Source organism: Gymnoscopelus microlampas (genome assembly GCF_963454915.1).
Source record: "Gymnoscopelus microlampas genome assembly, chromosome: 2".
NCBI classification, from domain to species: domain Eukaryota; kingdom Metazoa; phylum Chordata; class Actinopteri; order Myctophiformes; family Myctophidae; genus Gymnoscopelus; species Gymnoscopelus microlampas.
Window position 1 is genome coordinate 8,237,498 of NC_139939.1, and position 259,320 is coordinate 8,496,817.

General features: G+C 41.4%; 12 protein-coding genes, 1 long non-coding RNA gene and 2 pseudogenes across 20 annotated transcripts in view; 1 reads left to right on the plus strand and 14 right to left on the minus strand.

The window, feature by feature from the left end:
* LOC311065073 overlaps positions 1–369 on the plus strand; it is a 4,813-nt gene extending 4,444 nt beyond the window's left edge. The window contains exon 6 of the long non-coding RNA XR_014602793.1: positions 1–369. This exon is cut by the window's left edge and continues 703 nt beyond it. This is a non-coding gene — a long non-coding RNA (uncharacterized lncRNA).
* Positions 370–39,296: 38,927 nt separating this feature from the next.
* On the minus strand, positions 39,297–68,505 carry LOC311053740 (FH2 domain-containing protein 1-like; the record flags this gene model as incomplete). The annotated part of the gene is given in 13 exon segments (XM_084069421.1): positions 39,297–42,176; positions 42,621–42,785; positions 43,139–43,256; positions 45,847–45,917; positions 48,147–48,254; positions 50,263–50,333; positions 54,011–54,111; positions 56,672–56,757; positions 57,269–57,371; positions 62,196–62,257; positions 66,855–67,067; positions 68,342–68,475; positions 68,478–68,505. Coding segments are annotated over 13 exon segments (3,483 nt in total). The 3' UTR covers positions 39,297–39,953.
* A 42,322-nt stretch (positions 68,506–110,827) lies between these two features.
* Positions 110,828–140,082, minus strand: arfip1 (ADP-ribosylation factor interacting protein 1 (arfaptin 1)). 3 transcript variants are annotated; one of them, XM_084045295.1, is made up of 10 exons: positions 139,889–140,082; positions 137,434–137,886; positions 125,551–125,652; positions 124,929–125,043; positions 122,578–122,679; positions 119,743–119,855; positions 118,381–118,602; positions 117,541–117,698; positions 116,075–116,249; positions 110,828–115,058 (listed from the first exon to the last, which is right to left on the minus strand). In XM_084045295.1, the coding sequence occupies exons 2-10, from the start codon at positions 137,881–137,883 to the stop codon at positions 114,903–114,905; spliced, it is 1,593 nt and encodes a 530-aa protein (XP_083901421.1). In that variant the 5' UTR covers positions 137,884–137,886; positions 139,889–140,082; the 3' UTR covers positions 110,828–114,902. The 3 variants fall into 3 exon arrangements, with proteins under 3 accessions (XP_083901421.1, XP_083901423.1, XP_083901422.1); XM_084045297.1 differs by lacking the exon at positions 137,434–137,886; XM_084045296.1 differs by lacking the exon at positions 122,578–122,679.
* Positions 140,083–141,128: 1,046 nt separating this feature from the next.
* LOC311037602 (E3 ubiquitin-protein ligase TRIM21-like) lies at positions 141,129–144,461 on the minus strand (annotated as a pseudogene). The gene is made up of 2 exons (XR_014602938.1): positions 144,375–144,461; positions 141,129–143,689 (listed from the first exon to the last, which is right to left on the minus strand). The product of XR_014602938.1 is annotated as an E3 ubiquitin-protein ligase TRIM21-like (transcript).
* Positions 144,462–147,745: 3,284 nt separating this feature from the next.
* On the minus strand, positions 147,746–150,340 carry LOC311037593 (E3 ubiquitin-protein ligase TRIM39-like). The gene is made up of 3 exons (XM_084046820.1): positions 150,215–150,340; positions 149,898–149,975; positions 147,746–149,461 (listed from the first exon to the last, which is right to left on the minus strand). The coding sequence occupies exon 3, from the start codon at positions 149,457–149,459 to the stop codon at positions 147,816–147,818; it is 1,644 nt and encodes a 547-aa protein (XP_083902946.1). The 5' UTR covers positions 149,460–149,461; positions 149,898–149,975; positions 150,215–150,340; the 3' UTR covers positions 147,746–147,815.
* Positions 150,341–152,934: 2,594 nt separating this feature from the next.
* LOC311037610 (E3 ubiquitin-protein ligase TRIM39-like) lies at positions 152,935–156,060 on the minus strand. 2 transcript variants are annotated; one of them, XM_084046842.1, is made up of 3 exons: positions 155,933–156,060; positions 155,292–155,374; positions 152,935–154,646 (listed from the first exon to the last, which is right to left on the minus strand). In XM_084046842.1, the coding sequence occupies exon 3, from the start codon at positions 154,635–154,637 to the stop codon at positions 152,997–152,999; it is 1,641 nt and encodes a 546-aa protein (XP_083902968.1). In that variant the 5' UTR covers positions 154,638–154,646; positions 155,292–155,374; positions 155,933–156,060; the 3' UTR covers positions 152,935–152,996. The 2 variants fall into 2 exon arrangements, with proteins under 2 accessions (XP_083902968.1, XP_083902969.1); XM_084046843.1 differs by lacking the exon at positions 155,292–155,374 and having other exon boundaries at positions 155,933–155,968.
* A 3,001-nt stretch (positions 156,061–159,061) lies between these two features.
* LOC311053749 (zinc finger protein RFP-like) lies at positions 159,062–161,497 on the minus strand (the record flags this gene model as incomplete). Its single annotated transcript, XM_084069434.1, has 2 exons — positions 161,433–161,497; positions 159,062–160,718 (listed from the first exon to the last, which is right to left on the minus strand). The coding sequence occupies exon 2, from the start codon at positions 160,712–160,714 to the stop codon at positions 159,062–159,064; it is 1,653 nt and encodes a 550-aa protein (XP_083925560.1). The 5' UTR covers positions 160,715–160,718; positions 161,433–161,497.
* Positions 161,498–167,214: 5,717 nt separating this feature from the next.
* Positions 167,215–168,352, minus strand: LOC311053758 (zinc finger protein RFP-like; the record flags this gene model as incomplete). The annotated part of the gene is made up of 1 exon (XM_084069445.1): positions 167,215–168,352. One exon carries the CDS (start codon positions 168,350–168,352, stop codon positions 167,414–167,416), a length of 939 nt encoding a protein of 312 aa, XP_083925571.1. The 3' UTR covers positions 167,215–167,413.
* A 2,210-nt stretch (positions 168,353–170,562) lies between these two features.
* Positions 170,563–188,690, minus strand: LOC311053768 (uncharacterized protein). The gene is made up of 7 exons (XM_084069455.1): positions 188,609–188,690; positions 188,290–188,367; positions 186,177–187,817; positions 183,487–183,542; positions 182,755–182,823; positions 176,164–176,250; positions 170,563–172,408 (listed from the first exon to the last, which is right to left on the minus strand). The coding sequence occupies exons 3-7, from the start codon at positions 187,813–187,815 to the stop codon at positions 170,762–170,764; spliced, it is 3,498 nt and encodes a 1,165-aa protein (XP_083925581.1). The 5' UTR covers positions 187,816–187,817; positions 188,290–188,367; positions 188,609–188,690; the 3' UTR covers positions 170,563–170,761.
* Positions 180,376–182,045, minus strand: LOC311037624 (E3 ubiquitin-protein ligase TRIM21-like; the record flags this gene model as incomplete). The annotated part of the gene is made up of 1 exon (XM_084046860.1): positions 180,376–182,045. The coding sequence occupies one exon, from the start codon at positions 182,043–182,045 to the stop codon at positions 180,408–180,410; it is 1,638 nt and encodes a 545-aa protein (XP_083902986.1). The 3' UTR covers positions 180,376–180,407.
* Positions 188,691–191,339: 2,649 nt separating the features above from the next.
* On the minus strand, positions 191,340–212,384 carry LOC311053778 (annotated as a pseudogene). The gene is made up of 6 exons: positions 212,335–212,384; positions 204,240–205,858; positions 199,447–200,874; positions 197,488–198,122; positions 194,338–194,415; positions 191,340–193,051 (listed from the first exon to the last, which is right to left on the minus strand). The product of its transcript is annotated as an uncharacterized misc_RNA (transcript).
* A 5,363-nt stretch (positions 212,385–217,747) lies between these two features.
* Positions 217,748–221,914, minus strand: LOC311061496 (uncharacterized protein). Of its 2 annotated transcripts, none has more exons than XM_084080152.1 (4): positions 221,226–221,914; positions 220,148–220,353; positions 219,826–219,943; positions 217,748–219,364 (listed from the first exon to the last, which is right to left on the minus strand). In XM_084080152.1, exons 1-4 carry the CDS (start codon positions 221,754–221,756, stop codon positions 219,197–219,199), a joined length of 1,023 nt encoding a protein of 340 aa, XP_083936278.1. In that variant the 5' UTR covers positions 221,757–221,914; the 3' UTR covers positions 217,748–219,196. The 2 variants fall into 2 exon arrangements, with proteins under 2 accessions (XP_083936278.1, XP_083936279.1); XM_084080153.1 differs by having other exon boundaries at positions 219,826–219,927; positions 220,135–220,353.
* A 4,284-nt stretch (positions 221,915–226,198) lies between these two features.
* LOC311053790 (GTPase IMAP family member 9-like) lies at positions 226,199–227,451 on the minus strand (the record flags this gene model as incomplete). Its single annotated transcript, XM_084069475.1, has 2 exons — positions 227,394–227,451; positions 226,199–227,229 (listed from the first exon to the last, which is right to left on the minus strand). Exons 1-2 carry the CDS (start codon positions 227,431–227,433, stop codon positions 226,199–226,201), a joined length of 1,071 nt encoding a protein of 356 aa, XP_083925601.1. The 5' UTR covers positions 227,434–227,451.
* Positions 227,452–234,664: 7,213 nt separating this feature from the next.
* LOC311037643 (DELTA-actitoxin-Aas1a-like) lies at positions 234,665–243,544 on the minus strand. Its single transcript, XM_084046882.1, has 4 exons — positions 243,483–243,544; positions 241,633–241,686; positions 236,353–236,482; positions 234,665–235,967 (listed from the first exon to the last, which is right to left on the minus strand). Exons 3-4 carry the CDS (start codon positions 236,475–236,477, stop codon positions 235,556–235,558), a joined length of 537 nt encoding a protein of 178 aa, XP_083903008.1. The 5' UTR covers positions 236,478–236,482; positions 241,633–241,686; positions 243,483–243,544; the 3' UTR covers positions 234,665–235,555.
* Positions 243,545–258,501: 14,957 nt separating this feature from the next.
* The window catches only part of LOC311062703 (ladderlectin-like), a 3,587-nt gene continuing 2,768 nt past the window's right edge, over positions 258,502–259,320 (minus strand). For both annotated transcript variants that reach the window (XM_084081909.1, XM_084081910.1), the window contains exon 5: positions 258,502–259,320. This exon is cut by the window's right edge and continues 222 nt beyond it. The gene's annotated coding sequence lies outside the window, so the exon portion shown is untranslated.

Genomic DNA, 259,320 nt, shown 5'->3' on the forward strand with positions numbered 1-259,320 from the left:
AGTTGAGTGTCCAGACTTGAGTGTCTGCTGTGTAAAGTGTGAAGTCCTCCCCCTGCCCAACTTTGCAGTGGTTCTCAAACTTATTCCAGTCCAGGATCCCCAAATTAATATTTGGCTTTGGACCCCCCTCTGAAAATAATCTGTGCCGCTGGGCCTCCCCATACACAATTTGGGTTGTTAAAATTATATCATGGGTTAAAGTAGTAAAACTGACATTGAGGCTATGTCAACAAATGTTCAGCAGGACCTCCTCAAATCCTTTCATGGACTCCTGGGGGTCCCTGCGTGGACCCCACTTTGAGAACCACTATTTTATAGCATGTGGGCCTGAGCTGCTTTATAAAAGAAAATAAATGCTGAAAATAAGAATGCTTCTGGTGTCTTAATTTAAGACTTTTCATTCTATTATTTTGAAGGAATTGCTTCTTATTGTAAGAGTTTTGGGGCTTATTATTATTCTCAGATTTAAGGAAAAAATCCTCAGAATCGGCTTAATAAAGAGAACAAAAATACCACATTTAAGCATATCTTTCTTAAATAACAAAGTATTCATTGCTTGTATTAAGCAGAACTTGCTTTAGATGTAGGCATTTTTGTCTAGTTTTAAGCACCAGTATGCTCTTTCAGTGGCTAGACTTTGTTTCTAGTTTTAAGAATTCTAGTATAGAAAAAAATGCTTACCCCATTGGCAGTTTTTTTTGCTTGATATAAAGAAATATGTCTCAATTTAAAAATATTTTGCTTGTTTTAATTTGGCCATTTTTTGCAGTGCACATTTGGTGTCAGTAGAGGTTCGGGCTGCTATGCAGCCCTCAGATCTAGAGTTTGGGCCCTCACACCTACGTCACTCCGCCGATCCGACCGGTATGTCTGAGTCGGTGGCCGTTTCCTCAATACCCGAACTTGGGAAGCACGGACTTGCGTCCTTGGAAGTTCAGACTTGCAAGTTCGCCTCGGTAGTATAAACTTGCAAGGACGCGAGGACGGGAGTACGGGAGTACGGTAGTTGGAACGCACCGTTCTCGGTGACGTCATCATCTCAGCTCGTCCACAGTGTGGATATGCTCAGAGCAGATCTACAAGCTAACAACGCATTGCTGAGTGACACGGTGTTAGCTTGTAGATCTGTTTTTTTGTACAACACAGCATACATTTTACAATATAATGATATTATATAAATATAAGATATAAACGTATATCTAGGTATATCAATGTTAAAACATCGTTTTTGTTAATGTATTTAGCCTACTCTTATAGACTTATCAGAAAAAAACGTATAGAAATATTCCATTTGGTATTTATTTATTATGATACTGACCGATTGTGTAACAAATAAATGACTTACAGACCCACCAGGGTATAACAGGATAGGTGGGCACAAGGGACATATGGGCACCTCGATGTAAAATTGGCTATTTTGTCCAAAACGTTAAAAAATTAAATATTTGAAAAATGTTCTATGGTAAAGTAGCCTATATATGATTATAACATGCTTAAAAATTCGACAATCAAGGTCTAATATTTCTACAATTGCTACAAAACCTGTATATCCAGTCATTTGGGAGCATAAACGAGAAGTTGAAGGATAACGTCTGATAGTTTAGCTCCAATCGGAATATTAAGTTATTATACTACCACCTTTTACTATTGTTTTATTACTAGCTCCATTTGGAACCTCTCCCTCTGCTGTAGGCTATAGCTCCTATGAGGCTCCACAGCCACTTTCGTAAGGTGAATTCTAACGTTGACCGGGCCAGAATCTTAACCCCACGGGGGTTAAGCGGCGGGGGGTCGCGCAACAACGGGTGATAAGTCTATTGAGAATTACCGAGCCATTCCAGGTGGAAAACGGAACGCTCGTCCCAAAACACACTGCCCCGTTTTTTTCGCGGACCGAGGCCGCCGAGTTAGACCCGCGGGGCAGGGTGTTTTAGGACGACGGTTCTTCTATTACATTTCTGAATGGAGAGAGGTGCCCGTCTCTTTTTTGCTTGATATTGTTTGATGGCGAACAATCATGATCTGATACACATGAAAGAAGAGTAGACCCTTCACAACTAATAGAGAATTTTTAATTTTAAGAATCGGTTCAGAATTGAATGAGTATGGCTATAGTTAAATGTGAAGCTCTTTCTGCTATAAATATGCATCCATGCGTTCTGGGCGCCTGTCGGTGGCCAAACCGGTTTTCAAATGGTCCTCATTTACAATTCGGCCGATTAGCAAATGAGGCTCATTTGAAAACATAGGCAACAGAAGAGGGTGAGGGGCTGCTAATCTTATGTAGATTTTTTTAGTTTTTTTCCCCTGGCGGATCTTGCCCCTGCACTTTGAGCAGACAGAGCAGTGTTGTGTGCAGGCAGGTGACGACACCGGCGAATTGGCCACTACTATTTGCCCCGTTGAAAATGCATTGGGCGCTTAAAGTTAAATATTTAAAAAACTACAAATCATTTCAAAGTAAAACATCTCAAGGATGCATGTAAAACTATGCAACATTTCCTTTTCAGAAAAACATGTCCACAGTAACATGAACATTTTAAAGTATGAATGTTACTAGGCGTAAGTATGTAGTTGTAAGCCTGCCTTTAAATATCCATTGCCGCATCGACAATGCATGGGGCGCTTAAAGTTAAATATTTCAAAAACTACAAATCGTTTCAAAGTAAAACATCTCAAGGATGCATGTCCACAGTAAGGGGGATTTTTTGAACTGTGAATGGAGTTTCTAGGTGAAAGTGTTTTTTTGAGGTCCCAAAACCTTCCATCCGCCTCCATTACAAATCTCTGAACTTTTAAAGGAGTACAATTCTAAAACTATGCAACATTTCAAAGATTCCTTTTCAGGCAAACATGTCCACAGCAAGATGAACATTTTAAAGTATGAATGAGGTTACTAGGCGTAAGTATGTAGTTGTAAGCCTGCCTTTAAATATCCATTGCCGCATCGACAATGCATGGGGCGCTTAAAGTTAAATACCTCCAAAACTACAAATGATTTAAAAAAAAAAGAAATCTCAAGCATGCATGTCCACAGTAAGGGGGATTTTTTGAACTGTGAATGGAGTTTCTAGGTGAAAGTGTTTTTTTGAGGTCCCAAAACCTTCCATCCGCCTCCATTATAAATCTCTGAACTTTTAAAGGAGTACAATTCTAAAACCATGCAACATTTCAAAGATTCCTTTTCAGGCAAACATGTCCACAGCAAGATGAACATTTTAAAGTATGAATGAGGTTACTAGGCGTAAGTATGTAGTTGTAAGCCTGCCTTTAAATATCCATTGCCGCATCGACAATGCATGGGGCGCTTAAAGTTAAATATCTCCAAAACTACAAATGATTTAAAAAAAGAAAAGAAATCTCAAGCATGCATGTCCACAGTAAGGGGGATTTTTTGAACTGTGAATGGAGTTTCTAGGTGAAAGTGTTTTTTTGAGGTCCCAAAACCTTCCATCCGCCTCCATTATAAATCTCTGAACTTTTAAAGGAGTACAATTCTAAAACTATGCAACATTTCAAAGATTCCTTTTCAGGCAAACATGTCCACAGTAAGATGAACATTTTAAAGTATGAATGAGGTTACTAGGCGTAAGTATATAGTTGTAAGCCTGCCTTTAAATATCCATTGCCGCATCGACAATGCATGGGGCGCTTAAAGTTAAATATCTCCAAAACTACAAATGATTTAAGATAAAAAAAATCTCAAGCATGTATGTCCACAGTAAGGTGGAATTTCTGAACTGTGAATGGAGTTTCTAGGTTAAAGTGTTTTTTTGAGGTCCCAAAACCTTCCATCCGCCTCCATTACAAATCTCTGAACTTTTAAAGGAGTACAATTCTAAAACTATGCAACATTTCAAAGATTCCTTTTCAGGCAAACATGTCCACAGTAAGATGAACATTTTAAAGTATGAATGAGGTTACTAGGCGTAAGTATATAGTTGTAAGCCTGCCTTTAAATATCCATTGCCGCATCGACAATGCATGGGGCGCTTAAAGTTAAATATCTCCAAAACTAAAAATGATTTTTTTTAAAAATCTCAAGCATGCATGTCCACAGTAAGGTGGAATTTTTGAACTGTGAATGGAGTTTCTACTGTAGTAAATTTTCTTTTTACCGAAACGATTTTCTTTTTACCGAAACAAAGGTTCGGTAAATTGTCCCCCCAAAAGCCTGTTAGGAGTACGTTTCAGGCAATTTAGAGTTGAATGGTAGTACTTTGTAGTGACTTTTTTTTCCGTCCCTAACATTCATCGAGCTCTGGACTTAGTACATTTTCTTTTTACCGAAACGATTTTCTTTTTACCGAAACGATTTTCTTTTTACCGAAACGATTTTCTTTTTACTCCCAAATTGTCCCCCCAAAAACCTGTTAGGAGTACGTTTCAGGCAATTTAGAGTTTAGAGAATTTAGAGAGAATGGAAGTACTTTGTAGTGACTTTTTTTTTCACCATTGTGTCACTACCGAAACGAAAGTTTGTCTACCGAAACGAAAGTTAAATCCGAAAAAATGACTAAGTGTAGAGGCCAAAATCGTCCCCCCAAAAACCTGTTAGGAGTACGTTTCAGGCAATTTAGAGTTGAATGGTAGTACTTTGTAGTGACTCTTTTTTTTCGTCCCTAACATTCATCGAGCTCTGGACTTAGTAAATTTTCTTTTTACCGAAACGATTTTCTTTTTACCGAAACGAAGGTTTCGGTATATTGTCCCCCCAAAAACCTGTTAGGAGTACGTTTCAGGCAATTTAGAGTTGAATGGTAGTACTTTGAAGTGACTTTTTTTTCCGTCCCTAACATTCATCGAGCTCTGGACTTAGTAAATTTTCTTTTTACCGAAACGATTTTCTTTTTACCGAAACGAAGATTTCGGTATATTGTCCCCCCAAAAACCTGTTAGGAGTACGTTTCAGGCAATTTAGAGTTGAATGGTAGTACTTTGAAGTGACTTTTTTTTCCGTCCCTAACATTCATCGAGCTCTGGACTTAGTAAATTTTCTTTTTACCGAAACGATTTTCTTTTTACCGAAACGAAAGTTTCGGTAAATTGTCCCCCCAAAAACCTGTTAGGAGTACGTTTCAGGCAATTTAGAGTTGAATGGTAGTACTTTGTAGTGACTTTTTTTTTTTCACCATTGTGTCACTACCGAAACGAAAGTTTGTTTACCGAAACGAAAGTTAAATCCGAAAAAATGACTAAGTGTAGAGGCCAAAATCGTCCCCCCAAAAACCTGTTAGGAGTACGTTTCAGGCAATTTAGAGTTGAATGGTAGTACTTTGTAGTGACTTTTTTTTTCGTCCCTAACATTCATCGAGCTCTGGACTTACAGTAGGTGAAAGTGTTTTTTTTAGGTCCCAAAACCTTCCATCCGCCTCCATTATAAATCTCTGAACTTTTAAAGGAGTACAATTCTAAAGCTATGCAACATTTCAAAGATTCCTTTTCAGGCAAACATGTCCATATTAGGATGAACATTTTAAAGTTTGAATGGGGTTTCTATTCTATATATGACATTTTGAATCTTTACAGTCAGTTCACCTTCTTTTGGGTCTTGAGTCAAACCAATTACTCCCGCGGAGACATCAAATTTCTCTTTTGGGCCTTGAGTCTTGGGACTCAAGGCCCAAAAGAGAAATTTGATGTCTCCGCGGGAGTAATTGGTTCGACTCAAGACTCTTTTGGGTCTTGAGTCTTGGGAAAGAAAAAAAAAGGTGTGCCAGTTGGATTTGAACCAGGAACCTTCTGGTTACAAGTCCTGTATCTAAACCACTGCACCACAGAGGTCCTTATCTGTTTTGATGACTTGCGTGGAATTTTCTGAAAGATTATATAAAGGTAAAAGCCCCAGGTAAAAGTTAGAAAGATGTCCTTGCGGGATTTGAACTCAGGACCTTCAGTATGCAAGGCCTGAATCTTAACCACTGCTCCACCATGGTACATACTTTCTATGGTCTCTTACACGCTCTTCAGTGAAAGATCAGATAAAGGTGCAAGAGTCGGGTATTGGTTAGAAACCTGTCCTGGTTGGATTTGAACCGGTAATCTTCTGTTTGCAAGTCCTGTATCTAAACCACTGCACCACAGAGGTTCTGACTTGTTCTGTTAACTTAGCCTGGCATAGTTGGTTCCCTTTTCCCTTTAAATATCCATTGCCATTGACAATACATTGGGCGCTTAAAGTTAAATATTTCAAAAACTACAAATCATTTCAAAGTAAAACATCTCAAGGATGCATGTCCACAGTAAGGGGGATTTTTCGAACTGTGAATGGAGTTTCTAGGGGATTCTAGGGGATTTTTTGAACTGTGAATGGAGTTTCTAGGTGAAAGTGTTTTTTTGAGGTCCCAAAACCTTCCATCCGCCTCCATTATAAATCTCTGAACTTTTAAAGGAGTACAATTCTAAAACTATGCAACATTTCAAAGATTCCTTTTCAGGCAAACATGTCCACAGTAAGATGAACATTTTAAAGTATGAATGAGGTTACTAGGCGTAAGTATATAGTTGTAAGCCTGCCTTTAAATATCCATTGCCGCATCGACAATGCATGGGGCGCTTAAAGTTAAATATCTCCAAAACTACAAATGATTTACGAAACGATTTTCTTTTTACCGAAACGAAAGTTTCGGTAAATTGTCCCCCCAAAAACCTGTTAGGAGTACGTTTCAGGCAATTTAGAGTTGAATGGTAGTACTTTGTAGTGACTTTTTTTTTTCACCATTGTGTCACTACCGAAACGAAAGTTTGTCTACCGAAACGAAAGTTAAATCCGAAAAAATGACTAAGTGTAGAGGCCAAAATCGTCCCCCCAAAAACCTGTTAGGAGTACGTTTCAGGCTATTTAGAGTTGAATGGTAGTACTCTGTAGTGACTTTTTTTTTCCGTCCCTAACATTCATCGAGCTCTGGACTTACAGTAGGTGAAAGTGTTTTTTTGAGGTCCCAAAACCTTCCATCCGCCTCCATTATAAATCTCTGAACTTTCTTAGGGGGCGGCAGTGGCTCAGGGGTAGAGTGGCCGGGTAGAGTGAACTGGAAAACCGCAAGGTTCCCAGTTCGATCCCGGGCTGGGGCGCTCCCCTAGAGTTAGTGTCGAAGTGTCCTTGAGCAAGACGCTGAACCCCTAATTGCTCCCGATGAGCAGGTTGGTGCCTTGCATGGTTTCCTCCGCCATCGGTGTATGAATGTGTGTGTGAATGGGTTAATGGCACAATCAATGTAAAGCGCTTCGGATAGAAGCGCTATATAAATGCACCATTTACCATTTACCATTTAGGTGAAAGTGTTTTTTTGAGGTCCCAAAACCTTCCATCCGCCTCCATTATAAATCTCTGAACTTTTAAAGGAGTACAATTCTAAAACTATGCAACATTTCAAAGATTCCTTTTCAGGCAAACATGTCCACAGTAAGATGAACATTTTAAAGTATGAATGAGGTTACTAGGCGTAAGTATGTAGTTGTAAGCCTGCCTTTAAATATCCATTGCCGCATCGACAATGCATGGGGCGCTTAAAGTTAAATATCTCCAAAACTACAAATGATTTAAAAAAAGAAAAGAAATCTCAAGCATGCATGTCCACAGTAAGGGGGATTTTTTGAACTGTGAATGGAGTTTCTAGGTGAAAGTGTTTTTTTGAGGTCCCAAAACCTTCCATCCGCCTCCATTATAAATCTCTGAACTTTTAAAGGAGTACAATTCTAAAACTATGCAACATTTCAAAGATTCCTTTTCAGGCAAACATGTCCACAGTAAGATGAACATTTTAAAGTATGAATGAGGTTACTAGGCGTAAGTATATAGTTGTAAGCCTGCCTTTAAATATCCATTGCCGCATCGACAATGCATGGGGCGCTTAAAGTTAAATATCTCCAAAACTACAAATGATTTACGAAACGATTTTCTTTTTACCGAAACGAAAGTTTCGGTAAATTGTCCCCCCAAAAACCTGTTAGGAGTACGTTTCAGGCAATTTAGAGTTGAATGGTAGTACTTTGTAGTGACTTTTTTTTTTCACCATTGTGTCACTACCGAAACGAAAGTTTGTCTACCGAAACGAAAGTTAAATCCGAAAAAATGACTAAGTGTAGAGGCCAAAATCGTCCCCCCAAAAACCTGTTAGGAGTACGTTTCAGGCTATTTAGAGTTGAATGGTAGTACTCTGTAGTGACTTTTTTTTTCCGTCCCTAACATTCATCGAGCTCTGGACTTACAGTAGGTGAAAGTGTTTTTTTGAGGTCCCAAAACCTTCCATCCGCCTCCATTATAAATCTCTGAACTTTTAAAGGAGTACAATTCTAAAGCTATGCAACATTTCAAAGATTCCTTTTCAGGCAAACATGTCCATATTAGGATGAACATTTTAAAGTTTGAATGGGGTTTCTATTCTATATATGACATTTTGAATCTTTACAGTCAGTTCACCTTTTTTTGGGTCTTGAGTCGAACCAATTACTCCCACGGAGACATCAAATTTCTCTTTTGGGCCTCGAGTCTTGGGACTCGAGGCCCAAAAGAGAAATTTGATGTCTCCGCGGGAGTAATTGGTTCGACTCAAGACTCTTTTGGGTCTTGAGTCTTGGGAAAGAAAAAAAAGGTGTGCCAGTTGGATTTGAACCAGGAACCTTCTGGCTACAAGTCCTGTATCTAAACCACTGCACCACAGAGGTCCTTACCTGTGCTGAAGACTTGCGTGGAATTTTCTGAAAGATTATATAAAGGTAAAAGCCCCATGTAAAAGTTAGATGTCCTTGCGGGATTTGAACTCAGGACCTTCAGTATGCAAGGCCTGAATCTTAACCACTGCTCCACCATGGTACATACTTTCTATGGTCTCTTACACGCTCTTCACTGAAAGATCAGATAAAGGTGCAAGAGTCAGGTATTGGTTAGAATCCTGTCCTGGTTGGATTTGAACCGGTAATCTTCTGGTTGCAAGTCCTGTATCTAAACCACTACACCACAGAGGTTCTGACTTGTTCTGTTAACTTAGCCTGGCAAAGTTTGTTCCCTTTTCCCTTTAAATATCCATTGCCATTGACAATACATTGGGCGCTTAAAGTTAAATATTTCAAAAACTACAAATCATTTCAAAGTAAAACATCTCAAGGATGCATGTCCACAGTAAGGGGGATTTTTTGAACTGTGAATGGAGTTTCTAGGTGAAAGTGTTTTTTTGAGGTCCCAAAACCTTCCATCCGCCTCCATTATAAATCTCTGAACTTTTAAAGGAGTACAATTCTAAAACCATGCAACATTTCAAAGATTCCTTTTCAGGCAAACATGTCCACAGCAAGATGAACATTTTAAAGTATGAATGAGGTTACTAGGCGTAAGTATGTAGTTGTAAGCCTGCCTTTAAATATCCATTGCCGCATCGACAATGCATGGGGCGCTTAAAGTTAAATATCTCCAAAACTACAAATGATTTAAAAAAAGAAAAGAAATCTCAAGCATGCATGTCCACAGTAAGGGGGATTTTTTGAACTGTGAATGGAGTTTCTAGGTGAAAGTGTTTTTTTGAGGTCCCAAAACCTTCCATCCGCCTCCATTATAAATCTCTGAACTTTTAAAGGAGTACAATTCTAAAACTATGCAACATTTCAAAGATTCCTTTTCAGGCAAACATGTCCACAGTAAGATGAACATTTTAAAGTATGAATGAGGCTACTAGGCGTAAGTATGTAGTTGTAAGCCTGCCTTTAAATATCCATTGCCGCATCGACAATTCATGGGGCGCTTAAAGTTAAATATCTCCAAAACTACAAATGATTTAAAAAAAAAATCTCAAGCATGCATGTCCACAGTAAGGTGGAATTTTTGAACTGTGAATGGAGTTTCTAGGTGAAAGTGTTTTTTTGAGGTCCCAAAACCTTCCATCCGCCTCCATTATAAATCTCTGAACTTTTAAAGGACGCAGAGCCGCAGGAAGGGTGGTGCGAACGGTGCGGTCGCACCGGGCCCCGCGCTGGGGGGGGCCTCGCAAAAAAACGGGATTTTTTTTTTTTAACATGACACCCAACATGACACCCAACTTAATGTTTTGAGGGCAAAAATAACCGCAAATAACCACCCAAAACTCGGATATATCCGACAGAAACCGCAAAAAAGAGGTGCTCACCAACTCCGCACCGGGCCCCGCATTTCTCCCAGACGGCTCTGCACGCACGTGTGATGCCCACTAAAGTGTGATCACATTAGTGTGATTGTTTTATGTGTCACAGTGTTTTGAGAAGTGTTTGTATTGTATTTTCCTTTTAAACCCAGGTTGTGTCTTTGTGTAATGTTTTCACCAAAACAACAATAACTTTGGTCAATAGGTGGCAGTGTAACACCTTGGTTTCAACCTGTTTTGCCTTCTGAGCTTGTCGTCCACTGAGGTAGTCTAGTGCGCATGCGCCACTGGTTCTTCTCATAACTGAGAGGAGACTCGGTGGAAACAAGAGCATGTTCCTCTGTCTCTATTTCTTCTAAACCATTTCAACCTGTTTTCCAGGTGGGTTATACTTCACAAAGCACACAGAAATGATTGTTGTTGTTTATGTAATGTCTGGAGTTTATTGTGTTTACTTTTTGGTTCGAATGTAAGTGTAAAACGAGTGATTGGAAAGTGTCTCATTGTTTGTAATGTTTGTAATGGCGTCCGCCACGTTGCTCCGTCGTGTGTCACGTTGATTGTGTGTGTGTCTGGGTATCACATCTCCGTTCTTTGTGTTAGATTTGTGTTTTGATAATGGCTGGCTCCACTTATTATTTAATATGTGTATTGAACAAGTATTTTGTGAACAAGTGTTCCCGTTTTTGAGGGAAATGGTTTCAAACCAGATAACTGCAAACCATGCAGCTGTAAATAGTATGTTCATTAAGTGTTACTGTTACTGATCTGATTATGCAAGTCCTAAATGGTGCTCAGAGCATCAGTATGTATGAAAAATGCACTGTAGATGCAGGTGAATTAATGACCAAACACATTTGGGTGTTAATGCAGAAAAGAGACACAAGATGTTAAAAGGTGTTTCTTTTGAATGTATATTGCATTGAATTGAATGGACAGAGGATGTTTATTGTATTTTGGTTGGTTTTGATGTAATTGTGAAGTACTATGGACAAGTGAATGTTATGTCTACATAGACAGTAAAAGTGCAGTATTGTTTTATGCTGAGTAAAAGGGGCAGTATTAAATACTGGATAAATAAAGTAAAAGGACAATGCAAAACAGTACAGTTAGGGTTTATTGTGATATGTGTTAAATGATGTGTTGAATAAATCATAACTGAGAGGAGACTCGGTGGAAACAAGAGCATGTTCCTCTGTCTCTATTTCTTCTAAACCATTTCAACCTGTTTTCCAGGTACATATATATCTGTGAATAGGTGCCAGATCCTGGTACCTGTAACAGTTTATTGGGGGCTCGTCCGGGATCAGCGCCACCTGCTGGCTGGAAGCTGATCCAGAGATACTGATCTAGGACCAAAAGTGACCTGATGAACCAGGGAGCAACACCCGGTGTAAAGGTCCACTGATGTAAGAGCATTCTTCAGCCACACCAACTGAAGCAAGGTGTCTCATCTGATGAAGAGTAAACACAGAGCTGTGTCAACTACTACTTCTAATGAAGAGTGAGAAAGACAGTGCTGTGTCAACTACTACATACATCTGATGAGGAGAAAGCCCAGTGCTGCGTCAATCACTGGTGAAGATTACAGACTGTGCTTTGCCAGTTGCTACGTCTGATGAAGATAACAAACTTTGTTATGCCAACCACTACATCTGATGAAGACTAAAGTTTTGCCAATTGCTACGTCTGATGAAGAGTAAGGACTGCTGTGTAGAAAGAACCACCCATCACGGCTAGAGACTGCAAAGTGATCCTGGACTGTGAACCAAGTGCAAGGAAGGAATCGGGAAGCAGCCATGGCAGACAGTGAGAGGAAAAGTTTGGTGTGGGCCATCAAAAAGAGCCTGCTCACTCTACCTGCCAATGACCTGTTTCAGATTGCAAATGCTTTGGTTCAAGTGCCAGGGATGGACCAGTCTCTTCTGTCTCATCTCACCGCCGAGGATGAAGAGGGTTGTTTCAACTACATCAACGACTATGTGTACAGTAAGGCCTTACTAGATTTAGAGGATAAAGGATTAGCACATTTACTAGACATGAAAGATGTGATTAATAGAATCATACAGGTTCAAGGTTCGGGTGTAAAAGAGGGTACAGCACATGGTTCATTTTCTAACAGTCAAGTTGATGGTGTCAATGTTGAAGTGAATAAGGATGTCATTGTTGTTAGTGAGGCTGCTGAAAATGTGACCACTCATGATGCAAATCTGCAGCAGATGCTTACTAGTTATGAGGAGCTGAGTAAACAAATTTTGCAGTACATGCCCACACACACCCCACCAAATGTTCCTCAGCCACAGTCAAAAGTTCAGTCCATGTCACTAGGTAGGAATGCACCAGACACCAATGGTAAAAGTGAACACCCTACATCTCTGTCACAAGACAAACTGGTCTCTCTACGAGAGCTTTCTTACCTCCATCGCAGGGAGTTTAAGCTCCAGGGAGGTCAGATTGGAGATCAGGGGTCAGACATTAGTTATAGCAGTGTCTGCAGGCAAATTGAAGAAGGTTTGAAGGAACAGTTCAGCGATGCAGAGGTTGTGAGAGCAGTCTTGAGAGTTATCAAACCTGGCAACTTTAAAGACATGTTAATGGTTAAGGATGATTTAACTGTTGATGAGCTGAAGGGTTTTCTTCATTCCCACCTTGGTGAACAAAGTAACACAGAGCTGTTTCAAGAACTTATGTGCACTAAACAAAAAGATAGTGAAACACCACAGCAGTTCTTATACAGAGTCATAGGACTTAAACAAAAGATTTTGCTTGCCTCAAAACATGCTGATACTGATGTTAAATACAATGCAAGTACAGTTCAGGATGTTTTTCTCCACACTGTGTATCAAGGTCTAGGCCACAAGCATGATGACATTCGTAGAGAGCTCAAACCATTACTTGTAGACCCCAGTGTCCCTGATGAGGTCATCCTCAAACAGATGAAGAAAGTGATGAGTGATGAGAGTGAAAGACAGCGACGTTTAGGCCCAGCCAACCGTCAGAGACCCACAAATGTACACAGCGCAGAGGTTGAGGTTAATGCAGCTCAGGCTCCCCCTAGCGTCAGAGAGGAGAGCTCAGGAAAGAAACCTAAGCCAGACATGATCCAACAGTTGGCAGAAAAGGTTGAAAAGCTGACTAATCTTGTTGAGCTCATGCAACAGTCTATCCATCCCCAAAAGTCAGAACAGCAGGCACAGGTCAGAACAGGCAAGACAGACAGGCAGAGAGAGAGACCATTTGGCTGTGTTAAATGTGTTGAACAGAAATTGCCTAACTGCCCTCACTGTTTCCACTGTGGTGAGGAAGGCCACAGAGCTGTGGGCTGCCTGAAGAGACCTCCACGACAGGGAAACTGGAGCCGGTCCCTGCAGGGGGACAACCATTGACCGGTTCCAAATTACTGTCCCAAACCGACACCTGTCATAAGTCTGACCCTGAAACGAAAGACAAAGGTATAAACGAGATACAGAAGCAACCAGATACCCCTGTCCCCACCCCTGACTTACCTTACAGCAAAAGTGAATGCCTCGCCAAGCTCGTGGGGAGAAGGGCTCTCACCCATTGTAACCTAAACGGTTTAGCAGTCAGTGCTCTGCTTGACACGGGGGCCCAAGTAAGCATGATTGATAGAGTTTGGAAAAACAGATACTTACCTGACATGCCTGTTAGACCCCTTAATGAAATCATGGGTGATGGAGAGGAGTTAGAAGTCTATGCAGTAAATGGTGAGATCCTTCCATTTGATGGCTGGGTGGCCCTTACAGTTAATTTGAAGGGGAATGAAAATCCTAACCTGTCAATCACTGTGCCTTTCCTTGTAAGCAGTCTTGCTCTGGACACACCCCTGCTGGGCTTTAATGTGCTGGAGGTGATGATACAGGAACAACCGGGAAGCCTGATTCCAACCCTCACTAGCCTGCTCTGTAACGCCATGGTGATACCAGCAGAGAAAGCAGAGCTCCTGGTGAACTTCATTCAGACTGACAAACTCCCTGTGCAACTTGGCCGCCTACGAACAGGTAGACAAGACACTGTCATTCTAGCAGGTCAGGTGGCCTGGGTCAAATGCCAAGTCCCGCCCCACATGGAACTGTCTGACCCAATCTTCCTGTTTGAGCCTGATGACAACAGCATACCACTGGCGGAGCTGGATGTTGGAGAAGGCCTGCTGAAGGTGCAAAACCCCAGAAAGCCCTATATAACAGTGCCTGTGGGGAACAACACAAAACATGCAGTCACTCTCCCAAGAAAGACAGCCCTTGGCAGTATTCACTGTGTTGAGAAAGTCATCACAACAGACTCACCTGAAACCCCCCAGCCCCCAGTGACCGTCAGCAGTGCCGCCATAACCCCCACTGTCACCAGCCCATCCCCATTTCAACCCCCCATCCCACCTGAAACCCCCAAGCCCACAGTGCCCCTCAACAGTGCTGCTTCGACGTCAGCTGTCCCCAGTCCCACTCCATTCCAACCCCCTGTCGACCTCAGTCACCTTGATGATCAACAGCAGGAAATAGTGAACAAGATGCTCTGTGAAGAGGCTGGAGCTTTTGCACAGGACAGTAATGATATTGGATGCATACCGAGCCTGCAGATGACAATCACCCTCCATGACACAGTCCCTGTCCAGAAAACGTACTCATCAGTCCCAAAGCCACTGTTTAAGGAGGTAAAGGAGTACATACAGGAACTGTTAATGAAAGGCTGGATAGTTAAGTCCAAGTCCCCGTATTCTGCCCCAGTTGTCTGTGTCAGGAAGAAGGACGGCAGCCTGCGTCTGTGCATAGACTACCGCCTCCTGAATAAAAAGACTGTCCCTGATCGCCACCCGTTGCCTAGAATACAAGATCTGACTGACACCCTTGGGGGCTATACCTGGTTTAGTATTTTAGATCAAGGGAAAGCCTACCACCAGGGCTTCGTTGCAGAGGGTTCGCGCCCTTTCACCGCCTTCATTACTCCGTGGGGTCTCTACGAGTGGGTCCGTATCCCATTTGGACTCTCAAATGCCCCTGCAACATTCCAGCGGAGCATGGAGGAGATGCTAGGCCCCCTCAGGGACGAATGCTGCATTCCGTATCTTGACGACGTACTCTGTTATGCAAAAACATTTGAAGAACATGTCGAGACCATCCGTAAAGTTCTCCAGGCCCTTCAACGTCACGGAGTGAAATTGAGACCTGAGAAATGTGATCTCTTCAAACATGATGTTCGGTACGTGGGTCGCCTTGTGTCAGCAGAAGGAGTCAAAGTAGACCCACGAGATCTTGAAGCTGTGAAAGCCCTGTCAAGTAAGACGCCAAGAACTGTTGGTGAGGTGAGGAAAGTAACAGGATTTTTGGGGTATTTCCGTTCCTACATCCAGGATTTTTCCCGGATTGCCAGACCCATTTATGAGCTGCTCCAAACTAAACCAGGGCAGGCCCCAATCCCAACCCGTAGTAAAAACCCCAAACGCCCCCAGTTGCCCTCCAGAGAGCCCATAGAATGGACCACTGAACAGCAGAGAGCCCTTGAACAACTGATCGACCTCCTCACAAACCCCCCTGTCTTGGCGTATCCTGATTTTAACCATCCCTTTAGACTGCATACTGATGCCTCAGACCAAGGCTTAGGAGCTGTTCTTTATCAGCATCAAAACGGAAAATTGAGAGTCATTGGATATGGATCAAGGACATTGTCACCAGCCGAACGCAATTACCATATGCATAGTGGAAAACTGGAGTTCCTCGCATTAAAATGGGCTGTGTGTGAAAAGTTCCGCGATTACCTGTACTATGAGCCACACTTCACTATCTACACCGACAACAACCCGTTGACCTATGTCATGAGTACAGCCAAGCTCAATGCGGTCGGTCATCGGTGGGTTGGGGAACTCGCAGATTTCAGGTTTGATGTCAAATACAGGCCTGGAAAGTCCAATATAGACGCAGACACCCTATCTCGCCTCCCACTGGATATGGAGAGGTATGAGAGGACCTGTACAGAGGAGCTCTCCAATGAAGCAGTGCGTGCGACATGGGATGGAAGTCAGGCAGCAGAAAGGAAAGACGTGGCATGGGTAGCAGCGCTTAACATCTCTTCCCCAGACTCTAACCAGCAGTCTCATCCTAACCTGCAAACCATCAGTCACGATGAGCTAGTAAAGGCCCAAAGAGAGGATCAAGCCATAAATACGATTATGGAGTTGAAAGAGTCAAACACAAAGTTGACAGATGAAGTGCGCAAAACTGTAAGTGGAGCGACCAGAAAGCTTCTTCATGAATGGAGCAGATTATACATTGACAATGACCTCCTTTACAGAAAGACCAATCAGCACAAGCAGTTAGTCCTCCCTGTAAAATACAGAACACTCGCTCTGAAACATCTACATAATGAGATGGGCCATGTTGGGACGGAAAGAGTGCTCCACCTCGCACGGGAGAGATTCTACTGGCCCTTTATGTCCAAAGAGATTGAGGAGTATGTGACACGGAAATGTCCATGCATCAAGTCTAAAAAGCCTGTCACACACATTCGAGCTCCCATGGGCAGCATCACCTCCAACTTCCCTTTAGAGCTCGTGTGTATTGATTACCTACATCTGGAAACCAGCGTTGGAGGGTATGAATACATTCTAGTGGTGATCGATCATTTCACTAGATTTGCCCAGGCATACCCCACAAAGAACAAAAGTGGAAAAACAGCTGCAGAGCGTATCTTTAATGACTACATACCCAAATTCGGTTATATGTCTAAATTACACCATGATCAAGGCCGTGAATTTGAGAACAAACTGTTCCAAACACTGCAACAGCTGTCTGGAGTTGGCCACTCTAGAACATCACCCTACCATCCACAGAGCAACCCGGCTGAGAGGCTCAATAGAACCATACTCCAGATGTTGAGGACGTTGACTGAAAGTGAGAAACTGCGGTGGAAGGATCACCTCCCGCAGGTATTACACGCTTATAACTGTACCAAACATGAATCCACTGGTTACTCACCCTTTTTCCTCCTCTACGGCCGTCATCCACATCTCCCAGTTGACTTGCTGTTTGGGTTAACTGAGGAAAAGGAATCATACTCACCTAGAGGATATGCAGAGAAATGGGCTGAGAAAATGTCAGAAGCCTACCGTATTGCTTGTGACAATAGTAAGAAATCCAGTGCAAGGGGAAAAGTATCTTATGACAAGAAAGCAAAAGGAATCGTACTACAGGCAGGAGACAGAGTTCTGGTAAGAAACCTCAGTCAGCGTGGAGGACCAGGCAAGTTGAGGTCTTACTGGGAGAAGGCTATCTATGTGGTCAAAAGCCAGCTTGCTGAGAGTCCAGTGTATATTGTCTGCCCTGAGCACGGAGACCAGAAGAAAACCAGAACATTACATCGCAATCTCCTGTTACTGGTGAATGACTTACCTGTGGAAATGACTCCACCCCAAACCAGAACTGTCCCTGAAAAGAAAAGAAAAGACAGACAGAAACAAAGAAGAGTGTCAGACACACAAAGACAAGCAGACATGAGTGACAGCACTGACAGTGATTCAGATGATGATAGTAACGGTGGATACTGGCTAAGGATACCTGCTGAGAGAACAGAGGAAAGAGCTCTTGTACACCGTGAGCAACTACCTGAATACATACCTGTCATGTCACCTGAAGAGAGTGAAGACGAAGAGAGAGAAAACACAGATGGAAACTTACCTGTCTTGGCCAGACCTGATGTCACAGAACCTGAGAGAGAAGAGGAAAATGAGTACCCATATCCTAACCCAGCCCAATCCCCAATACCCCAGTCCAGTCCCCAAGCCCAATCTCCAATCCCCCGGCCCAGTCCCAGAGCCCAATCCCCAGCCTCACCTGTAGAACAGGTTCAGTCAGAGGTCAGGAGGTCTGCCCGTGACAGAAAGCCCAGACAGTGTCTCAGGTACGATTTGCTAGGTGAACCGTCTGTGCAGGATCAGGTTACCGTTAACTCAGTGTTAGGACACACAGTACAATACTCACCTGTTGTACATACGCCTCACCACACTCCACCACCACACACACTGATGCAATACCTCCCACCCTTTGGTATGCCATACTCACATCCCATCTTCTACACCCACACACCATACACCCCGTATACTTACCATACACCCAACACACACATTCCACCCACAATGATTACCTGTTAGAGGTCCAAGAGAAAGACTAAAGGTTTAAGAGTTGAATTGAAGTGTTTTTGGAAATGTCAGGAGCCATTTTTATTTGTCAGGGAGTGTGTGATGCCCACTAAAGTGTGATCACATTAGTGTGATTGTTTTATGTGTCACAGTGTTTTGAGAAGTGTTTGTATTGTATTTTCCTTTTAAACCCAGGTTGTGTCTTTGTGTAATGTTTTCACCAAAACAACAATAACTTTGGTCAATAGGTGGCAGTGTAACACCTTGGTTTCAACCTGTTTTGCCTTCTGAGCTTGTCGTCCACTGAGGTAGTCTAGTGCGCATGCGCCACTGGTTCTTCTCATAACTGAGAGGAGACTCGGTGGAAACAAGAGCATGTTCCTCTGTCTCTATTTCTTCTAAACCATTTCAACCTGTTTTCCAGGTGGGTTATACTTCACAAAGCACACAGAAATGATTGTTGTTGTTTATGTAATGTCTGGAGTTTATTGTGTTTACTTTTTGGTTCGAATGTAAGTGTAAAACGAGTGATTGGAAAGTGTCTCATTGTTTGTAATGTTTGTAATGGCGTCCGCCACGTTGCTCCGTCGTGTGTCACGTTGATTGTGTGTGTGTCTGGGTATCACATCTCCGTTCTTTGTGTTAGATTTGTGTTTTGATAATGGCTGGCTCCACTTATTATTTAATATGTGTATTGAACAAGTATTTTGTGAACAAGTGTTCCCGTTTTTGAGGGAAATGGTTTCAAACCAGATAACTGCAAACCATGCAGCTGTAAATAGTATGTTCATTAAGTGTTACTGTTACTGATCTGATTATGCAAGTCCTAAATGGTGCTCAGAGCATCAGTATGTATGAAAAATGCACTGTAGATGCAGGTGAATTAATGACCAAACACATTTGGGTGTTAATGCAGAAAAGAGACACAAGATGTTAAAAGGTGTTTCTTTTGAATGTATATTGCATTGAATTGAATGGACAGAGGATGTTTATTGTATTTTGGTTGGTTTTGATGTAATTGTGAAGTACTATGGACAAGTGAATGTTATGTCTACATAGACAGTAAAAGTGCAGTATTGTTTTATGCTGAGTAAAAGGGGCAGTATTAAATACTGGATAAATAAAGTAAAAGGACAATGCAAAACAGTACAGTTAGGGTTTATTGTGATATGTGTTAAATGATGTGTTGAATAAATCATAACTGAGAGGAGACTCGGTGGAAACAAGAGCATGTTCCTCTGTCTCTATTTCTTCTAAACCATTTCAACCTGTTTTCCAGGTACATATATATCTGTGAATAGGTGCCAGATCCTGGTACCTGTAACACACGCACGCACACACGCACGCACACACACACACACACACACACCAAGATGACAATGTCGGTAGACTAGATTTACATTTATAACGGGTACATAGGATTTATTTGACAAAATGCAGGCTTGAACAGAGCAGAATGACAAACATAATGTAGGATAAAGGACTTTTAAAATTGATTGATTGAATATTTTATTAGGCAAAAAAATGTAAAACAACACATTTACATTTAAAATACTTTGTCTAACAGGTCCGTTCATAAAAGTCCTTGCGGACTTGTTTCCAATGAGGGCCTTGGTATTCAATTCATAGACATATATAGTGGCATCACAGTTCGAATATCATTACACAAAGAAAATAAAAAAAAACAGTAAGAATATATATATATCTATATATCTATATATATATCTATACACATATATATATATATATATATATATACCTACATATATACCTACATATAATACTATGTACAACAAAAGAAATAAAAAAAAAAGGGGGGGGGGGAGATATGTACAAGAACAGGGGGGGGGGGGGGGTCGGCTATCTAATGGGAAAATGGTACTACCTCCTCTTTTGGCCTCCTGAAAGGTGATTTTTTAAGGCTCTTTTAAATGAGCCCAGCGAACTGCATTTTTTGAGGGATGGGGTTAGCCCATTCCAATCCTGGGTGGCAGTGCTGTAGAAGGAGAATTTGCCCATGTTTGTTTTATGGGTGGGTGGTACCAAATTGTTGTTAACGCTCCCTCTGGTATTGTGACTGTGGGTGTCACTAACCTTTTGGAGGTATTTACTCAGATATGCGGGAATAGGGGGCATATCGGGCAAATTTTCGTTTACAATTTTGAAGGCCAGTCCCATTTTTAGTTGTTTAACCCTGTCTTCCACCCTGAGCCAGCCTAGGCTGGCAAAATGGGTGGGAGAAAGGTGGGTCATGGGCCCCAATCCGAGGAGTAGCCGAATCAGTTTGTTTTGGGAGGTTTGAAGCTTAGTCTTCAGTGACACTGAGGTGTTGGAGTACCAGGAGGTGCTAGCATAGTCAAAATGTGGTTGAATCAGGGCCCCTGAGAGGGTCCTGAGGGCCTGTGGGTTGACAAAAGAGGAAACTCTGCCCATAAATTTGGTTCTCTGGTTTACTATTTTGACCAGCTTTGTCCCCATGCTTTCACCCGACAGGTATTTGTCGAGAATACAACCCAAATAGGTAATCTCTTCTTTGCTAGCGATAATTGTGTCATCGACTTGAAATCATTTACCTCCATCTGTCTGAGGGAATGTTTGGTCCCAAAGAGAATGGATTCAGTTTTCCCAAGGTGTAGTGACAGTTTGTTATCGGTAAGCCAAGTACGGATTTTTGAGAGTTCAGAGCTGAGCGCCTCCTCAACTTGCAACTTGTCCTCTCCCGAGATCAGGAGTGCCGAGTCATCAGCGAACAGGAACAATTTGCAGTTACAGGCAGCATTCATGTCGTTAATGTATAAAAGGAACAGTAACGGCCCAAGAATGCTGCCCTGAGGAACCCCACAGCTCACCGGGAGGGAAGAGGACATGGTTCCGTTGATGTCAACCACTTGCTCTCTACCCTCCAAGTAGGATCTCATCCAGTTTAATGATGTGCAGTCAAAACCAATCGCCCTCAGCTTATCAAGTAAAATTGAATGGTTTACAGTGTCGAACGCTTTTTGGAGGTCCAACATGACCATGCCGCAGTATTTGCCCGCGTCTACCTCACGTTTGATGTAGTCGGTCAAATACATCAGGCATGTGTCAGTGGAGTGGGAGGTTCTGAAGCCCGATTGGAATTCAAACAACAGTTTATGCTCGCTGAGGTAGCTGTTGATTTGTTCTTGAATTAATCGCTCTACAACCTTTGAGATGGAACAAAGGATGGAAACAGGCCTATAGTTGCCAGGTTCTAATTTGCTTCCTTTTTTATGTAGAGGGATTACTCTTGCCAATTTGAAATCCTGTGGGACGTGACACTGGCTGATGGATAGGTTTGTGATTTGGGCTACTATGGGGGCAATAGCAGTAGCTGCGTCTCTGAGGAATCTGGTGGGGATATTGTCAAGGCCGGTGGCCTTGTTCGGCTGGAGGGCTAAAAGTTTTCTCTGCACATCATCAGCATTTACTGGTTTGAATGAGAAGGAGTCTTTTTTAGCCTCTAGTTTGTCATAGTAAGCATGGATGTGGTCAGAGCCATACAAACCTGAATGCTGAGGAAGTTTGCTTACCAACTGGGTTGCAATGGTGGTAAAAAAAAGCTGTTAAAACAGTTCGCAACCGCTTGCTTGTCGGTAATGAGCACGCCACTTGAAATAATGCAGATGTTTGTAGTTTTGGTTTGAATTTTGTTGTTGCAGCCCAATTTCTGTAGCGCTTCTCACAGCTTTTGTGGGTGGCTTTTGTTTGCCTCAATGCTTTCATTTAAGAAATTCTTTTTGGCAGTTTTGACCAATTTGTTTACTACATTTCGTTGATTTCTGCATCTTTCAAGTAGTTGCAAATTTTTGCATTTCCTAAACTCAGAGTACAATTTGTTTCTGAGTTTGATGGTATTTAGGATGTCTTCCTTCATCCAGGGTTGTGTACGGGCTCTGACTCTCACCACCTTCTTGGGCGCTAGGCTATCAATAACAGACACAAAGGCAGTTTTGAAACCAGACCAAGACTCCTCAGCCGAGGAGCCATTGAGTACATTTGACCAATCCATTTTCTCAAGAGCTGTTGTGAGAGCTTCTGATGAGTAAGTTTTCACAGCCCTGCAGCTGACCGTGCTATGACTGTCAACTACAGATCTGTGAATCTTACGCGTGCAGAAAATGATGTTATGGTCGCTTAGACTGCACTCGATGACCCCACTTAAAGGAATCCTCGACTGGTCTGATGTCAAAATGAGGTCAATGATGGTCTGAGAAGTGGGGCCTACCCTCGTGATATTTTTTATCATTTGGGTGAGGCTATGCATGTCACAGAATTTTCTGAAAGATTTAAATATGGCGGCGTCTTTCCTGAGAACATCAGTATTGTAGTCGCCAATTAGAATCAATTCCGAATTTCCAGTGATTGCCATGTGCTCCTCTATTAAATCATAAAACTCAAGATAAGGTTTTAAACTCTTCAGGGGAGAGAAGGACATACTCTACAAGTCCTGGTCCAGATCATATTGGTGGTTGACTTCTTAAAGGAGTAGTTTACACAAATAATTACTTATTTCCTATAGTCGGGGGCCCCGGGGATAAAAAAGGACCGTTTGGTTCAGATTCTCGCAAATTCGCCAAATTTGGCACAGATGTTGTCCATACCATACTTAATAATTTTAAGATGGGTGCCAAGATTGGCGCCCCATGGTACTGCCATATTGCGCAATCCAATATGGCTGCCACCCGAAAAAAACGGAAAGGCCTAGAATCATAAATGATACCACTTTTTAGGGGTTTACTGGGTTGTATAATCTGATTCTGGTGTTATTTCAATGATTTGAGGTCAAGATTACCCCTCAAGGTCAAGTTTACTCATCAAAGTTAGTATATAAAGGCAATATCGGGGTAAAATCCAGTATTTCTGGTGCGCCATGCCAGTTTCTACCCCCAAAAAGTTTATTCTCATTATAAGCTATACTTGTATAATATGTATCAATGTTTCACAATTCAAAACAATCAGATTCTGGTTTCATCTCAATGATATGAGGTCAAGTTTACCCCTCTAAGTAAACATAAAGGTCATTTTGGGGTCATTAAAAACAAATCTTATCATTATTTATCGGAAATAATGTTTTGCCATTTAACCTATTTTCAAACTTGTCTGTCAGAGACAAGGCAGGAGTCAAACAGTAACAACATGTGATGTGTTTGCTGAATCAGCCTGCCAGTTAAACAAGGTGAAGGTAGCCTAATGAGGCTGTACTGGTGATTCATGGTGCACATACAAAAGACAGGTGAAGTAAAGTTTCGCAAGGATGTACTCTCGTTCATCGATGTGGTACAGCAGCTAGGCAACCCCTTCCTTGCTACAAGCCAGGAGCTTATTGCACTCGATACACAGAATGTCATGGAGCCGGCAGTTGTTGCTTCTTTATCTCAAATCCATGAAGCCGGCCAGACCCTTCACGCAGCATATGTCAAGGAAAGATTGGAAATGGCTTCAGTACCAGTATCTGCTACCGTCAAGCGGAAAAACATGCTAACATTCGCCAACCGAACTGGCCCCAAGAAAAAAGGTACAAAGGACAGTGGCATACAGAAGCAGAACATGGTTTTAATCACACAACTGTTCCTTTCACTCCAGTCACGTCCCAATGCTGACATGACAGACTTCTTTCAGTTCGAAAATCAGAGAGAGCCACCGAGCCTGGCGGACAGAGGGTCTCTGCGATCTGGGACAAAGTCTGACATTCTTCAATGCCTCAATGCTAGCACAGGTCGTGCAGCTTCTGCCAAACAAGCTACCGTTGTGGTGTTGGATATGGCAGCAGTCATCCACATAGTGCGCCCCACAACAGCAAAGACATTCAGCGAGTATGTCTTGCTCAACATTACACCATTTCTGGAGGCCCAAATGACAACTAGTACCCAACGCATTGATGCTGTATGGGACAACTACCCAGAGGAAAATAACCTAAAATATCTTACACAGAAACGGCGTGGGAATGGTTCACGGACAAAAGTCGGTGATGGTAGCACTCCAATCCCTAAGCATGAATGGAACAGTGGCTTCCTAAAAAACGAGGACAACAAAAAGGAGCTCTTCTCATTCATCAGCACACAGATCTCAAAGAATGACATGCGTGGAAAGCTCCTTCTGACTACCCACTTTGAGACTGTGCTCTCCAACATGCCTTGTGATGTCACAAAACTTCAGAAGTGCAACCATTCTGAGGCAGACACCAGGATCCTCCTGCATCTGGCACATGCAGCAGAGCAGGGTCATACAACAGCCTATGTTCGCACCGTAGACAGCGATGTTGTCATTTTGGCAATCCGTTTTTTCGAGACCCTTGGCCTAACGGAGCTCTGGGTGGGTTTCGGTACTGGTCGAAAATATCGTGACATACCAGTCCATACCATCTACTCTGATCTCGGTCCATCAAAGTCCTTGGCACTACCCCTCTTCCACAGCTTAACAGGGTGTGACACAACTTCCCAGTTTCTCGGATGTGGCAAGAAGACAGCTTGGGCAGCCTGGAGAAGCATACCAGACCTCACCAACACACTAGTTGCTCTCACACACACCCCTGACCTCTTCAGTCTTGAGTCTGTGCATATGCAGAACATTGAACGTTTAGTCGTGCTCATGTACAGCAAGGGGTGTGGTGCAGCTGGTGTCAATGACGCCAGACATCGCCTCTTCACCACTGGAAGTAGATCACTGGAAAACCTCCCACCTACCCAAGCTGCACTGTTCCAACATGTCAAGCGAGCGCTACTGCAGGCAAGTTTCTACTGGAATCAGGCAACCTCGGTCCAGCAGGAAATTCCTGACTTCAGTGAGTGGGGCTGGCACAAAGATGGCACTGGCACATGGCAACCACTGTGGACCACTCTTAGTGATGCATCAGCAGCATGTGACCTTCTTGTTCGCTGTGGCTGCCTCAAGGTATGGGGAGGAATGCGATAATCCGACAGACCTTTTCTCCGACTATGTGGCATCCGCGTGCGGTTAGGGTTAGGGTGCGGGTTTGGTTCGGGTTTAGTATTGAAACGTCGGAGCGCTGCGCTGTCGGAGGAATGCGCTGTCGGACTAACGTACTGCACCCCAAGGGATGCATGGGAAGGTGCAAATGCAACCATATCGGTGTCCGATGCACAATTCTCTGCAAATGCGGAGGTGGGTGCCTTAATAACGAAGATGACAGCCAGTAACTCCACACCTTGCAAGGGATGGAGACACAATAAAGAATGTGAATGACATTGTGATCTAACTTTTTGATTTTATCAAGTTTTACGGAATAACTATTTTGATTACATTGTCCCCTACTGTCAGTTGTTTACTTAAAGTTGAAGTTGGACTTGTGGACTCAGGTGGAGCCTGAGCATTGGATCAAAAAAACATTTTTTGCTGTGTCCCTAGACACATTTTGTTTGTCTTTTTCTTTTAGGATTTTGTTGGCACATATCAATTTTAATTGAAAATTGTTTGTATTAGTTTATTGTTAATAAACAATCTACTGTTTTGAGTTGTGAAACATTGATACATATTATACAAGTATAGCTTATAATGAAAAAAAATACTTTTTGGGGGTAGCATCTGGCATGGCGCACCAGAAATACTGGATTTTACCCCAATATTACCTTTATATACTAACTTTGATGAGTAAAATTGACCTTGAGGGGTAATCTTGACCTCAAATCATTGAAATAACACCAGAATCAGATTATACAACCCAGTAAACCCCTAAAAAGTGGTATCATTTATGATTCTAGGCCTTTCCGTTTTTTTCGGGTGGCAGCCATATTGGATTGCGCAATATGGCAGTACCATGGGGCGCCAATCTTGGCACCCATCTTAAAATGATTAAGTATGGTATGGACAACATCTGTGCCAAATTTGGCGAATTTGCGAGAATCTGAACCAAAATATCCCCGGGGCCCCCGACTACTATCAATTACACACCCCATGAAGCATTGAATTCATAATAATAATAAAGACCCTTATGTATCTGGTAGGAGACACAAAAAGTCTTTGTGTCACCTACCGGATACAGGGTCTTTATTATCCTCATCAAATTATTGGCTTAGGAATGCGGCAAAAACAAAAAAAAATCCATGAACTCAATGCTTCATGGGGGGTGTGTAATTGATAGGAAATAAGTAATTGTTTTGGGTGAACTGCTCCTTTAAAGCAGAGGAGAGAAAGGACACTTGCTGACAAAAGTCTGGTAAATAAAGACTAAATGCATTTCTAGTTTTAACAAACACTGTTTAGTTGACAACACTTCAAGATTTTGTATGAAAAATACAGTGGTGGAGATCACCGTATTTGGTTGTCTATGACTGCCCTCTGCTGGTGTGAAACTGACATCACATTTGGTCAAACTAAAACAAGAACTCTTTCTGGAATGATAGTCACTTACTAACTCTTTATTTCCTTTCATATACTGTACTTGAAGCAAGAGTTGGAGAGGTTGGAGGAGCTGCAGACTAAGAAAATGCAGCTGCACCAGAGAGAGAAGAAACTCATGGAGACAAACAAAGTGTTTAGTTCTAAAGTGAACACCCATAGCCTCTCTGGTGACATATGGCTATGGGTTGTAGCTGTAAATGTGCAGCTTTACCAGTAGGTTTGTAACATAGGAGGAAGCTCACACAGACATTACAATAATTGCATTTACACAAAGGTGAAACGAGAGACCAATGTTATTGAAGAGATAGTTGTACAGTTCTACATGCAATATTAGAAATACTGGGACTTAAGAGGAAGAGTGAGGTGGTCGCAGCTGAGTCTAGCTTGTATGAATATAGCCCTTCAAAATGAGACATGGGAGGAGATTGAATCCCCAGAGTAAAAAAAACACATTCAGGATTTACAGGTAGAGTAAGTGCACAAGTTAAAAACACACCAACTGTAGGACACAAAAGCCAAAAGCTTGTTTCCATTAAATATTCAACACTCAAACTGGACAAAGACAGTGGAAAATATAACACTTCTAGTGTGGCCCTCGTGGTTCAATAGCTAACTATTCTACCATTGGATCAATCCTGCCGAACTACTAGGCCAGAAATGTGGCTCCAACTCTTTTGATTGACTGATCATGAAATAAAATCGATATGTCAGACACATTCACAATATAGAAAACCAAAATACATAATATCTACAAAAAAATACTTTATTTTCACACAAAAAATGTATCACATCTCAGGCACCACAACTTAGTTCCCCATTTTCCCCATTTAGAACCAGCTCTTTGAGGCCTTAAGGGACATGAGCCAATGGACTGTCCAGAGAAAATATCAGATCACTCCAACTTCTGATTTGCCACTTTGCAAACCAACACCCCACAGGATGTGGAAGCCGTTTGGCGGGGATGAGAGAGCGTCTCAACAGTGCCACAGTGAGATCGTGCCTCTCATCCTCTGCAAATAAGCTGTGAAGAAGAAAAAAAAAAACTTTGTTACTTGCATAGAAACCCTTGAACATACTAATGTAGCACAATAAATCTTGGCTTTACTTGCCTTGCTGAATTTCGACATGTTCCACCTGCTTTGGTGAAGCTTGAGTGGGTCCACAAACACAGCGGCATACATTACCTTTAGCAGAAAGGATACTTTAATACTTCACAAGCCTAGCTGTAAATATAGTTGCATAATTTGCATCGATTAAAGTTCACTTACAACTACTAGTGCATAATGTCCTTGCATGCAGACTGCACCCATTATGACGTCCCAGTCCAGGACATCAATCTGCAAGTGATCATTTAATTTGTTAACATGGTGTGACCGTAACTAGGGTTGTCCGATATTGGCTTTTTTACCGATAACCGATATACCGATATTGTCCAACTCTTAATTACCGATACCGATATCAACCGATACCGATATATGCGGGGATTATTGTGATTAGGGTAAGCTCAAATTTCATATCACACACACCATATACAGTAAGAACTCCTGTAACTTATTTATAAAGCAAAAAAAAAAAAAAAAAAAAAAAAAAAAAAAAATTTTTCAAAAACCGATACCGATATTTTCCCGATATCAATTTTTATGCTAATATCGGCCGATAATATCGGGAGGCCGATAAAATCGGACATCCCTAACCGTAACCAACACTTTTAAAAGCAGCCATTATACTGTACCTTTTTCACCCCCCCTGCATGAAGCGTCCCATACTCGGCTCATCTCCTCCACTCCTAGAAGTGCTCTTGTAGGCCTAAAAATCACTTTAATATCAATGAGAACACTTGCTCACAAAAGACTTAGGCCTACTTCTCTCCAATTTCTGTCCCGGTGCCAGGCTCTGCAGATCCAGAGTTGACACTTTGAATGGTAGTAGTGGTGGACAGGAGGAGGTGATGTGTGGAGGGGCTGGATGATTGTAGTGCAAAGTGAAGGCCAAGACGAGGGCTGGAGGTGCTGGGTGACAGTTTGGGAGGGCGGAGAGCAGGAGGATGACATAAAGGGGAAAGTGGTGACCCTTTGGCAAGCCAAAGGAGAGGTTCCAGCTGGCTTTAGAAGCCCCGCTGGAATCTCAGATCTCAGTTTCAGCTGGTCCAAATTTGCAATTTAAAAAAAAAGGCAGGGTAAGTGATTTATATGGTGGTTAAGATAGCTGTATATTCTGATGGTACTCATTGCTATAGAGTGTTCATTAAAAGGAGTCTCCCATGTCTCTCCAGCTCTTTAGTAAACAGAAAGTGCATTTTCAGTACCCTCTCCTGATTGGATTAAAATGGGTCACCTACCTGAAAGTGTACTTATATTCCATTTACTAAAGAGCTGGAGAGACCCCTGTGACCAGACAAACGCTTCTGTAGCAATGATGACTATCAGACTATAGTACTATAACCTTAACAAACAAAATAGAATTACCAAAAAATATCACTTACCCTACCTTTAATTTGTTGCAGTTTTTTCCACCACCATTACACCACTTTCCCCTTTATGTCAGTTATGTTGTATGGGCCCAGCATTTTCTGGTGTCATCCCATCCCTGCTCCAGCTTCCTCTTCCTGACCTTGTCCTGTTGTTTTAGGACATTGTCCTGCACCTGGCCTCATAGACCACTGGCTGCTTGCCACATGCAACTCTTCCCACATGCATCACGAGGCCCTCCACTTCTTCTGTTGTCACCTTAAGTACAAAAACGGTAGGTGGGGTTATTGACAGTAGTGGTTCTCATGTCAAGGACACAAATCGATATGCTTGTGACAGCACCCTCCCCCCCCCCCCCATCAGAAAATATGTTGTCCGGATTTTTTGGAAAATAGCAATGTCGCAATGCGTTGAGAGCCTGTAGATCAGCTAAAATAGCCAATGCATAGGGGGTTAAACTCAATTTGAATGCTATGCTACCATCTTACCCACAACCCCATGACTCCAAACAAATGGAGCTACGTACGTCATAGTCCACAAGGACATCTGAGGGATAACTTGCCTTTGATTGAAATTTATATTAGGTAAAAGAATGTAAATCAACAGTTACATTTATAATGCTTTTGTCTAAAAGGTCCGGCCAAAAAAGTCCTTGCGGACTTGTTTCCGTTGGGGTCCTTGAATTAATTTCATAGACATATATAGTAGCAACCAAACGGTTGAAAAAACATAAAAGTACAGAGGACATTTTTTTTTGAGGGATGGGGTTAGACTATTCCATACCTTGGTGGCTGTGCTGTAGAAAGAGAATTTGCCCATGTTTGTTTTATGGGTGGGTACGTGGTACCAGATTGTTGTTTGCCTCCCTACCAAACACAAGTATACACACACGTATACTATACTGCATGGTCAAAAGTTGTCCTCAACACATTTTGCATTAAACAAACAACTCTTCATTTACAGTATGGTTTACCATGAAATCTGTATGAGTGTTGTGCCTGATTCCTGAATTCAATGCCATGATCTCTGTACGCAGTCTCTGTGGTAATAAAGACTGGCCCTGTACTGTAGCCTGTTATATAGAGGGAACCACAGGTGTGCCAGATCTCCTCTAATGAAACACTCTGCCTCCTATCACTCTGGAACACAAGACACCTGGTTAGTTAGTACAAATTATACAACAGGTAGTTCCGACCAAGCAATCTGATTGGTTGAAATAGCTTTCTAGCCGTGCTTCAAACCAGCATCATAGCACGGGCCTAATCACATTAATAAATCACTCCGCAGTGCAGTCCAGTCCGCACCTGATTAGACCATTATATGGCACAGCTGTGCTGTGAAGTCACTCTGTCCCACGGTAGGAAAACAAACAGACAGTAGCCTGACCCACCGCCGCCACCGGAGAACAAACAGCTATGCAAAATGGACTATGTTGTTAATTTGGTGGATTTACGGTTGATCAATGGTTATAAGGTTATTATAAATATCCTCCTGTGTAAAGTAAAATGACTCCCATTTCGTTAACAGTCCAGTAGGCTATATGCTCCGTCGTACGACCGTGTCACGCGGCCAAAATAGCCGATCTACAAATTCACAACGCGTCGCCATCGCAACGCGTTGTCAGCTTGTAGATCAGTTATTTTGGCCGCGTGACACGGTCGTACGACGGAGCATATAGCCTACTGGAATTCATTCCACTGCGCAAGCATTGATAGCTCAGCTGTGTTGATGAGACGGTGCCTCAAACTCAAAGCACTGCTACAGGGACTATTTAATGTCTCTCAGTCAAAAACTCTTCTCTTTACAGGGAAACGGACAATAGCGAAACATTTTTATTATTAATTGCCCCACAATATGAATACATTTGGATGTGTTTTGTTGGTAACTGTTGTATAATCGCAATATTACACTCGAGGGTGTGCTTTACCTTACATTATTGGCACTTCAGTGATGCTGGCGGAACTCGGCTTCGCCTCGTTCCTGACCGCATCACTGGCGTGCCAATAATGACGGTAAAGCACACCCTCTCGTGTAATATTGCTTAAAAAGACAACCTCAGAGTTGTCACACATACACACACACACGCACACACACACACACACACACACACACACACACACACACACACACACACACACACACACACACACACACACACACACACACACAGGTACATTGTTAACAAAATCCGTCTCTTCATTCTGCTGAGAGTTAACATGAAGTTTTCTCATAGCCAACAGCTGGCATTCATTGAAGTGGAGCTTAAAACCTATATTTTGTTTCATTGCAACTAGAAAGATCTACTTCTACTACTACGTTCACACACTCCTTACAATGTGATCATTTTGGATCTCAAACGTTCACAAAACAGAGAAAAGCTTTCATTTGATTGTGTCAAGACTAGAGACATTATATTACCAGACATGAGTCAGTGAGTGGAGTCACTAAGCCAGTAGAAGGCGCCAGAGGACAATAGACCAAGGATGCATGATGCTCTAACTGTTTTGTGTGTGTGTGTGTGTGTGTGTGTGTGTGTGTGTGTGTGTGTGTGTGTGTGTGTGTGTGTGTGGTGTGTGGTGTGTGTGTGTGTGTGTGTGTGTGTGTGTGTGTGTGTGTGTGTGTGTGTGTGTGTGTGTGTGTGTGTGTGTGTGTGTGCGTGCGTGCTTGCGTGCGTGCGTGCGTGCACGCTCGTGTGTGTGCACATGGACACACCCACAGTACATTTCCACAGACATGGTAAAGTAAAGGTGGACATCACTGCTGCTACAGTATCTAGTATAGGAGCGGTATTCTGTATGAAAACTATACAACATTAGAATTTAGGCATTTAGCAGACATTACCAGAGCGATTTACAGTATACTGTTAGCCTAATGGATGTTTATCTCTCTGTTTCACTGTGGACTAGTTGAACTTCTAGATAGACAGACAGACAGACAGACAGACAGACAGACAGACAGACAGACAGACTACAATTAGGCATTTAGCAGGCGCTCTTATCCTGAGTGACTTACAAGGTCAATAGTCACATAAATAAGAGTGCAGAGAGAAAAACCAACAACGTAGTGCCTCCAAGCTATTTTCAAATGCCCAAAATGGGCTGAAGTGGGTAATGTGTGTCTTGTAATAATAATTTATATCTACAAAGTAACTAATAACTAAAGTTTTCAAATAATTGTTGTGGAGTAAAAGTACAATATTTGCCTCTGAGACGTAGTGGAGTAGAAGTAAAAGTACAGAAAATTGGAAATACTCCAGTAAAGTAAAAAATACCTGAAAATGTACTTAAGTACAGTACTTGAGTAAATGTACTTAGTTACTTTACACCACTGACAATGAACCTGGCACCTCGCATAATAATGATAATCCAGCCAGTGCTTGTAGGTGACACAGCAACATGTGATTTTATTGATTTCTTATTTTATATCATCATCATCATCATCATCAGAAATACATCAACTGCAGTAGAGTACAGTAACAATACATAGCCCTGTGGTATGACATCATATTAAGATGATGATGATACTCTGTCTCCATCGAAACCAAACATCATCATCATCATCATCACCACACACATCACGTTGTAAAGCTTCATTTATACCAGTGCTTTTCAAACTGAGGTCCGACGTGGACCAACAGGTGGTCCTTGGGTGGGTTGTGGAGGGTGGTCCCCAGCAGAAAGAGGTGAAAAAGAATATTTTAACTTTTCATTTTTTTCAGAAAGTCCGAAAAACGAGTAAAGAAATAGGTTGGCCATTTAGATTGATTGTAATTTATAATCTTTCTAGTTTAGTCATTGACTAATGAAGACTTTTTAATGGTCTATGCCAGTGTTTCTCAAATGGGGGCACTTGTGCCCCTAGGGGTACTCGGAGGTACTATAGGGGTACGTGAAAGAAAGTGGAAAATGAAAGAGAAAAAAAAAAGGATTATGTTTAACTATGAAACATTAAGACACTTTGTGTGAACCTAATGATCTGTAAAGTTTTAAACAAAATGAAATCTAAAACTTTATAGCACAACTGTTACTGAGTAGAAAGTAATATTTATTTGCACCACATATTGACATACATTTTTGATTTTTGATGTCAATATGTTCTATGTATGCAGTAGTCTTATAAATGGGGTACCTGGATTCAGAAAGCAGGGAAAGGGGGTACAGTCAAAAAAGTTTGAGAAACACTGGTCTATCCCAATGGTTCTCAAAGTTTTAAATGTCAAGGTCTTCTTAACTCTGACAGTATACACATGGAACCAGACAATTTAGAGCCCCCCTAAAGGAACCCTGAGTCCCTGGAATCCACTTTAGAGAACCGCTGGTCTATCCGAACAATAAAAAGGGGGTGTCTGTGGTCTGATGTGCATCTGGGAGTCATTGACATGAAAAAGTATGGAAACAACTGATTTATATACTTGCCAACAAGCACCTAAAAACAAGTCTGTATTGGTTCTCGGTTCTTGTGGACAAAGCGACACCGTCACACACTAAAGGACGGAGTATAAAAGTAAGCTTTACAGGGCTCAAGCAGTACCAGAGGAGCAGAGCATCTACAGTGTTTAGCCTCCTCAGAAGGTGTGAGATCTACAGCAGAAACATGCTCAGAAACATCTTCATCACAAAGAAACACATTTTAGAACAAGCAGAGAAACACCATGGACTTTTCCCTCTCTGTGGGTGCAAAAAAAAGACAGCTCTCAACCTCTTAAAGCCTGACGCTTCCTCGTACGAAAAAATAGCCTATCTACAATGCGACACATTGTGAGCTTGTAGATCTGCTATAAATAAAGGTAAATACAAAAAAAAAAAAATAGTGTGCCCAAAATAGGGCCGTCAGGTTGAAAGTGAGTAAGAAACCCATGCTGATGTGTGAGATAACATGTAGCTCGTGTGGTGGACGGTGATACAGATAAAACGTTTCACATCCTTAAACATCAAAGTCACAGTTGTTATCATTGTGCAGGTGACCGTTAGACAGAGTGTGGGCCAAAAGAAGCTGATGACATTCAGGGTCAATGACGTCACGTCAGCCCCTATAGTGTGTGGTTGAGTTGGGGCGCCAGGGGTCGTAACTCTGACATGATTTGGAGGAGGCCTGCATTGACTGCAGCTTTAGAGGGCCATTAGTTTAGACTTTTAGTGTTTCTTTCTTTTTCTTTCTGTTTTTTTTTTTTTTGTCTCCCGTCCATCAGTCTCCTCTATGGACTGTGTGTTGCGGTCTCCCCCGCTTGGCCCGGGTTACTGTGGCAACCAGCCCATAACTAGGAAAACGGGCATGGTAGGAAGGGTGGACTGCATAGGGTACTTTTCGGCTGCGACTTGTAAGGCTTCCTTCCATGAAGTGTACATGATATCTTATTCTTTTGTTCAATGAAAATGTTAAATTAATTTATTATAGCTTTAACCCAATTTAAAGCTAATCATAGATTTGGCATGAGTTCTACCAAATATCAACCATTATTATAATCATCATTAGTATTAGTTTAAACCCAGAGTAAAAAAAAAAAAAGTAAACATACAGTACTATGCCGTACTATGTTACTGTTTTATTATTCAAACTCGTTTCACTGTGAATCATTATTTGTATGAATAAAAACAACATTTTGGTCCAGCGTAATCAAGAATTGTGGGGATGAACATGATCCTACTTCTTTTCGTCTACAAAGGCACAAAAAAAAGTACCCTATGCTGGTCAAGTAGGTATTCAAATTCCACAGAGCCTAATGGCCTCAGCCACCCCCCCAACCCTCCCACTGTCGTTGGTCGGCAACATTTAATGTAAAGGCCACCTATTGTAGCAGTCCTGGGCTCCTAGAAAGGACCCACAGCAGGGGGCATTGTGAGATAGTCTTGGGAGGTCTTCTCTTGAGAGGGAAGCCTGAATAGAAAGCAGAGGATTGGGGGGATTATAAATTGTGTGTGAGTCTGAGGGGGGAGTATAGCCTGTACAGCCCAGCTGTGAGATGGACTGTATAGTAAGGCTACAGTGTTACAAACCCTATAACGTCATGTCTGGGCCGGACTTGGACAACAACACACAGTATTACAGGCGGCAGTGGCTCAGGAGGTAGAGAACGGCCCTCTGGGAGTTGGTTAAGTGTCCATGAGCGATAAGGAGGCACGGTTAATCATTCATCATATCGGCTGATATTTACTAAAACATTTAAAATTGTCATTTAAATCCCAATAGCTCATGCCAATATCATTTTTTTTGTATGTGAAGCTGAACAAAGCCTTTTGTTTGTGATGATTGAAGGTAGCAAGATTCAATCAGTGTTTTCTGGGGGAGCTTGTTTCAAAAGGGTTCTGTAGAACAAATAAAAGTCAAACAACTTGAAAAAATGTTAAGTAAAAATAAATGTTACATCTTCAATACATTTAAGTTATACTATGTGTATCAGAAGGCCTAATAAATCTGGTCACAAGAATGTACCGTTTCTTTAGAAGTCTGTACATCTGTACCTAGAATCACAGTTACTGTACAACAGGTCAACCCTACTGGAAACTTGTATTGCGATATTAGGTATCAATCAATAGGCTCTACTCTATGCACAGCAGCCATATTGGAAATAAATTGGGCCTCTTCTTACTTCCTTCACAGGTGTTACCAATGATACTAATGAAGGCTCTGTTCCATTCTGGTCAGGGTGCTGATATTGTGCATGTTGGCTCTCTAGAAACACTCCATTTTGGTTCCCAAATGGCCCCTTATGGTGGGTGTGTAACTCTGAGAGTGTACAAATGGAACCAAATGGACCTGTAAGGGTCCTTTTGGTTCCATTTGTACACTCTCAGAGTTATGGGGGTCCTTGAAAATAAGACAACCACTATGCCACACTAAATGCAACAGAGCCTTAATTAGTATCATTGGTAACACCTGTGAAGGAAGTAAGGAAGGGGCCCAATTCATTCCCAATATGGCTGCTGTGCATAGAGCCTATTTGACCGTGCAACTAACCGGTTGTCAGATATCGGCCAAAATGCCAATAGCGTGCATCCTTACAGAGCAGGACACTTAACCCCCACCTGCGCCACTCGCTCTGAGCAAACCTCCACTGGTTCAACGCAGAGATGGCATGTTCATAATGTTGTAATCACCACACCGAGTGAGGTTGTGATAGAAATATAAACATTATGTATGCTGAATATCGTCACGGTCGGACAGAAACCTCTTATCTCCATATTTTAACTTCTTATGTTTTTTTTTTTCTTCTCATAAATTGATGCCCTACTTGATCATACTACAGTGGCACTCAAAAGTATCAACAAGTGCACTGCAATGCGTTTTGATCTTGTAGATCTGCTATGTGTTGCCATTTCTTTGTAACAGTTTTGGACATAATATGAGGTATCCACCCAACAGCGATGATATGTTAAGACAAAAGACACATGGTCATTTATTGCACTAATGTATGTGAAGGTACGTGTGAAGTCACCCCCCCCCATACTGTATATAGTGTTTGTAAAAAAAATAAAGGAAGAAAAAAGAGTTGCCTGCATTTTGAATTTATGAAACATAATTTGACTTTACACAAACTCTTTACAGTGGGCAATAATATGTTGGACAACAACGCTGTCAACAACTATTATCTGCATGCTGTTCACAAATAGTGACATACATACAACACGACTATTGATCATTAGTGTACGGAACTGTATAGTCTGGCTGCCAAAGTCTCGCGAAGCCAGACAACTATTCCACAATCTCCGAATGCTACATTGTCTGGAACTACAGTACACATCCCGAAAGCCGAGAAAGGAAGCCGTCATCTGTTCGTCACTTCCGTTCATATTTGAAAATATCTTTAAAATATATATTTTTTTCAGCAGCAACCTTTATATCTCTGCTGTCCGGCAGCAACCAGCTAACTCCAAAATGTTAATTTTTCAGGAAATGAAAAAAATGAGTTTTTGTTCATCATTGATAAGAACAGCTGAATGGACCTCCAAGCCCACAATGAGGTTGAAGGTCAAAAGGGGGTGGAGCCTGGAGTCAGCCAGGTTTAGCAGAAAGTTTGAGGATCCAATGGAGCTAGCAGGGTTTTGTCAGAAGTGCTTTTTAATGCTTTTCATTGGTTCAATGTTTTTTTTTACCAACACACAGACGTAAAGGGTGTTCAATGGCCCTGATTTATGGGAAAAAAAATCCAAAAGCGTCAAAATGGAGTTAGCTGGTTTCTGCCAGACAGCTTCGACTAATTCGATTTACAGTAGGACACATTTACGCGACTGCAAAGACGAAACGGAAGTGGGGAGGAAGGCGGGATATATCCACTTTACTCCCCGGGTCGTTTTCGGGGCTTCCTTTGCACAGAAGCATTTGGAAAAATTGTGAGTCAACAGTCTGGCTCGAGAGACTAAAGTCTGCCATAGATGGCATCTTACACTGTAAAATCCAGAGCGTTCGTTTAACTCTGAGCGTGTACAAATGTAACCGATTGGACCCCATCATTTGTGCACTCTCAGAGTTGCAAGTGGATCAATTAAACACTGAGGATATTGGTGTCCACCATGATGCTGTTTTTTTTATTTTATAAATGTGATTTATGAATAAACATTGACAATCTGTGATGAAAAGATGTGCAGTGCCTTCTTTCCAACTGCAGAGCTGGAGCAGTGATAAAGATATGTTATATATATTTATATATTGTATGACTCCTGATCACTGTGTTTTTTCACCCTTCATGTATTGTATGCTATGTAAACATATTGATCTAGCTCTAGATATATAGTCCAAAAATACTATGTCTTTACATTATTTACAACGTGACTTACTAAGCAGGGTGGATCACAACATCCACTTGTGTTTTAGGCGTGATGGAATGTAAAGGGTCGAGTTCTACTAACTCTTATTTACAATCAAGTGTCTGTCTACTGGTGATGTGTTTTTTTTTTTGTTGTTGTTGTTTTTCTTCTGCTGGAGCGGCTACATTAAGCTTTATGGTAATGCCCCGTTGTTTTGTTGTTGCGGTTGTCGAGGCAACGGCGCTGTGTGAGGAAGGCAAGCGTGTGAGGTGCAAAAACAGGGCTGGAGTATTCTATACCGAAAATAAATGTGATGTCGTGGGGGTTTCAAAATGTATATATATATATATATATATTCTTGGCCAGTGTTTGTGTATTTGTAATACTATATACACAGTACACTATATTGTTTTGGTATGGGATGAGCAGCTGTGTTGATCATTTTCTATTCTTGAGAGGCCAGGGTGAGCTTGCACAAAACAAGAGAACATATTATATAAAAATACATTCACCATAGGAAAAAAAGAAATCAAACACAAGAATACAGCATCCAAAATAATTACATTGAGAATATCATGTTTGTCAATAATCACCTCTGGGGTTAATTCAATTCAAAGAGCTACGCACAGTATGTGTTCAATGCTTTTGTTTCATAGCATTAGCGTTGATCTACAGGATTAGCCTATAATACAGGAAAAAATATTGATTTTTTTTCCTACGTGCATGTCTACTCCATATCCAATGGAGGGGTTCTAAAACATCTACACATTCTGACCACTGATATACATACATACATACATACATACATACATACATACTGTACATACATACGTACTGTACATACATACATACATACATACATACAATTAGTGGAAGATGCCCCACAGCTGGTTTGCACTGGTATAGTCCCAGTAACCCCACGTAATGCAACAACACAACGTTGCACTGCAGATGAAATCGCATTGTCGACTTGAACAAGAACCAATTCTAGGCTCTGTTAGGGTCCCGATCAGACAGGACGCATTTTAGCAGCTTGGGGTGTTTTTCGTTTTTTTTCTTTTGCGTTGCAGGGCACCTTGTGTTTGGAAGAGTGCCCTGGACACAGCAAGGTGAAAAAAATTGCAACTCAAAGCAGTAAAACGCCCTACGTCTCACACTGTCCAATGAGATGTCTGTGGTAAGGACAAGAAAGTATGCTGTAGTTCCACAACCTTTAAACTAGCCGTTGTACATGTGAAATGAATCAACACTGAGCAACTGCATGGCTTATTTGACGCCTTCGACGTTATCAGAAACAGATGTTGTTGGACGGAGTAAAATTGAGATCGTTTGTAGACATGCCGCCATTGTTCTTTTAGCACAGTGACCAGGCGACAGCTATAGCGACAAAAGAGAGTAACAGGTGATAATCTGGTTGCCTCTCAACGTCAAGAGAAAAAAAGCAACCGCAAGCTGCTCTGCTTTGTAGACTAGACTGCACAAAAAGGCAGTGCAGCCCACTCTATGTTTTACGGGCCGCAAAACACGTCCTGTCTGATCGGGGCCTTAGTCGTTCTGGTACAAGGCCACTGCAGTCTAACTGAGGTATGAAGCAGGGAGATACGTAGAAAAACAGAACAGCATTCAGGACAAACGAAAAAGGCAAAGAAAGACAGCAGCCAGGTAAAGTGTCACAACCCTGAAATGAAAGACAATGAAACTCAAGTCTCAAATTGTCAAAGCTAATTACAGTAGCAGCATTATATTTTCAGTAGTGTTTAGCTACTTGGACCATCATATTACAGCAGACCGCTAAGCAGGCCAAGAACGCTCCTTTGTCGAATGTGGGATTTGCCTTTCATCAGTTTAGTTCATCGTCTAGCATCTTGCTCTTTCGCAAATTCATAAAACAAACAATGAAAGCAGCCAAAGTGGAGTATCCTCACACAGATGAGGTGAGGTCACTTACATTGACCCGCAATAAGATCCCTACCTTTTTGCATCAAATATTCGGCTCACAAGTTCAACGTTCAACGTGTGTTAAGTCAGGAAGGAAACTAAAACGTTGACGTACGTCTTTTGGAGGGATTCAGTCCCCCCTCCATTCAAGTTCCAGCCGGGTCTAGTTCTATTTCCAGCTTGGTTTGGGCGATTTGCTGGATGGTACCGAGTCTTTGGTCTGGACAGACTTCTCAGTAAAGCTATTACTCTTGCGAATGTCTTCTCGCGTCGAAGGTAGTGGTGGTGGTGGTGGTGGGGTGTCGCTACAGCAGGAACTCTGTCTGGGGGACTTTGTGCTCTGCACCTTACGCAGACTGCCCCCGTGGGGCCTGTCCTCACTGTGTGGAGCAGTAGCGTGGGTTGTAGGCGATAGTTTGTTCTGTTTGGCCGAGGCTGTCCGAGCCAGGAGCGAGGGGCTCCTGGAAGGAGTGGAGGGTACAGACGGGGTGCCAAGCTCCTTCTTGGTCCTGGAAGAGGAGGCTACGGTATTCCGGGCAAAGCTGGGCACCTCCGAGGTGATCTTGGGGACAAGTGTCTGTGAGCCGCTGACCTCAGAGGAGGCCCCGGTCAGGTTCAGGTTCTGGTTCAGGTTCTGGGCCTGAGCCTGAGCCAGGGCCCTCATGGTGGAGCGGCACATCTTCTCCTCTGGCGCCAGCTTGGGGATGTTCCTCAGAGGCTTGGCGCTGGGCTTGCGGAAGGAGGACTTTTTCGGCGTGGAGTCACGCGCCCATCTGGAGATGCTGCTCGTGAGGCTTACTGACCTGATTTTGGAATCGTCGGGGGGCAGGCTGGAGTGTCGGGGGGTCCGGCAGGTCTTCTCAGTTCTTCCTCTGGCCGGGGTGCTCTGGTCACGAAGGGGGCGATGCGGCTCGTTGCCGTCCTGGCACGCACCTCGCTCTGTCCGTTTCACGTGGCTGCCGACTCTGGTGGTTCTGGTTATAGGCACGACCTTACGCATGCCCTGGTTCTCACTGGTGGTCAACATTCTGATGCCGTGAGTTCCACTGGCCTTGGATGCTTTGGAAACCAACTTGCTCTTGAAGTTGGTCTGGACGGCTTTCTCCCCCACCTGTCTGCCTTCGGCAGTGTCACAGCTGTCGGTGTCCCACTCTTCAGCTGCAGCACACGGGGTGATGTACGCCACGTCTGGAGATCGTGCCGCAGAGAGCTCATTGGTTGAAGTGGAGATGGTCTGGTCGTTGGTAGACATGGACTCCAGGTTGGAGGACAGGGAACTGGGATCCTGCTGGTTCTGCTGGCTGTCCTGGTTAAAGTCTAAGGTTCTCAAGTCGGACGTCAATCCTTCCCTCGTCAGCGGTGAGCTGTCGATGTCGGAGCAGTCGAAGGCAACGGAGCAGTCCGTCTCTGTGCAGTCTAGGATGTAAAGCGCTGGCTTCTTATTGGATACCAAGGGATCCAGAGGGAGGGTCGTATCGCAGGTCGTGGATGAAACCGTGCTGTTGTTGTCTTCATCTTCTTCTTTCCATTCTTTCCCTTTCTGGGCAGGAGGAACCATGTTTCCAGCTCTTCCTGAGGTCTTATGACATGGAAGGTTGTCCAGAACAGGTGACGGTGGAGGGGTGTCCATCTCCAAATCAGTCAGAACTACGTCCCCTTGGTGGACAAAGTGCGTGTGGCGATTGTTATTGTTCGGACTACACAGGTCAAAAGCTTGCGGAACGCGGACCAGCAAGTGCTTCTCGACGCTGACGCTCATATGCCCCACGATCGCCAGGTTGTGCGCTTGAGTTGTCTTCTGAAAGACATAAGAGTTGCGAGGCAGGACGCTGCCCTCGGACACGGACGAGTAGCTTATCGTGTTGTTGTTGTCGTTGAGCGGGTCTTCGTTGGCGCTGAACCCCGAGGTGGAATACCTGACCAGCGGGCTGATGGGCTCCGTCTCGGCTCGCGGGGACGTCGCCGCGAGCGGCCTGTCCCGGCCCGTCAGCTCGCGGTTGTCGTCCTGGGACAAGAGCCAAGGGGTGGTCCTCCGCTGAGCGGCTCGCCCGGAGCGAGGCAGGCTGTTGAACTTGGAGTAGTCGGAGCCGCCGCCGCCGCCGCCCAACAGCTCCAGGTAATCTTGGAGCTCGCGTTCGGCGGCCGCGGCGGAGACGGTGTGGCGGTGGCGGCGCGCGCTGGCGGAGCGTCCCAGAGGGCTGTGGGGGCTGTGGGACCTCTGCTGGAAGAAGTCCAGGAGGCCCTCCTTGGTGAGCTGCTCCATGTCGCTCTCGCTGCTGCTCCGGCCGAAGCCGCCGCTCTGGTCGGCGGCGGACCAGGCGAAGCGCTTCTCCTCTAGCTCTCGGAGACGACGCTGCCTGGCCACCTCCTTCAGCTCCCGGTCCAGGTTGTCCTGACAGAGGAAAGGACAAGAGGTCAAAGTTCAAGACTTTGTGGGTGTTCTATAACTAACATGATAAAGGAGTAGTCCATCCAAAAAAAATCTTATTTTCGATCAAATTACACACCCCATGAAGCCTTTCTTTTTTTTGTTCTTGTTGCATTCCTGAGCCAAAGATTTGATGACCGGCCGCGTCTCAAAGAGTCGACTACTGAGTCTCCTACTGACTGATGACCCGGTCATCAAATTATTGACTGCGACAGAAACTAAAAAATCTCCACAAATTCAAGGCTTCATGGGGTGTGTAATAGATAGAAAATAAGTCATTTTTTGGGTGAACTACTCCTTTAAGAGAATCTTTGCCCCAAAGGGAAGATCAATATCATATAAACTAGGAACTATTTCAGGAGATTGCTAACCACCTTAAGTAAGAAAGTGCGTTAATGAGAAGCTCACCTTCACAGCCTTCTTGAACTTGAGACAGAAGTCCTGAAAGATGCGAAAGCCCTCGTCCAGTTTGAAGGTGTCCTTGTCTTCACAGAAGAAATCAATAAGAGCGTTGCCTTCTTTGCGAAGGTCCAACCTGCGCCGCTGCAGGTCCTGCAGGGTCCGAACCGAACTCTGACACACACACACACACACGCACACACACACACACACACACACACACACACACACACACACACACACACACACACACACACACACACAAGAACACCATGTCTGTTAGATGACTGGAATTGATACAGTACGATTACATAAGATAACATAAATTAAGATCAGATGAGAGTACACAAGCAGTCTAGTTACACAGGTGTCTGTGTGTGTGTGTGTGTGTGTGTGTGTGTGTGTGTGTGTGTGTGTGTGTGTGTGTGTGGGTGTGTGGGTGTGTGTGTGTGTGTGTGTGTGTGTGTGTGTGTGTGTGTGTGTGTGTGTGTGTGTGTGTGTGTGTGTGTGTGTGTGTGTGTTTTCACCTGCAGAAAGGGTTCCAGCTGTAGCAGGAGGTCCTGGTCTCCTTGGACCTTCTCCTCCAGGGACCTGGTCCTCACATAGAGGGATGAGAACTCCATCTCAATGTTCTCCACTGAGATCCTGCAGGAGAGCATAGACATACAGTGGATACATAACTAATACTGATCATAATGAGATCTTATAAGAGAACATACAGTAGACACATACTGTAGCTAACACTCACTGAATGTGTATTTTTATAAATCTACCACATAAATTAACCAACTAATGGCATATTTTTGGGTTCAATGTCGAACCCGATTTTAGAGAGCCCTAGACCACCAATTACTGACCAATATTTTCTTTTCAAATAAACATAGAAAACCTTTTTATTTAATCACTTAAGCCCCATTTAAAAGGATTCAAAAACAACAGAGATTGTATATCTGCAATTTTGTTTGCCTGTAATGACATGCCCAAAAATAGCAACGCCTGGTTGAAAGTGGTAAAACATCAGGGCACATTGGCCGCATAATTGATGATACCAATGATGTCATCCAATAAGTCAAATAATGGCTGATATATCAGCCAGACCCATATATTAAATGGGTCTGGCTCTAGAGAACAGCAAATAAACCCCTGCTGCTACTGTGTGTGTGTGCGTGCGTGTGTGTGCGTGCGTTGAAGCTCTCATTATTATCATAATGTTGAGCACTGTGCTGCTGTGTCATTATATTCTGCAGCTTTGTAGACTGCAGTCTAACAGCCTGCGGAGGCTGGGAGACACTTAACAAGGAATCCACAATACAGTCAGTACAGTGTGCTGCATGAACACTGGAACAGCCCCACACACAAACACAAACACATCCTAAATATATCATATGCTGTTTCAAAACATACAGCAGTCGAAAACATATTATTTTTTATTTTACCCACGGGTATACTGTATTGTACTGTTTTATGGTTGCTGTCAGGCAGAAACCTTTTATCTCCATATTCTAACTTTTTGTGCCTTTTTTTCACCCTACTGTACATCAGGGGTCTTCAACAGGGGGTCCGGGACCTCTAGGGGGTCCTCAGGTTAACTACAGGGGGGGCAGCCAAATCTTTGTGTGATAGGGACTTTTTTTTTTACACTAACCACTTGAACCTATCCCTGCTCTGAGGGGAACATTAGCTGAAAATAGCCGATCTACAAGCACACAACGCCTCGCGCTGCGAGGCGTTGTGAGCTTGTAGATCGGCTATTTTTGGTGTAGAGGGAAAAAAAGAGCAGACCAAGTACAGAGCCAATGGTCAAGTTTACAACGTATTGAAGGTTTAAGTGGTTAAATGTCTGAAAACGCACATTTAACATGAATACAAATGTAGTGGGGGTCCCTGCTTCACCCCCACCCTCAGCTAGGGGGTCCTCGGCCTGAAAAACGTTGAAGACCCCGGCCCTACGTTATCATACTACAGCGTCACACAAAGGCATCAAAAGTAGCAGATCCACAAAATGATCCAAAATGCGGCGCAAAACGCCACAGTTTTGCACATATGAGGTTTCCACCTGACAGAGACAATATATTACTATAAAAGTAGAATTATTTCCTCCGGTATATATTGTCTAAAATCTATATTCGTGTTGACTAATCCTCGTCTCTCAGATGTCCATCCATATGGCATGTGATTAGTCATGTACAGGATGCTGCCATGCAGCGATGACCTTGACCAACTCACAGAGAGCTGCCGGAGGGAATAGACAGAGTACAAACAGTACAGTCTCTCACTCTAAGTACTGTACTCTACTGTACCTGGCTTGCATAATAATGTGTCTGCAGCATACGCCGAAAGCATGGCTTCGGTCCAACAATGAAATACAAGGAGTTCTATCTTTAGCACAGTCTAATTCGCACCGTCTACCATTCAGACAAACATGCACAGACACTAGGTATGTAAAAAGGTAGACATTCATAGAGGTAAATTCAGTTTCAGCTTCACCCAGCTGATGGCTGCTCGGATGGTCAGGATGAGCGCTCAGGTGGGGAGCTGTTAGAGGGTTAAGTGTCTTGTGACACTTTAAAAGTGACCTCCTGATTACCATACTGCCTCCCTACCCACGAAGCTACGGCGGCCGCTTGTAGACACCGTGCAAGCGTGTGCATGCAGTACATGTCACATTCTGAGTTTCTGAGAATGTGGGGTCGTGTTGGATCCTGTATGCCGCATGTGTCAATAGGTAATTACTAGGGGTGTGCACTAATTTCACGACACGATACACGATATTGGGCTCACGATATCGATACGATGCGATATATGGCACTTTTTTATTATGAAAATATATTGGGGGGAAAACAAGCTTATGAAAACATATGGGGGGGGGGGGGGACTAATGCAAACAAATACTTCTGTTTTTGCATTACTATTATTGCAAAAAAATAAAAGTAAAATAAATAAATAATAATAAATATTTTTTATTTTTTCAAAAACGCCAAAACGATACATATCGTCACGAAAACGTATCACGATATATCGCGGGACGATATATTGGCACACCCCTAGTAATTACAATGTTATTATAACATGATCATTATGATAATCAATATGTCCCAAGTCTTAGAACTGTAATTTGACATTGCATGTTGGCTAGTCAGTGATCGCATGTGTTCTCGGCTTCCTATAAAGAAAAGCAATGGAACTGATAAAGAGTTTTGTTGTTCATCTCCAGCAGAACTTTGTTTCGTCTTACCTTGCGGCACTCTGAACATGTTGAAGCTTCTCGGGAAACTTCAGTAGCTTCTCATCTTTCTTCTTTCCCTCCTACATTATGGAGAGAGAGAGAGAGAGAGAGAGAGAGAGAGAGAGAGAGAGAGAGAGAGCGTATATAGTTTACGTCTTCATCATAATGTTGTTACGTTTATTTTTACTGCGAAAGTGACTGCTGTCTGTATACTGTAGTTATGTAAGTGTTTGCTGCCATCTGCTACCTCTCCGGCCCTCCTGCAATATTAATCCACGTCTCACGCAGTTTACCCATCATCACCCCCTGCTGTGAACGACACACAACCGTTTCACCTTCCCAGCCTCTCTTCTCACATTGTTATTATTATTTATTTAAAAAACGATTAAATATAGACTCATCCCAGCCAAGAAGTAATCGATCCATTTAAACGTTCAAATCAGAGCGATTGCTTTTACAATATGAAAAATTAATGTAGAAATACAGAGAGGGGAGGAAGATGAGTCAAATCCAACACGGTGCTCTTTTGTACAGGGGTGATAAAGTTGATTCAAGATGTTTCATGTATCGTATTGTATATTGTGTTTATATGTGGGTTTCCACCCCCATTTCTAGTCACCTTTTGTTATCCATGCTACTGTATGTATTATGCCAGCACAGTGGGCTCAGTGTCCACCCAGAGATGGGAGGTCGGGGTTCAATTCCCCGGCCGGGTCATAGAGCACTGATGTCTGACGTAATTTAGGGATCCTATCTGGGTCGCGTTTTTTTCCCCCTTTCTGAATTCTTTAACTCATTGAGTGCCCAAATTATTAATATCTATTTCTGGCCATTACGATTTTTTATTTTTTCAAAGTAAAAAAAAAGTGCTTAGGAAGTGAGGTACAGCCTTTTTCAGTTATAAGTTAAACAAGGAGTGGATGGAGCTGCAAATCTTCAGATAATGATATCTTGGGTTCAGATTTTTTTTGTTTTTTTTTTGTTTTTTGAGTTTTTTTCTTTTTTTTTCAAAAACACGTGAAACACGTTAATGGCACGTTGCACCATAGCGCTAAAACACGTGAAACACGTTAATGGCACTCAATGAGTTAATATCGTGTCAAATAAGAACTGTGTTCCAAAAATAAACTAATGACCCCGGCGGTTTGACTCTTATGGATATGAAGCATCAACTGACGGTGAGAAAACGCTAATGTTACCTCCGCCGAATGAGTTACATTTTCGCCAGAAACAGACTGTATCAAATATGAGTGACTGACTATCAAAACGATACAGAGCCACCTCCCTGACAATATCGCAGAGACAGTTTGTTTAGTTTTGGACCACAATTCTTGGTAAGTCCTTGCGACATACTAGCATCGTGTCCAGGGGGGTGCACTTGTACGTCATGGCTGGGGGACGCACTTGTACGTCAAGCTGCCTCACGCTGTAGGAACAGGAGATAGGCTCCTGCCCTATGGGCCACATGGCCAGGGAACCAACAAGGCTTGGTTAAGTAACCCTTAACCCATTAAGACCTGAAACTGTGTCATTTTTAGATTTGAGCTCAAAAGCATTATTTTACACTTTGGGCTATTTTTTTAAAAACGTGAAAATGTGTGCAAATCTTTGAATATATATATTTTTAAAGCGAACATTTTTAACTAAAATCTTTGCTTCTGGGGGGTCCCTGGAACAACATATTTTGATGGGGTCGGCGGCCAAATATATTATACTTTTGGGGGTCCTTGACATGAAAAAGTTTGAGCACCACTGATATGGAAACATACGTTTTTCAGAATACTGTTAAGATTTAGGAGACATGTAGAATCGGCTTCTGGTCTTAATGGGTTAAGTAAGTAAGGGTTACTTACTTACTTACTTACTCCGTAGAGTGTAGGAGTGCCTTGGTCACTCATCTTTCTTTGCATGAAATATTAATGGTTTGAAATGGTCAATCTGACACATATACTGGTGAGTTCCCTGCTAATGAGCATAAGAAACCCTGTAGACAAAGATACCCGTCTATCAACTAAAACGCAAGTTCATGTATAATTCACATACAATGGACTGTAAAAACATAATACATCATGATATTATCATTTATTCATCTATTATACAGTACAATCACATTTATACAGTACGTACACATTATATAAAGAAGAGGCTGAGCTGCTGGAGACGGGTCTCTCACGGAGACCCCATCTCCACGAGGCACATATGGTTGCTAAAGACAGTGATTGGTGGAGGAACATTATGGATGCCTTCTGCCCCACAGGGGTCTGAGGAGCATAAATATGTAAGACATTCTATAAAGAAGTTGCACTCACCAGAGCCACAAAGTGCAGGAGGTTCATGCCTGGTTTGTTGGCCTTGGTGTCAGCCAACGAGAGGAGAGAGGACAGCTTGAATCCCACAGCGTTGCCCGCATAACCTCCCTGAAACGCACGACACAACATTAAGACACAATACAACAACAGTAAGACACGACACAAGAACATTAAGATTCAACAATACCTCACGGAGAAGGCAACTCAACAAAACAAAACAAAACAAAACAACAACAACACTAAATGTACACAAAAGACACACCTTCATTTTAGTTTTATCAATTTGATTTTGTATCTCTTAATTTCTGTAAATATTTACCATTTCTGTTTAAAGGGATAGTTCACCCATGGAGACTTGAATTCATGGATATTTTTTTGTTTTTGTCGCATTCCTAAGCCAATAATTTGATGACCAGCGGACCGGTAGGCAGCGGTTCCAGCAGGAGACACAAAGGAGACTCTGGAACCGCTGCCGGTCATCAAATTATTGGCTTAGGAATGAGACAAACAAAGAAATATCCATGAATTCAAGTCTCTATGGGGTGACTGAAAAAAAAAAAACATTTTGGGGGTGAACTATTCCTTTAAGAGTTGAATCAAATGCTGTGCATCTAGAGTACCAACTTATTCTGAATCTGATTGTGATGTTAGTCAGATTGTAACGCAGTACAGTGTACGAGAGAGAGAGAGAGAGGTGCAGAGCATGGGAAGTACAGCTTAATTGATGCCCCGTAGTATGGCAACACAAACTGAAGCTTAACAATGTTTTGTGTCACAACCAGTTATCTTCGAAATCAGTTACTGTAGCTTGTAAATCAGTGATTTGTCAGCAAACGACACCATAGTGAGCGTTAGAGAGGACCTGTGTAATACAATACATTTTCTATATATTGTTTCAATTGTGTATTTTTCACAATAACTTTGTAATACATTTGTTTGTTTGTTTTAAGACTACTCTAAACACCATTTTAGTATTTTTGAGTGTCTGACGCAGGCACCTGAAATGTACTGGAAATGTATTTATTTATGCATTTTAAATGTAATAAATACAGTTTCTGACAACTTGTTGTGTTCCAAAATATACTGAGGTGCTAGGACCCAGCAGCATTCATTTTCGAGCAGTACTTCCATACAGACAAACGCTATAATGACAACAGAGCTATAAGAGTACTCTCCAAAAAAGACTACTGAAATGAATGCTACACAGTGAGGAAATGTCCTCCTTTCCTTAGCGTGGGTTCTATTTCTTTCCATGGCTCTTGAACATGACAGTTCTAGGACCAGAACTCCCCCTAATAGCCTACTTGGTGCACTGAATTTAGGAGGTGCAGCTCAATTCTTACAGTCACACACATCCTAACTTTGCTACTTGTCACTTGGTATGTGGATAACACAAAGATATAACATTTAAACCTGTACAGGTAGCACAGTAGTGAATGAAAATGAATGTAATGTGTGTACAGTATTCACCTTATTCCTGGCCACATCCACATTTCCGCTCTAACGTAGGGGGGTAGGGGGGTGGGGGAGCCCCATATCAAGGGGTTTCCTGTCTGCTTAACAAGCGACTTGTTTTTATGTATAGCCACTTGTAAATATTGGTGATTTCTAAAGTATAGTTGCTTATTTGGGCTTGCAGTCTAATTTTTTCCCCCCAGATTAATATGTATTGTCCACGGAACCTCATCTGTGCCAGGGACCCCCTTGCCTATGCATTTTTTTTTTTGCAAATGGAAAAAAGCCTGGGGTAACACAGCAAGAACTGTGGTCTAGGAGTGGGAGTGAACCTTGAATTTTCAAGTGCAGAGGGGCATTGTTCCAACTTTGGAATAGCAATTTTTGAAATAGCAACAAGCTCACAACGCGTTGCGATGCAATGCATTGTCAAACTTAGCCTAGTCGCTTCTTTTGGGCCTGTTTTCAGAGACCTGGCCGCTTGTTTCTCTTGCAGAATCTGGCAACACTGCTGATTGCCTGCATTACACCTGCAGTAGCCTACTGGGGCGGAAGTGACCAGATATTGAATGAAGCCGCAGACAGAGAAAAAACTCAGTGGCGCCGCCCTGGAGAAGGGCCAAGAATAAGGTGAATAGATGCATTAGTGTTGTATACTCACAGCGTTCATGATGTTCCCGGCCTGCAGCACCAGGTGCAGGATAGCATGAAGCTCCTCACAGTTCATCAGCTCTACACAAACAACAACCATCAATTACTACAACACACCACCCAATATGTATTGTATTTGTGTTAGATGTATTACGCATGAATTGAGTACAATGGACCACAAAGGAAACAAGCCCCTGGCCTGGGTCTTTTTGTGTTATATCCTTTTAGCATAAACTTTTGACTGTACTACCTGCAAATGTACTTAGTGTAAAGTAACTAAGTACATTTACTCAAGTGCTGTACTTAAGTAAAATGTTGAGGTATTTTTACTTTACTGGAGTGATTCCAATTCTCAACACTTTTACTTCTTACTTACTTCTACTCCACTACATCTCAGAGACAAATATTGTACTTTTTACTCCACTACAATTATTTGAAAACTTGAGTTATTTACTTTGAAGATTTTGAGTCTTATTACCAAACATACATTAACCACTGCAACCCTATACTTTGGCTATTTGAAAATAGCCGATCTACAAGCTCACAACGTGTTGCAAAGCGACGCGTTGTGAGCTCGTAGATCTGCTATTTTCAAAAGATTTTTATACATTTAATGCACTTGAACACTTACAGAGTTAGCTGGTTTAGCAGTAAGTTTGAGGATCAAATGGAGTTAGCTGGTTTTGTCAGAAGCGCTTGTTAATACTTTCTATCGGTTCAATATTTCTTTTTACCAACACACAGACGTAGAGGGTGTTCAATAGCACAGATTTATGGGGGAAAAAATGCAAAAGCTGGTTTCTGCCCGACAGCAACGATTATGTTTAACAATAAAGTTCATCGTCCAGAATGATATTAGTGCACTATAAATTGCCCCAAGCATCTTTTACTGCATTTTGTTCTGTAGAATAAATTGTTGTGTCTCAAATCAATAGATATGCTCACATGGATCAATACAGTCCAGTCAGAGCACAGCATCACATTACACACTTATTTCTCCTTCTTTGAGCTCCACTCAAAGAAGATCAGCAATGAGCTGAATGAAACCTGTTTATTGTGTTCATGGATATATAAATGTGCACATTATATAACCAGATGAGAAAAAGCTGAGAAACAGCTGAATATTGCATCCCGGACCTACTAGGCTAATAAATCTAGAGTAAAAATCTGCTCACCAGTATAATGCTCCCATATGCAATTCTTTAAAGGGCAAGATTTTGCATCCAAACCCTATTTTAATGAAGTTGAGGACATAATAAACATGATGCTGGAGTGTGTTGTGTTTTTTTCTGTGTTTTGATATTTTGAACACGATTATGATGACATCATACAGAATGTGAGTTCTTCCTGTACTACAATGGACTTCTCCTCCAGCTGATGTCAATCACCTTTTTAAGGCGTCAGTTACATCTACCTCCACAGTGAAGGGCATCATGCCACTCCAATAATAACTTCAGAAGACATGTAAACACCATCTAACAACATTAATATTTGCAGACACGATACAAAATGACTATTTACCTAATACAGGTTAAAACAAGTGCATAAAGAACAAATGCATAATACATTCAAAACAAAAGCCAAACTAACAAAAACCCAACTCCAGTCACACTCCTCTCTCTTCCCTGACCACTTATATAGTACAGTCTGACTAGGTGTCTGATAGTCTAAACAAGGTGATTGACATCAGCTGGAGGGGAAGGTCTGAATGGAACTACAGGAAACATGGGCTGTAGTCCATTGTGGTCCAGGAAGAACTGACATTCTGTACGATGATGTCACAGTCGCCAAAATCATGTTCAAAATATCAAAACACAGAAAAAACACAACATACACTCCAACATCACGTTTATTATGTCCTCAACTTCATTAAAATAGGCTTTGGGTGCAAAATCGGCAACGTTACTCTTTAATGGTGTGGAAATAATTGCATATGGGAGCATTATACTGGTGTGTTAGATTTATACTCTTTTCAACTACTTTATATAACCAGTCTATTGTAGAGCAACACGTTCCCATTGTAGTGAATGGAGTGTTCTCTGTCCTAGTGCCATTACTATGAGTCATAATGAACCTCTGTCGACAACACATGTTGAGTGTTGTGTTGATGAAGGATGTGTGTGATACATGAACCTCATGACCTGTAGCGTTTATGACCCCTCCTTTCCTTGACACAACTCTTTTTTTATCTCAATGGCTCTGGGTTATAAACATGTGCTGCAGTGAGAGTGCAGCAGTGAGAGAGAAAGAGTGACTCAGCAGAAGTGACACCGAGTCACTCTGGGAATGATGAGGTTCCTTAAGCCTAATTTATACTCTGCAGTACGACCGTGTCACTTGCCGAGTTGACGAATCGCTAGCTTGTTCATCGTCTCTGTCGGGTGGGAACCCTCATATGTCCAAAACTGTGACTTTTCAGGGTTCGAATTCAAAAGTGTCGAAAGCAGCAGATCTACAAGCTTGAAACGCGTCGCGCTTGTGGATCTGCTACTTTGGTGCTTTTGTGTGGCGCTGTAGTATGACCAAGTAGGGTGTTAGTTTGCGAAAAAACAAAGAAAGTTGAAATATGGAGATACAGTAAGAGGTTTCTGCCCGACAACAACCATATATCAGGTCTTGTCGGTGAGTGTCACCGCCATGCGGTGAAGTATATATTAGGCTCAGAGCTCTGTTTCAGAATTTGCTGATCAGTGTGAACTAATCCCCCCTGATTCACAGTGGATTATTAAGCGCACACGCGTGTGTGCGCGTGTGCATGCGAAACAGACATTGTGAGGACAATTTTCGTGGTCCTCAAAATAAGGGCCATTCTGCCCGGACGGCTAGGGTAAGCGGTCCAGGCACCTAGGCTGCTGATGCAGCCTGACCATTCGATTCGATTCCCGATCCCACTGATCTTTGCTGCGTGTCACTCCCTAATGTCCCATCTCTCTCCCCCATTTTCAGTCTACTATACTATCAATAAAGGCAGAAAAAGACAAAATAAATAAAACAAGGGCCATTCACACCAAGCACTATAACTATTTGTTCACTATCGTTTTTGTTATAGTCGTGGTGTTGGACAAGTTTGAGAACCACTGGTTTGACAGGTACATGGACACTGGTCCCTTGGGTGTTGCAAGTTGCTGTACCCTGTCCTCTACCCTGAGAGTTTAGAGGTTAGGGATAGAGTTATGCTTGCTGCTTCAACTACAAGGACAACGCCTACTTAAACATACAATATAACATCATGTCAAATATTGGTGACATTTCAAATGCAACATCATCACTTGTTTGTTGCCCTCGGCGTGTGTAACTGTACCTGTGTGTACCTGCACTGTGTCATCTCGGGTGACACATTCCAACCACTTCACATAGTTCACTGCTGGCTCAGATAACTGGGTCACCTGTCCGAGAGTGTGTGTGTGTCCGAGAGTGTGTTTGTGTGTGTGTGTGTGTGTGTGTGTGTGTGTGTGTGTGTGTGTGTGTGTGTGTGTGTGTGTGTGTGTGTGTGTGTGTGTGTGTGTGTGTGGGGGGGGGAGGACAGTGCTTATACATACAGTACTGTACGTGCATGCACATTTAAATGTGTGTGTGTGTGTGTGTGTGTTGATATACCCATGCATCACTTTTTAGTGTGTGTAGGTTTACACAGATTGCGTGTGAGTTTGAAGTGTCTGTGTGTGTGTGTGTGTGTGTGTGTGTGTGTGTGTGTGTGTGTGTGTGTGTGTGTGTGTGTGTGTGTGTGTGTGTGTGTGTGTGTGTGTGCCAGTCATTACCTTTAGTGGCGACATGGATGACATCGATATCGCGGCTCATCACCGCACAAGACGGAAAGAACTCTTCGCGCAGCACCATGGCCTCGATGCGCACCTCAAAACTATACGGGAAACACAAGTACACGGGTGTCACATTCATATACTATCATATACCCTGCCTTTATTTCACCTGGGGTAAGAGGATCGATACAAGAACTGAGAGGGTGATATGGTAAGTTTGTGCCGTATAACCCCTGGGGGCGGATACGGCAGATGGCCAATCAACGCAACTAAAGAGTGGCAAAGCGGGCTGAATTGGCACAGCGAGCGACCTCTCAGCACTCTGAGGTCTAGAGCAGGGGTCTACAACGTTTTTCAGGCCAAGGACCCCTTAGCTGAAAGAAAGATGAAGCAGGGACCCCCACTACGTACATATTGTATAAAATGGTGTTGCAGATTAAACTTTTTCATAGATAGCTTCATAGACTTGTTTGACAAATTTGTCCTCTGCTCCGGTTTCAACGGTGTACGTGGAATCTTGGATGCTGTTCAAGTTCTTAAGCCACGGCTGATTTTGACCGAACGCCATCTTGGCTGAACTGCCTGTCCCTTCCTTCCCTACGACACCCTGGCCAACACTCCAAGCATCCTAGTCTCTTCTCCCTTCCTGGCACCTCCTGACTCCCAAGCTGTAAAATGACCCTCCCCACCCGCAGACTCACTCCCCATTTTCCACTGCAGTCTGAAAATGCACCTCTTAATACTCTACCTAGCACTCACCTCTTCAGACTCTACCTCAGCCCCTAGCACACCACCAAACTGAATGCAATATCATTGCAATGAATGGTAAATGTTTAATCCTGAGCTGAAGTGTCTAACTGAATTAGGGTTTTATGGAAGATGCTTCTGAACATATTTGTTTGAAGTTTGGCCACCTCAAATGCTCTAATAATCTAATAACCGAAAATAGTAAATTTACAAGCTCTCAATGTGTCGCAGACACATTGAGAGCTTGTAGATTAGACTATTTTCACTGTGCAACATGCTTCCATAGAAGACATGCATGGCTTTGGCTTCTATGGAATCCAAATGAAATCAGTCGTGGGGACTGACAACTTTAATCAATGCAGATGTATGTTGGCCAATTGTTCACATATGTTATGCTATTAGATAGATAACGTTTGCTTGACCACAGAATGCTAACAGACAGCATGCTGTGTAGACAGATGCTAGGTTTGATGTCTATCTTAATTGTTTTCTATGCACTGTATTTATCTGATCATTTACCCTGTCGTTTGTTGACTAGGGTTCATGACATTTACTCTGATCTCACTAAGATAAGATCAGATTACCTCTGAGGATTTACTGATCCTCAGAGATTCAGGTGTCATAGCAGCTAGAATGAAACAGAGCAGATGCACAGGTAAGAGTAAAAAGACAAGAACCATATCAAAGATAAATAAATATGAAATGCTGGCCCTACACATCTACACTGGGTCTCTGAATGGCAACTATAAAACGAGACATTTACATCTTTCTCTCTCTCTCTCTCTCTCTCTCTCTCTCTCTCTCTCTCTCTCTCTCTCTCTCTCTCTGTCTCTCGCTCTCTCTCTCTCTCAACCTCTCTCTCTCTTCTCTCTCTCATGTATGCAAATCACCACCCAATGAATGGGAACATATGTTTTTCTGCTCTTACTGCAACCACTCGTCATAAAACAAATAGCAAAAAAGTGATGCGCTGTGACATTGTAGACCGGCTATTTTCGTTACTTCATAAACCAGTTTGGGGGGGGGGGGGGAAATCGCCATTTTTGCCTGTAATGGAATGCCCCAAAATAAGGATGCCAGGTTGAAAAAGGTTAACCCCCTTTAAAGTAAATACCTGAATGAACATGGATGTTAGCAGAACCCATCACAGCTCACCTTACTACAATACCAACCAATCCAAACAGAGATTAAGACTTGTGCAACAAACAATGGTTGCTGGGTAACTCGACACGCATCAACAAAGGGGATGATGTACTAAAAAGCTTTTTTTACTGCTGACTATTTAACTATGGACCAATACAAACACAATGCTTACCTGTTAGCCCGGCTAATGTCACCAGTTTACTGTTTGCTTGACCACAAATGTTAAGAATGGTATTTAGATAGCATTCTGCTCTTAGACAGATGCTAGGTTTGATTACTCTGGTATCCTAGTTACTTAATTGTTTTCTTTGCACTCTATTTACGTGATCATTTACCTTGCCGTTTGTTGAATAGGGTTCATGGCATTTTACTCAAATTTTACACTTTGTAAATCACTCTGGAAAAGAGCGTCTGATAAATGCCTAAATTGTAAATTTACCAGGCTAAATAGACACCAGTTACACAACAAGTTAGGCATTTAGAAAACGTTCTTATCCAGATCGACATAAAAAGTGTAAGGTTAAGGGTACAGCTTGAGTAAGGCACTGAAAATAGCAGATCTACAAGATTGTAGATCTGCTGTATTTGGTGCGTGGCACCACCACACAACCAAGTATAAATCAGGCATGAGAGACACAAGCTTTGTCAAGTGGTCGAGGCAGAAAATCCAAAAGACATGTCTTCAAATATATCTACTGTACTTGTCCAGAAATAAAACAGATTAAGAATAGAATGACAGTTGTACAGTAGAGATGAATGTCAGTATGTTACCGTGGGATTTGGATGAGCTGGTACATGAAGTTATCCACCAGAGTCAGCTTGCTGGGGTCTCCTTTAAAAGACTGCAGCTTCTTGACCTGAGGAGGCAACAGACACACACACTCACAGGTTATACAGGGAAACAAAAACACGCATAACACACTCACAGGTTGTACCGGGAGACAAAAACACACATAACACCTCAAATGGTTCTACAGTATAGAGGCTTTTTATATGGTTCAAATGGTTCCATATGCAGACATTCATCAACAGAGCTTTTCTGTTCCACACTGAATCTTTTTTCGATGAGAATATTCGTTAATGGTTGGTTTACAGTATGACTTGCATCATTCTGTCAGCCATCACTGTCGACAATGAGTCTTAAAACCGTAGCCTTAAAAGATCTGCACTTCAGATCAGCAGAAATTAAACACTTTTCTTTTTAAAACTACAGTAGGCCCTAATGTAACTCATTGTTGGTACTACTGTGTGATGTTACTTTGTATTATATTGCTGTTTCTCTGCACGCACGCGCGCACAAACGCACGCACGCGCACGTGCACACGCGCACGTGCACACGCGCACACACACACACACACGTGCGCGCACCTCCTCGATGTCGGGCAGGAGTTTCAGCAGGTCTTTGAGCAGCTCGGCTCCGTAAATCTTTCCGTCTCCTTGTCTGATGTCCTCAACGATGGCGATGTTGGACCTGCCAGGAGACAGTAACCATGACAACTTGGTTAAACAGGTGCAGACACTCTTCCTCTCTATGCACTCTCTCTCTCTCTCTCTCTCTCTCATACAGTACAGTTTGTGTACAGCATAGTGGCATTGTCTTTGTCTCATCTATCTCTCTATCTCTCTCTCCCTATATGTGCGTGTGCGTGTACGTACGTGTGCGTACGTGCGTGTGTGTGTGTGTGTGTGTGTGTGTGTGGGTGTGTGTGTGTGTGTGTGTGTGTCCAGGGCAGTAAATCCCAGTCTTCCATCAAACAGGCACATCGATGTGTGAGACAGAAGAGCAGGACTGGCAAGGTTTCATTAGCAAGCAAACAGAGACAAACACAATACAAAGGGACTTAGCATGGAGTCTTGTTAGCTGTGGGGGCGCTACGTCACTCGCACGTGCACACGTGTGCGTCACCGATTGAAATAACCTCTTAAATATGTAGGCCTATTCATTATTAACCCACAACATATCAGATACTTTATAGTGTTGCAGAGCTCTCTGTAAATTCAGTTCATTCATAAATCCATCAGCCTCGGTTCTCCAAACGTTCATATGGACTGCTTCATAAATCTGGCAGCTATGCCTCTTTTAAAAGAGCCAGGGTCATTCCTACATTAATTTGTGCTTTTGTAAGACGGTGCGAATGGTTGTTTTGGTTGTTCGATGTGCTATTGTTCCAGGTAAGTTGAACGCACTCTCGCGGGCACGCACGTGGGGCGTGTGGCGTGCGTGCAGCTCAAACAACTAGCGGAGCGCCACTCTCAACCCCGCCCCTGGCTCCACCACATCCCTGACAATACAAACTCATCATGTAATGCTACTGTACTTTTACTGTGCTGGGAGAAGCCTGAGGAACGTTCTCTGGCCAAGACAATAAAGTTCTATCCTTTTCACTTCAGAATGCCTTGGCCAGGCATTAGTCGCTGCCCAAAGGTTGCCGGGGCGATCATTTGTTTATCAGATATATACCCATAAGCCTAATTACAGTATGGCTCCGTATAGGAGCCGAGCTGTCTGGGAAAGGGTCTGTCGGTCTGTCTGTGAGTCTGAATGCCAAGTTTCTTGTGCGCTCTGCCAGTAGCCCACAGTACCTATTATTAGATCCTGTCTGGTTTATTCACAAAGTGAAAATAGTATTTGGTCAAAGCTGAAACCATGGTGGCCCTGTTTGCTCATGGCTGCAGTTTGAGCGCATACTAGGCATGTTAGCTTGAGATAATCGGTCAGTTACTGCCATATCAGCCCTAGGCAGTGGTGGAAAGTAAGTAAGTACATTTACTCAAGTACTATACTTAAGTACATTTTTAGGTACTTTTACTTTACTCCAATACAATTATTTGAAAACTTTAGTTACGAGTTATTTTGCAGATATAAATGCTTTTTATAAAACATGCATTAACCCCTTTAGCCCTATTTTATACCTAGGCTATTTGAAAATAGACGATCTACGAGCTTGTAGATCTGCTATTTTCAAACATTTTAGTGCTTTTACTTTTGGTACTTTAGTACATTTTGATACCAATACTTTTGTACTTTTACCCAAGTACATTTTTTATTCCACACTTTTACTTGTAACTGAGTATTTCTACATTGCAGTATTGATACTTTTACTTAAGTAAGAAATGGGAGTAATTTTGCGACCACTGGCCCTAGGGCTTATACGTAACTGTTACACTGTAAAAGAGAGTGTACAAATGGCCCTATTAACATTTTGCTGCTTGTACCTGTATGAGTGAGTGACAAATAAAGCCCTCTTGATTCTTGATATACACACTCTCAGAGTTAAAATGAACACTCAGGATTTCACCCCCCTCATCCAGGGCAAATAATCAGTGATTCAGTGTGGTAACCAAGTAACGAGAGACCATGTTTACACGCAGAGTGTGATGACATCACTGATCATGCTTAGATTAGTGGAGTCGACACATGACAGTCAAATGCGATGGAAATAAGCCATATGCAAATGAGCTGCCTGCACGCAAATAAGAGCCTGACCTGCCTTCGTCAATGCAGTGCAACGCTACATGGTACAATACACCGACATTACGTAATACAGCTGCTGAGTTTAGCTGAACACACACCGGCCAGATTAATAGCGAGTCATTTAAGCGTTGATGCTACTGAATCAACTGAATGTGTCTGTGATGTTGAGGAGAGCCGATTGAATAGGCTCTATGCACGGCAGCCATATTGGAAAGAAATTGGGCCTCTTCTTACTTCCTTCACAGGTGTTACCAATGCTACTAATGAAGGCTCTGTTCAATTCTGGCCAGGGTGCTGATATTGTGCATGTTGGCTCACTAGAAACACTCCATTGTGGTTCCCAAATGGCCCCTTGTGGTGGGTGTGTAACTCTGAGAGTGTACAAATGGAACCAAATGGACCCGTGAGGGTCCATTTGGTTCCATTTGTACTCTCTCAGAGTTATGGGGGTCCTTGAAAATAAGACGACCACTGTGCCACACTAAATGGAACAGAGCCTTAATTAGTATTATTGGTAACACCTGTGAAGGAAGTAAGGAAGGGGCCCAATTCATTCCCAATATGGCTGATGTGCATAGAGACTATTGGCTGAGAAACTACAGTATTTGACACTGGACTGTGTGTCCAGTGTCAATGAGGGTTTTTATTCCTAAATATAGGGACGCCAGGTTGAAACAGGTTAATTCTATCTGTGGGGCTTATCAATATTTCACCAATGAAAAGTATTATAACAGCTTGTGACCAAAATAATAACTACATTGAATCCATTGAAACACAGGTTATCATAACAACCTAAAAGTGACGATATGCAGTATCAACTATTGATTCTGTTTAACTACTCTTTAATCGACTTCCAAACTCAAACCAAGTAGTGAGTCTCTGTCTTTGATCTGTCCGTCACAGACACAGACAAGCCCCGCCCGTCCTGCTGAGATTGCATCATCAAGGAAGCAGCATCTCTGCATTAGACTTGAGAGCAGGGATGGATAGTGATTCAATGTAAAGGCCTTCCATGATCTAACTAAATCCATTCAGTCTGAGCAGCAAGTCACCTTGGGGCCAATTAACATTTGGCCTCCTCCCATTGGCCGACGCAGGAGGACATGATAAAGAACAGAGCGCTGGGATATTTCCCGACACTGAACTAGCCTCCTGTATCTCTCCTGTATCTCTCTGTATCTCTCCCTGTAACTCTCTCTGTCTCCCACTCTCTGTCTCTCTGTACATAGCTCTCTGTATCTCCCACTCTTTGTCTCTCACATCTCTCTCTCTCTCTCTCTGTACAGTATTTCCCACTCTCTCTCTCTGTCTCTATGTACATCTCTCTCTCTCTGTCTCTCTGTACATCTCTCTCTCTGTATCTCCCACTCTCTGTGTCTCTCTGTAAATCTCTCTGTATCTCCTTCAAGCAGTACTGTTTTACTTTCTTTCTCTCTTGAGCTATCTTATATTTTTCTCCCTATTTCTCTATATCATGCTCCCTTTCTCTCCCCCTCTCTCTCTCTCTTTCTGTCTCCTTCTCTCTCCCTGCCCCTTGTCTTTCCTCTCTGTCTTTCTCTCTTCCTCCCTTTCTCCCTCCCTCCCTCTCTCTCCCTCTACCTCCCCTCCCACTCTCTCTCCCTCTGCCTACCCCCTTTTCTCTATCTTTCACTCCCTCCCTGTCATTATAGCCACTGTTCTTCTCACGCTATAGAACATAAAGAGCTATATAATATGACGAGGCACTTCGTAACACACTCTCCCGCCCCTATACCCTCCGCGTACTCTAGAGTGAGAGAAGTCACTCCTCATTCCGTCTCTTGTCCCTGTTCCCTCGCTGTTCCCTCCCGTGTGTGTGTGTGTGTGTGTGTTCTTCTTTCTGAGACCCTCGTCATCGCGCTGACACTTGAACCCGTTACACAACCGTGTTGTGATGGGGAGTCCAGGGGGACCCTCCCCTCCCCTCCCCTCCCCTCCTCTCCTGCGGCGATCAATGGAGTTATAACGATATGCACACGCTCCACTGGGCTCTGCGGATGGCGACCTGACCCTGAACCCCCACCATCACCTCCATTGGGGTGGCGTCAGCAGTTGTGCTCAATCCCAGTACTTGAGTCAAAGGATAGATACAGTACTACTGGACACAAATATTCCTCAACACCTATGTATTCAAAAGTACTAATTACATTTTCGTTTTACGTTTTTTTAAAATAGCGGATTTCCACTATTTTATTTTAAACAGTTCTGAAGTGGTTAATTCATAATGTAACCTATCTTTAGTTTGGGTCTGGGAGGGGTGGTTGGGTGTAAGTCATAACCTTCCAAAAAAAAGGAAATACTCAAGTAAAGTACAGATGCTCAAAAAGAAATGGGTGATCCGGTCTAGAACAAAAAAAAAAAGTTTCCGGTTGGCGTTGCAATGACTTTGTTCCCCACATAATGCGAATCAATTAGTGTAGCATTGCTAGTCACGCTACGAGTTACAATAATAGATGGATATATCAAACGATTATTATACCAAAAGAAACGAAACGATTATACCAAACTAAACACATTTTAAACTAAGGGAACCATTTTGGAGGTGCACGGCGCTCTTGGGTTACGCGGTGGGTTATATCCACTCTAGACTGGATCAGAAAACCGAAAAAGGAGTTGATCCCAGGCTACTTGAACCCCAGCGTCCATATTCTGGGGGGAACATTAGCCAAAAATAGCCGATCTACAAGCTCACAATGCGACACATTGTGAGCTTGTAGATCGTCTATTTTTGGCGAAGAGATTTGGCGTAGACGGTGGTCAAAGTACAGTTGTAAGCACCATGGCATGCAGCGCAGTACTTACTTCTTGAACTGCTTGAGGAAGATGCCTACGTTCATGCCTCTCTTGGAGTCCAGGATGCTGATCTGAAAGCAAAGCAGCAAACAGACAAAAAACGATTGAGTTTCCAGTGACTGACAGGCAGCCAGGTGCACCGGCGGTCATGTCGGTCTGCGTGACTCAGTTTCACGTCACGTCTTTCCTTTCCTTTCCATCCTAGTTCTCCGTTTAGCCAGGTTAACCCCCGATCAATGTCCCTATGTTGGGCATGGGCATTATGGGCCACAAAAATAAATCAACATAATACAACACAACAAAAACTGAACATTCAAAACAAATTCCACACAATTTCAAAAGATCTCGACAAATTTCTAAAAATAAAACAATAGCAGATCTTCAAGTTCACACAACGTGTCGCATCGCGACATGAGCTTGAAGATCCTAGGGCTTAGTTGGAATTTAGTGTAAAAGTTATAATATAAATCAGTATTATTACTTAAGATGTGATGATGATGATAATTGTTGTTATTATTATTATTATTATTATTATTATTATTATTATTATTATTATTATTATTACAATTATTATCATTATCATTATCATTATCATTATCATTATCATTATCATTATTATTATCAATATAATTATTTTCATTTTCATTTTCATCATTATTATTATTTCCGTACTGTTCATCCATACAGATAAGTGTTTGCTTGCCCCTATAATGTTCCATGTCATCTGTGTGTATGTGTGACACCTGTACGCTGCTGATGTAACCAGCGTGTCACCCTATAGGACAGCTGATATTCCACCTGGCCACGCACACGCACGCGTGCAACACGCCACCCGCCACCCACCATGGGAATTGCCGTCTTGTGTTGCCGTCGTGTGAATGGCGAGGCGTTACTGTACGCTCTGGCTAAAGGAACCCTCTCTGAGAACTAATTATAGACCTTAGCCACAGCTGTGGGTTGATAAAAGAAAATGGAATGCACGAGAGAGAGAGAGAGAGAGAGAGAGAGAGAGAGAGAGAGAGAGAGAGAGAGAGAGAGAGAAACCCGAGCACATCAAGGTTATGCTAACTATCTAACTAACTAACTAGCCACTAGCATGACTACACACTCACAGTTTAAGCAATCAAAGTATTTGGGGGATTTACTTCCTTAGCCTATATTGCCAGTGTGCACATTAAATCTGGCACTGATTGGTGGTCAATTAGGTATCCCAGCTGGTGATGGAATCCCAACAGAGCTTTTTCACCTGTTAACAGGCTTTCCTGACGACACAAGCTTCCACATAGGGTTATTGTTCTGTTATCGTTGCTGTCGGGCAGAAACCTCTTATCTCCATATTTTTTTTCATAAATGAATGCCCTTGCCTGCACTGGCACTGTCACTAATATACTGTAGTGGCCTGGCATGTTTGATCTGCTGTGTGCAGGTGATGTTTCACCTGCACACGAGACTACACACACACACACACAAAGGACTATTTTGATATCTGCCGCTATTTAAATCCCGTTTTATTGCTATTTTATATTGCTATTTTATCACTATTTCTTTTAGTATTAAGTATTTTTTTATCCATGCACCTTATTGGCATTTTACATATCTGACCTGTTTTCCTTGTCCTGTTATCTCTCAATTCTTTCTCTATTCTTCACCCCTTCTTGTATGATAAAATAATTACACGCACCATTCTTTTTACGCCTGTAAACCTGTGATGTGACAACAAAGTCTCAGCTTTCCAACTGTCTATTTTGCTAAAGAAGACAAAGGGGGAGCCCGCCGTGTCACAACATACATTACGATAACAAAGCGCTCCATATTACTGTAAGATGGCCAGAGATGATGGCCCGCTTGCGTCAGACACGCTGGTGCGTCTGTGAGCACAGCACAGGAGGAGGCTATATTTGAAACCCCCAGTGGACCTAGTGGGCACAGTAAAATCCTCAGCGTTAATTCAGTCTATTTGTAACTCAGAGAGCGTACAAATGGAGCCAAATGGACCCGTAAGGGTCCATTTGGTTCCATTTGTACGCTCTCTGAGTTGAGTTTAGGCCAAGGATTTTACTGTGTTGTAATATGCGGAGGTTTCCAAGAGACTTTTGTGTGTTTTACAGCAAAACCTGAGTTCCACTCTATTGTAGGAACACAGAAAGGGTGTTGTGTTGTGACATAAGTGTCCCTAAGCCTCACGCGGATTACTTTACCTCGCACACATTACTCTCCACGAGCGCACATTGGTGTGTGAACGCTATTGTGTTGGCTAAGTACACGCAGACTGAATGAATTTCCTCTACACTTCTCTGAAGGACAAGGGTGTGAATTAGCCCCTTAAGGGGTTATTTGCCTCGTCACTATTATAGGAAAAGTGGTTCCCAAAACGGTGTACCATGGCACTCTGGTGTTGCCGTGAAACAGGTTCAGGTGTGCCTTGGGATTTTGTGGCAACCACACATTATTAACTTATGAATATTTGTTTTGTTTTGTGTGCACTCATTTCCCTATACAGAGGCAAATTATATACGCTAAGAAAATATAGTTTAACCACTTTTAACCTGGCATCTCTATGTTTATTTTTAGGCATGTCACTATAGATGAAAATGTTGTATTTTCTCCCCCCCCCCCCCCCCCCCCCACAAAACAAAACAAAAAAAAAATAGTATATCTAGCCTACTAGCTTGTAGATTGGCTATTTTAGTTTTCTTTGTTAAAGTGCTTGAGTGGTTAGTTATTTGGCACTAGTAAACAAAAATAAATGTTTACAGAGTGACAGATAACACATGCTATAGAGTGGCTATTCTGCGTTCATATGAATACAGGTGTGCGTCGAGATTTTAAATTGACCGTTGATGTGCCCGGGGCACAAAAAGTCTGAAAAGCACTGCATTGAGGTGTTACTGGGCTAATGGCACAATAGGAAACTCTAACCCTGTGATCTTCTAGAACTGTACAGAGGACATTGGTAGGACATGTTGTTTTATATCTTATCATGTTGGGTGTGACAGATGGGCCGGAGGCACTCAGGTTGACCACGGTAGGGGGGGGTTTACGTTACAAAGCCAACTACCAACCCTTCCAACGTGCCCTTGAGCATATGAGGAAGAATTCTGGTACAATTATACGTCTTATATTGTTATCATGCTGTTAACTAGACCTATTTCATCCCACGGGGGGGGAATTCTCTTTTCAAGTGCTTCTCAATCCCCTATCTCCGGGGTGGAGATAGGGGTTAAGTGTCTTGCTCTGGGACATCTCGACACATTGCCAGGGCCGAGTATTGAACCTGGGACCTCTCTATCCATTCAGTCACCCTTTGATATGTTCTCCATTTGACTTTTCAATTACGGATTTATCCATCAACATAAGTCACTGAACTGCTCCAGGATTCTATCTGGCGCTCTGACTCTCTACCTTACTTGGCCCAGAATTTGAGACATAGACATTGTGAGGACCATTTCCCTGAGTTAAGCTTACAATTAGGAAAAGATTCCGGTTAGAGTTAGAATTAGGCATTCTAAGGGTTAGGTTAAAGGAGTAGGGTTAAAGTTATATATGATTTATAAATGCACCGGGTGGTTAAATTAGCAGTTACACTGAGGATTTTACAGTGGAGGCAGTCCACTGAAGATCTGAGCATTAATACATTTAGATAATTTAAACAGAAAGGCGTAACGATTGGCAGCATGGAGACCCAGCAGAGGAGTGTTTGGCAGGAGTGCGTTCTTGTCCATCTGGGATAGACGTGGGTGGCTAGACTTTTTATGGCTTCATTTTGGGCGGAAAAAGAGTAAACAACTGATTTTGTTCTGGGAAATATTTATTTTTGGCATTCTTGGCAGAGAAGAGAGGCATGTGAGACCAGACGGGAGTTGGATTTGAACCCGAGTTCTCATGCTCGCAGGGAGCATAACGATCTGTGCTAAAACTGGCTGAGCTACCCGGCTACCCTAAGGAAGAAATATTCTGACCTCAGCTAAAAATCACTTGTGGAACCTTTGTTTCTTAGAGTGTGTGCATTCACACCCGTACAATTGACACTTCTATGGAGTAAACAATCCTAGTCCCTGGGGTGCAATAAATGCATTGTTCACTCCTGTACACTGCTTGTATAAGCGTTTTTTTTTCTTTCACACAAATACATGTGTTGTTTGTTTTACTACTAGAGCAGTGGTTCTCAAACTTTCATTATATTCTTCAATATTCACCACGTTTTTGGTGTTTCTATCTTAACTTGTTTGTATTCATTGTTTTACACTTCTTTTGGTCATGTATTTTTATATTTCTTTTTTCTGGTCAAAATACTGAACAGTTGTTGTTGTTGTTTTTTTAAGCACAATGCCACTTTGGTAGAGGGTTTGGTTGTGTCACACAAAAGCATCAAAAGTAGCAGATCCGCAAGCTTGAAACACGGCGCGAAGCGACGCGCTTCGAGCTTGTAGATCTGCTACTTATGCCATTTTTTTTTTTATCCTGAAAAGTAACAGTTTTCGACATATGAGGTTTAACTTTCCACCTGACGGAGACGATATGCAAAGGACATACAGACAGGCATATACAGTACATTATTAGCCTGGCATGGCCAAGCTAATATCACTGAGGGCATTTTTATTTTGTTGCAATAGCAGATCTGTCTGGTTCCAGGCTAGTAGTACATTATGTCCTCGTCTCCAAACTCACCTCGTCTTTGCTGCTCTCCCTGAAGGAGCGCGAGCGGGCGATGAGGGCGGGGCGTCCGGCGGCGGGCGGGGACTCTCCCCGCCCCGCCCCCGTGGTCGCCGCCCCCGGCCCCTCCTCCTGCTGACCGAACAGCTCCTCCACGGAGCGCACGTCGATCTGGTACTGCTGCTGCTGTCGCACCGACATCGACCAGATGTTAGGCCTCCCACGCACCTGAACCATTTACAATTACAGATGTTAGGACTCCCCCGCACCTGAACAATAGGCTCTATGCACACAGCAGCCGTATTGGAAAGAAATCCTTACTTCCTTCACAGGTGTTACCAATGATACTAACGAAGGCTCTGTTCCATTTAGTGTAGCACGGTGGTTCTCAAACCTTTTTAATTTCAAGGACCATCATACAGTAACTCTGAGAGTGTACACATGGAACCAAATGGACCCGTAAGGGGTTTCCAGTGAGCCAACATGCACAATATCAGCACCCTGACTCAGTTTGACCAGAATGGAACAGAGCCTTCATTAGTATCATTGGTAACCCCTGCTTAGGAAGTAAGGAAGAGGCCCAATTTCTTTCCAATATGGCTGCTGTGCATAGAGCCTATGTACAATTCAGGCATATAGCAGATATAGCATATATAGCTCTTATCCAGGGTGACTTGCAAGTGTGAGATCAGAATAAGCAGAGTAAACGTGAACTCGTAATGAACATGAACTAAATAGTCACATAAATAGAGTGCAGAGAGAATACTGTAGTGGCTAAGAAATGAACCTAGCATCTGTCAAATCTTTGCTTCTGTGTATTCTACAAATGTCTTCTAAATCCTAACAGTTTTGTTTTTATTTATGTTGCAATAATATCAAACTGTCAAGGACCCCCAAAATGATATGTAGTTGTCCGCGTACGCCCCCATCTCAAAATATTTTGAGATAAGAAGCAAAGATTTTAGTCAAAAGGATTTGCACACATTTTCATGTTTTTTTTTCTTCAAAAATAGCACATCTACAAGCTCATAGCGTGGCTCTCGGTGCCACGCTATGAGCTTGTTTATCTGCTATTTTTGAATAGCCAAAGAAATCTAAAGTGACACAGATGCGTCCCCGGATTGAATGGGTCAGCAACATGCTATCCAAATATTCTGTACTTTTGAAACTATATAGGACACAGGTAAACAACGAACCTAGCATCTCTCTAAACAACATGCTAAATCTAAATTACATTCTTAACATCTGTGGTTGAGAAAAACAAATATAACATATCTGCCGGGTGGAAACCTCATATGTCCAAAACTGGATTCGAATTCATAAATAGCAAAAGTAGCGGATCTACAATCGAGCTTGTAGATCCGCTACTTTTGATGCTTTTGTGTGACGCTGTAGTATGATCAAGTAGGGCGTTCATTTACGAACAAAAACACAAAAAGTTCAAATATGGAGATAAGAGGTTTCTGCCCGACAGCAACGATAAGACACAAAAAAAATCAAACCTTCTCCTCCGGGATCGGCTTCCAGAAGAAACTCCGCACGCGCCGCTTCTTCCGCACGCCGTGGTTGGCCGGCGGCGGGGTGGAGGGGGGCAGAGGGGGCGGGGGAGGGGGCAGAGGAGGCGGGGGAGGGGGGAGGAGCTGGTCGGCGGAGGAGGCGGACTCATGCTGGGAGGAGCCCTGGGCGTCCAAGGCGTGCATGGACATCGGGGACGGGTCGGAGGTGCTGGTCGGCGTGGAGGTGGGGCTGTAAAACCATCATGGAATGTTAGTTGGTTACTTCAGTGGTTCTCAAACTGTGGGTCGGAACCCACAGGGGGGTCCCCAAATGATTTAAGGGGGGGGGGGGGTACATTTCTGTTTGCCTTTTTAGGCTTTGTAAACAAAAGTTGTACAGGGCAGATATATGACAAATAACTTAAATATGCAAAGAAATGACTGACAATGACTGGTGCCAATAATCAAAATTAATAATGTACTAACAGGTACAAAACAGGTCAAATATATCTACAAGCTCATTGCATGTGAGCTTATAGACCTGCCATTTTAGCACATTTTTTTCAACAGATGAGTTTATCGAGATAAATGGAAACGATTCTCATGATCAATAATTGCGATTATCCTACGTGGAGATGCTGGAGAAGCTGCTTCCCTCGCTGCCGCAGGCCTCTGTGTCATTGGGCGGAGACGGGCGACTCATCACACGCATCACAGTGGGGGCGTGGCCGGGGCGGGACCGGGGCGGGGCGCCTCCTCAGTCCCGAGGGTGAGAGGTCAACATACGAGGCACGTCACGTCACAACCCACCGCACCGCTGCAAAGCTCTCAAAAAATTGTTTAAAAATTATAAAATGAACTAGCTAGCTTTCTTTTGGTCGTATCGAGTCGACTCCGAAGTCTTCTTCACGATGAGGAAACATCACTCTAATTGCTGTAAAACGTCAAAATGGCCGTCGTAGTGTTAAAGGTCGACTCCAAAGATTTCACGATGATAGAACCTCACTGTATCGCCGCCAAAATGGCCGCCGGTCGCAGGGTTATAAGGTGGAAGGCGCACAACCAGGCGAAGCGGCGTGTTCTTTGATGTCCGTCTCCATCACTTGGCCGCTCCTCCGCACCGCGTCGCGCCGCCGGGCCTTTGAAGAAGGGCGCCTCCCAGGACACGGAGAAGAAGAAGAGGGGGCTTGTGGGTAGTAGTAGCGGTAAGGGCCATGGAGCTGTACGGGAGAAACCAAAACAGAGAGCGGGACGGGATTATGAGGAGGCAGTCATGCACGATGTCGTGACCCGTGAGGTGAAACCCGGGTCAAAGCAACGCTTGCAACACATCAGGCCAGTCACAACAACTCACAATCAGGGAAAATGGCTAAATAATCCTATTGTGATTTCTTTCTTTTTTTTGTTGGTCTTTGAAGTCAATCTGTGGGGTGTAAAATGACCAGTGGCACACTGGAGTACTGTAATATCTCGTTTCTGAGTGCTCAAATGGAACCAAATGATGGTTGCTGTAAGTGATATTTTTTGGGTTAAAACGAAAAGCTTATTGTTAAAAGGTTAAAGCTCTATATTCTGATGGTAATCATTACTATAGTGCTCTCTATCTCTAGAAAATGCATGCATATGGTGGGACACAAATGTAATCCAATCAGGAGAGAATTCCACAAAGATCATTTATCAGCCTGTGTTCCAGTTCCGATTTTTGTCGTCTCATGTATTTGTTTCGATCACTTCCGATTTCAATTGTTCATCATTTTAGCCTGTATGAGAGCAAACACACTAGAGCAGAGGGGTGGGCATCCTTTTTGACATGAAGCGCCATGTTTTCATTTTCTTGATAGTCAGTGTGCCATCAAGATTATGTTTCATTATGACATCACATAAAAATGTAATATTTCCAACTGATTTTGATTGTCCATAGACTATACATAACAACCTTTATTTCTTTTCTTCTTCTTCTTTAGAAATATTTTCTTTCACATCAGGATGTAATGATCATTACTCATTAGAGCAATAACCCACCTATCTCCCTCCACAATCACAGTTAGGAGTTTGAATTCATGTAAAATTATGTGCAGGGTGTCATTTGCATAATGTGTGGGCACTTCATTTAACTGACTAGACTTTTTTTTAAATATTTAATCTTAAAAGAAATAACCTCTCTCTCACACTTATGCCAGTGTGTCAGTGATCACCCAACCTAAGGTTGCCTACCCCTACACTAGAGCAATGATTATGAGCTATGTAACACTTATCGTAACAACATAATATCACTTACACCCCCTTTAAAGTAATGATTTCACTGTGTAGATGGTGTTACATGGTGCTCGTTTGGTGAAAAGACCTCTTCAGCTAAACCGGACTTTCCCCAAGGCTTGTCTCCCCAAAAAATCCTTGTTCTGTGGTCAAATCAAACCGTCTCCATTTCCAGACAAACACCCCTCCGTCCCCCAGTCCCTCCGTCCCCCCCCCCCACAACGGTAATGATCCTCCACTCCGTCTCAACAAGCAAACAAAACAAACAGACAGTCCGTGGATATGATGAGACGTGTGAGCGCCGACGGGCTCCAACGTCTTCCTTTCAGCAACCCGAGAGCAGTGTTTGAAAGTAAACTAAGTACTTGTACTTAAGTACAAGTGTGAGGTACTTTTACTTTACTGGAGTATTTCCAATTTTCTAGACTTAGATGTTGATACCAATACTTTTGTACTTTTACTTACTGATTTTGAATTCCAGACTTTTACTTAAGTCGTAACAGACTAGAGTATTTCTACATTGCAGCATTGATACTTTTACTTACGTAAAACATGTGAGTACTTTTTCCACCACTGCCCGGGAGTCAGATTTTGGGGCTTAAGGGCAAACAGTGTGATTGAAGAGGAGACACTGAGGCTGACGTGGTGACAAGAGGAGAGCTGAGACCATTATGCTCTCAGGTAGCAGCTGATCAAAGCTCTGCTCCACGGCTACTTGTAAAAGAGGAAGCTGTCTGTCTGTCTTTCTTTCTTTCTGAAGGACACCATGACCCCCCCATACAATAGTATCTATGTATATTTTCATGTTTCAAAATACAAAGCCCTTTTTGTAAACTTTTGGAGGGAAATACAGGCCAATTGCTCTTATCATTAGAACACCATACATTGAAGTTTCAAAACATATGTATATATAAAACAAATAATGTGTATATATATATAGTATTGTGAACCCTGGAATACATTTTCGCCATACATTTTACATTTTTACCTAATTTCTCCAAATTATATGTTTTGACCAGCCAGTTATTGTCCACAAACATATGGATTATATGTATTTTCTGTATGAGAGCCAAATACAACAATACCACTACAACAGAACGACGAGAAGAAACTAAACGAAATTGTACCGCGAATACTTCACATCAAACTTTTATCTTGGCGCTGAAAACTCGGCCTAGTTTTTTTTCTCAAACAAAATGGGGCGCTCGGGTGGCCCAGTGGTAAAGTTCCTGCCCACCACTGCAGAGGATACGGGTTCAAATCCAACGTGGTGCATCCGGCTTTGTCGAGAGTCTACATGAACACAATTGGCCCGTGTTCAGGGGGAGGGAAGCCGGGCGGGGAGGGTGGAAATTGTCACTGCACGTACTCCAACAGGCTGCAGTGGCAGGGAGTGTTGGGCAGGAGGAGTAGGACGAAGGCTCCACGTCCTCCCTGTGGGGGCTCCTTACTGGCAGTTGAGTCAGTAGGATATAACAGCAGTGACTGACAACACACACGTGTGTGTGGGGACTCAATGGGGAGGAATCAATAGGCTCTATGCACAGCAGCCATATTGGAAATAAATTGGGTGTTACCAATGATACTAATGAAGGCTCTGTTCCATTCTGGTCAGGGTGCTGATATCGTGCATGTTGGCTCACTAGAAACACTCCATTTTGCTTTCCAAAGGGCCCCTTATGGTGGGTGTGTACAAATGGAACCAAATGGACCCGTAAGGGTCCATTTGGTTCCATTTGTACACTCTCAGAGTTATGGGCGTCCTTGAAAATAAGACAATCACCGTGCCACACTAAATGGAACAGAGCCTTAATTAGTATTATTGGTGACACCTGTGAAGGAAGTAAGGAAGGGGCCCAATTCATTCCCAATATGGCTGCTGTGCATAGAGCCTATTGGAATAACAACTAAATTGGGGGTAAAAAAAAGTAACAAGAAAATGGCACAATATTAACGCTCACCGGTGCTTACGTACCTTAATTCTATTAAACTAACACTATTACTGCTAATACTAATATTACTTTTACTACTACTAGATGCTCTCTACTATAGTTATAAGTTGTGGTGACACACCATGGTGGTGAGAAGCTGGTCTACCTGATATCCAGCCTTCATTACGAATTAACACAGGAGCTGACATCACTGATGGCCTCGTGTTGCATGCATGGCCAGTCTCCTTCACACACACACACACACACACACACACACACACACACACACACACACACACACACACACACACACACACACACACACACACACACACACACACACACACACACACACACACACACACACACGTCCTCAACTCATGTGTAATTCATTGGATCTGAGCTGAGGTTCAACCTGACCTCCCTCCTGCTGAGAGCTGAGGAAGGTGACAGTGACACAGCAGCTTTGTCACCAGGACACTGCCATCCAAAACCAAAGGAAATAATAGCAATAAGGACCGTGATGAAAAACACATCATATTTGCTCACTCGCACAAACACGTTTGGACGATGAGAAGTTCGCCAAGGTGTCCTGTTCATCTGATAGAACCTTCATTTTGTTGCTGTCGGGCAGAAACCTCTTATCTTTTTTTGTAAATGAATACCCTACAGCGTCACACAAAAGCATCAAAAGTAGCAAATCTACAAGCTCGAAGCGTGGTGCGAAGCGACACATTTTGAGCTTGTAGATCTGCTACTTTTGCTATTTTTGAATTTGGATCCTGAAAAGTAACAGTTTTGGGTATATGAGGTTTCCACCCGACACAGACTAGAGCCCAGGCAATATCTCGGTTTGGTCCATATATATACATTATTATTTAACTTTTCTTGGCGATATCAGCATTGGAAATTATAAAGCCGATGTGCCACGTTTTTTAACCACTTTCGACCTGGCATGGCATTTTGGGCATTTAGGGTCATAATAGGCGAAGATTTTCTATTTCTAAAATTTTCAAACATATCTACAAGTCGCTCCACAAACGAGCTTGTAGATTGGCTATAGAGTCCCGGTAAGGTTCTCTGTGATTGTCGGGTCCAGGCACCAATGTGTCAGGACGGAAAGGCAGAGTGAGGACAGACAGCGTTCAAATGTCTGCTCCTGTCTTCACTGTTCTCTCTTTCATCTGCAGTCATCTTCACTGCAGCGTCAGCTGTTTGTGAGCCAAACAGACTCACGCACGTATGCATGCACAAATACACACACACACACACACACACACACACACACACACACACACACACACACACACACACACACACACACACACACACAAGCATGCATGACGTCAGCTGTTTTTGGGCCAAACAGACACATGGACGCATGCACGCACAAATACACACACAAACTCATACACGCACGCGCGGACACAGGCGCCGAGGGACAAACAAAACATAAACATAAACAAAACAAAGTGTGCACACTGCTAATTTCTCCCACTGTTTATTGTAAGTCGTTGCTGTCGGGCAGGAACCTTGTATCTTTCAACTTTACTTATTTTTTCCTAAACTAATGCCACACTTCATCGTACAAGAGTGTTGTGTAAAGTAGGGGAGAGCTTGTAGATTGGCTATTTGAAAATAAAAATCTGTGTTTAATACAACACAAATGCTCTCTTATGGCGGGTCCCTGGCACAATTGTTTTTCAGATGGGGGTCCGTGGCCAAATACAACAACAATTTGGGGGGCCTTGACATGAAAAAGTGCGAGAACCACTGACCACTTTAAACGACTTGAACCGGAGGGAACGCAGGTGACTCCTGACAGGGCTAATGTGTCGCAGACAGTGTGAGAGGGACAAAGCAGACAGTCAGAGGGTGTGATTGAATGACAGCCAGCCACCTGCCAGCTGCCACCTGCCAGCTGTCACCCAACATGCACCTGTAGCCATGCCTGGCGTGACCCCCAGGCCCTCTGGCTCCAATCTGTCTCCATTATACTGACAGAGACCTGACACACCCAGGACCAGAGGAATGCTCCCCTGACCGCTGGAAACGTGCATGCGTGTGTGTGTGTGTGTGTGTGTGTGTGTGTGTGTGTGTGTGTGTGTGTGTGTGTGTGTGTGTGTGTGTGTGTGTGTGTGTGTGTGTGTGTGTGTGTGTGTGTGTGCGCTCGCTTGAACGCTGGTAACATGAGGTTCAACACGCCTTCAGGCTGATGGTCAACAGTGGAGACTATCACAATGATGGAGAAGTGAGAACTCTATGTGTGTGTGTGTGTGTGTGTGTGTGTGTGTGTGTGTGTGTGTGTGTGTGTGTGTGTGTGTGTAGGCCTGTCACAATTATCACAATCGTCAAATCGCAATTATTTGAGATAATCGCAATTATTTTTGTATAATCGCCAAAACTGTTCATACATACATTTTCAAATATTTAAAATTCTCATTTGTGATGCGTTCTAAGTTTGTAGATAAGCAATTTCTGCTATGTATAAAATTATAAGAAAACAAATTATATGTCAATAATTTCTTTGTGTAAGATATCTGCCCTGTGCAAATATCATGTGTATTATTGCTGTGATGTGCTGCTGTTCTCCTCCAAACAGCTTAAAGTCTCCTAAACTATACCTGAGTGGAGGTGACAGGCGGTGACAACAACACAGAGCACAAACACACGTCTCAACCCCGTGGTACCGACCTCCAGTCAGTGGAGAAACACATTCACCACTCCTCAAACCAGTGGTACTGTAGTACAGGGGTCTTCAACAGGGGGTCCTGGACCACTAGGGGGTCCGCCAAATCTTTGTGTGATAGGATTTTTTTTTTACCATAACCACTTGAACCCTAGCATCCCTTTTCTGAGGAGAACTTTAGCCAAAACATTGCAGATCTACAAGCTCACAACAGCAACGCCTCGTAGCGCGAGGCGTTGTGAGCTTTTAGATCGGCTATTTTTTGGCAAAGAGGTGTTTGGTGTAGAGGGGAAAAAAGAGCAGACCAAGTGAACAAAAAAAAGTTTAATCTGAAACACAATTTTTATACAATATAGAGGGGTCCCTGCTTCATCTCTCTCTCAGCTAGGGGGTCCTTGGCCTGAAAACGTTGAAGACCCCTGCTGTAGTATTACTAGTATATATACATTTTCGTAAATAAATGCCCGACTTGAACCTGCTACAGCGTCACACAAAAGCATCACAAGTAGCAGATCCGCAAGCTTGTAGATCTGATATTGTTTCTATTTTTGAATTTGAATCCTGATTATTATTATTATTTTTTTAAGATATTGATATATGACAAGACAAAAACAGCATTTTTGTCTGCCAAGTCATAGTGTGTGTGCCACAGTTGTTGGCTTGTGACAGAATCTCTGTAGTTTTGCTCCGTTATCACCTTTGTTTATACATCAGATTCACATGATATTTCATGCAATGACGGAGAAGAAAAAAAATAGCGCTGGTTTGGACATTTTACATGTTTACAAATAAACACACAGTTACTATTCCACTATATTGAGGAACAGAGGGGTTTTAAATGTTTTACACTAATATAAATGCCCTAAAGAGGGACGCCGGGTTTGGTTAAAAGAGAGCGGACAACAACATGGAAATTATGACGGCAATATGACATTTCTGTTCATTTCATCCAGCTGTTTTCACAGATGAATGGAAATTAATCTAATGATTAAGCAAAAAAAAAGAAAATGCGAGTAGCTCAAATAATTGCCAACAGGTGATTATGGTCTCCGTCGGGTGGAAACCTCATATGTCCAAAACTGTTACTTTTCAGGATTCAAATTCAAAAGTAAAAAAAAACAGCAGATCTACAAGCTCAAAACGTGTCGCTTTGCTTGAAGATCTGCTACTTTTGATGCTTCTGTGTGACGCTGTAGTATGATCAAATAGGGCGTTAATTTACGAAAAAACACTGAAAGTTAAAATACGGAGATAAGTGGTTTCTGCCCAACAGCAACGTTATGTAATAATTGTGACAGGTCTACCCGGCCGGCACTGAATTCTTGAGTGCCAGCCCCCCCCCCCCCCCCCCTCCCCCTCCACCCCCCATCACCCCATGAGGTGGGGGGTGGAGGAGGGGGGGTCAGAAGGTGTGTGGCTGACAGGGGAATTTGACCCGATCTTGTGCCGTCACCATCGTCACGGAAACGCTCGTTAGCGAGCAGCAGCTTTGTGCGCGCTCAGTGGGAGTAATCACTATTCCACTGGGTGGGAGGGGGAGGTGGGGGGGTGTTTGTTTTTGATCCCGTTTCCGACCCCACTGACCACCAACCACCTTGGGGTGGGGGTGAGGGTGGGGGACATGGCGGGCTGGGGGGTGCGGGTGGAGGACAGGCTTTTTCATTCCCACGTCACTTAAACACAGCTAGTAGCAACAACAGGAGTTGTCATGTTATGGATTGACTTTTACATATACGTTGCTTTTGTTTGACTTTGGCGAGAGAAACAAGCAACCAGGTCCATGAAAACAAGCCCAAGAGAAGCTACAATAGGAAAAAAATAACTTCAAATGTGTTGAACATGTGGAATCTTTTTTTAAACATTTTAAATACAAAAATCTTGTCCCTGGCATAAAAGATTTATATTTTGTCCGCAGACAAATCAATATTAATTTGAGGGGTCCTTTACATGAAAAGTTTGAGAACCACTGGTCTAAATAACATTAGGGAGCAAGCCCAAATAAGCAACTACACTTTAGAAACAAGCCCCGAAAAAAAAACGCAACTACCAGTATTTACAAGGCACAAGCCCAAAGTCGCTTATAATAAGCACACCTGGCAACACTGACGTACAACCCCTGACAACACCCCGGAGACCCAGACAAAAGCATCTCATAGCCCAGACATTCTCATTCACACACACAGAGGCTATGAAATGACATCTTTTAGTTGCATGTGTGTCAAACAGAACAAACATTAGCAGTATAACGCAGGCCGTGGCCTGGCAACGACTCTCTGCACTACATCACACCGTGTGGCTGAAGGCGATGGATGACAACAATGACCCTCTCTCTTTCCTGTAATGTACTCTCTAGTAGCCTGGTAAACCATCCCGCTCGTGTGAATTCACATTATCATGTGTCTTCTGCAGACCGGTCTGGCCTCAAGCACTGGGTGGGGGGGCGTTTTGCATAAACCAAAATGTGGAGGAGCCAATCAGCGCCTGCGCTCAGGGCCCTGAGCGCAGACACTGATTGGCTCTTCCACAACAAGAACAAGAACAAGAACAAGAACAAGAACAAGAACAAGAACAAGAACAAGAACAAGAACAAGAACAAGAACAAGTAATCCTGGTCTCTATACTGCCTCCCCCTGGTCAGCCGGGGCGCCAGATGGAGGGGAAAGGAACTGGTTGGAATAAGGTGTTCCTTCCACGCACAACCTCCCCCCTGTCAGGTGATAAGAAGGGGCCTGCTCACTCCTGATGCATTGAAGGAAGCATGAGCTCAGTTCGGGGCTCTCCCCAGGCTGGCAGAGGGAGTGTAGCGCCCAGGATTACAAGCTTAGGCAATTGGCACTGGGTGAAAAAATGGGATAAAAAAAGTAAAAAAAAACAAGACAAGAACAACAACCAGAACCAGAACCAGAACCAGAACCAGAACAAGAAGAATCAGAGACAGACAATAAAATAGCGTTTGTTTCGTGACACGAGCCCCGCCGAGCCGTGGCATCAACTTGCGCCGAAAAACGAGCGCTCCTTTTTCGATCTGACTGATTTTCCACATGTACTGTAACATATCTATTATCTCAGTAGAATTTGTAATGATTCCTAACTGCTTGTTCCTTTGTGTTGTTTCATTCTCAAGATGTGATATTCTTAAATGTTTTTTTCAGATACCTTTTTCACACCTGGTTGCATTTGGCTACACTGCCATTTGAACAAAAGACAATTTATTGCACTGTAAATATCGTCGAATAGAATGCAGTGCATGGATGTGAAAAGAAAAGGCTGAAAAAGGTCTGAATTGTGTTTGTTTTATTCACAGCACAGATGAGTGGCTTAATACTAACATTGAACTGATATGGTATTATTTATTAATTTCTGTTATGAAGCAAGAGAGGGGGGAGTGAGAGCTGTTGGACAAAGTAGCGTTTTATTCGGGAAATCCATCCAGGAAATCCTAGATTTATCAAATATTTTGAAAGATTGAAAGATTAGTAATCTCTCCGCAGCGGATTTTTTTAATAAGATTTTTTTTGCCGATGGGTTCCCAGATTGAAAGATTGTCGGCTTTACGGTGTGAGTATGTTTCTAGTTGCACTAAGATGGAGTCAGGTAGAGTAAGATGTCTTGTTTGAAAGCCACTGTGATCCCATGAATAAAGTCATGATGTAATCCTCCTCCGGGGTGGAAAGTAACTACATTAAGTACATTTACTCAAGTACTGTACTTCAGTGGTTCTCACACTTTTTTCAAGTCAAGAACCCCCAAATGTATGTAATTTGCCCGCGGACCCCCATCTGAAAATATTTTGTGTCAGGGACACCAAGAGAAGATTTATGTTTAAAAAAGTTTTTGCAGGTTTGTAGATTTGCTATTTTTGAATAGCCAACATATAAATGGATAAAGTGGTTAAAATGATTGTGATACTATATTAAGAGTAACAGTTCTCTCTCCTGATTGGATAAAATGTGCATCCCAACCTGAAATAGCCTTTTCTGTTTAGTAAAGAGCTGGAGAGACAGAGAGAACTCTGTATGAATGAATGAACCATTGTAAAGCGCTTTGAGCACTTGGAAAAGCGCTATAAAAATGCAATTCATTATTATTATTAGAGACTCCTGTTTCTAAACAAACACTCTATAGCAATGACTACTATCAGAATAGAGCTATTTAACACTTATTTTAACATCACTTATAATACAGTCACAAAGAAACAGTACTTCTTCCACCACTGGTTGAAAGCGACTGTGATGCCATGAATAAAGTCATGAAGTAATCCTCCTCCTCCTCCTCCTTCAAGATGAACTCATGCTGTCCTGAACAGAGGCACTGACCCAAGGTGAGACACCCCACTATGAAATATTCACAGCTCAACACAAGCCACAGGAACTTCACTGGCCAAAGCATGATAAAATATGGATTTATTTTTCCTCAGTTTCTCTGAAAAGTCACTTTTTCCTCAAAGAAACCGGAGAAGATCGAGGCAAGCTACAGAGTTATGCCACTATTTATATTTGATGATAATTTAATTGATTTTCTTTGACACGTGAAATCTCTTTGGACAGGTAAAGGAGCAGGGCCTGTCACCATCATGAAATATTACTTGATGATTTTTTGTTACACAAATAATTGCGATTAACAATTTTAACAACATTTTTAACACATTTGTGTTTTGACTTTGAACATTGGAACATAAAAAATGACATTCTGTTTGGCTTTTAGAGCTTTGTAAACAAAAATGCCACAGGGATATAACACATGACTTAAATATGCAAAGAAATGACTGACATTGAATAGGGTTAGGGTTAGGGTTTCAAAATGTTTAAGAAATAGCGGAAATAGCGGATATACAAGCTCACAACGCGACACATTGTGCCACGTTGGGAGCTTGTAGATCTGCTAATCCCGCTATTTTCAATATGGAAATGATAACGACGATTATGCAAAGATGGATGCAATTATCTCAAGTAATTTGCGACCGGGGCGCTCACGTAATGATTGCGACAAGCCTATAAATGAGTTTAGACATGCAAGATTTAAGTCTAATCAAAGGTCAGGGTTGTGGTTGTTCCACTGGAGTGTGTCGGTATTGTTTAGGTTTGGGTTCAGTCCAATCCTTCTCCCTTGTGTTCTGCATGGCCTGTGAAACACAGTGGCTGTCCCTCCCTCACTCCCTCGCTTTCACGCACGCACGCACACTTACGCATCTTCTCATGGCTGTTACGCACTGCAATTATTGGAACCAAAACAAACAATTGTAATGCAGTGACACTAATGTATCTACAACATCGATTTTGTTTTGTTATGACACAAGCTACAGAGGGCCGTGGTTGTCAAACATGAATAGTCAAATTATTTAAAACAACAATAAACAATGTCGACTATAATGACTAAAATAGGGACGCCAGGTTGAAAGTGGTTAAAATAAAATTATTTTGAGACGGTCCCCAGAAGACTTGCTTTATGTGTGTGCGACATTGTTTTCTCACTCAACAGTAAACAAACCAACATACAGTATAAGTGTATGTAGGGTAAATGCACATGAATAACTTTTGACCATTACTGCATCAAACGTAATGAACAAACTATACTATAAAAACGATTTCAAACATTGGCCAAATTGTCAAATATTACCTGCCTGAAACGGTTGAGAACCACTGCTCCAAAACATAGAGTTATGTCATAAACTACAGTCAGAGGGCACATCAATTAGGTAACAGATTTGTTGCATTTCCAATCAGGCGACTTGCAAAACAAAGTACTGTACAGCACCCACAGGGAATAGAGTGTGAAACTAATTGCCCCACGTGGGTTTAATAACGTTGTTTGAAGTTGATGAACAGTGTGGATTATCGTGGGGTTGTAACAAAACTCAACAGTTTCTTCACTCTGAAAAATCCTGAAAATCAGCTTTGAGCGGATTATCATCACAGAGTACAGTGTTATTTGTCAACAGCAAAGGAATGACCTGCTGATGAGGCCACGGTACAGTACAGTACAGAGAATTATTATAAACTTTATTCATGCAGCGACACCCTGCTCCATACAATGAAATGAAACACAGAAGCCACACTTGCACGCACGCACGCACGCACGCACGCACGCACGCACGCACGCACGCACGCACACACACACACACACACACACACACACACACACACAGACACACACACACACACACACACACACACACACACACACACACACACACACACACACACACACACACACACACACACACACACACACACAGTGGCCCTTCAGCAAGGAGTCTGCCCCAGCTCCATATCCCTCAGTCATCTCCTTGTTTGACTCTTGGGATTGATTCTTGCATCTTATTGGCCTGCTGCACTCAAACCACTACAACTGACCCAAAATGTCTGGTCTTCAACCGCCCAAAATGTTCACACATTCACCCTTCTGTGCATCCTTCACTGGCTTCTAAACAATGAAATAACAGTCTTCCTGCATCCAGACAATCAAGGGCACCTGTGTACCTTCAGCACACAAACCACCCACACCCCATCATGCACACTAAAATCAGCTATCGGGCAATATTGGTCCCTCCCATCGCTGAAACACCCTGGCCAAGTTTCCAACGCCTCAAACATTCTAGACTCTTCTCCCTCCTGGCTCCCAAGCTGTGTAAATGACCTTTGACCTTCCCCACTCAGTCAGGACTGCAGACTCATTCCCCGTGTTCCACTGCAGTCGGAAAACTCAGACGCTACCTCAGCCCCCTAGCACTCACCTCTTCAGACTCTACCTCACCCCCCAACACCAACCTATTCTTGTATCAAATCTTCTTGCCCATGTTGACAGATGCTAGGTATGCAGATGTACTGTATGTTTGCTACTTGTTGACAGTGTTAATTAGATAGTCATGTACTGCTTGTCCACAAATCCTAAGCATGTTATGTAGATAGCATGTTGTGTAGACCAGAGGTCTTCAACAGGGGGTCCGGGACCCCTAGGGGGTCCTCAGAGCTACTACAGGGGGTCTGCCAAATCTTTGTGTGATAGGATTTAGTTTTTTTACATTAACCACTTGAACCCTAGAATTTCTTTTCTGAGGGGAACATTAGCCAAAAATAGCAGATCTACAAGCTCTCAACGCCTCGCACTGCGAGGCCTTGAGAGCTTGTAGATCGGCTATTTTTGGCAAAGAGGCTATAGGTGTAGAGGGAAACAAGAGCAGACTAAATAAAAAAATTAAAAACTTTAATCTGAAACACATTATACAATATAGAGTAGGGGGTCCCTGCTTCATCTCTCTCTCAGCTAGGGGGTCCTTGGCCTGAAAACGTTGAAGACCCCTGGTGTAGACAGATGCTTGGTTTGATGTTTACCTGGTATCTTTGATACATAATAACACGTCTTTGCTCTCTCCTTTGCACTCTTTGCTTTAAGTGATCATGTACCTCGTGGTGTGATGACTAGGGTTCATCTTACTCTGACCTTACACTCTGTAAGTCACTCTGGATAAGAGTGTGATGTCTACATTTTCAACTGTAAACGTAGCCTACAAATTAAATCAGATTCCGGCACTGCTGACATAAGCCAATATCCTCCAATTATTCTCTCACACACTCTGTCTCTCTCACACACACTGCTAGGAAGTGTTTCTGTTTCATCATTGATCCTCGGGCAAGATAACTCACTCCAGCCTCTGATCTGTCTGTCTGTCTGTCTGTCTGTCTGTCTGTCTGTCTGTGTCTGTCTGTCTGTCTGTGTCTGTCTGTCTGTGTCTGTGTCTGTGTCTGTCTGTCTGTGTCTGTGTCTGTCTGTGTGTGTCTGTCTGTCTGTCTGTCTGTCTGTCTGTCTGTCTGTCTGTCTTTCTGTGTCTCTCTCTCTCTCTCTCTCTCTCTCTCTCTCTCTCTCTCTCTCTCTCTCTCTCTCTCTCTCTCTCTCTCTCTCTCTCTCTCTCTCTCTCTCTCTCTCTCTCTCTCTCCAAATTGCTTTATTGGCATGATCAAATATATTTCACATTGCTTTGAATTGCTTTGTTTTTAACCATGCATGTTCAGCACTTTGGTCAGCTTTGGGCTGTTGTAAATGTAAACATAACATGTTATATCTCTGTCTGTCTGTCTGTCTGTCTGTCTGTCTGTCTGTCTGTCTGTCTCTCTCTCTGTGTCTTTCCACCATGATGATGCTGGCCTGTACGGATGCTTCTATAAATAGACGTGTATGTGTCATTGTCTCATTCAGTGTGAATGGCGGCCCGTCGGCTGGAGGCGACAGTGATGACTCTTCAGTTCATACTCATGGCTCATATATGAACGACGCCCAATTATTCCCTCCGCATACACGTTGTTCTGTGTAATGGAGTGGCCATCGTCCTCTGATCAAACGCACGCAAATGAGTTGTGACAGCATCACAAAGTGGGTGATGATGTCTCAATAATACATAATGTTCACTTTTTGAAGATCATCATTAACAGATGGATAAACCTGTCAAATAATAAAGTGTTCACTAAAGCAACTACTGTACCGTACAGATAGATAGATAGATAGATATGCTTTTGAGCTTGTAGATCTGTTCAAATGATATAATGACATCCCCAAAATAGGGATGCCCCAGGTTGAAAGTGGTTAAGTCTGTCTGTGGGTTTTTATAACTATTTAACAAATGAAAAGCATTAAAGGAGTAGTTCACCTACTCCTTTAGACTCTTTGTGTCTCCTACCAGATACATTAGGGTCTTTATTATTATCATCAAATTATTGGATTAGTAATACGACAAAAACTAAAACATATCCATGAATTCAAGTCTCCATGGGGTGAGTAATCGATAGAAAGTCATTTTGGGGGTGAACTATCCCTTTAAGAAGAGCGTGTGACTAAATAACAACTTCTTCCTTTCAATTTCAAGACAAGTAACAGTTTTGGACACACAAGGTTTCCACCTGACAGCAGCCATATACCATCTGCTCAGACAAGCCCCTAACGACCATGATGGATACAACAGTAAACAGTAGGGATGTCCGATTTTATCGGCCTCCCGATATTATCGGCCGATATTAGCATAAAAATTGATATCGGGAAAATATCGGTATCGGTTTTTGAAAAAAAAAAAAAATTTTTTTTTTTTTTTTTTTTTTTTTTGCTTTATTAATAAGTTACAGGAGTTCTTACTGTATATGGTGTGTGTGATATGAAATTTGAGCTTACCCTAATCACAATAATCCCCGCATATATCGGTATCGGTTGATATCGGTATCGGTAATTAAGAGTTGGACAATATCGGTATATCGGTTATCGGTAAAAAAGCCAATATCGGACAACCCTAGTAAACAGTTGACAGTTTCATTCTGGAAACACTGTGTCAACTGTATGACAGCTCACATTAAAGCTGCTGGCCATCCTGCTGCTGAGACACACAAGGACAGAGGACAGGTGGAAGAAGTACTCTGATGTTTCACTTCAATAAAAGTCACATAACGATACCACAATGTAGAAGCACTCCGTCCTGCATTCAAAATGTTTGTAAAAGTACTAAAGTATTGGCATCAAAATATAAGTAAAGTACCAAACTAAAAGTATGTTTTTTCACATTTCGAACATAGCTGATCTACATGCTCACAACACGTTGCAGTGCGACAAAGCTTATACTGTAGATCTGCTATTTTTTGAATAGCCAAAAGTATAAAGCAGCTGTCAGCAGGGAGTGTTGAGCGAGAAGAGTAGGACGAAGTATCTACGTCCTCCCGGTGGGGGCTCCTCACTGGCAGGTTAGTCAGTAACAGTCAGTGACAACACACAGAAATGTGTGTGGGGAGGCAATTGGCATAACGTCTAAATAGGCTCTATGCACAGCAGCCATATTGGAAAGAAATTGGCCCCTTATGGTGGGTGTGTAACTCTCAGAGTTATGGGGGTCCTTGAAAATAAGACAACCACTATGCCACACTAAATGGAACAGAGCCTTAATTAGTATTATTGGTAACACCTGTGAAGGAAGTAAGGAAGGGGTCCAATTCATTCCCAATATGGCTGCTGTGCATAGAGCCTATTGGGCTAACAAAGGGGTAAAAATCAAAAAGAATATATATAAAAATGATAATAATGCTAGTGGAGAAAAAGGCACAATATTTGCCTCTGAGGTGTGGTGGAGTAGAAGTTTAAAGTATGGAAATATGGCAACACTCAAGCGAAGTAAATGTATCTTCTCAAAATTGTACTGAAGTACTTAAGTTAAAGTACCTGGCTGGCTGGCTGTGACTTTGTAGCCCAGAGCAGTGGTTCTCAAAGTGGGCCCCAGGGGGTCCCCACCAAAATGTGTTAATACAGCGTCATCACAATCCTTTTAACCATTTTATACATTTATATATTGGCTACTCAAAAAATAAATAGCAGATCTACAATACGTCGCATTATACATTTGAAAACTTTAAATGGGACATTCTGCATAATGAGTACTTTTCCTTTGATACTTAAAGTACATTTTAATGCCAATACTTTTGTACTTTTACCCAAGTACATTTTGAATTCCGGACTTTTACTTGTAACAGAGTATTTCTACATCGCAGTATTGATACTTTTTTACTTAAGTAAAGCAGGTGAGTACTTTTTCCACTTTTCCCACTTTTTCCGTGACTTTGTAAGCCCAGAGGACAGGCAGGCTGGCTGGCAGCAGGCCACGGTGCTGAGTGACCGTCACTCATCTACAGCAGAGCTTCTCTCCAGGATTCTGCTGAGCTCAGGGCTCTCTGTCCTTACGTAAGTCCACACTATACTGTCAGGGAGCGGCCATTATTAATCCATTAAGACCGGGAACGCATCTCTGTCATTTTAAGATTTATTTAGGCTATTCCAAAATAGCAGATATACAAGCTCATAGCGTGGCACCGAGTGCCTCGCTATGAGCGTGTATATCTGCTATTTTTTAAAAAAATCTTTGCTTCTGGGGGGTCCCTGGAACAAAACATTTTGAGATGGGGGTCCGCGGCCAAATACATATCTAAAAATGAGATCTAAATCCTAACAGTAAGTTGCTGTATCAGTGATGCTCAAACTTTTCCATGTCAAAGACCCCCAAAATGATATGTATTTGACGACAGACCCCATCTCAAAATATGTTGTTCCAGGGACCCGCAGAAACACAGATCGGAGTTAAAAATGTTCGCTTTAAAACATATATTCAAAGATTTGCATTTTTTATTTTTTTCAAAAAATAGCAGATCTATGAGCTTGTACATCTGCTATTTTTAAATAGCGAAAGAAATCTTAGAATGACACAGATGCGTTCCCAGCCTTAATGGGTTAATGATGCAGCACATTAATATATTGGATCAAAAAAACGCAGAACGTCGCCTTGGTGTGAATATTGCATAACACCCTGTCACAAATCACATTATAGCCGACCTCAGCTCTTTCACACAGCACACACTGTCTGTGTAGTGTGTACAGCCCCATGTCTGTCTGTCTGTCTGTCTGTCTGTCTGTCTGTCTGTGTGTCTGTGTGTGTGTGTGTGTGTGTGTGTGTGTGTGTGTGTGTGTGTGTGTGTGTGTGTGTGTGTGTGTGTGTGTGTGTGTGTGTGTGTGAGAGAGTGAGGTCTGAATGGAGGAACACACTTATTTAGCCACTTGGTCCCCAGCATCCATATTCTGCGGGGAGACATCAGCCGAAATACCCGATAATAGTAGATTGCCTATTTTTTGGACAAAGACATTTGTTGTGGACACTGGACATGAACAAGTGGTCCAAGTACAGAGCCAACACAGGTCCAGTTTACTAAGTCTAGAGGGTTTAAGTGGTTTAGAAAGCATTGTCAATGTCAAATGTGATCGGAATCTGACATCAGGATCAGAATCTGAAATCAATATCTACAAGAAAAGAAATGTGTGAGCATGTTTAATAGAATTTGCATCATTAAAACTTTCCCATTGGTGTGCCTTGGGTCTATACAAGGCAATTGTCTATGGTATATGGTACACAATTGTCTATGCTTTGGGGCCACGGGGACCCCCAAGGGTCCTTGAGGAGTTACATCACTGTAACTCAGAGAGTGTACAATGGAACCAAATGGACCCGTAAGTGGATCCTTACGGGTCCATTTGGTTTTCTACATTTGGTCCATTTCTACACAGTGCACTCTCAGAGTTAGGATTTTATAGTATAGATTGGGGGGTCCCACAGATAGAAAATTGCATGGGGGTTCATGGCCTAATGCATATCAAACTGGGGGTCCTTGTAATTAAAAGGTTTGAGAACCAGTGTTTTTCAAACTTTCCTTTTTTTCATAGTTCAACACATAAAACCGGGAAAGCATCTGTGTCATTTTAGATTTTAGCGTTGGCTATTCAAAAATTGCAGATGTACAAGCGTGTCACTTACGAGCTTGTACATCTGCTATTTGTCCTACATTTTAGAAAAATCTTGTAAGTGTTTGACATTTAGTGAAACATCTGTAAAAAAAAACATTTTTTACACAAATCTTCTGTTCTGGGGGTCCCTGGCACAAAACATTTTCAGATGGGGGGGATCCACAGCCATATAGGCTATATAGGGGGTCCTTGGCACGAAAAAGGTTTGAGAACTACTGATTTAGAAGACATTTGTAGAATCGGCCTCAGGTCTTAAAGGGTTAAAAGGAATTGAGCACCGAAGTCTGACGTAATTTACACATCCTCCCTGGGTCGCGTTTCCCATTCTGAATTCCCATAGACGTGTTTAAGGGCGGATTCACACTGCGGCCTTGGAACCAGCCTTGAGGCTGGTAGGAAGGAATACCTGGGAAGGAATTGGTAAAGCGTGTGCACTTTGTGAGAAGTTTTATAAGGTTTTCAATAGGGGGCGAGCCTAACTTGTTTGCAATGTTTTTTTAAAAGCTATACCCTTACCTAATACCATTCCAAAAATCTAAAACTTCTTACAAAGTACACTTATAATAGATGCTAGCTTTACCAATTCCTTCCCAGGTATTCCTTCCAACCAGCCTCAAGGCTGGTTCAAGGCCGCAGTGTGAATCCGCCCTAATATCGTGTCAAATAAGAACTGTGTTCCAAAAATAAACAAATGATCCCGGCGGTTTGACTCTTATGGATATGAAGCATCAACTGACGGTGAGAAAACGATAATGTTACAACCGCCGAATTAGTTAGATTTTCGCCAGAACAGACTGTGTCAAATATGAGTGACTGACTATCATAAACGATATAGAACCTCCTCCCTGACAATATCGCAGAGACAGTTTGTTTATTTTTGGACCACAATTCTTATATGAGATGATTATAAGATGACCCAATGTTATTCTCCATAGAGAAATTACTTTACGACCCAGGGGATGAACGAGTGACGTCAGGACTTCTGTACTCTATAGCTGCAGTACATGACCTGACAGTAGGATGTACTGTAAAACACACACAATATTTAGGCAGAGCTAGTGAGCAGTACACAAATAGGCTCTATTCACAGCAGCCATATTATGAAGAAATGCACAGGTGTTACCAATGATAATAATGAAGGCTCTGTTCCATTCTGGTCAAACAGAGTCAGGGTGCTGATGTTGTGCATGTTGGCTCACTGGAAACACTCTGCTACACCAGTGGGTCTAAAGTTGGGGTCCAGGGACCCTCATCGGCTTCCAAATGGCCCCTTAACGGGTGTGTACACTCTCAGAGTTATGGGGGTCGTGGAAACCACTGCGCTACACTAAATGGAACAGAGCCTTCATTAGTATCATTAGTAACACCTGTGAAGGAAGTGATAATATGGCTGCTGTGCATAGAGCCTATACTGAGGTCTCTCCGTTTGACCTCCCCCTCCCTTCAAGCCCTTGCACCCAAAATGGCATCCGTCCTACAACGTGTCAAGCCTTCCCTCTGCGTGTATCTCCTATCTACTGCAAAACACAAACAAACACCTCCAGACATTTAGTAAATGTCTATGTGCAGGGCAGGGTGACACCTCAACACAAACACATATCCCCCCGGCTTAGCGTCAATCTTCTAATAGCAGCCTGCGTGCCAAACCAGAGGTGCTCAGAATGGACAGATTAAAGCTGGCAGGGGTGGCAGGGGAAGGCTAGCCCCGCGCTCCTCTGTCATTGTGTGTTCAAAGAGGCTGTAGACAGGGTTCAGCGGAGACTTATCGGAATGACTGGCTGACATGTAACGCTAACACATGGGTTCCACGCTGCGCTGCCTGTGACAAGCTAACCTGCAACTCTGTACAACGTTGTCATAATGTGTGCGGGGAGAAAGAGAGATGAACCAGGTGCTCAAATGAGATAATAATAAATAAGGTTAAAAAAACGTAGTTTGGTGCTTCTAGGATCAATGGGAACCATGACTTGAAAAAGAGAAAAATAAACGGAGGGGAGAGGGTAACATCACTGTACTTTAATCGTTGCTGTCGGGCAGAAACTTTCTATCTCCATATTCTAACATTTCGTGTTTTTTCTTAAATTAACGCCTTATTTGATCATACTACAGCGTCACACAGAAGTATAAAAAGCAGATATGCAAGCGCAAAACGCGGCGCGAAGTGGCACGGTTTGAGCTTGTAGATCTGCTACTTTTGCCATTTTCCTCCAGGTTTCCACCCGACAGAGACGATAATGTTAAAAGTCAACACGTTTCGACCGAGCTAGTCTTCATCAGGGAAAGTATACGACTGACAAACAAACACAGGTCCATAAATAGTGTCTGAGCACGACAGCACGTGAGAAATGCAGATGCACCGTTCAGTCACAATTACACCCAACACACCCAAAACTACACACGTGTGTGCCTGAGCATCACACGGATAGGAACATGAGAAGAATAACGCAGGAACAACCAATCGATTAACATATTTTTCATTGCCATCATATTGTTCGGTTTTTAATGTCTGTCCCTTCACTGACTGTTTCCAAGCACATTGAGCTGACTGTGCATGACAGGTGCTGAACAAATTCCCCTTTGATTGAGGGGTAGTGATGTTTAGTTTCCCAGGTGGGACACCCCGCTTCGAATCCTGGGCGCTACGTTACGTTACCTTACGTTAAGTTAAAGGGGCGGGGGGGTTGATGCAACAGAGTAGCCCTGCCTCAGCTCAAGCACAATATCTCCCCCTGCCAAGTGGTATATAGATGCTTGGCTTCCCACTCAGGAGACTCGGGTTTGAATCCTGGGTGTTACACTTGGATAAACTGAGTTCCTACAGCAGCGAGGACACTTGCGCCGACAGTTCTACTTCTCACGGTGGAACTTCAGCGTGCGGCTTATTGGCCAGCTGCTGTACCATCCCTACGGAAGATCTGCACAAGCTTATCGCCCCCTCTATCTTTTTTTTATCAGCAAGGGAAAATAAAGGCTTAGTCTGTGATAAATAAATAAAAAGTAATTCAAGTATCCACAACCACACAAACATAATGACCTCAGCAACATCAAGGAACTTCAACACGTAAACTATATGTGGCAGTGGCGTGCGCCGCGGCGGCCGCCGCGTCCGCCAGGACCGCCACGGCGGGTGGCGGCCGTCGTGGCGGCCGCCACAACCGCCGTCACGACCGCCACGGCGGGTGGCGGCCGTCGTGGCAGCCGCCACAACCGCCGTGGCAACCGCCGCGTCCGCCAGATCCTCCGCCATAACCGCCGCCTCCGCCGCGTCCGCCAGATCTTCCGCCATAACCGCCGCCTCCGCCGCCGGCGCCGCGTCCGCCAGATTTTCCGCCGCCTCCGCCGCGTCCGCCAGATCCTCCGCCATAACCGCCGCCTCCGCCGCGTCCGCCAGATCTTACACCATAACCGCCGCCTCCGCCGCCGGCGCCGCGTCCGCCAGATCTTCCGCCATAACCGCCGCCTCCGCCGTGCCCGCCAGATCCTCCCCCGCCCTTCTGGCACGAGTGCCAAGCAAGCCTCTGCCAGCCTCCACAGCCCCTGGTCCCGACCAGACAGAGCATGCAGTTTTTTATCCGTGCGTAATTACGCACGTGTTCTGCTCTCCCCCCCCCCCTCTACACCGATAACTCTTTGCCCAAAATAGCCGATCTCCAAGCTCACACTCCGCGCATATAGTCAATAAGATGGTTATTATTATTCATATTATTATTAGAATGACAAACTGATGCCCCGTTGAAATTATATCAAAACAAATGTCTGTCTGTCTGTCTGTCTGTCTGTCTGTGGGTAAGTCTATCTATCTATCTATCTATCTATCTATCTATCTATCTATCTATCTTTGAAGAATTACATTTCTCTCTATGAAGCGATATCAAGCGAAAATAATACTTCGTATTTGGAAGGTTTTCTGGCAGACATCTGCTTGTGTGCGTGCGCTCGCCACCGTGATGGAGTGTCTGTCTGTCTGTCTGTCTGTCTGTCTGTCTGTCTGTCTGTCTGTCTGTCTGTCTGTCTGTCTGTCCAATCCAAAACAGCGTGTGTGTGTGTGTGTGTGTGTGTGTGTGTGTGTGTGTGTGTGTGTGTGTGTGTGTGTGTGTGTGTGTGTGTGTGTGTGTGTGTGTGTGTGTGTGTGTGTGTGTGTGTATGCGCGAGCGTGCGTGCGTGCGATGCGAAGCGTTGAAAGCTTGTAGCCTAGATCTGCTATTTGCACATAGCCGAGGTATAAAATAGGGCTAAAGTGGTTAATGTATGTTTCATAATATCGTAATTACGCACGTGTTCTGCTCCCCCCCCCTCTACACCGATAACTCTTTGCCCAAAATAGCCGATCTCCAAGCTCACACTCCGCGCATATAGTCAATAAGATGGTTATTATTCTTCATATTATTATTAGAATGACAAACTGATGCCCCGTTGAAATGATATCAAAACAAATGTCTGTCTGTCTGTTTTTCTGTCTGTCTGTCTGTGGGTAAGTCTATCTATCTATCTATGTATCTATCTATCTATGTATCTATCTATCTATCTATCTATCTATCTATCTATCTATCTATCTATCTATCTATCTATCTATCTATCTATCTATCTATCTATCTGTCGAATTACATTTCTCTCTAAGCGATATCAAGCGAAAATAAAACTTCGTATTTGGAAGGTTTTCTGGCCAACATCTGCTTGTGTGCGTGCGCTCACCACCGTGATGGAGTGTCTGTCTGTCTGTCTGTCTGTCTGTCTGTCTGTCTGTCTGTCTGTCTGTCCAATCCAAAACAGCGTGTGTGTGTGTGTGTGTGTGTGTGTGTGTGTGTGTGTGTGTGTGTGTGTGTGTGTGTGTGTGTGTGTGTGTGTGTGTGTGTGTGTGTGTGTGTGTGTGTGTGTGTGTGTGTGTGTGTGCGTGTGCGTGCGATGCGAAGCGTTGAAAGCTTGTAGCCTAGATCTGCTATTTGCACGTAGCCCGTTGGTTCTCAAAGTGGGGTCCGGGGACCCCCAGGGGTACTTGAGGGGGTTCCAGGGGGTACCCAGCTAAATGATGGATAGGAACCAAATGGACCCTTATGGGTCTGTAACTCTGAGAGTGTACAAATGGAACCAAATGGACCCGTTACACTCTCAGAGTTAAATTAACATTGATTTTATAATATAAATTGGGGTCCCAGAGATGGAAATGCCATTAAATTGGGGTCCGTAGCCCTAATGCATGTCAAACTGGGGGTCCTTAAAATTAAAATGGTTGAGAATCACTGCTATAGAGCCGTAAAAATCTTCTCTTATAGGGGTCCCTGGCATATCTTTTCAAATGGGGGTCTGCGGGCTATTAAGTGTCAATTTGGGGGTCCTTGACATGAGAAAGTTTGAGAACCACTGACGTAGCCTACTGTTGAATACTCCCATGATGAATGCCTGCTGCTCGCTTTCTGAGTGTTGATTTAATGAAGTGCCTAACTAATATAACAGAATTGATCTAGTAATATTTGGATTATTACTATCAGCTACATCCATCTTGCAACATTGACCAAAAATGTGACGTGGAAAGGACTGGACTATGTTTTGCCAAGACTGTATTTTATTTCATACTGAAAGCTACGAGCCAAGTCAAAGAGTGTTTAACACCGATATAGAAAATGTACATGGTTGATGAAACATCATTTGTAATTATTGGATTTTTGGGGGGGGTTTATTTGAATGTCATACCAATGGCATGATTTTTATTTGTGTAAAGTCCTTGTTATCCATAGATTTTTTATTTAGATTTGATAGAGTGTTATTGTGCTGTGCTGGTTTTGTATAATGTACATCGAGTGATCCCACGCTTACAATGTGACTTTGGTAAATGAATCATCGTTTCAAGTCAATATGGATACATGTGTACATCTCATTTGCTGTTGTGCTATTAGGCTGTATTTTCCAATGCATGTCTACAAAAAAAAATGTGTGTTGTGTATTTGAAATAATATTAAATATTTTCAATGTATCTGTTGTCAGTGTTAAGATTAATACGATGATTATTAATGAACAGGTACATTAAATTAACCACTATATAGTCAGATTCTCTCTCTCTCTCTGTCTCTCTCTGAGTATCCATAAAAGTACGTATAGCCTATCTTATGCAGATGATGATTATTATTATATCCAAAGTGGTGTCCCGCCCCCCCCCCCCATAAAAAGAATAATAATCATAATATTAATAGTGATAATTGTCATAAGGGTAATAATAATAATAATAATAATAACAATAATAACATATATTAATAATAAAATAGCATGACATATATATGAATAACAACAATAATAATAATAATAATAATAATAATAAAGACAGCTGGAATTTAACTCATTTACTTAAGTAGGCTACTGTACTTAAGTAGCTTTAGAGGTATTTGTACTTTAATTGAGCTATTTCCAATTCTTTTACTTCGACTCCACTACAGCTCAGAGGCAAATAATGTAGTTTTACTACCACTACAATTATTTGAAAAATGTAGTTACTAGTTACTTGTCAGACATATATTACGATATTATGAAACATACATTAACCACTTTAGCCCTATTTTATACCTAGGCTATGTGCAAATAGCAGATCTAGGCTACAAGCTTTCAACGCTTCGCATCGCACGCACGCACGCTCGCGCTCGCGCATACGCACGCACACACACACACACACACACACACACACACACACACACACACACACACACACACACACACACACACACACACACACACACACACACACGCGCTGTTTTGGATTGGACAGACAGACAGACAGACAGACAGACAGACAGACAGACAGACAGACAGACAGACAGACACTCCATCACGGTGGTGAGCGCACGCACACAAGCAGATGTCGGCAAGAAAACCTTCCAAATACGAAGTTTTATTTTCGCTTGATATCGCTTCATAGAGAGAAATGTAATTCTTGACAGATAGATAGATAGATAGATAGATAGATAGATAGATAGATAGATAGATAGATAGATAGATAGACTTACCCACAGACAGAGTTACGTGCGTAATTACGCGCAAGACAGAGAGATGCTTTCAAAAACAGCAGATCTACAAGCTCATAGCATGGGATTCGACTGACTTGTTAGTCTCATTTGTAGAGGAAAGATGTCTGTCTGTGTGCGCGCACACACACACACACACACACACACACACACACACACACACACGGTTATTGGATGGATATTTTATTTTTGGGGTGCTTTGTAACTCTATTTCGGTTAATTCAGTTAATTTACCTTGCCCCTATATGCACCAACAACAAATACAATTATAGCATTATAATGTCTTTAATGTAATGTCGGCATTGCATCTCCACAGGCACAGACTCCACAGCGGGAGAAAAAAAAGGCAGGCTATACTGCGCTGCGCTGCGCTGCTTAATTTTTTTTTTTTAATTAAAAAATCTGGCCAATCTGAACTGAGGGTGCACAAAGTCTAACCTGCGGGGGGCATTGCCCCCCAATGCCCCCCCATAGGGCCGACACTGTAGATAGATAGATAGATAGATAGATAGATAGATAGATAGATAGATAGATAGATAGATAGATAGATAGATAGATAGATAGATAGATAGATAGATAGATAGACTTACAGACAGACAGACAGACAGACAGACAGACAGACAGACAGACAGACCGCCTTGCAGCGTGAGGCGTTGTGAGCTTGGAGATCGGCTATTTTCACGGGGCATCATTCGAGAAGGCTTTCTGTCCGTCAGACATTCACTGTTTGTCATTCTAATAATAATATGAATAATAATAACCATCTTATTGACTATATGCACTGTTTGTCATTCTAATAATAATATGAATAATAATAACCATCTTATTGACTATATGCGCGGAGTGTGAGCTTGGAGATCGGCTATTTTGGGCAAAGAGTTATCGGTGTAGAGGGGGGGGGGGAGAGCAGAACACGTGCGTAATTACGCACAGAAAAAACTTCTTGCTCTGTCTGCGGAGGCTGGCAGAGGCTTGCTTGGCACTCGTGCCAGAAGGGCGGGGGAGGATCTGGCGGGCACAGCGGAGGCGGCCGGCGGCGGTGGCGGAAGTTCTGGCGGACGCGGCGGCGGTGGCGGAAGTTCTGGCGGACGCGGCGGTTATGGCGGAAAATCTGGCGGACGCGGCGCCGGTGGCGGAAGTTCTGGCGGACGCGGCGGTTATGGCGGAAAATCTGGCGGACGCGGCGCCGGTGGCGGAAGTTCTGGCGGACGCGGCGCCGGTGGCGGAGGCGGCGGTTATGGCGGGGGATCTGGCGGACGCGGCGGAGGCGGCGGTTATGGCGGGGGATCTGGCGGACGCGGCGGTTGCCACGGCGGTTGTGGCGGCCGCCACGAAGGCCGCCACCCGCCGTGGCGGTCGTGGTGGATGCGGCGGCCGCCGCGGCGCACGCCACCGCCAGATTTGGATCTCGCTGTCTCTCGATCTGTATAGACAAATCCACAGAGCGCTGTGGTGTCAGAATCCTGCTGCGGTGTGCATTCTGACACCGCAGTTATGATTGCGCCAGGGGAGCGCTCTGTGGATTCGTCTATAGCGATAGATGTCCATGCATCTCTGTACATTCATATGTATTGATAAATCGACATGATGTTCACTCATTCAACGATCCAGTAGAGATATCCAGGGCCAGCAGCTCAAAACCTTTTTCAGCACACACCGAAGAAAGCTGTTGTACTGCTACGTGTGGGTTGTATGTATGTAGCCATTGTTTTTTATATGTATTGTTGGAACACTTCTACCATGAAATAGCCATCGAAATAAAGGCTCTATGCACAGCAGCCATATTATCACTTCCTTCACAGGTGTTACCAATGCTACTAATGAAGGCTCTGTTCCATTTTAGTGTAGCACAGTGGTTCTCAGATTTTTCCACGACCCCCATAACTCTGAGAGTGTACAAATGGAACCAAATGGACCCCTACGGGTCCATTTGGTTCCATGTGTACACTCTCAGAGTTACACACCCGTAAAGGGCCATTTGGGAGTGTTTCCAGTGAGCTAACATGCACAATATCAGCACCCTGACTCTGTCTGACCAGAATGGAACAGAGCCTTAGTATCATTGGTAACACCTGTGAATGTCTTACGGCTGCTGTGCATAGAGCCTATTGACTTGTGTTGAGCTCAGCATTTATTAATTTGTATTAACTTGGTTTAGTTATTGACTCTCACCTGTCTATGTCATGCCACCCAAATAAAAGTTTATATTATGTTCTCAGAACCCTGAGAAGTAACTTCAAGACAAGAGACACCAGTCAACTCAACAAACAAAAAGACACTAAAATCTGTAAATGAACAAAAAAAAGAAACGGGAGGAAGACAAGGAAGAAAAGAGAGAGCCACCATGCGAAACAAAAGGCAGCGAGGCTGTCAGTAAGGGCAGCGGTATGAATGGAGCTCCATTCACTAGAGCCACACATCAAAACACAGCTTTGAATCTTTGCACCCGTTTGTTCTTTTGTGAGAAGGTGATCAATGATCCGCCCACACAGATCACTTCTTCTGTCTGTCCCCCCTGACACCAGCAGGGCCTACACAGGAAAACCCCAAGGCTTCCATTTGTCCATCCGTCACAGGTCCATTTGGTTACATTTGTACACTCTCAGGGGGCGCGAGTGACGTTTTTGTGTTAAAGTAAGTGTTAAACAGTGGTGGAAAGTAACTAAGTACATTTACTTAAGTAAAATTGAAACTAGTTACTAGTTACTTTGTAGATTTTGATTATTATTACAAAACATATATTAACCACTTCAGCCCTATATACAATTCGGCCATTTGAAAATAGCCGATCTACAAGCTCACAATGTGATGCATTGTGAGCTTGTAGATCTGCTATTTTTAAAAGTTTTTATACATTTGAAAAATTGAAATGGGTCATTCTGCATGGTGAGTACTTTTAACTTTGGTACTTAAAATACATTTTATTCCAATACTTTTGTACATTTACTCAAGTACATTTTGAATTCTATATTGCAGTATTGATACTTTTACTAAGTAAAAGTAAAACATGTGAGCACTTTTCCCACCACTATAATAGCTCTATATTGTGATAGTAATCATTTGCTACAGACTATAGTGTTTGTTCAGTAACTGGGGTCTACCTGTCTCTCCAGCTCTTTAGTAAACAGAAAATACATCTTCTGGTTGGGATATCAATTTCATATCCAATCGGGTGCGAGAACTCACTCTGACAAAACTGGAATTGGAACACTAACTCATAAACGGGTTCTCTCTCCTGATTGGATGAAATTGGTGACCCATCTGAAATGTTTATTGTCTGTTTACTAAACAGCTGGAGAGACACTGAGACACCAGTTACTGAACAAACAATCAACAGCAACGATTACTATCAGACTATTGAGCGTTAACTTTTTAACAGAAAAACCTTTTGTTTTAACCCAAAGATATCAATTGCAGTTGCAGCACCTTTAACACTGAGGATTGTATTGTGTAAGTCCTGTGGTTGAGAAACTGAGCCTGGCTCTTGCCTCTTGCCTTCAGGCAAGTTACATGCGCACTATTGATCGCACTCTGGCCAATTGTATGACTAGGCAGTTATTTTCCAAAAAGCACATACTGTAGATGGTAACTTACAGAGAGGGGGGCAGATTCTAGCCAAAGTTGAAAATGATAATGTCCAAACATCAAAGGCAGTTATTACGCTTCGACTAATCATATAATGAGGGAACAACAATAATATAAAAGAGTAACAGCATTTTGTTGCTCTAAATGGAGTTTGAAACAGACAAAGCACACGCACGCACGCGCGCGCACACACACACACACACACACACACACACACACACACACACACACACACACACACACACACACACACACACACACACACACACACACACCCTGATGAATTCTCCTACCATAATTTCATGTGTTTTTATCATTCTTTTTGGACAGGCCACAATAATAAAGGTATACTGTGGTATCAAGCCACTGCGGTTGTGTTTCCCTGTAATGCCATACCGACTGTATAAACTTTATACAGTGGGTATGGCATCTCAGCACTACAGGGAAACGTTATACTATAAAGTAAACCTTGCGTTATATAGTTTAATGTAGAGACAATGCTGCTAAGTGCTAGTACATGAGTGTTTCTGTTGAAATACACACAGACACACTCAGTTAAAGCAATGAATATTATTCTTTGAAAATACTTCTAAAATGAAAAGTCATTGACGTCAGTTCAGTTTTTCTTTATTTTGTTTCCAAAGAGAAACTTACACAATTACACACCTACTAAATCTCTTCTAAATAAAGTCTATTCAGAAGCATTTCCACAAACGACAACATCCATGTCACATAAAATGAGACAAAACATCCTTATCAATACTACTATACCAAACAACTGAGGACAGTTATTATGCTGTGCAAAGATGAGACAAGCTACGCTACAGGCAGTTGTGTTGGGTAACCATAGAAATAACAGATGGGAGACACACACGTCTCTCTCTCACACACACACACACACACACACACACACACACACACACACACACACACACACACACACACACACACACACACACACACACACACACACACACACACACACACACACACACACACACACACACACACAGAGAGAGAGAGAGAGAAAGAGAGAGAATGCAAACATGTTTACAAGACCAGAGGAGGGGGTGGGGGGGTGGGGAATGCCCCCAGGAGAAGAAACGCACACTGCAAGCCTCTGTAGGATATAGTTTCCTCAACGTCTGGCCCGGGGCCCACCAGGGGTCCATATGGACCCTTAACAGGCCAGTAAGAGTCAATAAATTATAAGACAATGGAGCATAGTATGAACTCCTTGAACACCTTCATATAGTAGAATCCTCTGCCCCTCCCCCGCCCCTCCTTTCTCTGTAAATATACCTTATGATGCTACTGAGTTTTATTCCTATACATGTATTGTATCGTACTCTGTTACAAGTAAAAGTCAGGTGTTCAAAATTTACTTGAGTAAAAGTACAAAAGTATTGGTATCAAAATGGACTTAAAGTACCAAAAGCAAAAGTACCGAAAGGTTTGAAAATAGCAGATCTACAAGCTCACAACGACGCGTTGTGAGCTTAGATCGGCTATTTTCAAATAGCCTATGTATAGAATAGGACTGAAGTGGTCAATGCATGTTTTATAATATAATAATTTATATCTGCAAAGTAACTAGAAACTAAAGTTTTCAAATAATTCTAATGGAGTAAAAGTAAAAGTATTGGAAATTGGAAATACTTAAGTAAAGCACAAATATCTCAAAATTGTACTTAGTACAGTACTTGAGTACATGTACTTAGTTACTTTCCACAACTGATGAGAGTACAATGGAAAACATTGCAAACAAGCCCCTGTGGCTTTTTGTGTTATCCTTTTAGCATAATATTTGACTACCTGTACTGCTAACAAACTTGTTAATAAAGTATTCAGTTACAGTTACAGACCTGTAAGGGTCCATTTTGGACCCCGACATTGAGAACCGGTGTGTTAGGATAGCACACCTGAGAAAGACAGGCTGCACTCTTCCCATACACACGGATTACGTGACAGAATTCCACACAAACACAAAACAAGAGGCGAGCATAAGCACTGTCCATAAATCCCCCCAAAGCAGTGTTTATCTAAGATAACACACCTGGGGCCATTTGAAGAATATCATGTCATTACATTAAGCACCGAAAGCTAATTTGCAAAAGATAAACACAGAATCGTTTGGCAAAGGCGTGTGGGGTTGGCTGTCACTTGTTGCTATACTGTTAGCCTCCAGGCATTCCTTGGTCTGAATTTGTTTTACGACAAAGACGTTGCTTTTTATTGATCTCTCTCAGTCTCTGTATTCATACTTACTAAAAAAAACAACTAGAATTACAATTGTTTTTGAATGAAAGTGATAAAACAATAACAAAATAATTGAATGACTGCAGGCCAGTGGGTCTCAAAGTGTGTGGTCCAGGGACCCTCATGGTTCCTTGAGGGTGTTCCAAATGTGTGTGTAACTCTGGTATTAAAGAGTTACACACCCGTAAGGGTCCATTTGGTTCCATTTGTACACTATCAGAGTTACAGACATGTAAGGGTCCATTTGGTGCATTTGTACACTGCATTTGTATACTGCATTTGTATACACTCTCATTTCAAGGACCCCCATAACTCTGAGAGTGTACAAATGGAGGGTCCATTTGGTTCCATTTGTACACTCTCAGAGTTATGGGGGTCCTTGAAATCTAAAAGTTTGAGAACCACTGCTGTAGGCTAATTGGAGAACAGGTTTTTCAATAAAGAACATTAGAATTAGCTAATGTTGACAGCAACTATTACGTGCTTGTAAATCACTCTGGATGAGAGTGTCTGCTAAATGCCTCAATTGTAAATTGTAACTCTTCACAGACAGTTATTCCTGCAACCAGAGAATTCATAAAACCAAAACAGCCACTTTTTAAAGTTTTATTCAGCCTGATAAAAGTTATCACACCACTACAAAACAGACCTTAAAAAGGACACTGTTTTGTTCAGAACATTGTAGTTTAAGCCACATTTGACAGCATCACTATCCCCAACCCCTGCCTGCTCCCACAAAGATAAATCAAGGACCCCCTCCACTCCCCCCCCCACCCTAACCTCATCCTCCTCCTCGAGGTGACGTCAGAGGATTGAGTGTTCCCTGTTAAGTCTGTGACTCCCCCAGCAACCAGGGGTGACGCTGCGCCCCCCCTCCTTGACCCGACCTCTCTCTCGGAGGAACTTTTTTCTTTCTCTCCTCCCATGGAGGAGTATTGTTCCCAACCCTTGAATGGATGGATTGCCCCCTAATTCATCTCTCAGTGTGCGTGTATGTGTGTGTGTGTGTGTGTGTGTGTGTGTGTGTGTGTGTGTGTGTGTGTGTGTGTGTGTGTGTGTGTGTGTGTGTGTGTGTGCGTGTGCGTGTGTGTGTGTGTGTGGAACAACGCACACAAAGCCGCGTCCATGCGGGTCTGACTACAAAACCAACATGCGGGTTGAAAGTTCACTTATTAGGGACCCCATTACCCCAACAACACAGCAGCAGCACTACTATGAGATACAACCAGTGACTTCATCACTTAAGATATACTTCATCGTACCACAAATAGTGAAAATAGACAGTCTACAATCTTGTAGGATCAGTGGTTCTCAAACTTTTTTTTATTTCAAGATCCCCATAACTCTGATAGTGTACAAATGGAACCAAATGGACCCTTACGGGTCCATTTGGCTCCATTTGTACACTATCAGAGTTACAGACCTGTAAGGGTCCACATTTGGAACCTCTACAAGAAACCCTGAGGGTTTGAGAACCAATGTTGTAGATCTATTAATTTCTGGGAAAATGTCTGAAAAAAACTTTTGATAATGTTCACCTACTGTATATAATAAATGACATGCCCAAAATATGGACACCAGCCAAGTTGAAAGAGGTTGAAATGCATTGGACACAAAAAGCACAAAACAATGAAGTTTTCCCTCAATCATTGTCAAAACGAGGATTATGCAACAAGGCAGAATGATGATGAAGAAGCAGTCAGTTGATCAATGAAAGAACATCATCTAACCAGTGTGCAATACCTGAGCAGACTAGCCCTTTCCAATGGGGGAAAAAAACATATCCCAGAGCTATAACTTTTAAATTGCTTTTATAAAGGCTTATTTATGTGTTATCCTCAAAATAAAAAAACAAAATACATCATCTCAGTATAGGCTACTGGGTGATGATGTTAACTGCATTGCAGGATCACAGCCCTGTGTTGTCAGGAGGGACATCATCACATTTTGGTAAAAACAGTGAAGAAATGAGAAGGTTAAAACGGTCACAGAGACCAACCCAGCAGCAGCAGGTCATCATTACACATGCATAGACGCAGCGAACAAGTGTCTCAGTCTCTACAGTTCATTAAGCCTCATTTCTAATAGATGTGGAGTATGATCAGCTACATATAAAATAGGGTGCCGGGTGCCGGTGACTTACCGGGGGGAGGAGGATAGGGGGGTCCCCGGGCTGCAAGCAGTGGTGTTTGGAGGGGGGGATCGGTCAGTCAATCGGATCTCAGAGGAGATCTAGTTCAGGTTAGTTGCTATGTGAAGGATGGTTTAGTTAGTATAGAGAGCCGGTGGACAGGCTGGCAGACAGTCCGCTGCCTGTGCTCTGCCGTGTGTGTGTGCGGGTCTGCAGCCTGCAGCCTGCAGCAGCACAGACGCGCACTCCTCCTCTATAGTGATTGGTCCAGGTGGGGAGGAGACGCGTCCACGCCTATGGCTGCGCGTGACACCGAGGCGTGGACGCGCGCGGTGCACCACGCGCACGCACGTACGGCTTGTGACCGCTGCGATGATGCAGCGATGCTGCACTGTCTGTCTGTACCGTCCGAGGCACTACATAGGCTATAAAATATCTTTCCACTCAAACAGAGAGCGTCTCCTTTCAAACCCCAATGGTTCTAATCAGCCCCCCACCCACAGGAGTGGCCCAATTCTCTCACAACTTGCTACAAAAATCCCTCATGAAAAACTATATAATCTCCTACCTTTCATTTTCAACCTTCACATGTGTCTCCTTCTCTAATAATCAAAAAGTGCTATATATTTCATCTCGCAATTTACTTCCGGATGGTTCGTTTTGCACTTTTTTTGCCACATCGGTCACGGGAAAGAAATAAGCGCTGCCGTGGTCTATGGAAACGAGCCCAAAAGTGCACCCAAATAAGACCAAAATCGCTTATACAAACAGTCAGACCTGGCAACGCAGCCTACGCCAATCATGCGTGAGAGATCTACAAGCTATGGGGCAGAGACGCCACCGTATCTTAGCAACAACTACAGCGCTCACTCTCATTGGTCGTGTCACGCTAAGAGCAGTCTCCAGACAATGGCATCGCAGACAGCTTGCTGTTACTGCTGCAGCCATCACAGCCAGTCCCAGCGACGACGGACAGGGCGCAGTGATAGCTGCCATGTCGCTAACGCTAACGTGGTTGTCATGCCTGCAGCGGCTGTGCAATCACTTTGTCAACAATGCACGTTCGTGTGGTGAATGTCAATATTGCTGCTCAGTTAGTCCATTGTAGATGGTGTATGTTTGTGTGTGTCTTCTGGAGAACTATGTAGCTCCACAACAACTACAGTAACTAACGTAATGGCAGGACCGCCCCGTGCAACGCATGTTAGGCTGCATTATGGTCATGTAGTAATTTCAGATAATTTCGCTCCGATTACAGCAGTGCTCATCAACCCTTTCACGCCCCCCCCCCCCCCCCCAAATAAACGTACTTGATCTGGGGACCCCCCCATTCTGTTTGACTCCGTTCCACAAGTACATATTGTGAAAATAGCCGATCTACAAGCTCAAAACGCCTCACGTTGAGAGGCTTTGTAAGCTTGTAGATCGGCTATTTTCTACATGATTGCCTCTTTCTTACATTCTTTGACAATGTGGCCCATGTTTTCATAGTATCATTTGTTGACTACTTTTGTTGCAGAAATGCTCATTTCCTTTACTTTCCTTTTTTTATTGTCTCCGCCAGGCCGAAAGGCATGGCGCAAGACTATGTTTCACCCCCTGTCCGTCCGTCTGTGATAGCTAATCTCTCACATCGTTGACTTGATCCCAGCAAAATAACAGCCCGATGAGTCAGTGAGAGCTGGATAAACGAGGTAAAATGTGTCAAAAGGAGTCTGTACGGCTGTCGATAAATGAACACATGACGTCGGTGGGAGAGGAGATATTGTGTCTTTTGGACAAACAGCAGCGTTGTGCTGATGTTTGTTGTGTGAAGCAGCTTAATGTCAGAGTGTTTGTGTTGGAGCGCCTCAGTGCGGCTGCAGAGTTCATGTGCAACCTCTTCCAGAGAGAGACAGAGACACTAGAAACTCTGCTGGGGAAAAAAAACACTGCTGGGCATTGACTTTCATATGGACATTGATCTACACACTGCAGGTATATCTGCTACACACACAACATCAAACTACACACTGCAGGTATGATGCAGCGTTTGCATTACAGCCAGCATGCCAGCGTAGTTCCCATATGGTTTCAAGGTGGGCTAAACCATATGGACCCCATGTCAGCAATGTCAGCGGCATCCACTTCAGTCCCAACTGCGATGCCCATGCAGGCTATAAGTAGCTTCTACCTGGCCCTTAGGTGGGCCCCAACTACCCATGTTTATGTGGGACCAAGGCGGGTCCTACCTGGGTTTGCCCATGCAGGCTTTAACTGGGTTCTACCTGGGCCCTAGGTGTACCCTAACCAACCACAGTGCAGTGCCCATCGCTCCAATTGTTGTGACGTCAGGGCTCTCAATACTGCACATTGGTGGAGGAGGAGGGGCCGCAGGGCGACCGCACACATCGCTGAACCAATGGTAGCCCACGGATGTTTCCTCTGGGGATTTACAATCTGCCCCTCTATGCCACATATCATCCGCACTACAGGGTCTTCACTGACCGAGCCACGGCCCCACTGACCCTCATGACGCTACGCCACTTATATGAGTTGCCAAGTGGCCGCGGGCGCTACGTGGGCGTGGCCGCGGGCTAGACGCGAGCCCCCGCGTAGCGGGGGCGAGCTTCTAGTTACTACAAATACTGTATACAAAGTTACAAACAGAGCAACTGCCTTTAAACACATTAGAAAAACTGTTGCTACTTGTATCAAAGTAGGTAGCCCTGGCTGGCTGCCTGAAACATGACTGTCATCATATCATGAGTGAGAGTCATGGATGAACTTCAACCTGGTGTTTGCACCTTCTCCCTTTTTGGTCCCTACATCTACATAAACGTTCAGATTTCAAATATAAAGTGCTTACCCCATGGTCACGGATGTTGCAATTGTGGACGAGTCCTCAGAAGTACCCGTATCCTCCGTATTCTTCAATAAAAAGCTTTTTAATCTGATCAGTGGCCATTTTATCATAGAGTTATGATTTATTAGAGTGCAATACACCTCCCAACCGATAGGATCACGTAGGAGAAAATCGGAGAAAATAGCCACCGATTGGATGAAAAGGCTTTTTATTTAACAATACGAAATAAACAGGCACGTTTGAGGGCCCGTACATAATTGTAACATCCTGGCCATAGGGTAACCACTTTATATTTGAAATATGAACGTTTATGTAGATGTACGGGCCAAAAGGGAGAAAGTACAAACAATATGTTGAAATTCATCCATGACGGTCATGACAGACGACCGTCGTGTGATCCATCCATGGCTAGTACCAAAGGTTCTAGCGAATGTAAAACTATGAATATTGTTGCCATTTGTTTCAAACGTTTATCCCAAGCTAACTTTTCCTACTTTTAGGCCCGTTTGAAACCATTTCTGACATTACACTATTTTCTGCACAATTCTTATGGTTTTAACTTTTGTAAGCTAGTTTTCCTATTAGTTGCAAATAAAGGCACACAGATAAATTTGATAAGGCCTAAACATTTCTTTATGCCCTTTTATTTGTACCTAAATTAGCCTATATTTTGTTTTGAACTTGACTGAATTCTTTCACTTTGCTTTGGCAATGTAGACAGATGTTTCATGCCAGTTAAGCCCCTTTGAATTTAAATTGAATTGAATTGCTGCTGCTTCCTTCTTGGACTGAGTTATGTGACACTGGCTTCTGTGTCACGGAAGAGGAGCATTTAATGTGAGCTTAAAGCTACATCCAGGACTTATTTGAATGAATTACACTAATCACTCTGTAGAGTGAGTATGTCACTATTTCTGATACTGCAGTGGTTGGCGGCAGTGGTGGAGAAAGTACAAATTTCTTAAGTAAAAGTAGCAATACCATACCACAATGTAGAAATACTCTGCTACAAGTCCTGTATTAAAAAAACTTACGGTATTACATACTCATAAAAGTACTCATTATGCAGAACGTTTTTCAAAGGTTTTCAAAATTCTCATCCCTACAAGTTGTGAGCTTGTAGATCTGCTATTTCCAAATAGACAATGTATAAAATATAGGGTTTAATTGGTATGTTTTGTAATAATAATCTAAATCTACTGAGTAACATGCAATACGTGTCAATCTGGGGGTCCTTGACATGAAAATGTATGAGAACCAATGCAGTACAGTCTATAGATATCGTTGAGGTGCCCTGGACCTCAGGAATACTTATATGGTCCCCCAACCCAAAATTTGTGAGCTGTGACAGTAAGTAGAATATCGATCTAAGATTAAACTACACCAGGAACAGATCAATTGATGTATAGGTGTTCAGTAACCATATCAGACTTTAATAAAGGCATAGATGGAATCCGTGTCCTCTCCTTTCACGCATAGCCGGCTCCATTTCTAGATGAAATATATATCTTCCTTACCCTGGAGGTATGAGGTGGCACAGGTTAGCTAATGACATTCCATTCTCATCTACGGTTGTTAATCAATTACGCTAATCAGAGCTTAAGGTGCTCATTACACATGGCAGTGGTTTATGTATGGCTTAAGCAAATTAACAAATGTTTTGTTTAGACGTTGTTTTGTGTACGTGTGTAAGGTTTTCTTGCCATTTTGTCACAAACCGGGTGAAGTATATCACAAAAAGGGAGTCCACACATGAATTAAAATGCAAAAAAATTGATTTATTTAAACTTACATAACAATAACATAACATAAACAAAACAGAACCTAACTAGAAAATGTGCTCCTCGGAGCACAGGTCTCCGCCAGGCGAGGTGGTAAAAGAAAGTACTGTTCCTGATTCATTCTATCTTACCTATTTATATTACATATTGTGATGTCACGTGAAGCTTGACCAATGTTAGGTGTTCACAGACGGACGGACACACGGACGGACAAAGTGAAAACATACTCTCCACCATGACTTCGGCCTGGCGGAGACAACTAACACTCAGTGTGAATAAATGTTTGATATCAGTGGTGTCTGCAGTGAATGGATGAGTGGAGTGTGGCGTGTGCATGTGTGTGGATAAATGAAACTAAAGGCAGGAACCCCAAGAAAACAGCTGCTCACTGGAGGAGAAGAAACGAAGACGAAGAAAGTATGTTAGTTCCCTCATCCCTATATAGCCTGCTTCCCCAATCACCCCCAGGTGAGGCAAGGTGGATGACGACCTGCCCCTGGCCCACTCTGCCAATCACTGGCCCTGATGGGCGGTGGTGAAAAGTGAGTACATTTACTAAAGTGCTGTACTTAAATACAATTTTGAGGTACTTTTACTTTACTAAAGTATGTCCAATTTTCAATACTTTATACTTCTACTCCACTACATGTCAGAAACAAATATTGCAGCCTACTTTTACTCCACTACAATTATTTGAAAACTTTAGATACTAGTTACTTTGATTTGATTATTATTACAAAACATACATTAACCACTACTAAACTTTATTTGAAAATAGCCAACCTACAAGCCAATCTACAAGCTCACTTCAAGCTGTACTTCTACTCCACTACATGTCAGAAACAAATATTGTAGCCTACTTTTACTCCACTACAATTATTTGAAAACTTTAGTTACTAGTTACACTGATTTGATTATTATTACAAAACATACATTAACCACTACTAAACTTTATTTGAAAATAGCTAATCTACAAGCCAATCTACAAGCTCACAATGCGTCGCGATGCGACGTGTTGTGAGCTTGTAGATCTGCTATTTTCAAAGGATTTTTTATACATTTTAGACATGATAACTTGTGAAATGGGACATTCTGCATAATGAGTACTTACTACTTTTACTTTCTACTTTTGGTACTTAGTGTCAGCCCCTAACAGGCAGAGGGGGTATAGGTGGAGAAGTGGGGCTAACATTCAGCACAAATATCACATCTACAAGCTTGTAGATCTGCAATTTTAAGCAAAGAGATTTGGATATAGTAGGGGGGAAAGGTAGCGGATCAAGTATCGAGCCCTGGAGGACCTCAGTCAAAGTATACATCTACCAAGACGACTTACATAACTTGATGGCTTACATGACAGCACAGAAAACTAATTAGGGCTGGTGTGAGCCTTAATGACTTCCTGTGTCCTTTGCAGTGGAGCTCTGCGGTGAGCTTTAATTGCTCTGTGAGCACTTTGTCAAATGGGCTCAGCTCCACATCATTACATGTACATGTGTAATGATCTGCACTGCCTGTCAATTGGGACACCGAGTCGCTGACTCCTTCAAATGCTGGGAAACACACGCACGCACGCACGCACGCATGCACACACGCGCAAGGCGTCATTCCTGTTTGCCCTGAAGAAGGCCATCAGAGGCCAACATTGTGAAAAGTGCCTTAGAATGCGTTTCTTTTTTACTTTAGTGGCTTCTAAGGACCAAAGAGCACCTTCAACCAATTTTTCTTTATCTTCACTAGTTATTAGAACACTGTAGCGCTCCTCTTGTTCTGATTGTTGGGGTTTCCATGCTTCCAAGCAACATTTTAGGATGGCTAATGTTTGTTGAAATGACATTTTGTACCCTAAACCTAACCACAACCCCTAACCCTACCTGATCCCAACCTGAATCTATTCCTAATTGTAAGCTTAGCTGTTAGCTCTATACAATCGCAGTTAACCAGGAAAATTACATTCTTCTTGTGGGGTCCAGCATTTTAGACCTCACTTGAGGCAAAGTATTGTTACCTGTGTACACACACACACACACACACACACACACACACACACAAAGCCGATAGAAACAAGCATATCTATCGCTATTTTCACTATTTTTGAGTGATTAATGCATATTTTTGTAAGTGTGGGTCCTGGAAACATTTCATTTATGGTTTGGGCCTCTAGCTGAAAATGTTTGGAAACCCCTGATCTACAGTAATACTCTCATTAAATAAAAACTTTATACTCTCATTCTGTGATTTCTATCATTTTCCCTTCATTGTTGGAAGGAAACGCAAAGATACGCAAAGATACAGCTGTGGTTCCAGTTGTTAGGGTTCATGTTAAGAAATAAAAGATCAAATGGAGGCTTTATTTGTTCTTTCTTTTATTTATAAAGATCCTGTTAAGTGTGTATGTGTGTCTGTGGGTGTGGTGGAGGTAGGATTAAACAGGACCCGCCTGCACCTGGACCAGAATAAACTCAGACAAGACACAGTCCATCAGTGGTGAACAGAAAGGATCAACCTTTTAGTGCCGAGGATTCATCCTGTTGCACTGAACGGATTACACAGCCATCTGAGTCCTTATGTCAACAGCACATACAACACAATACAATGACCCACTGCTCTGTTTACAATGAACAGCAGACAGGGGGAGGTTGTACCTGAACAGAGGGGAAGTGGGGGAAACCACATGCGCCATCATGTTTTAAAACCAGCGGTGGGAAGTACTCTGATTGTTAACTTAAGTATCAATTCCACAATACAGGGCTGTTACAAGTAAAGGGCCCGCACTCACAATTGAACTTGAGTAAAAGTGCCAAAAGCATTGGCACCAAAATGTACTTAAGGCACCAAAAGTACTCTTTAAAAGCACATATATAGAATGAAAACATTTTTCATGGTAATACTATCCAATACTATCCTCAGTCACCCCACACACACACACACACACACACACACACACCTTGCTTAAATTTGTTGTCTCAATGCTGGCCCCTAGTGGTAGGAGTCAACAAATCAAGGCTGATTTATACTTGGTTGCTCGCTGGTGTCACACAATGAAAATAGCAGATCTGCAAGCTGCGATGTGTTGTAAGCTTGTAGATCAGCTATGTATAATTCAGGCTGTTAAGGCTGCAAATCATAAAGTTTTTCTTCAGTGAATAAAACATGGACCAATCTGTAGTAAATTAACACAATTTAGCTAACACAACTGTGGTGGTTGTAGTTGGTCTGCCTGCTCTTCTATTGAGATCAAGTGGATGGGTAGGACGACTACTGATTGACAAGAGTATTACATGAAGCTTAAAATGCAATTAATTAATAAATAAATGAATGCCAAACTTGATCATAATAACAGCGTCACAACAAAAAAATATATAAAAAATGACAGAACTGCAAGCTTAAACGCAGCACGCAGCGACACGTTTTGAGCTTGTAGATCAGCTATTTTTTAATTTGAATCCTGAAAAGTACGTTTTTGTCCACCCGACAGAGACAATATAAAATTGAAGGATTGCAGCTTTAAGCCCTACATACAGTACTTGGTCTTAGATATAAAAAAAATAGTAGATCTACAAGCTCACAACGCATTGCAACGCAGCATGTTGTGAGCTTGTAGATCGGATATTTTAGTTATTTTCCCCAAAACAAAAGACATCAGCAAACCTGCAAAGAGACACTCAACATGAAGCAGACCACAAGAGTCTTCAGCCAAGTTGAAGAGAAGAGAAACAGGTTTATTTTTGTCCAAAAGATGTTCTACAATGTTCAGAGGGACCCTTTTAAAACTCAACATCCATCTATTAACGTTTCATTATTACAAAAAGGTAGGTACAGTTTCCGCCAGCACACACATACTGTAGCAAGTCTTCAGGAAAAAAAAAAAAAAAAACACCAAGTAGATGCCGAATAACAGCATTCATCTAATGCTGCATAGACCCAAGGTAAAATAGAATTACAAATATATATATATATATAATTCATCTATGCGTTATTTATGGAGAACAACATTTTGATGTACATATTACACACACACTCTCACACTGCTATACTGGGCTATTAACAAAATGAGAGGTGAAGACACACCTGGGTAGAAACATAGACATAAATATGTAGATGCCGCATTGGCTACTGGGGCCTTACGTTAACCTCGCCGCCATATTAAGAGAGCTTGCCAAAACTTTACTGTCAGAAATATGCTTGAGTTGTATATAAAGTACGCCTGAGACTAAAACTCTTTTCCGTTTTATAATCTTTACTGTTATTATCCACATAAGATAAGGTGTTTCAACCACGTATCCTACAGTATATGACATGACATATAACATAACTACATGTTTAGTATTTGTAAAGAACCAAACTGCTTGAAAAGCGGTTGAGAATTCAGCGGGTTATGATTTAAGTAGTGGAGAGGCCGCCTGCTTCCATAGACATACATGCATTAGGCTTGCTCTCGCCAATATGGCGGCCCCATTGATGCATCGCTCCAAGCAGCAGTAGCCAATGCAGTATATTTAACGTATATATATATCCATGGTTAGAAATACCAGTGTGGGTTCTTCTTCCTCCGAAAAAAAATTACATTTCAGCCCAAAAAAGTAAAACGTAAAAGGTTAGCAGCTCAGGCAGGGCATGCTGGTCTCTTCTCTCTTATTTACAAACTAACAAGTTTCTCTAAATTCGACCGCGTTTTGGTATACATCTTATATATCATATTATACAGTTCTTACACTTTTCTTCCCGTATTTAGTCTCAAAATGCATACACACGTGCATATGTGCAATATGCAAAACATATCTTTGAGAGGAGTACAAATACACAAAGTCTTCAAATTGGTTTCAACTTCAGAAGTTGGTGGAGTGGTTTTGTGTGTCGTTTGTTTGTTTGTTTGTTTGTTTTTGTGTTTGTGTTTGTGTTTGTGTGTGTGTGTGTGTGTGTGTGTGTGTGTGTGTGTGTGTGTGTGTGTGTGTGTGTGTGTGTGGTCAATTCTCTCCGTTTTAAACAGCCGGGTCCTGGAAGCTGGTAGTGAGTGTGTCTGAATAAAAGCAGGACCCGACTGGGAGAGAGAGGAGAGACACACACAGTTAGAAATCAAGGCACATACAGTACAGTGAAGTCACGTAATAATAACGCTGGTCCTTCAATTTCAATGGAATTACAAGAGCGTCAAATTCAATAGTTTTTTTTTATGTTTTCAGTCCTACCCCACAACGTAGCCTCTAGACAGAAGGTACAGCAATTATAGGTTGTCTATATCTCAGCAAATACCAGGGGTCTTCAACAGGGGGTCAGGGACCCCCTAGGGGGTACTCAGAGTTACTACAGGGGGGGGGCACCAAATTATTGTGTAATAGCACTTTTATTTCTTTTTACATGAACCACTTGAACACAAGCATCCCTATTCTGGCGGAGGACAATCTCTGAAAATAGTTGATCTACAAGTTCACAATGTGCAGCGCTGAAACGCGTTGTGAGCTTGTAGCTCCGCTGTTTTTGGCCGAAGAGAGCCGACCAAGTACAGAGCCAGAGGTCAAGTAGTGAGGGTTTAAGTGGTTAAATGTCTGAAAAGCTATCTGCAACAATTTTATGCAGCATGTAGTCGGGGTCTCTCTCAGCTAGGGGGGGGGTCCTTGGCCCGAAAAACATTGAAGACCCCTGGCATAAACTGCTTCGACGTGACGCCACAGACGGCTGTTGTGAACGCCCAGGAGTAAAGTTCCTAACACACCGAGGCAGTTTCTTTTTACATGACACAACTGTTGATTGTGTCATGACTACACAGAGTGTCGATTACGCAGCGATAAAACAAACCTTTTTTTTATCTGGAACGAGGCCGATTTTCCACCGAAAATAAAAGCATCGACCTGTATGAATGAGGCATCAACTATATTCACTGATGCATTTTCACAACGTTTATTTATTCGTCACAGCCCCGGTGTGCAAAGACCTGAAGTCTAGCACCTGCTTGTAGGTGTATCTTCAACACTAGTTATGTCTCCATTCAAACGTCTCTCAAGAGAGCTTTAATTGCACTTTTTTTTAAAAGCCATAAAGAATAATATGCAAATTGGAAATGTTTCCATCAACTGGCCTAATCTTAATTAAGACCGGGAACGCATCTGTGTCATTTTTAGATTTGGCTATTCAAAAATGGCAGATATACAAGCTCATAGTGCGGCACTCTGAGCTTGTAGATCTGCTATCTTGAACATTTGTGCAAATATTTAAAATACATTTATTTTTTAATGGGAACATTTGTAACTAAACTCTTTGCTTCATGGGGGTCCCTGGAACAACATATTTTGAGATGGAAGTCCGTGGCCAAATACATATAATTTTGAGGGTCCTTGACATGAAAAGAGTTTGAGAACCACTGATATAGAAACATACGTTTTTCAAAAAACTGTTTTCAGAAGACATTTGTAGAATCCCAGAAGCAAAGATTTGAGTTACAAATGTTTGCTTTAAAAAAAAATATATATATATATATATATATTCAAAGATTTGCACACCTTTTCAGGATTAGCAACTACAAGCTCGTAGCGCAGCACCGAGTACCGCGCTATGAGCTTGTAGATCTGCTATTTTTGAATGGCCAAAGAAATCTAAAAATGACACAGATTCTTTCCCCGGTCTTAATGGCTTAAAAGACAGAAATATGATTACTACTGATTGAGATGACAGTAGGAAAGTTGCTGTTGTTTCACTTTTTTTCTTTTTCAACACGTCTTTATGAAGGAGGATCTTCACCAGTGGAGTACATTTTTTGTTTGTGGCATTAAGGCAGTTTGCCATCTTCTAATATAATGCACGATGACTCGCATCCGAGTCACAACTAAACATCGTGCGAATAAGCGTGCACGAGCACTCCCTACAGACCTACAGGCAGTTATATGGACTCCATTTTGTCCTGGGTTTCAAACAGGAATCCAGTCGCGATAGACGGTACGCATTGAAAAGGTTTTGAATGTTGGTTGGCAAAGACTTTCCTAAAGCATGTAAACCCCCCCCCCCTGTCTCACAAAAGTCGAGAAAATAAATGAAAGCTAAATGCCATTTGAAGAACATGGCAGCCATTTTTATCCCACGGGACGCACTTAAAAAACAGCCACCGGGATACAACATTCATATGCTGGAATAAAAAGGCTGTTTACAGTTTCTCTCAATATTTATATATATATAGAGTCCCCTGCTCAGCCCGATTTGTCAACTTGTACAAAAGTGCATTTCCCATGAATTGAATTAATCGCAAAGATGATGAGGAGATCAGAGGAGATATTCTGTGATTTTCTAATAACGCCATACAGTCTTACACAGCGAGCAAGAATGAGTAAATATGATCGTCTGAGATAACTAAATATTTAGTTTTTCTATTGTCGTTTTGCCAATTTTTCCATGTAAAACATTTACAATCCTGAAAGATTTAAATGGGAAGAACATGAGGAGAGAAAGAGAGAGAGACAGAACGAGAGAGAGAAAAAAGGGCGAGTGGTGTTCCTGTAGTGTCTGTGTGGAGGTTGTTTCATTTGGGAAGCTCAGACTGAGCTGTGTGTGAGTGTACATATGCGTGTGTGTATGCGTTTGTGTGTGTGTGTGTGTGTGTGCGCGCGCGCGCGCGCGCGCGTGGGTGGGTAAATATGAAGTAGGAAAGAGGAATGCTTAATGCCCGAATTATACTTTGTTGCGCGACACGGTGCTCAACAGAAACACCCGAAACACAGGCTTGTAGATCCGCTATTTTCGGTGCACGACACTTGCCGCCGGGCGACTACGCATAAACCAAGCCTTAGTGCTCTTCGAGCCAAGAGGGAGTGTCAGCGCCCGGCACTTTCAACTTGATGTGGAACTGCTTGAGCGTCTGTTCCAGCTGCTGTTGGTTCCCGGCGTAGTACGCAGCGATGGCGTTGTGGAACAGGATCAGCTGGTTGTGCAGAACCTTCACCTGATTGGATAACAGAGACACTTTTCTTTTAACATCATCCAGGATATATGGACATTCCCACCTGAGAGCTGCCCAGTATACCACAGTGGTCAACAGTAGATGCATCCAATTTAAAACGCTGGTCAGCTATCGGACGACATCTGTCCCTCCCTTCTCTAAAACACTCTGGCCAATGCATCCTAGACTGGCTCCCATGCAAGCTGTGGAATGACCCACCCTTCTCGTTCACAACTGCAGACTCACTCCCCATTTCCCACTGCAGTCTGAAAACTCACCTCCTCATACTCCACCTCACCCCCTAGCACTCACCTCTTCAGACTCTACCTCACCCCCTAGCACTCACCCCCTAGCACTCACCTCCTCATACTCTACCTCACCCCCTAGCACTCACCTCTTCAGACTCTACCTCACCCCCTAGCACTCACCTCTTCAGACTCCACCTCACCCCCTAGCACTCACCTCCTCATACTCTACCTCACCCCCTAGCACTCACCTCTTCAGACTCTACCTCACCCCCTAGCACTCACCTCTTCAGACTCTACCTCACCCCCTAGCACTCACCTCTTCAGACTCTACCTCACCCCCTAGCACTCACCTCTTCAGACTCTACCTCACCCCCTAGCACTCACCTCTTCAGACTCTACCTCACCCCCTAGCACTCACCTCTTCAGACTCTACCTCACCCCCTAGCACTCACCTCTTCAGACTCTACCTCACCCCCTAGCACTCACCTCTTCAGACTCCACCTCACCCCCTAGCACTCACCTCTCAAGTGTAGTACCATCAACAATCAACAGTCAATTCTGGTGTACCAAAGCATGCATTGTAAATGTTTTATGTTGGTCTAAATGTGTTTAAATTGGTGTTAAATGATGCTATTTGTTTTATTGATGTTTATTTTATCCTTAGATTTTTACAGTTGTTTTTACTTATGACTGTACTTTATCTCGCTATAGCAAAGCACTTTTGTAAGCCAGTTTCTAAAAGCGCTTCATGGACAAGTTTCTTATCGTTACCTTGTTCTCTTCCAGGAACTTGAGCTTAATGGAGACGTCGTTGCGCATTCTCTCGTACTTGTCGCGATGGATCTGGAACTGCTGCTGTGACAGCTCGATCTTGGGCATGGTGGCTGCGTCACGCGGTCCCAAGTTCAACTCTTCCAGGTCCGTACGGTACGCATCATACTCGACTCTGCAATGAGAGAGCGAGATGTCAGCATGTTTTTTAGGACGTCAAACTGCAGTACAGAAGTGTATTTCACGTCTGCTATACAATTACAATTAAAAAATTGTAAAATTGTACTAAAACTTTACATTTCAAGGACCACCTTAACTCTGAGAGTGTACGAATGGAACCAAATGGTTCCATTTGTACACTCTCAGAGTTACAGACCTGTAATGCTGCATCACACTAGCAGCTACAAAGATACAGGCTACCATTCTTTTTCAACAGAAGCCAGCAACATGATCAGGACTACACATAACTGGTGCGCAGGTGCGCATACGCACCCAAACGAAATAATGCGCGGCACATCAGACGACGCGAGGCGCTTTTGCGTACCACCAGCTGGGACAGGAATTTCAAAGCTTTTATTTTTTTAGCAAAACTAAAAAATAAAAGCCTGGAGATCGAGGCTAGGAATTTACTTCCTGAAGCCACACTCACACAATCACGCTAAAGCACACGTCGGCCCCATGTACAGACATTAGGCGCAGGGGTAGGGGACGCATGCTGCACGTGATTGTGTGATTGTCGTGCACGCAGCCAGCAGCTGTTAGAGGCACTCGTCACCGATGATGAACGCACCGTAATGGTGCAAAATATGGCGTGAACGTCCCAATCTGGCGGATAAAAGCAGCGCAGCACAGGGCACGAACCTTGGGGGGTTCACCAAACGGCATGAGGAAAAAAAAAACAGCGAAAAACGGCAACATTTGGAAGCAGAGCGTCCTTTTTTCTCGCGCAGCAAATCTTTGAATATGTATACATTTTTAAAGCAAACATTTGTCACTCAAATCTTTGCTTCTGTGGATTCTACAAATGTCTTCTAAATCCTAACAGTTTTCTGAAAAACTTATGTTGCTTTAATATCAGTGGTGCTCAAACTGTGTTTATGTCAAGGACCACCCAAAATGATATGCATTTGACCCTAACCCGACCCCATCTTAAAATATTGTTCCAGGGACCCCCAGAAGCAAAGATTTGAGTTACAAATGTTCCATTTAAAAAATATATATATTCAAATATTTGCACAAATGGTCAATATTTTTCAAAAATAGCAGATGTACAAGCTCATAGCACGGCACTCTGTGCCGTGCTATGAGCTTGTAGATCTGCTATTTTTGAATAGCCAAAGTATAAAATATGGATAAAGTAGTTACACAGATGCGTTCCTGGTTTGAATGGGTTAAGGAACCGGAATCGATAAAATCCTTAAAGGATCCCAAACCCTAACCCTGGATGGAACATGTTGTGTTGTTACCTGGCCGACTCGTACTGCTTGATGTTCACCATGGTGTCTTCAATGGTCTTGTCCACCAGCGTGTTCACACTGGAGATGAAGAAGGTGATGGCGCTTAGCAGCGTCTCTCCGTTTTTGGACAACAGCCTTTGGGTCTCAGCGTTGTAGCCAAACTCCTCCTGGAAGGACATTTTTTTTCAATTTGTCTCATTACTGTAGCACATACCACGGGTTATCAGGAAATTATTTTGAGATATAACTGTTCCCTCAACAAATAAATGTATAAAAAAGGTGTAGATGCTTCTCCACCCTGACAAAGGGTGGAGAAAAAAATATACAGTATAGTATATAGAAGTTTACACTAAATCACTTTATTATCAATTATTAACCACTTAAACCCCCACTGACCACTTTCTTAACACACTGAGGGTGTTCTATAGCATTGATTTAAAAAAAAAAAAAAAATTGAAAAATGAAGGTTTCTGCCCGACAACAATGGTATACTTTGTTGACTGGGGTCCCCCAGGGATCTGTACCTAGTTGGCCGCCAGCTTTTTATCCCTCTCCACCAAATCTCTTCACTGAAAATAGCCGATTTACAAGCTGACAAGCTAAGCTACAAGCTCGTAGCTTGGAGATCTGCTATTTTCTGCCAATATTTGACATTTTCTTTGCACATTGTTCGCCTATTATGACATGCCCAGCTTAGGGTTATGTGGTTAACCTTGGCATCCATGTTCTAGTTCACTTTTCTTTTTCCTGAAAATGATCTACAAGCTCACAACACATTGCATTTTTAGGCATGGATTGCATTGGATTCCCTCCCATCCCATTCCCTGGTTGGACCCTGATCAGACTCACGTGGAGTTCTGGCGATTTGAGGCTGAGGTCGGCGAAGGCGTCTCCCAGTTGCCTCTGCGTCTGCATGATCTGAGTCAGCTGGTTGGCCAGCGTCTGGGCCAGCTTCACCACGTGTTCGTACTTCCTCTTGTTGTCTCGTAGAACCTCGATCTGAGCCTCCAGCTCCACATCCACCGTCCTGGAGCCACGGCCCATCTTCTCTGACAGGATCTGCCTCGTACACTGTGGAACATATATGGTACATCATTACATCATACTACTACTAGTAATATAGACTAGTACAGTGGTTCTCAAACTTTTTGCTGTCAAGGATCCCCAAATGTATATATACTTGGCCGGGGACCCCCCCCATCTGAAAATATGTTGTGCCAGGGACCCCCTAGACTGGAGGAGCCAGCCGCGGATCCAAAGCCTTGCGCTCGGTACCAGCGCCACTTCCTATTGCTTCACCAATCTATGTCCCCGCCTCCCCTCCCCCCACAGCCTGTGCACGGAACATGTTGACGTCAACAAATTTAGAGCGACGCCCCTCTGCACTCTGATTGGTTAGGCGATAACAAGGTTTAGAAACCACTGTTCCTGCAAGGTTCGCCCAGGCTTTTTTTCTTTTGAAACAAAAAAAAGGCATGGGTTTCTGAGGCTAGGGACCCCCAGAATAGAAGATTTGTGTGTCAAAAATGTTTAATAAATAGCAGATGTACAAGCTTGCAGCGCGGCATGAAGTGACGCGCTGCAAGCTTGTTGATCGGCTATTTTTGAATAGCCAACGCATAAATGGATAAAGCGGTTAAAATGATTATGATGCTACATTAACTACTTTTGCTGGGGACCCCCTGGAACCCCCTCAAGAACGGACTCCACTTTGAGAACCACTGGACTAGTACACATAGATAAAAGCAAAAAGGAGACTGAATTCCTTTATTTCACATTAAAGGATAGTTTAATATCTTTGTTTAAATTTCTGCTATAGCATAAGAACATTGTGATTTGGTATATCAAACCTAAAATATCACAAAACCTAAGGAGTGAGATATGTGAGACAGGAAGAGTGAGACACAGTTAAGAGTGAAACAGGAAGAGTGAGACTTCTTGATTATTTTAAATGTTTGACTAGATCGATTAGTCTGATTAACCACTTAAGCCCCAACGGTGTCACACAAAGATAGCAAAAAATAGCATTGTGAGCTTGTAGATTGGCTATTTTAGCCATTTTTAAAAATCGATTATTTTATTAAAATCGATTATTTTTATAATTGATTAAATCAAATAAAGTAGCTCCATTAACCGATGTACCCATAGTGACAAGCGCTGAGAGACAGAGAAGGAAAGAAACAAGACAGAATAAAGAGATGAGAGCATTACTTTATAAGTGTTGATACTCCATTTCCTCACTAACTCCAGCTTCTCCATGGCCGGGTTCTTCAGGTCATCGGCCAGGACCACCGCTCCACTAGTTGGCTGTCCTTGCATCGTGCCTGAACAATAAACACACATGTATGAGGAGAGGGTGGCTGACTTTAGAGTCATTTATACTTTATCACGCGAACGTGTTGATCAACCAAAAAACATTCCAAATTATTTCAAAGTATAAATTATATACTTTATTGGTCGATCAGAGAATAAGGGTAGATATACGTATATATAAATGTACCTAATATATATATATATATATAAATAAAATAAATGTACATAGATACATATATATATATATATATATTTATGTTTGCTTGTTTTTTGGATACCCATCACATCCCATGGGGGAACTTCAGTTTTCAGCTTCACCCAGCTGAGTGCTGCCCACAGAAGAGCGCGGAGGGGGGAGCAGTTAGAGGTTAGGGGTCTTGCTCAGGGACACTTCGACACATTGCTGAGAGCTGGAATCGTACCTGGGACGGCCAGAGTCCTAGGCAGGCTCACTAACCATTCAGCTATGGCCGCCGCATATATATATAGATATATTATATATGTATAGCAATTTCTAAAAAAGGTGAATTGAGATGGTCCTTTCACCATTTAACCAAGGACTCAACGTGACTCAACTGTGTTGAGACAATTTGCATAAGAGGAAACAGAAGATGCTGATTATATATATCTATGACTTCAATGATTCTCTACTTTTTTCCCCTTTTTTTTTTCAAGGACGCCCGTCTGATATGATGGCCACAGACTCCAAGGGTTCCCCATTATGGGGTTCCCCAGGCACAATATTGTAGGATCCCTGGGGGTCCCTGGAACCCACGTTGACATCTTCATCATTAATAAATAAGGACTGACATTTATATACATTTTTTGTTAAAAAAAGAATACCAAACACTCAAGAACAGCCCTGAGAATGTGGAAGCTCCTTGCTAGTGTTTCAGCAGAACAGGAAACACTGAAACTGCAGGTAAGGTGTCAAGCTGTGCAGTGTAGCAGCAAGCAGGAATCATAAGAAATACTTGAAGAGTTGAGCAAAAGCAGGTTCTTGTTCATTTATGGCAGCGTTCAGGAACTAGGAGCAGGTTAATACTGAGCCCCTGCCGTTACAAAGCAGACAACCATCTCAACCACTGGTCATGTGTGCGTTTATGTCAACAGTTTAGTTTCTATAGAATACTGGTATTTACCGTATCAGCAATACTCAAATATTTAAGAGGTTCTTTTGTTAAAAGGAAGTGTTGAATAGCGCTATGTTTGTGTATATTAGTGTTTGTTCAGTAACAGGGGTCCGTCTCTCTAGCCCTTTGTAAACAGAAAATACATGTTCAGGTCGGGATAACATTTTGATTCAATCAGAGAGAGAACTAAGACACTAACAATTTAAGCTGATAAAATGGGTTCTCTATTCTTATCTTATGAAATTGGTGTCCCACCTGAAAATGTATTTTCTTTACTAAAGCTGTGAAGGGTCTGGCTATGCAAGTCTACTAAAGAGTTAGAGGGATGGGGAGACCCCTGTTACTGAAAAACTATAGCAATATTTAATATAGAGAATATAGAGCTTTAACTTGTTAACGAAGATTTACTTTCAGCACCTTTAAAATCAGCAGTGAACTGGACAACAGTTTGATGTACAAATGTGTAATGAGTCTTCTTTATAAATTTCATTTTTATAAAAAGACACAATATAATGGTCGATCTCTTTAACTGTAAATCAGCCCAGATTAGCAGGAGGTAAAGTCGTTCTTCTACTTCACCATGAGGAGTAAAGCTGGCAGCATACTTCAAACGAAGTCCAACTTTTTTCAGCTTGCCCAAACCGAACAAGCTCTCTGCAGACAAAATTGTTTTATACTCAATGTGGCTCCGCTCTGAATGCTGAACGTTACACTCTATCCACTATACATACACTATACAGTACTGGAAAGGAATGGTGATTTTGTCACCTTTTTCATCACCCTCTGACGTGCTTTGACATAATTTGTCTCGAAGATTTCACCATTTTTGGCGACAGACACCGTGGACAAAGTGTGTGCTACCTCTCTCCATTAATGAACTGCTACCTCCTAACCTCCTCCGTCAGCTTTTCTTCACAACCGTGAACCTTTTCCCGGCAGATTGCGGAAATAAAACCATGATATATCAATCATGAGCGCATTGAGTTTCTGACCAATCACGCACGCACGTTGCATTGGTGTCTCTGCGATGACGTTCAGCTAGTTCGAAAATCTTTAGAGGTGCGAGAACTGCCAAAACGAACTTCGGCAAGATTAGATAACACGTTTGTTTGTTTGCTACGCAATGATGTCATGTTTTATTTATTACCTTGCCAAACTTAATTTCCGCAAGGAGTATGCTGCAGCCTTGAGGCGTTGTGTCCACAGAAAGCGTTTTTTTTAGCTGGCTGCGCCTGTGTGCCATGCTTTTCTATGGGAAAAAGCCAAAATAGCACTTCTGGCATTTTCTTTTCTTTCACAGCAATGGTTGATAGGTTCGAACGAAGCACGTGTTAATAAACACTGCCTGCGAGCGCTATGGACATGATATCCACCTGCTCATAAAACACATTCTGTGGACACGGCCCCTAAGAGAGAGAGAGAGAGGGAGGTGTGATTGTGACAGGAGCATGGACAGCAGCCAATAGAGGGGAACAGAGAGGCTCATGGTAAAAGAGGTGGTAAAGGGCTGATTGCGGTTAGTTTTGTGTGCACGACGGTGAATCAAAGCGGAAAGGCAAATATCATCTCTGTCTTAAAAGGTCCTTATCTCCACGGATACCTTTGCCAGCCTGACTATCGCTGTTAGAGCGAGCCAGGCGGCTAGCCGCCATCGAGCTGGGGGCCACCGGGGCCGAGGGCGACGTGGGCTGGCTGACCGACCCTGTGAGATATTCAAGAGCGACCACATTGTTAGTGTAGCAACCATTTTAAAACAACCTTCAACCTGGCGCTCCCTATTTTGGGCACGTCATTCGTGTGTTATACGCCCGTATATGGAGATCCCTGATGTCATCAGTATATGCCCATGTATGGGCATGGCCCCTGTGCCCATACAGTATATGGAGCTGGCTTATTTGTTTGCGACGACACACTCCATATTTGGGCATTGAGAACTCCTTATATGGTTATGGAGTCATAGAGACATGAGCGTGATGACGTGGTCCGCCCGATCCTCCCATTAGCCAATTTTAATATAAAGAGGATGCTCTGAAATAGAGACAATAGACCATTGTACGATTTTATACATAGGGCTTAACGCCAGATTCACAATAGCAGCGACAGCGATTTCCACCGCTGTGTTTATCCGCTAAAGGGGTTTGTATAAAACGTCTGAAACACCCATGATGTCATCTTGGTTTGAACGCCTAGTCCGCGCCGTTTGCCTGGCGCTTTGGCTTGCGTGTAGCAGTGGCAAAGTTGGACTTTTCTCAACTTTGCCTGCCGCATCGCTGCCCCTGACAATACATGTAACCTCGCTGCTTTTTCTCCCAACGTAGATAGAGGCGGAATACCACTGCTGGTGTGAATTTAGCATACGTGATGAAAAGTCTTTGCTTAGACGGTTTCGCATGTTCATTGTATGCAAGTCATGTGTCTTACACTCACTGTGAACATACAAAGTAGATCCCCAAATATCCCAAATCTAGACTTTCCTATTTCTAAGGTTAGTCTAAGGTTAGTACACAATTATTCCACCAGAGGGAGCTCCACAGGCTTTGTATTTAGCATTACATTACATTAGTCATTTAGCAGACGCTTTTATCCAAAGCGACTTACAATAGATTCAAAAGACATGTTTTATTACTCTGCAGACATGTTTTTATACTCTGCAGCAGTTATGTGGAACGGGTTACCTACAGGCCTTAAGTCAATGCGTTAACTTCAAGTCCTCCATTAAGAGCTGGCAGACTAGCAGCAGGACCTAAACTATCTATTAGTTGAGTTGGTTCCATTTACAGTCCCCATGTTGTTCTTTGCCATTTTACCCGTGTAGTGCATTGAAATTGTACTACACTCTGTACCACACAAGCTCTACAGCTTTTTTGTATTTTAAACTTTTCACAAAGTACAAACATGGTAATGTAATTTATTTTTGGCAATAAAAACATCAATCAATCATTTGGAACTACAAATGCGTTGTTCTATAGCTACTGCCGGACATGGCGACCACAGCAGCTGTCTGTCTGTACTTGCGTAATACGTACAGGGTTAGCAAGCACACACCCACTTTAAAAATCAATAAAACCATTTACTGCCTCAAGGACGAGAACGGACGTTGTTCCAGATTTTTTACTGGCAATGTTAGCCGACTCCTCAGCGAGACGAGTGCTTTGATTTGCATTCGTAATTAAAGACACGATGATGAAACGGGAAGAGAGCACCGCAAAATGCAGATCAGAGCTAATTCATTTAATCTCATCTGGATGAACACCTTTACAAATTCAAATCTGCCATTGATCAGATGAAAAGCCTAAGTGATAGCGGCTTGCAGAGTGCAACCGCTGCATGATGCAAAATCCATCAAATGCCACAAAGTGATTTTAGATCAGCCTATGAAGGATAATACATTTATTATGTGGTCTATCGCAAACAAGTTTTAGTTAAATGTCTGTTACGATTTAATCCAACAATTTGATACTTTCAGGAAAGACATCTCACATTGTGGACGTCAGCTCACGCATTACGAAGCGTTGTGAGCTTGTAGAGCTGCTATTTTTGGTGAAGAGAGTTGGTGTAGAGGGAAAAAGGAGAGGACCTATTATAGAGCCCTGGGGGACTCCGGTCAACCAAGTGGGGTTAAATGGTCAACATGGGAGTGCATGGACTCCAAATCAGCTCCACATGCAGAGTGCAACAAGCGTTTACAATTTAATGAGACACCTTCATAAAAAGGTATCAATTAATCCTTCATATACTCTTATTGCCACATTCACTTCCTTTACATTTTAACCACCCTAAACCACCCTGATTTATACTTAGTTGTGTGCCAGTGTCGAGCGTGAAAATAGCCCATCTGATGCGTTGTGAGCTTGCAGATCTGCTATTGTCCGTGCGTGAACACCACCGGCGTGCAACAAAGTATAAATCAGGCCTTTAGAAAAGGAGAAAAAAACATGTTTTTTTTTTTACCTTTGTATGGTCCTGATTCAATGATGCCTTCTGTGGCAGCCAGGCTGCCGGGTGAGACGGATGCCTCTGAGAGGTAGGTATCGAACCGGGAACCTTCCGAGCCACCTTGTTCCGGCTGCAATTCCACAGCATAGGAAATAACCATCCAACACTCAGTTTATGATGACCATCTTGTCAAATGTAGATTAACTGTTCTGTTAACCACTTAAGCCCTATTCTATACTTCATTGAACGACAGTGTCACGCAAATATAGCTACAACGCACTGTGTTTAGCTATTTTTTAAAATACATTTTTATCCAAAATAGAGATGCCAGGTTGAAAATGGTTAATTGAATTGACACTGTAGTTGCTTTTGTTTTTGTCAAATGCCTCTAGAGGGCGACCTTTTACAGGTAACTCTCACCAACACATAAGAATACATTTAAATAAAAACATTTAAAGAAATAGAAGATCAATGTCACTCTAGGTGGAAATGTTCCAAGAATTTCCCCAAAAACGTAATAATTGCCAATCTACAAGGGCTTGTAAATCCGCTATTTCCACTATTTTTTAAACAGGGCTTAAGTGGCTACACATTTGCTTTCAAATGATACATAATAAAAAGGTGGATTGCAGGTTACCCTCCTGAAGACGTCCTCTGGGTTCTCCTCCAGATCTCCATTGCTGGTCACCGAGATCTCAGCGGCTGAGCTTCTGTGGACCTCCTCAGCCATAACGCCACCCTGGAGGACCAGACATCACACAGACTGTAGCAGCAGCTCATTTCACTGGCAATGCATTGGAGCATTCCAAACCTACCTCACAGAAGAAGCATCTGGAATTTGGTTACTGTCGGGTGGAAACCCTGTATGTCCGAAACTGTTCCTTTTAGATTGTTACTATAATTATTATTAACCCATTTAGACCGGGAAAGAATCTGTGTCATTGTAAGATTTCTTTGGGCTATTTTTTGAAAAAAAAATCTTGAAAATGTGTTGTTACATTTTTAACTCAAATCTTTGCTTCTGGGGTTCCCTGGAACAAAATATCTTCAGACGGGGGTCCGCCGCCAAATACACATCATTTTGGGAGGTTCTTGACATGAAAAAGTTTAAGAAACACTGATCTATAAGCTCATATATACAAGCATATATACAAGCTGATAGCTATGAGCTTCTTCATCTGCTATTTTTGAATAGTCAAAGGAATATAAAAATGACACACAGATGCATTCCCGGTCTTAGTGGGTTAATTCAATAAAATAGTGAAATTAACCAATCTACAGTACAAGCTCACAACGCATTGATCGGCTATTTTCTCTACTGTACTTTTTTGGGACACTCTTGTATTATCGTTTTATTAATTGCTTGTTTTTATGTGCAGCCCTTTGGCAAATGTATCGTGATATCGGGCTATACTAAAATGTGACTTAACTATGATGAAGGACATTCATTTAAACAATTATTTAAAAGTTAAAATATGGAGATATGAGGTTTCTGCCCCGACAGCAGTGGTTTCCTTGTAAAATAAGCCTCATGTTGTCCTATATGTCACGTGGCAGTTGAAGGGCTGCCATATTGTGGACATCGCCCCAGGAGAACCACTGGGGTTCTATATATATATAGCATCATAATATTTATATAATATCATAACAGATGTACAGATCAGCTTCTATAACTTCTTCAGAACTAGGTGATGTACCGTACTACACATTACAACATACTAGACAATTATAATGTTATCCCCTTTAGTTGTTTTGGGATATTTGCTGTCACTGTACATTTAAGCACATCCGTCCTCTGCATATCCTCCTGACTATTAGGAGCAGTAGGCGCTATTAATACAGTGCCCGGGAAGCAATTAGGGGTTATAAGTAAGTGTCTTGCTCAAGGACACTTCCGACACAAGACGGGGTGGGCCTGGTGTCGAACCAGCGACATTCTGCTTGCCAAACAGCCTCTCGAGTCTCTCGACCCACCCTTATTCATCAGGGAAATGGAGGATATATAATTTTATCCTCCATGTCCTTTCTTTCCAAAGTTCAGCAGACTCCTCCAGATATGTTTGAATGTTAAAACATCCTCCACATGACTGAACTGGCAGATTTTGAGTATGGTAGGTTTCTTGTGTCAACCCATTAAAACCAGGAAAGCATCTTTAGATTTTAGCGTAGGCTATTAAAAAATAGGATGTACAAGCTCACACACAAGCTTGTACATCTGCTATTTTTTGAACATTTTTGAAAAAGTCTTGAAAGTGCGAGAACTACTGATATAGAAGGCATTTGTAGCATCAGCCTCAGGTCTGAATGGGTTAAATAAAAGGTTGTCACACCCACGCTTCAACCACTGAGCTACCATATTAACTGAGGAATGACCATCCGATACGAAACCAATACAAGCGAGACTATTACTGGATTCATTCTAAAGATCTACTGTCAGTCTCCATGGAAATGCTTTACACAAGGGTTTTCAGGGCAGAAATGCCTGCAATGATTTCAAAATACCTGGTTTATTTATAGTTAGTTGCGCGTCATGTCACACTGAAAGTAGCAGATATACAAGCTCACGACACTTAGCAGCGTGATGCGTTGTGAGCACACGCGGCACAGGCGCACAAACCAGGCTTTTTACAATGACGTTCATTATTGCAGCTCAAGTCAAACTATTTGGGTCAAGCTGAAGACCTCGTCATTGTTTGACTTCATTACGGTGTACTAGCCTGGCTCGCAAGGAATCTAGGCGAAACATTTTGTACGAGACAGACTTGTTAAGAGAGCCGTTCTCAGAACATAAATGAACATACATTGTAGGCTGGCGCTTAGTTTGTGATGTTATAACTTCACGTTCATTTAAGCAGATTATACGGTAAAATCAGTGGTTCTCAACCAGTGACCACCAGCGGTCCTTGAGGGGGTTCCAGGTGGTCCCCAGCTAAATGATGGAGAGTTGCTAAGCAAATGGACCCTTATAGATCTTTAACTCTTGAGAGCGTAAAATGAAACCAAATGGACCCTTACGGGTCCATTTGGTTTCATTTTACGCTCTCAAGAGTTAAATTATTGTTAAACATTTACTTAATTAAAGAATTGTTCTTTTGATCAACGTTTGCCTGTTATCTCTCCTATTGGTACCACATCAATACAGCATGGAATTGTGGACAAAATCTTATGAAACGATAACACAATATTCAAAGTTTTGGGTCTGAGTGTCTAAATCTCATCAAATGGTGGTTCCGTGGCTCAAATGCTGAATAAATAATGGACCTTGATATGAAAAGGGATGAAAACCACTGCAGTAGTAGATGAACAACGACACAAACGTGATACAAAGGAAGTACAGTGTTTCAGTGGGCCCTCAGGGGAGTGTCATTCACTCTTTTCTCTGCCAAGTCACCGTGTCACTTTCCCAGACCAGAGGAATAAAATCACTGACCAGCATACTCCCTTATTTATAGCTACAGGCTTGAGCTACACTCCACAAAATCTAGCGAGGCAGCAATAGTCTCTATGCACAGCAGCCATATTGGGAATGAATTGGGCCCCTTCCTTACTTCCTTCACAGGTGTTACCAATGATACTAATTAAGGCTCTGTTCCATTTAGTGTGGCATAGTGGTTGTCTTATTTTCAAGGACCCCCATAACTCTGAGTGTACAAATGGAACCAAATGGACCCAAATGGACCCGTAAGGGTCCATTTGGTTCCATTTGTACACTCTCAGAGTTACACACCCACCATAAGAGGCCATTTGGGAACCAAAATGGAGTGTTTCTAGTGAGCCAACATGCACAATATCAGCACCCTGACCAGAATGGAACAGAGCCTTCATTAGTATCATTGGTAACACCTGTGAAGGAAGTAAGAAGAGGCCCAATTTCTTTCCAATATGGCTGCTGTGCATAGAGCCTATTCACAGGGAAGAAAGACTAACCTATTATGTCACGATGGATTGTTAAATAAACTACGTAGAAGACTGATGCCTCTTTGAAACCTATGCAAAACAAGTTCACCTTTGCCGCAGAGAGACACACACACACACACACACACACACACACACACACACACACACACACAGTGCAAACTGATACTGTGACACGTTGGCTAAACAGCGGGCCACTTACAGTGTTGCCAGATTTTGCAAGAAAAATAAGCGACTAGGGGCAGGTCAGTCAAACTTTAATGTCTAATGTTGTTTCAGAGCAGCGGTTCTCAAACATTTTCATGTCAACCCCCCACAAAATTGTTAATCTAGCGTCACAATCATTTTAGCCATATTTTATACTTTGGCCAAAAGAGCAAAAAGTTTCGGTGTGCGGGCCTATTCTTTGGTTTAACCATCAGAGATCTCCTCCTATACTTTGGCCATTCAAAAATAGCAGATATACAAGCTTGAAGATCTGCACTTTTTTATCATGAAAATTTCTGCACATTTTTTAATATACAGTTTATCGTTAAAGTAAACATTTTTAACTCAAATCTTTCCTTCTGGAGGTTCCTGTCATGGCAAAAAATATTTTTGAGATGGGGGCCGCAGCCAAATGCATATCATTTTGATATCCTTGACATGAAAAAGTTTGAGAACCACTGGTGCTTATAATGAGCAAAGTTGGCAACGCTGGTCTGAAACACAAGTCAGTGGATTTTTAGTAGGCCACAGGCTGGGTGACCGTATAACAATTTGTGGCGACACAAAAAAAAAGAAGTTTATTTCAGGCCATGTCCTCCTGTCTAAACGTTACAGCCACTGCTGGCTGGGTCAGTTTCCTGTACTGTGTGGTTTAGTTACACTAGACCAGGGAACTGGGACAATGAATGACCTAATCCATTGGTTCTCAAAAAGAGGGGTCCGGGGACCCCCCCAACAGGGGTCCTTGAGGTGGTTCCAGGGGGTGTTCCCAGCAAAAGTTAAATAAACTTATATAAAAAGAGCCGTTTTAACTACTTTATCCATTTATACGTTGACTATTCAAAAATAGCAGATCTACAAGCTCACAGCGCGGCACCCTTGTAGATCTGCTATTTTTGAAGATGTTTTGAATGATATCGAAAATGTTTGGAAACTTTTGAATTATCTAAGTTTTTTTTTACATAAATCTTCTTTTCTGGGGGTTCCTGGCACAAAACATTTTCAGATGGGGGGTCCCGCGGCCAAATATATATCAATATACATCAACTACTGACCTAATCAGTATAAAGCTCTTTGACAAGCAAGACAGGTCAGGACTATAAAAGCACAAATCCATTCAACCTTGAGCTGGCCGCCTGGCAGTTAACTTGGCACAGTATACTGCTATTGTAAAACGTTATTATTATGAGAAGGAAATTCCAGCAGGAGACTTTGAGCAAAACTTCCTGCTCCTACAGTATCTAGATCTGAACTAAATAATGCACAACATGGTCACCAGATCAACTGGTAATAAGATACAGGCCTTCTATACTGGCCTAAACGGGTAGGTTTGTTTAAATGCCACACGCCAATGAGTGACTTAATAGAATATATTGGTTCACACGTTTACGCAGACAACTAGTACAAACTTCCCTCCAGGCTAATTCTAAAAGGGGAGAATCTGATTCCATTCAAGATTTTTTTGTAATTACACAGACATGAATAGAAATGAAAGCCTAAGGGGCTGTGTGGGCGCACACAGCCTACACAATGTATATGTAGTGAAGCTTGGTCGTGCAAGGAATAGCGGAAATACCTGATCTACAAGCTCACAACACGACGCATTGTGAGCTTCTAGATCTGCTATGTTTGGAAGATTTTGACATTTATTTTCTTAAAATATTTTTTTATTTTTTTTTTTTTTTTTGGGGGGGGGGGTAATTTTCACCTGTAATTACATGCCCAAAATAGGGATGCCAGGGATACATTGATTAAAACAATAGGCTGTGCCAACTGTTTCTATTGAGATAATGAAGTGTCCTAAAGAGACAGAGGTGGTCTTGCATCAAGCCTCATTGCATCATGCAAACCAAAGTTCACAAGAAGCCAAACTGTCTTGATTCATGTTTTTTTCCAGTTGGTTACAAGCATGTCTCAGCCCTTTTTCCAAACCTCTTCACACAGCACAGCAGCAGTCGGCGTGAATGAAACTGGGAATCGTGGCTTTTTCCTTCAATGATGATTACGGCTTTCAGAATTCCTCAGTTCTTTTCTCACTCTAACACAACCACCAGTAAAACAGATTGCATCTACAGCCAGTCAGACACATTTTGCAAAAGACAACATCACGTATTGTCTGAGTATATTTTTGAATGACTTTGTCACAAATACAACACATGGTTAAATAATTTGATTACGAGACATGTACAGTACACAGCCTTTTAGAGCTATTTGATTTATGTAGTGCTTTGGTAGAATGATTTGATTTTGGGAGTATTTATGCAGTATTTTGAATTTGAAGGATAGAAGAACCGTCTCATTTTGAGAGACATTTTGAGGTGTGAAATTATCCACTGTGTTCTGCCAAGACAGCTACATGTTGATACAGAGAACTGTGTAAAGAGTTTTGAACAAGTAGAAGACTAGACTAGGCTATAGCCTATATTCTCAGACACCATTCTCCAGCTCTTTTGTTCAATTCTGCAGAAAACCAGCGGATATAATAGGCAGGCCACTGGCAACAGCCTGCAACCAGCACACATGTACAGAGCTTTGCTTTGTTTATATCATGTGTCATCTGATATGGGGTCTTACTAAAGGGTTAAACAGCCTCGGAGGAGCCAATACAAGACGACTGTGTTTGGGTTATCTCCCCTCTCGGATACGCGAACCCTTTTTCTACCCCTTGTTTTTCAGTAGCGGGGGGCGGGGAGCGGGGGGCGCATTCTTGGCGTGGCTTTTTGATCATCTTGATGATGATGGACCAATTCATAGAACCACATTCTTTGCGTGGCTTTTTGATCATCTTGATGATGATGGACCAATTCATAGAACCGCATTCTTTAAAAAAGAATGTTTATAGATTTTTTACTATCAAATACATTGATTAAACACTTTAATCAACCCTATTTTATACTTCGTTGTACAAAGGTGTTGTGCAAAATAACAAAATGTCCCGAAATTATAAAAAAGTTACTCATAAGGCTATCATCATATAATGATTTACTTATATTGACTGTATCGACAGCTGTTTCACTCATCTAATATAACAGTTTATACTTAGGCTGTCGTGAAAGTGTAATATTTAGAGAAATTCTAAGTTTCAAACGCAAATTTTATTTTTAATTTAACCAGTAAAACCACGTTGAGACACAGTCGCAAAAGTAGTGGTGAGACAGCTGTTTCACTCATCTAATATAACAGTTTATACTTAGGCTGTCGTGAAAGTGTAATATAAGTTTCAAACGCAAATTTTATTTTTTACTTAACCTTTATTTAACCAGTAAAAACACGTTGAGACACAGTCGCAAAAGTAGTGGTGAATTAGGCAAATGGATATTTATTATATATTTAGACTGCATGTTTCCTTTAAAGTTTAATGCACGCAACTGTTTTCGCCAGATTTCATTTCTGCTGTTTCTCATGAGCGTGCGTCAGTCGGGCCTCAACAACAAAGCCGTCTGCGCATCGACTTCCGCTGCACTGACAGCGCTCGCCCAGTGTGGGCGGAGCTATCCGTCTAGGATGTGACGTAGGGACTAGGGCGCCCCCCGCTCCCCGCCCCCCGCCCCCCGCTACTGAAAAACAAGGGGTAGAAAAAGGGTTCGCCTCGGATACAACAACAACACCACCAGCCCCCCGGAACGGTTGTAGATCAGAGATCTCAACCCATGCTGTGTGATACAGTCAGTCATAATCACGCTACATCAGCGGTCTCAAACTTGTTTTTATTTAACCCATTAAGACCGGGAACGCATCCGTTTCATTTTAAGATTTCTTTGGCTATTTTTGAAAAATCTTGAAAATTGGTGCGAATCAATTTTTGAGTATATATATTTTTTTAAACAACATTTTTAACTAAAATCTTTGCTTCTGGGGGGGTTGACGGAACAACATATTTTGAGACGGCGGGGTCCACGGCCAAATACATATTATTTGGAGGGGTCCTTGACATAAAAAGTTTTAGAACCACTGATATTATAGCAACATACGTTTTTTCCAAGTAACTTAGGATTTAAGACATTTGTTGAACCCCCAGAAGCAAAGATTTACAAATGTTCGCTATATACATTCAAAGATTTGCACACATTTTCACTATAGTATTTTTCAAAAATAGCAGATCTACAAGCTCATAGCGTGGCACAGAGTGCCGAGCTATGAGCTTGTAGATCGGCTTTATTTGAATAGCCAAATAAATCTAAACAGATTCTTTCCCCGGTCTAAATGGGTTAAAGGCCCCCCCATAACTCTGAGAGTGTGCAAATGGAACCAAATGGACCCGTAAGGGTCCATTTGGTTCCATTTGCACACTCTCAGAGTTACAGACCTGTAAGGGGAGATTTGGAACAGCCTCAAAGAACGCAGAGAGGGTCCCCAACCAAAGCTCTGTCAAATGTTTCCGCCGTAAACGTTAACGTCTCAAACCTGCAGACCGGTTGTTGTTATGGGTACATTTGGTGTCACGTAACACACGCGGCATAAATACTTAAAAGGCTACACGACGCTCCCGCCTGACAGACAGACAGGCTGGCAGCGGAGCATTCACAGGAGGGCGTGTCTAACTGTCAGGTAGATAAAGACATGCCTGTCGTCATGGAAATGACGTCTAAACAAACAATCGGCAAGGAGGAGGGACATCTCTCTCCACATACTGACTAGTCTGTGTTATTACTGTACGAAAGCATTATTCAACCTGTTCTGTTGTATTATTTGGCCCCCATGTTTTTTTTTCACTATATTGTCCATGTCTAACAAAAACAAACTGTTCAGTAATACCCGTACTGCCCCAGATTATGAGACTTCCGACACCCACACTTTCTGATATGAACAGTAAAACCCATCACACGCTTAGAACTCATAGCAAATAGCAAATGACACTACAAATCCCCTACATCATCACTTCAAACTCATCTGAAGTGCCATCTGGACGAAGATACAGAACTTTGAAATGGCAAAGCGTTCGTTTTAGTAGGAGTTTTGTCCCTTCAGCCATTGCTGCACCAAACAAAAGTTGTGTATACTGTGGACTTCATGTATTGTCTTGGTGTTATGTTGTTCTGTGCTATATGGTTATGTTTTTTCTGTTGGAACAGACTGTGAAGATGAATATCACTGAGGGGACATTATCACATTAAAGACAATTATTATTATTTTTAGTAAGATAATATTGTGGGGAGTAAATAAAAGTTAAGACATAACAGAGAGAGAAGGGTTGTGAGATCTGCTGAGGCTGTTGTACCGTGTCACAATTCAAGCTGTTGAATCATGTTCATGTAGTATTCCCAGTATTACATCACTGAAGCTTAACCTTTAAAAACTATTGTGAAAATGGAGTGTCTTGAGGCAACTTGTGATTTGGCAGTATGATTAAAAACTGGATTGAATTGAATTGCGGTCAGAGAGGAGAGATTTGTCATGTTGGGAATGGAGTCCCAAGACACAGCAGTTGGCGGTCAGCATGGTCACTGTCATATCACTGTGTTAGAACGGTTTTGACAGCTCTGGATCTGGGGGAACAAATACAGACTGGCAAGAAGAGTTTCTTTAACCACTTTAAACCTGGTCTCTCTATGTTGGGCAATGGCATGTCATTAAATGCGAATCATTATTATATTATAAAAAAAAAAGGTAGAAATCTCACTTTTCAAAATGATTGAGAATAGCACAAAAAGCAGATCTACACACACATTATGACGTGTTCTTATACAAAAAGTATAAAGCATTAACCCCATTAAGACCGGGAAAGCATCTCTCTGTCATTTTAGATTTCTTTGGCTATTCAAAAATAGCAGATATATATACTGTAGCGCTTGTAAAGCGAACATTTGTCAAACATTTTGTTCTAGGGACTTCCAGAAGCAAAGATTTCAGTTACAAATGTTCGCTTTAAAACATATATTCAAAGATTTGCTCACATCTGCCAAAGTACAGAATATGACTAAAATCTAAAATGACAGCGATGCGTTCCAGGATTTCATGGGTTAAGTGTAAAAAGTTGCGGTAATAAGTTGCTCCTGCAGAGCCTCGCTGTAAAGAATGATGGGAAAGAGCTGTCTCTGGTGTGTGAGCAGGGTGTCCTCCCACTAGAGCCCAGTAGCCTAGAAACTGGCCTGTGTGGGGAGGGAAGGATAAATAACAGCCACGTAATCATCCAATCAGCAACCTCAGCAAAAAGAGGAAGCCGTCAGTTTGTCCTCTCCAAACAGTCCACTGTGTGGAGATGAGTCAACCATGTTGCTAGCTGTTAGTAACGACAACTCGGTTATTTCAACACGTAACGTGGAAAAGAAACCCAAATCCTATCATTTGAAGGATGACCATGTAAGGCTTAAGCTACAGCTTGAGGTCATTTCATAAATGGTGCCTCAAAACCATGCAGAACTTACTTCATCATTCCTTTTAAGCCACATTAAGCCCTGGTGTCCCTGTTTTGGACATGATGTCATTGTAGGCAAAACCTTCCACAAATTCTCTAAATATTGCCGATTTATTTTTGGAATATCTTCAAAAATAGCTGATAGCCGATCTCAGCTATTTGGCTATTTTCACCATGTGTTCTATGATGAAATATGATTTGTTCTATGATGAAGTATACGTCCACAACTTTTACTTGTCAATATTCAAATTAAAAAATAGCAAAAGAAGCAGATCTACAAGCTCAAACGTTTGATGCTTTTGTGTGACGCTGTAGTATGATCAAGTAGGGCATTAATTTACGAAAAACCACAAAAAGTTAGAATATGGAGATAAGAGGTTTCTGCCCGTCAGCAACGATATAGGGTTTAATCATTTAAGAAGACCTATTTTATATTAGTATATATATTTTTACCTATAGATAATGACATGCCCACCACAGGGACGGCAGGTTGAGAGTGATTAAGTCGTTAAGCTTCATGATGTAATGGTAGGAATCCTCCCAAAGTGAACGTGATTCAACAGCTTGAGTCGTGACACATTCCAACCGCCTCAGCAGATCTCAGTGTGCCTGGAACGTGAAGGCAAGAGCCCAAATCCCCTCTGCCTGCCAGCCATGTGACTGACTGCTGCTCTATTGAACTCCACAAGCTCTATCTACATACACACACACACACACACACACACACACACACACACATATGCCACACACAGCAAAAACTGTGTGAGGGATTCTTATCATTGCAGCAATCAGTAACACACGCACGCGCGCACACACACACACACACACACACACACACACACGTATGTATTACTATACTTGTGAGGACATCAGCATTTTAGGACGGCAATTTTATGAATGCCATTTTTACACATTTTTGACAATTTAGAGCTTTAAGCCTAAAGCCGAAAATAGCCGATCTACAAGCTTACAACATGTCAGAGCAGATCTGCTATTTTTGGTGCATTACACCAGCACGCAGTATGTATCACACACATAACTCCAACCCTAACCTCAAAATGTCTAATCCTAACCCCCAACAACAATAAAGCATAAACACCACTTTATAATGCCTATTTCTCAAATTCTACTAAATGTATGGGGACATTTGGCCCTCACAAGTATAGTAATACACACACACACACACACACACACACACACACACACACACACACACACACACACACACACACGTGTGGTAGGGACAATACCTGTTTGGGAGGAAGTATCAGTTACTGACAGCAGGAACTGTGACTGCTAATTGATAATCAACAAATTATGGCATGTCATTTTGTCTCGAAATAGCAGTATTATGTAGTACTTCACAGTAAAGAAGATAATGATATTCCTTTGAACATTTTCATTTAAGTCACATTTGACACACAGAGAAGAACTTCCACCACAACATGGTTTGACACATCATCAGTAGACTAGCCTCACAGAGCCAAGATGATCAGAGATCTCTGCCGAAAGACACATCTGGGTAAATGTCAATTCTATACAGGGGCTAGAACAGCGGTGAGAACAGCCGCTAACAAAACGACAGACAATTTTGAGAACAAATCATTTCACCGTGCCAAAACGAAGGATTGCCGTGAAGTCTTTTGTTTCCAGACAGTTTTAGCCCCTACATTGAACCAATTACACCCGATGTATCAGTAGGCATTTCCTCAACAACAAAAAAACTCAACCAAAAAGCTACTCCCAATCAAAGCTGAATTTGAAGCGCAGTCATCAACCACAAATCTAAAAAGAAAGAGAGAAGCTAAACCACCGCTAATCACACAAATTCATTCGCAAGTAGGCTATTTTTCGATGACATTTCACAGGCAAAAAACAAGAAATCCAACTTCATCAAAAGAGAAAAAACAGCCCCCAACACCAGCAGCACCACCGCAAAATCAAAACCCAACATTTAGGAGAAGCAACAGGGACAAGGAGAGCGCTCTACAGGATAGAAAGGAGTTTGATTGAATCTCCAAACAAAACAACAATGAATATCACCTCTGTTTGAGCGTGAGAGCCTCCGTTTTCCTCAGGCGCCTCTGTCTCAGTACGAGGGTCTTCCCTGCGCTCCTCATCTTCTACACTGTCAGACGCGTGCCGGGTCAGACCGTTCACTCCGCCGAGCTCGGGGTTCTCAACTCCGTCTGCAACCTCACCTGTCCTCCCGACCTCCTCCTCCTCCTCCTCCCTCCCTCCTTTAACCTCCCCGTCCTCCTCCCTCTTTTCTACGTTCTCCACCTCAACACCGCGAGCGGCGCCGCTGTCGGAAAGCACTGTGTCTCCGACACTTTCTCCTCCTTCTCCTGCACTCTCATCATGATCCTGTACATCCTCACTCAGAGACGCCTCTGTTTTGGGAGCCTCCTCCCGCTCGCAATCCACTTGTTGCGGCGGCCGGCGCTCGGGCGAGGTCCTCCCCGACTCGGCCTCAAGACTAACTTCAGACATTACCTGAAAACACAGACAAGATACACACACAACGGCATGAACAGGTCCATGTGTCCGACTGGACGCTGTGTGGGCTGACCTGATTCAAAAAACGCACCGCGCTAATCTGGTGATCTCTTGTGGGGAGTACAGTGGCTTTAACGTGAAAACAAATGTTACTATAGTAAATCAGTGGTTCTTAAAGGGATAATTCACCCCCAAAATGACTTTTCTTAATCGATTACACACCCCATGGAGACTTGAATTAATGGAGATTTTTTGTTTTTTTGTTGCATTCCTAAGCCAATAATTTGATGACCGGCGATCATCAAATTATTCGATTTTTCCGCCGGCAATCAAATTATTGTCTCGGGAATGTGACAAAAACTTGTCACAAATCCATGAATTCAAGGCTTTATGGGGTGTGTAATTGATAGAAAATACGTAATGTTTTGGGTGAACTATCCCTTTAAAAAGGAGGGTCCAGGGACCCTCAGGGTTCCTTATGGACCCTTTACAGCCAGGTCTGTTACTCAATGGACAAGGTCTGTAACTCAGTGAACAAATGGAACCAAACGGACCCGTTCCATTTGTTAACTCTCAGAGTTATGGGGGTCCTTGAAATTAAGACAAGGTTTGAGAGCCAATGCTATATATAAAAGGCATAACCCTAAGGATGCTGCCATTTCACAAATCTAAACGTGTTACTGTTAACTGTGCAACAGCCATGTTTGGGGCAGGCATTGCATCTTTGACCCAGTCTTGTAGGTTTATACACATTTAATCCCCAACAACCACGACTCAGACAAGTTCAGCAGGACTTCCTGAGCTGTATGTGAGCTCCCAGCAGCAGTACTTTATGACATGCTGGTTTTATGCCCTGCTGTTAGGACTATTGTGACATTACTGTCACTGCAACATCTTCCTGTTGCATAGAGTTAATGACACTTCCATCTCTCTCTCACAAGCGCGCACACACACACACACACACACACACACACACACACACACACACACACACACACACACACACACACACACACACACACACACACACAGCTTACTGTCATGGTGAAGGTAAACAATGACTGTGGTTAACTATTACATAATTAGTTATTAATATTAACGTTTTATGTTAAAGGTTATCTCATTAGTTGTGGAAACTAGTTGACTGTAACAACAACTGGCAACTAGTTGACATTAACTATAGCAGACAGTGAATTGGTGGAAACTAGTTGACTGTCACATTAATTAGCAGACTGTGAACCAGTGTAAACTGACCAGTGGTTTAAGTAACCAAGTACATGTACTCAAGTACTGTGCTTAAGTACATATTATTTGTAATATTTCTCAGAGGTAAATATTGTACTATTACTCCACTAGAATGATATGCAAACTATGTACTTCGGCTATGATGCGAAGCTTGTAGATGTTAATACATATTGAACTTGTGAAATGGGACATTCTGCAAAATTAGTACTTTAGGTACATTTTAATGACAATACTTTTGTACTTCCACTCAAGTAACTATTGAGTACAAGACTTTCACTTGTAACAGAGTATTTCCACATTGTGTAATAGGCTCTATGCACAGCAGCCATATTATCACTTCCTTCCCAGGTGTTACCAATGATACTAATGAAGGCTCTGTTCCATTTAGTCTAGCACAGTGGTTTCCACGACCCCCATAACTCTGAGTGTACAAATGGTTTGTACATTCTCAGAGTTACACACCTGTAAGGGGCCATTTGGAAGCCCATGAGGGTCCCTGGACCCCAACTTTAGACCCACTGGTGTAGTAGAGTGTTTCCAGTGGGCCAACATGCACAATATCAGCACCCTGACTCTGTTTGACCAGAATGGAACAGAGCCTTCATTAGTATCATTGACAACACCTGTGAATGTCTTCATAATATGGCTGCTGTGAATAGAGCCTATTGACAGGCTGTGTAACGTTAGCAGGCTAACTAGCTGGCTAACTATTAGCATCAAGTGGTTGAGTTGGTGATGGAAACTTTAACTTTACCTGTGCGCGCGGCCCGTGGCTGACTGGCTGCTAACTAGTCAGTGTGTGGAATCCGTGCACGTCGGGGGTTTGTTTGTTTGTTGACAAGACTGTAGACAGTAAACACTGACGTTGGTCTAACTAGCCTGATAGCAATCAACTCCCCTTCCTTCCAACAACACAGCAGCCCTACAGAGAGAGACTTGATATTTTAGACCCCGAGGTGTTGCAACGAAATCGGTGTCCTATCTGATTCCGGATACTGTTCTTTTTTGTTTATACAGCGCTTTGGTAATCCAGCGTCGTGGTGCAGTGGCGCCACCTGCTGCTCCGGAGTGTGGATCAGAAATTATTGTATCTGAGGGAAGAATCTGGACACCACAGTGCAGTGGTGGAAAAAGTATTCAATGTTTTTACTTAAGTAAAAGTATCAATACTGCAATGTAGAAATACTCTATGTTGCATAGTAGTGTGTTTGTCATTAAATGTCTCTATGAGTATGAATTCAGTACAAAGGACCCCAATGGAAACAAGCCATAGGCTTTGTTGGGTTTTAAATCCTCTTCGCTGACCTTGTATTGAACTGTACTTTCCTGTGCTTTTTTTAAAAACTGCTAATAAAGTATTCAATCTATTACAAGTAAAAGTCGGGAATTCAAAATGTATTGGAGTAAAAGTACAAATGTATTGGTATCAAAATGCACTTAAAGTACAGATGTAGAGTGGAGTAGAAATAAAAGTATTTGAAAATGGGAAATACTCCATTAAAGTAAAAAAATACTCAGAATTGTACTTAAGTACAGTACTTGAGTAGATGTACTTAGATACTTTACACAACTGGAAATTGGCTATGCCAATGTCAGACCGAAGTATGCTTTTGGTCTGAAATAAAGTATATATGATTTGAACATGCACGGTCATTCAATTCAATTCAATTCAATCTTTATGTCAGACCCAGGAGATCCATATCACAATTAAAAACAGTCAACATAATAAAATAACAGAAAGAAAATGAAAATGAAGGAAATGCACATAAGCCTATCCTTATTCCTCTGATCAAGAGTAAGACAGTATTGTATCAGCCCGAGATTTGTGCTTTGCTGCTGTTATGGGCATGGTGCACATGCCAGATTGTTCAGTTAAATTGTGGGAAATTATGTTTTGCAGTCCCAATCACGTCACAAAGAGGTGAAAGTTTTTTTTTACTGATTGTGTTTTAATGTGAAATGTAGTCAATTTGCTTTAATATCAAACAACTATTGCCTCAAAATAACCAAAGATAAGTGTTGATTATGGCATTTCATTTCACCTAAATCACAAAACAGTGACCTCTCGAGTCACATAATTTGAGAAGTCACCAATTTCAGCGTAGCATCCCGGAAATCCCAATAAAATGTTCCATCTAGTCAGACTCCACTCTGCATCAGTGCCGTAGAGATGGTTTGTTGGATGCGCGCTCCCCCTGCTGTTGAAAAACCAAACAACACATTCTCGTCCCAACTAATGTTCATGTAGTACATTAGAAACTGTATGTTCTTTATTTTTGAAGAACTGTTACTTTTAAGTTTTCTTATGAAAGAATGTTGCTTTTAAGATGTAATACCGGGGCTCAAAAACATGAGCTGCAGACTACAAAAACATAAACATTACAGTTGAAACACAGAGCTTTAAAGCAGTTTCATAAACAGAAATTTGGTTTTAATTTACTTTTTTCCTTTACTGAAAATAGACGCATATGAGACCCACTTCTGCCTCTATTTCCCTAATATTACAATTTCCTTCGGGCATGTTTACAGACATGAGTCACTGGTCGGATTCTATTACCTAACAAATAGAATGGACAACAAAAACACAAGAATAAGATAAGAATAATGCTATTATTACTACTCATAAGAAATATATTTCCATTGTTTTATTTTGACTGAATACCAAAAAGATATTGTTTCTGTTTGTTGCAATACACTACACATACATTGCTTTACATATAATTTGTTTTATTAAACACTTAGGAAATGTGTTTTTTAAATGGTGACAGAAATAGTCATATGTAACATTATGATTTGCACTGTCAGAATACCAGATAGGGTTTCCTCTAGTGAAGTAATATAAACTGGTTAATTTACAAAAGAACACTTTGTTTTTATTACCTCTCTTAGACAACGTAAAGAAAAGTCTAACCAATGTGATTGACAGGAGAGATGATCAGAGGAGCAGAGTTTTTACCATCATCATAAAAACCAGAACGAAGAACGGATAGAGTTTCTCAGTGAAGGTGCAGCCAGTGAAAGAGTAGAGATGAACTCTGTTCTTCACATCATAAAAGGAGACCAGACCCTCCTCATAATTCACAAACACTCCCACTTTCTGGAGCTTCTCTCTTACAAGGAGGAGGACATCAGGGTCAGCAGCAGCCTTGTACTCTTTTTCGTCCCTCAACATTATAGCCCAGTAACCATTTTCAGGAATCAGTATAATTTCCCCTTTCCTGTTGATGGACTCTCTGGCCACTCCTAACTCCCAGCCAGTATTCCCTTTAACCTGAACCTCATAGTAAAAGCTTCCTGAGGAGAAGCTTTGTTTTCCTAAGACAGAGGGATATCGAGAGAATCTCTTCCCGTTACCTGGGAGATTCTTCTTTACGTTTCCACAACTCACTTGTTTTTCATCCTCAGACAGGATGAGCCAGGGATTTGCTGTATCAGGGTCCAGAGTTACATCCACTGCATATTGCTGGATCCTCCTCAGCTCGGCATCACACAGCTTCTTCATCTCTTGACTGAGTGTCTTCTGCAACTGAGCCACAGCTGTCCTCACTGTCCCCACATATGAAGACTGATGGACATTGATGTTTGTCCAGTCCTTGGTGGGTGGCGTGGTGTTGATGGATGAGACGTTCTGGAGGAGGTGGAGGTGGTCTTCAGTGTGTGAGAGCTGCTTCAGCTCAGAGCTTCTCTTCTTTAACTCAGTGATTTCCTGTTGCAGATCCTTAATGAAGCCGTCAGCCTGTTTCTCTGTTGTTTTCTGCTTCTCTTCAATCACATCAATGAGCTCAGTCTGCCTTCTCTCAACACAGCTAATCAGAGCAGTGAAGACCTGCACACTGTCTGCTATCTCTCTGTCTGCATCTTTCTTGCTGAGCTGCACTGAGTGTTTGAACTCCTGAATCTTCACTTCTCTCACCTGGATCATCTGCTGAACTTCAGCCTCTGTCTTTCCCAGCTCAGCCTTCTTTCCTTCATATGCCTCTTCCAGAGATACAATTTGATGTAACTTGTGGTCTGACTCGGTGCAGAACTGACAAACACACATGTGGTCCGTCTTACAGAACAGCTCCAGAGGTCTGTCATGTTTCTTACACAGAATGTCTTCCAGGTTCTTTACAGGGTCGATTAGTTTGTGTCGTTTTAAACCTGAGATTCTGTGGTGAGGCTCCAGGTGAGTCTCACAGTAGGAGGTCAGACACACCAGGCAGGACTTCACAGCCTTGAGCTTGGTCTCAGTACAGACGTCACAGGAGACTTCATCTGGTTCAGCAGGTTCTTGGTTTGTGCTGAACGTTTTCTTCAGCTGTTTGGATTTCCTGAACCAATCAGCCATCTCAGAAATGAAAGTATTGACAAAGACGTCTGGTCTCTTACAGAAGATTGTTTTACATAGTGGACACTGACACACATCACTAGTGTCCCAGTAATGTGTGATACAGGTTCTGCAGTAGTTGTGTCCGCACGGTGTGGCGATTGGATCAGTGAACACATCCAGACAGATGGAACACAGGAACTGGTCTTCAGAGAGGAGAATGCTGGAAGATGCCATTTCTATACGCTGAAAATAAATAAAAAATAATTACTACTCCCTCCAGTGAGTGTAGTAAAAAACAAGACAGTAGTTCTGCATACTGATTGATTTATTAATGTACTCTAGACTAGACCAAGGGTTCCCAAACTTTTCAGGCCACGACACCCCAAAATAATGATATTTGAACTGGGGACCCCCCACCCTAACCAGCACTTGGAATTGTAGGCATTATCACCTCGGTTCCACAGATAAACATTGTGAAAATAGCCGAACTTACAAGCTCACATTACCTCGCACTGCGAAGCGTTGTGAGCTTGTAGATCAGCTATATTCACAATGTTTGCCTCTTTCTTATGTAATATTTGACAATTTGGCCAATTTTGTACTAAAAAGGTCTTAAAAGTCGTTCAATTGTCACTTTAGAAATCTGCATTTATACACTGTATGCACTTTTATGGTGGTTTGTTTACTGTTGAGTGAGAAAACAATGTTGCTAATCATCTGGGGACCCCTCAAAATAAGTTGGGGACCCCCCAGTTTGGGAACCACTGTTCTAGACATTCAAACCCAATGTCAAACTGAATAAATAAAGCTTAAACAAACAAACAAACAAACAAAAGAAGCATAAACAACAGACACATAACTTAATATTGTAAAATAAACAAACGTAAAAAAATAAAATACAAGACAATTGACAAAAAAACTAACATACCTTGCTGGCTGCATACAGGGCAGGCTAAAGGGAATGAGTCCAAGTCCAGTGCCCACACGAACAGACTTTTACACAGCAACACAAACTGCAATAAAAATCACAACAATGTTGACACAGATATACTATAGGCTGTAGCAATTGGCTAACACACCCACACACACATGGAAATTAACATTCATACAAACTAAAATATTAGACTGGGGAATATGTGTAGATACAGTTTAGTATAACTTTAACTATCTCTGTTGACATAACATGTCTTCTTGATATCATGCTCTCAATTGTATATGGACTATGAACTCATATTCTGAAACCCAGAAGTGCTTGTTAACTTTGCTTTATGATGAGTGATTGAATAAACCTGCTCAGGCGTTCGCGTCATATTTTGTATACAACTGTTCATTATGATCTGGGTTCCAGCAACAGCTGATGCCTCCCTGTCTTTTCATTCTATATTTCCTCCATCAGCAGTATTTATTTATTTCACTTGTTATCTGGTGCACACGTGCAGATCGCTGCAGTTAACTCTGTCAGTGTCAACAGTCTCTGTTACTGAATAATAAATCCTTAAATATCTGCTGATACTCACCTTTTCTCTGTGTTTGTAAAGGTTGTGTTGAATAAGTGTTTTGTAGAGCTTGTGTGCGCTGCTCTCGAGTCGTCCAAACTATTTTCTAAGTGTTTAACTTTCATTTCACTAGACTGCTGTCAGCGTCACTGAGGAACTCCCCCTCCTTTGGAATTGTTAACCCTTGCCTTCACATCACCCACTCCGGTAACAGGATAGGTGGGCACCAAAACATTCTGGGCACCTTAAACGAGTGGGCACCAGGGACATGTGGGAACCTGGAAGAATACAAGAACCACTGGGGGCGAGCGGTCTGCGAAAAAAATGGGGGCGTGTGTGTGTGTGTGTGTGTGTGTGTGTGTGTGTGTGTGCGTGCGTGCGTGCGTGTGTGTGAGCTATATAGTCATAGGAAGTTAGGAACACATAGCTGTTATATTTTTATTGAGAAATATTATAGGCCTATATGAAAACACAAAAATATCGAGGCACACAGTAGAAGTGACACACATTATAACATTTATTATTACAATTATTTGATCATTTAGAAATGTAATTATCCAAATAGGCTATTAGGTTAACAAAAACCACAGCTGATCTGTGTATTGTCCTCATCTGGAGTTACCTCAGTCTCAGAGAGATGGATGGAGGGACAGACAGCCAGGACACTACATTTTAATGTAAAGTTATGAAACACTATCCTAATTCAGGTGTCCAGTCTTCATGGTGCCCAGATTTACCTAGTGCCCAGTCCTCCTGGTGCCTAGATTTCCCTAGTGCCCACTCTTCTCCACCCCAAAGTGCCCACTCTTCTGGGTGCCCACATTTCCCTAGTGCCCACTCTTCCTAGTGCCCAGTCTTCCCAAAAATACTCCTCTCCATCTCTTTCTCATTCCATTCATCTCCTCCAGTCATCCTCTCTAGACTCTAGCTCTCTATTTCCACCATTCAAATGAAACTACAACAAATGAAACTACCAGCCTTTTAAAGATCTGCTGCTGCAAGAGTATTTTTGTAAGTTTGGGTCCCAGGGAGACACAAATATCTATTTTTGGGTCTCCAGTTGAAAAGTTTGTGAAACACTGCTGTAGGCCTGAGTGTGGCTTTTTACAGCACTTTGGCATCCAGCGTAATGGTCTAGTAGTCCAGTGGTTCTAAACTAGTGGTCCGGGGACCACCAGTGGTCCTTGAGGGGGTTCCAGGTGGTCCCCAGCTAACTGATGAAGAGTTGGTAACCAAATGGACCCTTATAGATCTTTAACTCTTGAGTGTAAAATTAAACCAATGTCCATTTGGTTTCATTTTACACTCTCAAGAGTTAAATTATTGTTAAACATCTGCATTACTTAATATACAAGAAGTCTACACAATTAAAGAATTTTTAAGAATTGTTATTTTGATCAACGTTCGCCTGTCATCTGTCCTATGGTACCACATCAATATGGCATGGAATTGTGGACAACATTTTATCCAACAACAACAAAACACAAAGATATGAAAAGGGTTGAAAACCACAGGAAGTCAGACTCCACTCTGCACAAGCGCCGTAGAGATGGTGTGTTGTATGCGTGCTCCCCTGCTGTTGAAAACTGAGCAATACATTCTCAACCCAACTCATGTTCATGTAGTACATTAGAAACTGTACGTTCTTTATCTGTTACTTTTATGTTTTCTTATGAAAGAATGTTGCTTTAAAGAAGAAATACTTGGGCTCAAAAACATGAGCTTCTTCTGGCTACAAAGTCATAAACAGTTGAAACACAGAGCCTTTTAGCTGTTTCATAAACAGAAATGTGGTTTTAATTTACTTTATTTCTTTTTTTTAACTGAGAATAGAGGCATATGAGACCCACTTCTGCCTCTGTTTGCCTAATATTACCATTTCCTTCAGCCATGTTTACAGACATGGGAGTCACTGGTCGGATTCTAACAAACAGAATGGACAACAAAAACACAAGAATAGGAATAGGCTATTATTACTACTTTTAAGAAATGTATTTCCATTTTTACTGAATACCCAAAGGCTATTGTTTCTGTTTGTTGCAATACACAATGTAGTATTTAGTAGGAAGTAGGAAGTAGAAAGGTCCAGACCAGTAATGTTCCTCAAGTCGATTTATTGGACAAAACAGAGTACAGAGCACCAGAGCACATGTCAGCCTTGCTGCTACATGGTGTGGCCGGAACAGAACAGAGCAAGAAGAAGAAGGGCAAGGACAAGAAGGGACGGTTTCTTTGTCCTCACAGTATTTATAGGCAGACTTCACATGTGTGTGTATGTACTTGCATACACTGGATGTGCACGTCGCTAGGTGTGTGTGCTACATCTCTAGTGTGTGCGTGTGTGTGTGTGTGTGTGTGTGTGTGTGTGTGTGTGTGTGTGTGTGTGTGTGTGTGTGTGTGTGTGTGTGTGTGTGTGTGTGCGTGTGTGTGTGCGTGTGTGCAGAAGAACAACACCCCAAGATGCTAGAGGTCAGCTAAGGTCAGATGCCCTCTGGGTAGCATCCTTTGAAATGGACATCTAGTGTTCTCTGGAATGTGCTGTAGACCACTCAGTATCCAAACTTAAGTCCCTGTGTGTGTTCAAATTGGCTCTATAAGTCCATACATGTGTATCAATATATACCACAACTACACATACAATGCTTTACATACATTAAATACATTTCCTAAGTGTTGAATAAAACACATTTTGTTTTATTTAACACTTAGGAAATGTATTTTTTAATGGAGACAGAAATTGTATGTAACATTATGATTTGCACTGTCAGAATACCAGATAGAATTTCCTCTAGTAAAGTGATACAAACTGGTTAATTTACAAAAGTAACACTGTGTTGTATATTACCGCTCCTTTAGACAACGTAAAGAAAAGTCTAACCAATGTAATCGACAGGAGAGATGATCAGAGGAACCGAGTTTTTACCACCATTATTACAACCAGAATCGAAGAATGGATAGATTTTCTCAGTGAAGGTGCAGCCAGTGAAAGAGTAGAGATGAACTCTGGTCTCCACATCATAAAAGGAGACCAGACCCTCCTCATAATCTACAAACACTCCCACTGTCTGGACCTTCTGTTTTACAGGGAGGAGGACAGGAGGGAGAGAAAGAGCCTTGTACTCATTTCCATTCATCAACCTTATTGTCCAGTAACCGTTCTTGGGTCTCAGTTTGATTAATTCCTTCCTCTTGATGGACTCTCTGACCACTCCTAAAAACCAGTCAGTCTTCCCTTTAACCTGAACCTCATAGTAAAACCTTCCTGAGGAGATGCTTTGTTTTCCTAAGACAGATAAGTATTGAGAAAATCTCTTTCTGTGGTTTGGGAGATTCTTCTCTACATGTCCATGATTGACTTGTTTTCCATCCTCAGACAGGACGAGGCAGGGATGTGCTGTATCAGGGTCCAGAGTTACATCCACTGCATATTGCTGGATCCTCCTCAGCTCAGCATCACCAAGGCTCTTCTCCATCTCTTGACTGAGTGTATTCTCCATCTGAGCCACAGCTGTCCTCACTGTCTCCCTAGATGAAGCCTGAGGGACACTGACCTTTGTCCAGTCTTTGGTGGGTGGAGGGGTGTTGATGGATGGGAAGTTCTGGAGGAGGTGGAGGTGGTCTTCAGTGTGTGAGAGCTGCTTCAGCTCAGAGCTTCTCTTTTTTAACTCAGTGATTTCCTGTTGCAGCTCATTAATAAAGCCTTCAGCCTGTTTCTCTGTTGTTTTCTGCTTCTCTTCAATCACATTAATAACCTCAGCCTGGCTTCTCTCAATACAGCGGATCAGAGCACTGAAGACCTGCACACTGTCTGCTATATCTCTGTCTGTGTCTTTCTTGCTGAGCTGTACTGAGTGTTTGACCTCCTGAATCTTCACTTGTCTCTCCTGGATCATCTGCTGAACATCAGCCTCTGTCTTTCCCAGCTCAGCCTTCTTCCCTTCATATGCCTCTTCCAGAGATACAATTTGATGTAACTTGTGGTCTGACTCGGTGCAGAACTGACAAACACACATGTGGTCAGTCTTACAGAACAGCTCCAGAGGTCTGTCATGTTTCTTACACAGAATGCCTTCCAGGTTCTTTACAGGGTCGATTAGTTTGTGTCGTTTTAACCGTGTGACTCTGTGGTGAGGCTCCAGGTGAGTCTCACAGTAGGAGGTCAGACACACCAGGCAGGACTTCAGGGCTTTGAGCTTGGTCTCAGTACAGACATCACAGGACACTTCATCTGGTTCAGTAGGTTCTTGGTTTGTGCTGGAAGTTTTATTCAGCCGTATGGATTTCCTGAACTGATCAGCCATCTCAGAAATGAAAGTATTGACAAAGACGTCTGGTCTCTTACAGAAACTTTTGTTACATAGAGGACACTGACACACATCACTAGTGTCCCAGTAATTTGTGATACAGGTTTTGCAGTAGTTGTGTCCACATGGTGTGGTGATTGGATCAGTGAACACATCCAGACAGATAGAACACAGGAACTGCTCTTCAGAGAGGAGACTGCTGGCACACGCCATTTCTACGCAATGAAAATTAATAAAAAGAATAATAACTTTTAGTTATGAATCTGATCTGGAACAGAGCACAACAATGTTGACACAGATATATACACTATAAGCTACTGTACTATTAGTGATTGGCTATCTCACACACACACACACACACACACACACACACACAGAGTGGTCTATGGAAACTGATATTCATACTAGTTCTGCAAACTGATGGATGTATTAATGTACTCTAGACATTCAAACCCAACATCGAACTGAATAAATAAAGCATAAACTTGTATTATTTGCTTAAGTAAATTTCTGTACTACCTATGAGTATGTAAAAGAACAAAAACGAATAAACAAAACGTTTAAAAAAAAAACAACAACAGACACATAATGTAAATATTGTACAATAAACAAATGTGGTAACACAAGAAAATACATGACAAACAAACATACCTTGCTGGCTTTAAACAGGCCAAAGGGAATGAGTCCAATTCAAGTGTCCCCACGAACAGACTCTTACAGCAACATAAACTGCAATAAAGATCATTTCATCAACCAAGCGTTCATTTCAACCCATAATGTTCAATATCTTTAGCCAGGCATTAAAGATCCAGGACAAACAGAAAGCTTTATCCCGCTACTTCATGGAAACAGACATTCAACTGAAACATTAGATTGAATAGAAATGTGTTTGGATACAGTTTAATACAACTTTAATTTATATAACTATCTCTGTTACAGAATGAGTCCTTATATCTGCTGATACTCACCTTTCCACTGGGTTTGTAAAGGTTGTGTTGAATGAGCGTTTTGTAGAGCTCGTGCCATGTGTGCGGTCTCCTCCAACTCTACTTTCTTTGTCTTTAAGTTTCATTTCACTAGATTTGCGTCACTGAGGAACCCCCTCCTTTGTAGTTGTTAACCCTTCACGGTGCTATTCCTTCTGGTATTGATGCTCCTTAAAGGGACAGTAAGATCAGATGACGGACCATTACTTGACCCTGTGGTAACCTCAGTGGGTAGTGTCTGCCTGTCGCCTGATTTAAAAAATAGCAATCGTAACATACAAACATGTTAACATTCCAGGAAAATATTATTAGTACACCTTACAGTATGTAGTATCCTATTGGTCCAGATGTGTTGATAGCTTGAACTGGAAAGTTATTTGAAATCTTCCATATATCTTCTTACCAATAAAGTGAGGGAGGTTTAATTTCAAATCCTGCACAGGTACTACAAGTCATTATCTTCTTAAGTTTAAGAAAGACATCCGTGTGAACTGTTCTTTGTGTGAAGTGTACCCAGAGCAATGCTGCACTTATTTTGGAATTGTACCTACCCACACTAACAAGTTTTGGAAGGATGTATCTCCGTATATTGATAATGTTGACTCTGACTTTTGCCCCTACTGGCAAAATATACTGTTTGGCTTCAATAATAATAGTAATAATAAAAAAAAAGAGGTATACATAATTCATTTGATCATTATTTTAGCTACATTTCATATTCATAAATCTAAATTTAGCCATTCCAAACCTTCTTTTATTGTTTGAGATTGAAGCCAAGCAGTACATTAAAACAATTTATGACTAAAAAAATAAGAAAGCTGCAAGAACTGTCCTTTTCTGTTCACTCTTTTATGTTTTCTGTTCACTCTTTAATGTTTTCTGTTCCCCCTGGCCCTGATGTTATGTTGTATTAATAACTTATTTGTTTGTGTTTCTTGTTTGTGTTTGTATTTGTATTGTAATGTATTGTTCGTCATGATTGTTATAAATAAAGATTTGTGAAAGAAAGAAGAGGAAAAAAAGAACAAAATGTTAACCCTTCACATCCTCCACTCCTCCATCTCTTTCTCATTCCATTCATCTCCTCCAGTCATCCTCTCTAGCTCTCTATTACTTCCACCATTCAAATGAATCTACCCAGCCTTTTAAAGGTCTGCTGCTGTATGAACATTTTTGTAAGTTTGGGTCCCAGGGAGATCCAGCGTCATGGTGCATTGGCACCACCCTCTGGAGTGTGGCTCAGATAGGATTCTGCCCCGTTTGGTTTGTCTCTGATACAAGAAGAGTGGGCACTGGGCATCATGGTGGGCACCTGAGAGGTCTGGGCACCTCAATGTGAAATTGGCTATTTTGTCCCTCCAAAATGAAAAGGTTAAGATAGTATGCTTCGGAAAATGGTCTGAAATAAAGTAGCCCTATGTATGATTATGATTTGAACATGCGTTACATCATTATCAGACCTAAAGTTACCCTTCAACTTATTGTTGTTGTAGCAATTGTTGAAATCTTAGGCCATAAAGGTAGGGTAAGTGATTTTCTTTGGTTAAAATAAGTGTTATCTAGTTCTATATTCTATTACTCATTGCTATTAGAGTGTTTGTTCAGTAACAGGAGTCTCCATGTCTCTCCAGCTCTTTATTATACTTAAAATGAATTTTCAGGTTGGGATACAAATGTTATCCAATCAGGATAGAGAACTCATACAGCATCAGATTAAACAAGTGCAATTGGAAGTGATGACACAAAGAAATGACAGACATAATTGGAACTGGAACACTATAAAAATGAAGCTGATAAATGGGTAGGCTACTCTCTCTCTCCTGACTGGCTGAAATTGTGTCACCTACCTGAAAATGTATGTTCTGTTTATTAAAGAGCTGGAGAGGCATGGAGACTATTGTTACTGAACAAACACTCTATAGCAATGATTACTATCAGAGTATAGTGATTTAACCATTTAATAAACCTTTTAACCAAAGAAATATCACTTACCCTACCTTTAAATGTCAAATGTTCATGCATGTTCGAATCATGTATACAGACCATATTCTTAGGTGCCACTCTTCCAGCTACCCTTTTATCTCATGCTTACCTCCTACGTATCCTACGTAGAAAAAAAAAGAAAACCTGTTTAGAAATAAAGGCACAACAAGTGTTATGAACGTAAGGTGCTACGTATCTTTAGTGTTTTATTTAAATGACCGTTTATATTCACTGTAGTATTTGTTTATTTACTTACTCACTTGATGCAATGTACATTTCTCTTTTTGCGTGCATCCCCTGCTGTTGAAAACCGAGCAACACAACTCATTTACTACATTTAGAAACTGTACTCTCTTTATCTTTGAACAACTGTTATTTTTATGTTTTCTAATGAAAGAATGTTGCTTTTTAAGACTGGGGCTCAAGAACATGACCTTCTGGCTACAGAGTCATATGCAAAACATTACTTTCGAAACACAGTGCTTTAAAGCTGTTTCATGAACATAAATATAAGAATATCCTATAATAGTACTACTTTTATTTTGACTGAATACCCAAAGGCTATTGTTTGTTGCAATGCACACATACAATGCTTCACATATATTTGTTTTTATCAAACACTTAGGATTTTTTTTTTTTAATGGTGACAGAAATAGTCGTATGTAACATTATGATTCGCACTGCCAGATAGGATTTCCTCTAGTTAAGTAATATAAACGTGTTAATTTACATAGGAACAGTATGTTGTATATTACCTCTCTTAGACAACGTAAAGAAAAGTCTAACCAATGTGATGGACAGGAGAGATGATCAGAGGAACTGAGTTTTTACCACCATCATTAAGACCAGAATCGAAGAATGGATAGATTTTCTCAGTGAAGGTGCAGCCAGTGAAAGAGTAGAGATGAACTCTGGGCTCCACATCATAAAAGGAGACCAGACCCTCCTCATAATCCACAAACACTCCCACTTTCTGGACCTTCTGTTTCACAGGGAGGAGGACAGTAGTGTCAGCACAAGCCTTGTACTTATTTCCATTCCCCAACCATATAGTCCAGTAACCGTTGTTGGGTCTCACTGTGATTTCCCCTTTCCTGTCGATGGACTCTGTGGCCACTCCTAAAAACCAGTCAGTCTTCCCTTTAACCTGAACCTCATAGTAAAATCTCCCTGAGGAGAAGCTTTGTTTTCCTAAGACAGAGGGATATAGAGAGAATCTCTTTCTGTTATCTGGGAGATTCCTCTTTACGTTTCCATCATTCACTTGTTTTCCATCATCAGACAGGATGAGTTCACACTGTGCTGTATCAGGGTCCAGAGTTACATCCACAGCATATTGCTGGATCCTCCTCAGCTCAGCATCACGCAGCTTCTCCATCTCTTGACTGAGTGTCTTCTCCAGCTGAGCCACAGCTGTCCTCACAGTCCCCACATATGAAGACTGATGGACATTGATGTTTGTCCAGTCCTTGGTGGGTGGAGGGGTGCTGATGGATGGGATGTTCTGGAGGAGTTGGAGGTGGTCTTCAGTGTGTGAGAACTGCTTCAGCTCAGAGCTTCTCTTCTTTAACTCAATGATTTCCTGTTGCAGATCTTTAATGAAGCCTTCAGCCTGTTTCACTGTTGTTTTATGCTTCTCTTCAATCACATCAATGACCTCAGCCTGGCTTCTCTCAATACAGCTCATCAGAGTAGTGAAGACCTGCACACTGTCTGCTATCTCTCTGTCTGCATCTTTCTTGCTGAGCTGTACTGAGTGTTTGACCTCCTGAATCTTCACTTGTCTCACCTGGATCATCTGCTGAACTTCAGCCTCAGTCTTTCCCAGCTCAGCCTTCTTCCCTTCATATGCCTCTTCCAGAGATACAATTTGATGTAACTTGTGGTCTGACTCGGTGCAGAACTGACAAACACACATGTGGTCAGTCTTACAGAACAGCTCCAGAGGTCTGTCATGTTTCTTACACAGAATGTCTTCCAGGTTCTTTACAGGGTCGATGAGTTTGTGTCGTTTTAACAGTGTGACTCTGTGGTGAGGCTCCAGGTGAGTCTCACAGTAGGAGGTCAGACACACCAGGCAGGACTTCACAGCCTTGAGCTTGGTCTCAGTACAGACGTCACAGGACACTTCATCTGGTTCAGCAGGTTCCTGGTTTGTGCTGAACGTTTTCTTCAGCTGTTTGGATTTCCTGAACCAATCAGCCATCTCAGAAATGAAAGTATTGACATAGACCTCTGGTCTCTTACAGAAGATTGTTTTACATAGTGGACACTGACACACATCACTAGTGTCCCAGTAATGTGTGATACAGGTTCTGCAGTAGTTGTGTCCACATGGTGTGGCGATTGGATCAGTGAACACATCCAGACAGATAGAACACAGGAACTGGTCTTCAGAGAGGAGAATGCTGGAAGATGCCATTTCTATACGCTGAAAATAAAAAAAAAATAATTACAGTGAGTGTAGTAAAAAAAAAATAGTAGTTCTGCATACTGATTGATTTATTAATGCACTCTAGACCAAGGGTTCCCAAACCTTTCAGGCCGCGACACCCCAAAATAATGATATTTGAACTGGGGACCCCCCACCCTAACAAGCACTAGGAATTGTAGGCATTATCGACTCGGTTCCACAGATAAACATTGTGAAAATAGTCCAACTACAAGCTCACATTACCTCGCACTGCGAAGCGTTGTGAGCTTGTAGATCAGCTATATTCCCAATGTTTGCCTCTTTCTTATGTAATATTTGACAAGTTGGCCAATTTTGTATCAAAAAGGTCTTAAAAGTCATTCAATTGTCACTTTAGAAATATGCATTTATACCCTGTATGGAGTGTATGCACTTGTATGGTGGTTTGTTTACTGTTAAGTGAGAAAACAATGTTGCTAATCATCTGGGGACCCCTCACAATAAGTTGGGGACCCCCCAGTTTGGGAACCACTGTTCTAGACATTCAAACCCAATGTCAAACTGAATAAATAAAACAACAGACACACAACGTAAATATTGTACAATAAACACACGCGGTAACAAAATAAAATACAAGACAATTGACACACAAAAAAAACATACCTTGCCGCCTGCATACAGGGCAGGCTAAAGGGGCTGAGTCCAAGTCCAGTGCCCACACGAACAAACTTTTACAGCAACACAAACTGCAATAAAAAAATCACAACAATGTTGACACAGATATAGGCTACGCCTACTGTACTGTAGCAATTGGCTAACACACACCCACACACAGACGGAAATTAACATTCATACAAACTAAAATATTAGACTGGGGAATATGTGTGGATACAGTTTAGTATAACTTTAACTATCTCTGTTGACATAACATGTCTTCTTGATTTTATGCTCTCAATTGGATATGGACTATGAACTCATATTCTGAAAATAGACAATACGGGGAAGTGCTTGTTAACTTTGCTTTATGAGTGATTGAATAAACCTGCTCAGATGTTCGCGTCATATTCTGTTCGTTATGATCTGAGTTCCAGCAACAGCTGATGCCTCCCTGTCTTTTCATTCTATTGTTCCTCCATCAGCAGTATGTATTTCACTTGTATCTGGTCGACATGTGGACCAGATAACAAGTGAAATAAATAAATACTGCTGACAGAGTTAACTGCAGCGATCTGCACATGCTAACTCTGTCAGTGTCAACAATTTGTTACTGAATAGTAAATCCTTAAATATCTGCTGATACTCACCTTTTCTCTGTGTTTGTAAAGATTGTGTTGAATGAGTGTTTTGTAGAGCTTGTGTGCGCCACCCTCGAGCCCTCCAAACTGCAGACAGACCCCTCTCTCCAAACTAGCCTACTTTCTGACTGTTTAACTTTCATTTCACTAGACTGGTGTCAGCGTGACTGAGGAACTCCCCCTCCTTTGGAATAGGCTCTATTCACAGCAGCCATATTATGAAGACATTCACGGGTGTTACCAATGATACTAATGATGGCTCTGTTCCATTCTGGTCAGAGTCAGGGTGCTGATATTGTGCATGTTGGCCCACTGGAAACACCAGTGGGTCTACAGTTGGGGTCCAAGGACCCTCATGGGCTTCCAAATGGTCCCTTACAGGTGTGTAACTCTGAGAGTGTAGGCTACAAATGGAACCAAATGGACCCGTAAGGGTCCATTTTGTTCCATTTGTACACTCTCAGAGTTATGGGCGTCGTGGAAACCACTGTGCTAGATGGAACAGAGCCTTCATTTGTATCATTGCTAACACCTGTGAATATCTTCATAATATGGCACTGTGAATAGAGCCTATTGTTAACCCTTGCCTTCACATCATCCACTCCGGTAACAGGATACTGTAGGTGGGCACCAAAACATTCTGGGCACCTTAACGAGTGGGCAGCACTAGGGACATGTGGGCACCTGGAAGAATACAAGAACCGCTGGGGACGAGCGTCGAGTCATAGGAAGTTAGGAACACATAGCTGTTATATTTCTATTGAGAAATGTAGGCCTATATGACAACACAAAAATATCGAGGCACACAGTAGAAGTGATACGCATTATATGGCCAATATATTGACAGACATACCCTCATACACACAACCCATTACATTTATTATTGCAATTGTTTTATCATTTAGAAATCTAATGATCCAAATAGGCTATAAAGGTGAACAAAAACCACAGCTGATCTGTGTAGGGTCCTCATCTGGAGTTACCTCAGTCTCAGAGAGATGGATGGATTAGGAACAGACAGTCAGGACACTACATTGTAATGTAAAGTTAAAAAACACTATCCTAATTCAGGTGCCCAGTCTTCCTGGTGCCCAGATTTCCCTAGTGCCAACTCTTCTCCACCCCAAAGTGCCCACTCTTCCGGGTGCCCACATTTCCGTTGTGCCCACTCTTCCTAGTGCCCAGTTATCCCGGTGCCCACTTTTCCTAGTGCCCAGTCTTCTCCACCTCTAATTGCCCACTCTTCCAGGTGCCCAGATGTCCCTAGTGCCCACCTATCCTGTATCCTCCATCTCTTTCTCATTCCATTCATCTCCTCCAGTCATCCTCTCTAGACTCTATAGCTCTCTACTTCCACCATAAATGAAACTACAACAAATGAAACTAACCAGCCATTTAAAGATCTGCTGCTGCATGAGGGGTTGTGTAACTTTGGGTCCCAGGGAGACACAATTCTCTTTTTGGGTCTCCAGTTGATACGTTTGGGAAACACTGCTGTAAACCTGAGTGTGGCTTTTTACAGCGCTTTGGCATCCAGCATAATGATCTAGTCCAGTATGGTTCTCGACCAGCCAGTGGTCCGGGGACCACCAGTGGTCCTTGAGGGGGTTCCAGGTGGTCCCCAGCTAAATGATGGAGAGTTGGTAACCAAATGGACCCTTAAAGATGTTTAACTCTTGAGAGTGTAAAATGACCCTTACGGGTCCATTTGGTTTCATTTTACGTTCTCAAGAGTTAAATTATTGTTAAACATCTGCATTATTTAATTTACAAGAAGTCTACACAATTGAGAATGTAGAAGAATTGTTATTTTGATCAACGTTTGCCTGTTGTCTCTCCTATATGGTACCACATCAATAGGCCTACAGCATGGAATTGTGGACAAAATCTTATCCAATAACCAAAACAAGTTTTGGGTCTCAGAGTCTAAATCTCATCAAATGGTGGTCCGTGGCTCAAACGCCTAATAGTTAATGGACCTTGATATGAAAAGGGTTAAAAACCACTGGTCTAGTCAGACTCCACTCTGCACCAGCGCCGTAAGAGATGGTGTGTTGTATGCGTACTCCCCCTGCTGTTGAAAACCGAGCAACACATTCTCATCCCAACTCATGTAGTACATTTAGAAACTGTACATTCTTTATCTTTGAAGAACTGTTATTTTTACTTTTAAACTTATGTTTACTTTTAAAACAGTGTTGCTTTTAAGAGACTAAATACTGGGAATCAAAACATGAGCTTCTAGCTACAAAGCCATTATGCAAAACCTTACAGTTGAAACAGTGCTTTAAAGCTGTTTCGTAGATACAGAGTGAGGTTTTGATTTACTTTTTATTAAACTTTATTTTTTTTAAACTGAAAATAGGGTCATACTGTATGAGACCCACCTCTGCCTCTGTTTACCTAATATTACAATTTCCTTCAGGCATGTTTATAGACATGAGAGTAACTAGTCGGATTCTATTACCTAAAAAACAGAAAGGACAACAAAACCAGTGTCACAAAAAAAACACAAGAATAAGAATAACTAGAAAATGTGCTCCTCGGAGCACAAGTCTCCGCCAGCAGACCCACATTGGTGAGGATTTTTGGTAAGGAATTTATTCCAAGATTGGAACTTTTTCTGCTAATATCTCCTGACTAAATGTTAGCTTGGCTGATGGCACTGATGTCACTTCGAAACATGCAATGCAATGTTTCGAAGTGATTCACCTATTTATAGGTATGTATTTCGTCATGCGTCTCGCTAGCCAATCAAAGCACACCCTTTCAACATATTGTCACGTGTCACGTGAAGCTTGACCAATGTTAGCTTGGTGGAACCAAAGGAAATCAAACGAAAACATACTCTCCACCATGCCTTCGGCCTGGCGGAGACAATAAGTACTACTTTTAACACATGTTGCATTTCCATTTTTTATTTTGACTGAATACCCAAAGGCTATTGTTTGTTGCAATACACAACACATACATACATAGGCCTACAATGCTTTACATATATTTATTTTATTAAATACTTTTTTTTAAATGGTGACAGAATACCAGATAGGATTTACTCTAATAACGTAATATAAACTGGTTAATTTACAAAGGAACACTTGCTGTATATTACCTCTCTTAGAAAATGTAAAGAAAAGTTTAACCAATGTGACTGACAGGAGAGATGATCAGAGGACCACGGTTTTTACCACCATTTATACGACCAGAATCGAAGAACGGATAGAGTTTCTCAGTGAAGTTGCATCCAGTGAAAGAGTAGAGATGAAATCTGGTCTTCACATCATAAAAGGAGACCAGACCCTCCTCATAATAAACAAACACTCCCACTTTCTGGATCTCCTCTCTTACAGGGAGGAGGACATAAGGGTTAGCATTAGCCCCATACTCATTTCCACTCTCCAAACCTATAGTCCAGTAACCATCGTCAGGGCTCAGTGTGATTTCCCCTTTCCTGTCGATGGACTCCCTGGCCACTCCTAAATCCCACTTAGTCTTCCTTTTAACCTGAACCTCAAAGTAAAACCTTCCTGAGGAGAAGCTTTGTTTTCCTAAAACAGAGGGATATCGAGAGAATCTCTTTCTGTTTTCTGGGAGATTCTTCTTTACCTTTCCATTATTCACTCGTTTACCATTCTCAGAGAGGATGAGGTTGGGATGTGCTGTATCAGGGTCCAGAGTTACATCCACTGCATATTTCTGGATCATCCTCAGCTCAGCATCACGCAGCTTCTCCATCTCTTGACTGAGTATCTTCTCCAGCTGAGCCACAGCTGTCCTCACTGCCCCCCTCACTGTCCCCACATAAAGAGACTGATGAACATTGATGTCTGTCCAGTCATTGGTGGGTGGAGGGGCGTTGATGGATGTGAAGTTCTGGAGGAGGTGGAGGTGGTCTTCAGTGTGCGAGAGCTGCTTCAGCTCAGAGCTTCTCTTCTTTAACTCTGTGATTTCCTGTTGCAGATCATTAATGAAGCCTTCAGCCTGTTTCTCTGTTGTTTTCTGCTTCTCTTCAATCACATCAATGACCTCAGCCTGGCTTCTCTCAATACAGCTCATCAGAGCAGTGAAGACCTGCACACTGTCTGCTATCTCTCTGTCTGCATCTTTCTTGCTGAGCTGTACTGAGTGTTTGACCTCCTGAATCTTCACTTGTCTCACCTGGATCATCTGCTGAACTTCAGCCTCTGTCTTTACCAGCTCAGCCTTCTTTCCTTCATATGCCTCTTCCAGAGATACAATTTGATGTCGCTTGTGGTCTGACTCGGTGCAGAACTGACAAACACACATGTGGTCAGTCTTACAGAACAGCTCCAGAGGTCTGTCATGTTTCTTACACAGAATGTCTTCCAGGTTCTTTACAGGGTCGATGAGTTTGTGTCGTTTTAACCCTGAGAGTCTGTGGTGAGGCTCCAGGTGAGTCTCACAGTAGGAGGTCAGACACTCTAGGCAGGACTTCAGGGCTTTGAGCTTAGTCTCAGTACAGACGTCACAGGAGACTTCATCTGGTTCAGCAGGTTCTTGGTTTGTGCTGGACGTTTTCTTCTGCTGTTTGGATTTCCTGAACTGATCAGCCATCTCAGAAATGAAAGTATTGACAAAAACGGCTGGTCTCTTACAGAAGATTGTTTTACATAGAGGACACTGACACACATCACTAGTGTCCCAGTAATGTGTGATACAGGTTTTGCAGTAGTTGTGTCCGCACGATGTGGCGATTGGATCAGTGAACACATCCAGACAGATGGAACACAGGAACTGGTCTTCAGAGAGGAGACTGCTGGCAGACGCCATTTCACTGAAAATTAATAAAAAGAATAATAACTTTTCACAGCTTCATAGTTATGAATCTGATCTGGATCAGAGCAAAACGATGTTGACACAGATATATACTATAAGCTACTGTACCGTAGAGATTGGCTATCGCACGCGCGCGCACACACACACACACACACACACACACACACACACACACACACACACACACACACACACACACACACAGTAGGCTACTTCATGGAAACTGACATTCATACCAGTTCTGCATACTGATGGATTTTTTAATGTACTCTAGACATTCAAACCCAACATTGAACTGAATAAATACAGCTTAAACATGTATTAAACAACAGACACATAATGTAAATATTGTACAATAAACAAATGTGGTAACACAAGAAAATACATGACAAACAAACTTGCTGGCTTTATACAGGCTAAAGGGAATGAGTCCAATTCAAGTGTCCCCACGAACAGACTCTTACAGCAACACAAACCACAATACAAAATAATTTCATCAACCAAACGTTCAAACCATATAATGTTCAACATCTTTAGCCAGGCATTAAAGATCCATGACAAACAGAAACCTTCCTCCCCCTACTTCATGGAAACGGACTTTCATACGAACTGAAACATTAGATTGGGGAATTTGTGTGGATACAGTTTAATATAACTTTATATAACTATCTCTGTTACAGAATACTACGTCCTTATATCTGCTGATACTCACCTTTCCACTGTGTTTGTAAAGGTCGTGTTGAATGAGTGTTTTGTAGAGCTTGTGTTGTATGTGCTATCTCCTCCAAACTACTTTCTGAGTGTTTAACTTTCATTTCACTAGATTTGCATCACTGAGGAACTCCCTCCTTTGTAGTTGTTAACCCTTCATGGTGCTATTCCTTCTGGTATTTTGATGCTCCTTAAAGGGACAGTAAGATCAGATGACACATCATTACTTGACCCCGTGGTAACCTCAGTGGATAGTGTCTGCCTGTCGCTTGATTTAAAAAATAGCAACCATAACATACAAACATGTAAACATTCCAGAAAGATATTATTAGTACACCATATCATGTTGGTCCAGATTTGTTGATAGCTTGAACTGGAAAGTTATTTGGAATTATTTGGAAGAGTGAGGGAGGTTTCGTTTAAAATCCTGCATAGGTATTATCCTACAAGTCTTTATCTTCTTAAGTTCAAGACTTTTGTCTTTACTGGCAAAATATACTGTTTGAGTTCAATAATAATAGTAATAATAAGACAAATGAGGTATAAATAATTAATTTGATCATTATTTTAGCTACATTTCATATACATAAATCCAAATGTAGTAATTCAAAACCTTCTTTTATTGTGTTTGAGATTGAAGCCAAGCAGTACATTAAAACAATGTATGACAAAAAATAAATAAGAAAGCTGCAAGAAATGTCCTTTTGTGTTCACTCTTTAATATTTTCTGTTCCCCCTGGCATTGATGTTGTTGTATTAATAACTTATTTGTTTGTGTTTCTTCTATGTGTTTGTATTGTAATGTATAATATAATGATAATAGTGGTGACACTGTGGTATTGTAGATAATAATGATAACTAGCTATGTGTGGTATTGATTGATGTGACAAATAATGTCTGTGAACATAATGTGGTCTATAACGCCTCGTTTAGCCTTTTTCTCATGACAGGAAAGTGTGTTCGCCACTGCCTCCTACTATGTGTGCTACAGTAAAAAACAACAACGGTGCTCTTTGCTTTGTTTATATAATTCATATTTTGTCAAATGACTTGACGGCCATTTCATTGAAATACAGTAATAAGCATTAGTCAACTTATCATTTTATAGTTCAAATTCCATACAGTGCGGTAAGTGTGTGTAACTGTGTATCCATTGATCTGCATCTGAAACTTTTTAATTTCAACGACCCACAATTTTGTTTTGTTTGGAACCCAAACTACACTGTAAAATCCTCAGTGTTAATTTAAAATCGAGAGTGTTTATTGGATCCTTTACAGGCCAACGTTTACACTCTCATGCATTCCGGATTGTTCCTGTGCTGAGTGCGCTCACACACCCAAATACACAGTCAATCATCCACTCACCATAACACACACACAAACATCCATGTACAGTACATCCATCCATGAACACACTTACACGTGCACACCACATGTGCAAGCACGCACGCACACACACACACACACACGGTGTATAGGCTACTGTACTGTAGCAATTGGCTACACACACACACACACACACACACACACACACACACACACACACACACACACACACACACACACACACACACACACACACACACACACACACACACACACACACACACACACACACACACGCTGCCTCACCTTCAAACTAAAATCAGGACTGATGACATAGCTGTCGTACCAGAGAAGTGCAAATGGTGAGATCACTACGTATTGACCTACATTAAAACAGGTCACATGGATTTGGAGAGAGAGAAAAAGAGAAAGAGAGAGAGAGAGAGAGAGAGAGAGAGAGAGAGCGAGAGAGAGAGAGAGAGAGAGAGAGAGAGAGAGAGAGAGAGAGAGAGAGAGAGAGAGAGAGAGAGAGAGAGAGAGAGACACGGGGAGAGGCCAACCAGGTGCTCAATGGAGATACAAGTTGAGTTAAAAACGTAGTTTGGTGCTTCCGAGCATTCGAAGTACTTTAATCATGTCTAGCCTACATACATTTTAAAAGCCAACATGTCTTCATCAGGACATGTATGAAGTCACATGGATTTGTTGGGTCGTGAGTCCAAAGTTTAGAATCATAAATTGAGCTTGGCAGACTTAAGGATTTCATCATATTTAATGGATAGTAATAATAATAATAATAATAATAATAATAATAATAATAATAATAATAATAATAATAATAATGGCTTGTACTGATATTAACTTTTAACAAACTATACTATTATACAGTACATGTACTGTAGATGGAAATTACATTTCAAAGTTTAGTGATGATTGTACTTTTTTTACTGGCTATTAAGTTATGTTAGAGAAGTAGTTAATTGTAAGACAAACAAATAAGGAAAGGAATGGAATGTACTCAAGCAAACAAACATGATGCCGGCCACTCCTTAATGAGAAACCCCCAGAACAAGTTTTATAGTAGTTTAAATGCCCCATGGTGCATCTTCTGACTTTCATATAACAATATTTAAAGTGTATTTTGTATTTATTTATTTATTAATCTCTTATTTCTTTATTGCTTTAGCAGTTTTGAAAACAGGATTCTCTCTTTCTCTTCCTCTATCATGAGATGAGCAATCTTCTATCATGATGAGAAAGTAGACCTTGCACAATTGTGATGTAAGATATGTGGAACAATGGAAAAAGAAAGGTCAGAGTCCAAACATCATACACCTGTACAGTATGTACACCAGCCTTTTTCTCACGACAGGAAAGTGTGTTCGCCACATACTGCCTCCTACTATGTGTGCTACAGTAAAAAACAACAACGGTGCTCTTTGCTTTGTTTATATAATTCATATTTTGTCAAATGACTTGACGGCCATTTCATTGAAATACAGTAATAAGCATTAGTCAACTTATCATTTTATAGTTCAAATTCCATACAGTGCGGTAAGTGTGTGTAACTGTGTATCCATTGATCTGCATCTGAAACTTTTTAATTTCAACGACCCACAGTTTTGTTTTGTTTGGAACCCAAACTACACTGTAAAATCCTCAGTGTTAATTTAAAATCGAGAGTGTTTATTGGATCCTTTACAGGCCAACGTTTACACTCTCTTGCATTCCGGATTGTTCCTGTGCTGAGTGCGCTCACACCCAAATACAGTCAATCATCCACATCCTGCCTCACCTTCAAACTAAAATCAGGACTGATGACATAGCTGTCGTACCAGAGAAGTGCAAATGGTGAGATCACTACGTATTGATCTACATTAAAACAGGTCACATGGATTTGGAGAGAGAGAAAGAGAGAGAGAGAGAGAGAGAGAGAGAGAGAGAGAGAGAGAGAGAGAGAGAGAGAGAGAGAGAGAGAGAGAGAGAGAGAGACGGGGAGAGGCCAACCAGGTGCTCAATGGAGATACAAGTTGAGTTAAAAATGTAGATTGGTGCTTCCGAGCATTCGAAGTACTTTAATCATGTCTAGCCTACATACATTTTAAAAGCCAACATGTCTTCATCAGGACATGTATGAAGTCACATGGATTTGTTGGGTCGTGAGTCCAAAGTTTAGAATCATAAATTGAGCTTGGCAGACTTAAGGATTTCATCATATTTAATGGATAGTAATAATAATAATAATAATGGCTTGTACTGATATTAACTTTTAACAAACTATACTATTATACAGTACATGTACTGTAGATGGAAATTACATTTTAAAGTTTAGTGATGATTGTACTTTTTTTACTGGCTATTAAGTTATGTTAGAGAAGTAGTTAATTGTAAGACAAACAAATAAGGAAAGGAATGGAATGTACTCAAGCAAACAAACATGATGCCGGCCACTCCTTAATGAGAAACCCCCAGAACAAGTTTTATAGTAGTTTAAATGCCCCATGATGCATCTTCTGACTTTCATATAACAATATTTAAAGTGTATTTTGTATTTATTTATTAATCTCTTCTTTCTTTATTGCTTTAGCAGTTTTGAAAACAGGATTCTCTCTTTCTGTTTCTCTATCATGATGAGAAATCTTCTATCATGATGAGAAAGTAGACCTTACACAATTGTGATGTAAGATATGTGGAACAATGGAAAAAGAAAGGTCAGAGTCAAAACATCATACACCTGTACAGTATGTACATGATGAGTGATTAGATAATGATAAAGGGCATGACATGACTTAAAGGAATGCAGTGTCACAACTACTTTCATGCAATCATGAATCAGAATCAGAGGTGAGCAAATGTATAAGCTGGAGGTCTGATGGTGATTGTGGACCCCCAGGCTGTGGATCAAGGGTTTGCACTGATTATGATTGTGGAGTGTTATTATAGTTATATATTGTTATCTTTGGACACTTTGAAACACTTTCTCTCAACGGTGAAAATCTTTTTCAAAAAGCTATACTTGTCCAGTTCTACCCTCCTTTGCTTTGTAGCAAATGGATCCTTCTGAACATATCTGTTTTTGATCTTTTCCTACAGTTTAATTGTCTGACCACACCACATATGAATCCATTGTCTTATAAAAGGTTTCTCCAACAAAACACACATTTTGCTATTTTCAGCTGTAAGGTAGTTATTATCAAACATTAGTTCTAGCTGTCTTGTCTTCACCTGATGCAATTATGTACAGTACCATGTACAATACCTCAAATCTCCTGCAACATATTAATGAGCATGTCATCCCGACACTTTACGAGGCACCAAACGTATTCAAACCATATATATATATATATATATATATATATATATATATATATATATATATATATATATATATATATATATATATATATATATATATATATATATATATATATATATATATTTGGGGGGGGGGGATTAGTTTCTTTTGAAACTGTTGCAAATATTCAGAATCAATCAATGTGTAGCCTATTGAGAAATGTATATGACGACACAAAAATATCGGTGCACACATTAGAAGTGAGTAGGCTATACGGAAAATGGCCAAAAATGTACAGACATATTCACCCTCTACACCATACACATTACATTTACATTGCAATTATTTTATCCCTTAGAAATCTAATTATCCAAATAGGCTATAAAGGTGAACAAAAAACACAGCTGATCTGTGTAGGGTCCTCGTTTGGAGTTACCTCAGTCTCAGAGAGATGGATGGATGAGGGACAGACAGCCAGGACACTACATTTTAATGTCTGGTTAAAAACACTTGTGGACACAAATCCTAATTCAGGTGCCCAGTCTTCCTGGTGCCCAGATTTAGCTAGTACCCACTCTTCCCCACCCCAAAGTGCCCACTCTTCCGGGTGCCCACATTTCCCTAGTGCCTACTCTTCCTAGTGCCCAGTCTTCCCAAAATATGGTGCCCAGATGTCCCTAGTGCCCACCTATCCTGTATCATCCACTCCACTCCATCTCTTTCTCAATCCATTCATCTCCTCCAGTCATCATCTCTAGACTCTAGCTCTCTACTTCCACCATTCAAATGAAATTACAACAAATGAAACTACCAACCTTTTAAAGATCTGCTGCTGCAAGAGTATTTTTGTAAGTTTGGGTCCCAGGGAGACACAATTCTCTTTTGGGGTCTTGAGATGAAAAGTTTGGGAAACACTGCTGTAAACCTGAGTGTGGGCTTTTACAGAGCTTTGGCATCCAGCATCCATAAAGATGGTTTGTTGTATGCGTGCTCTCCCTGCTTTTGAAAACCGATAAAAAAAGACCAACACGAGAATAAGAATAATAACATAAAAATCTCCTATTAGTACTACTTAAGACATGTTGTATTTCCATATATTTTTTTTACTGAATACCCAAAGGCTATTGTTTGTTGCAATGCACTACACATATACATACAATGATTTACATCATTTGTTTTATTAAACACTTTTTTTTAAAGGTGACAGAAATAGTCATATGTAATATTATGATTATGAATACCAGAGAGAATATCAGACAGGATTTCCTCTAGTAAAATATTATAAACTGTTTGTTTTTTTTACAAAGGAACACTTTGTTGTATATTATCTCTCTTAGACAACATAAAGACCAACGACAAGTCTAACCATTGTGATTGACAGGAGAGATGATCAGAGGACCACAGTTTTTATGACCATATAAAAGACCAGAATCGAAGTATGGATAGAGTTTCTCAGTGAAGGTGCAGCCAGTGAAAGAGTAGAGATGAACTCTGGTCTTCACATCATAAAAGGAGACCACACCCTCCTCATAATTAACAAACACTCCCACTTTCTGGACCTTCTGTTTTACACGGAGGAGGACAGAAGAGCGATCAAGAGCCTCATACTGATTTCCATTCCTCAACCATATAGTCCAGAAACCATCGTCAGGGCTCAGTTTGATATCTCCTTTCCTGTTGATGGACTCTCTGGCCACTCCTAATTCCCACTCAGTCTTCCCTTTAACCTGAACCTCATAGTAAAACCTCCCTGAGAAGCTTTGTTTTCCTAAGACAGAGGGATATTGAGAGAATCTCTTTTTGTTTTCTGGGAGATCCATCTTTACCTTTCCATGATTCACTTTTTTACCATTCTCAGACAGGATAAGGTTGGGATATGCTGTATCAGGGTCCAGAGTTACATCCACTGCATATTGCTGGATCCTCCTCAGCTCAGCATCACACAGCTTCTCCGTCTCTTGACTGAGTGTCTTCTCCAGCTGAGCCACAGCTGTCCTCACAGTCCCCACATAAAGAGACTGATGGACATTGATGTTTGTCCAGTCCTTGGTGGGTGGAGGGGCGTTGATGGATGGGATGTTCTGGAGGAGGTGGAGGTGGTCTTCAGTGTGTGAGAGCTGCTTCAGCTCAGAGCTTCTCTTCTTTAACTCAGTGATTTCCTGTTGCAGATCTTTAATGAAGCCTTCAGCCTGTTTCTCTGTTGTTTTCTGCTTCTCTTCAATCACATCAATGACCTCAGCCTGGCTTCTCTCAATACAGCTGATCAGAGCAGTGAAGACCTGCACACTGTCTGCTATCATAATAATAATAATAATGGCTTGTACTGATATTAACTTTTAACAAACTATACTATTATACAGTACATGTACTGTAGATGGAAATTACATTTTAAAGTTTAGTGATGATTGTACTTTTTTTACTGGCTATTAAGTTATGTTAGAGAAGTAGTTAATTGTAAGACAAACAAATAAGGAAAGGAATGGAATGTACTCAAGCAAACAAACATGATGCCGGCCACTCCTTAATGAGAAACCCCCAGAACAAGTTTTATAGTAGTTTAAATGCCCCATGATGCATCTTCTGACTTTCATATAACAATATTTAAAGTGTATTTTGTATTTATTTATTAATCTCTTCTTTCTTTATTGCTTAAGCAGTTTTGAAAACAGGATTCTCTCTTTCTGTTTCTCTATCATGATGAGAAATCTTCTATCATGATGAGAAAGTAGACCTTACACAATTGTGATGTAAGATATGTGGAACAATGGAAAAAGAAAGGTCAGAGTCAAAACATCATACACCTGTACAGTATGTACATGATGAGTGATTAGATAATGATAAAGGGCATGACATGACTTAAAGGAATGCAGTGTCACAACTACTTTCATGCAATCATGAATCAGAATCAGAGGTGAGCAAATGTATAAGCTGGAGGTCTGATGGTGATTGTGGACCCCCAGGCTGTGGATCAAGGGTTTGCACTGATTATGATTGTGGAGTGTTATTATAGTTATATATTGTTATCTTTGGACACTTTGAAACACTTTCTCTCAACGGTGAAAATCTTTTTCAAAAAGCTATACTTGTCCAGTTCTACCCTCCTTTGCTTTGTAGCAAATGGATCCTTCTGAACATATCTGTTTTTGATCTTTTCCTACAGTTTAATTGTCTGACCACACCACATATGAATCCATTGTCTTATAAAAGGTTTCTCCAACAAAACACACATTTTGCTATTTTCAGCTGTAAGGTAGTTATTATCAAACATTAGTTCTAGCTGTCTTGTCCTCACCTGATGCAATTATGTACAGTACCATGTACAATACCTCAAATCTCCTGCAACATATTAATGAGCATGTCATCCCGACACTTTACGAGGCACCAAACGTATTCAAACCATATATATATATATATATATATATATATATATATATATATATATATATATATATATATATATATATATATATATATATATATATATATATATATTTGGGGGGGGGGGATTAGTTTCTTTTGAAACTGTTGCAAATATTCAGAATCAATCAATGTGTAGCCTATTGAGAAATGTATATGACGACACAAAAATATCGGTGCACACATTAGAAGTGAGTAGGCCATACGGAAAATGGCCAAAAATGTACAGACATATTCACCCTCTACACCATACACATTACATTTACATTGCAATTATTTTATCCCTTAGAAATCTAATTATCCAAATAGGCTATAAAGGTGAACAAAAAACACAGCTGATCTGTGTAGGGTCCTCGTTTGGAGTTACCTCAGTCTCAGAGAGATGGATGGATGAGGGACAGACAGCCAGGACACTACATTTTAATGTCTGGTTAAAAACACTTGTGGACACAAATCCTAATTCAGGTGCCCAGTCTTCCTGGTGCCCAGATTTAGCTAGTACCCACTCTTCCCCACCCCAAAGTGCCCACTCTTCCGGGTGCCCACATTTCCCTAGTGCCTACTCTTCCTAGTGCCCAGTCTTCCCAAAATATGGTGCCCAGATGTCCCTAGTGCCCACCTATCCTGTATCATCCACTCCACTCCATCTCTTTCTCAATCCATTCATCTCCTCCAGTCATCATCTCTAGACTCTAGCTCTCTACTTCCACCATTCAAATGAAATTACAACAAATGAAACTACCAACCTTTTAAAGATCTGCTGCTGCAAGAGTATTTTTGTAAGTTTGGGTCCCAGGGAGACACAATTCTCTTTTGGGGTCTTGAGATGAAAAGTTTGGGAAACACTGCTGTAAACCTGAGTGTGGGCTTTTACAGAGCTTTGGCATCCAGCATCCATAAAGATGGTTTGTTGTATGCGTGCTCTCCCTGCTTTTGAAAACCGATAAAAAAAGACCAACACGAGAATAAGAATAATAACATAAAAATCTCCTATTAGTACTACTTAAGACATGTTGTATTTCCATATATTTTTTTTACTGAATACCCAAAGGCTATTGTTTGTTGCAATGCACTACACATATACATACAATGATTTACATCATTTGTTTTATTAAACACTTTTTTTTAAAGGTGACAGAAATAGTCATATGTAATATTATGATTATGAATACCAGAGAGAATATCAGACAGGATTTCCTCTAGTAAAATATTATAAACTGTTTGTTTTTTTTACAAAGGAACACTTTGTTGTATATTATCTCTCTTAGACAACATAAAGACCAACGACAAGTCTAACCATTGTGATTGACAGGAGAGATGATCAGAGGACCACAGTTTTTATGACCATATAAAAGACCAGAATCGAAGTATGGATAGAGTTTCTCAGTGAAGGTGCAGCCAGTGAAAGAGTAGAGATGAACTCTGGTCTTCACATCATAAAAGGAGACCACACCCTCCTCATAATTAACAAACACTCCCACTTTCTGGACCTTCTGTTTTACACGGAGGAGGACAGAAGAGCGATCAAGAGCCTCATACTGATTTCCATTCCTCAACCATATAGTCCAGAAACCATCGTCAGGGCTCAGTTTGATATCTCCTTTCCTGTTGATGGACTCTCTGGCCACTCCTAATTCCCACTCAGTCTTCCCTTTAACCTGAACCTCATAGTAAAACCTCCCTGAGAAGCTTTGTTTTCCTAAGACAGAGGGATATTGAGAGAATCTCTTTTTGTTTTCTGGGAGATCCATCTTTACCTTTCCATGATTCACTTTTTTACCATTCTCAGACAGGATAAGGTTGGGATATGCTGTATCAGGGTCCAGAGTTACATCCACTGCATATTGCTGGATCCTCCTCAGCTCAGCATCACACAGCTTCTCCGTCTCTTGACTGAGTGTCTTCTCCAGCTGAGCCACAGCTGTCCTCACAGTCCCCACATAAAGAGACTGATGGACATTGATGTTTGTCCAGTCCTTGGTGGGTGGAGGGGCGTTGATGGATGGGATGTTCTGGAGGAGGTGGAGGTGGTCTTCAGTGTGTGAGAGCTGCTTCAGCTCAGAGCTTCTCTTCTTTAACTCAGTGATTTCCTGTTGCAGATCTTTAATGAAGCCTTCAGCCTGTTTCTCTGTTGTTTTCTGCTTCTCTTCAATCACATCAATGACCTCAGCCTGGCTTCTCTCAATACAGCTGATCAGAGCAGTGAAGACCTGCACACTGTCTGCTATCTCTCTGTCTGCATCTTTCTTGCTGAGCTGTACTGACTGTTTGACCTCCTGAATCTTCACTTGTCTCACCTGGATCATCTGCTGAACTTCAGCCTCTGTCTTTCCCAGCTCAGCCTTCTTTCCTTCATATGCCTCTTCCAGAGATACAATTTGATGTCGCTTGTGGTCTGATTCGGTGCAGAACTGACAGACACACATGTGGTCAGTCTTACAGAACAGCTCCAGAGGTCTGTCATGTTTCTTACACAGAATGTCTTCCAGGTTCTTTACAGGGTCGATTAGTTTGTGTCGTTTTAACCCTGAGAGTCTGTGGTGAGGCTCCAGGTGAGTCTCACAGTAGGAGGTCAGACACACCAGGCAGGACTTCAGGGCTTTGAGCTTGGTCTCAGTACAGACGTCACAGGACACTTCATCTGGTTCAGCAGGTTCTTGGTTTGTGCTGGACGTTTTCTTCAGCTGTTTGGATTTTCTGAACTGATCAGCCATCTCAGAAATGAAAGTATTGACAAAGACGTCTGGTCTCTTACAGAAGATTGTTTTACATAGTGGACACTGACACACATCACTAGTGTCCCAGTAATGTGTGATACAGGTTTTGCAGTAGTTGTGTCCACATGGTGTGGCGATTGGATTGGTGAACACATCCAGACAAATGGAACACAGGAACTGGTCTTCAGAGAGGAGACTGCTGGCAGACGCCATTTCTACCCTCTGAAAATGAATAAAAAGAATAATAACTTTTCACAGAACAATAGTTATAGATCTGGAACAGAGCCCAATGATGTTGACACAGATATATACTAGTATAGTAGCCTATAGTCTATAGCACACATGGGCAACATATGGCCTGGGGGCCGGACCCGGCCCTTTGACCATCTCAAGTCCTCAAAGGAAAACAAAATGACCCCTCCCCCAAAAAAATCTACATTCTAAAATGCTGCCATATGTTAATGGTTTTAGGACAAATTAATTTAACACGACTCCAATTGATAGTAATTCATATTTACCATTTGAGTACATACCTGCATTCTTCCATCCATAAACTCAAATGTTTTATGTTTATAATGTAACAGTCAAACAGTCTGCCTTGAGTCCATATTTATTTATATTTTTTAACATAATGCAATGTGTTTTATCAGTGACCTTTGGTGTGGTGCATGTGTCAGTTAAGATAAGATACTGTCTACATTTATAGACTGAGATTTAAAAGTTGATACGGCATTGTCGTGGATTGTTGTATAAGTAATCTTGCCCATCTGCCACAAACCTCGGTGTAACCCTTGACAGTTCATTCAAATTTACCCAACACATCAGCTCCGTGGTTAAAGCTAGCTTCTTTCAGTTAAGGCTTCTGGCCAAGATTAAGCCTTACCTCCCTCGCCACCAACTGGAGATGGCCATCCATGCCTTCATTTAATCTAGATTAGATTACTGCAACTCTCTATATACCGGTTTAGATCATACATCACTCAGACGCCTTCAACTTTACCCCTGTCCTTGCCTCTCTACACTGGCTCCCCGTGAATTTTAGAATTGATTTTAAGGTGTTTTTATCTATTTACAAATCATTAAATGGGCTGGCTCCATCCTACCTCTCTACACTTGTAGAACCATATGTCCCAACCAGGGAATTGAGGTCTGCTGATAAATTTCTGCTTGAGGTTCCAACCCAAAAATTAAAAAAGACCAGGGCTGACCGCTCTTTCATGGCCACGGCCCCGCGACTCTGGAACAGCCTGCCCCTCCACAACCGATCCCCCCAATCGATCGGGGCTTTCAAGGCCAAACTCAAAACTCATATTTTTTCCCTCGCTCTTTTTTTTGCTGTTTGTAAATGTGCTATATAAATAAAGCTTGATTTGATTTTCATTGTAACCTCGTACAGAGTACAGAGTGATACAGTACAGTGCAGCTGTAAAAAAAAAAAAAAAAAAAAATATATATATATATATATATATATATATATATATATATATATATATATATACATACATATATATATATATATATATATACATATATATATATATATATATACATACATATATATATATATATACATATATATATATATATATATATATATATATATATATATATATATATATATATATATATATATATATATATATATATATATGGTAGACCTTGTCTACCAAATTCATGCAGTTTTAACATAATTCAGCACTATGTGTTTCACGTAATTCGATTGTACAATCTGTGGCCCTTCACTCACTTTATCGAAGTCAATATGGCCCTCGGAAATAAATGCTGCCTACCCCTGGTGTATAAGCTACTATGTACTGTCGCAATTGGCTATCGCACGCCACGTACGCACGCACGCACACACAAACACACTCGCACACGCTCGCTCGCTCACGCACGCACGCACGCACGCACGCACGCACGCACGCACGCACGCACACACACACACACACACACACACACACACACACACACACACACACGCCCATAGGCTACTTCATAGAAACTGACATTCATACTAACTGAACTGAAACATTAGATTGGAGAATTTGAGTGGATACAGTTTAAAATAACTTATAATAAGTCCTTGTCTGATGTAGGCCTACTCACCTTTCCACTGTGTTCTTAAAGGTTGTGTTGAATGAGTGTTTTGTAGAGCTTGTGTGCGCTGCCAGTGCCTCCTTCAAAGTAGTTTCTGTGTGTTTATTAACTTTCATTTCACAAGATCAGCGTCACTGAGGTACTCCTATTTGTAGTTGTTAACCCTTCACATCCTCTACTTAGCGTTGCCAGGTCTGCTTATTATAAGTGACTTTGGGCTTATTTTCTGTAACGTTGCTTGTAAATATTGGTAGTTGTGGGTTGCGTTTTCTTGGCCTTGTTTCTTTGGTTCTCAAATATTTTCATGTCATGGACCCTTAAAAATTAATATGTATTTGTCCCCTAATGGCCAATCTGATAATGTTTGTCTGCCTCTCAATTGTTGAACTATTAGGCCATAAAGGTAGGGTAAGTGATTTTCTTTGGTTAAAATAAGTGTAATCTAGTTCTATATTCTGTTAGTACTCATTGCTCTTTATTAGTAAACTGAAAATGCATTTTCAGGACGGGATACACATTTTATCCAATCAGGATAGAGAACTCATACAGGATACAGATTAAACAAGTGCATTTGGAAGTGATGACACGAAGAAATGAGCAGACAAAATTGGAACAGGAGCACTATAAAAATTAAGCTGATAAATGGGTAGGCTACTCTCCTGATTGGCTGAAATTGTGTTACCTATACCTGAAAATGTATTTTCTGTTTATTAAAGAGCTGGAGAGACATGGAGACTATGTTATTGAACGAACGCTCTATAGCAATGATTACTATCAGAATGTAGAGCTTTAGCCTTTTAATAAAAACTTTTTGTTTTAACCAAAAAAATATCACTTACCCTACCTTTAAATGTCAAATGTTCATTCATGTTCAAATCATGTATACAGCAGACCAACTTCTCAGGTGCCACTCTTCCATTTACCCTTTTATCTCATGCATACATTATCTTATGTAGAAAAATAAAATAAACTAGAAAATGTGCTCCTCGGAGCACAGGTCTCCGCCAGGCGAGGTGGTAAAAGAAAGTACTGTTCCTGATTAATCCTGTCTTACCTATTTATATTACATATTGTGATGTCACGTGAAGCTTGACCAATGTTAGGTGTTCACAGACGGACGGACACACGGACGGATGGAGGGTAAAACATACTCTCCACCATGCCTTCGGCTATCTTTAGTGTTTTATTTAAATGAACGTTTATATTCACTGTTGCATTTGTTTATTTACTTACTTACTTACTTACTTACTCAGTTGATGCGATGTACATGTCTCCCTTTTACCCGAATTCTGTCGGTCCATCGAGTCAGACTCCACTCTGCACCAGCGCTGTAGAGATAGTTTGTTGTATGCATGCTCTCCCTGCTGTTGAAAACCGAGCAATACATTATCATAACTCATTTACTACATTTAGAAACTGTACTTTCTTTATCTTTGAACAACTGTTATTTTTATGTTTTCTTATGAAAGAATGTTTCTTTTAAGACTGGGGCTCAAGAACCTTCTATCTATAAAGTCATATGCAAAACATTACAGTCGAAACACAATGCTTTAAAGATATTTCATGAACATAAATGTGTTTTAATTAACACTTTTTTTCTTTCTTTCTTTTTTTAAAAACTGAAAATGGGGTTATATATGAGACCCACCTCTGCCTCTGTTTGCCTAATATTACATTTTCCTTGTTTACAGATGAGAGTCACTGGATTCTATTCTAACAAACAGAAAGACAACAAAGCCAGTGTCATGACTTTTATTTTTACCCAAAGGTAATTTTTTTTACCCATTTGCCCGGTACGCCAAATGACCAGTCCGCCCCTGACACACACACGCACGCACGCGCGCGCGCGCGCACACACACACACACACTGCTGTACTCACCTTTCCACTGTGTTTGTAAAGGTTGTGTTGAATGAGTGTTTGGTAGAGCTTGCGTGTGCTGCTCCTCCTAACTACTTTCCTAAACTCCTAAACTAGTGTTTATTAACTTTCATGTCACTAGATTTGCGTCACTGTGTAGTTGTTAACCCTTCACATCCTACACTCCTCTCCATCTCTTTCTCATTCCATTCATCTCTTCCAGTCATCCTCTCTAGCTCTCTACTTTCCACCATTCAAATGAAACTACCCAGCCTTTTAAAGCTGCTGCATTAGTGTTTTTGTAAGTTTGGGTTCCAGGGAGACACCACATTTCTCTTTTTGGGTCTAGTGTTGAAAAGTTCGGGAAACACTGCGTAGACCTGAGTGTGGCAGGTTGTTTTAACTGGCAGACTACTGGCAGACTGTTTGACTGGCAGACTGTTTTTAACTGTTAGACTGTTTGACTGATTTTGAACCCAGAGTCACAACTAAACATAGAGAAGATTCAGTTTTTCTGCACCACATATTTGGAACAAACTCCCAGAAAACATCAAACAAGGCACAAGAGGGCACAAAGAACTAAAAACAACTCAGTTACACCAAGCCAACACATAAACATGCATATGTTTTTTTTAAGATAAATGAATAAATACATTCTGATTGAGTTTACAAAAAATAATAATCAGTTTTATTTTATCTAATTATTTGTTTATACTCTCTTTATTTTACACTTTGTCAATTTTTTTTGTGTAAAACAATTGTGTTGTTGAAGTGTGCTATACAAATAAACTTGCCTGATGTTTGCTGACTAGAGTTCATGTCATTGACTCTGATCTTGCACTTTGTAAGCTGCTCTGGATAAATGCCTAAATGCAACATTGTAATCAGATCTGCAAGCTCACAATTACTCAAATGACTCCACATGACGTAACTTTGTGCCAACTTGCCTGCCCACTTATGGGTGGTCAGATGGGTGGGCTGATTTACACCAACTCCTCCTGTCTGTGACCCTTGACAGACAGGCAGGCAGGCATGCAGGCAGGCAGGCAGGCAGATAGACAGACAGACAGACAGGCAGACAGACAGGCAGGCAGCCTCTCTATGAGAGGGTCTGTCTATCTATCTGTCTGTCTGTGTGTTTGTCTGTGCGTCTGTATGACCGGCAAACTTCTGGACCCATCAGTACCAAACATTGTATACACACTGCCAGTAGGCCGTGTGTATACAGCCAGTCAGACAACTTATACTTTGTATAATTAATTTTTATGTGATTTTTAACCACCGTACCATTCCCAAAGCCGAATAAAATACTGTAAATTAATACTAATCTAATAGTTTAGATCAGGTAAAAGTATCTAAATAATTATAAGTACTTTGACATTAGATTATCACAGGTAGATTATTTGGAAGAATAATCCACACCATAATACAACTGTATGTGCAGAAAAACACATCTCTCTCACAGTAAGAAAATATTTTAACTCCCTGATTTCATGTATCATTTTATGTCTGTATGGCAGGAATATCCCCATGTCAGCACCAGCCAAAATACAACAATTTAACACAATCTCCATGTCATTAGTTAAAAAAAAAAAAAAAAGCCATTTCTGCTAGTGGATCCACAAATTTGTCTGATCAAGTAGACACATAGCTAAGGATAAGGATAAGATTGATGAGATTCATTAGCAAAGATCCTCAAGCTGCCACAGATAGTCACTCCATGGCTGGTGAAGCCCCCTGTCACTGTATGTGTGTCGTTGAAGAACAATAAGAATACTTGTTCCATGCGTGAAGCACAGACTATTACCATTGCAGATTCCTAGATTCACAAATGCAACTTCAACAGTTTAAATGTAAAAACAAATGATAGCATTTAGCACTATATTAATAATATGAAAATATATTAAAATGTATGATCAATTTACAGTATATAGGTGATGGTTTACAGAACACACAACATAATATATTTGTGGATGGAGAATTGTCTTTTTGCATTGCTAATATATTTGTGGATTGTTGTATTTATTAATCTCTTATTACATGTATTTATACATCACATACTGTGTACATACTGTATGAATCGTGACACTAATTTGTGGATTGTGGTATTATTTATTATCTATTTCATTTATATTTATTGTATTTAATATATTAGTGGATTAACCTGTCTTAAGCAATCAGAATTCAGCTGTGTATTGTAACATTTACACAACCTTGTATTTCAAGTGGGTGATTCTTCAAATTACAGCATAAATCAGCAACTGCCATGTCATTACACATAAACAAATACAAAAACAAGCTTTATACTCTAGATCTAACAATATTGTGGAAAAAGAAAACAATGTTTTATTTAGTTTTAGGTGAAACCAAATGTGAAAACCTGGCCAAGAAGTTTGAAGTCAAGAACAGGTGGTGAATGATATACCTATTTTAATTATAAATTGTTGGTTGTATCAACTAATTAATGTTAAGTCTCAACTTGCTGTTAATTCCAATAATGTACAGTTAGCTCCACTTTATTTGTTGCTAAGTAAATAATTGTGATAATCAGAGGACTATCTTGCATTGGTTACTGCATGAGTTACTGTATACAGTATGTGTATGAACTTCCAGATAGAATACATGCATTGATAACCATTGATAACCACGTCATTCTTTATTATGACTACTCACAGTAAACTCCTACTCTCTTACTCTGTTAACACTGAGGATAAACTGTGTATGAGTACTTAGATGCTGCCAGTAGTATTGCGCCACTAAGATTCATAAATGACTATAACTATAAATAGATAAAGAGTGCCCTCTTGGGTATTATGATGGTACTGCACCATGTTTAATCACATTGGAATAGAATGGCCTGGCTTCACTCAAAATAATGTTGAACTTTGATAGAACCAAAGTTCCTATCTAACCCCTGCATGATATAAGTCCAAATAGTTTTGATCATGTTTAATTGTTGTTTCTGTGCCCGTGGAACTGGAAGTGACAATTCCATAATTTTTCAACAAATGGAAAATGGCTGATAGGGTCCTCAAAATCTGATAAGGTTCATCCTGTCTTACAGATAGCAACATACAGTATGATGGACTATTCTAGACTGGACTAAAGTCCAGTGGTTCTCAACCAGTGGTCCGGGGACCACCTGTGGTCCTTGAGGGGGCTCCAGGTGGTCCCCAGCTAAATGATGGAGAGTTGGTAACCAAATGGACCCCTATAGATCTTTAACCAAATGGTTATCTTAAATCAAATGGACCCTTACGGGGTCCATTTGATTTCATTTTACGCTCTCAAGAGTTACATTTTTGTTAAAAATCTGCATTTCTTAATTAATAAGAAGTCTACACAATTAGAGAATGTAAAAGAATTGTTATTTTGCTCAACATTTGCCTGTTATCGCTCCTATGGTACCACATCAATACAGCAAGGAACTGTAGACAAAATCTTATCCGACAACAAAACTAAGTATTGGGTCTGAGAGTCTAAATCTCACCAAATGGTGGACCATGGCTCTAACGCCTAATAAATAATGAACCTTGATATCTACCGGTTTAGTCAGACTCCACTTTGCACCTGTGCTGCAGAGATGGAGTGTTGCATGCGTGCTCCCCCTCCCCCTGAAAACTGAGCAATACATTCTCATCCAAACTCATCCCATGTAGTACATTTGAAACTGTACGTTCTTTATCTTTATGTTTTTTTAAAGATACTAAAATAGACTAAATACTGGGGCTCAAAACATGAGCTTCTGGCTACAAAGCCTTTATGCAAAACCTTATAGCCTAGTTAAAACACAGTGCTTTAAAGGTGTTTCATACATTTAATTTATTTTTTAAAACTGAAAATAGGGTCTTATAATACCCACCATTGCTTCTGTTTGCCTAATATTACAATTTCCTTCAGGCATGTTTATAGACATGAGCGTAACTAGTCGGATTCTATTACCTAACAAACAGAATGGACAACAAAACCAGTGTCATAAAAAAGACAAACACAAGAATAAGAATAATAAGATAAGAATATCCTATTAGTACTACTTTTAAAACATGTTGTATTTCCATTTTTTATTTTGACTGAATACCCAAAGGATATTGTTTGTTGCAATACACTACACATACATACAATGCTTTACATTATTTTTATTAAACACTTGTTTTTAATGGTGACAGAAACAAGATAGGATTGACTCTAGTAAAGTAATATAAACTGGTTATTTACAAAGAAACACTTGTTGTATATTATCTCTCTTAGACAACGTAAAGAAAAGTCTAACCAATGTGATTGACAGGAGAGATGATCAGAGGACCACAGTTTTTACCACCATGAATAAAACCAGAATCGAAGAATGGATAGAGTTTCTCAGTGAAGGTGCAGCCAGTGAAAGAGTAGAGATGAACTCTGGTCTCCACATCATAAAAGGAGACCTGACCCTCCTCATAATCCACAAACACTCCCACTTTCTGGAGATTCTCTCTTACAGGGAGGAGGACAGGAGGGCCAGCATAAGCCTCGTATTGATTTCCATTACTCAACACTATAGCCCAGTAACCATCTTCAGGACACAGATTGATTTCCCCTTTCCTGTTGATGGACTCTCTGGTCACTCCTACCTCCCACTCAGTCTTCCCTTTAACCAGAACCTCATAGTAAAACCTTCCTGAGAAGCTTTGTTTCCCTAAGACGGAGGGATATTGAGAGAATCTCTTTCTGTTACCTGGGACTTTATTCTTTACGTTTCCACAACTCACTTGTTTTCCATCCTCAGACAGGATGAGAAAGGGATTTGCTGTATCAGGGTCCAGAGTTACATCCACTGCATATTGCTGGATCCTCCTCAGCTCAGCATCACACAGCTTCTCCATCTCTTGACTGACTGTCTTCTCCAGCTGAGCCACAGCTGTTCTCACAGTCCCCACATATGAAGACTGATGGACATTGATGTTTGTCCAGTCCTTGGTGGGTGGAGGGGTGTTGATGGATGTGAAGTTCTGGAGGAGTTGGAGGTGGTCTTCAGTGTGTGAGAGCTGCTTCAGCTCAGAGCTTCTCTTCTCTAACTGAGTGATTTCCTGTTGCAGATCTTTAATGAAGCCGTCAGCCTGTTTCTCTGTTGTTTTCTGCTTCTTTTCAATCACATCAATGAGCTCAGTCTGCCTTCTCTCAACACAGCTCATCAGAGAAGTGAAAACCTGCACACTGTCTGCTATCTCTCTGTCTGCATCTTTCTTGCTGAGCTGCACTGAGTGTTTGAACTCCTGAATCTTCACTTGTCTCACCTGGATCATCTGCTGAACTTCAGCCTCTGTCTTTCCCAGCTCAGCCTTCTTTCCTTCATATGCCTCTTCCAGAGATACAATTTGATGTAACCTGTGGTCTGACTCGGTGCAGAACTGACAAACACACATGTGGTCAGTCTTACAGAACAGCTCCAGAGGTCTGTCATGTTTCTTACACAGAACGTCTTCCAGGTTCTTTACAGGGTCGATTAGTTTGTGTCGTTTTAACCCCGAGAGTCTGTGGTGAGGCTCCAGGTGAGTCTCACAGTAGGAGGTCAGACACACCAGGCAGGACTTCACGGCTTTGAGCTTGGTCTCAGTACAGACGTCACAGGAGACTTCATCTGGTTCAGCAGGTTCTTGGTTTGTGCTGGACGTTTTCTTCTGCTGTTTGGATTTCCTGAACTGATCAGCCATCTCAGAAATGAAAGTATTGACAAAGACGTCTGGTCTCTTACAGAAGATTGTTTTACATAGTGGACACTGACACACATCACTAGTGTCCCAGTAATGTGTGATACATGTTCTGCAGTAGTTGTGTCCACACGGTGTGGCGATTGGATCAGTGAACACATCCAGACAGATGGAACACAGGAACTGGTCTTCAGACAGGAGAATGCTGGAAGATGCCATTTCTATACGCTGAAAATAAATAAAAAATAATTACTACTCCCTCCAGTGAGTGTAGTAAAAAACAAGACAGTAGTTCTGCATACTGATTGATTTATTAATGACTCTAGACTAGACCAAGGGTTCCCAAACTTTTCAGGCCACGACACCCCAAAATAATGATATTTGAACTGGGGACCCCCCACCCTAACCAGCACTTGGAATTGTAGGCATTATAACCTCGGTTCCACAGATAAACATTGTGAAAATAGCCGAACTTACAAGCTCACATTACCTCGCACTGCGAAGCGTTGTGAGCTTGTAGATCAGCTATATTCACAATGTTTGCCTCTTTCTTATGTAATATTTGACAATTTGGCCAATTTTGTACTAAAAAGGTCTTAAAAGTCGTTCAATTGTCACTTTAAAAATCTGCATTTATACACTGTATGCACTTTTATGGTGGTTTGTTTACTGTTGAGTGAGAAAACAATGTTGCTAATCATCTGGGGACCCCTCAAAATAAGTTGGGGACCCCCCAGTTTGGGAACCACTGTTCTAGACATTCAAACCCAATGTCAAACTGAATAAATAAAGCTTAAACAAACAAACAAACAAACAAAAGAAGCATAAACAACAGACACATAACTTAATATTGTAAAATAAACAAACGTAAAAAAATAAAATACAAGACAATTGACAAAAAAACTAACATACCTTGCTGGCTGCATACAGGGCAGGCTAAAGGGAATGAGTCCAAGTCCAGTGCCCACACGAACAGACTTTTACACAGCAACACAAACTGCAATAAAAATCACAACAATGTTGACACAGATATACTATAGGCTGTAGCAATTGGCTAACACACCCACACACACATGGAAATTAACATTCATACAAACTAAAATATTAGACTGGGGAATATGTGTAGATACAGTTTAGTATAACTTTAACTATCTCTGTTGACATAACATGTCTTCTTGATATCATGCTCTCAATTGTATATGGACTATGAACTCATATTCTGAAACCCAGAAGTGCTTGTTAACTTTGCTTTATGATGAGTGATTGAATAAACCTGCTCAGGCGTTCGCGTCATATTTTGTATACAACTGTTCATTATGATCTGGGTTCCAGCAACAGCTGATGCCTCCCTGTCTTTTCATTCTATATTTCCTCCATCAGCAGTATTTATTTATTTCACTTGTTATCTGGTGCACACGTGCAGATCGCTGCAGTTAACTCTGTCAGTGTCAACAGTCTCTGTTACTGAATAATAAATCCTTAAATATCTGCTGATACTCACCTTTTCTCTGTGTTTGTAAAGGTTGTGTTGAATAAGTGTTTTGTAGAGCTTGTGTGCGCTGCTCTCGAGTCGTCCAAACTATTTTCTAACTTTCATTTCACTAGACTGCTGTCAGCGTCACTGAGGAACTCCCCCTCCTTTGGAATTGTTAACCCTTGCCTTCACATCACCCACTCCGGTAACAGGATAGGTGGGCACCAAAACATTCTGGGCACCTTAAACGAGTGGGCACCAGGGACATGTGGGAACCTGGAAGAATACAAGAACCACTGGGGGCAAGCGGTCTGCGAAAAAAATGGGTGCGTGTGTGTGTGTGCGTGCGTGCGTGTGTGTGAGCTATATTGTCATAGGAAGTTAGGAACACATAGCTGTTATATTTTTATTGAGAAATATTATAGGCCTATATGAAAACACAAAAATATCGAGGCACACAGTAGAAGTGACACACATTATAACATTTATTATTACAATTATTTGATCATTTAGAAATGTAATTATCCAAATAGGCTATTAGGTTAACAAAAACCACAGCTGATCTGTGTATTGTCCTCATCTGGAGTTACCTCAGTCTCAGAGAGATGGATGGAGGGACAGACAGCCAGGACACTACATTTTAATGTAAAGTTATGAAACACTATCCTAATTCAGGTGTCCAGTCTTCATGGTGCCCAGATTTCCCTAGTGCCCAGTCTTCCCAGTACCCAATCTTCCCAGTGCCTAGATTTCCCTAGTGCCCAGTCTTCCTGGTGCCCAGATTTACCTAGTGCCCAGTCCTCCTGGTGCCTAGATTTCCCTAGTGCCCACTCTTCTCCACCCCAAAGTGCCCACTCTTCTGGGTGCCCACTCTTCCTAGTGCCCAGTCTTCCCAAAAATACTCCTCTCCATCTCTTTCTCATTCCATTCATCTCCTCCAGTCATCCTCTCTAGACTCTAGCTCTCTATTTCCACCATTCAAATGAAACTACAACAAATGAAACTACCAGCCTTTTAAAGATCTGCTGCTGCAAGAGTATTTGTGTAAGTTTGGGTCCCAGGGAGACACAAATATCTATTTTTGGGTCTCCAGTTGAAAAGTTTGTGAAACACTGCTGTAGGCCTGAGTGTGGCTTTTTACAGCACTTTGGCATCCAGCGTAATGGTCTAGTAGTCCAGTGGTTCTAAACTAGTGGTCCGGGGACCACCAGTGGTCCTTGAGGGGGTTCCAGGTGGTCCCCAGCTAACTGATGAAGAGTTGGTAACCAAATGGACCCTTATAGATCTTTAACTCTTGAGAGTGTAAAATTAAACCAATGTCCATTTGGTTTCATTTTACACTCAAGAGTTCAATTATTGTTAAACATCTGCATTACTTAATATACAAGAAGTCTACACAATTAAAGAATTTTTAAGAATTGTTATTTTGATCAACGTTCGCCTGTCATCTGTCCTATGGTACCACATCAATATGGCATGGAATTGTGGACAACATTTTATCCAACAACAACAAAACACAAAGATATGAAAAGGGTTGAAAACCACAGGAAGTCAGACTCCACTCTGCACAAGCGCCGTAGAGATGGTGTGTTGTATGCGTGCTCCCCTGCTGTTGAAAACTGAGCAATACATTCTCAACCCAACTCATGTTCATGTAGTACATTAGAAACTGTACGTTCTTTATCTGTTACTTTTATGTTTTCTTATGAAAGAATGTTGCTTTAAAGAAGAAATACTTGGGCTCAAAAACATGAGCTTCTTCTGGCTACAAAGTCATAAACAGTTGAAACACAGAGCCTTTTAGCTGTTTCATAAACAGAAATGTGGTTTTAATTTACTTTATTTCTTTTTTTTAACTGAGAATAGAGGCATATGAGACCCACTTCTGCCTCTGTTTGCCTAATATTACCATTTCCTTCAGCCATGTTTACAGACATGGGAGTCACTGGTCGGATTCTAACAAACAGAATGGACAACAAAAACACAAGAATAGGAATAGGCTATTATTACTACTTTTAAGAAATGTATTTCCATTTTTACTGAATACCCAAAGGCTATTGTTTCTGTTTGTTGCAATACACAATGTAGTATTTAGTAGGAAGTAGGAAGTAGAAAGGTCCAGACCAGTAATGTTCCTCAAGTCGATTTATTGGACAAAACAGAGTACAGAGCACCAGAGCACATGTCAGCCTTGCTGCTACATGGTGTGGCCGGAACAGAACAGAGCAAGAAGAAGAAGGGCAAGGACAAGAAGGGACGGTTTCTTTGTCCTCACAGTATTTATAGGCAGACTTCACATGTGTGTGTATGTACTTGCATACACTGGATGTGCACGTCGCTAGGTGTGTGTGCTACATCTCTAGTGTGTGTGTGTGTGTGTGTGTGTGTGTGTGTGTGTGTGTGTGTGTGTGTGTGTGTGTGTGTGTGTGTCCATTGTGCAGAAGAACAACACCCCAAGATGCTAGAGGTCAGCTAAGGTCAGATGCCCTCTGGGTAGCATCCTTTGAAATGGACATCTAGTGTTCTCTGGAATGTGCTGTAGACCACTCAGTATCCAAACTTAAGTCCCTGTGTGTGTTCAAATTGGCTCTATAAGTCCATACATGTGTATCAATATATACCACAACTACACATACAATGCTTTACATACATTAAATACATTTCCTAAGTGTTGAATAAAACACATTTTGTTTTATTTAACACTTAGGAAATGTATTTTTTAATGGAGACAGAAATTGTATGTAACAATATGATTTGCACTGTCAGAATACCAGATAGAATTTCCTCTAGTAAAGTGATACAAACTGGTTAATTTACAAAAGTAACACTGTGTTGTATATTACCGCTCCTTTAGACAACGTAAAGAAAAGTCTAACCAATGTAATCGACAGGAGAGATGATCAGAGGAACCGAGTTTTTACCACCATTATTACAACCAGAATCGAAGAATGGATAGATTTTCTCAGTGAAGGTGCAGCCAGTGAAAGAGTAGAGATGAACTCTGGTCTCCACATCATAAAAGGAGACCAGACCCTCCTCATAATCTACAAACACTCCCACTGTCTGGACCTTCTGTTTTACAGGGAGGAGGACAGGAGGGAGAGAAAGAGCCTTGTACTCATTTCCATTCATCAACCTTATTGTCCAGTAACCGTTCTTGGGTCTCAGTTTGATTAATTCCTTCCTCTTGATGGACTCTCTGACCACTCCTAAAAACCAGTCAGTCTTCCCTTTAACCTGAACCTCATAGTAAAACCTTCCTGAGGAGATGCTTTGTTTTCCTAAGACAGATAAGTATTGAGAAAATCTCTTTCTGTGGTTTGGGAGATTCTTCTCTACATATCCATGATTGACTTGTTTTCCATCCTCAGACAGGACGAGGCAGGGATGTGCTGTATCAGGGTCCAGAGTTACATCCACTGCATATTGCTGGATCCTCCTCAGCTCAGCATCACCAAGGCTCTTCTCCATCTCTTGACTGAGTGTATTCTCCATCTGAGCCACAGCTGTCCTCACTGTCTCCCTAGATGAAGCCTGAGGGACACTGACCTTTGTCCAGTCTTTGGTGGGTGGAGGGGTGTTGATGGATGGGAAGTTCTGGAGGAGGTGGAGGTGGTCTTCAGTGTGTGAGAGCTGCTTCAGCTCAGAGCTTCTCTTTTTTAACTCAGTGATTTCCTGTTGCAGCTCATTAATAAAGCCTTCAGCCTGTTTCTCTGTTGTTTTCTGCTTCTCTTCAATCACATTAATAACCTCAGCCTGGCTTCTCTCAATACAGCGGATCAGAGCAGTGAAGACCTGCACACTGTCTGCTATATCTCTGTCTGTGTCTTTCTTGCTGAGCTGTACTGAGTGTTTGACCTCCTGAATCTTCACTTGTCTCTCCTGGATCATCTGCTGAACATCAGCCTCTGTCTTTCCCAGCTCAGCCTTCTTCCCTTCATATGCCTCTTCCAGAGATACAATTTGATGTAACTTGTGGTCTGACTCGGTGCAGAACTGACAAACACACATGTGGTCAGTCTTACAGAACAGCTCCAGAGGTCTGTCATGTTTCTTACACAGAATGCCTTCCAGGTTCTTTACAGGGTCGATTAGTTTGTGTCGTTTTAACCGTGTGACTCTGTGGTGAGGCTCCAGGTGAGTCTCACAGTAGGAGGTCAGACACACCAGGCAGGACTTCAGGGCTTTGAGCTTGGTCTCAGTACAGACATCACAGGACACTTCATCTGGTTCAGTAGGTTCTTGGTTTGTGCTGGAAGTTTTATTCAGCCGTATGGATTTCCTGAACTGATCAGCCATCTCAGAAATGAAAGTATTGACAAAGACGTCTGGTCTCGTACAGAAACTTTTGTTACATAGAGGACACTGACACACATCACTAGTGTCCCAGTAATTTGTGATACAGGTTTTGCAGTAGTTGTGTCCACATGGTGTGGTGATTGGATCAGTGAACACATCCAGACAGATAGAACACAGGAACTGCTCTTCAGAGAGGAGACTGCTGGCACACGCCATTTCTACGCAATGAAAATTAATAAAAAGAATAATAACTTTTAGTTATGAATCTGATCTGGAACAGAGCACAACAATGTTGACACAGATATATACACTATAAGCTACTGTACTATAGTGATTGGCTATCTCACACACACACACACACACACACACACACACACACACACACACACACACACACACACACACACAGAGTGGTCTATGGAAACTGATATTCATACTAGTTCTGCAAACTGATGGATGTATTAATGTACTCTAGACATTCAAACCCAACATCGAACTGAATAAATAAAGCATAAACTTGTATTATTTGCTTATTTGCTGCAGTAAATTTCTGTACTACCTATGAGTATGTAAAAGAACAAAAACGAATAAACAAAACGTTTTTAAAAAAAAAACAACAGACACATAATGTAAATATTGTACAATAAACAAATGTGGTAACACAAGAAAATACATGACAAACAAACATACCTTGCTGGCTTTAAACAGGCCAAAGGGAATGAGTCCAATTCAAGTGTCCTCACGAACAGACTCTTACAGCAACATAAACTGCAATAAAGATCATTTCATCAACCAAGCGTTCATTTCAACCCATATAATGTTCAATATCTTTAGCCAGGCATTAAAGATCCAGGACAAACAGAAAGCTTTATCCCGCTACTTCATGGAAACAGACATTCAACTGAAACATTAGATTGAATAGAAATGTGTTTGGATACAGTTTAATACAACTTTAATTTATATAACTATCTCTGTTACAGAATGAGTCCTTATATCTGCTGATACTCACCTTTCCACTGGGTTTGTAAAGGTTGTGTTGAATGAGCGTTTTGTAGAGCTCGTGCCATGTGTGCGGTCTCCTCCAACTCTACTTTCTTTGTGTTTAAGTTTCATTTCACTAGATTTGCGTCACTGAGGAACCCCCTCCTTTGTAGTTGTTAACCCTTCACGGTGCTATTCCTTCTGGTATTGATGCTCCTTAAAGGGACAGTAAGATCAGATGACGCACCATTACTTGACCCTGTGGTAACCTCAGTGGGTAGTGTCTGCCTGTCGCCTGATTTAAAAAATAGCAATCGTAACATACAAACATGTTAACATTCCAGGAAAATATTATTAGTACACCTTACAGTATGTAGTATCCTATTGGTCCAGATGTGTTGATAGCTTGAACTGGAAAGTTATTTGAAATCTTCCATATATCTTCTTACCAATAAAGTGAGGGAGGTTTCATTTCAAATCCTGCACAGGTACTACAAGTCATTATCTTCTTAAGTTTAAGAAAGACATCCGTGTGAACTGTTCTTTGTGTGAAGTGTACCCAGAGCAATGCTGCACTTATTTTGGAATTGTACCTACCCACACTAACAAGTTTTGGAAGGATGTATCTCCGTATATTGATAATGTTGACTCTGACTTTTGCCCCTACTGGCAAAATATACTGTTTGGCTTCAATAATAATAGTAATAATAAAAAAAAAGAGGTATACATAATTCATTTGATCATTATTTTAGCTACATTTCATATTCATAAATCTAAATTTAGCCATTCCAAACCTTATTTTATTGTTTGAGATTGAAGCCAAGCAGTAGGCTACATTAAAACAATTTATGACTAAAAAAATAAGAAAGCTGCAAGAACTGTCCTTTTCTGTTCACTCTTTTATGTTTTCTGTTCACTCTTTAATGTTTTCTGTTCCCCCTGGCCCTGATGTTATGTTGTATTAATAACTTATTTGTTTGTGTTTCTTGTTTGTGTTTGTATTTGTATTGTAATGTATTGTTCGTCAGGATTGTTATAAATAAAGATTTGTGAAAGAAAGAAGAGGAAAAAAAGAAGAACAAAATGTTAACCCTTCACATCCTCCACTCCTCCATCTCTTCCTCATTCCATTCATCTCCTCCAGTCATCCTCTCTAGCTCTCTATTTCTTCCACCATTCAAATGAATCTACCCAGCCTTTTAAAGGTCTGCTGCTGTATGAACATTTTTGTAAGTTTGGGTCCCAGGGAGATCCAGCGTCATGGTGCATTGGCACCACCCTCTGGAGTGTGGCTCAGATAGGATTCTGCCCCGTTTGGTTTGTCTCTGATACAAGAAGAGTGGGCACTGGGCATCATGGTGGGCACCTGAGAGGTCTGGGCACCTCAATGTGAAATTGGCTATTTTGTCCCTCCAAAATGAAAAGGTTAAGATAGTATGCTTCGGAAAATGGTCTGAAATAAAGTAGCCCTATGTATGATTATGATTTGAACATGCGTTACATCATTATCAGACCTAAAGTTACCCTTCAACTTATTGTTGTTGTAGCAATTGTTGAAATCTTAGGCCATAAAGGTAGGGTAAGTGATTTTCTTTGGTTAAAATAAGTGTTATCTAGTTCTATATTCTATTACTCATTGCTATAGTATAGAGTGTTTGTTCAGTAACAGGAGTCTCCATGTCTCTCCAGCTCTTTATTATACTTAAAATGCATTTTCAGGTTGGGATACAAATGTTATCCAATCAGGATAGAGAACTCATACAGCATCAGATTAAACAAGTGCAATTGGAAGTGATGACACAAAGAAATGACAGACATAATTGGAACTGGAACACTATAAAAATGAAGCTGATAAATGGGTAGGCTACTCTCTCTCTCCTGACTGGCTGAAATTGTGTCACCTACCTGAAAATGTATGTTCTGTTTATTAAAGAGCTGGAGAGGCATGGAGACTATTGTTACTGAACAAACACTCTATAGCAATGATTACTATCAGAGTATAGTGATTTAACCATTTAATAAACCTTTTAACCAAAGAAATATCACTTACCCTACCTTTAAATGTCAAATGTTCATGCATGTTCGAATCATGTATACAGACCATATTCTTAGGTGCCACTCTTCCAGCTACCCTTTTATCTCATGCTTACCTCCTACGTATCCTACCTAGAAAAAAAAAGAAAACCTGTTTAGAAATAAAGGCACAACAAGTGTTATGAACGTAAGGTGCTACGTATCTTTAGTGTTTTATTTAAATTACCGTTTATATTCACTGTAGTATTTGTTTATTTACTTACTCACTTGATGCAATGTACATTTCTCTTTTTGCGTGCATCCCCTGCTGTTGAAAACCGAGCAACACAACTCATTTACTACATTTAGAAACTGTACTCTCTTTATCTTTGAACAACTGTTATTTTTATGTTTTCTAATGAAAGAATGTTGCTTTTTAAGACTGGGGCTCAAGAACATGACCTTCTGGCTACAGAGTCATATGCAAAACATTACTTTCGAAACACAGTGCTTTAAAGCTGTTTCATGAACATAAATATAAGAATATCCTATAATAGTACTACTTTTATTTTGACTGAATACCCAAAGGCTATTGTTTGTTGCAATGCACACATACAATGCTTCACATATATTTGTTTTTATCAAACACTTAGGATTTTTTTTTTTAATGGTGACAGAAATAGTCGTATGTAACATTATGATTCGCACTGCCAGATAGGATTTCCTCTAGTTAAGTAATATAAACGTGTTAATTTACATAGGAACAGTATGTTGTATATTACCTCTCTTAGACAACGTAAAGAAAAGTCTAACCAATGTGATGGACAGGAGAGATGATCAGAGGAACTGAGTTTTTACCACCATCATTAAGACCAGAATCGAAGAATGGATAGATTTTCTCAGTGAAGGTGCAGCCAGTGAAAGAGTAGAGATGAACTCTGGGCTCCACATCATAAAAGGAGACCAGACCCTCCTCATAATCCACAAACACTCCCACTTTCTGGACCTTCTGCTTCACAGGGAGGAGGACAGTAGTGTCAGCACAAGCCTTGTACTTATTTCCATTCCCCAACCATATAGTCCAGTAACCGTTGTTGGGTCTCACTGTGATTTCCCCTTTCCTGTCGATGGACTCTGTGGCCACTCCTAAAAACCAGTCAGTCTTCCCTTTAACCTGAACCTCATAGTAAAATCTCCCTGAGGAGAAGCTTTGTTTTCCTAAGACAGAGGGATATAGAGAGAATCTCTTTCTGTTATCTGGGAGATTCCTCTTTACGTTTCCATCATTCACTTGTTTTCCATCATCAGACAGGATGAGTTCACACTGTGCTGTATCAGGGTCCAGAGTTACATCCACAGCATATTGCTGGATCCTCCTCAGCTCAGCATCACGCAGCTTCTCCATCTCTTGACTGAGTGTCTTCTCCAGCTGAGCCACAGCTGTCCTCACAGTCCCCACATATGAAGACTGATGGACATTGATGTTTGTCCAGTCCTTGGTGGGTGGAGGGGTGCTGATGGATGGGATGTTCTGGAGGAGTTGGAGGTGGTCTTCAGTGTGTGAGAACTGCTTCAGCTCAGAGCTTCTCTTCTTTAACTCAATGATTTCCTGTTGCAGATCTTTAATGAAGCCTTCAGCCTGTTTCACTGTTGTTTTATGCTTCTCTTCAATCACATCAATGACCTCAGCCTGGCTTCTCTCAATACAGCTCATCAGAGTAGTGAAGACCTGCACACTGTCTGCTATCTCTCTGTCTGCATCTTTCTTGCTGAGCTGTACTGAGTGTTTGACCTCCTGAATCTTCACTTGTCTCACCTGGATCATCTGCTGAACTTCAGCCTCAGTCTTTCCCAGCTCAGCCTTCTTCCCTTCATATGCCTCTTCCAGAGATACAATTTGATGTAACTTGTGGTCTGACTCGGTGCAGAACTGACAAACACACATGTGGTCAGTCTTACAGAACAGCTCCAGAGGTCTGTCATGTTTCTTACACAGAATGTCTTCCAGGTTCTTTACAGGGTCGATGAGTTTGTGTCGTTTTAACAGTGTGACTCTGTGGTGAGGCTCCAGGTGAGTCTCACAGTAGGAGGTCAGACACACCAGGCAGGACTTCACAGCCTTGAGCTTGGTCTCAGTACAGACGTCACAGGACACTTCATCTGGTTCAGCAGGTTCCTGGTTTGTGCTGAACGTTTTCTTCAGCTGTTTGGATTTCCTGAACCAATCAGCCATCTCAGAAATGAAAGTATTGACATAGACCTCTGGTCTCTTACAGAAGATTGTTTTACATAGTGGACACTGACACACATCACTAGTGTCCCAGTAATGTGTGATACAGGTTCTGCAGTAGTTGTGTCCACATGGTGTGGCGATTGGATCAGTGAACACATCCAGACAGATAGAACACAGGAACTGGTCTTCAGAGAGGAGAATGCTGGAAGATGCCATTTCTATACGCTGAAAATAAATAAAAAATAATTACAGTGAGTGTAGTAAAAAAAAAATAGTAGTTCTGCATACTGATTGATTTATTAATGCACTCTAGACCAAGGGTTCCCAAACCTTTCAGGCCGCGACACCCCAAAATAATGATATTTGAACTGGGGACCCCCCACCCTAACAAGCACTAGGAATTGTAGGCATTATCGACTCGGTTCCACAGATAAACATTGTGAAAATAGTCCAACTACAAGCTCACATTACCTCGCACTGCGAAGCGTTGTGAGCTTGTAGATCAGCTATATTCCCAATGTTTGCCTCTTTCTTATGTAATATTTGACAAGTTGGCCAATTTTGTATCAAAAAGGTCTTAAAAGTCATTCAATTGTCACTTTAGAAATATGCATTTATACCCTGTATGGAGTGTATGCACTTGTATGGTGGTTTGTTTACTGTTAAGTGAGAAAACAATGTTGCTAATCATCTGGGGACCCCTCACAATAAGTTGGGGACCCCCCAGTTTGGGAACCACTGTTCTAGACATTCAAACCCAATGTCAAACTGAATAAATAAAACAACAGACACACAACGTAAATATTGTACAATAAACACACGCGGTAACAAAATAAAATACAAGACAATTGACACACAAAAAAAACATACCTTGCCGCCTGCATACAGGGCAGGCTAAAGGGGCTGAGTCCAAGTCCAGTGCCCACACGAACAAACTTTTACAGCAACACAAACTGCAATAAAAAAATCACAACAATGTTGACACAGATATAGGCTACGCCTACTGTACTGTAGCAATTGGCTAACACACACCCACACACAGACGGAAATTAACATTCATACAAACTAAAATATTAGACTGGGGAATATGTGTGGATACAGTTTAGTATAACTTTAACTATCTCTGTTGACATAACATGTCTTCTTGATTTTATGCTCTCAATTGGATATGGACTATGAACTCATATTCTGAAAATAGACAATACGGGGAAGTGCTTGTTAACTTTGCTTTATGAGTGATTGAATAAACCTGCTCAGATGTTCGCGTCATATTCTGTTCGTTATGATCTGAGTTCCAGCAACAGCTGATGCCTCCCTGTCTTTTCATTCTATTGTTCCTCCATCAGCAGTATGTATTTCACTTGTATCTGGTCGACATGTGGACCAGATAACAAGTGAAATAAATAAATACTGCTGACAGAGTTAACTGCAGCGATCTGCACATGCTAACTCTGTCAGTGTCAACAATTTGTTACTGAATAGTAAATCCTTAAATATCTGCTGATACTCACCTTTTCTCTGTGTTTGTAAAGATTGTGTTGAATGAGTGTTTTGTAGAGCTTGTGTGCGCCACCCTCGAGCCCTCCAAACTGCAGACAGACCCCTCTCTCCAAACTAGCCTACTTTCTGACTGTTTAACTTTCATTTCACTAGACTGGTGTCAGCGTCACTGAGGAACTCCCCCTCCTTTGGAATAGGCTCTATTCACAGCAGCCATATTATGAAGACATTCACGGGTGTTACCAATGATACTAATGATGGCTCTGTTCCATTCTGGTCAGAGTCAGGGTGCTGATATTGTGCATGTTGGCCCACTGGAAACACCAGTGGGTCTACAGTTGGGGTCCAACAAGGACCCTCATGGGCTTCCAAATGGTCCCTTACAGGTGTGTAACTCTGAGAGTGTAGGCTACAAATGGAACCAAATGGACCCGTAAGGGTCCATTTTGTTCCATTTGTACACTCTCAGAGTTATGGGCGTCGTGGAAACCACTGTGCTAGATGGAACAGAGCCTTCATTTGTATCATTGCTAACACCTGTGAATATCTTCATAATATGGCACTGTGAATAGAGCCTATTGTTAACCCTTGCCTTCACATCATCCACTCCGGTAACAGGATACTGTAGGTGGGCACCAAAACATTCTGGGCACCTTAACGAGTGGGCAGCACTAGGGACATGTGGGCACCTGGAAGAATACAAGAACCGCTGGGGACGAGCGTCGAGTCATAGGAAGTTAGGAACACATAGCTGTTATATTTCTATTGAGAAATGTAGGCCTATATGACAACACAAAAATATCGAGGCACACAGTAGAAGTGATACGCATTATATGGCCAATATATTGACAGACATACCCTCATACACACAACACATTACATTTATTATTGCAATTGTTTTATCATTTAGAAATCTAATGATCCAAATAGGCTATAAAGGTGAACAAAAACCACAGCTGATCTGTGTAGGGTCCTCATCTGGAGTTACCTCAGTCTCAGAGAGATGGATGGATTAGGAACAGACAGTCAGGACACTACATTGTAATGTAAAGTTAAAAAACACTATCCTAATTCAGGTGCCCAGTCTTCCTGGTGCCCAGATTTCCCTAGTGCCAACTCTTCTCCACCCCAAAGTGCCCACTCTTCCGGGTGCCCACATTTCCGTTGTGCCCACTCTTCCTAGTGCCCAGTTATCCTGGTGCCCACTTTTCCTAGTGCCCAGTCGTCTCCACCTCTAATTGCCCACTCTTCCAGGTGCCCAGATGTCCCTAGTGCCCACCTATCCTGTATCCTCCATCTCTTTCTCATTCCATTCATCTCCTCCAGTCATCCTCTCTAGACTCTATAGCTCTCTACTTCCACCATAAATGAAACTACAACAAATGAAACTAACCAGCCATTTAAAGATCTGCTGCTGCATGAGGGGTTGTGTAACTTTGGGTCCCAGGGAGACACAATTCTCTTTTTGGGTCTCCAGTTGATACGTTTGGGAAACACTGCTGTAAACCTGAGTGTGGCTTTTTACAGCGCTTTGGCATCCAGCATAATGATCTAGTCCAGTATGGTTCTCGACCAGCCAGTGGTCCGGGGACCACCAGTGGTCCTTGAGGGGGTTCCAGGTGGTCCCCAGCTAAATGATGGAGAGTTGGTAACCAAATGGACCCTTAAAGATGTTTAACTCTTGAGAGTGTAAAATGACCCTTACGGGTCCATTTGGTTTCATTTTACGTTCTCAAGAGTTAAATTATTGTTAAACACCTGCATTATTTAATTTACAAGAAGTCTACACAATTGAGAATGTAGAAGAATTGTTATTTTGATCAACGTTTGCCTGTTGTCTCTCCTATATGGTACCACATCAATAGGCCTACAGCATGGAATTGTGGACAAAATCTTATCCAATAACCAAAACAAGTTTTGGGTCTCAGAGTCTAAATCTCATCAAATGGTGGTCCGTGGCTCAAACGCCTAATAGTTAATGGACCTTGATATGAAAAGGGTTAAAAACCACTGGTCTAGTCAGACTCCACTCTGCACCAGCGCCGTAAGAGATGGTGTGTTGTATGCGTACTCCCCCTGCTGTTGAAAACCGAGCAACACATTCTCATCCCAACTCATGTAGTACATTTAGAAACTGTACATTCTTTATCTTTGAAGAACTGTTATTTTTACTTTTAAACTTATGTTTACTTTTAAAACAGTGTTGCTTTTAAGAGACTAAATACTGGGAATCAAAACATGAGCTTCTAGCTACAAAGCCATTATGCAAAACCTTACAGTTGAAACAGTGCTTTAAAGCTGTTTCGTAGATACAGAGTGAGGTTTTGATTTACTTTTTATTAAACTTTATTTTTTTTAAACTGAAAATAGGGTCATACTGTATGAGACCCACCTCTGCCTCTGTTTACCTAATATTACAATTTCCTTCAGGCATGTTTATAGACATGAGAGTAACTAGTCGGATTCTATTACCTAAAAAACAGAAAGGACAACAAAACCAGTGTCACAAAAAAAACACAAGAATAAGAATAACTAGAAAATGTGCTCCTCGGAGCACAAGTCTCCGCCAGCAGACCCACATTGGTGAGGATTTTTGGTAAGGAATTTATTCCAAGATTGGAACTTTTTCTGCTAATATCTCCTGACTAAATGTTAGCTTGGCTGATGGCACTGATGTCACTTCGAAACATGCAATGCAATGTTTCGAAGTGATTCACCTATTTATAGGTATGTATTTCGTCATGCGTCTCGCTAGCCAATCAAAGCACACCCTTTCAACATATTGTCACGTGTCACGTGAAGCTTGACCAATGTTAGCTTGGTGGAACCAAAGGAAATCAAACGAAAACATACTCTCCACCATGCCTTCGGCCTGGCGGAGACAATAAGTACTACTTTTAACACATGTTGCATTTCCATTTTTTATTTTGACTGAATACCCAAAGGCTATTGTTTGTTGCAATACACAACACATACATACATAGGCCTACAATGCTTTACATATATTTATTTTATTAAATACTTTTTTTTAAATGGTGACAGAATACCAGATAGGATTTACTCTAATAACGTAATATAAACTGGTTAATTTACAAAGGAACACTTGCTGTATATTACCTCTCTTAGAAAATGTAAAGAAAAGTTTAACCAATGTGACTGACAGGAGAGATGATCAGAGGACCACGGTTTTTACCACCATTTATACGACCAGAATCGAAGAACGGATAGAGTTTCTCAGTGAAGTTGCATCCAGTGAAAGAGTAGAGATGAAATCTGGTCTTCACATCATAAAAGGAGACCAGACCCTCCTCATAATAAACAAACACTCCCACTTTCTGGATCTCCTCTCTTACAGGGAGGAGGACATAAGGGTTAGCATTAGCCCCATACTCATTTCCACTCTCCAAACCTATAGTCCAGTAACCATCGTCAGGGCTCAGTGTGATTTCCCCTTTCCTGTCGATGGACTCCCTGGCCACTCCTAAATCCCACTTAGTCTTCCTTTTAACCTGAACCTCAAAGTAAAACCTTCCTGAGGAGAAGCTTTGTTTTCCTAAAACAGAGGGATATCGAGAGAATCTCTTTCTGTTTTCTGGGAGATTCTTCTTTACCTTTCCATTATTCACTCGTTTACCATTCTCAGAGAGGATGAGGTTGGGATGTGCTGTATCAGGGTCCAGAGTTACATCCACTGCATATTTCTGGATCATCCTCAGCTCAGCATCACGCAGCTTCTCCATCTCTTGACTGAGTATCTTCTCCAGCTGAGCCACAGCTGTCCTCACTGCCCCCCTCACTGTCCCCACATAAAGAGACTGATGAACATTGATGTCTGTCCAGTCATTGGTCCCCAGTCGTTTGTCCCCAGACAAACAAATAAGCAAAGGAATGGAATGTACTCAAGCAAACAAACATGATGTTGGCCACTCCTTAATGAGACTACCCCCAGAACAAGTTTTATGCTAGTTAAATGCTCCATGGTGCATCTTCTGCCTTTCATATTACAATGTTTAAAGTGTATTTTGTATTTATTTATTAATTCCTTTATTGCTTGAGCACAGTTTTGAAAATAGGACTCTCTCTTTCTCTTCCTCTATCATGAGATGAGAAATCTTCTATCATGATGAGAAAGTAGACCTTGCACAATTGTGATGTAAGATACATGTATGTGGAACAATGGAAAAAGAAAGGTCAGAGTCAAAACATCATACACCTGTACAGTATGTACATGATGAGTGATTAGATAATGATAAAAGGTGTACTGTTACACCCAATGTCCTTATTGGGCTTTCACAGCCAGTTAAACTCTCCTTTGTAATATTTCCTCCAAGGAACAGGCAGTTGTTGAATATGGACTGGTTTATTACAAAAAAGTGTAAAACTGAAACACAAAATACAGAAAAGCACAAATTAACATAAAATACAAACAGCTTGTTACAGGTAACACAAACAGGTAAGCATTTGCAGTTAAGAAGCCTCAATTTCACCAGTACACTGCAGTGCCATTCATGGCAATAAAGAACACATAAAGGTTTAACATAAGTCACAATTCTTCCTAAATTAAGTAGTCACAATAATGGATGATATGCCTACTTACTTATTTTGCCACTCAAAGGGGTAGAAACAACTGATGGCTAAAGATTACTGACAACACTCACAAACAATCTCTCTTGTTGTTTACAAGGGGAAAAGGAAGTCTGGTCACCTTCTTCAGCACATGTATACTGCAGCTCCACAACACAAACAGCGCCCCCTGAAGACAGGGAGGTACTAAACTTAAAGGAAAAAGGAAGAACTATGCCCCCTAGAGGCAATAATGAAAACAATAAGGAAAAACTATGCCCCCTAGAGGCAGTAATGAAAACAATAAGGAACATGTTCCATTACACTCCCCGCCTTGGCATATTTAAAAATGCCACAATAACATTTACACAACACAAGTTCTGTACTCAAGAGAAGGAAACACTATGGTATGGGTTTGGAGAAAGTCTTAGTAGTCTTGACACGTAGTTTCATGGCATGGTGTAACTGTCTGAACACTACTGGCTGGCTCTTCAATGGGGGTGGAGCTGGAGGGGGCAGCAAGCATGGGAAGGTGTAAGGTGGGACAGTAGGATTACCCTGGCTGCTGGGAGTCAGGGCCGAAGACTGGAGAGGCATGCTTATCTTGACGGACGTTGGTTGGGTTAGAACTGTCGGTGTGCTGGTTGTGGTATCAGCAGCAGTGGGGGATGCAGGGGCTGGTAGCTGGGTTTGATGCTGGGCGGGCACTCTGGTATTGAAGATAATGTTCTGGTCTGACGTGTCATGCAGGGTGATGTGGTGGATCTGACCCGGTGTGTTCACATACACCAAGTCCTTGATTTGGACCTCGATCTGGTCCGGGTAAGAGAGAGCATCCTTGAGTATCTGGAACTGCTGTGTCCGTTGCGTGGGGGCAGGAGTGAGTATTTCTTCCTGTGAAGAGCTTTCCTCCTTTCCGCCATGCTCTTGAAGGGAAGAGGGGGAATTGGGTGTCTGTGGTGGTGGGCCAGGGTGAAGAGCTGTCACGTGCCTTTCACTGTCCCCCTCCACACACTTGATGGTGACGTTACAGTCTTTTTCCTGGTGACTTTGCTGATGGGTGATGTCAGCATGCTGAATGGACCTATGGGTGATGTCATCACGGTGAGCAGGCGTGTCGGTGATGTTATCATGATGAGCAGGCGTACCGGTGATGTCATCAGGCGTACCGATGATGTCATCATGTTGAGCAGGTGTACCGGTGATGTCATCAGGCGTACCGGTGATGTCATCATGGTGAGCAGGCGTACCGGTGATGTCATCATGGTGAGGGGACCTGTGGGTGATGTCATCACGTTGAGGGGACCTGTGAATGATGTCATCACGTTGAGGGGACCTGTGGGTGATGTCATCACGTTGAGGGAACCTGTCGGTGATGTCATCACGTTTAGGGGACCTGTGGGTGATGTCATCACGTTGAGGGGACCTGTGAATGATGTCATCACGTTGAGGGGACCTGTGGATGATGTCATCACGTTGAGGGGACCCGTGGGTGATGGAATCACGTTGAGGGGACATGTCTCCTTTCTGCACTGGGTTTGCTTGTATGGGTAAACACTCCAACTCTTCACTTGGCTCTGCAAGTTCAAGCTGAGCAGCAACAGACTCCAATACCTCTGCTTTGGCCATGGTAGCATCAGCTTCTTTATGGAGTTGAATCGCTTCAATAGTTGAATCTAAGCGGGCCTTTTTGATATTTGCATTGGCTTCTATGCGGGCCATCTCCATATACGCATTGGCTTCTATGCGGGCCATCTCCATCTTAATGTTAATTTCTTTGTAAGCATAGACTGCTCTTACTTTAGCGGCCTGTGCTTCGGCCAGTGCTCGTGCTGCTGCCATGCTGGCTCTGGTTGATGCAGATGATCTGGTAGATCGTGCTGATGATTTAACAGTCAGCTTTCCTGAGGACTTTGAGTGAGCGGAGGATGACTTGGTGTCCTCATTGTCTTTCTTCCGTGCCTGTGATGTCTCCATTATGTGGACTGGATAAGGCTGGTGAAGAAGAGTGCTCGCAGAGTGCTAATTTCACTAGCCACTCAAGTGTTACTGGCTCTCTTGTCAGTGTCCAAAAGTTGCTTGATGTCCCTCGCAGAGGGCTAATAATTTTACTGTACTGTTACACCCAATGTCCTTATTGGGCTTTCACAGCCAGTTAAACTCTCCTTTGTAATATTTCCTCCAAGGAACAGGCAGTTGTTGAATATGGACTGGTTTATTACAAAAAAGTGTAAAACTGAAACACAAAATACAGAAAAGCACAAATTAACATAAAATACAAACAGCTTGTTACAGGTAACACAAACAGGTAAGCATTTGCAGTTAAGAAGCCTCAATTTCACCAGTACACTGCAGTGCCATTCATGGCAATAAAGAACACATAAAGGTTTAACATAAGTCACAATTCTTCCTAAATTAAGTAGTCACAATAATGGATGATATGCCTACTTACTTATTTTGCCACTCAAAGGGGTAGAAACAACTGATGGCTAAAGATTACTGACAACACTCACAAACAATCTCTCTTGTTGTTTACAAGGGGAAAAGGAAGTCTGGTCACCTTCTTCAGCACATGTATACTGCAGCTCCACAACACAAACAGCGCCCCCTGAAGACAGGGAGGTACTAAACTTAAAGGAAAAAGGAAGAACTATGCCCCCTAGAGGCAATAATGAAAACAATAAGGAAAAACTATGCCCCCTAGAGGCAGTAATGAAAACAATAAGGAACATGTTCCATTACAAAAGGCATGACTTAGAGGAATGCCGTGTCACAACTACTTTCATGCAATCATGAATCAGAATCAGAGGTGAGCAAATGTTTAAGCTGGAGGTCTGATGGTGATTGTGGACCCCCAGGGTGTGGATCAAGGGTTTGCACTGATTATGATTGTGGAGTGTTGTTATAGTTATATATTGTTATCTTTGGACACTTTGAAACACTTTCTCTCAACGGTGAAAATTCTTTTCAAAAAGCTATACTTGTCCAGTTCTGCCCTCCTTTGCTTTGTAGCAAATTGATCCTTCTGAACAGATCTGTTTTTTTGTTTTGTTTTTTTTATAATTTTTATCCCGCGATTTTTGTAACCCATTTTTTTCACCCGGTGCCAATTTCCTAAGTGATCCTGGGCGCTACACCAGCCCTACACCAGCGCTACACCAGTCCCCCACAGCCAGGGAGGCCAGGGCCGAGCTCATGCTTCCTTCATTGCGTGAGAGCCAACTGACCTTCTTGTCACCTGACAGGGGGGAGTTTCCCTGGTTGGACGTAGCGCGTGGAAGGAACACGTTATTCCAACCAGTTCCCTTCCCCTCCATCAGGCGCCCCGGCTGTCATGGGGGAGGCGGTATAGTGACCAGGATTACTACATGTTTTTGTGAGGGTATTAACTACCCTAGGAGACACGGGGAGAACATGCAAACTCCACACAGAGCAGGCCCTTTCGCCAACCCCACCCTGGGTATGGGCGCTGATGACGCGGAGGAGAAGACACGCCCCTGGCGGGAATTGAACCCAGAGGCAACAGCGCTACCGACTGCGCCACCGTGCCCCAGAACAGATCTGTTTTTGATCTTTTCCTACAGTTTAATTGTCTGACCACACCACATAGGAATCCATTGTCTTATAAAAGGTTTCTCCAACAAAACACACATTTTGCTATTTTCAGCTGTAAGGTAGCTATTATCAAACATTAGTTCTAGCTGTCTTGTCCTCACCTGATGCAATTATGTACAGTACCATGTACAATACCTCAAATCTCATGCAACATATTAATGAGCATGTCACCCCAACACCTTACAAGTCACCAAATGTATTCAAACCAATTTGAATTCAAAGATTAGATTGTGAACATTGTATATATATATATATATTTATATTTTGGGAAATTTGTTTCTTTTGAAACTGTTGTAAATATTCAGAATCAATCAATGTGTAGCCTATTGAGAAATGTATATGACACAAAAATATCGGTGCACACATTAGAAGTGAGTAGGCTATACGCAAAATGGTCAAAAATTGACAGACATATTCACCCTCTACACCATACACATTACATTTACATTGCAATTATTTTATCCCTTAGAAATCTAATTATCCAAATAGGCTATAAAGGTGAACAAAAAACACAGTTGATCTGTGTAGGGTCCTCGTTTGGAGTTACCTCAGTCTCAGAGAGATGGATGGATGAGGGACAGACAGCCAGGACACTACATTTTAATGTCTAGTTAAAAACACTTGTGGACACAAATCCTAATTCAGGTGCCCAGTCTTCCTGGTGGCCAGATTTCCCTAGTGCCCACTCTTCCCCAACCCAAAGTGCCCACATTTCCCAAAATATGGTGCCCAGATATCCCTAGTGCCCACCTATCCTGTATCATCCACTCCACTCCATCTCTTTCTCATTCCATTCATCTTCTCCAGTCATCCTCTCTAGACTCTAGCTCTCTACTTCCACCATTCAAATGAAACTACCAGCCTTTTAAAGATCTGCTGCTGCATGAGTATTTCTGTAAGTTTGGGTCCCAGGGAGACACATTTCTCTTTTTGGGTCTCGAGATGAAAAGTTTGGGAAACACTGCTGTAAATACTGCTTATTGTATTTTTTTGTAAATACTGCTTATTGTATTTTACATTTTGCTCTTTTATATTGAAATAATCCCAGCCTATGTTATTATGCTCTGTAATGTGAAGCACTTTGGTTCGACTTTGGACGATGTAAATGTGCTATACAAATAAAGTTTGATTTGATTGATTTGATTTAAACCTGAGTGTGGCCTTTTACAGCGCTTTGGGATCCAGCATCCATAGAGATGGTTTGTTGTATGCGTGCTCTCCCTGCTTTTGAAAACCGAGCAACACATTCTCATCCCAACTCATAAAGTACATTTATAAACTGTACTTACTTTATCTTGAACAACTGTTTTTATGTTTTCTTATGAAATAATGTTGCTTTAAAGACATAAGCTTGAAACACAGACTGGACAACAAAACCAGTGTCATAAAAAAGACCAACACGAGAAGAAGAATAATAACATAAAAATATCCTATTAGTACTACTTAAGACATGTTGTATTTCCATTTTTTTCCCCTGAAACCCCAAAGGCTATTGTTTGTTAGAATGCACTACACGTATACATACAATGATTTACATACTTTGTTTTATTAAACACTTTTTTTTTTAAAGGTGACAGAAATAGTCATGTAATACTATGATTATGAATACCAGACAGAATATCAGACAGGATTTCCTCTAGTAAAATATTATAAACTAGTTAATTTACAAAGGAACACTTTGTTTGTTTGTATATTATCTCTCTTAGACAACATAAAGACCAACGACAAGTCTAACCAATGTGATTGACAGGAGAGATGATCAGAGGACCACAATTTTCACCACCATTAATAAGACCAGAATTGAAGAAGAGTTTCTCAGTGAAGATGCAGCCAGTGAAAGAGTAGAGATGAACTCTGGTCTTCACATCATAAAAGGAGACCAGACCCTCCTCATAATCCACAAACACGCCCACTTTCTGGAGCTTCTCTCTTACATGGAGGAAGACATAAGCTTGGTTTTCACTCTCCGACCCTATAGTCCAGTAACCATCGTCAGGGCTCAGTGTGATATCTCCTTTCCTGTTGATGGACTCTCTGGCCACTCCTAAATCCCACTCAGTCTTCCCTTTAACCTGAACCTCATAGTAAGACCTCCCTGAGATGCTTTGTTTTCCTAAGACAAAGGGATATTTAGAGAATCTCTTTCTGTTTTCTGGGAGATTCTTCTTTACCTTTTTTCCATGATTCACTTTTTTACCATTCTCAGACAGGATGAGGTTGGGATATGCTGTATCAGGGTCCAGAGTTACATCCACTGCATATTGCTGGATCCTCCTAAGCTCAGCATCACGCAGCTTCTTCATCTCTTGACTTCATCTCTTCTCCAGCTGAGCCACAGCTGTCCTCACTGTCCCCACATAAAGAGACTGATGGACATTGATGTGTGTCCAGTCCTTGGTGGGTGGAGGGGTGTTGATGGATGGGACGTTCTGGAGGAGGTGGAGGTGGTCTTCAGTGTGTGAGAGCTGCTTCAGCTCAGAGCTTCTCTTCTTTAACTCAATGATTTCCTGTTGCAGATCTTTAATGAAGCCTTCAGCCTGTTTCTCTGTTGTTTTCTGCTTCTCTTCAATCACATCAATGAGCTCAGCCTGGCTTCTCTCAACACAGCGAATCAGAGCAGTGAAGACCTGCACACTGTCTGCTATCTCTCTGTCTGCATCTTTCTTGCTGAGCTGTACTGAGTGTTTGACCTCCTGAATCTTCACTTGTCTCTCCTGGATCATCTGCTGAACTTCAGCCTCTGTCTTTCCCAGCTCAGCCTTCTTTCCTTCATATGCCTCTTCCAGAGATACAACTTGATGTAACTTGTGGTCTGACTCGGTGCAGAACTGACAAACACATGTGGTCAGTCTTACAGAACAGCTCCAGAGGTCTGTCATGTTTCTTACACAGAATGTCTTCCAGGTTCTTTACAGGGTCGATTAGTTTGTGTCGTTTTAACCGTGTGACTCTGTGGTGAGGCTCCAGGTGAGTCTCACAGTAGGAGGTCAGACACACCAGGCAGGACTTCAGGGCTTTGAGCTTGGTCTCAGTACAGACGTCACAGGAGACTTCATCTGGTTCAGCAGGTTCTTGGTTTGTGCTGGACGTTTTCTTCAGCTGTTTGGATTTTCTGAAATGATCAGCCATCTCAGAAATGAAAGTATTGACAAAGACGTCTGGTCTCTTACAGAAGATGTTTTTACATAGTGGACACTGACACACATCACTAGTGTCCCAGTAATGTGTGATGCAGGTTTTACAGTAGTTGTGTCCACATGGAGTGGTGATTGGATCAGTGAACACATCCAGACAGATAGAACACAGGAACTGGTCTTCAGACAGGAGACTGCTGGCAGACGCCATTTCTACCCACTGAAAATTAATAAAAATCCCACCCTGTGTGAAGGAAGCGGTGCCTTTGATGAGTGGCCTCCTGGTGGCGCTATAATAGGGCGGGGCGGGGCTTCAGCAATTAATGCTCGTCCCTATTGGTGGTGTAAGTCCACATACCAAATTTGGACTTGGTGGCATGCTGCAAACTGGAGTTATGGCTGTTTGTAGCCCAGCCAATGACAATACAGAGGGGGCGGGGCTTCAGCAATTACAGCTTGTCCCTATTGGTGGTCTAAGTTCACGTGGTAAATGTGTATTTGGTAGCATGCTGCAAAGTGGACTTATGGCTGTTTAAAGCCCAGCCAATAGGAAGACAGAGGGGGCGGGGCTTACTACATTTCAGTTCGTCCCTATTGGTGGTCTGAGTCCACGTACCAAATTTGTACTCAGTAGCATGCTTTGAACTGGAGTTCTGGCTGTTTAAAGCCCAGCCAATGGGAAGACAGAGGGGGCGGGGCTTATGTAATTACAGTTGGTCCCTATTGGTGGTATTAGTTGGACTTGGTGGCATATGCTGCAAGCTGGAGTTATAGCTGTTTAAAGCCAGTGGCCTCCTGGTGGCGCTATAATAGGGCGGGGCGGGGCTTCAGCAATCAATGCTCGTCCCTATTGGTGGTCTAAGTCCACATACCAAATTGGGACTTGCTGGCATGCTGCGAACTGGAGTTATAGCTGTGTAAAGTGCTGTTTAAAGCCAGTGGCCTCCTGGTGGCGCTATAATAGGGCGGGGCGGGGCTTCAGCAATCAATGCTCGTCCCAATTGGTGGTGTAAGTCCACATACCAAATTTGGACTTGCTGGCATGCTGCGAACTGGAGTTATAGCTGTTTAAAGCCCGTGCTGAAACGGACACAGTGGCCTCCTGGTGGCGCTATAATAGGGCGGGGCGGGGCTTCAGCAATCAATGCTCGTCCCAATTGGTGGTGTAAGTCCACATACCAAATTTGGACTTGCTGGCATGCTGCGAACTGGAGTTATAGCTGTTTAAAGCCCGTGCTGAAACGGACATAACGGACAAACGGACATACGGACGGACATAGTCAAGAGTAGAGCGGCTGGCACCGCTAAAAAGAATAATAACTTTTCACAGAATAATAGTTATAGATCTGGAACAGAGCCCAATTATGTCGACACAGATATATACTAGTATAGTAGCCTATAGTCTATAGCACACATGGGCAACATATGGCCTGGTGGCCGGACCCGGCCCTTTGACCATCTCAAGTCCTCAAAGAAAAACAAAATGACAAGTCCTCAAAGAAAAACAAAATGACCCCCCCCCCCCTCCCCCCCCCAAAAAAAAAAGAAATCTACATTCTAAAAGGCTGCCATATGTTAATGGTTTTAGGACAAATTAATTTAACACGACTCCAATTGATAGTAATTCATATCTACCATTTGAGGTCTGCATTCTTCCATCCATAAACTCAAATGTTTTATGTTTACAATGTAACAGTGAAACAGACTGCCATGAGTCCATATTTATAACATAACGCAATGTGTTTTATCAGTGACCTTTGGAGTGGTGCATGTGTCAGGTAATTCATAAGATGCTGTCTATATTTATACTTTAGACTCATTTAAAAGTTGATACGGCATTGCCGTGGATTGTTTAATAAGTAATCTTTTCATTGTAACCTCGTACAGAGTATAGTAAAAAAAAAGAAAAAAAAAGATCATTTTGTAACTGAAAATTGTTGTTGTGAAAGCAAGGACCTTGTCTACCAAATTCATGTAGTTTTAACATAATTCAGCACTATGTGTTTTCTGAGTGTTTATTAAATTTCATTTCACAAGATCAGCGTCACTGAGGAACTCCTATTTGTAGTTGTTAAAGGACAACTTTAGTTTTTTACAACCAAGGTTTATATTTTAGCTTGTAATTAAAGTAAATAAAAGATGAGTGTTACTTTTTTTTTCATGTACTGCTTTCTACAGTTTTGGCAATTTTTGCGATATTTTTTACAGTGGGCGGGGGCATTCTGTCCGGTGGCTAAATATGCCTTTTTTACACAATAAAAAAGGTCCTGTGGTCTTTGATGGCCAGATTTGAGTTATTGGGGGCTAGAAGAGCTACTGTACATAATAATAAAGAAACACCGGGTTATTGTGTAAAAAAAAGACATATTTAGCCACCGGACAGAATGCCCCCGCCCACTGTAAAAAAAGATCGCGAGAATTGCTAAAACTATAGAAAGCAGTAAATTTAAAAAATGTAACACTCATATTTTATTTACTTTAATTACAATCTAAAACATAAACCTTGGTTGTAAAAAACTAAAGTTGTCCTTTAACCCTTCACGTCCTCTACTTAGCGTTGCCAGGTCTGCTTATTATAAGTGACTTTGGGCTTATTTTCTGTAAAGTTGCTTGTAAATATTGGTAGTTGTGGGTTGTGTTTTTTGGGCTTGTTTCTAAATTGTAACTTTGCTTAGTTGCACTTCCTTCACAATTGCTTAATCATGGTTTGGTTCTCAAATATTTTCATGTCATGGACCCTCAAAATTAATATGTATTTGTCCCCAATCTGATAATGTTTTGTACCAGGGAGCCCCGTACCAGATTTGTATTCAAATATGATGTTTAAAAAATATTCCAAATATTCCGCATTTTATTTCAATCTTTTTTTTGAAAATAGCACATCTACAAGCTAACAATGCGTCGCATCACAACACGTTGTGAGCTTGTAGATCCGCTATTTTCAATGTATAGGCCTACAGTATAGGTTTAAAGTGCTCGTAATGGCCTATAGTGCCCTATAGTTGCTAGACCTCGTTGCTTATTTCTTTCACACAGGCTGGCAACACACCCTCCACTCCTCCATCTCTTTCTCATATCCATTCAGCTCCTCCCTCCTGTCATCCTCTCTAGCTCTCTACTTTCCACCATTTATAATGATAAACTACCCAGCCTTTCAGAAATCATTCTGCCCCGTTTGATTTGTCTCTCTCTCAATTGTTGAAATATTTGGCCATAAAGGTAGGGTGTTAAGGGATTTTCTTTGGTTAAAATAAGTGTAATCTAGTTCTATATTATGTTAGTAGGCCTACTCATTGCTTTTTATTACTAAACTGAAAATGCATTTTCAGGACGGGATACACATTTTATCCAATCAGGATAGAGAACTCATACAGGATACAGATTAAACAAGTGCAATTGGAAGTGATGACACGAATAAATGAGCTAAATTTGAACAGGAACACTATAAAAATTAAGCTGATAAATGGGTAGGCTACTCTCCTGATTGGCTGAACTTGTGTTACCTACCTGAAAATGTATTTTCTGTTTATTAAAGAGCTGGAGAGACATGGAGACTATGTTATTGAACAAACGCTCTATAGCAATGATTACTATCAGAATGTAGTGCTTTAGCCTTTAAAAAAAATGTTTTGTTTTAACCAACAAAATATCACTTACCCTACCTTTAAATGTCAAATGTTCATTCATGTTCAAATCATGTATACAGACTATTCTCCAGCTACCCGTTTATCTCATGCATACATTATCCTATGTAGAACAATAAAATAAAAAAAACTGTTTTACATAAAGGCACAACCAGTGATATGCGCGTAAGGTGCTACATACAGTATCTTTAGTGTTTTATTTAAATGACCGTTTATATTCACTGTAGTATTTGTTTATTTACTTACTTACTTACTTAGTCAATTGATGCGATGTACATTTCTCCCTTTTACCCGAATTCTGTCGGTCCATCGAGTCAGACTCCACTCTGCACCAGCGCTGTAGAGATGGTTTGTTGTATGCATGCTCTCTGCTGTTGAAAACCGAGCAATACATTCTCATAACTCATTTACTACATTTAGAAACTGTACTTTCTTTATCTTTGAACAACTGTTATTTTTATGTTTTCTTATGAAAGAATGTTGCTTTTAAGACTGGGGCTCATGAACCTTCTATCTACAAAATCATATGCAAAACATTACAGTCGCAACACAGTGCTTTAAAGATATGTCATGAACATAAATGTGTTTTAATTTACACTTTTTTTCTTTTTTTAAAAACTGAAAATGGGGTCATATATGAGACCCCCCTCTGCCTCTGTTTGCCTAATATTAAAATTTCCTTGTTTACAGATGAGAGTCACTGGTAGGATTCTATTCTAACAGACAGAAAGACAACAAAGCCAGTGTCATAGCAAAAAACAAGAATACAAATAATAAGATAAGAATATCCTATAATAGTACTACTTTTATTTTTACCCAAATGATATTGTTTGTTGCAATAAATATAGACATACACATACATACAATGCTTCACATATATTTGTTTTTATTAAACACTTAGGAATGTATTTTTTAATGGTGACAGAAATAGTCTTATGTAACATTATGATTCGCACTGCCAGATAGGATTTCCTCTAGTTAAGTAATAATAACTGGTTAATTTACAAAGGAACACTATGTTGTAAATTACCTCTCTTAGACAACATAAAGAAAAGTCTAACCAATGTGATGGACAGGAGAGATGATCAGAGGAACTGAGTTTTTACCACCATTATTAAGACCAGAATCAAAGAATGGATAGATTTTCTCAGTGAAGGTGCAGCCAGTGAAAGAGTAGAGATGAACTCTGGTCTCCACACCATAAAAGGAGACCAGACCCTCCTCATAATCCACAAACACTCCCACTTTCTGGACCTTCTGTTTCACAGGGAGGAGGACAGGAGAGCGAGCAAGAGCCATGTACTCATTTCCAATCCTCAACATTATAATCCAGTAACCGTTGTTGGGTCTCACTGTGATTTCCCCTTTCCTGTCGATGGACTCTGTGACCACTCCTAAAAACCAGTCAGTCTTCCCTTTAACCTGAACCTCATAGTAAAACCTTCCTGAGGAGAAGCTTTGTTTTCCCAAGACAGAGAGATATCGAGAGAATCTCTTTCTATTATCTGGGAGATTCTTCTTTACATTTCCATCATTCACTTGTTTTCCATCATCAGACAGGATGAGTTTGCAGTGCGCTGTATCAGGGTCCAGGGTTACATCCACTGCATATTGCTGGATCCTCCTCAGCTCAACATCACACAGCTTCTCCATCTCTTGACTGAGTGTCTTCTCCAGCTGAGCCACAGCTGTCCTCACAGTCTCCCCATATAAAGCCTGAGGGACACTGACCTTTGTCCAGTCCTTAGTGGGTGGTGGGGTGTTGATTGATGTGAAGTTCTGGAGGAGTTGGAGGTGGTCTTCAGTGTGTGAGACCTGCTTCAGCTCAGAGCTTCTTTTCTCTAACTGAGTGATTTCCTGTTGCAGATCTTTAATGAAGCCTTCAGCCTGTTTCTCTGTTGTTTTATGCTTCTCTTCAATCACATCAATGACCTCAGCCTGGCTTCTCTCAACACAGCTCATCAGAGCAGTGAAGACCTGTACACCGTCTGCTATCTCTCTGTCTGCATCTTTCTTGCTGAGCTGTACTGAGTGTTTGACCTCCTGAATCTTCACTTGTCTCACCTGGATCATCTGCTGAACTTCAGCCTCTGTCTTTCCCAGCTCAGCCTTCTTCCCTTCATATGCCTCTTCCAGAGATACAATTTGATGTAACTTGTGGTCTGACTCGGTGCAGAACTGACAAACACACATGTGGTCAGTGTTACAGAACAGCTCCAGAGGTCTGTCATGTTTCTTACACAGAATGTCTTCCAGGTTTTTTACAGGGTCGATTAGTTTGTGTCGTTTTAGTGCTGTGACTCTGTGGTGAGGCTCCAGGTGAGTCTCACAGTAGGAGGTCAGACACACCAAGCAGGTATTCAGGGCTTTGAGCTTGGTCTCAGTACAGACGTCACAGGAGACTTCATCTGGTTTTGCAGGTTCCTGGTTTGTGGTGGATGTTTTCCTCTGCTGTTTGGATTGCCTGAACCAATCAGCCATCTCAGAAATGAAAGTATTGACAAAGACGTCTGGTCTCTTACAGAAGATTGTTTTACATAGTGGACACTGACACACATCACTAGTGTCCCAGTAATGTGTGATACAGGTGTTGCAGTAGTTGTGTCCACATGGTGTGGCGATTGGATCGTTGAACACATGCAGACAGATAGAACACAGGAACTGCTCTTCAGACAGGAGAATACTGGCAGACGCCATTTCTATACACTGAAAATTGATAAAAAGAATAATAACTTTTCACAGCTTAATAGATATGATTCTGATCTGGAACAGAGCACAATATACACAGATACTGTATCTAGGCTACTCTACTGTAGCGATTGGCTATTGCTGACACACACACACACACACACACACACACACACACACACACACACACACACACACACACACACACACACACACACACACACACACACACACACACACACACGTATAATTAATAGAAATTAATATTCATACAAAATGAGACATTAGACTGGGGAATATGTGTGGATACAGGTTAATATAACTTCATATCTATCTCTGTTACTGACTAATCTCCTGTACTCACCTTTCCTCTGTGTTTGTAAAGGTTGTGTTGAATGAGTGTTTGGTAGAGCTTGTGTGTCTCCTCCAAACTACTTTCTGAGTGTTTATTAACTTTCATGTCACTAGATTTGTGACACTGTGTAGTTGTTAACCCTTCACATCCTCCACTCCTCTCCATCTCTTTCTCATTCCATTCATCTCCTCCAGTCATCCTCTCTATCTCTCTACTTATCCAACACATAAGCATGCATGTTTTATTTAAGATTAATGAATAAATACAGTCTGCTGAAGACTTTTCTGATTGCCGCTGCCTACTGAGTTAAAAAAAAAAAAAGTGTTGTGCTGCAATGCAACTTTATAGAGATTTGTATCAGTTTGATTTGAACTCATTCTTTGTTTATACTCTTTATTTTATTTATTTTACACTTTGTCGAAACATGTTGTGTAAAACAATTGTGTTGTTGTTGAAGTGTGCTGTACAAATAAACTCGCTTTGCCTTACTCAACCTCATAGCCTGATGTTTGCTGACTAGAGTTCATGTCATTGACTCTGATCTTGCACTTTGTACGTTGCTCTGGATAAATGCCTAAATGGCACATTGTAATTTAATCAGATCTACAAGCTCACAATTACTCAAATGACTCCACATGACGTAACTTTGTGCCAACTTTCCTGCCTACTTATGGGTGGTCAGATGGGTGGGATGATTTACACCAACTCCTCCTGTCTGTGACCCTTGACAGACAGATAGGAAGGCATGTAGGCAGGCAGGCTGGCAAGCAGGCAGGCAGGCAGGCAGGCAGGCAGGCAGGCAGGCAGGCAGGCAGGCAGACAGACAGACAGACAGACAGACAGACAGACAGGCAGGCAGCTGAGCACACATTATGCATGTGTGCATGCGTACGTGTGTGCTTGCATGTGTGTGTGTGTGTGTGTGTGTGTGTGTGTGTGTGTGTGTGTGTGTGTGTGTGTGTGTGTGTGTGCGCGCGTGTGCGTGTGTGCGTGCGTGCATGCGTGCGTGCGTAAAGACAGTGATTGTAAAATCGTTCCTGAAAGTATAAACTGTTTATCGTAGAAAATAGCATTTATCAATAACTTTTAATGTCGATGAACTCCATGTAGTCAACAGGTGTTTTCTGTTCACAATTACTCTGTGTATTTCCAGAATACGTATTTTCTGTTGAGTCTTTGTGTGTGTGTGTGTGCGTGCGTGCGTGCGTGCGTGTGCTCGTGCGCACGCATGTTAGTAAGCTGAGCATCAGGACCAGCTAAGAGAGTGGTTTGTTTTTCTCTCCATCTTTAGGAGGGTTGAAGGTGTCGTCACTCTGGTGACCAAAGGCCAATTATGTGAAAATATAATGTTGGTCTACTTTTTCATCGCTCAAACAAAAAGGAAATGTAATTTTCAAAGGGTGGGTTGTGACTCATGATTGGGTCATATAGCAGGGGGCCAGGTCGGTGGCCAGAATAAACTTTTATGTAAGTTTGTAAGTAGTAAGTAGTGTTAAACTAAATGTACCTCAAAATTGTACTTAAGTACAGTGCTTTAAATGCCTCCCCCGACTGCTCTCAGTGTCAAAGTCAGACAGACAAATTCAGACAGATTTTTTACTATTATTTTCTCTTTCTCTCTCTCTCCTGTTGACTTTGCGTTCAGACCCTCACCATGGAACTCCCATGCTGATGGAGGGGGTGAGGTGCCTGGGGGGTGACAAGAAGAAGACCCAGTCCAAACACAGCAGTGACACCAAGAGGATATGACACCATAAAAAGGATAATTCCTTTAACAGGTCCGTTCATGAAAGTCCTTGCGGTCTTGTTTCCAATGAGGGCCTGTGAGCAAAAGGGTTAAGAGTCTTGCTCAGGGACAAATTTGACATGATATGTCATAATAATCTTTGTGGTTCTCTAACTTTTCTGGATCAGGGCCCACTTGGTAATCTTGAAAAGTGTTCGCGGCCCAGCCATTTGACCACTTGAGTGGTCAGATGGGTGGACCGCGTGCATTTTCAGAGCAGGTTTCTTTTTTAATCGATCAATCGATTGCGTTCCGGCTTGGATCAATGGAACTAACTAACAAAGTATATTTTTACGTTCTCATTTATCAGTATCACCATGGAAACTCATTGGCCCGCTTTTACGGTGAGAGAGGAATAGGACCCAAATGCAGACGAACCGTGGAACTCAGAAGTTTTTTAAACAAACAAAAGACTAGCCCAACTTCAGGGCAGGCAGAAGAACAGGGCGAAACAGACTGAAGGCCTAAAGCCACAAAACAAAAGACTAACTTCAGCCCAACTTCAGGGCAGGCAAAAACTAGACACGGGCAGAAGAACAGGGCTAAACAGATTGAAGACCTAAGGCCACACAAACTCACAGTAACATTGAATGACGAACTAACAAAGAGCTAGACACACAGGGGAGTATATATAGACACAGGGATAACAGGACACAGGTGAACGCAACTGACAATCAACACTGGGATAGGCTGGGAGACTTAGAGGACACAGGTGGAAACACAGACAATCACAAGACTGGTAAGACAAGGCAGGTACAGAACTACAGGGGCAGACAGGAAGGCTGCAGAACATACTACAAAATAAGATACAGGCAAAAGGCAGCAACAGAAATACAATAGGAACGATCCTAATAAGTCCTTATAAGGGCAAAATACAGTCAAAGTCCGAGGCCCGAGGAGCGGACCGTGACACCCGCAGGTTGAGAATCGCTGTATGTCATACTGTAGTCTCCTTTGGAAGCCAAAGACAAGTAAAAGGATGCCAACGACAGCTGGATAAACAGGAGAATGACCTGAACTGATTTTGTTTTTTTGTTTTTTTACGATGGTATAATTTGTATAATTTATTTGTATGTGATTTCTTTAGCCATATGTATGTCTATTCTGCTGAATTAATTAAATATCCTTCCTGTCATATGTAGCTGCCTGTGGTGTAATGAATTAATTAGTGTTGTGTATCTTCATTTTGCAACTCATTTACTTTACTCATCCATCAGGAACAGTATAGTTGTGAACTACTGCTTGAATAGGGAAAAAAAGGATGAGCCAAGACTCAAAACCCTGATGTTTGAACATGACATTAGTCAGATCCCATTGATTCAATGGAATATTCTATTAGCTTCTTCAGAAAGCAGGCTTAGATTAGACACACATTCCAAAATACTTAAAGTATGGCAATCTGAATCTGCCCATTACATTTTGAGATATTGTAGTGCAATTCAAAACTTTGTCCAGAAGGTGGCCCTAGATGATATGCCATTGGGTCAGGAAAATCATTAGGGGAAGCATAACTGTACACGGCTAATTCCATGGCAATACAGCCAACCCTTTTCGAGATGTCTACTGTTACAGTATGTCTGTTTGCAGTGAATTGTGTGTGGAGGTTTTGGCATAGTGGTGGAAAGGTCACTCACATGAGTAGAGGTTGATCCGGCAATCTGGCTATTCGATTATGAGACATTATCTTGTGTGAAAACAATGTCATTTTGGCCGAGGGTTGTGCTAGAGAAAGGGTCATATATAGTACTCAATTGGTAAGAGTTCATCCTCCTAATGGAATGCACTCGGGAGGCATGGCACAATGGCAAAACCTGGTTCCAAACCTCATACCTTATGGCAGCTGTTTTCTATAAGGGCAGTGATGCTGCCAAAACCCTGTGTTGGCCTGGGTTGGCTAGTTGTCTATGAGAGGGTCTGTCTATCTATCTGTCTGTCTGTGTGTTTGTCTGTGTGTCTGTATGACCGGCAAACTGCTGGACCCATCAGTACTAAACATTGTATACACACTGCCAGTAGGCCAAAGAAGTACCAGCACTAATTCTTATTTTTTCCCCACATACAGTATGTTTTATATATTTTGAGAAATTTTACCATGAAAGTCAACGGAGCTCTGGTGGGGCTGAAATCTGGCCTTTGAGTCCTACATCATCGATTATGTCATAGATGACGTCATAGGATCCACATTTTCTTTGGATGGCAGTCAGACAACTTGAGCTTAGACGCCCTGCCCTGTGTTTGACTGAGCCAGCTATAAGGGAGAGCTTGTTTTGTGTAACATAACATAAGCTAGCCTATTTCGTCCTCCTCAGTTTGCCGATACTTTAACCCTTCCGAGGTAAGGTCTATTCGGATGGCGTGCTTACCAATGTGCGAGGTCATTGGCTGCTCCGTGTGCACATCCTCACATACGCAGGCAAGCCTAGGCGAACCTCATGAGTCTCAAGGCCTAGGCTCACCTACCTCATTTTGAAGAGACATAAAAAGTAATGTGCTTTTGTTGTAAAACCTTGCACATTAGCTAGACATTGAACCAAAAGGGGCGCTCCTGTCCGAAAGCCATGCTAGTAATTATTTAAAAAATGAAATACAGCATACAGACTCCCCAACATAATCTTCACGTGAATGCACATAATTGTTGTTTCCAGTTGTTCCTCTCCACGATGGTAGCACACCTCAACTCAGGTCATCTACTAAAATGTTATGACATGCTCCTCATAATGACCTGAATTAAACTGTTATTTACAATATCTTTGCAAAAGAGAATTCTAACTAAACATGTTCATGGGGGAAGCAGTTAGGCCTATAGTCTGAGTCTCTCGACACAAGACTGTTGACACAATTTTCAAACGCTTCTGTCATAAAGTCTGTGCAATAGAAGTGCTGAAAAAGCAAAAGTACAGCGGATGGCCGCCACCCACTTCCGTTTAGTCTTTGCAGTCGCGTAAATTTGTCCTGATGGAAATTCAAAAATATATTTTAAAGATGTTTTGAACAGATGACAGCTTCCGTTCACGACTTTCAGGAGGCGTAGTTACAGACTCTATATAGCATTTGGAGGTTGTGATCTGACAAAGTATTAATCAGACGTTACTGTAGCAATCTCAAGGAGAGCAGTTGCAATTGACCTTTGAATTTCCTCCAGAACATTTGGTGATGATGTAAAGACTGTTATCTCCTCTTTGTAGATAGATTAGAGGGGGAAAGGTTCTGTGAAAACAGTGACAGCTCTATTATTCTGGTTGGGATATCAGCTTCAATTTTATAACGTTCCCATTCCAATTTTGTCTGCTCAATGTTTGTCTTATTACTTCCCATTTCACTTGTATACTGTGATTTTGGTGTTAAGATACAACAGATATACCTCATTTGTAAGAAAATGTTTAACATTATAAAGACAAAAGCAGGCTATTGTCTCTTTTCTTATACAACACACTGTGGTCTGATCATGTTCATCCTTCACACTATTCATTTATGTGTGATGAACCAGCAAAGCAACAACAAAACTAAAAGGGTTCTTGTTTAACAAGATAAACCAGGTGCACCTCAGCTACTTATTTGAGACAAAAGTCAAATATATTTTTGACATACAGTACTGTATATGATCACATACTGTATAATCAAGACATCACACATCTATAAAGCCTAGCATCAGTTTGTTTATTTATTCTAGAAGAGAATATGAGGAGAGGTTCAAATGTCTGCTTTACCAATATCAATCCAAACATCAACAAGTGAGCATACATAACATAACATAACATAACATAACATAACATAACATAACATAACATAACATAACATAACATAACATAACATAACATAACATAAATCATAGCATAACATAACATACTGAGACAGTCAGTGACTCTGGGAACCAAATGGTCCCCGGTTTGATCTCCAGCTCCTCATGGCTTTGTGCTGAAGTGTCCTTGAGCAAGACACTGAACCGTCACTGTAGCTGTGGCATGCAATTTGCCAAAACATTAACTCTTGAACTTGGAATAAAAACAAATGTATGTATTGGGTCTGATCCTGGATAGCATCTTAGTGAACTATCCTACAATGTGTAATCCCTCGTCGGGGATCAATCTATAGTGTGAAAACCACAACGATATATGACAGCCCATTTCAAGAAATGAACTCCTGCAGTGTGTAATGCTCAACGATCAGATGAATCCCCGACCACTTCAAAAGTCCTACAGTGTGTACCTGCCCTTGGTGTGTCTGTAGGGCTGCCCCGTGACAGTATGCTTAAGATATAAGAAGACATGTTAATTAGAATTAAACAGAGAAAGAGTGATATGTACTTTTCCACCACAAAAAGCAGATTTCATGAATCTATAATCAATATGAGCATAGGAAAAGTTGGTTAAAAATCAACCAGAAAATCATCAGTGATAGAGCTGTTTTTCTTATCACCCTTATGAGATTCAGATTAATTTCACAGAGATCATAAGAAAACTTCAGAGACACAGGCAGCCATTATGTAAAGTAATCGGATAAAATGTTTATTCTAACAGTCAATTGCAGGGAGTTATAAACTGACCCTTATCTGGTCGGTAACATAAACAATGACAGCATAGGTTTAGGCATAGATGAGTTTCTGGGCGAAGGTGGACTCCTTTGATTGGATGAGAGGGATGATGATACGTTGTCGTCAGTGGCGGCCATCTTGGTTTGTTTCCGTGGCAACCAATTTTCCTCCGAGCTTATTTCAACACAAGTTCATGTTATGTGTCCAAAGTTTGTGTGACCTGAAAGTTCCTTTAAAGTTCTTAAAACAATCTGAATTAACCTCCTAGTGTTATGGTTAACATACCAGGCTGGACCCATAAAACCAAAACAAAGTTAGAGGCAGAATGGGAATGTTATCTGAGACCGGGGCCAGCTAAGTGGCCTTGCACAGAGGGAGAGAAAATAGGAGACTGCTTGACATATTATATCAGAGATGACACTTTAAGCAGGTTATGACACTATACCAATTATTATTACAAAAACACCTCCATCAATCAGTAAATGTAACATTATGTATTACATTTTAGGAAAGTATTGTTAGATATGAAGTACTGTAAGTGTATAAAAGCAAAGTTAATTGGGGAGTTCGTGGGAGAATGGTTCGTGGTCAGGCCAATGTTTCTCAACCAGCCCCTTAGCCTTCTCTAAATCATGAAACTGGTCACGTGGTGTGACTGTGGGCTGTCCAGGCTCACAGAATTTCAAGTTGCATCTCATATGATTTGTGTCAATATTCAGCGTCTAATAAACAAAAGAGCAAAATATAGGATGAAACAGGATAGGTCAAAACAGAGTTTTCCAGCTGTTACAAGAGCAAATACAATCTCTATGTACTGTTTTCCTTGTTGACGTTCATATATTATCTGTATGTTATTTCATTATTTTGTAATTGGTTCTAGCTAAACTTAATGTATTTGGATTGGGGTAATGCTTAGTCATTCTGTGTATTGCATTGGGTAGACAGGGTCAGGTAACCCTAACCTAGTGTGTATAACTGAACACAATGGAACAGTTTTCTTGCAACATGGAGAAATGCTTCCAATATACTGTATCTATGTGTAATAATTGTCTATGTAATAGAGAATATAATATGATATAATAAGAATGTTTCAGTAGGCTAGTATGTGTCAAAGTGTTTCATCGTTTTTGTCCTAAACGGCCCCTCATTATGTAGTGTAATATTTATTAGTGAGACTTCATACCTGTGCTTCTGGCAAGTGGAAAGCTACAGCCACATGGTCCCAAACATAGAACTGAGGCCAACGTGAAACTGATTGAGCCTCCAATTGTTTTCTCTGGCGTTTCTTTCTCAGCTGGAACCTGTTTAAGACAGAGAGGGAGAGAGGAACGTGTATACATTAATAATTAATTCATGTTTCTTTCACACTCTCTCAAACACACAAACATTATGTAGTGGCACAATTTACAATTTGTAAGAGGTTAATTCTTTAACAAAATATGCATTTTAATAAAGCATGCACGCATGCATGCACACTACACTAATCATCCACACACCTACAGTACCTGTGTGTCTCACACATGGCCTCAGGTCTCCAGATCATTTGGCCATCCTTGTAGGCACACACTGCATCTGGGCTGTCATCCAATAGGTGGTACTCCTCAAAGACATCGTTTGTATTGCCACTATGGACCAATACAGAGTAGAGCACCTCCTGTTTGTAGATGATAGTTTCGTAGACACGCAGAACCGGTTCTGAGCCATGGCACACCTGGGAAGGAAAATATGTTAAATTAAAATTAAATTAAAGACTCAAAGGATGTCTATGTGCATGTGCCTGATTGGTGTCAGTGAGCCAGGGAGGCCGGGCCATCTCTGAATGTTGTGTTAAAAACGCATGAATGTGTTGCCCCGGCAACACATAAATGCGTCTCCTGTCTTTTGTATGTCAAAAACTGTTACTTTTCAGGAAATGGAAAAAAATGATCTGTGTTCCAGTTGATCCAATGTAGTTATTATTTAGTCACAAGCAATTTAACAATTAAAAGAGAGACAAAATTGGAACTTCAACACAATGCTCTTTATGGGGTTCTCTCTCCTGATTGGACGGAAACATTACGTAATCCACCTGAAAACATTGTTTAAAATAAGTGTTAAATAGCTCTACATTCTGATAGTACTCATTGTGTTTGTTCAGTAACAGTCTCCATGTCTCTCCAGTTCTTTATTAAACAGAAAATGCATTTTCAGGTCAGGATACCAATTTTATCCAATCAGGATAGAGAACTCAGACAGAATACAGATTAAACAAGTGAAATTGGATCAGTGGCGCGGGAAGGGGGGGGGGGGGGGCTATGGGGGCTGCAGCCCCCCTGGTGTTGGGAAGCATTTTTATTTTATTTTTTTACAAATTATTTTTTTTGTAAATTAAAAAAATACATATATGTCTATACACACACATATATATTAAAACAATGATGTATTTAACTTTAGAGAATACAATATTTGCTGAAAAGGGTGAAAAAAAGGTGGAAAAGGTGGAAAAAATGTTTTAAAAAATCGCGCACACGCGCAAGTCCTCCGCCCAGCCCCAGCCCCCCTTGGAATAAATGACTTCCAGCGCGCCTGAATTGGATTATCTACCTGCTTTCTGTACTCCCCCAGCAGCTCCTCCAGGGGGAAAGTTAAGCGGTAAGAGCCGTATCTCGATGAGTCCAAGAAAGCAGGCGAGGTGGCAAACTGCCCCAGAAAGTCCTCCTGTCCAGCGGCTTGTTCCTCTGTCCTGTCTGGATAGGTGTCATCCAGCAGACGCTTCTCAGCCGATTCCATGTCCTCTGGTTGTACAGAGAGGCTCCACCAGATTAGGTCCTTACGGTGTGGATCTTCAGGATTTGGTTGTCCAGCATTTTCACTGGACGGTGCACGGAACCCTCTGTCCTTGATCTGAAATAGTGCATTTGTGTCATGGCTCAGATGAGAGACACGAAACTCTGGCCGGGGGTAAAGTGGGACGTTAAAGCTGTTGTCACCCTTTTCTACCAGCACTACTTCTTTTCTTATGTACTGGTTAAATTCGCCTATGGCTTGGAGCTCCTCTTTCAGCACTGTCAACTTTAAATGTTTGCCTCTGATGAAGACCTCACGATATCCTTTGTCGTTCTGACGTACATCCATGCTTGAAGTCTGACACTGGTGGCAGAACAAGAAGAAATGAGGTTCAGTTCCAGGAAACCTGAATAAATGAGCTGTAGAGAGGGCGTGGGTTTGAGTATGTGGAAGTGGATATCTGTTTATTTTTTATTTGCGTGCAGGCAGTTTACAGCATAGCAGTTACTGTAGCAGGCAGTCAGCTACCGAGCCCTCATAGTTCAACTACCACTAAATATAACCGGTCCGGTTCTTGCGCAACAACAACACAATAACATGTTGATGTCATCTCATTTCTGGGAACTTACGGTACACACACCCTGACTTGTACAGCTTCTAGAACTTTCCACTGGCTTCCCTGACACTCTGAGTGCTGCTGCCTCTGAGTGCTTTTATTGCCTCTGACTGCTTTTATTAGTGTGAGCAACCAGACTATAGTAATCTTCCGACCTTATTATTCTTTATAGTGTCATGCACTAGGGTTACATGGCAAAAGAAAGGAGTCCACACATGATACAAACATTTACATTTATATTTATTTGACTATGACTTAGGAAATAAAGCATTAAACAAAAGGAATGGAATGAGGTGTGAATAAGTCAGCAGTCAGTTACGTATGCAGTGTGTGAATGTGTGGAATGTGCTGTGTCCCTACCCATGTGAGGCACCGGACTGGCCGCTTTAAGGCTGAGGCGCAACAGTAGAATCCCTTTATGATTATACTTTTTTGTATATTCTGTAACTTGTAAAAAAGGTTATTTTGCCCAGAGCTAACCCTAATTATCAGTGATTGTCACAACCTTGAGACTGTCACGTGTAGTACTAGGTAATTACCACTAAACAGAAGGCCATCCATCATTGGTTTATTGAGAGCACAGCCCATGCTCACCTCTGTGTATATATATGTGTCTGCCTAGATGCTGCCTTTCATGACTCTGAGGAAGGTCGAAAGACCGAAACGTCAGTCAACCCTGTACTTGCACCGCATTAAATAAAAGGCCTAAATTGTCCGTGCTGCTCCAGCGTTCTTCTCTCATTGCATCTAGTGTCCCTACCCATGTGACGCACCGGGCTGGCCACTTTTAGACTGAGGCGCAACAGTAGAATCCCTTTGTGCTGTGTGAGTGTTGTATAGAAAGGTGCAATGGCAATCACCAAGGCTGCCGGATAGCCAACAGTGAGGCAGAGGGGCAGGGCCGTCACAATAGATAAACTTTATTTTTTTCCCCCACACTTGTGCCATATGTCAAATTGACCGGCTTCATCGGGAATCGATGGCTAACTTATTTGCTAAGAGATGCGTTGTATAGGTTAATTGATATTGATTTATTAGTGCATAAAATTTCCCCATTGACATTACGTAATGGGAAAATGAAAAAAATCCCATTCAAGTATTTATTTCTCTGCAACCGTAAGGGCTAGAGTTACAAGACTTTGAGGGGAGGTTTATAGTTTATTTCCGAATTGTTAAAAAAAGAATCAAACCAGTCGGCCTCATGGTGGCGCTATAACAACCCACTTTACGTTTTGGCTTATAACTATTGAACCGTAGGTCGTAGAATAAAAATATTTTCCCCTGGATTCCTTGGGTCATGACGCAACCCCCCCATATAGGCCACGCCCATTTGCGTCTGGATAGATTTTCCGCCATTTAATTTTTTCTTCAAAACACACTTTAGGCTCCTCCTCCCACATATTTTGTCCAAATTTCACAAAAATCGGTACACATGATCTCTGGACCCATGCAATAAACATAATCAAACGGCATTTTGATAGGCCTTACTGTTCGTCCGGAATTCACCAAACGACAGCTGGATAAACAGGCGAATGACCTGAACTGATTTTGTTTGTTTGTTTTTTACGATGGTATAATTAGTATAATTTATTTGTATGTGCTTTCTTTAGCCAATATGTATGTCTATTCTGCTGAATGAATTAAATATCCTGTCATATGTAGCTGCCTGTGGTGTAATGAATTAATTAGTGTTGCGTATCTTCATTTTGCAGCTCATTTACTTTACTCATCCATCAGTAATAGTATAGTTGTGAAGTACTGCTTAAATAGGGAAAAAAAGGATGGACCAAGAATCAAAACCCTGATGTTTGAACATGACATTATGTCAGATCCCATTGATTCAATAGAATAGTAGGCTTCATAGAGTAGACACACAATCCAAAATACTTAAAGTATGGCAATCTGAATCTGCCCATTACATTTTGAGATATTGTAGTGCAATTCAAAACTTTGGCCAGAAGGTGGCGTTAGATGATATGCCATTGGGTCAGGAAAATCATTAGGGGAAGAATGGCTGTACACTGCTAATTCCATGGCAATACAGCCAACCCTTTCCGAGATGTCTACTGTTACAGTATGTCTGTTTGCAGTGAATTGTGTGTGGAGGTTTTGGCATAAGGGTGGAGAGGTCACTCACATGAGTAGAGGTTGATCCGGCAATCTGGATATTCGATTATGAGACATTATCTTGTGTGAAAACAATGTCATTTTGGCCTGAGGGTTGTGCTAGAGAAAGGGTCATGGGGTTACTCAATTGGTAAGAGTTCATCCTCTTAATGGAACGCACTCGGGAGGCATGGCAAAATGGCCAAACCTGGTTCCAAACCATCCTGGCGTGTCTACAACAGAGACATTTATATAACAGCCATTACACCTCATACCTTATGGCAGCTGTTTTCTATAAGGGCAGTGACGCTGCCAAAACCCAGTGTTGGCCTGGGTTGGCTAGTTGTCTATGAGAGGGTCTGTCTGTCTATCTATCTGTCTGTCTGTGTGTTTGTCTGTGCGACTGTATGCAAACGTCTGGACCCATCAGTACTAAACATTGTATACACACTGCCAGTAAACCAAAGAAGTACCAGCACTCATTCTTATTTTTTTCGTATATTTATTTTTTGGAGCCATGCCATTCTCATTTGGATTTCGGGAACCTCATGAGTCTCAATGCCTAGGCTCACCTACCTCATTTTGAAGAGACATAAAAAGTAATGTGCATTTGTTGTCAAACCTTTCACATTAGCAAGACATTGAGTGAACCAAAAGGGGCGCTCCTGTCCAAAAGCCATCCTATCATTTTTTTTAATTAAATACAGTGCACAGACTCCCAAACATAATCCTACTCCTCCTTCACGTGAATGCACATAGTAATTGTTCCTCTCCACAATGGTAACACACCTCAACTCAGGTCATCTACTAACCTCATAATGACCTGAATTAAACTGTTAGTTTCTCTATATTACCATATCTTTGCAAAAGAGACTTATAACTAAACATGTTCATTGAGGAAGCAGTTAGGCCTATAGTTTCTCGAGACAAGACTGTTGACACAATTTTCAAATGCTTCTGTCATAAAGTCTGTGTAATGGGCTGGAAGTGCTGAAAAAGCTCAAACTACAGTGGATGTCCGCCACCATTTTATAGTGTTCCCATTCCAAATTTGTTTGCTCAATGTTTGTCTTATCACTTCCCATTTCACTTGATTATCCTGTATACTGTGATTTTGGTGTTAAGATAGATATACTTCACTTGTAAGGACATGTTTAACATCTATTGTCTCTTGTCTTATACAACCCACTGTGGTCTGATCATGTTCATCATTCACACTATTCATTTATTAGTGATGAACCAGCAAAGCAACAACAAAACTAATAGGGTACTTCCAGGTGCACCTCAGCTACTTCACTTATTTGAGACAAAAGTCAAATATATTTTTTTACATACTGTATATGATCACATACTGTATAATCAAGACATCACACATCTATAAAATCTAACATCAGTTTATTTATTCTAGAAGAGAATATGAGGAGAGGTTCAAATATCTGCTTCCAATATCAATCCAAACATCAAGAAGTGAGTTTAATAGGAGATCATAATACATCATCATATATCATTATAAACATAACATAACATAACATAACATAACATAACATAACATAACATAACATAACATAACATAACATAACATAACATAACATAACATAACATAACATAACATAACATTATAAGCATAGCATACATACTGGAGACAGTCAGTGACTCTGGGAACCAAATGGCCCCCGGTTTGACCTCCAGCTGCTCATGGCTTTGTGTTGAAGTGTCATTGAGCAAGACACTGAACCGTGAACCCCTTACTGCTCCCTAAGCAGTAAGCTATTCTATTTGGCCTGAACTGTAGCTGGGGCACGCAATTTTTCAAAACACTAACTCTTGAACTTTTCAGCTCGACACCGCTTGGAACTTAGAAAGACACATTATGAATTCATAATATTTCAAAAATAGTGAAAATAGACAATGTTATTATTATTATTATTATTTATTTTTTTACATTTCTGAATATCTTTTGAAATAGGTTTGGAGAGAAAAAGTAAGCAAGGTAAAGACACAGAATATTTACTTGTGACCCATAAAAACAGCTCTGTGATCCAAAAGGAAACAACGACGTGGATATATCTCATCCAAACTTTGTCATCGTGAAGTGAGCAAGAGCTCCGATTCCTCCCCCAATTGCGCCCCCTGCTTCTGCACCTTCCTCACCTGCAATTCTTCCCACCGCACGTCCTAAGTCAGTCCCATACTTGATGAATCTTTTCAATCTCTCACTTCTCTCTTTGTCATCTTGTTCGGATGGTTGCCCGGTCGCGCTAGCCGCTACAAGACCCCCTATTGCGGCGCCTGTCACGCCAGCCACACACATGCCAACCAAAGCCTCCTGCCATGCATCACACTGGGTATCTGAATCAACTAAAGTTGTAGCTTCAGAATGAATTCCTTCACCGATGAATGCGTTCCTTCTCTCAGCTTCCTCTCTTGCTTCTTCTTCCAGCCATTCCATCTGCTGAAGGATTCTCTCTTTCTCCTCCTCTATTTCTTTCTCCACATCTTGGAACATCTCATTGGTGTGGTGGCTTCCTCCGCTCTTCTTCAACATCTTGTTGATTTTCTCCAGCAGCTCAGTGGCCTGAGAGGGATCCTTGGTTTTGTTGTTGAAGACATGATAGCGACCTTCACATTTGCCGATTAATTCTTGTAGTTCTGGACTATTATTCAACATTTCTTCTGCTGTTCCATCTTCAGCCTGATCTCTGTGAGTGAAGAGAATCATGGAGTATTTGTTTGACAATTCACCGAATACTTTCTGAATCATTTCAACTGATTTCTTCTCCACGTCCACGAATCCCCCCGGGTTGATCACAATCAGGAACACATGGGGACCAGGAGCAGCATAACAAATGCACTGTTTGATCTCATTGAGGGTTTTATCTTCACTGATCTTGGAGTCAAACATGTCTGGTGTATCAACAACAGAGACATTTCGACCTGCCAACACTCCTCCGACCTTCTTGCAATTAGTTGTCAGGGACTCAACCAAAGCTTTGGATTCAAAAGCTTCAGAACCCAGGATGGTGTTACCAGTGGCGCTCTTTCCAGCTCCAGTCTTCCCGACCAGCACAATCCGAACTTCTTCATCATTTATTATGAGAGCTGGTGGATAAAAAGCATATGGTAATGGTGCTAAATATTTTCTTTTAAATCCCGAAACAAATAACTCTATGGCAATAACATTAACTAGATTTAATTCACCCTTGTTTGTCTGGAAAACTAATTTATATTGAAATGTGTTGTATGTCTCCTGGCAGCGTTCATACCTCCTTCACCTGCCTTCATGCTGCTTGAATCGGCACTCATGTCTGTTTTGATGGGGGTTTTTTTTCTTCCTTTCTTAGGAAAGTGAGAGAGAGAGAGAGAGAGAGAGAGAGAGAGAGAGAGAGAGAGAGAGAGAGAGAGAGAGAGAGAGAGAGAGAGAGACAGACAGAGAGAGAGAGAGAGAGAGAGAGAGAGAGAGAGAGAGAGAGAGAGAGAGAGAGAGAGAGAGAGAGAGAGAGTGAGAGGGACAGACAGAGAGAGAGAGAGAGAGAGAGAGAGAGAGAGAGAGAGAGGGGGGGGGGAGAGGCGAGGGTATTATTATTAACAAGTAAGAATAAATCTGCATATGAAGACAAATGATGTTATAAACTCATTCTACAGCAACACATAATCAAATGAGCAGTAAAGGACAACCTGTACTATAACTGCATGTCCACCTTGATATCGAACATTTTTCTCTCACAGAATGCTACAAGTATTGGTAGAAGTGATCTATACATTCAAGGGTGTAGGAATAATTATGAAATAATTTATGAAAAACACAATATTCTTAAATGATGTAAATGTATGTGAATGTTTATAAATGTATGTACACATGAATTTGAGGTTAAATGTGAACATGGCAATTGCCACCCCCAGGGACCCCAAATGACGCCCCTGAATATCATCCCTGGTTCCCAGATCACTCGACCAGACACCTGCCAATTAGTTGTAGGAGTCTCTAGTGCAGTAACGAGGACACACACAATACCCTGCCAGCTTCTTTTATGACACCTAGATGCCCCTTTAATTATTTATTTATTTTACCTTTATTATAGCAGGTAACTCAATGAGACTAAAATCACATTTACAAGAGAGACCTACAACTCTTGAAACTAACAAATGAGTGGGGCAGTGTGAATGAACACAGGATTGACCCTGGCAGCATATCAATGGTACGTGTGTTACCTGTTTATTAAGCTATTACTATTCAACCACATCTAATGAGACAAGACATCAGCTGAATGAGTTTGGGAATGAATTGCAGTAAGTGAAGAAAGGGAACTTGGAAAGACACTTTCTGACAAACCATAAATCATTTGACTAGACTTTTCCAGCAGAACAGAGAACTGACTAAAAGGAACTGAAATCTCAGCCATATGTAATTGTGTACCATACATGGAACTGGATAGAGCTCTGTCATCATTATTCTACTGTAAGTATTTGGTTAATCAGCAAGAAAGAGAACTTGGAAACACACTTGCGGACAAACCACAAGTCATTTGACTAGACATTTCCAGCAGACAGAGAACTGAGAAAAATAAACAAATAAACTAAGGAACAACATTTTCAACCATTGCCATATAAAAAAATATCAAGTCAAGTGCAATCATCAGTATGTTAATCATAAATAATGTTTTGTTTTTATTATTGTTTGATGTGATTACACCTTTTTCGTAATTATATTAAACTATTGACTGCATTATTTGCATTATTTGAATTAGGGGTCTATAAGATAAAAAGGCAGTGGCTAAATAGATCTCATGCCCACAATGAAACTGTTGGGGCACAGAGGGGGCCCTTATATTCTAACCTTCTTGAATTAGCACTCGCGTCTTAATGTCTTTTTTTTTTGTGGCACCAGTGTTTATGAAGACGTACTAGTCTAATAGTTTCGTAGCACACAGGCATAGACACTATGGCACATTACGAGTCCATTAGTTTACATTTAGCGCTAGTCATTTGGGTTTCTGGTAAAAGTATTGACCAGTTATTTTGTATGTCTGTGACAAAAATAAAATATTGATCAAAATGTCCGTCACAAGCTGGCATGGTGATGACCCCTGTTTCCCATCTACATGTCATCCTACCACCTCACTCTCTTTCATCTGACTTGCTAACCAACAAATATCAAGGAAAGACACAAATACGTTAATCAATTTAATTAGTAAGCATATATTATAATAATGGACATATATTATGCATTAAGATATGACATGTGATGACAATAATGTGCTATAAAAATGGTGAAATATTATCTTACTCACTTAATCCAATATATGTTGTCCTATTGGTCTTCACTGTTGAGAAAGCACTAACCTGCTGTCTGTTAGTCTGCCTTTAACACTGTCACATCCAAGCAAGTGGTTTTGGGTGCACTTGTGAAAGTACTGCGCACACACGCACACACACGCACGCACGCGCGCGCACACACACACACACACACACACACACACACACACACACACACACACACACACACACACACACACACACACACACACACACACACACACACACACACACACACACACACACACACTCACGCATGAATGAATAGAATCTTTCCTGCAGAAAGCATGTGTGAACTTGAAGTGAAAAAAACTATTTGTCTCCACCTTCCTCAACAACTGTACGTTTACCCCTAATCAAACTGGCCAATAAAGTGATTTTTATTTGGAAACATATAGAGTAAAACATAAATAATAGTGGTGACACTGTGGTATTGTAGATAATAATGATAACTAGCAAATCAATGTATTTTTCGCATTTCACTGTTTTAACCCAGCAACCCTATGGAAATTACGCCACAGCTGAGAAGCAGCCCAAACATTAACGGAACTAATGATTGGGCCGCGCGGCCCGGAAATGACCGTAATAAAAAAACGGGAGCAGAGATATTTTTACATTTTTTTGGGTGGCCCCCCGGCCCACTGGCTGCAGCGGCCCACCGGGCATATGCCCGGTATGCCAAATGGCCAGTCCGCCGCTGGAGGAGAATGTAGAGGTAATTGTTGGCATGGGGTGAAAAGTTAAAATGAAAGAAGCTGCTGCAGAGTAGTGTGAATTCGTTGCTCACCCAGTTGCAGAATTCACAGCTTCACCTCGTCGCAAAAGTTCCTATCAATTTATTTTGCTCCCAAAAGATTTCCACTCTGTTGGGAATCAAGGTTTTGAAAGTCATAACATGAGTGATTACATTTAAGCACCATTTCATTGCACATAGATAATTGTTAGAGCAAGCATGAAATTAAGCTGAAGTGAACGCATTCCACCTGGAGTTAAATATATAGTTATATAACCATGTCAGTTATCCCCCCCCCCTGGGAATGGCTTCACCTTCAGTAAGTGCCTTTTTACTTCCTTCTGCTATTGCTTCTACTTTTATTCACGCTCAATTCTAGTATATTCTATTTTCATTTGTAATACATTTTTATTCAAAGAGTACTACAAACAAATCCACATTTGTTTTTTTCTCACATCATCACAACCCCCGTCCCCTCCATCCCACACTCTCCCACCTCTGTTGGTCTCTGAAGCTGATGTCCACTGCATGAATGTCTGATCACAATTAATTGATTTGTTGTTGTTGACAGCAAATGCATGGTCTGTTACTGTATGTACAGTATTATATAGTTATATTGTGGACTTTCAGACTTCATCCAGTAAAACCCCTTGTGCATATTATGCACAACGGGAAAGTGCAAGAAGAGAGAGAGAGAGAGAGAGAGAGAGAGAGAGAGAGAGAGAGAGAGAGAGAGAGAGAGAGAGAGAGGCAGGCAGGCAGGCAGGCAGGCAGGCAGGCAGGCAGACAGAATATTTCAATCCCACATGTAACAACGTTTCCACCTGAGTAATTTTGTAAAAGTTAGGCACATTCTGTCTTCTTTATGATGCAGAAAAACTTGTTACTTCTCGGCTGGACTAAGTCGCTATTATCAAGCTGCCCTGATAAGTCTCTAAATGGTCTACAGCTAGTCCAGAATGTTGCTGCGTGTGTACAGACAGGAACTAGAAAACTTTTGTCAGGTCTCAGCTCTACATGTAAAGTGTCTTGAGACAACTTGTTGTGATTTGACACTTGAACTAGAAAAAGTGCTCCTCGGAGCACAGGTCTCCACCAGGTCTGGTAGGTTATTGTGGGCCAGCAATGTTTGGAATTCACCAATCAGGATGGAATCTGAAAAATCTGACAGATCTCTCTTGATCACTTGACTGTAGAGACAATGTGTGATGTTTGGACAAAATTTGTAAGAGTAATATCTATATTTGGCCTCCTGTTGGCACTATAATAGGGCAACGTTAAAAGGTTGGCACTTGTTCCTCAATGTACTGTAGTGTGAATGTGCGTGCAAAGTTTTGCAGCATTTTGTACAAAACAGGCCACTTGATCACATGACTATTAGAGATACTGTATACCGATTTGCGTGATGTATGGATACAATCTGTAGGAGTAATTTAAAAAAAATGTTTTGCAAAAATCTGTGTCCTGGTGGCACTATAACAGGCCAATCTGAAAAATGTGGGGCAGAGGTCTGGCACCCAGGGAGTGTGCGTGCGTGCACAGTTTCGCTGCCATCGGGCCAACGGTGCCGGAGATTAGCTGTTCACAGACAGACAGACGGACGGACGGACAGGGTGCAAAACATAGTCTCTGCCACGCCTTCGGCCTGGCGGAGTCAATAAAATGTAATGTAGTAATGTAATGTAATGTAATGTAATGTAATGTAATGTAATTGAATTGACAGACAGACAATAAGACAATTCATAGGCAAGAATAATGACAATTGCGTCAGGACAACCTTCATTGAAATGAAGGGGGAAAAGGAGGGGACCAAGAAAAAAATCCATGATTGAAGGGTGGAAGTGGAACGTACTCTGGAACAACAATCAATTGATTTACACAGATTTCCAATGTTCAAGTTAGGACAGTGGCTCATTGGAATCCATTGATAGTCCATAGTCCATGTCTAGCCTATATCAGTTCAACAGATTTGTTCAACTACTGGTTGTGAAGTGAGCTCAGGAGCCTGTAGAGGGCACTGAGAGTCTACTGAGAAGAGAAGAGAAGAGAAGAGAAGAGAAGAGAAGAGAAGAGAAGAGAAGAGAGAGAGAGAGAGAGAGAGAGAGAGAGAGAGAGAGAGAGAGAGAGAGAGAGAGAGAGAGAGAGAGAGAGAGAGAGAGAGAGAGAGAGAGAGAGGGGGGGGGGAGAGAGCGTATGTGTATGTGTGTATGTGTGTGTGAGAGAGAGAAAGAGAGAGAGAGAGAGAGAGAGAGAGAAATAGAGAGAGAGAGAGAAAGAGAGAGAGAGAGAGAGAGAGAGAGAGAGAGAGAGAGAGAGAGAGAGAGAGAAAGAGAGAAGGGGGAATTATTATAGCAGTATTGCGTAAGACAGATGATGCGGTAAACTCAATCTAAACACATAATCAAATGAGCTGAAATTGACAAACTATACAGTAAATTAGGCCTGCACATTAGGCCTGCAATGTATTAAATTTAATCCCACAATTAAATCACAGAATTTAAAGTGTTAAGTATTGGTAGAATATTTAGAACTTTGGAAAGTCAACACTGTTATGAAATATAAGATGTCACCTCCAAGTATGTTTGCTATACATACAAGGACCATACCAGTGTTGTGACATGTTTAGCTCATTGTCAATGCCTTTGGTATACTTGACATTATTTACAACCATTTTCCTCCAAACTGTGTATAATATCTAAGTATTACCAAGTCCTATTAATTAATACTAGCTGACATTTAATCTTTTAAGTAACACTGCTTTAGAAAACTAAGATATTATCATACGCCCGGCTGATAAAGGGTGCGCGGTTGGGGTTGTGAAGATCACCCAGTGTGCCCAGTCTTTTATTTTGTGTACCCAAAGTGCACAAATCCATTGTTGATCCTCCTCTTTGTCCCATTGTGTCCTCAATAGGCAGTATAATATATAGTATAATATTTTGGGAACATTCATTTGTTCACAACCTGTCATCATATTTAGGGGACACCACTGATGTTTTAAACATCATACATTTTTTAAAATGTGAACATAGTGACATTTTGGGCACACTGGACGTTCAAAGCCCATTTAGGCTACATGAATTCCACACGATGTTGGCCTTGAAGCCATTTGTCATTATTTATATCAACCTCCAGCACACATTGTACCCCCATCTTCCTTTGTAGTGGATTTAGTTGATGTAATTTCATCCAACAATTCCTTTAAATAGCCTGCTCTGGCAACTTGTATTTGCAATTACAAGGGGCCGCAATGGGTAGTGCATTTGCTCCGTCCTATGCTTGTCTAGTAATGGATCTGTGGGATGAAAAAAATAATTTTGAACCCTCTCAACAATATTTTCCATTCAAAGATTTCCATTCTTCACACCTCGTTATAGGTTGTCCTCAGACATTGGCTGAATGAAGGGACTGCCCAGGCTACCTATCTCCTGGCAACCTTCACAAAGCTGCCTTAGCCTTTGTTGTGTACTCTGATGAAGCTGCCTCAGGCATCGAAACGTTAGTCCTCTGTCACGCAGCGGTGTAAATTAACTAAGTACATTTACCCAAGTACTGTACTTAAGTACAACTTTTACTTTACTGGAGTATTTCCAATTTGCAGTACTTTTAGTTCTACTCCACTACATCTCAGAGGCAAATAGTATACTTTTACTCCACTACAGTTTTTTGAAAAACTTAAGTTATTAGCTTCTTTGTAGATTTTGATTATTATTACAAAAGATACATTACCCACTTCAGCCCTATATACATTTCGGCCATTTGAAAATAGCTGTTCTACAAGCTCACAATGTGTCGCGATGTGATGCATTGTGAGCTTGTAGATCTGCTATTTTCAAAAGATTTGTATACATTTGAAAACTTGTGAAATGGGTCATTCTACATAATGGGTACTTTCTACTGTACTTTAAGTACATTTTGATACCAATACTTTTTTACCTTTACTCAAGTAAATTCTGAATTTCTGACTTTTACTTGTAAGAGAGTATTTCTACTTTGCAGTATTGATACTTTTACATAAGTAAAAAAAATTGCAATTTTCCACCACTGCTGTCACGATATTATAGCACCTGAATAAAAAGGCATTTAATATGTCTGTGATGCTCCAGCGCCTCATTCCTTCATTATCCTTAAACCTGTTTCCTTGTTCCTTCGCCTTGCCTTTAGGGTTCCTGGCACATTTGGCTATACGGTATCAGTCCAGCTTAACAGGTCTCTGCTTCATCTCTCTGTCAGCTAAGAGCCCTGATTTATTCACTTTGACTAAGACCTGTGTACTTCCTGGTCACAAAAAAAACTGTAAACAGTACAGTATCTCATACTGTAACCTTTCTCTTAGTCATAATTATGTGCGAACTGCATTTCCTCTCCATATTTATTCCAGTGGAACCCTGAACAGTTACATACCATTGTAATGTCCTCGAAACCAAAATTGTATAATCTGTAAAAAGTGTAATAATTATTCAGTACACAAATTCACACAAACGCGAATTTCCAAGTAGCTGATTATGTGCTTTTATTATTTTAAGATGCACCTGTGATGATTTTACATGATTATATTTAATCTTCATAGAAGAATACTGAAGCTGTGTAATACAAAGATGAGATAAATAAAAGAAAGTATAAGAACATGCAGCTGTGTTAAAAATAAAAGAAGATTGATTTTCTTTTGTGTGCATGACGTTCACCAACGAGGATCAAAAACATTGCAATATACTGCAGATCAGAATCACTACATTGATAATGCAATGCAACCCTAACCCATCAAAAGCATATTATGTCTTTCCAAAAAGGGACATTTTCACAGATATTCAAGATTTATGGCTGCATAGGTTTATACTTTGATTACAAGCATAAGTGAAGAAGGTAGGCTTAATGGCTTTGCTAGTTTAGCTTCGTTTAAACTTTTTTGAAAAGGCTTAGTTGAGTTTTGGTGTTTTTTTTATTGTAATATGGATTAGTCAGGGACGACATTCAACAAGGTCAGGAACATAGCCAAAATACCAATCTACAAGCTCACAAGTTCACAATTCGAGACAAAATAAGGACAGTTTCTCCATGATTTATTTTAGTTATAGTTACACCTTTGTGTCTCCTACCGGATACATTAGCCGGTAGGAGACGGTAATCAAATTATTGGCTTAGGAATGCGACAAAAACTAAAAAATCGCCATGAATTCAAGGCTTCATAGGGTGTGCAATTGATAGAAAATAAGTCATTTTTTGGGTGAACTACTCCTTTAAGTATAGTAAAAACACAAAACTTTTTCTTTCTTTTAGTTATAATTTGTTTTATTTGGTTCAAATTTTTATTTCAGTTAACTAAACTGTTTCGTCAATTCTAGTTTTCGTTATTTCGTTTGGTATTATAAAACCCTGACCTCATTTGCCAAGAATTTCCACAGTCATGACAGGTGTGTAAGTGTCTGCCATCGTGGTCCTGACTGTAAACTCGCCGTCTGTGTGAGTGATTCTGGAGCCTCCTTTACGTCTGACGAATCCGCTCTCTCCGTTGTAATACATCTCACTATAAAGATTGTGGCTGCAATCTTTGTCCATGCCAAAGAGTCCCGCCGCGTGCCAGTTTGAGTACAGGTTGAAGTCGTAGGGCACGGAGAACATGAAAGCCAGCTTCTTGCCGTATCCCTTCTGGGGATTGTAGATGTCGTAGGTGAAGACACCGACAGCGCCCTTCGCAGTGTGTGCTATCTTGGTGAACTCCACAATCGCCTCCTTGGAGGAGCCGATTTCATGTGGTAACTCTTTGGCACACTGGCCACTTCGAACGTACATCCTTAATAGTATAGGAAGAAAAAAGGAAGTTAGAGCCAGAGGCGTAATAAAGATAAAGAGTGGATCGACAGGCTCACAACGCGTCACAACACGACTATTTTCAATATAATTTTTTTGGGGGGAAAGAGAATTTTTTTGAAAATGCTCACCTATAATATAATCCAAAATAGGGATGACATGTGAATGCATGGTTGCAGACAAGAAAACACATGCATATCATGAGTAACATGTATTTTCACATTTGAGGTTAAATGTGAACACTAGGGGATGCCAATTGCCATCCCTGTCCTGAGACCCCAAACGACTCCCTTGGTTAGAGCAAATGGTGAAAAAAGGGGGGCAAAAATTATACATTTGAAATCACATTTGTAAAAATAAGCAAATACCTGGGATTAATGAGTGTATGGGAACTATGGTTGCTGATCGTAATGCTGCACTGGCGATGAGTTGGGAGGAGCGCAGCAACTGCGGTACCAACCGTCACTACTGCAGCAATCGGAATCAATGCCATGATAACTGGAAAGACAAAGTATGGCCAGAGTGTAAACAAGATGTTAAATCAATGCTCCTGACATTTTGACTTCTTTGATTGATTGATTGATGTACTTTATTTAGTAAGACATGAGAACAGTACATGGCAGTACATAACAGTACATGGAAGTACAAATTCGCAATACAAGGTCTACTAAACTGGATAGCTCAGTTAAGCACGTAGCTTGTTTAAGATGAGATCCCCATGCACACAAATCATGTTGACATATAAGAGACAGACAGATATACACACTACTATACAGAATGTCATACAATCAGTTTACAGGTTACTGGTATGAAGTATGAAGGGTGAAAAATATGTACAAAAAAGAAAGAGAGGGGGGGGGAGGGGTAGGTTAGGACATGGGGTAGGTTAGGACTTGGACAGGGGCCATTTTTGAATTGCAGCCTCCTGAAGGTGTATCTTTAGGGCATTTTTGAAAGTAAGTAGGGTTTTACACTCCTTTACTCCTTTTGGTAGGGCATTCCACATTTTAGATGAATAGCATGAGAAAGAGTTCATTCCCTTTGTTGTGCCAAATCTGGGTTGAACATGGTTTGTGGAGCTGCCTCTGGTGTTATGATCATGGACTTGATTAACATTTTGGAAGTATTTTGACAAATACAGGGGGATCCCAATGTTGTGGTGTATCTTAAAGACCAGGCCCATAGCAAGTTGCTGTACTCTGTCCTCAACCCTAAGCCATCCAAGCCTAGCAAAATGGGCATGGGTTAGATGGGCTTTGTAATTGAGGCCAAGAAGTAGCCTTACAAGTTTGTTTTGGGATGTTTGGAGCCTTGTTTTTAGGGCCTTGGAGGTGTTGTGATACCACGAAGTGCATGCATAATCATAATGACCTTGTATGAGGGCCCCTACAAGAATCTTCAGAGTATTCTTACTGACTTTACGAACAAGCCTCCACATCCTCCGTGTTATTTTGTGGACCTTTTTGATCGTCTTTTCAGCGTTTTTGTCACCTGAGAGGTTTGCCTCCAAGATGGAACCCAGGTAGGTAATTTCCTCCTTTCTTGTGATAACATTTTCACCCACTTTGATCGTGAAACTCTCAGCCTTTCTAAGGTTAGGGTTGGACCCAAAGAGGATGGATTCAGTTTTACCCAGGTGTAATGAGAGTTTGTTGTCGGAGAGCCAGATGCAGATCTTGTTGAGTTCAGTGCTGAGAGTTTTCTCAACCTGCAGCCTGTCCCTGTCCGAGACCAGCAGAGCCGAGTCATCTGCGAACAGGAACAGTTTGCAGTCGCAAGCTGAGGACATATCATTCACATATATCAGGAACAGTAGTGGTCCTAGTATGCTTCCTTGAGGAACACCACAAGTCACTGGGAGGGGAGGGGACTGGGTGCCGTTTACTTCCACCACTTGCTCCCTCCCTTCCAGGTAGGATCTCATCCAGTTCACCGACGTGTCATCAAAGCCTATTGCTTTGAGCTTATTGATCATAATTGGGTGATTAACGGTGTCAAAAGCCTTCTGGAGGTCCAGCATGACCATGCCGCAATATTTGCCCTTGTCGACATCTTGTTTGATAGAGTCGTTCAAATAGAGAAGGCATGTGTCAGTGGAGTGGTTTGTTCTGAAACCAGATTGGAATTCGTAAATTAGATTTTTTTCGGCAAGGTACTTATCAACCTGTTCATAGACTATTTTTTCCATGACTTTCGAGATGGAGCTAAGAATAGAAATAGGGCGGTAGTTGCCAGGGTCTAATTGGTTTCCTTTTTTGTACAGAGGGGTCACTCTTGCTTTTTTGAAGTCGTTAGGGACCCGTCCCTGTATGATGGAGAGGTTTATTATGTGGGTAATGATTGGGGCAATGGAGGCGGCTGAGTCTTTTAGAAATTTAGCGGGGATGTTGTCGGGACCTGTGGCTCTGTGTTGTTGGAGTGCACTCAATTTTTTAAACACCTCATCTGTTGACACAGGGGAGAGTTTAAAATCATCTTTGCGTACACCCTGTTTATCGTAAAATGAATCAACATACTCTCCACCATGACTCCCAGAGTGAGGGGGTAGTTTTTCAACTAACTCTGAGGCCACGGTCGTGAAGAATATGTTGAGGATTTTACTCACTTCCCGTTTGGATGAAATGAGAGTGTCATTCACCTTGAGGTTTATGTTTGTAAACCTGGTTTTCAATTTCTTGCTGCAGCCTAGTAGGTTGTTGAATAGCTTCCAGAGCTCACGTGGTTTGTTTTGATTTTCCTCAATTTTGCCATCGAGGTAGCTTTTTTCTGCTAACAACAGCATGCCATTAACCTTGTTTCTTAGCATGTTTTTCTCTTTTTTGAGTTTCGCTACGTGGGATTCGAGACCTTTATTGAAGCTTTTGGCAAGTTTGATCCTACTTTTATGATAGTCAGAACACTTTTTGTCTCTGACTTTCATGGTAGCAAGGATATCCGAATTCATCCATGGAACCGAGCGGGTTTTGACCCTGATGGTTTTCATGGGAGCCACACTGTCCAAATTTTGAATGAATTTGGTTTTGAAACTAAGCCAAGATTCGTCTACCTGTGTGCTGTTTAGTACGTCGGACCAATCCTGTTCCTCCAGTCTGTGATCTAAGTCCTCACTCTTGTAATTTTTGAGGTCTCTGATCGTGACTGTTTGGTGGTAACCGGTCTTAGGTTTACGTTTCTTTCTGGTGCAGAAGATCATGTTATGATCAGATATGCCACAGGTAGAAACACCACTATTGAGGATTTTGTCCTTGTCCGTTGTTAGAATGAGATCTATGATAGTTTGAGTGGAAACACACAGCCTTGTGGGCTGAGTGATCAGCTGGTGGAGTGAGTGCCGATTACAAAACCCCCTGAATGACTTAAACACTGACGCTTCCTTACGGAGCATGTCAGTGTTAAAGTCACCAAGAAGTACTGTCTCCTCATTGTCCACTTTAGCTAAACATTCATCAAGTCTATCATAGAAATCAGCCTGGTTAGGAGGTCTGTATATGGTACCGACTAGCACAGGTTTAGCATTTTCAAAAATGATCTCGACCCACACAGCTTCAATGTCTGCATCATTCAGGTCTTCGCGAAGGATGCAGACATTGTCTTTATGTACATACATGCATACGCCGCCCCCGTTTCTGTTCCTATCTTTTCTGAAAAGTTTGTAGTTTTCAATCTCAATATCAGTATCATCTATCGTATGATCAAGTTTCGTTTCAGAGAAAGTTAAAATGTCAACCTTACCATCATAAAACATCTGCTTGATTTGTGTTAGCTTGTCTCCTACAAGGGAATTCACATTGAGGTGTATCATGTGCAAGCCAACGCCAAACGATTTTTTCATTTGTTCAATGAAAAGATGACTGTCCACTGATAGTCCACAGAGAGGAGCAGTATCGGGGGGGGAGGGGGGTGTTGAGGTGTTAGCGTCCATCAAAGCCTCTGTTTCGCTGTGCGCGGCCATCTGTGGGGGTTGGGGGGGGGTGGGGGGTTGGGCATCGTCTGGTTCTCGGTGGTAAGCAACCAGCTGTGGGGCTTGGGGGATGGGGGGATGGGGGGTTGAGGGGGGCCTTCGTCTGTGTCCACGGGGGTCCATCCTGGTCCTTGTGCCGCCTGGAACCGCCAGAAGTGTCCGTGGATAGGTTTCTTCCGTTGCGCAGCGTCTCTCCGTCGCGCGTCGTGGAGCGGCGAGTACAGCTGTGGTGTTGATGCAGTCCGAGGGTGCGTTGGCTTGTTGGGAACGAGAGCTAGCGGCGTGGGTTTGTTGTTGTTGTGCGACGTTGTCGCTGGCAACGATAGCAACGTTAGCAGCGCTAGCTTCGTTGGCCAAGTTTGCCTCTCTCGCCAGACGGGCAGAAGTTTGCCTGGTGGTAACTGGGCCTGGATTAACGTGGATATCACCCGACAGGAGAAGAAGAATGATGATTAAAAATCTTCGGTCCATGCGTCCTGTCGGGGGCGCGTACTTTCTAGTCGAGTCCATGGTTAGGAGCATATGGAGAGCTCCAGCCGCGAACCCCAGATGCTTTGTTTCTGTAGTGTCGAGTAGGTAGAAGTCCGAGTGTTTTTCGTTTTTCATTTCCCGTGGATTACCCTTTTCTGTCTCCATCAGGTGTAGATTTTGTGGGTATTCTAGGAATGAATCCGTCGTCCACGAAAGGATGAAAATGAAAAGTAAATCCAGTGAAAAACTGGCAAATATGTTGCCGTGAGAGCGCGTCTCCAAACGGGAGCGCGGAGAGCGCGTCTTCATGCGACTTCTCATCTCGACGTCTAGACTAGACTCGACGTCTAGACTAGACTTTCTTACCCAGTGACCGACTGCCTGGAGTCATACACATGTCATTTCTAGTAATTTATTTATTTATTTCATCTATAAAATACAAATAAATGAATACAATAGGAAATTAAAGCTGCAAGCAGCGATGACTGGGCCCTCACACCTCTGTCCACGTTAGGGGCAAATATCGACCAATCAGAACAGGGAGTAAAGCTAAGTAACTCTAATGAAGGATAAGGATTTTCAACCGAGTCCAGTGAGGTGACTCATGACTCTGTACGACGAACTGTTGTGGCAAAATATAGATATAAGATATATTTCTGGTTCCTAGATCACTCGACCAGACTCCTGGCCAATTAGTTGTAGGAGTCTCTAGTGCAGTAACGAGGACACACACAATACCCTGTCAGCTTCATTTATGGCACCTAGATGCCCCTTTAATTATTCATTTATGTTACCTTTATTTTATCAGGTAACTCAATGAGACTAAAATCAAATTTACAAGAGAGACCTACAAATATGTGTGACTTCAAAATGTGTTAATAGAATTAAAATGATTGTCAACTGTTAGGTGATATATACAGAAATAAGAAATTACTTGTTCAATGTCATATTTTTTCTACATCAGTTTCACTGATACATTTCATTTGTAAGCTGACTTAATACAATTGTCAGATGCTGATCACCGAATGAATGCTGGCATTAACATCAATTAAAGTCACTCTTTCATCTGACTGTCTCACCAACAAATATCAAGGAACGACACAAAAAAGGTTAATCAATTTAATTAGTAAACATGTATTATAATAATATACATATATTATCCATTAAGTGATGACAATATAATGTACTAAATAAAAATGTTTAAATATTATCTTACTCTCTTCAAGCTTCAATATCTGTTGTCCTACACTGGTCTTCACTGTTGAGGAAGCTGGAGTTTTGGACGCACTTGTGAAAGTACCACACACACACACACACACACACACACACACACACACACACACACACACACACACACACACACACACACACACACACACACACACACACACACACACACACACACACACACACACACATTAATGAATGAATAGAATCTTTATTTGTTGGGTCACAAGTTAGAACCCTGGCTGTTCACGTGGATTTATTGAATATATTTTTTGTTATTAAATCACCAGTTCTCCAGCACGGACTCCTTCTTTCTTGTGTGAACTTGTGTAAACAAAACTATTTGTCTCCACCTTCCTCAACAACTGTACATTTACCCTTGATCAAACTGGCTAATAAAGTGATTCTGATTTGGAAACATGTTATATAGAGTAAAACATGAATAATAGTGGTGAGTGGTGACACTGTGGTATTGTAAATGATAATGATAACTGGCAATGTATGATGTTGATTGACATGACAAATAATGTCTCTGAACATCAGTATGTGGTCTATAACGGCTCGTTTAGCCTTTTTCTCACAACAGGAAACAGTGTGTTCGCCACATCCTGCCTCCTACTATGTGTGCTACTGCTACAGTAAAAAACAACAACGGTGCTCTTTGCTTTGTTCATATAATTCATATTTTGTCAAATTACTTGACGGCCATTTCATTGTAATAATAAGCACATGTCAACTTATAATTTTAGTTCAAATTCCATACAGTGTGGTAAGTGTGTGTAACTGTATCCAGTGATCTGCACAGGGAGTGGACAGTTTGATATGCATGAGGACATTTTTTTTTCCTTTTTTTTTAATCTCTGGGACCCCAAAGTACACTGTAAAGTCTGTGCTGGAGAACTGGTGATCAAATAACAAAAATAGATTCAATAAATCCACTTGAAGAGCCAGGGTTCTAACTTGTATCATCCGTAGTAACAACAAAACATCAGTTCCCTCTACACCAGAACAGAAGTAAACAACAGAACAATCCCATAATACTCTTCGCCAGCGCGCTCAGCCTGCCAACCACTTATAAGAACGTACGTACCCCTGTTTATATAGCATAGCAGCATAGGGTTACAGTTTGCAGGGTTAGTGATTTTGCCATGCAACCAATTGCTGGTGAAAAGCTGCTGCAAATATGTAATGGTATTTGATTTATTGAATTTCATAATACATTTCCTTATGCAATGCTATCACATATTTTCACCATGCAAATTATTCCCCCCATAATGGTACCGGTGGAGGCCCACATTTGGCCCAATTATTTGCAATTAGTTTTGCATAATCGTCATAATTGTTTCCATGTTGAAAGATTTTCACACATTTTGAAATATTTAAAAAAGGAGAAATAGCAGATCTACAAGCTTACAGCGCATTACTTTGTGACGTGTTGTAAGCTTGTAGATAAGCTATTTCTGCTTTTTTCACAGGTATATATATCTTTTTTTTTAAATATGTCAATGATGTCTTTGTATATTTCAGTTATTTGTCATATCTGCCCTGTGCAATTTGTGATTACGAAGCCTAATGGGCTTCATGTGTTACAAAGTCCAATGCCAAACACACAATTAAATCGTTAATCGCAATTATTTGAGTGACAATTAATCGTCCTATGGCCCAACTCCACCTCCAGCAGTGAAGGCAGGACTGAATGCATGTGTGCATGTCTGTTTGGCAACGTGCAACAAGTGGGGGCTAGGCTTTGACTTTTATACTACTATACTCTACTATACTATACTATAGTACTTGACTTGACTACTTGACTAAAAAAAAGACAAACAAAAACATTCCTACCTGGAAACAAAACGTATGTTCTTCTGTGTTCAATTCTACAGGAGCTTCTTGACTTCTTGTCATATGAGATACGACACAAAATGGCAAGAATTACAGTAAGCATGGGGGCAGGGCCTTGTCCAAATAGACCCCTCCCTTTTAAAACCAGCCCCTTGCCTTTGTCACCTCACGCAGTGGCTTAAAACTGCATGGATTTGGTAGACATGCCAGACTACTTTACTATAAGGTACTTGTTTTCACAACAATGATTTTCAGTTACAAAATGTTATAACTGAACAGCTGTACTGGATCACTCAGGTGTACTCTGGCCTTACAATAAAAAGATGACTTGCATAAAACAATCCACGTCAACTTTTAAATTAGCCTATAAATTTATACAGCATCTTATCTGATATGCACCACTCCATAGGTCACTGATCAAACGCATTGCGTTATGTTATAAATATGGACTCAAGGTTGTCTGTTTCACTGTTACATTACAACATAAAACATTTGAGTGCATACGGATGCAGGTAGGTATAGTACTCAAATGGTAAATATTAATTACTATTAATTGGTCTAGTTAAATAATTATTTCTATTATTTCTAAAAAACCATTAACAGTTTAGAGGGGCCACACATTGTACACTTGAATTGAAACTTGAAACACATAGTGCTGAATTATGTTAAAACTGCATGGATTTGTCTCATGAAATTCATTCATGTAACAGATGCCATATGTCCCCAGCAAATTGCCCTGCCAAGGTAAAGAGCAGTAACTACGAAAAAAAAAAAAAAAAAAATCACTGAAAAATGGGTTTAAAAGTGATTCAACTGGTCAGCCAAATGAGATATTGGCATATAAGTGATATTACACTAATTGTGCATCTGTTCTTGAGGTAATTGTTTATCCCCCAAAATCACAAAGGCTAATTTGACCTTTGGGATACACAAATAAGTCGGCGTGTCCAAAAACGTAGTTACTGCTCTTTACCTTGGCAGGGCAGAATATGACACACATGTTTTGGTCTTGTCCCCGCCTACAAGGCTACTGGACTGCCATTTTTAAACATCTTGCTGAAGCTTGGAACATAGAGTTGTCACCGGGTGCAGAGATGGCGTTGTTTGGATTTTGCCCAGATCATCAACATATTGGAAGGGGTATGAAGCAGAATCTTGCCTTTATATCTTTAATAGCAAGAAGAATACTACTGGAGTGGAAGTCACCACTGGCCCCTAAAGCATCTGTAGGCTATGGCTTAAAGACCTCATGATGTACCTAAATTTGGAGAAAATAAAATTTAATCTGAGAGGATCACCGGGCAAATTCGATCAGGTTTGGGACCCTATGATTAAATATATAACTAAATTAAAGACGTTTACAGGACAGATAAAGCAAACACTGCCATCGACACGTTGACAAGCTCTAGGTTAATACATGTTAAAGGAAGAAAATAACAGAGTCCTATGTTTCTTTTCTTTGATACACTCCATATGTACCATGGGGAGGGCTAGGAGGGGTAGCGAGGGAAATAATACATATTAATTGACTATTTTTTTTAATTTATTTTGAGTTAAGTGTATGTTACATGTCTGAATGTTGTATGTGGGATTGGGGTGGGGGGTAGATGTAAGGGCACGAAACAAAACAAAAAAATACTTTTGACATCCTATGGCAACTGTATTCCTATGTATGTGCTGGTCAAAAGCAATAAATAAACATTTAAAAAAAACTGCATGGATTTGGTAGACATGCCAGACTATTTTAAAATAAGGTACTTGCTTTCAAAACAATAATTTTCAGTTACAAAATGTAACTGAACAGCTGTACTGTATCACTCAGGTGTACTCCGGCCTTACAATAAAAAGATGACTTGCATAAAACAATCCACGTCAATCCGTCAACTTTTAAATGAGCCTATAAAGCATCTTATCTAATATGCACCACTCCATAGGACACTGATCAAACACATTGCATTATGTTATTAATATGGACTCAAGGTCAACTGATTCACTGGAACATTATAAACATAAAACATTTGAGTACTATACTGTACGGATGGAGGAATGCAGGTAGGTATAGTACTCAAATGGCTATTCATTGGTGTAGTTAAATAATTATTTCTAAAAACAATTAACATATGGCAGCCTTTTAGAATGTACATTTTTGGTGGGGGTCATTTTGTTTTTCTTTGAGGACTTGGCGGGCCGCATTAAGATGGTCAAATGGCCAGGTCCGGCCCCCGGGTCGTATGTTGCCCATGTCTGCTATATAAGCTACAATGTATCATGACAAATGTGCGGAAATGCCTTGAGACAACTTAAGCTTTCAAATGCAGTCTCTATTTTCAAAGGAAATCAAAGGCTGCGTGTATGGAGACCAAGCAAGTCGACTTGTCTCTGTGCCATCTTGTTTTAACAGGGTGAAGTTCGCCGCTGTGCATGTTGGCGTCATCTTGTTTCCTTCCTTCCGCTCTCATCAGAGCAGAGGATGTGGTCATAAAGAACCACATGCCTTGCAAATAACACTGCCTCTCTGCAACCACCATCTCTGCAGGCATGGATGCCGATTTATGTTGGGTGGGTAGGGTACTCAACAACAAGTCACACACACACACATCAACTAAGTTTTAACCCCTTAATCAGAAATACCTGATGAATGCGAGTTGGAAACCTTGTACTCGCAATAAAATATTGGTTTGCTGTAAGTGAAGACTGTGCGCAATCACCATTCTTTCCTGTCTCATGCACTGGCTGCCTGCTCCTAATGCACCTGTGAAAAAGGACTTTTTTTTTTACTACATTTCAAGTCATACAATGATTCATTTTCAATTCAATTCAATTTCATTAAAGTGTCAAATCACAAGAGGTTGTCTTAAGACATTTTACATGTAGAGCAGAGACCCGACAGTCCCACCCTGAGCGAGCAATTTTGCGACAGTGGCAACTGTCATTATTGGCTGATGATAAAACCATAACTGGCATAAGGACTTTGCAGATTACAGGGAGAGAGTTTGAATGACCGAAATCTGTTCACAATAGCACACGGTATCAGAGCGGGTACATCATGCATGCATCCTGTGCACGTTACAAAGCATCACACAATAGTCATCCGACCGACACATTTCCTGTGGGTGCTCGGCTTTACCCATTGGATTGGCGCCAATGTCTACAGACCTCTGCGCAAACATACACTGAACAGAGAGAAAGTTCTATTGTCTATGTCAACTGTAAGCATGCAGAATGAGCATGTAAGGTATTGTGTCATATCACCAGATGTTATTTATAATCTGTTGTAATCACGGTAATCAAAACGCCCTTCATGACAGTTACTCTACGCATTTAATTTTTGGATTTATTTTAGAACAGATGGCCTCAGTTTAAAGTTAGCTCCATGTCCTAATCTTTGAAGCTGAATATCATTGTATCTTGACAAAAAGGTCACAGTTGATGGCCCGCCCTGGATCTGCGAATTTTCACCAAATAGATTTTCTTTATCACCAAAGAACATTAAGAACCGAACCAGAATATAATGAATGTGATCTAAGTGCAGCTTTGTCAGCGATGTGTCACTCATGTGTGACTCCTGTTATTTCCTCATGAGAAAATAATCATCTTTTGAGGCACTGGGGTTCACGCTGGTCCCGAGGAAGACTAAGCTGACCGTGCTTTTGCCGTGGCGGCCCCAGAGCTGTGGAGCAATCTCCCCCCCCACATCCGATCTGCTAAGTCCATCGAGATTTTTAAGTCCTTACTAAAAACTCAGCTTTTCTCTCTGTTTTTTAACAACATCCACACCTAAATAGTCCTAATTTAACTCCTATCTAACGTTTCCTACCTTCTGTGTAGATAGGTGTACTATAAAAGTACAATCTTGCTCTGTGTCTGTGTCTCCTCTATGCATACATGTTATGTGTTTTTGTTCTTTGATTTGATGTAATTGCTTTGCTTTTACCTGTGCAGCACTTTGGTCAACTAAGGTTGTGTGAAACTGTGCTCTATAAATACAGTTTGATTGATTGATTGATTGATTGATTGATTGATTCATTGATTGATAAGTTAGCAACTCCCATGCAGATGACATTGCCGAGTCTCGGACACAGCAGAGAATGTAAGGGTACTACTACTGGCAGTAGGAATGGAGTGCAGGATGATCTGCCTCAAGCTCTATGCCAAGAAAACAAAAGTATCTGTATTTAACACAGAGGACATCATTGCCACTGCAGACTGGACAGTGCTCGAGGTAGTCGAGGACTTCAAAGGACTTTTATTTGTCCTTGTATTTTTAAAAGCATGTACTTTTGAATACTGAAGTTTTTTTAAAAGCAATTACTTTTTTACTCTTACTTCACTACAGTACCGCTCTTTAAAGGCTGTACAGTCTCAATACCTTGGAATCTCAAGGAACAGATCATGCCCTGCTGAATTTAAGTGTCTTGCAACAGGGGAGACATCCCTATTTCTAACATTAGCTTTGTGTTCACCTATTCTTGTCTTTAGTTCTCTCTTTGTTTTGCCCACAGAGCAAAGTCCACATGGACAGAGTACTGTACTTAAGTAGAATTTTGAGGTATTTGTTACTTTACTTGAGTATTTTCCTTTTTCAATAGTCCACTACAGAGGCAAATATTGAACTTTTTATTCCCCTACAATTATTTGAAAACTTTAGTTACAAGTTACTTTATTTACATTATTATAACAAGACATATTTGAACCAACTAAGCCCTATTTTATACTTAAGTCTATTCAAAAATTGCGAATCTACAAGCTCACAACGTGTCACATGGTGATGTGTTATAAGCTTCTAGATCAGATTTTTATACATCTTGACTATTGGACTTGTTACAGAGAATTTCTGCACTGTAGTAATGATGCTTTTTTTTGTTGGTGATCACATTTTATTTTAAACAGTGGATGTTGAATCCTAATAAACAAAATATATCCTCACTTCACCCATTTTCAACCATATCTTCATATAATTGGTCCTCACTAATGATCATGATAATCACATTTTTGTGTACTCACTCTGCCTGTCATTGATGGGCTGTGGCCAGTATCAGGAACCTGCCTACGAATGTGATCATAAATGTGATTGGTAGGCGATCAAGCCAATAGAAACTCAACCTTTCTCTTCCTGGAAAGTTTGCATGCTGAAATAGAAGCCCTCTTATATTAGTAAAAGAAAAATTAAGGGACAAAAATTGTACCATATTATAATGAGAATGAGTAAGAAACGGTTATATGAAGATCGGTTAACTTTAAAAGGGGTGAAGTGGCCTTTTAAGTGACTTTGTGCAGCCTTTTATTATTTTAAACTGTCATAATCATAATCATAATCACATAAATACAAAAAAAGAGAATATCATCGGGACCAAACAAGGTCTATTCATAAACGTAAAATAGCAGTTATCACTTCTGAACCCTTTAAGTGACCTTCACATATTGTCAATGGTGGAAGAAGTACTCAGAACTAAAAGTAGCAATACCACAATATAGAAATACTCTGTTATAAGTGAAAGGCCTGTATTCAAAATGTGAGTACAATTGGCATCAAAATATACTTACAGTACAAAGTACTGGTTGTGTTGTAGTTACAGTATGTTAATACGATACTTGGTTGATTAAATTAAGAAAATGTGGGCTTTCAAACCAAAACACTTGATCTACATAGATGGTAACACTAATGGTTATGAAACAGAGAAGTTTTAGTCTCAGGTAGGCTATACTTATGTACAACTCAGCCAGGCAGGCATATGTCTTGCAGTGGAGTCATGGCAAGGTTCCCTACATAATATGGGGGGGGGGGGGGGGGGGCACTGGCCAGCGAGGCCTCTACCTATTTATGTAAATGACTCCAATTCAAACCTTTGATCAACCACTATGATGTAAACGAACTCATCATCAAGGGTTGGATTGGGGCTCGGGAGAGAGAGATGAAGTTTTTTTCAGACATTTAATGACTTAAACCCTCGATACTTTGCAAAATTGACCTTTGGCTCTGCACTGCTGCTATTCATGTGAACCAATCTCTGATCAGATGGAGAATACACGGGCCATGCTAACACCCTACACCAGAGGAACTAGCAGAAGCCTCAGATCTCACCTTTCCCTCCCTGTCTTCCCCCTCTCCCTCTTTTAAAGGTGCTGTCAGTGATATTTGTCCTATTTTTTCCATTTCCATTGTACACTCTCAGAGTTATAGATCTTCCCACAATCAACAACTGGGGACCATGTGGAAGACCCTCAAGGACCCTTGGGGGTCCCTGGACCCCACTTTGAGAACCACTGGTGTGTGTATGTGAGTTGGAAAATGTGATCGGTTGTGTTATAGTTTGATGTCTCATTCAACCATCTATTTAATTTGTGTGTCATTTATGGCCAATAGGTGTGAGCCCCACCCCTGCCCAATACAATCATTATCGCTGATCTCTCTCTCTCTCTCTCTCTCTCAGTACTTGAGTAAATGTACTTAAGTTACTATTCATCCACTGGCATTAATTATACAATAATAAATGCTCTCGTTCTAGAATAAAGATAGCAGTACTGTGATCATTTAACTCAATCAATCATCATTGTCACCTCCCTCTCGCTGTCCCCCCCAAGCTCTCACTCGTATAAAGCTTGTTTGAGGGGATCATTGCTCCATTAGTGTGGAGTTCACAGGCGACACTTACACTTGTAGTACTTTATACTTTCTTAAATCATTTGAAATGAGACTTTGACTTCTAAAATAACTTTTACTTTGACAATTGCTTGCTACTTATTGGAGTATTGGAGACCACTTCTGATGAGCAAATTGACCAGGGAGGCAACACAGCAAGTCCGTTCAATAGCTTGGTAGTGGTTAGGGGGAAGGAATAGTGCTAGTGGTGGAAAGTAACTAAAGTACATTTGCACCAGTACTGTACTGGAGTAAATATACCTAATCCTTCTACTCCACTACATCTCAGAGGTAAATGTTGTACTTGTTTACTTTACTTTTATTTACATGACAGCTTCAGAGTAAATAAATAATCAAATTATGAATCAAACTTTTACAAAATCTTTCAAAAACTAGCAGATCTACAAGCTCACGACAGTTTGTATCGTGACATGTTGTGAGCTTGTAGATCTGCTATTTTCGAATAGCCTAAGTATATAAATAGGGCTTGACATCCTCTTTTTTTTTGTTACCAGAAATCAACCATGGAGACACTTAAGAGACGTATCCTGAGCGCTCTGGAGGAGCTGGGAAAACAGGAGTTTGAGACGTTCAAGGTGTACCTGAAGCAGGAGTTTGAGCAGTGGTGGCATCTGCAGCTGTGCGTGAACGTCGAAGGCCTCGGCCACGCCGCCACGAGGGCGTACACCGCCGACCTGATCGTTCAGACCTACACCAGCAACGGAGCTCAGATCATGGTGAATGTCCTGACGAAGATCCACAGGAAAGATCTGCTGCAGAGGTTTCCAGGTGGGTGAACAACAGATAATTAGTGGTGTAAAGTAGCTAAGTACATTTACTAAGTACAATATTGAGGTATTTTTGGGCGGTGCAACCGCCCCTATATGTGAGGTTTGGACACCATTGTACCCCCCTAACCCTGCACCGTGATTGGCCACCATTGTACACCCCTAACCCCTACACATTCAATGCAAATCTATTGGCTGACTCTAGTTAGGACTGTGATTGGCTAGTGAAACACATGACACATGTGCATAGCCCTATAAATAGGACTATGCACTTAAAAAAAACACGTTTATGTTTTTTGTTTTTTAATGAATCACCCATTGTGGACCAACCATTGTTTATTTATTGTTTATTGTTAATAAATAGCACCACTTCAGAAATATTACTTTTCTTTAAGTGAACTTCCATCACTGTGATGACCACTGTGACCACACCGCCCCCTTCACACTAGGTGTGATGTTTTACTCTACTGGAGTATTTCATCTTCTACTCCACTACAATTATATGAAAACTTTAGTTACTAGTTACTTATTTTTACAAAACATAAATGAACCACTTCAGCGCATTTTGTAGATCTTGTAGATCGGCTATTTTCACGGTTGAGTCCCTGGCTTATCTTTTCAAATCGGGGTCCATGGGCTAATATGTGTCAATTTGGGGGTCCTTGACTCGAAAAAGGTTGAAAACCACTGGAATAGACCAATGTGAGATTTGCATTCCCTTCTGCACTGAACACTGAGGCTGAGGTTAGGGCATTTTTTAATTCCATTTGGAAAAGTGTTCAAAACAAACTATTTATTTTCATCTCTGCATGTGCCATCCCTGTGTTATTCCGACTGGCTGGTCTCCCAGACGTCCCTACACGGTCCTTATCACCTGCCAGCCGGCCTGTCCCTCCATCCGAGCCCTTTGTCTTCAATACGAGACCTGCAGCTTCTGCTGGCCACGGAGGGCCTGCACTCCAAACCAGAAGCCATTCAAGGACAAGGTTTGTACTTTGTACTAACTTGAATCAAAATGCGTGCGTGTGCGCGTGTGTGTGCGTGCGTGCATGCTTGTGTGGTTTTCTTATAAACATAAAAACATTGAGCCTGTATGTTAAAAGCTGAATGACAAATACAACTCTCTCTCTTTCTCTCTCTCTCTCCATGTCTCTGTCTCCCTATGTCTCTCTCTCTCTCTCTCTCTCTCTCTCTCTCTCTCTCTCTCTCTCTCTCTCTCTCTCTCTCTCACTCTCTGTCTGTCTCTGTCTCTCCCCCTACCCCTCTCTCTCCCTCAAAAGGAGCATAATATCAATAGGAAGTGAAGATGTGGTGCAATGTGATGGACGGGGGAGCAGGACAACTGGTATGTTATTGTAAAAAAACTCTTAGTTTAGTTTTATTTAACCCATTAAGACCAGAGGCCGATTCTACAAATTCCTTCTAAATCAGTAGTTCACAATTTTTCAAAAATGTAAAAAAATAGCAGATGTACAAGATCGTAGCGCAGCACGAAGTGACGCGCTGTGAGCTTATATATCTGCTATTTAATCAAATCTAAAATATTACATACTTTATTCTATCCCGGTTTTAATGGGTTAATATTATTTCTATATCAATTCTTGTTCTGGATTTGTCTAATTAGCAAGCATATAATTTGTTGTTTAACTTTAACTTTTTCTTTTTTTTAACCCCTGCAGTTTGATTTGGTTAATCTAATCTAACAATTGTCCCACTTAGCCAGGAAAAAGGCCACCCTCTCTCTGGAGTCTTTCCCAAGATCTCCTCCCTGTTATATTTTCTTCATTATGTGAACAAATAAAGGGCATATATCACCATATACCACATAAAAAATCATCTACTAAAACTTGAATTGAAAGTGCTGTATTGAGTTAGAAATGTCTAATTGAAATGTTGAAATGTAATTATTATTAAATTATTAAATCATTATTATTATTATGATCTCTATAGGCGTAGGATTTTGGAGACTAAATGGTAGAAAGATTGCTGCCCTGAAAGAGTCCTACCAGGATCTGATGAGGAAGAGGAGGATAGGGTAAGAAGCATAATGTTCTAGTTTTTTTTCAATTTATTTCTTGCTTTTTACAGCCCTTTTCTCCCCAATCTAGTCATTAAGCCAATTAATTCCTCCCCACACACTTTCCTGTGTTGTCACTGCTGTTGTATCCTACTGACTCACCTTCCACCAATGAGGAACTCCCACCAGGAGAGCGTAGAGCCTTCTCCTAACAATTCAACACACTTATTGTTTTTGAAAAACATTTTCAAAATGCTCGATTTTCGTTTGGCTTAAGTGGTTGAATTATGGAGATGTAGAACACATTAGTCAATATGCTTCAAGTCAAAGTCATGACTTGCTTGAATTTTGGCAAATTTTGGCAAGTGAAGCAATGTGAAGCTCAATTTTTGTATTTAGAAAATACAGGATCTTTGTAAGAGAATTGATTAAGAAAATGAGTTTTCAGTAATTTGCTACTGTATTGAAAAGAGGATAAGAGAAAATACAGTATTGTAAAAAAAAATCACACCCTGTGTGAAGGTAGCGGCACCTTTGATACATTATGTAATCGATATGTGTTTATAATGTGTTTATAGCCATGTGTCACGTGAAGCTTGACCAGTCACTTTGTTGACGGGTCTGACCAATCAGAACGTTGACGGGTCTGACCAATCAGAGTGTTGACGGGTCTGACCAATCAGAACGTTGACGGGTCTGACCAATCAGAGCGTTGACGGGTCTGACCAATCAGAACGTTGACGGGTCTGACCAATCAGAGCGTTGACGGTGAACACGGACAAAGTCAGGTATAGAGCAGGATCCGCTCTATACCTAAAGGTATAGAGCGGCTAGCGCCGCTAAAAAGAGAGAAGAAAATAAAATACTGGATTTGTGTAAGAGAAATGATAATAATTCAAAAAATATTTTTTGGTCATTTGTCTGGAAAATAAATGTGTGTTTAAAAAATCATGAAAAATCGTATCGTGAACCTAGTATCGTGATTTGAATCGTATCGTGAGTTGAGTGAATCGTTACATGCCTAACATTTATATATATTTCCCCCCAGTCGCACAGATGATGAACCTCTTGAAAGGGTGGAAGAGCTGGACCTTCCAGCACCAGAGCTGCCAGCAGTACATACAGACCTGCAGCATCTAGTCACCCTGACCCACCACCAGCTGTCTGCATTTCTGTGCATTATATGCAGAGGTTAGTAACTCACACATTTATGCTCTAATGCAGTGGTTCTCAGCCTGTGGGTCGGGACCCCCAGGGGGGTCCCCCTATGATTTTTGGGGGGTCCCCAGACGATAGTGAAGTGACAATTTAAGGAATTTTAAAACCTTTTTAATACCTCAAGAAAATAAAAAGACCAAATACTGCATCAAAAGTAGGCCTACTCAACAAACTATACTATAAAACATTGGCCAAATTGTCAAATAATATAAGAAAGAGGCCAAAATTGTGAAAATAGCCGATCTACAAGCTCACAACGCCTCGTGTTGCGAGGCGTTGTGAGCTTGTAGATCTGCTATTTTCACAATATTTATCTGTGGAGCTAAGTCAAACAAAATGGCGGGTCCTCAGTTCAAATATGATTATTTTGGGGGGTCACGGCCTGAAAAGGTTGAGAACCACTGCACTAATGCAGTGATTCTCAAATCTTTTTCACTTTAATGACCGCCAGTTTGATTGATTGATTGATTGATTGATTGATTGATTGGTTGATTGATTGATTGATTGATTGCATACTATATTAACATGCTTATCAACAGTACAGGCAGTACAGTCAAAGTTTTGCTAGAAGGATAATACAAAAAGTCCCCGGGGGCTTGTTTTCATTGTTGTCCATTGCACTCAATTCATCAGCAATACAGTATATATAATACACAATACACAAGTACAATACCATAAACACGCTACAACACATAATGCAATAAACCAGTAGAATCATAAGGTATATTTACAGAGAAAGTAGGGGAGGGGGCGGGGGTCAGGGGATTCTACTAACACGTGATATGCATTATTAGACCATGAACCCCCATTTAATGCAATCTCTGGGACCCCAGTCTACACTGTAACATCCTAAGTGTTTATTTGAGTGTACAAATGGAACAGGTCCATTTGGTTCAATTTGTATACTCTCAGAGTTACAGACCTGTAAGGGACAGATTTCAGATTAACATTTTCAGGCCAAGGACTCATTGGCTGCAACTGCAAGAGAGACAAAACAGGGGCCCCCACTACATATTGTGTATTCGTATAAAATTGTGATGCATATTATTATTATTATTTTGAGAAAGCGTTCTATGCAACTTAAGAGGCTTTCAAAGCTATAGATTACCATACTGTAGGGGTCTTCAACAGGGGGTCCGTGACCCCTAGGGGGTCCTTAGAGTTACTACAGGGGGGCCACCAAATCTTTGTGTGATATGATTTTTATGTTTTACATCAACCACTTGAACCCTAGCATCCCTTTTCTGAGGAGAACTTTATCCAAAAATAGCCGATCTACAAGCTCAGAACGCCTCGCAGCACGAGGCGTTCTGAGCTTGTAGATCGGTAAAAAAAAAAAAGAAGTTAATCTGAAATTCTATTTTATACAATATAGAGGGGGTCCCTGCTTCATCTCTCTCTCAAATAGGGGGTCCTTAGCCTGAAAACATTGAAGACCCCTGCCATACTGTTGTCCGTTGAGAGATTTTACACTAGAGCTTGTAAAGATTCCACAGGCTTTTATTTCAAGTGACTATGTGCTGTCCGTCTTCAAGTGATGCTGCAGCTTTGATGGCTTCATAGATTTGTTTGTTTGACAGCATAATACCAAAACTGGGGGTCCTTGAAATTAAAATGTGTTTTGTCATTAACCACTGTCCTAAACAATGTTTGTGAATGTTGCAGATGTGATGCAGAACCCAGTGGTGGCGCCATGCTGCCGCAGTCTCATCGGCTGTCGGGTCTGCGTGGCCCAGTGGACGAGAAACAGGCCATACTGCCCCAAATGCAGGAATGGATCGTTCCCAGACAGCCTGTTTGAAATAACAGGGATGGAGGGAGTGACCGCTGCTTTGAGGGACTCCATTACAAATTTATGAATTACGTAGTTGAGCTTGTAGATAAAACAAGAAAGAAATTACTTGGAAGTCATATTCTACCAGGTGCTCTGTGTGTGTGTGTGTGTGTGTGTGTGTGTGTGTGTGTGTGTGTGTGTGTGTGTGTGTGTGTGTGTGTGTGTGTGTGTGTGTGTGTGTGTGATTGTTTTCATAGACCTGATTACTTGTTTTTCGGATTGCTTGTTTCTCTCGCCAAACCTGGCAACATTAGCGTCACAGAATCTGCGACGCTAAACGCTCTAATGTTTTTTATATAAGTGTTGGCAACATTTTGTGACACCACACGGGTCTTCCCAACAATAGCTAAGATTGAAGTCAGTGTGAACATGGCCAAATAATAACTTAATAGCCAAACTAGGTCTAATGAAGCACGCTAGCATTTAGGCTAACCCTCCTGCCTGAGGCTGCAGTAAAACTTGCACTGTCTGTGAATGAGGGGAGCAGCGGAGCACGGTTACTGCGGGGGGGGGGGCGGGCCGTCTCCCCATTCGTGTCGCCATTGGCTTAAAGGAGTGAAGGACAGCCAGGACAGCCAATGACACTTAGGTGTCACTCAGGTGTCGCTTAGGTGTCGGACTAGTACCCATTGTGTCTGTAGACCCGGCGCTCTTCGAGCACCTGGTAATAAATGGTTGCTGTGATCAGTTTGATGACATTTTATTTAATTGGTGAATTTAACTTACAGTAAATTATTATTATTGTTATTGTTGTTATTATTGTTATTATTATTATTATTATTATTATTATTATTATTGTTATTAACTTTCCACAACCCTGTTGTTCATATTTAGCATATATATGAATTGTTCAAATTTGATGGGAATGTGTCTGTCGACCACAAAAGTGTCTGGACAATTGATGTAATAATTCATTCTTGCCTGCTGTAAATGACATCAATAAAGTGTGTGATTTGGTTTGATGATAAATCAAATGCACTTTCCAAGAACTGCATGTTCGATGATGAATAATCTGAGGGAGTTATTACACTTTCAACCTGGTGTCCTTATAGGCCTATTTTGGGCATACATTCAAAACAATATTCGTACATTTCCTTACATTATTTTTTGGAGCAGTTTTATGCCTTTATTTGACAGTTACAGTAGAGAGATACAGAAAATGAGGAGAGAGAGAGAGAGAGTGTGTGTGTGTGTGTGTGTGTGTGTGTGTGTGTGTGTGTGTGTGTGTGTGTGTGTGTGTGTGTGTGTGTGTGTGTGCGTGTGTGCGTGTGCGTGTGTGTGTGAGAGAGAGATCATTTGGCGTAGTTTTTCCAGCAAGACCCAATTTTGCAGCCTCACTCTTGTATTTCAATAGCAGGTGAGTCTGTTGATTAGAGGTGTTGCCTCCAGATGCTTGCACCTCCTTACCCAGACACAGTTTACAGATCATTGACATTCTCAGGTTCCCTATCAGCATTGGGTTTAACACCAAAATATCGCCCAACAGGTGCCTTTGACCTGGGTTTTGACACCAAATCCCCCGCCTCTGCCATTGTTTGTCGTCTTGTGTAAACTGCAGTTTGTATAGAGCGGCCTTCTTTCTCCTCCCCCCACTCTTGTCACGTGATACGCTTCTGTGGCTCTGTGCCCTGCATGTGACTGTCCACGATTCAAATCACGATCCAATCTAAATATTGATAACAAGCTTAGTAATTTAAAGAACGAGCATGAATGCCACACAAAAAATAACTTATATATTTTTTTAAAGAAAAAAAGAAAACATGTTTTCCTTCGTTTTGTTTTTACCCAAACAGCGCTATCGGTGTGCAAGTAACGTACTCTGTGGTGTGCCCGCACACCCGTAACACAGAGTACTGTGTCATTATACCCTAGAAACCACCTATTAGATCCTAGCAACCATTGTTTTACCCTAAAAGAAACTACGTATAACACTACTCAACACTGTCAACACTGTCAAAACTGTCAAAACGTTTAACAATACTAATACTTTAACACCGTTAAAACCTTTAACACCATCTGTAAAATCTTGATCACCTTTAAAACCTTTAACACCTTCAAAACCTTTCAAACCTTTAACAACTTAAAAAAAATGTAGAACCTTAAACCTTTCAAACCTTTGGAACCTTTAAAATTAGGGATGTTCGATATTGACTTTTTTACCGATATCCAATTTACAGATAGGCCTATATGCGGTCTTTTTCACCAAAAGTCAACACATTTTCAGGTAACAGCATATCTAATAAAATAAAATAGCTATAATATCAATATATTATATTATATAATATCATAGGGTCGTGCTGGGACCAAAATTCAGCTCTGGGATTTTCGGAAATTTTCCAATAAAAAAAAAAAAACATGCTGCAGTTGTCTTGGGTGGCCCACCGGCCGTCTGGCGGCCCGTAAATGGCGCGGCCGTTCTGGAATTTTCCCGAATTTCCCAGTGGCCAGCACGTCCCTGCACAATGTGCATGAACAATGTGCTCAGAATGACTGAGAGACTGAATTATTTCAATGATGATTTGTTATTTGTTTGTTTATTGATGCAAGTTAAAACATTGAAGCAAGTTATGAGCAGCTTAAATCAAACCATCTGTTCCATCCATGTTCCTCTCATTATCAACACAAGACCTGGGTCGCGTCCAAAACCACATACTAACTTAGCACTAAATACTAACAGTATGCTAACTGTATATTGCTATGTTCAGTTACTGTTTAGTATCCAAGCATTAGGAATTCACTTCGGACATACTGGAGGTTAGGAAAACACCCCATCTGTTGGCAAAGCAGAGGTACTACACACGCTCGCCACCAGCAAAACATTCAGCCAACCTGTCCTGTCCCTGCTTAATTACGTAACGTTGTTAAACCTTGATATCTAACAGCAAAGTGAAACCTATCCATATCACTTAAAATGTACACTTAAATTGGACATATTGGAGAGGTTATTACTGACTGTTAATGGTGGACTCTGGAGTCCACCATTGCTGTTTTGAAAAGAAGCCAGGCAGCTACCTATACCGCATTGCATTGTGGGATATTTAAAGTGTCCCAAATGCTTACCATTTAGTAGCTACTAAGCTTTCAGACAGGCTAAGACGTAATTTGGCATACTAGTAAATAATATGTTAGTATATGATTTCGGTCGGGACTCTGATGTCACTGTTAATGTCACCTGAGAGTCACTGTCCATCTGCTGTTAACTTGTCACTTGTCTCTTCATTCCTTCAGTAGCGTTACAGCGATAGCAAAGCAGTATAGTGGATACACACACACACACACACACACACACACACACACACACACACACACACACACACACACACACACACACACACACACAC

Coding starts and splice junctions, on each gene's coding strand:
- arfip1 (XM_084045295.1), bottom strand. CDS start 137,883: ATGTCTGAAGTTAGTCTTGAGGCCGAGTCGGGGAGGACCTCGCCCGAG. Junction 117,699..118,380: donor TCAAATCGCCAGAACTCCAC/GTGAGTCTGATC, acceptor ATGTCCTTCCAG/GAGGAGTTTGGCTACAACGC. Junction 115,059..116,074: donor AGTTCCTGGAAGAGAACAAG/GTAACGATAAGA, acceptor TTATCCAATCAG/GTGAAGGTTCTGCACAACCA.
- LOC311037593 (XM_084046820.1), bottom strand. CDS start 149,459: ATGGCGTGTGCCAGCAGTCTCCTCTCTGAAGAGCAGTTCCTGTGTTCT.
- LOC311037610 (XM_084046842.1), bottom strand. CDS start 154,637: ATGGCATCTTCCAGCATTCTCCTCTCTGAAGACCAGTTCCTGTGTTCT.
- LOC311053768 (XM_084069455.1), bottom strand. CDS start 187,815: ATGGCGTGTGCCAGCAGTCTCCTCTCTGAAGAGCAGTTCCTGTGTTCT. Junction 183,543..186,176: donor CTCTCCTGTCGATTACATTG/GTTAGACTTTTC, acceptor CACTCGTTTAAG/GTGCCCAGAATGTTTTGGTG. Junction 182,824..183,486: donor CCGGAGTGGGTGATGTGAAG/GCAAGGGTTAAC, acceptor TTTTTATTGCAG/TTTGTGTTGCTGTGTAAAAG.
- LOC311061496 (XM_084080152.1), bottom strand. CDS start 221,756: ATGGATGTACGTCAGAACGACAAAGGATATCGTGAGGTCTTCATCAGA. Junction 220,354..221,225: donor TGGGGGAGTACAGAAAGCAG/GTAGATAATCCA, acceptor TTTCCTTCCCAG/GTGTGCCATGGCTCAGAACC. Junction 219,944..220,147: donor GCCATGTGTGAGACACACAG/GTACTGTAGGTG, acceptor TGTCTTAAACAG/GTTCCAGCTGAGAAAGAAAC.
- LOC311037643 (XM_084046882.1), bottom strand. CDS start 236,477: ATGGCATTGATTCCGATTGCTGCAGTAGTGACGGTTGGTACCGCAGTT. Junction 235,968..236,352: donor CATACACTCATTAATCCCAG/GTATTTGCTTAT, acceptor TATACTATTAAG/GATGTACGTTCGAAGTGGCC.